At 42.2% G+C, this 272,700-nt stretch overlaps 1 protein-coding gene and 1 pseudogene across 2 annotated transcripts; both read right to left on the bottom strand.

Annotated features, from left to right (window-relative positions):
- Window positions 1–87,156: 87,156 nt before the first annotated feature.
- Window positions 87,157–254,898, bottom strand: LOC126210353 (X-ray repair cross-complementing protein 5). Of its 2 annotated transcripts, XM_049939567.1 has the most exons (15): window positions 254,780–254,898; window positions 229,112–229,228; window positions 227,638–227,858; window positions 207,965–208,087; window positions 197,966–198,074; window positions 173,692–173,835; window positions 166,092–166,275; window positions 156,639–156,778; window positions 156,418–156,555; window positions 150,185–150,324; window positions 145,245–145,511; window positions 130,428–130,618; window positions 114,688–114,894; window positions 102,199–102,335; window positions 87,157–87,342 (listed from the first exon to the last, which is right to left on the bottom strand). In XM_049939567.1, exons 1-15 carry the CDS (start codon window positions 254,798–254,800, stop codon window positions 87,328–87,330), a joined length of 2,154 nt encoding a protein of 717 aa, XP_049795524.1. In that variant the 5' UTR covers window positions 254,801–254,898; the 3' UTR covers window positions 87,157–87,327. The 2 variants fall into 2 exon arrangements, with proteins under 2 accessions (XP_049795524.1, XP_049795525.1); XM_049939568.1 differs by lacking the exon at window positions 145,245–145,511.
- LOC126210942 (5S ribosomal RNA) lies at window positions 243,104–243,220 on the bottom strand (annotated as a pseudogene).
- Window positions 254,899–272,700: the final 17,802 nt, after the last annotated feature.

The raw sequence follows: 272,700 nt of genomic DNA, 5'->3' as shown, positions 1-272,700 counted from the left end.
TTTTTATGTTAACACTTGTTTTAGGTACGCCATCGCAAGAAAGTGCTTGCTTCTGAACTATGGATTTAATGCTGCAAAGAAGTACATGGCTATCTCTACTACGTTTTAGTTACTAGATTTACATTTCAAATTGATAAAACCCACAGTGTGATTTGCAATGTGAGCGTGTATTCCGCATGTCTAAAACACTGGCAATGTCCAGTGTCTTAATTGTTCAAGATTTTAACAAAGAAGTGTACAAATTAAAATTATCTGCTGTTTTGATATTTTCATTGAAAACGCCGTTCGAAATTTGTCTTCAAGCATATGTTTATTTCTATCACAAAAGTTCCGTTAGTCACAAGCTATGATAGAAGAGCCACATCGCGATTACCTCTTGATTTTGAAGCTCAACATCACATTAAGTTTCAAAGGAACTACGAAACCGTCGGAGTAGCACAGAAGATTTCAAAGAGGCGCAAAGATTGGCAACTCGCTTTAAATGCTCAGATATGTAAAATTGTGCACTTCACAAAACGAAAAATCGTAGTATCCTATGACTATAATATTAATGAGTCACTGGGGTGTAAACTAGCTCGCGTCCGTAGTGGAAAACTACACATGCACCCCGGATAACGCTAAATGAGCTAGAACGAATAGGCTGCCAGACCAGATATTGCATTTCCTGGCTACAGACGTGCAGACAAACCAAAATCAAAAAGCTTTAAAAAAATGGACCTTTTCAGGACCAACTGATTAAAAGACTTGGCTCTACAATCCAAGTATTCTATTTAAAAATAGAAGTTATTAGCCGAGCTGAAAGAGGGTACCTGTCTAAACTCCTTGTAGACAATGATACTGACGTAGTTCTAATCCAGGAAACACTTACTCCAGCTATGAAAGAAGAGGTACGATTTTTTTTTTTACTTTATTGTTATTTTAAAACCCGTACAACAGGCAGGCTGGCAGCAGCATTCAACGCTGCTCTTCAGCCATAGAACACACAATGAGAAAAAAAACAGTAGGAATACACGTAAGTTACAGAACGGTGGGCAATAAAACAGTAGACACATAAGGACAAACACGGAGCCGTTCACACTCGACGATAAACCACACGGCAAACTGTTGATACGACGCACAAACATTGAAGATGGCGATGGCACAGGTGAACGATGAAGTGCGAGGGTGAACACCGAACACTAAACACGACGGCACACACGAGACACTGATGGCGATGATCTCCGGCGCGCGAAAGTCCACGTAGCAAGTCCACGTAGCGTGTGCGAGTCCGGGGACCTGCCAAGGAAGGAGGAGGGGGGGGGGGGTGGAAGAGGGGAGAGCAGAGATGCCATGGGCAGAGGAGATAGGAGGAGAGGAGGAAGGGGGAGGGGAAGCCCGGGGGAAGAGGGATGGAGGAAGAGGGATGGGGGGAAAAGGAGAGAGAAGGGAGGGAGTGTGCCTAAAGGAAAGGACACAGGAAATGGGGGGGGGGGAGGATCGAAGTTGATAGGAGGGGTAGATGGAGGGGAGGAGGACATCATCAGGGAGGGGGAGCCGGTGGAAGCCACCTTGGGAGAGTGTAAGGAGGGTGGAGAGATGGAGACCGGGTGGGACGTGGGAATACAGGCGCGGCAGCGGGCGGGGGTGAGAGAGGATGGGTAAGACAAGCGGATGAGGAGGATCGAGTTTGAAGGAGGTGTACAGGATCCATATCCTTTCAAGGAAAAGGAGGAGGTGGGGGAAGGGGATGAGATCATACAGGACCCGCGTGGGGGACGGGAGATGGATGCGATAGGCGAGGCGGAGAGCATGGCGTTCAAGGATTTGGAGGGATTTATAAAAGGTAGGGGGGGGGGGTCGGAGATCCAGGCCGGATGGGCGTAAAGAGGTAGGATCCATGGCTACGATCTTATGGGTGATACATATCACAGTGTGTATGGTGTTGCCACCTATGTAAGGAGCAATATTGAGCATGCTAGCCTCATATTGACAAATACAGAAAATGAGATCCATTAAGTCTATGCAAGTGGAGGAGACCATTATTAATAATATTCACAAGCCACCAAATGTGCCACGAACACTGGATGTTCTGCCAATTACCGCCCACCCATCGATTTATGCTGGAGATTTTAATAGTCACCATAGTCACCGGGACTAAGCACGTGACAATGAATGTGGTGTTGCACTCACCGACTGAACTGAATATGAAAATCGATACGGTACCTGGTTTATGATGCCACGGATTTGGGAACTTTCAGATTGGCCGCTTGAGATTACAACCCGGATCTCTGCTTTGTGTCCTGGGACTGCAGAGGGCACCCAGTGCCTGTTTCCAGAGAGGTCATGCCTAATTTCCCTCACAGTCTGCACAGGCCAGTAATACTCGATATGGGGCTCTCTGTCCCAATAGCGAGACCTGTACCACAGCCCAGATGGAATTTCTGCAGGGCTGATAGGCGGAGTTTTGCTGACCACCTAGATAAATATATGTTTTATTCCACCAGAACCTAAAAACTACCCTCGATTCGTCAGGGCTGTTCTTACTGCTGCTGAGAAGTTTATTCCTCGTGGGTACAGAAAGAAATATATTCCAGGCTGGAATGAGCATTGTAAACAACTTTATGAACAGTATAGCGAAACTGGCGTCAGCGATATTGCAGACGATCTCCTCCAAAGTCTTGATGCTGCTAGAAGAGTACGATGGTGTGAGATGGTAGAAAATGTAAACTTCAGACATTCAAGTAGAAAGGCATGGAGCCTTCTGCATAAGCTCGGCAGACCCTCCAATAAACCCGGGCAGAAACCTGGTATTTCAAGTAATCAAATCGCTAACCATATAGTTGAAACACCTAGATCATCCTGTAACAAAAAAACATACTTCTAAAATAAAACAAGAACTTACCTCTCTAAAAGCTCAGTACCGAAAAGAACCCAATTCCTCTTCACCATTTACACTGGCTGAATTGGGTGAGGCCTTGAAACAAACGAAATATGGTAAAGCACCTGGTCTGGATAATATACACCCCGAATTTTCATAAAAATGGTGAAAAAAATGGCTTATCCGCTTCTTCTCCATCATCCTAGATAGTGGATCGCTGCCCAAAGAGCTAATGAGAACAAAAATAGTGGCAATTTTTAAAACCAGCTAACCACCCTCAAAGCTTCAGTCCAATTTCTCTTTTGAGCTGTACTTATAAACTTTTGGAAAGGCTATAACAGAATTAGCCGCTTCATTCTGGAACATATTCCAGCTGAGCAAGCGGGGTTCAGGCCACAGAGAAGTTGCTGTGACCAGATACTGGCCCTAACAACTTTCATAGAGGCTGATTTCCAAGAAAACGTGAAGATATCTGTCGCGTTCATAGACTTAACTACGGCATATGACACACTCTGGCGAGAAGTGATGGTATACAAATTACTAAAAACAATCGGATGCTGAAAAACTGTAACTCTCATCAACACCATGATAGGCAACAGATATTTCCGTGTCTACTTGGGAGAAGATGTGAGCAAGGAGATGAAATTAAGTAATGGTCTACCACAGGGCTGCGTCTTAGACACCCTACTATTCAGCCTATATATCTCTGATCTCCCCAACACCAGGTCAACAAAATTCTGCTACGCGGATTATAAAACCAAGGATTTAGGACGAGCGGAGACAATTCTTACAGAAGATATAGCTGTAATGAGTGCCTATTTTAGCAAGTGGCGACTTAAATCCAGTACAAGTGAAACTGAAGTAAGTACATTCCATCTTTGTATTAATTCCAGTGCCATTTTGATGATGTCCTTGAACCTATTGCAATACGTCACCTCCTAGTTTTGACAATTTCGCATTCAGTTCTCAGATTTTCACATTTAGTCTTCCTCATTTTTCTTTCAGTTCTTATTTATTAGCCCACCAATCACGGGTTCTTTTTTTCTGTTGGCGGAGGATCGAAGTGCTTCTCAGCCGCTCGGCTTCCATATTCTTCTGCATATTCTACTACTTTCCATTTATAGCTCGCATCATATGAATACCTTTTATTTTTTCCTTTATGAAACTAGCCACTAAGAGAAATATCGAACTGCTACTGAGAACACAAATCACTTTCAATTTAAGTTCACTGCCACCGTAGACTGCAATGATGCATCATGGGCTAGACAGTGTTCTGGGTTTAGGATGGCGAGGCGTGAGGGAAACAGTGTTAAGCTGCGTTTTCCTAGCTGTGGGAATTTTCCACAGCATGCTGCGTAAAACGCGTGCAAGACCCCGCTGTCCACTCGCAAATGCAAACATACGAGACCTTTTCCTTGGGCACGGACAACGCTGTGCCGCAGCGGGCTCCGCTTGCGAGAAACGCTTGCGTGCTTCGGGAGGAGTCTGTCCCGCACGTCGAAGCGATTTATTAGCCCAGAATTGTTCAGGGCGATCCCAGTTGAACAGGCAGGCTTTCGGCCAGGAAGAAGTTGTACTGACCAGGTGTTGTCACTCACTACTTACATTGAGGCGGGATTCCAGAGAAAGTTGAAAACATCAGTCACCTTTATTGACCTCTCAGCAGCTTACGACACAGTGTGGAGAGAAGGCATCATGTACAAAATTCTTCGAGTAATTCCTTGCAAATCTATAGCACGCTTAATAGGCAGCATGCTCAATGGTAGGGTGTTCCAAATAAGTATGGACACTGACTACAGTTCCAGCAAAAACTGAAGAATGGCTTACCACAAGGATCAGTGCTCGCACCACTGCTGTTTAGCCTCTATATTGCAGACCTGCCCGAAACACAATCAAGAAAGTTCGGGTATGCTGACGACTGGGCCCTCGCTACAAGATGTAGTCCAATTGAAGCATCTGAGGATATCCTAACGAAAGACCTGAAGATAATAGGTGAATATTTCCGTAAGTGGACACTTCAACCAAATGCTTCCAAAACAGAGGTTAGTTGCTTCCATCTCAACAACAAACTCGCTGGAAAGGAACTCAACATTCGATTTGAAAACACTGGACAGAACACTATCTTTTAAAGAGCACCTAACAAAGACTGCCGAAAAATTAAAGACAAGAAACAACATTATTCAAAAGCTCTTTGGTACTGACTGGGGAGCAACGGCCTCCACTCTCCACACCTCTGCTTTAGCAATTGTATTCTCGGCTGCCGAATACTGTGCTCCGATTTGGCTAAACAGCCCACATGTAAAAAAGGTGGATGTCCAGTTGCATACACTCTAAGGATGATTTCTGGAGTAATTAAACCCACTCCAACGCAATGGCTCCCAATATTAAGTCACATCCCGCCGCCACACCTGCGACGTACTGACGCCCTTGTACGTGAATACAAAAACATCATGGGAAATCGAAGCCTGTCAATCCACCAAGACATTGAGGCTGCAAACACTAATAGGCTTCGATCTAGGAACCGCCAACAAGAACAGCAAGGAACTGTGCACAAGAAGGTTTCAGTATCACAAGCACATGGTCTGAAAAATGGAACGCATGGCAAAATCATAACATGCCTTGCATCACACAAAAGCCACCTGGTTTTGACCTACCACGCAAAACGTGATCCACTCTAAATAGGATTAGAACTCGTCATGGCAGATGTGCTTACTCCCTGTATAAATGGCGTAAAATATCATCCCCTCAGTGTGACTGCGGAGAAAGTCAGACCATCAGCCACATTGTTGAAGAGTGTTCCAGAAGAGCCTATAATGGGAGCCCCGACGACTTCCTGCTCGCAACTCCAGAGGCGAGAGATTATATTAATAGACTTGATATTTGTTTTTAATCCATAAACTTTGTTATATTAGTAATTTTGGTTTGCAATTATTAACGTTTGTTGTATTAGTGATTTATCTGCTTGTTCTTATGTGTCTGTATTGCCATACGATAAATAAATAACTGGTGGTAGTCGAACTGGGCAGCAGCGAGACGACGGCTGCACTGTTCTGTTTCGCGCGCACAGGCAACAACAGACAATTTTTAACAGAGTTGTAATACGGGGTGTTCAAAAAGTCTCTCCGCAGTGCCGTGTGATTGTTCGCCTGCCTGGGTTACTTCCCTTCAAGTGGACTCTCCCAACATTCACTGTTTCGTTTATCTCAGCCAGCGTCAGTAGTATCGTTGGTGTGTGTCGTTACGTGTTGACGTGAAGGTTTAAGTTTAGTTCCTTTGTTCGTTTGTTTCGTTTTTGTTACTGTTAAAATGCTAACCATTGAAGAACGTGTGTTTTTAGTCGAACAAGTGTTCAAAGCTGGCGGTAAATACGCAGTTTCAGTTCGTCAAACATTTAATTCAGTTTTCCCGGAGACATAACTCCCACATCGCGATACTGTGCGAGATTTGATTAACAAATTTCGAAGTACGGCTTCAGTGACAGATGCACCGAGAAGTGGTCGTCCTAGTGTTTTGTCTGAGAACAAGCTACTCGATATTTCCGATAAAAAGTCCGCGAGTCCGAACAAGTCAGTAAGAAAACTCGCCCAGGAAATCGATGTTAGCGTCGGAACGGCCCACACAGCTGTAAGGAAAAAATTAGAACTTTTCCCATACAAAGTGACAGTCGTGCAAGAACTGAAAAATACTGACCATGGCAAGAGACTGCGTTATTGTCAATGGTTCAAAAATTTCGTTCAACAAAATGGAAGAGATATTCTTAATGAAACGTTTTTCACTGATGAGGCGTGGTCTCATTTATCCGGGTACATGAAATCGCAAAATTCTCGTATGTGGAGTACTGCAAATCCATTATGTTTTCATGAGGAACCACTTCAGTCTGTGAAAATAGGAATTTGGATTGCAATTTCTAGACGTCGGACTGGGGGTCCCATATTTTTCAACGAAACAGTAAACGCACAACGATACTGCAGTGATATTCTGTACCCATTCATAGGAGAACTTGTGTTAAGTGAAATACTGAACGGTTATTTTCAACAAGATGGTGCAACCGCGCATACAGCTCGCGTTTCAATGTCACTGCTTGCTGACGTTTTTGGTGATCGCATAATTTCACATGGACTTTGGCCTCCACGATCGCATGACCTAACATCTCCTGACATTTTCTTCTGGGGTCGCATCGAAAGCAACATCTATAAAAACCGTCTAAATTCATCGATGAATTGAAAATTGCAATATCCACTTTCACTGCTTCTGTTACAAAAATGGTTCAAATGGCTCTGAGCACTATGGAACTTAACATCTATGGTCATCAGTCCCCTAGAACTTAGAACTACTTAAACCTAACTAACCTAAGGACATCACACAACACCCAGTCATCGCGAGGCAGAGAAAATCCCTGACCCCGCCGGGAATTGAACCCGGAAACCCGGGCGTGAGCTTCTGTTACAGAAGAAATGTTACAGATTATGTTTGTAAACATGATTAGACGAATTGAATTGTGTATTCAACAACAGGGGAGACACTTTCAACATTTAAGGTGAAAATTTGTAAGTAAAAATGAATATTCAATAAATTGTATTTCACTGAGTTTCATTTCGTTATGCTCACTGCGGCATACGGCACGCACAGCTAACAATCATACGGCACTGCGGAGAGACTTTTTGAACACCTCGTAGAAACAATCACCAGAAATTTCGGCTGACCGCTTCTTTGCTGCGAGGATGAGCAACTTATCGAACTGGCTTGCGTAAAGCAAATTTTGTGGAATATGGCCGACGCCGAGTGACAAAATCAAATGAAAAAGGACTTAATTTGGGCAGAAATCGGAAGAAAAATGAATAAAACAAGTAATTAGAAATGTCTTTTATTATGTTCAATGTATTTGTACTAATTTTTTAACCAAATTTATGATGAGTTGGTTGTCGTTATTGTGATCAGTACTGTGAACGTCGATTAAAATTCGGTCCATTGAAGGAATCAGTGAATCCGCTTCTCACAGTGAGTCCCTCAGCTTTGGCGTAACCGCCAGTTCCTGCCAAGGGTATCATATTGTCCTTGGGCAGTTCACTAATTTCTGATAGATCTGCGTTATAAGGCTGTTTGTCTTCAATTAACGAAAACAGATAATGAAATTGGTTGGGTATGGATCTGAAAAATTCCTAAAAACTTCTCCGCATCGTCGAGCAAATGTTTTGTACTTAAAATTTTATATGCTCTTTCTTCACGATGAAAGAACATTTGTCGCACTGCTTTGCGCTTCCTGAGTATTCTTTTTAATAACGTATAGGCCTCTTCCTCTTTCCTAATTTCCATGTACTTTCGGAGCGCCAAAATTAACAGTTTTTTAGCTCGAGCACTGCACTGCATGTCTGGCTTTCACTGTCTCCGCTGCTATTGTTGCGCAGGGCTTAGCAGAAAGCTCATCGCGGCGCGCAGGAAATAGCATCGCGCCACTGAACCACACGAAACTGCTCTCGTCTACGAGAAACTGTAGCACCCCCCGACTTCCAGCAAACTGTAAAAATTATTGCAAGCCTTTCCGAAACTTTTTCTCGCTCCCCCCCCCCCCCGCTCTACACACACACACACACACACACACACACACACACACACACAAATCGTAAATGGGAAAAGTGTGTCACTTACTACATTTTGGACGTTGGTGTGCTAAATTTTACGCGTCAGACGTTATATTTTAATTTATTATTTCACTATTATACTGACTCTAGGCAACGACGTTGCCGCAGTGGATACACCGGTTCCCGTGAGATCACCGAAGTTAAGCGCTGTCGGGCGTGGTCGGCACTTGGATGGGTAACCATCCAGCCCGTCATGCGCTGTTGCCATTTTTCGGAGTGCACTCAGCCTCGTGATGCCAATTGAGAAGCTACTCGACCGAATAGTAGCGGCTTCGATCAAGAATACTATCATAACGACCGGGAGAGCGATGTGCTGATCCCACGCCCCTCCTATCCACATCCTCCACTGAGGATGACACGGCGGTCGGATGGTCCCGGCAGGCCACTCGTGGTCTGAAGACGGAGTGCTACTATTACCGACTCTATTGGCCAGAACTTTTGCAGACGATACTGACATATACTACTGAAGGCAACTATAAAGTTATGTTGTTGTATAACAGTTTCGGAGATGTGGCGTTATAAATATCGAGTAGCGCGAAAAATCAACTTTTCTTAAAATCTTAAATATTTATCTATTTCAGTAACACATAATTGTCATTGAGTTTTTTTAAAAAAAGTACCGGGAGGTAGTTCTCGTATGACTCTTATCAGGTGCAGTTGCCAAATTCTAAAAAAGAAAATCATTTTTTAGTTTCCGCGCCTAGGTAAACGTTTCACGCAGCGCCGTGCGACCCGCATCACACAGCGGAGGACGCAAGCGTATTCCGCAGCACGCTGCGACAAATTCCCGCAGCTAGGAAAACGTAGCTTTTAGCAAGAATGTGAATCCTCGCAAATCGTGTTCGTCGCCTCGGTGCATTGCTGCTGCCAATTGAATCCAATGTTGCCAGACAATAACGGTTCCCCGCGGCATCGAATATATGGCCATTTTTAAGACTGGCAGGAATTTTAAATCAAATACTGGACATTTTTATATCATTTTCGAGTAGAAAACGCACCTGAGCTTTGGAGGCAAGTTTTCAAAGAAAAAGTGCGTCTTGTTGTTGTTGTTGTGGTCTTCAGTCCTGAGACTGGCTTGATGCGGCTCTCCATGCCACTCTACCCTGTGCAAGCCTCTTCATCTCCCAGCACCTACTGCAACCTACATCCTTCTGAATCTGCTTAGTGTATTCATCTCTTGGTCTCCTTCTACGATTTTTACCCTCCACGCTGCCCTCCAATGCTAAATTTGTGATCCCTTGAGGCCTCAAAACATGTCCTACCAACCGATCCCTTCTTCTAGTCAAATTGTGCCACAAACTTCTCTTCTCCCCAATCCTAATCAATACCTCCTCATTAGTTACGTGATCTACCCACCTTATCTTCAGCATTCTTCTGTAGCACCACATTTCGAAAGCTTCTATTCTCTTCTTGTCCAAACTATTTATCGTCCATGTTTCACTTCCATACATGGCTACACTCCATACAAATACTTTCAGAAACGACTTCCTGACACTTAAATCTATACTCGATGTTAACAAATTTCTCTTCTTCAGAAACGATTTCCTTGCCATTGCCAGTCTACATTTTATATCCTCTCTACTTCGACCATCATCAGTTATTTTACTCCCTAAATAGCAAAACTCCTTTACTACTTTAAGTGTCTCATTTCCTAATCTAATCCCCTCAGCATCACCCGATTTAATTTGACTACATTCCATTATCCTCGTTTTGCTTTTGTTGATGTTCATCTTATATCCTCCTTTCAAGACACTGTCCATTCCGTTCAACTGCTCTTCCAAGTCCTTTGCTGTCTCTGACAGAATTACAATGTCATCGGCGCACCTCAAAGTTTTTCTTATAGTCCGTAAAATACGGTATTTTTCTTTGGAGGCGTGGGAGGCAGCTGCCCGCATCTGCTCGGTTACTGCGTCACATACACTGATAAGCGAAAACATTATGACCGGGTGCTTAGTTCTGTGCGGCATGGATTCGACAAATACTTCGGATGCTCGCTGACAATGGAAATGTATCAGATATAATGACAACAAATAGACCTGACCTCTTTGAGGATGTCTGTACTGAAGCTGGTATAAGCGACCACGAGGCAGTTGTAACAACAATGTTTACTAAGTGCAAGGCGCAGTTAAAGCAAGCCTTCAGTAAACTAGATAAAGCAGTCATGTCATATCTCAAATAGAATCTCAGAACTCTTATCTCAGGCTAGAAGCGCGTAGGGCAACTGAAGCTCAAGTTTTAAACAGTAGCTGACCATGCACTGCACAGATACCATTCTGTAACTTATGAGAACATTTCTCTTGGAAAAAATTACCGATCTATCTAAAATACTTTAAGATAAATTAAAAACAGTTTTCATCTCAGTAAAGTATGCGTTGAAGTCCATGGAGCCACAGCATCTCCTTCGTTCACCATGTACCGTCCCCAGTAGAAATATTACAAAAACCTTAAAGCGGTATTTGAAAAAAAATTAATATTGGATCCCCTTCCCCTTCCCTCACAATGCGATGAAAGGAAAAACAGTTCATCGCTTTCAGTATTTTCTCTGGTTCAAATGGCTCTGAGCATTATGGGACTTAACATCTGTGGTCATCAGTCCCCTAGAACTTAGAACTGCTTAAATCTAACTAACCTAAGGACACCACACACATCCATGCCCGAGGCAGAATTCGAACCTGCGACCGTAGCGTATTTTCGCTGTCCATGCAGTAAAACTTCAGTAGCAGTCATGGTGTTTTCATTTACGAAGTCTGTTACAAAAATTCCGGAACTTTGTTCATAAAATTTTTCTGAGCTTAACTTTTACTTATTGTGCATGGTATCCTTCGAAATATTCTCCTCCACAATTGGTACACCGCTGCCAACCCAGTTTCCATTTCAGTGCAGTTTGGTACGCCTCACGCTGGCTAGCACAAAGCGCCATATGTGAATTTTCTTTTATCTCATCTATCGCTGCAAATCTTCGGCCTTTCAACAGGGTTTTCAACTTTGGAAATAAAAAGAGGTCTGCAGGAGGATGAGGCAGCACAGTGATTTTTTGTGCAATGGTCACGCACCAACAGGGATGAATGTGCGGGTGTGTTATGATGCAAGGGAAATGAATTGTCTCGCCGCATTTCAGGCCGTTTCCTTCTCACATTTTCTAACAGGCGTCGCAAAACGTCCCGATAGTACCGTCGATTAACAAAAAAAAAAAAAAAAAAAAAATGGTTCAAATGGCTCTGAGCACTATGGGACTCAACAGCTGTGGTCATAAGTCCCCTAGAACTTAGAACTACTTAAACCTAACTAACCTAAGGACATCACACACATCCATGCCCGAGGCAGGATTCGAACCTGCGACCGTAGCAGTCGCGCGGGACCGGACTGCGCGCCTAGAACCGCGAGACCACCGCGGCCGGCCCGTCGATTAACAGTTTGTCCCTGTGGCACGAATTCATTATTAACTAATCCTTCAAAGTCAGCTAAATTTGATTACCCGATAAGTCACACAAATCTGAAGGCTGTAAATTCAACTAAATACTTAGGGATTACAATTACAAATAACCTAAATTGGAACGACCACATAGATAATTGGAACGACCACATAGATAATATTGTGGGTAGAACACTTAAAAGGTGCAACAGGTCTACTAAAGAGACTGCTTACACCACGCTTGTCCGCCCTATTCTGGAGTATTGCTGTGCGGTGTGGGATCCGCATCAGGTGGGACTGACGGATGACATCGAAAAAGTGCAAAGAAGGCAGCTCGTTTCGTATTATCGCGAAATAGGGGAGATAGTGTCACAGACATGATACGTGAATTGGAATGGCAATCATTAAAACACAGGCGTTTTTCGTTGTGACGGGATCTTCTCATGGCCAGCCGGTGTGGCCGTGCGGTTCTAGGCTCTTCAGTCTGGAACCGCGTGACCGCTACGGTCACAGGTTCGAATCCTGCCTCGGGCATGGATGTGTGTGATGTCCTTAGGTTAATTAGGTTTAAGTTGTTTTAAGTTCTAGGGGACTGATGACCACAGATGTTAAGTCCCATAGTGCTCAGAGCCATTTGATCTTCTCATGAAATTTCAATCACCAGTTTTCTCCTCCGATAGCGAAAACATACTGTTGCCACCCACCTACATAGGGAGAAATAATCATCACTATAAAATAAAAGAAATAAGGTCTCGCACAGAAAAATTAAGTGCTCTTTTTTCCAGCGTGCCATTCGAGAAGGTTCATTGAACCCTCTGCCAGGCACTTTATTGTGAATAGCAGAGAAATCACGTAGATGCAGAAAGTCAAAGAAAACTATCAGTGTGGCTTTGATATTTGACCTGACCTGTCAAGCTTTTCTTGATCTTGGAGAACCTTTCCCCACTCATTGTAAAGATTGAACCTTGGACACAACATCGTAACCGTAGACACACGTCTCATCACCAGCTATGATTTTCTTAATGAACATCCCTTTCTCATTTGCGCGATCCAAAAGCTCTTCACAGATTGCGATCCCAAGGTCTTTCTGTTCTCGGCTCTTGAGCCGTGGGACACGATCCATTCCAAGATCCTATGTCAGGATTTATTGACATGATTCAACTGCAATGCTACATTCTTCTGCAGTCTCTCGGGCGGTCAGTCTTCGTTTGACACGCACAATTTCGTTGACGCTTCTGACATGAGCGTCGTTGGTAGATGTGTACATAATTCCGCATAGTCAGCGTGTACACAACTTTCCCACTAGAGCGCGCCCCACTAAGCACAACAGTGCAGCACTCGTCCGTCTCCGCACTACGAGATGGCGCTGTCTTAGAGACGGACCAAATTCTGCTTCCGCCGATCCGCGTATTAATATGTAACGCAGCCAATGACATTGCTGCTAACGTAGAACCTTTTCTCCTCGCGGATCACACTCGCGCAGTGATACCTGAATGCTCGAGATATTATAAAGAGTGTACAGACCTCCGATTATTCTGCATTAGTCTGTCGTCAAGTTTCAGTCTGCGCCTAATAAGATTACCATATTCCTGTACATAGCCATGAAATGAAATGTATAGACACTTTGTCAAGTATCAGAGATATGGAGAATAAGATTAACGTACCAAGACCAAAGGAACTTCAGATTGTCAATTGTAAACAGCATCCAGAATCAAGTTACGTAATATCTATGCCTTTTTATTATTTTAATAAATGTGTGTGAAAATTAATCAAGTTCTGTTTAAAGTTGGTCACCGTCAATCTGCTACTCTAAGCGTGCAAGTGGCATTTCTATCGTCTGACCTAACGGCAGAAGATAAACACGCCACGATAAGACCACGAGACATATTACTGACACTCGCCTTCGTTAGAGCGACAAGTCAAATAATCTGATGGTGTGTGTACCGAAGGTCTTACAGTACACACACCACAGTAGACATTGAAGGGCATCCTGAACGGGCGTCACCCTTATATTTCGTCCGCCTATTTTGAAACCGTGCGAACCATTTGTAACACCGAGTACGGCTTACGTACTCATTACTGTAGGCTTCCTGTATTATTAGGTGTGTCTCTGTAACGCTTAATATCGATGAGTTGCTCCTCTAACTCCGCCATCTCGAAATTCGCGACTTTGTACTCAATAAAATACTCAACAATATCTAACAGAATTCCGGCAGTCACACATTAAATACAGGCGTGTGCAGGGGTGTCAACCGCATTTCGCTCTAACACACCATTGGCCAGAAACTGTGAATGTTCCGGAAGTTTTTGAACAGACTTCGTATTACTGCTTTACTATTGACTATTCGCAACTCATTTTGCAGATTGTATCGACATTTATCACTGTATTACAAAGTCATAGCATTGTAGAACTAAAATAAATTTCGTGTGACTAGGGTCTCCCGTCGGATAGACCGTTCTCTGGGTGCAAGTCTTTCGATTTGACACAACTTCGGCGACTTGCGCCTCGATGGGGATGAAATAACGATGATTAGGACAACACAACACCCAGTCCCTCAGCGGAGAAAATCTCCGACCCAGACGGGAATCGAACCCGGTCCCGTAGTATTGACATTCTGTCGTACTGACCACATTTTTTCTTTTTTGTTTGTTGCATCTGCTCGGGGCGGATGTCGTAAGTTCGTCGTTGATCGATTAACTCAGTGTTTTTTTATTACAGAGGGCAGCTAACCCTCTGACCGAACACGCTGAGCTACCGTGTTGGCTCCACTCAGCTATCGGGGTCGGACATTGTGGAGCTCATAGGTAAAGAGGCATCGCGTTATAAACATTGAGATGCGCGAAATCCTAGCTTTGTTGAAAATGGAGAGCAAATTACTTACTTTATTCTAATCAGGTGTTTCATACTGAGAACACTTAGCGACTTTCTAAACTGACGGGAAAAAATAGCAATACCAAAAACTAATTAATTTAGCGTAATGAAATTTCGGGAATAGATTTGTATAGATAACATACACTACTGGCCACACCACAAAGATGACGTGCTACAGACGCGAAATTTAACCGACAGGAAGAAGATGCTGTGATATGCAAATGATTAGCTTTTCAGAGCATTCACACAAGGTTGGAGCCAGTGGCGACACCTACAACGTGCTGACATGAGGAAAGTTTCCAACCGATTTCTCATACACAAACAGCAGTTGACCGGCGTTGCCTGATGAAACGTTGTTGTGGTGTCTCGTGTAAGGAGGAGAAATGCATACCATCACGTTTCCGAATTAGACAAAGGTCGGATTGTAGCCTATCGCGGTTGCGGTTTATCGTATCGCGACATTGCTGCTCGCGTTGGTCGAGATCCAATGACTGTTAGCAGAATATGGAATCGGTGGGTTCAGCAGGGTTATACGGAGCGTCGTACTGGATCCCATCGGCCTCGTATCACTAGCAGTCGAGATGACAGGCATCTCATCCGCATGGCTGTAACGGATCGTGCAGCCACGTCTCGATCCCTGAGTCAACAGATGGAGACGTTTGCAAGACAACAACCATCTGCACGAACAGTTCGGCGACGTTTGCAGTAGCATGGACTATCAGCTCGGAGACCATGGCTGCGGTTACCCTCGACGCTGCATCACAGATAGGAGCGCCTGCGATGGTGTAGTCAACGACAAACCTGGGTGCACAAACGGCAAAACGTCATTTTCTCGGATGATTCTGTTTACAGCATCATGATGGTTGTATCAGTGTTTGGCGACATCGTGGTAAACGCACATTGGAGGCGTGTATTCGTAATCGCTATACTGGCATATCACGCGGCGTGATGGTATGGGGTGCCATTGGTTACACGTCTCGGCCACCTCTTGTTCGCATTGGCAGTGGACGTTACATTTCAGATGTGTTACGACCCGTGGCTATACTCTTCATTCGATCCCTGCGAAGCCCTACATTTCAGCAGGATGATGCACGACCGCATGTTGCAGGTCCTGTATGGGCCTTTCTGGATACAGAAAATGTTCGACTGCTGCCCTGGCCAGCACATTCTCCAGATCTCTCACCAATTGAAAACGTCTGGTCAATGGTGGTCGAGCAACTGGCTCGTCACAATACGCCAGTCACTACTCTTGATGAACTGTGGTATCGTGTTGAAGCTGCATGGGCAGCTGTACCTGTACACGCCATCCAAGCTCTGTTTGACTCAATGCCTAGGCGTATCAATCCCAAGGACCTCTCATTCCACACCTGCTCACGTTAACCACGGGACCACGGCGCTCCTGAGTTCATATTCTCCTTGATGTTGCCTATCTTCCGCATGGACTAGTCAGTTTGTATATTTTGCTTATTTTTTTCATAGTTCAACACAACTTCTTCCTGTTTTCTCGACTGATCTGTGTTCAGTTTTTCAAGGCCTGTCCACTGTGCCAACTTATAACTAAATCTGAAGGGGGTGCGATGGGGAGATTCCCTTGTAAGCAACGTATCAACAAGCTGATATGCAACGATTAATATTTGTCGTATCCCGACAGTAAATCGCTTCTCGCGTGCTTTAAGCATCAAGACGATTACTATGCCGCTCATATACGTCTTTGATAGTTATTATCAAGCTAATGTCCGTAAATTGCAGTTAATGTTACTGAATCATACACGCGACGATAACACCCGATATCCAGCCGCGTATCTTAAAACTCCACACCGATATTTGAGAATTCGCGCTCGATTTGTTTGTACCAAAGTCGGGTCGTGGTTCCCTAAAATATACGAAGACAGTAACTAGTTCTCGAAAGAACAGTTACTGTTGATGACCGTGCAGCTTTTCCCTGGAATAAATGATGACTGACAACCTCAGCTGCCGACAGGTGTTGTTGTTATACCTGGATCTGGACAGCTGAAAATGTGTGCCGCGACCGGGACTCGAACCCGGGATCTCCTGCTTACATGGCAGACGCTCTATCCATCTCAGCCACCGAGGACACAGATGAATAGCGCGATTGCAGGGACTTATCCCTTGCACGCTTCCCGTGAGACTCACATTCCCAACTGTCCACAATTCTACATATGTATTGTACCTTATAGACATTTGCCCACCCACTCATTACTCGCGCACGCTTTGGCGATTCCCTATATATACGAAGACAGTAACTAGTTCTCGAATGAACAGTTACTGTTGATGACCGTGCAGCTTTTCCCTGGAATAAATGATGACTGACAACCTCAGCTGCCGACAGGTGTTGTTGTTATACCTCGATGTGGACAGCTGAAAATGTGTGCCGCGACCCGGACTCGAACCCGGGATCTCCTGCTTACATGGCAGACACTCTATCCATCTGAGCCACCGAGGACACAGATGAATAGCGCGATTGCAGGGACTTATCCCTTGCACGCTTCCCGTGCGCGAGTAATGAGTGGGTGGGCAAATGTCTGTAAGGTACAATACATATGTAGAATTGTGGACAGTTGGGAATGTGAGTCTCACGGGAAGCGTGCAAGGGATAAGTCCCTGCAATCGCGCTATTCATCTGTGTCCTCGGTGGCTCAGATGTATAGAGCGTCTGCCATGTACGCAGGAGATCCCGGGTTCGAGTCCTGGTCGCGGCACACATTTTCAGCAGTCCACATCGAGGTATAACAACAACACCTGTCGGCAGCTGAGGTTGTCAGTCATCATTTGTTCCCTAAAATAATTTTTAAATCAACTTCGGGCTGTAAATTAACAGTTCTATGCCCATTAATGAGCCGGCCGCGGTGGTCTCGCGGTTCTAGGCGCTCAGTCCGGAACCGCGCGACTGCTACGGTCGCAGGTTCGAATCCTGCCTCGGGCATGGATGTGTGTGATGTCCTTAGGTTAGTTAGGTTTAAGTAGTTCTAAGTTCTAGGGGACTGATGACCACAGATGTTAAGTCCCATAGTGCTCAGAGCCATTTGAACCATTTGAACCCATTCATGAAAGTTGCAGAAGATTCGCACTCGACGACTACTCGATCGCGCACTCGAGCAACACAGAAGTTTATTTTTACAAAGAGAAAACATTTCATGCATAATGCAACAATGTGATTTGCTAGGTCAGGACATATTTTTATCTGTCTCATTAAAACTCATAACCTATTAAATGTGGTACATAATTAAATTCTTTACTTTGCAAATAATCAATAAAATTAAGTAATGAATTACATGTACAAAAAAATCTCAAATTGATATGACGTCATGGGTCCCCCTACACTCACGTGATGCAAAGGAGATCCGACTATATTGTACATACTCATGTAATGCTACACTGTTTTTTATATATGGGAGTTCGATTCGTTAAAGAATCTGGAGTTTACTGGTTGAAACTTAAGGTCCGAGAAGCAACTGCCGAAATTCCTGAGGAAATTTTACTACAATCCGTGCACAATTTATCTATCACAAGAGAGTGCACAACTATTTGTACAAATATGGACCTCACCTGCATCATGTCATGTTCAAGAAATAAATTTACTTTATATATTTTTAAATTGCATGTTTTTAGTATTAAATATCATAAAACCGTATATAAAAATAATTTTCGTTTATAAATCGAATTTAATTTTTTCAATTTCCCATTTTTTCTGAAACACCTTTTGCGTTTAAAATGCAGCTCATGATGTTCAGCAAGACGACGTTTATTAATCATGCTCGATTCCACGACCGTAATGCAATCCAGGAAAGAATAGAGGTCAGCATCGGTCTAACGTCATCTGTCTTTTTTTTACTGCAGATTTAGGTTCCAACTTACAGCGCAGCTATGTAATTATAAAGACTCTACGTAATTTTGACGACACATAGTCCAGTCTATCTTACGCTTGTATAAGCATTAGTCCAAGCATTAGTTGAACTAAGCTTAGACTAATGCTTGTAAATACCTGAGATAAACTGGAATATGTGTCGTTATAATTACGTTGAGTCTACATGATTACTTATAACGCACTGATGATAGCTGCATAGTCAGTTGAAATCTAAATCCGCAATCAAAAAGCCAGATGTCGCTACGGCCGATGCTGACCTTAAGATCCTACTCGAGCTCTCCTTTGTTCTGGAAGTTTAACTAGCTGTTTACGCAGCCACATCGGAATGTGCGGAGAGTTTTATATTCTGGAACAATAGCTACAGCACTCAGCAATACTGTGAAGTGTTGGAGTGCAGAACTAATGAGCTCTACAGTACAGCGTGTTGGAAGCGTGCAGCTCCTCGAAGATCATTACCAGTCATTCCAGAATATATTCTGAGTACAATCGTAATGGGATATCTCGAACAGAGTCACCTCCTCCATCTATCACCTAAAATCCAATCCGACATTTTCTCATCTACATCTACATTTATACTCCGCAAGCCACCCAACGGTGTGTGGCGGAGGGCACTTTACGTGCCACTGTCATTACCTCCCTTTCCTGTTCCAGTCGCGTATGGTTCGCGGGAAGAACGACTGTCTGAAAGCCTCCGTGCGCGCTCGAATCTCTCTAACTTTACATTCGTGATCTCCTCGGGAGGTATAAGTAGAAACGCACCCTCTCGAAACCTGGACAGCAAGCTACACCGCGATGCAGAGCGTTTCTCTTGCAGAGTCTGCCACTTGAGTTTCCTAAACATCTCCGTAACGCTATCACGCTTACCAAATAACCCTGTGACGAAACGCACCGCTCTTCTTTGGATCTTCTCTGTCTCCTCCGTCAACCCGATCTGGTAGGGATCCCACATATGAGCAATACTCAAGTACAGGTCGAACGAGTGTTTTGTAAGCCACCTCCTTTGTTGATGGACAACATATTCTAATGACTCTCCCAATGAATCTCATCCTGGTATCCACCTTACCAACAATTAATTTTATATGATCATTCCACTTCATATCGTTCCGCACGCATACTCCCAGATATTTTACAGAAGTAACTGCTACCAGTGTTTGTTCCGCTATCATATAATCATACAATAAAGGATCCTTCTTTCTATGTATTCGCAATACATTAGATTTCTCACATGACATTCTGAAAGCCATGGATCAAGGCAGTCACGTAGATGCATTACGTTCGATTTTCGGAAAGCATTTGACTCACAAGGGAACCTCCCCATCGAACCCCACTCCGATTTAGTTATAAGTTGGCACAGTGGATAGGCCTTGAAAAACTGAACACAGATCAATCTAGAAAACAGGAAGAAGTTGTGTGGAACTACGAAAAAAATAAGCAAAATACACAAGCTGGGTAGTCCATGCGCAAGATAGGCAACATCAAGGACAGTGTGAGCTCAGGAGCGCCGTGGTCCCTTGGTTAGCCTGAGCAGCTGCGGAACGAGAGGTCCTTGGTCCAAGTCTTCCCTTGAGTGAAAAAAAATTTTATTTTCAAACAATTATTATCTGTCCGTCCGATGTGAGATAACTGCACCGTAGTATGGGGACACTACACCTAAACAAACGTCGAAACACAGGACGTCAGTCGACTACAGCACACGGAAGAGAGAGGAATCGGTTGACCTATGACCTTGCGATCTAATGTTTTCGGTTCCCATTGGAGAGGCACGTCCTTTCGTCTACTAATCGCACGGTTTTGCGGTGCGGTCGCAAAACACAGAAACTAAACTTATTACAGTGAACAGAGACGTCAATGAACGAACGGACAGATCATAACTTCGCGGAAATAAAGAAAATAAACTTTTCACTCGAGGGAAGACTTGAACCAAGGACCTCTCGTTCCGCAGCTGCTCACGCTAACCACGGGACCACGGCGCTCCTGATGTCACACTATCCTTGATGTTGCCTATCTTGCGCATGGACTACTCAGTTTGTATATTTTGCTTATTTTTTTCATAGTTCCACAAAACTTCTTCCTGTTTTCTCGATTGATCTGTGTTCAGTTTTTCAAGACCTATCCACTGTGCCAACTTATGACTAAATCTGAGGGGGGTGCGATGGGGAGGTTCCCTTGTCAGTACCACTCCTGCGGTTATTATCAAAAGTACGATCGTAAGGTGTATCAAGCGAAATTTATGACTGGACTGAGGACCTTTTGGTAGGGAAGACGCAGCAAGTTATCTTGGATGAAGGGTCGTCGACAGATGTAGAATTAACTCCAGATGTGACCCAGGGAAGTGTATTACGACCCTTGATAATCCACATTATATTTTAATGACCCTGCAGATGATATTACTAATAACTTCAGACTTTTCGCAAATGTTTCTGTTATATACACTCCTGGAAATTGAAATAAGAACACCGTGAATTCATTGTCCCAGGAAGGGGAAACTTTATTGACACATTCCTGGGGTCAGATACATCACATGATCACACTGACAGAACCACAGGCACATAGACACAGGCAACAGAGCATGCACAATGTCGGCACTAGTACAGTGTATATCCACGTTTCGCAGCAATGCAGGCTGCTATTCTCCCATGGAGACGATCGTAGAGATGCTGGATGTAGTCCTGTGGAACGGCGTGCCATGCCATTTCCACCTGGCGCCTCAGTTGGACCAGCGTTCGTGCTGGACGTGCAGACCGCGTGAGACGACGCTTCATCCAGTCCCAAACATGCTCAATGGGGGACAGATCCGGAGATCTTGCTGGCCTGGGTAGTTGACTTACACCTTCTAGAGCACGTTGGGTGGCACGGGATACATGCGGACGTGCATTGTCCTGTTGGAACAGCAAGTTCCCTTGCCGGTCTAGGAATGGTAGAACGATGGGTTCGATGACGGTTTGGATGTACCGTGCACTATTCAGTGTCCCCTCGACGATCACCAGTGGTGTACGGCCAGTGTAGGAGATCGCTCCCCACACCATGATGCCGGGTGTTGGCCCTGTGTGCCTCGGTCGTATGCAGTCCTGATTGTGGCGCTCACCTGCACGGCGCCAAACACGCATACGACCATCATTGGCACCAAGGCAGAAGCGACTCTCATCGCTGAAGACGACACGTCTCCATTCGTCCCTCCATTCACGCCTGTCGCGACACCACTGGAGGCGGGCTGCACGATGTTGGGGCGTGAGCGGAAGACGGCCTAACGGTGTGCGGGACCGTAGCCCAGCTTCATGGAGACGGTTGCGAATGGTCCTCGCCGATACCCCAGGAGCAACAGTGTCCCTAATTTGCTGGGAAGTGGCGGTGCGGTCCCCTACGGCACTGCGTAGGATCCTACGGTCTTGGTGTGCATCCGTGCGTCGCTGCGGTCCGGTCCCACGTCGACGGGCACGTGCACCTTCCGCCGACCACTGGCGACAACATCGATGTACTGTGGAGACCTCACGCCCCACGTGTTGAGCAATTCGGCGGTACGTCCACCCGGCCTCCCGCATGCCCACTATACGCCCTCGCTCAAAGTCCGTCAACTGCACATACGGTTCACGTCCACGCTGTCGCGGCATGCTACCAGTGTTAAAGACTGCGATGGAGCTCCGTATGCCACGGCAAACTGGCTGACACTGACGGCGGCGGTGCACAAATGCTGCGCAGCTAGCGCCATTCGACGGCCAACACCGCGGTTCCTGGTGTGTCCGCTGTGCCGTGCGTGTGATTGCTTGTACAGCCCTCTCGCAGTGTCCGGAGCAAGTATGGTGGGTCTGACACACCGGTGTCAATGTGTTCTTTTTTCCATTTCCAGGAGTGTATAATCGAATACTGTCTGAAAATAGCTGCACAAATAATGTTCCTATTCATGGTAAGTTTGCGAAGTAGTGCAAGGACTGGCAAATTACTTTAAATATTAAGAAATGAAAAATGTTGCACTTCATAAAGTGGAAAAACGTAGTGTCCGATGACTACAATATCAATGAGTCGCGGTTAGAATCAGTCAACTCATACAAATATCTAAGTGTAAGACTTTGTAGGGCTATAGAACGAAACGATTACACAGGTGCAGCCATAAGTTAAGTAGGAGTAAACTTCAGTTCATTGGTAGTAAACATGGGAAATGCAGTCCGTCTACAAAGGAGCTTGCTTACAAAATAACGAGACCCCATAGGACATCGTTCTAGTCAATAGTCAAGTTTGTGCGACCCATACCAGAAAGTACCAACAAGAGGTACTGAAAGTGTACAGAGAAAGGCAGCGCAAATGGTGGCAGGTCTTTTCTGCCCCTTGGGAGAACATCACGGGGAGGATGGAAACGCTGAACTGTCAGAAGCTTCAGCGTGGATAGACACAATCTATCCCACGAAAGCCTATTTACAAAGCTTGAAGAACATCTTTAAGTGACGAATCTAGGACTATAGTACAATTCGCTACATAAAGCTCTCGCAGGGACTGCAGTGACAAGTTTAGATCAATTACAGCGCGCACAGAGGTATTTCCGGAATCATTCTCCCCCCGCTCCATATGTGAATAAAACGGGAAAATTTCCTAATAACTGGTACAATGGGACGTACCCTCTGCCATACACTTCACAGTGATTTGCCGAGAACAGATGTAGATATAGATGTGAATGGTCACGGGAGGTCTTTTTTGGTGAGATTTAAGAACAACCTCGTGTTATTTCCCGAAGCTCCCAACTGCATGTTTCTACAATTAAAATAACAGTCCCATGTAGAATTCATTTGTGAATAAGGCGCCTATGTGGAAACCGGCATCTCTGTCATTTTTATGAAGAAACCACTCCACAGTAATCATGGTTTATTTGCACTGACTGACTATCCGGTCGGTTCATGGTAGGACATTTACTATGAATAAAAACGCACGTGACAGTGGTGTAATATTCTAGAATATTACACCAGTGTCGTGTGTCGTTTCATTTATAATGCGTCATTGATTTTTTTCCCACATGAGATGAGGAGGGTACTTCTGGTACCACTATCCCCCCTCCCCCCCCCATCCCATTTCCCTGTTATATTCGCGAATTGTGCATGGGCATGACAAATTATGGGCCTTGCTATGAGATCTAATTTTCATGTACACCATCTGTTCAAAAGTATCCCCACACCCCTATGCAAAACGGAATTGACCGCTATGTCTCGAGAGGCGAACACGCCAGTTTAAAAGGAGACGGGGAGTACTGTATTGCTATTATACACTGAAGCGCCAAAGAAACTGGTATGGGCATGCGTATCCAAATACAGAGATGTATAAACAGGCAAAATACGGTGCTACGATCGGCAACGTCTGTATAATACAACAAGTGTATGGCATAGTTGTTGGATCGGTTACAGCTGCTACAATCGCAGGTTATCAAGATTTAAGTGAGTTTGAACATGGTGTAATAGTCGGCGCACGAGTGACGGGACGCAGCATCTCCGAAGTAGCGATTGAAGTGGGGATTTTCCCATACGACCATTTCACGAGTGTACCGTGAATATCAGGAATCCGGTAAAACTTCAAATCTCGGACATTGCTGCGGCTGGAAAGATATCCTGCAAGAGCGGGACCAACGACGACTGAAGAGAATCGTTCAATGTGACGAAAGTGCAACCCTTCCGCAAATTGCCGCAGATTTCAATGCTGGGCCACCAACAGCGTCAGCGTGCGAACCATTCAACGAAACATCATTGATACAGGATTTCAGAGCCGAAGGCCCACTCCTGTACCCTCGATGATTGCACGACCAAAGCTATACGCCTCGCCTGGGCTCGTCAACAACAACGGTGGATTGTTGATGGCTGGAAACATGTTGCCTGGTCGGACGAGTTTCGTTTCAAATCGCATCGAGACGATGGAGGTGTATGGGTATGGAGACAACCTTATGAATCTAGCGTGTCCGCAAGGGGATGTTCAAACTGGTGGAGGCTCTGTAACGGTGTGGGGGTATGCAGTAGGAGAGATATGGGACCCCTGCTACGTCTAGATACGACTGTGACAGGTGACACGTACGTAAGCATCCTGTCTGATCACCTGCATCCATTCATGCCCATTGTGCATTCCGATAGACGTGAGCCATTCCAGCAGGACAATGCAACACCCCACTCGTCCAGAATTGCTGAAGTGTGGCTCCAGGAACACTCTTCTGAGTTTAAATGCTTCAGCTGGACACCAAACTCCCCAACAAGAACATTATTGAGCATATCTGGGATGCAACTAGCTGTTCAGGAGAGATCTCAACCTCCTCGTCCTCGACTTATGGACAGCCCTGCAGGAAACATGGTGTCAGTTTCCTCCAGCACTACTTCGGACATTAGGCGAGTCCGTGCCACGTCATGTTGGGGCACTTCTGCATGCTCGTGGTGGCCCTACACAATAATAAGCAGATGTACCAGTTTCTTTGGCTCTTCAGTGTAAGTCAGCCGCCTACCCTCAGGATCTAAGTAGCGAGCGGCTGGACGTGTACAGGTATGAAAACAACCCCATGAATCCATGAATCCTGCTTGTCAGCAGGGCAGTGTTCAAGCTGGTGGAGGCTCTGTAATGGTGTGGGGCGTGTGCAGTTGGGGTGATATGGGACCCCTGATACGTCTTGATACGACTCTGACAGGTGACACGTACGTAAGCATCCTGTTTGATCACTTGCACCCATTCGTGTCCATTGTGCATTCCGATGTACTTGGGCAATTCTAGCAGGACAAAGTGACACTCCGCAGTTCCAGAATTGCTGTAGGTTGGCTCTAGGAACGCTCTTCTGGGTTTAAACACTTCCGCTGGCCACCAAACTCCCCAGACATGAACATTATTGAGCACATCTCGGATGCTTTGCAATGAGTTCTTCAGAAGAGATATCCACCCCCTCGTATTCTTACAGCCCTGCAAGATCATGGTGTCAGTTCCCTCCAGCACTACTTCAGACATTAGTCTAGTCCATGCCACGTCGTGCTGCGGCACTTCTGCGTGCTGCCAGGGGCCCTACACGATATTAGACAGGTGTACCAGTTTTTTTGGCTCTTCAGTGTAGAAGCGGTGCAGCAGAATGGTCGATCAGCAGAGCTGTGTGACTTCGAACGTGGATTAGTCTTTGGATGTCACTTGAGTAAGTAATCCATCTGGGACATTTCAGCTCTTCTAAAGCGGCCCAAGTCGGCTCCTGGTGACTTCATGTACTGACGGATAGAGACTGTCGACTATTGTGGAAGGCGGTTGTAAAAAATTCGCATGATATCAGTGGAAGCAATCACTCGTGAGTTCCAATGTACTAGCAGTCCAGCTAACAGAAAGACTGTACCTGGGGATTTCAAAGGAATGGGATGCAGTGGTAGGACAGCTCCTAATAAACCACAGTTTCTGTGGTCAGTGTTAAGTGACGCTTTGGGCTGTGTAAAGAATGACACCACTAAACAGTGCCTGACTGGAAACGAGCGATTTGGAGTGCTGAGTCACGCTGTACCCTGTGGCAATCCGATGGAAGGGTTTGGGTTTGGTTAATATCTAGAGAACGTCACCTGCCATCATGTGTAGTAACAAGAGTGAACTGTGGAGGAGGTGGGGTTACGGTTTGGGGGTGTTTTTGTGGTTCAGGTGTGTTCCCCATATTGCGCTCGAGAAAACGCTAATTGCGGAAGGATATGGACACATTGTACAGTAGAGGTATAATTTGGAGGCGATGATCGTGTGAGCATGACAACACTGTCATAAAACAGCATCAGTAACACTCCTGAAATAGACTGGCCTTCCCCTGAATCCAACAGGAGATCTCTGGAATGATTTACACTCATGCTCATAAGTTAAGGATAATGCTGTTACACGGTGAAACACCGCTCTCGTTGTCGGTTTGCGTGTTTAAATCACCTCGGGGTACGACCATGCGGTGCATTTGACCTGCGGTCGTCGAACGGTGGCGCTGGCAGCAGTCCACATACGCACAGGTGTGTTGGTGCACGTCAGAGTACGGTGCATCGAGTAAGTGTGCAGACACTTGCAGACGTCCTAATGGTGACTGTGTGTTGAAAATGGTTCAAAGAACACATATTGATGATGTTATGAGGGGTAGAATACTAGGGCGACTGGAAGCTGGTCAAACACAGCAGGTCATATAGCATGGGCCCTCTGTGTGCCACAACGTGTGATCTCAAGATTATGACAACGATTCCAGCAGACAGGAAACGTGTCCAGGCGCTACAGTACGGGACGTCCACAGTGTACAACACCACAAGAAGACCGATATCTCACCATCAGTGCCCGCAGATGGCCATGGCGTACTGCAGGTAACCTTGCTCGGGACCTTACCACAGCCACTGGAACAGTTGTCTCCAGACACACAGTCTACAGACGACTGAACAGACGCGGCTTACTTGCCCGAAGACCTGCAAGGTGCATTACACTGACCCCTGGTCACAGAAGAGCCCGTACAGCCTGGTGTCAAGAACGCAGTACATGGTCATTGGAACTGTGGTTCCAGGTTATGTTCACGGACGAGTCCAGGTATAGTCTGAACAGTGATTCTCGCTGGGTTTTCATCTGGCGTGAACCAGGAACCAGATACCAACCCCTTAATGTCCTTGAAAGGGACCTGTATGGAGGTCATGGTTTTATGGTGTGGGGTGGGATTGTGATTGGTGCACGTACACCCCTGCATGTCTTTGACAGAGGAACTGTAACAGGTCAGGTGTATCGGGACGTCATTTTGCACCAGTATGTCCGCCTTTTCAGGGGTGCAGTGGGTCCCACCTTCCTCCTGATGGATGATAACGCACGGCCCCACCGAGCTGCCATCGTGGAGGAGTACCTTGAAACAGAATGGCGAATGGAGTGGCCTGCCTGTTCTCCAGACCTAAACCCCATGCTCTCGGTCGACTTCAGGAGCTCCGACAGGCGTTGGTGCAAGAATGGGAGGCCACACCCCAGCAGCTGCTCGACCACCTGATCCATAGTATGCCAACTAGTTGTGCGGCCTGTGTACGTGAGCATGGTGATCATATCCCATATTGATGTCGGGGTATATGCGCAGGAAACAGTGGCGTTTTGTAGCTCATGTGTTTCGGAACGATTTTCTCAAATTATCACCAATACCGAAACTTCCTGGCAGATTAAAACTGTGTGCCGGACCGAGACTCGAACTCGGGACCTTTGCCTTTCGCGGGCAAGTGCTCTACCAACTGAGCTACCCAAGCACGACTCACGCCCCGTCCTCACAGCTTTACTTCTGCCAGTACCTCGTAAAGTTTGGAAGGCAGGAGACGAGGTACTGGCAGAAGAAAAGCCGGCACGGTAGCTCAGCGTGTTCGGTCAGAGGGTTAGCAGCCCTCTGTAATAAAAAAAACAAAAAAAAACTGAGTTAATCGATCAACAACGAACTTAAACGGATGTCTTACGATGTCCGCCCCGAGCAGATTCAACGAACGTAAAAACGATCAAAATGTGAATTAAAAAAAAAAAAAAAGTTGGTAGAGCACTTGCCCGCGAAAGACAAAGGTCCCGAGTTCGAGTCTCGGTCCGGCACACAGTTTTAATCTGCCAGGAAGTTTCATATCAGCGCACACTCCGCTGTAGAGTGAAAATTTCATTCTGTCACCAATACCGTTTACTGACATATCCGTGTCGTGTGTGTTCCCTATGTGCCTATGCTATTAGCGGCAGTTTTGTGTAGTGCCACGTGGTGTGGCACCACATTCTGCAATTATCCTTAATTTATGAGCATGAGTGTAGTATATCGATTTTGCATCAGACCCCACTATATGACATCACTGCTTTCTCTGTTTCGGCTGTTGACGACGACTGAGCTGTCATTCCTCCGCACACTTTCAGGTAACTCATTGAAAGTGTCCACAGCAGAGTTCAAGGCTAAGGGTGGACACATCCCATATTAATGTCGACTTATAGGTGTCCGGATACTTTCGATCACATAGTGTATGTCAGAGAGAGTAACATGTTGGTTGACCATTACAGGGATACACGTGCCGAGAATCTGAACAGCAATCCTCTCCATGATTCTCAACGCCCCTCTCGCACGAGACATTCCTTAAAGTGCACGCCAGGGCGAATGGGAAATGAAGCTCCACAAAGCAGACGTCGGTAGACTCTACTGCATGTTGAGAGAGCAAGCTTTCACGGCGTGCAGTGCTAAAAGGAAATAGAAGTTCTAGCTTTCTCTGCGGCCGCTGCATTGAATAGTGAAGTAGTGTACAACGTGAGAAGAAGGAAACGACTATTATGTGTGAAAACACAGATGAGGAGACGGGAGGAGAGGCAAGCTTGGCATTTCTTCAAGTGGTTCAAATGGCTCTGAGCACTATGGGACTCAACTGCTGTGGTCATCAGTCCCCTAGAACTGAGAACTACTTAAACCTAACTAACCTAAGGACATCACACACATCCATGCCCGAGGCAGGATTCGAACCTGCGACCGTAGCAGTCGCACGGTTCCGGACTGCGCGCCTAGAACCGCGAGACTACCGCGGCCGGCAGGCATTTCTTCGAAAGTAACTTCGGTTAGAGGACGGATACACGATTTGAGATTGGGAATGAGCGGGGATAATTATTATCGATGCCCTCTAGGTCGTGTGCGGCAGAAATTACGATAGCGGGACAGTGTGATTAGAAAAACAACCAGTTCTTCCGAGAAGTTATCGGCTACTTTAAGGTTCTGGCGAAACGAATCCTGTCAAAAAATTATACCTTTGGTAAGTAAGTACATCACTGACAGTTCAACTTCAAGGTCTGACTGACACTTCTTAAGTAACTACGTCACTGCCAGTTCAACTTCAAGGTCTGAATGACACGTCTTTTTTGGCCAGTAGTTTTTGTTTTCTTTTTAATTTCGTCAACTGTTGACTGCAGCCTACACTCTTTAACGTACAGCATATTTCGTTTAATGTTGTACCATCTATGTTGTTCTGGCGTCAAATAGGCGCGACTTCGGACAATATTGCTCAGTTAAAACATTCACGTGTTCTTTGCACCAAGCTGCCACGTTCCACTCTTGTTTCTGCTGTCAGAGCATTGCGAGAGCTGTGAAATGCAGAGCTTCAGACGACTTCACTGCTTGAAAGCACACCTATGAGTGAACGCTTTGGCTTCTGTCGGTCTCAGGGTTGCTACCTATCATTCTATGAAAAAAGCAAATCAGCCAGAAATGGCTAAATTGTAACTTATTATAACCTATTATAACTTAATCGGGCAGGTAGGTTAGAAAATTTAAAAAGGGAAATGGATAGGTTAAAGTTAGATATAGTGGGAATTAGTGAAGTTCGGTGGCAGGAGGAACAAGACTTTTGGTCAGGTGATTACAGGGTTATAAATACAAAATCAAATAGGGGTAATGCAGGAGTAGGTTTAATAATGAATAAAAAAATAGGAGTGCGGGTTAGCTACTACAAACAGCATAGTGAACGCATTATTGTGGCCAAGATAGACACAAAGCCCATGCCTACTACAGTAGTACAAGTTTACATGACAACTAGCTCTGCAGATGATGAAGAAATTGATGTATGACGAGATAAAAGAAATTATTCAGGTAGTGAAGGGAGGCGAAAATTTAATAGTCATGGGCGACTGGAATTCGTCAGTAGGAAAAGGGAGAGAAGGAAACATAGTAGGTGAATATGGATTGGGGGGAAGAAATGAAAGAGGAAGCCGCCTTGTAGAATTTTGCACAGAGAATAACTTAATCATAGCTAACACTTGGTTCAAGAATCATAAAAGAAGGTTGTATACCTGGAAGAATCCTGGAGATACTAAAAGGTATCAGATAGATTGTATAATGGTAAGACAGAGATTTAGGAACCAGGTTTTAAATTGTAAGACATTTCCAGGGGCAGATGTGGATTCTGACCACAATCTATTGGTTATGACCTGCAGATTGAAACTGAAGAAACTGCAAAAAGGTGGGAATTTAAGGAGATCTGACCTGGATAAACTGAAAGAACGAGAGGTTGTAGAGAGTTTCAGGGAGAGCATAAGGGGACAATTGACAGGAATGGGGGAAAGAAATACAGTAGAAGAAGAATGGGTAGCTCTGAGGGATGAAGTAGTGAAGGCAGCAAAGGATCAAGAAGGTAAAAAGACGAGGGCTAATAGAAATCCTTGGGTAACAGAAGAAATATTGAATTTAATTGATGAAAGGAAAAAATATAAAAATGCAGTAAATGAAGCAGGCAAAAAGGAATACAAACGTCTCAAAAATGAGACCGACAGGAAGTGCAAAATGGCTAAGCAGGGATGGCTAGAGGACAAATGTAAGGATGTAGAGGCTTGTCTCACTAGGGGTAAGATAGATACTGCCTACAGGAAAATTAAAGAGACCTTTGGAGAGAAGAGAACCACTTGTATGAATATCAAGAGCTCAGATGGCAACCCAGTTCTAAGCAAAGAAGGGAAGGCAGAAAGGTGGAAGGAGTATATAGAGGGTTTATACAAGGGCGATGTGCTTGAGGACAATATTATGGAAATGGAAGAGGATGTAGATGAAATGGGAGATAAGATACTGCGTGAAGAGTTTGACAGAGCACTGAAAGACCTGAGTCGAAACAAGGCCCCGGGAGTAGACAACATTACATTAGAACTACTGATGGCCTTGGGAGAGCCAGTCATGACAAAACTCTACCATCTGGTGAGCAAGATGTATGAGACAGGCGAAATACCCACAGACTTCAAGAAGAATATAATAATTCCAATCCCAAAGAAAGCAGGTGTTGACAGATGTGAAAATTACCGAACTATCAGTTTAATAAGTCACAGCTGCAAAATACTAACGCGAATTCTTTACAGACGAATGGAAAAACTGGTAGAAGCGGACCTCGGGGAAGATCAGTTTGGATTCCGTAGAAATGTTGGAACACGTGAGGCAATACTAACCTTACGACTTATCTTAGAAGAAAGATTAAGGAAAGGCAAACCTACGTTTCTAGCATTTGTAGACTTAGAGAAAGCTTTTGACAACGTTAACTGGAATACTCCCTTTCAAATTCTGAAGGTGGCAGGGGTAAAATACAGGGAGCGAAAGACTATTTACAATTTGTACAGAAACCAGATGTCGAGGTTCATGAAAGGGAAGCAGTGGTTGGGAAAGGAGTGAGACAGGGTTGTAGCCTCTCCCCGATGCTATTCAATCTGTATATTGAGCAAGCAGTAAAGGAAACAAAAGAAAAATTCGGAGTAGGTATTAAAATTCATGGAGAAGAAGTAAAAACTTTGAGGTTCGCCGATGACATTGTAATTCTGTCAGAGACAGCAAAGAACTTGGAGGAGCAGTTGCACGGAATGGACAGTGTCTTGAAACGAGGATATAAGATGAGCATCAACAAAACCAAAACGAGGATAATGGAATGTAGTCAAATTAAATCGGGTGATGCTGAGGGGATTAGATTAGGAAATGAGACACTTAAAGTAGTAAAGGAGTTTTGCTATTTAGGGAGTAAAATAACTGATGATGGTCAAAGTAGAGAGGATATAAAATGTAGACTGGCAATGGCAAGGAAATCGTTTCTGAAGAAGAGAAATTTGTTAACATCGAGTATAGATTTAAGTGTCAGGAAGTCGTTTCTGAAAGTATTTGTGTGGAGTGTAGCCATGTATGGAAGTGAAACATGGACAATAAATAGTTTGGACAAGAAGAGAATAGAAGCTTTCGAAATGTGGTGCTACAGAAGAATGCTGAAGATAAGGTGGGTAGATCACGTAACTAATGAGGAGGTATTGAATAGGATTGGGAGAAGAGAAGTTTGTGGCACAACTTGACTAGAAGAAGGGATCGGTTGGTAGGACATGTTTTGAGGCATCAAGGGAACACAAATTTAGCATTGGAGGGCAGCGTGGAGGGTAAAAATCGTAGAGGGAGACCAAGAGATGAATACACTAAGCAGATTCAGAAGGATGTAGGTTGCAGTAGGTACTGGGAGATGAAGAAGCTTGCACGGGATAGAGTAGCATGGAGAGCTGCATCAAACAAGTCTCAGGACTGAAGACCACAACAACAACAACAATGTTTAATACATAAAAAATTAAAATACGAAAAAAGAAAACACTCACCTAGCAAAAATAAATATCATCTGCCCCTCCCTTATTTCCTTGGCACGTGCTTTTATTTAGAAGTACCGTGGCTGCGCTCCTTTGAAAGATATACTTTGGTTTCCTCGAATGCATGTCTCTGTTGTCAAGGTATCATCGTGATTGCGGCAGCCATTCTATCAGACGAACTAAAGCAGAAAATGGTTCAAATGGCTCTGAGCACTATGGGACTCAACTGCTGAGGTCATTAGTCCCCTAGAACTTAGAACTAGTTAAACCTAACTAACCTAAGGACATCACACACATCCATGCCCGAGGCAGGATTCGAACCTGCGACCGTAGCGGTCTCGCGGCTCCAGACTGCAGCGCCAGAACCGCTCGGCCACTTCGGCCGGCACTAAAGCAGAAGCTCTTTATATGTTCAGCTGGTTCATTCATTGCAAATGTGGGAACTATTGCCGTCTTTTCTTTCTTTCAAAGTGACACTCTGCCCACTTCATACTCGTTATTTACACAGTGGTATGTATAAGTAGTACGAATAGTGGTTAACAATCTTTCCCAACGCTAAATAAGTGTGCTGGTTGTGTGAGGTGTGTTCTAATTTGTGCAAAAATTACAAATATTGCTGTATTTTCTTTCTTTGAAAGTGAAACCTGCTAACTACATTCTAGTTTTTTACGTAGTGATGTGTATTACAAAAATTACTTAAGGATAAACTCCCCCCTCCCCCCCTCCCCCCTCCCCCCCCCCCCCACTGCTAAATAAATGTGCTGGTTGTGTGAAGAATGTTCTAATATGCGCGTAAAATTACAATTCACTATCAGGGAAGAAACTTCTTCCTTTCCTCTTGAAAGTAATTGAAACAACCAGAAAAAACCCCAGCAGATATATGCCTGCACCATTATTAGAATATATTTCGTACACATATCTGCATAATTTGAGGACGTTCTTGTTTGGATAATGCCACGCGGTATTAGCCGAGCGCTCTAGCCGCTGCAGTCTTGGACTGTGCGCTGGTCCCGGCGGAGGTTCGAGTCCGCCCTCGGGCATGGGTGCGTGTTTTTGTCCTTAGGATAATTTAGGTCAAGTAGTGTGTAAGCTTGGGGACTGATGACCTTAGCAGTTAAGTCCCTTAAGATTTCACACACATTTGAACATTTTTTCGTTTGAAAAATAAGTCTCCTAAAATAACTAGCTTGTTTGTAACTTTTCTTTTGTAATTTATAGACGGCTGAAAGGGAGACTGTCACCTTTTAATTCCTTTGCGTGTGTCTCATTCTTCTTTATGCTTTGTCTCAAAAATGGTTCAAATGGCTCTAAGCACTATGGGACAACATCTGATGTCATCAGTCCCCTAGACTTAGAACTACTTAAACCTAACTGACCTAAGGACATCACATACATCCCTGCCCGAGGCAGGATTCTAACCTGCGCCCGTAGCAGCAGCGCGGTTCCGGACTGAAGCGCCTAGAACCACTCGTCCAACCTTTTTTCTTTTGTCGATGAATGGTAGTTTGTTTTCACCAGATAATCAACGTGTTTTGAATATTCGCTCCCACTTCCGTATTTCATGCTAAATTTGCAAATAGTTGACAATGACAAGTCACAGAAACTGTCGGAAATGTGAAGACGAATATTAAAATTTGTGCGAGTGGTAGGACCCTAACCAAAAATCTGCTGTCATACCTCTACATATCGTGTAGGTTAATTACCTATTTATCCACAGTGGTGACTACCGTGCAAGTACTTTGTTTTATGTAATATCGTTACTGAAATCTTAAACACTGGTGGCTCGTTATTTGATATTCGGTATCAATAAATCGTACCTTTGGAAACATCCCACAGGCTGTGGCAATATCCTTTCTTCCAGGAGTGCTAGTTCTGCAAGGTTCGCAGGAGAGCTTCTGTGAAGTTTGGAAAGTATGAGATGAGGTACTCGTGGAAGTAAAGCTGTGAGGACGGAGCGTGAGTCGTGCTTGGGTAGCTCAGTTGGTAGAGCACTTGCCGGCAAAAGGCAACGGTCCCGAGTTCGAGTCTCGGCCCGACACACAGTTTTAGTCTGCCAGGAAGTTTCAAATGGTATCTTTTCGAGAGATACTCGGTGTGCTAGTATTCTGGAACAGCATTTATTTACGGGGCAGAAATTATAAGTTCGTTGTAATATAAAACGCACCAGACACGAGCTAGACGAAATCTATCATGGTCTCACGCAGGTGCTTCAGCCAAAGTATATCTTTGAAAAGAGCGCAGCCACAGTTCCTCTCTTGATGTATATACACACATCAAAAAAAAGTTTTGCATCACCTCGGTTCCGAGAGCTCCGGAACCTGTACAAAAAAATTGGAATAGAGATCAACATAAACATCATTTTCGCCCTTTTTATTGCTCATGAACACCACATGTTGTCTTATGTAGGCGTTGCCGACCGCAGCGCCGCATTCTGCCTGTTTACAAATGCCTACTCTGTATTTGAATGCGCATGCCCGTGTCAGTTTCTTTGGCGCTTCAGTGTATTATTCTGCCGTTTATGGACCGAACTAAATTGGTCAAACTATCTAACAACTTGATGGAATCCGCAGCCACGGATTTAAAAAGTTTATTAGTTTTTTTGTTGTCCTGATGGAAAATGTCATCACTGTTGGAGGCGACATCAAGCGTGAAAGAATGAAAGTGGCCAGCAATTATATTCCCGAAGTCCGCCGCTGCAAAATATTAACGCGAATTCTTTACAGACGAATGGAAAAACTAGTAGAAGCCGACCTAGGGGAAGATCAGTTTGGATTCCGCTGAAATATTGGAATACGCGAGGCAATACTAACCCTACGACTTATTTTGGAAGCTAGATTAAGGAAAGGCAAACCTACGTTTCTTGCATTTGTAGACTTAGAGAAAGCTTTTGACAATGTTGACTGGAATACTCTCTTTCAAATTCTGAAGGTGGCAGGGGTAAAATATAGGGAGCGAAAGGCTATTTACAATTTGTACAGAAACCAAATGGCAGTTATAAGAGTTGAGGGGCATGAAAGGGAAGCAGTGGTTGGGAAGGGAGTGAGACAAGGTTGTAGCCTCTCCCCGATGCTATTCAATCTGTATATTGAGCAAGTAGTAAAGGAAACGTAAGTAGTATCATAGGTACCCTGGAATCCTCGATGAATGTTCCACGAACCACAGTACTACTCTCACCGCCCTGCATCCATGGCGTGGTGCACGTTTCGAGTAACGGTTCGTCTGGATTAAAGCGTACATGGACGTGACCGTCGACCTGATGTACCAAGAATCGCTATTCATCCGAACAGCCGACACGTTTACATTGACCCGCGTGCCCAATCTCGATGATCCTGTGTTCACTGTAATCAGAACTGATGATGTTGAGGCGCCACTACGGGAGCACGTAGTGGACGTGCGCTGCAGAAACCCCGTGGAGAACAGCGCTGTATGGTGTGCTCCGCAACGCTTGTGGCTCAGCAAGCGCTGTCGTCAAATCTGTTGCAGATAGCCGCCTATCCCCCCTCACATACAGGGCGAGCCTCCGACCTTCAGTTTCTATGATGAAGCGTGCATGTTACCTACTCGTGATTTCACCGTCGTTCAACCACTTGCCGTAGACTCTTACGACAGTAATACTCGAAAAGCTTCGTTGTTTCCGGGTTTCTCGTTGCCAAGCGCCAGACGATAACAATCTGCCTTCACAAAAGAAGCCGAAGTAAATATTCCAGTATTCGAATCGAGAACAGCTGCCAACATGAGTAACGTAGAAGTAAATATCCTCGGAGTAGTGAAACAACTTGTTGTTGTTGTGGTCTTCAGTCCTGAGACTGGTTTGATGCAGCTCTCCATGCTACTCTATCCTGTACAAGCTGCTTCATCTCCCAGTACCTACTGGAGCCTACATGCTTCTCAACCTGCTTAGTGTATTCATCTCTTGGTCTCCCTCTTGGATTTTTACCCTCCACGCTGCCCTCCAGTACTAAATTTGTGCTCCCTTGATGCCTCAGAACATGTCCTACCAACCGATCCCTTCTTCTAGTCAAGTTGTGCCACAAACTCCTCTTCTCCCCAGTTCTATTCAATACCTCCTCATTAGTTATGTGATCTACCCATCTTATCTTCAGCATTCTTCTGTAGCACCACATTTCGAATGCTCCTATTCTCTTCTTGTCTAAACTATTTGTCCTCCATGTTTCACTTCCATACATGGCTACACTCCATGCAAATACTTTCAGAAACGACTTCCTGACACTTAAATCAATACTCGATGTTAACTAATTTCTCTTCTTCAGAAACGCTTTCCTTGTCATTGCCAGTCTACATTTTATATCCTCTCTACTACGACCATCATCAGTTATTTTGCTCCCCAAATAGCAAAACTCCTTTACTACTTTAAGTGTCTCATTTCCTAATCAAATTCCCGCAGCATCACCCGACTTAATTCGACTACATTCCATTATCCTCGTTTTGCTTTTGTTGATGTTCATCTTATACCCTCCTTTCAAGACACTGTCAATTCCGTTCAACTGCTCTTCCAAGTCCTTTGCTATCTCTGACAGAATTACAATGTCATCGGCGAACTTAAAAGTTTTTATTTCTTCTCCATGGATTTTAATACCTACTCCGAACTTTTATTTCGTTTCCTTTACTACTTGCTCAATATACAGATTGAATAGCATCGGGGAGAGGCTACAACCTTGTCTCACTCCCTTGCCAACCACTGCTTCCCTTTCGTGTCCCTCGACTCTTATAACTGCCATTTGGTTTCTGTACAAATTGTAAATAGCCTTTCGCTCCCTATATTTTACCCCTGCCACCTTTAGAATTTGAAAGAGAGTATTCCAGTCAACATTGTCAAAAGCTTTCTCTAAGTCTACAAATGCTAGAAACATAGGTTTGCCTTTCCTTAATCTAGCTTCTAAGATAAGTCGTAGGGTCAGTATTGCCTCACGTGTTCCAATATTTCAACGGAATCCAAACTGATCTTCCCCTAAGTCGGCTTCTACCAGTTTTTCCATTCGTCTGTAAAGAATTCGCGTTAATATTTTGCAGCCGTGACTTATTAAACTGATAGTTCGGTAATTTTCACATCTGTCAACACCTGCTTTCTTTGGGATTGGAATTATTATATCCTTCTTGAAGTCTGAGGGTATTTCGCCTGTCTCATACATCTTGCTCACCAGATGGTAGAGTTTTGTCTGGACTGGCTCTCCCAAGCGTGTCAGTACTTCTACTGGAGAAACAACTTAAATCACTTAATAAAAGCAAGTCTTCTGGTCCAGACTGTATACCAATTAGGTTCCTTTCGGAGTATGCTGATGCATTATCTCCATACTTAACAATCTTATACAACCGTTCACGAAAGATCCGTGCCCAAAGACTGGAAAGTTGCACAGGTCACACCAATATTCAAGAAAGGTAGTAGGAGTAATCCACTAAACTACAGGCCCATATCGTTAACGTCGATATGCAGCAGGATTTTAGAACATATATTGTGTTCGAACATTATGAATTACCTCGAAGGAAACGGTCTATGGACATACAGTCAACATGGGTTTAGAAAACATAGTTCCGGTGAAACACAACTAGCTCTTTGTTCACATGAGGTGCTGAGTGCTATTGACAAGGGATTTCAGATCGATTCCGTATTTCTGGATTTCCGGAAGGCTTTTGACATTGTACCACCCAAGCGGCTCGTAGTGAAATTGCGTGCTTATGGAATATCGTCTCACTTATGTCAGTGGATTTGTGATTTCCTGTCAGAGAGGTCACAGTTCGTAGTAATTGACGGAAAGTCATCGAGTAAAGCAGAAGAGATTTCTGGTGTTCCCCAAGGTAGTGTTACAGGCCCTTTGCTGTTCCTTATCTATATAAACGATTTGGGAGACAATATGAGCAGCCGTCTTCGGTTGTTTGTAAATGACGCTGTCGTTTATCGACTAAAAAAGTCATCAGAAGATCAAAACAAACTGCAAAGCGATTTAGAAAAATGATCTGAATGGTGCGAAAAGTGGCAGATGACCCTGAATAACGAAGTGTGTGAGGTCATCCACATGAGTACAAAAAGGAATTCGTTAAACTTCAGTTACACGATAAATCAGTCTAATCTAAAAGCCGTAAATTCAACTAATTACCTAGGTATTACAACTACGAACAACTTAAATTGGAAGGAACACATAGAAAATGTTGTGGGGAAGGCTAACCGAAGACTACGTTTTATTGGCAAGACACTTACAAAATGTAACAGATCTACTAAGGAGACTGCCTACACTACGCTTGTCCGTCCTCTTTTAGAATACTGCTGCGCGGTGTGGGATCCTTACCAGATAGGACTGACGGAGTACATCGAAAAAGTTCAAAGAAAGGCAGCACGTTTTGTATTATCGCGAAATATAGGAGAGAGTGTCAGAGAAATGATACAGGATTTAGGCTGGAGATCAATAAAAGGAAGGCGTTTTTCGGTGCGACGGAATCTTCTCAAGAAATTCGAATCACCAACTTTTTCCTCCGAATGCCAAAATGTTTTGTTGACACCGACCTACATAGGGAGGAACGATCACCACGATAAAATAAGAGAAATCAGAGCTCGTACGGAAAGATATAGGTGTTCATTCTTTCTGCGCGCTGTTCGAGATTGGAATAATAGAGAATTGTGAAGGTGGTTCGGTGAACCCTCTGCCAGGCACTTAAATGTGATTTGCAGAGTATCCATGTAGATGTAGATGTCCTTGTCGTAGTCGCTTATGTGAGTGTATTTCCCCACTAGTGGGCCCGTATCGACGCTAGAATGTACCCTCAGTCGTTTCTGCTCTGCTTATGCAGTGTGATTAACGAAGATATGCACATATTTTAACATACTATTCTACAAGTAAAACTAAAGAAAAAAGTACATATAAACATAGGTCCGCAAATGTTTACTTATGGATTTACGGCTAATAAAAGATTTTGCCTGAAATTTAGCAACGTCACTAATATGAAGCCATCGCAAAACAGTACGAGGTTAAGGGAAAGCACGATTTCCATTTATTTTGTTGTTATTGGTCTGGTGAATCTAATAAAACATGTCCCAGACGTATATCTGCAGTAGTTTTCCAGAACATCCAGAGAAGCAAAGATTGTTAGTCAATGAACTGTGAATGAAGCCCAACCAACAGGCATTACATGCATTGATAAAAAATGATAGTGCATTGAGAATGGCTAGTTTCTAGCTGAAATCTAGATCTGCCAATAAAATTTTCAAAAGGACGACTGATAGCTGAAATCTATTATTTACAAGTCAACAACAGTCGCTGCGTGCAACAGCCTCTGAATGGAGGGTAACCTGATTGTTATACAAGTAAATTTGTTTACTTTCCATTAAGAAAGTAGGAACGTTTATGTCATTGTTGGCAACCGTTAGTGAGTTGTTTCAGTCGTTTCCTAAACTTGAAACGAGCTAGTTTTCTGTATTGTTCAGTGAAAGAACACAATAACAACAATGTGTTTAAGTGAAACCACATAGTAACTGTTGTAGTTTGTAGATTATTTATGAAATAAGGATGGTGCAACACGTTTGTGGCGTCCCAGATCGCCCGATTTACCACCAATGAATTTTTGTGTATGGGGATGGTTGAAAGACATGGTTTATAAGGACAAAGTCAATACGCGTGAGGCATTACTTGCTCACATTATGAATACAATAGACGAAATTAAGAACAACCCTGTGAAACTGAAACGAGCAACAAAATCTGTTCATACAAACAGCTAAATGTATTGAAGTGGGTGGAGACATTTTTAAACATTTATTGTGAAATTGTATGTACACTGTACAACTTCCTTAACACTGAGCTTTGTTTTTTCTGGTTTAGTATGAATTCACGTGTGCTATGATATTAATACAAGCAGATTATCTGACACATTCATACAGTTTCAGTTAACGGTATTATATTACCATCATTATTCCAAAAATAAATTCTCTACAAATTCTGCTGAAAACTTTGTGCGATTGTCTGGAATTTAAAAAACAAATTGGGCCAAGTAGTTAATAAATTAAAATTTTTACCGAATTATTTCTTTGCTTCTCTGGATGTTCTGGAAAACTACTGCAGATACACGTCTGGGACATGTTTTATTAGATTCACCAGATCGATAAGAACTAAACAAATGGAAATTGTGCTTTACTTTAACTTTGTACTGTTTTGCGATGGCTTCATATTAGCGAAGTTGCTAAATTTCGGGCAAAACCTTTTATTAGCCGTAACACCGCGACTAAACATTTGTGGACGAATGTTTATATGAACTTTTTTATTTAGTTTTACTTGTGGAACAACATATTAAAATATTTGCGTATCTTCGTTAATCACCCACTGTATACTCGGTCAACTACAACTTCACTTTCCGAGATGGCCGTGTCGAAAAAAAAAAAAAAAAAAAAAAAGAAGTTTAATGGATGTTTCTTTCTTGTTTTGATGCAAAGCAAGAGATTTATATCGTCTCTCTCTCCTCTTTGGTAGTAAAGTACTTTGATTTTAGTGTAACATTGTTTGCAAAAAGGATATTTAATACGCGCATATTCTGCTCAATGATCAACGACATGAGGATGCAGAAGGCAATGGAAACCACTGCATTAAAGACACGTAACGTGTATCCGCAGGACATGTGGCCTGTAATTGAAGAAGTGTCATGATAATTTCTCCATTGGCAAAAGATTCCGGAATAGTCCCCCATTCGGATCTCCGGGAGGGGACTGCCAAGGGGGAGGTTTGCATGAGAAAAAGATTGAATAATCAACGAAAGGAACACGTTCTACGAGTCGGGGCGTGGAATGTCAGAAGCTTGAACGTGGTAGGGAAACTAGAAATTCTGAAAAGGCTCAATCTAGATATAGTAGGGGTCAGTGAAGTGAAGTGGAAGGAAGACAAGGATTTCCGGTCAGATGAGTATCGGGTAGTATCAATAGCAGCAGAAAATGGTATAACAGGTGTAGGATTCGTTATGAATAGGAAGGTAGGGCAGAGGGTATGTTACTGTGAACAGTTCAGTGACCGGGTTGTTCTAATCAGAATCGACTGCAGACCAACACCGACAACGATATTTCAGGTGTACATGCTGACGTCGCAAGCTGAAGATGAACAGATAGAGAGTGTATGAGGATATTGAAAGGGTAATGCGGTATGTAAAGGGGGACGAAAATCTAATAGTCATGGGCGACTGGAATGCAGTTGTAGGGGAAGGAGTAGAAGAAAAGGTTACAGGAGAATATGGGCTTGGGGCAAGGAATGAAAGAGGAGAAAGACTAATTGAGTTCTGTAACAAGTTTCAGCTAGTAATAGCGAATACCCTGTTCAAGAATTACAAGAGGAGGAGGTATACTTGGAAAAGGCCGGGAGATACGGGAAGATTTCAATTAGATTACATCATGGTCAGACAGAGATTCCGAAATCAGATACTGGATTGTAAGGCGTACCCAGGAGCAGATATAGACTCAGATCACAATATAGTAGTGATGAAAAGTAGCCTGAAGTTCAAGACATTAGTCAGGAAGAATCAATACGCAAAGAAGTGGGATACGGAAGTACTAAGGAATGACAAGATACGTTTGAAGTTCTCTAGCGCTATAGATACAGCAATAAGGAATAGCGCAGTAGGCAGTACAGTTGAAGAGGGGTGGACAGCTCTAAAAAGGGCCATTACAGAAGTTGGGAAGGAAAACATAGGTACAAAGAAGGTAGCTGCGAAGAAACCATGGGTAACAGAAGAAATACTTCAGTTGATTGATGAAAGGAGGAAGTACAATGTTCCGGGAAAATCAGGAATACAGAAATACAAGTCGCTGAGGAATTAAATAAATAGGAAGTGCAGGGAAGCTAAGACGAAATGGCTGCAGGAAAAATGTGAAGACATCGAAAAAGATATGATTGTCGGAAGGACAGACTCAGCATACAGGAAAGTCAAAACAACCTTTGGTGACATTAAAAGCAACGGTGGTAACGGGAATTCCACTGTTAAATGCAGAGGAGAGAGCAGATAGGTGAAAAGAATACATTGAAAGCCTCTATGAGGGTGAAGATTTGTCTGATGTGTTAGAAGAAGAAACAGGAGTCGATTTAGAAGAGATAGGGGATCCAGTATTAGAATCGAAATTTAAAAGAGCTTTAGAGGACTTACGGTCAAATAAGGCAGAAGGGATAGATAACATTCCATCAGAATTTCTAAAATCATTGGAGGAAGTGGCAACAAAACGACTATTCACATTGGTGTGTGGAATATATGAGTCTGGCGATATACCATCTGACTTTCGGAAAAGCATCATCCACACAATTCCGAAGACGGCAAGAGCTGACAAGTGCGAGAATTATCGCACAATCAGCTTAACAGCTCATGCATCGAAGCTGCTTACAAGAATAATATACAGAAGAATGGAAAAGAAAATTGAGAATGCGCTAGGTGACGATCAGTTTGGCTTTAGGAAAAGTAAAGGGACAAGAGAGGCAATTCTGACGTTACGGCTAGTAATGGAAGCAAGGCTAAAGAAAAAATCAAGACACTTTCATAGGATTTGTCGACCTGGAAAAAGCGTTAGACAATATAAAATGGTGCAAGCTGTTCGAGATTCTGAAAAAAGTAGGGGTAAGCTGTAGGGAGAGACGGGTCATATACAATATGTACAACAACCAAGAGGGAATAATAAGAGTGGACGATCAAGAACGAAGTGCTCGTATTAAGAAGGGTGTAAGACAAGGCTGTAGCCTTTCGCCCCTACTCTTCAATCTGTGCATCGAGGAAGCGATGATGGAAATAAAAGAAAGGTTCAGGAGTGGAATTAAAATACAAGGTGAAAGGATGTCAATGATACGATTCGCTGATGACATTGCTATCCTGAGTGAAAGTGAAGGAGAATTAAATGATCTGCTGAACGGAATGTACAGTCTAATGAGTACACAGTATGGTTTGAGAGTAAATCAGAGAAAGACGAAGGTAATGAGAAGTAGTAGAAATGAGAACAGCGAGAAACTTAACATCAGGACTGATGGTCACGAAGTCAATGAAGTTAAGGAAATCTGCTACCTAGGCAGTAAAATAACCAATGACGGACAGAGCAAGGAGGACATCAAAAGCAGACTCGCTACGGCAAAAAAGGCATTTCTGGCCAAGAGAAGTCTACTAATATCAAATACCGGTCTTAATTTGAGGAAGAAATTTCTGAGGATGTACGTCTGGAGTACAGCATTGTATGGTAGTGAAACATGGACTGTGGGAAAACCGGAACAGAAGAGAATCGAAGCATTTGAGATGTGGTGCTATAGATGAATGTTGAAAATTAGGTGGACTGATAAGGTAAGGAATGAGGAGGTTCTACGCAGAACCGGAGAGGAAAGGAATATGTGGAAAACACTGATAAGGAGAAGGGACAGGATGATAGGACATCTGCTAAGACATGAGGGAACGACTTCCATGGTACTAGAGGGAGCTGTAGAGGGCAAAAACTGTAGAGGAAGACAGAGATTGGAATACGTCAAGCAAATAATTGAGGACGTAGGTTGCAAGTGCTACTCTGAGATGAAGAGGTTACCACAGGAAAGGAATTCATGGCGGGCCGCATCAAACCAGTCAGTAGACTGATGACCAAAAAAAAATTCTGCTCACTCGTAGCCGCCCGCGGTGGCCGAGCGGGTCTAGGCGCTCCAGTCCGGAACCGCGCGACTGCTACGGTCGCAGGTTCGAATCCTGCCTCGGGCATGGATGTGTGTGATGTCCTTAGGTTTAAGTAGTTCTAAGTTCTAGGGGGACTGATGACCTCAGATGTTAAGTCTCATAGTGCTCAGAGCCATTTGAACAATTTTTTGCTCGCTCGTAAATGCGGCTTAGATAATCAGAGTTAAAATACAGTCAAAAATATTAGTAGAAATGGGTACAGTTTTGCTTGCAGTGGTTTAGTTACCTATCCGAACTCGCGGCTAGCTCAGTGATAATCAGAGGTAGGTGAAACTATTATTGTTACTGCCCGATAAATTAATTGTTACGAAGAGAGAGGCGATGTAATCACCTACTTAGTGTAAGGATTTTTACTCACGATAAATAATTTCATTTATATCACAGTGGCTTCAGTTTGGTTAAGTATTTACTTGACAGAAATAAATGTAATTGTAAACTCAAATATTTCGTGAAGCAAACCTAAGCCTTGTTGCCTACTGCAGTCAAATTTATCTATGCAATTTCGTAAAAATTCTGATGAAATATACTTTGGAAATCTTAATGCTTGAAAATTATTATCAATGATCACAGCATTTCTTACATTAACTTGAAGGTGAAGCCCAGTATTTAATTTTTTTAAATTAAATTCCACGTAATGGCCGCCTGCGCGCCATTACGACGAAAGAAAGCCAGGTGGGCAATCTTCTACAAAACGCACTTTAAATAATTATTTTCACTTAAATATTTCTACAGGGAGGGAGAGGTTTTGAATAAGAAGAGGAGAAATTCACTTTTTAGCATATATTGTAACAGAAAATAAGTACATTTAATAGTGCGTCAGAACAGCTAAGCGATTTAATTCTTCAACGGCAGAGACCAAAGTAGTATTAGATCATTGAACCAAGTCTTTTTAACATTAATAAGATAGGATTTCCTCGATTACAAAGAATGTCTTTACAGTGTATAGTTATTCTTTGATACGAAAATTTTTAATGTAAAAAAAACTTAACGAATTGTTGGTTTTATAATAATCTGTTGTACTAGCTACAGTTTTTATCGACAGAAATGCACTAGTTTTGTACTTTCTTTACACTTCACATTTACTCGTCTGGTATAGGTTTAACTTAACTTTTATACAGCTTTTCAGGGAACGTCAAACATTCGTAAGGATATGCGGAAAAGAAATAACGGACAAACCATAGTTAGAAAAAAAAATTAGTTTCCACATGAGGCAATGACATTTGTTAATTGTGTATCGTGTTTACGTTCCAGGTTATAAACATAGCTCGATGTGACGACCACCCGCATCTACGACAGCCTGGAACCTCAGTACAAACTGCTCTTGAAAGACGTTTACTGGGGCACACTTGTTTGTGGCACCAGAATATGACACGAATATTAATATAAATTAAAATGAAACTAGTATACTACACACATAAAAAAAAGTTTTGCATCACCTCTGTTCCGAGAGTTTCGGAACATGTACAGAAAATTGGAATAGAGATCAATATAAACATCCGCCCTTTTTACTGCTCTAGAGAACCACACATTACATGTTGTACCACCATACAGCGAGACCTTCAGAGGTGGTGGTCCAGATTGCTGTACACACCGGTACCTCTAATATCCAGCATTGATGTATGTCTGTATTCGGCGTGCCATACTATCCACAAGTTCATCGAGGCACTGTTGGTCCAGATTGTAACATTCCTCAACGGCGATTCGGCGTAGATCCCTCAGAGTGGTTGGTGGGTCACGTCGTCCATAATGAGGCCTTTTCAATCTATCCCAGACATGTCCGACAAGATTCATGTCTGGAGAACATGCTAGCGACTCTAGTCGAGCGATTTCGTTATCCTGAAGGAAGTGATTCACAAGATATGCACGATGGGGGCGTAAATTGTCGTCCATGAAGACGAATGCCTCACCAATATGCTGCCGATGTGGTTGCACCATCGGTCGGAGAATGGCATTCACGTATCGTACGGCGCCTTGCATGACCACCAGCGGCGTACGTCGGCCCCACATAATGTCATACCAAAACATTGGGGAACCTCCACCTTGCTGCACTCGCTGGACGTTCAGCCTGACCGGGATGCCTCCAAACCCGTCTCCGACGATTGTCTGGTTGAAGGCATATGCGACACACATCGCCGAAGAGAACATGATGTAAATCCTGAGGGGTCCATTCGGCATGTTGTCGGGCCCATCTGTATCGCGTTGCATGTTGTCGCGGTTGCAAAGATAGACTTCGCCATGGACGTGGGGATTGAAGTTGCGCATCATGCAGCCTATTTCGCACAGTTTGAGTCGTAACACGACGTCCTGTGGCTGCACGAAAAGCATGGTGGCGTTGCTGTTAGGTTTCCTCCGAGCCATAATCCGCAGGTAGCTGTCATCCACTGCAGTAGTAGCTCTTGGGCGGCCTGAGCGAGGCATGTCATCGACAGTTCCTGTCTCTCTGTATCTCCTCCATGTCCGAACAACATAGTTTTGGTTCACTCCGAGACACCTGGACACTTCCCTTGTTGAGAGCCCTTCCTGGCACAAAGTAACAATGCGGAAGCAATCGAACCGCCGTATTTACCGTCTAGGCATGGTTGAACTACAGGCAACACGAGCCGTGTACCTCCTTTCCTGGTGGAATGACTGGAACTGTTCGGCTGTCGGACACCCTCCGTCTAATAGGCGCTGCTCGTCCTTGGTTGTTTACATCTTTGGGCAGGTTTAGTGACATCTCTGAACAGTCAAAGGGACTGTGTCTGTGATACAATATCCACAGTCAACGTCTATCTTCAGGAGTTCTGGAAACTGGGGTGATGCTCAACTTTTTTTGTTGTCTATATAAAGGACGTATGTCTCTGATAGGCTTTATAATGCGGATCGCTGAGTGTGTACGATCGCAGAGCCGAAGGAAGTCCTTCTCGTCTGAGATTGTAATGTTGGGGTAAGAAAGCGCTTGGCGCACAATGATATGTAGCTGTCTGTGAGCGAAAGACGATGGAGTAGGCAGTTTTTGTGGTGTGCTCTGTGAAGCCACCAAGTGTTAGGTTAATGTAGGTATGTAAATATTGTTGAACATTGAAGTATAAGTCTTCATGCAAGCAAGGTAAAGATGTTAAATAATTGCGATTTTTGTTTTGACAGCGTTTTAGTACAAATGAGTTCGGTGATAAATTGTAATTGTTGGGTTACCCCAGAATATACGAAAACTGATTTGATATAAAGGCTAGTTAGATATTTCACTCTTGTAATGTTTCTATGATATGTAAACACAGCTATATGTAATTTGATGATTTGCATTTATGGCCGGCCGCTGTGATCGAGCGGCTTTTGACGCTTCAGTCCGGAACCACGCGACTGCTACGGTCGCAGGTTCGAATCCTGCCTCGGGCATCGATGTGTGTGATGTTCTTAGGTTAGTTAGGTTTAAGTAGTTCTAAGTCTAGGGGACTGATGACCTTAGATGTAAAGTCCCATAGTGCTTGGAGCCATTTGAATTTTTTTTTTTTCTTTCGTTTATGCTGGTTTAGAGAGGTTGGATAATACTTGCTGTATAAATCTGGCTCAATTAGCAAATATGATATATTATTCTAACCAGTGTAACTTCAATTGTAGATGTTTCTGAAAAGACAAACTTGCAATATAATTTTGCTTAAAATACCTCAGTGTTAGTAATTAACCACAATCAGTACCGCCTTCCTGTCCAGGTCATATGTTTTTCAAAGAAGCTGGATTTTTCACAAATGTTTTTATTTATCAGCCAAAAAATTTCGTGTACCTTTGAAAATTATTACGGCCAGAAATGCACACCACTGAACTTGTAGCTAGTATATTTTTATTTTTTTCATGAGAGACCAGAATAATTCGCGTTCCACCGTTGCTGCTATAGAGGTAAGACAATTTAATTTATTTGTTATGTGCACAGGTACCAAAGTTATCAGTTTTGAACAGGGGCAGTGTACTTTACTGTGACTGTACTTCTTTATTGATATTGTGAATTACATTGCCCAAGCTGTTCATATAAAGTTTTTGCTGACAATAAAACAGAGTAAGCACACCACTTTCAGTTACAACACGCTACACGATAATTCGAGTTTAGTATCCATTTCTCAGTACAGACTTTCATTTCAGCGTAATCATAAAGCTTTCATACTAAAAGAGAGCGTTACACTCCACTGCTGCCGGAAACATCTCAGGTTGGACGTTGACTACCTGCCTCGTTACGTTCATCTTCAATCTCTAACGTGTGCTAGTGTCCCGTTGACACACCCTATCCTTCAAGTATCCCCACAGTCAGAAGCTCAAAATGGTTCAAATGGCTCTGAGCACTATGGGACTTAACATCTTAGGTCATCAGTCCCCTAGAACTTAGAACTAGTTAAACCTAACTAACCTAAGGACATCACACACATCCATGCCCGAGGCAGGATTCGAAACTGCGACCGTAGCAGTCGCGCGGTTCCGGACTGCGCGCCTAGAACCGCGAGACCACCGCGGCCGGCCAGTCAGAAGCCACACGGGTTCCAATCAGGTGATCTTGCTGGCCATGCAGCTTCGAAGAATGGGCGAATAATTCGGTTTTCTCTAGATGTCATAGGTATAAACTGAAAGACTTCATGAGGAATGCGTTGGTACTCACAAAGAGCAGCAGCGCTATTGCTGTTGTTTTATAAAGCCCTACTCACCTCGTCCGGACCCATGATGACTGCCTGCAGCTGTAGTGGACACTGATTCTTGTGTTTCAATCCAGGTGCCTAACAACGCAAATCCTGCAGCACACAGTCAGAACATCATACCTATAAAGTTGGGTACCCATACAGTAAATAATTGTCAGTCTACACCGGCTCCAATAACGAAAGTTTAATTATAACCACCCCGTGTAAACTGCCATGGGGTACTCTCATACGAGGGTCGCTCCAAAAGAAATGCACACTATTTTTTTAAATCCATCTTTTATTCTACACGTTTGAAAGTTTTACAGTGTGTAGATACATTCTTTAGGAACAATATTTTCATTTCTCCACATAATTTCCATGCCTTACGCCATCTTGGAACCAGCGCCTGTATACCCGAACGGTAAAATTCTGAACCAACGTGTTGGAGCCACTGTTTGGCAGCGGGCACAAGGGAGTCATCATCTTCAAACCTTGTTCCACGAAGAGAGTCTTTCAGTTTCCCAAAGAGATGATGGTCACATGGATCCAGGTCAGGATTGTAAGGCAGCTGTTTCAGTGTTGTCCATCTGAGTTTTGTGATCGCTTCCATAGTTTTTTGACTGACATGTGGCCGTGCATTGTCGTGCAACAGCAAAACATCCTGCTTTTGCCGATGTGGTCGAACACGACACAGTCGAGCTTGAGGTTTCTTCAGTGTCGTCACATATGCATCAGAATTTATGATGGTTCCACTTGGCATGATGTCCACAAGCAAGAGTCCTTCAGAATCGAAAAACACCGTAGCCATAACTTTTCCAGCAGAAGGTGTGGTTTTGAATTTTTTTTCTTGGGTGAATTTGCATGATGCCATTCCATTGATTACCTCTTCGTCTCTGGTGAAAAATGATGGAGCCATGTTTCATCACCTGTCACAATTCTTCCAAGAAATTCATCTCCACCGTACTGTACCAAAAGTTCGCTGCATATCGTTTTTCTTGTTCCTTTGTGAGCCACTGTCAACATCCTGGGAACCCACCTGGCACAAACCTTTTTTAACGCCAACACTTTCAGTATTCTGCAAACACTTGCTTCCATGCCATGGCACGAGCCATGGCACTTTTTTCCTTTTGCTCTTCAAATCGCTACCCTCACACGCGTTTCGTCCACTATCTATCACCTGATGGACCGTGTTAATGCGTAGTCTTACTCAGACGCACGGATAACATCACAGCCCAGCATCCTGTGATCCACTTACTAGATAACTAACATGTTGACGGAGGTGACAGTAGAACTTTTGGTTTGGTCACCACGTTGGTGCGGGCGTGGAGGGGCCCCATCTCTCTCTTTAAATAGCTCGGCTCCATTTCACCACCGGCAATGGAGGGTGAAGCTTTGACAATGCCAGCCACTCGTGCTGGCGAAACGTCAGTAAAATCATCAGACGAACGTCGGCCGAAGAACCCGAGACAGAAGCAAATAGGCAGTTTGTCAACAACTGGCCACTAAAGCCTTAACAATTTTGTATCACTCAGACACTTAAAATTTTTTACCTCTCCATATTTCGTCCAGTTTTGTGAAGGGGGGCATTTTTGATATTAATCATGATTTCTGTATTTTTAAATTGTATATGCACGCCAGTATGTTTGGTGGTTCCCTTAAACGATTCATTTTACTGAAAAAATCTTTGTCAATAAAGTTGGGAGCCGGCCGCTGTGACCGGGCGGTTCTAGGCGCTTCAATCCGGAACCGCGCTGCTGCTACTGTCGCAGGTTCGAATTCGGCCTCGGGCATGGGTGTGTGTGATGTCCTTAGGTTAGTTAGGTTTAACTAGTTCTAAGTCTAGGGGACTGATGACCTCACATGTTAAATCCCGTAGTGCTTAGAGCCATTTGAACCATATTTTAATAAAGTTGGGTAAGTCAACTATTGTAACGAACCAGTGGGATCTCACTGTGGTAAGCCTACATTTTAACTGGCTTGTTTTCGTCACTTTGTAGTGAATGTTACCTACTGTACTAGTTCTGATACGTTGTCGCCTCGCTGATACGTGGGTACGCTTCCGGTTACATTTGCAGGTGTATTATGACAGCTAAGTAAATTTTTTATAACAAGTATCAGGTGACAAGAAGAAATAATAATAAGTGCATGTTTTTCTTAAATGTCCAGCGATGGGTTTGTGTGTCAAGAAAGAAATTATCTGCTATACCGACTTGAATGTTAGCGATGGATTACGTTGGATTATGATCAATCCTAGAGCTGCCACTAGATGGGGCCGCCGTCGCCACGAAGAGACAAACTTATGTCAGAATAATTTTGTTAAATGGAATATAAACGTTTTTTACTCTGAAATGAGTAGATGGCGAATCACTCTATTGACAGGCCTTAGATTACTGAACTTTATCTTTTTTTTCTGCATTTCAAGGCTTAGGAACTTGGCCTGTTCCGTCTTCACTTTTCAATGCCACCTCATTCTGGCTCTTCTTATGACTCTTCTTCCTCTTGGCTGAGAGAGCGAGGTGGCGCAGGGTGTGAATTTTATGTCTTCTGCGAACAGAAACCAGACTGTCGCCGTGTTTTTTAATTGTCTGTCTATTATTTTACCTGTGTGCTTCATCTGTATTTTATTAGCATCATCATCCCTTTGTTCTATGTTTTAATTTCCACAATTTTTTCGCCATGTTACCATTAAAGTAAAGTAAAGCTGCATGCCCTCGGGAAAGATCAGTATGGATTTCGTAGAAATACTGGAACACGTGAGGCAATACTGACCTTACGACTTATCTTAGAAGAAAGATTAAGGAAAAGCAAACCTACGTTTCTAACATTTGTAGACTTAGAGAAAGCTTTTAACAATGTTGACTGGAATACTCTCTTTCAAATTCTAAAGGTGGCAAGGGTAAAATACAGGGAGCGAAAGGCTATTTACAATTTGTACAGAAACCAGATAGCAGTTATAAGAGTCGAGGGGCATGAAAGGGAAGCAGTGGTAGGGAAGGGAGTAAGACAGGGTTGTAGCCTCTCCCCGATGTTATTCAATCTGTGTATTGAGCAAGCAGTAAAGGAAACAAAAGAAAAATTCGGAGTAGGTATTAAAATCCATGGAGAAGAAATAAAAACTTTGAGGTTCGCCGATGACATTGTAATTCTGTCAGAGACAGCAAAGGACTTGGAAGAGCAGTTGAATGGAATGGACAGTGTCTTGAGAGGTGTATATAAGATGAACATCCACAAAAGCAAAACGAAGATAATGGAATGTAGTAGAATTATGTCGGGTGATGCTGAGGGAGTTAGATTAGGAAATGAGACACTTAAAGTAGTAAAGGAGTTTTGCTATTTGGGGAGCAAAATAACTGATGATGATCGAAGTAGAGAGGATATAAAATGTAGACTGGCAATGGCAAGGAAAGCGTTTCTGAAGAAGAGAAATTTGTTAACATCGAGTATAGATTTAAGTGTCAGGAAGTCTTTTCTGAAAGTATTTGTATGGAGTGTAGCCATGTATGGAAGTGAAACATTGACGATAAATAGTTTGGACAAGAAGAGAATAGAAGCTTTCGAAATGTGGTGCTACAGAAGAATGCTGAAGATTAGATGGGTAGATCACATAACTAATGAGGAGGTATTGAATAGTTTTGGGGAGAAGAGGAGTTTGTGGCACAACTTGACTAGAAGAAGGGATCGGTTGGTAGGACATGTTCTGATGCATCAAGGGATCACCAATTTAGTATTGGAGCGCAGCGTGGCGGGTAAAAATCGTAGAGGGAGGCCAAGAGATGAATACACTAAGCAGATTCAGAAGGATGTAGGTTGCAGTAGGTACTGGGAGATAAAGAAGCTTGCACAGTATAGAGTAGCATGGAGAGCTGCATCAAACCAGTCTCAGAACTGAAGACCACAACAACAACAACAACAACAACAACCATTTAAGTCTCCGATTTTATCGCCTGTTTTTATTATTTATTATCTTCATCTTTTTAAAACAAAGTCTGTAGGCTGAAGAGCGGCATACTAAGCTGCTGCCAGCCCGCTCCCTTCGGGGAGAATCGAAATTCAAAAAAGAAAAAAAAAAAAAAAAAGAGGTGGCGCAGTGGTTAGCACACTGGACTCGCAACTGGAGGACAATGGTTGAAACCCGCGTCCGGCCATCCTGATTTTGGTTTTCTGTGATTTCCCCAAACTCGCTTAAGGTAAAATGGTTCCTTTGAAAGGACACAACCGAGTTCCTTCCCCATCATTTCCTAATCCGATGGGACCGATGTTCTTTCTGTTTGGTCCCCACCCTGAAATCAACCAATCAACCAACCTCTTGGCTGACTCAGCATGGCCAGACGTGGGATTCTCTAGCACACTCATTCTTTGTAGGTGATGTTTCCATAATATATTATTTTGTTTAATCTTATCATTAATATTATAAATATACTTCATTCCTAATATCTTCATTTCTTACACGGTCCTTCCTGGTGACACCTCTCACTTTCCTAAGAAATCTCATTTCTGCTGCTTGTAGTTCGCCTTTATCGCATTTTTATTGGTTCATGACGTACTTCCATTCAGCATTAAAGGTGCAGCCATGATTTTATAAAATTGTTATTATTTTTTCTCTCGTATTTTGCTCTGGAACTGGTCTGCGTTTACTGTTATATTTCGTCTTGAGACTGATGGACATCAATCCTTGTTGAAACGAGGTAATCTGTATTACACATTTGACAAGATTTCATGATTAATTATTTAAAGTACAGACCAATTCATTATTTAGTCTTTCTTGTCTAAGTAAAATAAACAGATTTCAACGATATTTAAATCGTTTGTACTGAAAATAATTCGGCCGTTAGTAATATTTGTTACCTTAGAAGTGATATGAAGTCTTGGGATTACTTGTGCAGCAAAAGCTTCCAGCTTAGTGTGTTATCAGTAAGCACGACCGAAGTGCCAGAGGAGCGTTACGTGCTAGTGAAACAATACATTAAGCGTTCTGATGTCATACTGACTGTTCAAGCGCCAATAGGACTTCAAATGGTTCAAATGGCTCTGAGCACTATGGGACTTAGCTTCTGAGTCCCTAGAAGTTAGAACTACTTAAACCTAACTAACCTAAGGACATCACACACATCCATGTCCGAGGCAAGATTCGAACCTGCGACCGTAGCGGTCGCGCGGTTCCAGACTGTAGCGCCTAGAACGGCTCGGTCACTACGGCCGGCGCCAATAGGACTGACTTGGGACGTGCTGTCAGATCCAGTCACAGATATAGAATTGAGTAAAGATTTTTGCCAATACGTCATTCGGTGGTTCAACTTTGCCAACCAACATTCTAGGGCGTAACAGATCACTTTGACTCAAATCAGTGTGTTATACAATGAAGCGCCAAAGCTACTGGTATAGGCATGCGTATCCAAATACAGAGGTACACTATGTGAACAAAAGTATCCGGACACACCCAAAAACATACTTTTTCATATTAGGAGCATAGTCCTGCCACCTACTGCCAGGTAATTGTGTGTCACTTGTGTCATGCGTCTGTACGCAAGATTTCCACGGTCCTAAACATCCCTACGTCCACTGTTTCCGATGTTATAGTGAAGTGGACACGTGAAGGGGCACGTACAGCACAAAAGCGTGCAGGCCTACCTCGTCTCTTGATTGACAGAAACCGCCGACAGTTGAAGAGCGTCGTAATGTGTAATAGGCAGGCATCCACCCAGACCATCAAGCAGGAATTCTAAATTGTATCGAGATCCACTGCAAGTACTATGACAGTTAGACGGGAGGTGAGAAAACTTGTATTTCATGGTCGAGCGGCTGCTCATAAGCCACACATCACGCCGGTAAATGCGAAACGGTGCCTCGCTCGGTGTAAGGAGCGTAAACATTGGACGATTGAACAGTGGAAAAAAGTTGTGTGGAGTAACGAATCACAGTACACGATGTGGCGATCCGATGGCAGGGTGTGGGTATGGCGAATGCCCAGTGAACGTCATCTGTCAGTGTGTGTAGTGCCAACAGTAAAATTCGGAGGCGGTGGTGTTGTGGTGTGGACGTGTTTTTCATGGAGCGGACTTGCACCCCTTGTTGTTTTGCATGTGACTATCACAGCACAGGCCTATATTGATGGTTTAAGCACCTTCTTGCTTCCCACTGTTAAAGAGCAATTCGGAGATGGCGATTGCATCATTCAGCCCGATCGAGCACCTGTTCATAATGCATGGCCTGTGACGGAGTGGTTACACGACAGTAACATCCCTGTAACGGACTGGCCTGCACAGAGTCCTGACCTGAATCCTATAGAATCCCTTTAGAATGTTTTGAAACGCCGACTTCGTGCGAGGCGTCACCGATTGACATCGATACCTCTCCTCTGTGCAGCACTCCGTGAAGAATGGTCTGCCATTCCCCAAGAAATCTTCCAGCACCTGATTGAACGTATGCCTCCGAGAGTGGAAGCTGTCATCAAGGCTAAGGGTGGGCCAACACCATATTGAATTCCAGCATTACCGATGGATGGCGCCACGAACTTGTAAGTCATTTTCAGCCTGAGTCGGCGAACGAGCGATGGGACATGGTATCTCCGAGGTAGCGATGAAGTGGGGTTTTTCCCGTACGACCATTTCACGAGTGTACCATGAATATCAGGAATACGGTAAAACATCAAATCGCCGACTTCGCTGCGGTCGGAAAAAGATCCTGCAAGAACGAGACCAACGATGACTGAAGAGAATCGTTCAACGTGACACAAGTGCAACGCTTCCGCAAATTACTGCAGATTTCAATGCTGGGCCATCAACAAGTGTCAGCGTATATGGGCTGTAAGGAGCCGAAGGTTCACTCGTGTTCCCTTGATGACTGCACGACACAAAGCTTTACGCCTCGCCTGGGCCTGTCAACGCTGATATTGGACTGTTGACGAACGGAAACATGTTGCCTGATCGGACAAGTCTCGTTTCAGATTGTATTGAGCGGATAGACGTGTACAGGCATGGAAACAACCTCATGAATCCATGGACCCTGCTAGTCAGCAGGGGGCTGTTCAAGCTGGTGGAGGCTCTGTAATGGTGTGGGGCGTGTCCAGTTGGAGTGATATGGGACCCCTGATATATACAGATACGACTGTGACAGTTGACACGTACGTAAGCATTCTAACTGATCACCTGGATCCATTCATGTCTATTGTGCATTCCGACGGACTTGGACAATTCCAGGAGGACAATGTGACATTCCACACGTCCAGAATTGCTGAAGTATGGCTCTTGGAACGCTGTTCTGGATTTAAACACTTCCGCTGGCCACCAAACTCCCCTGACATGAACATTATTGAGCATATCTGGGATGCTTTGCAACGTGCTGTTCAAAAGAGATCTCCACCCCCTCTTACTCTTACGGATGTATGGACAGCCCTGCAGGATTCATGTGTCAATTCCTCCAGCGCTACTTGATTAGTCGTTTCCGTGCCACGTCGTGTTGCGGCACTCAGTGTACCTCCCTCTTTCAATGCGACGCATGTTGTACGCGATCTTTAAGAGGAATTTTTTTTTGACTGTGGTATGCAATTGCTTTCTTTGTACCTGTACCGTGTGTCGGGGTGAATGCAGTGTATCTGCGAAGCAGGGTGGCGATGTCACGCTGCGGCGAGGGATTATTCCTTGTCACTTACGTCCGCCTAGGAGTTACGCTCCGGCCCGTGGAACCTCCAGGAGGTGAGACTTTGCTGTTGACGTCGCTAGGAAGAAAAGCCAGTTGTTGGTTGACAGCCCTGATATACGACACACGTTGTATAAGGCTGATGTTGTGTAACTTGGACTTGTAAGCAACTATAAAAGTACAATGTACTCATTGTAAAGGAAATTGAATCCACGTATTAAGAGGAAGAGTCCGAAATCATTCAGCAATAGCTGGTCTTTAGCATAACTTTTTAGGCTGACACAGGCATCGGTTTGGGGGAAAAGGAGTCTCAAGTCTAGATATCTGGGCCATAGTACTTCTGCAACTGCTTCCAAGTGCAAGAAGGTGAAAGATACAAACAAACAAACCACTACAGACGCGTGAAACGTTACAAATTCGAGGTCACCCACAAATAATGATACTACGAGGGTTGCCCAGTAAATAATGCCCCATATTTTTTTTCTCCGAAATAAAAAATATTAGAAATGTGAAACTTTAGGTGCGAGTTATTTGAAGTTTCCCGCGTGTGTACGCAAAGTTTCAATTTCCTCCGACAGAGAGTGGTGGTGTAGGAATGTTCTAAAATGGCGTCTGCAAGTGACATCCGTCAGAAACAACGTGCAGTGATTGAATTTCTCGTAGCAGAGGAAGAAACCGTGGGCAATATCCATAAACGCTTGTGCAACGTCTACGGAACATCTGCAGTCGATAGGAGTACTGTTGGTCGCTGGGCACAGAGGGTGAAAGCATCAGAGGGCGGTGCTGCGGAGCTCCGAGATTTGCCGCGGTCGGGAAGGCCTCCCACGGCTGTCACGCCTGACATGTTGCAGCGGGCTGATGTTCTCATTCGACGGGATCGACGCATTACGACTCGACAATTGGCACTGGAGTTGTCAGTAAGCAAAGGAAGTGTGGATGTGATTATCAATCAGCTTGGATACTCAAAAGTGTGTGCAAGATGGGTTCCTCGGTGTCTTACTGTCGATCACAAATCCCAAAGAAAAGACATTTCTTTCGATTTGTTGCGACGCTTTCACGTTGACGGGGAGGCCTTTTTGTCACGGATTGTGACAGGTGATGAAACTTGGGTGCATCATTTTGAGCCCGAAACAAAAAGACAATCGATGGAATGGCGTCATGCTTATTCTCCACAGAAGAAAAAATTCAAAACAGGTCCTTCAGCCGGAAAAGTCATGATGACTGTGTTTTGGGATTGCGAGGGCGTAATTCTCATTGATGTGATGCCAAAAGGCAGTACCATTAATTCAGAGGCTTATGTCAAAACATTAGACAAACTTAAGCAGCGCTTCCGGCGCCTTGGGCGTCATGTTAACCCACAGGATGTTTTGATTCAGCATGATAACGCTCGTCCTCACACAAGTTTGAGGACTTGTGACACATCGCGAAACTGGGTTGGATAGTGTTACCCCATCCACCCTACAGCCCCGATTTGGCTCCTTCAGACTTTCACTTGTTTGGGCCAATGAAGAATTTCATTCGTGGAAGACGTTTTGCCGATGACGAAGAAGTGATTCACGAAGTGACAACCTGGCTCCGTAGGCAGAGTAAAGATTTTTACCGGCAGGGAATACACGCTCTTGTGTCTCGCTGGAAAAAGGCCGTCGAACTTGAAGGAGATTATGTGGAAAAATAAAGCAAGTAGACAAAACATCAGTCTTTCACATATGTAAATTTGATTGTTGTGGAATAAATACTTCTGGAGAAAAAAAATATGGGGCATTATTTACTGGGCAACCCTCGTATTTTAAAGCTAGCCTAAAACGGAGGGTTATGTTATTGCAATGTGTTCAGGGAACACTCATTGCACACCGTGGCTCCTCGTTATCATTTATATTCAGGATTAATGAAGCGGTGAGTGCTGGAGGAGTTCCATTAGTTGAGGTACGTTTCTATATGACGGAATCTGATCTTGGCTATAACTCGGACAGTTACTCTATTTTTACCCAGCAGAGCCACCATATATTTGCCAAAAAGGGGTAGTCCATTCATATTTTACATGTGATATATTACAGCATTTTAAAGGCGAGGAGAGGTTGGTAATATTTCTTGAATTATTACTTGATCACAAGGCATTACTAACAAGCAGTGTGCTGTGTGTGGCATCTATAAAAGGGTTAGACACATTGTACCCAAGCAAGGTTTGTTGTCAGAATGAGATTTTCACTCTGCAGCGGAGTGTGCGCTGATATGAAACTTTCTGGCAAATTAAAACTGTGTGCCGGCCCGAGTCTCGAACTCGGGTTCTTTGCCTTTCACGGGTAAGTCCTCTACCATATGAGCTACCCAAGCACGACTCACGAACCGGCCTCACAGCTTTGTTATGCTGATTGACTAACAAGCAAAGCTTACAGGGGGTCTCAAAAGGTATAGTACCACTTTAACGAGCTATGGCATCCAAACTAATTAAGATATTTACATCACGCTTGGCTTATATGACACACTATATCACAAAGTTTTTATGCCATTCGACCAACTTCTGTGCGCCTTTCATACCACGCACAGCATCTAGTCTGTATTCAAGTTCTATACACACTCGGCGCAACAAATCCGCGTAGACTGTGGCAATGGCAGCAATGATTCACTTCTTTAAACAATTGATGAGGCGTTTGATAGACTCCGTCTTTGACATACCTCCGTAGAAAGAAGTCCATCAGCGTATGTCAGGCGACCTAGAAGGCCAGGGAATTGGACCAGACGTGCCAATCCGACGACCTGGAAACACTTGGTCTAGAGCATCTCGCACAGTATGAGCTCAATGTGGCGGCGTGGTATCTTGTTGGAAAGCGACACTGTCTCGGCGGATAGCGAGTTGTGGTAATGTAGATAGCTGCATCATATCAAGGTAATTGTTAGAATTAACTATTTTAAAAACTAAAATGGTTCCACAATGCGATCAATCATCAAACAACACCACACATTCACCATCGGGTTGTCACGCACCTCTTATATCACAGTATACGGATTGGTTGTGCCCCAGATGCGAACATCGCATTTGTTTACCGTACCACACATGTGGAATGCTGCTTCATCGGAAAAGGCTTGGCTCTTTAGGAAGCTTCCATCCTCCTCTAAACGATGAAGAACTTCCACAGCTAAGTGCATACGTTGTGGCTTTTCATCCAGTTTCAATGCGTGCTGTGGTGTCACCGCCAGACACCACACTTGCTAGGTGGTAGCCTTTAAATCGGCCGCGGTCCGTTAGTATACGTCGGACCCGCGTGTCGCCACTATCAGTGATTGCAGACCGAGCGCCGCTACACGGCAGGTCTAGTCTAGAGAGACTCCCTAGCACTCGCCCAGTTGTACGGCCGACTTTGCTAGCGATGGTTCACTGTCTACATACGCTCTCATTTGCAGAGACAACAGTTTAGCATAGCCTTCAGCTACGTCATCTGCTACGACCTAGCAAGGCCCCATATTCAGTTACTATAATTACTTCAAGAATGTATTCTGAACAGATAATATTGTGAATCATGTACCGTCAAGAGCGACGTTCGTCATTAATTGATTAAAGTTAAGTATCAAACTAATTATTTCCGCTTTCGGAATTCTCATTCCTTGTCATGTTCCAGACCTCACATCAGTATGGTTCTTCCCTCTTCACGCCAGCCTGCGTGAGCTAAAACGCGTGCATTTCGGCCTCCACTCGTAACACGGTGTTGGCTCTTCTGCCAACACAAAACGTGCAATAGTTGCAAATGGCACAGACACATCTGTAAACGTTTGAGAAAGGCCCGGTGCCCGACCGCGCTAGGAATTCACAGCTCCTGCGACACGCACGAGTAGACTTCTGCGGTGAATGTTGAAAAGCCAGCCGTAACCGTTCTGTGTCGCCTTCACACGTTCCTGGTCGATCAAAATGGCGCTTCACATCAACGCTCCCAGTCTAAATACAAGTCCTGTACCACTTTTGAATCAACGTATGCAAGGGCCGTTGCTTCCTGTATCATGGATGGAAGTTTCTTTAGACTTGCAAGTCCAATTTGGTCTGAATAAACCACGCCACACGCCGAGCTTTCATTATGCTTCACTTACGACAGCCTAGAACACACACAAACAAAATTGTCTGTCACATAAACCAAACACGTTGTGAATATCTTAATTAGTTAGAGTGCTATAACACATTGCAGGTATAGTATACCTAACGTCTTTACAATCCCTTAAAGTGACACCTAAGCCGACATTGGAACAAAACTGCCAGCTTACATTTCTTTTCCGTTTCTCACGAGTACTGAATGCACACAAAAAAAAAACCATAGTGGGAGGGACCCTGCACATATCAGGCTCATTCCTACCGATTTACCTGTAGGCGCATGATACGAGACGGGATAGAGAATAGTCTGTGACTATTATTTTGCGACAAGCCAGCCATTTTAAACACAGTTTCATTATTGTCATTTTAATGATCGCATGCGTCTACTACGACTTTCAGTCATGTCCACGAGACTGAAACCTCATACCAACTTATGAGAATGTCCGCGATTCGCACGGAAGACATATCTCAACGCGGTCAGCAGTTCCATATACACTACTGGACATTAAAACTGCTACACCAAGAAGAAATGCAGATGACAAACGGGTGTTCATTGTACAAATATATTATACTAGAACTAACATGTGATTACATTTAGACGCAATTTGGGTGCATAGATCCTGAGGAATCAGTACCCAGAATAACCAACTCTGGCCGTAATAACGGCCTTGATACGCCTGGGCATTAGGTCAAACAGAGCTTGGATGGCGTGTACAGGTACAGCTGCCCATGCAGCTTCAACACGATACCACAGTTCATCAAGATTAGTGACTGGCGTATTGTGACGAGGCGATTGCTCGGCCACTATTGACCAGACGTTTTCAATTGGTGAGAGATCTGGAGAATGTGATGGCTAGGGTAGCAGTCGAACATTTTCTGTATCCAGAAAGGCCCGTACAGGACCTAAAACATGCGCTCGTGCATTATCCTGCTGAAATGTAAGGTTTCTCAGGGATCGGATGAAGGGTACAGCCACGGGTCGTAACACATCTGAAATGTAACGTCCACTGTTCAAAGTGCCGCAAAGCGAACAAGAGGTGACCGAGATGTGTAACCAATGGCACCCCATACCATCACGCCGGGTGATACGCCAGTATGGCGATGACGAATACACGCTTCCAATATGCGTTCACCTCGATGTCGCCAAACACGAATGCGACCATCATGATGCTGTAAACAGAACCTGGATTCATCCGAAAAAATGTCGTTTTGCCATTCGTGCACCCATGTTCGTCGTTGAGTACACCATCGCAGGCGCTCCTGTCTGTGATGCAGCGTCAAGGGCAGCCGCAGCCACAGTCTCCGAGCTGATAGTCCATGCTGCTGCAAACGTCGTCGAACTGTTCGTGCAGGGTGGTTGTTGTCTTGCAAACGTCCCCATCTGTTGACTCAGGGATCGAGACGTGGCTACACGATTCGTTACAGCCATGCGGATAAGATGCATGTCATCTCGACTGCTAGTGATACGAAGCCGATGGGATCCAGCACGGCGTTCCGTATTACCCTGCTGAACCCACCGATTCCATATTCTCCTAACAGCCATTGGATCTCGACCAACGCGAGCAGCTATGTCGCGATACGCTAATCAGCAATCGCGATAGGCTACAATCCGGCCGTTATCAAAGTCGGAAACGTGATGGTACGCATTTCTCCTCCTTACACGAGGCATCACAACAACGTTTCACCAGGCAACACCGATCACTGCTGTTTGTGTATGAGAAATCGGTTGCAAACTTTCCTCATGTCAGCACGTTGTAGGTGTCGCCACCGGCGCCAACGTTGTGTGAATGCTCTGAAAAGCTAATCATTTGCATATCACAGCATCTTCTTCCTGTCGGCTAAATTTCGCGTTGTAGCACGTCATTTTCGTGGTGTAGCAATTTTAGTGGCCAGTACTGTATGTTCTACAAGAGGCGATTATTCTCCTCGACAAGTGGCTGAATGAAACTGGTCAGTATTCTCAATGAACCCAGGACAAGGAGGAAGGCAGCAGTGTTGACCGATTGCTGTTTGGACACGGCTGATTGGGGACCTACAAATGATTACTTAACCTGCTTCCGAGATACTGAAGTGGTGTAGAAATTGTCGTTTCATACCCTGAGTCACCTTGATAAGGTGTTACTGAGCGCCCATATAGATTGCATCATAAGCCGCACGTGTCCTACTTACGATGTGACAGTGAACTGAAGCTTATCTTGACATGACGTGTTATATCTCTTCTGATCCCCTCATTGTTTTGACAATGTAGATTGCACTGTCTGCTGCCGGCTCCAACACTGAATTATCCACGGAAGTGCATGATGCAATCCCTCAGCACACGTCTGCCTGCATCGTTGCGAGGATGGATTCTGCCAGTGTGACATCTGCAGGATGTTCCAGAAATGTTGCAGCAAACTTCGAGGGACCGTAGACCGTGTCTTGGAGAACAAATCGATGGTACGAACCCATGTCCGGAATATTGTGGCTTACAATTCGCAATTTTTCACAAACATAACTTTTATTTATGTACGTTTACAAGGCTGATGACTGAACAACAAAAGAAAGGTAACGATAACGATCCCAGTAAAAGTCTCCTAATTGAGGCAAACAAAAGTTCTCTTCTAATTTTCCACAAAGGTTCGTGGTAACATACGCACACACTAGTAAAAGTCCAATTTAGAGACGAAGAGGTAATTTTCAGCAACGAAGTCCCCGAGGTCAGCATCCAGAGTGAACTGAACTTTGGGGCTGGTTCTAGCCCCTAAATAGCTGTCTCCAGCCAGTCAGGTTTTGGCGTAATGATATTTCCTGCAGGCCGTGGCTCGAGCTCCCCCTGCAGGAAGTATCATTGTCTTGTATATACCGGGTGATCAAAAAGTCAGTATAAATTTGAAAACTGAATAAATCACGGAATAATGTAGATAGAGAGGTACAAATTGACACACATGCTTGGAATGACATGGGGTTTTATTAGAACCACAAAAATAGAAAAGTTCAAAAATGTCCGACAGATGGCGCTTCATCTGATCGGAATAACAATAATTAGCATAACAAAGTAAGACAAAGCAAAGATGGTGTTCTTTACAGGAAATGCTCAATATGTCCACCATCATTCCTCAACAATAGCTTTAGTCGAGGAATAATGTTGTGAACAGCACTGTAAAGTATGTCCGGAGTTATGGTGAGGCATTGGCGTCGGGTGTTGTCTTTCAGCATGCCTAGAGATGTCGGTCGATCACGATACACTTGCGGCTTCAGGTAACCCCAAAGCCAATAACCGCAGGGACTGAGGTCTGGGGACCTGGGAGGCCAAGCATGACGAAAAGTGGCGGCTGAGCACACGATCATCACCAAACGACGCTCGCAAGAGATCTTTCACGAGTCTAGCAATATGGGGTGGACCGCCATCCTGCATAAACATCGTACGTTCCAGCAGGTGTTTATCAGCCAGGCTGGGGATGATGCCATTCTGTAACATATCGGCGTACCTCTCACACGTCACGGTAGCAATCACTGACGTTTTGCTGTCTAGCGCCATCTGTCGGGCATTTTGTGAACTTTTTTTTTTTCCCTAGTAAAACCCCATGTCATTCCAAGCATGTACCTCTCTATCTACAATATTCCGTGGTTTATTAAGTTTTCAAATTTATACTGAGTTTTTGATCACCCGGTAAATTGCCGATGTTTACCACGTTGCTTTTGGTATGCCATGGACATAGACAACCCCGTCCTCTGTTCGAAACCGCGCTCGGTACCAGATCTCCCTCGTTCATTATGCGAATGAAATAGGACAGAAAAACGAGGAAAAAAGTTGGGGAGAAGTCAGGCGCAAACCATACGATAATTGCAAAGTGAGGATGTGCAACTATATCGACCATTCTGCCAATAAACAACATGTGAAGTGCAGTTTCTTGTACACTGTCCAGTCACATTAACGTGACCACCGGTCAAAAGCCTGAACCACCAGCTTTTGCAGCGCAGATTGCTGCGAGATGTGCAGAAAGAGAGTCAGGGAGGTTTTGGAAGGTGCCGACAAGGATGTGGAGCCATGCTGAATCCAGTGCTCTGGCCTGCTGCGCCAGGTTTCTCAAAACTGTTCAAATGTGTGTGAAATCTTATGGGACTTAACTGCTAAGGTCATCAGTCCCTAAGATTACACTCTACGTAACCTAAATTATCCTAAGGATGAACACACACACCCATGCCCGAGGTAGGACTCGAACCTCTGCCGGGACCAGCCGCACAGTTCATGACTGCTGCGCGCCTAGACCGCACGGCTAATCCCACGCAGCCAGGTTCTTCGGTTGAGGATTCATGACACTAGCAGCCCGATCGAGGTGGTACCAAATGATTCTCGATTGGGTATAGATTTGAGGGGTTGGGTGGCCAGGGGAGTACTGTACACTCATTCTGGTGGTCTTTGAAGCACGCACGTGCAATGTGAGCTGTAAAACATGTGGCGTTGTCCTGCTGGTAAATGCCAGCTGAGGAAAAGAAAACTACGTGTAGGGTTTGTGGTGTGCGTACAGTAAGAGCTTCGGTACACACACCATCAGATTAATTGACTTGTCGCTCGAAGTACGCGAGTGTCAGCAATATGTCTCGTGGTCTTATCGTGACGTGTTTATCTTCTGCTGTTAGGTCAGACGATAGAAATGCCACTTGCACGCTTAGAGTAGCAGATTGACGGTGATGGTGTGATTAATTTTCACACACATTTATTAAAATAATAAAAATCATAAACCTTACTTAACTTGATTGTGGATGCTATTTACAATTGACAATCTGAAGTTCCTTTGGTCTTGGTACGTTAATCTTATTCTCACATATCTCTGATACTTGACAAAGTGTCTATACATTTTTCTCTATGGCTATGTACAAGCATATGATAATCTTATTAGGCGCAGACTGAAACTCAACCATAGACTGGTAAAGACAAATGCAGACTAATGCAGACAAATGCAGACTGGTGCAGACAAATGCAGACGAATGCAGACTGACTAATCGGAGGTCTGTACACTCATTATAATACCTCGCGCGTTCAGGTATCACTGCGCGAGTGTGATCCGCGAGGAGAAAAGGTTCTACGTTAGCAGCAAACTTATTGGCTGCGTTACATATTAATACGCGGATCGGCGGAAGCAGAATTTGGTCCTTCTCTATGGCAGCGCCATCTCGTAGTGCAGAGACGGACGAGCGCTGCGCCTGCGCTGTTGTGCTTAGCGGCGCGCGCTCTAGTGGGAAAGTTGTGTACGCGCTGACTACGCTGGACTATGTACACAACAGGGTTGTACATGGTCCCCAAGGTTAGATGCATGCTTGTGTAATGGTCTACGGATTGCGTGCAGCCGTACGGTGCTTTAACACGCGCTCGCCAGCCGACCTGTCTGGAATGCTGACAATTTGCTTGGACAGTAGAGGCGCGTCCGCCGCACTGCGACGGAGAGAAGGCGACTGGCCGCCGTCCGCAGCGGGCAGTATTAACTAGCGCGGCCTCGGGCGCAAATATGTCTTTTATTCTTAACCCTAGGACGCCTAAGGGGGGGGGGGGGGGTTCGTTGAACCCACAATTTTTTTATGTCCCCTGCTTTTGCCCAAGTAACTTTCATACTACATATTCCCTTTGAGTTATTGTTTGTTGGCTATTTTATGAAACGTTAGTGTCAATATATTTTATAGAAAATTTCTGCTGTGAAAGAAAAAATAAATAAACTTATTATGGGTCCAACAAACCGCCCCCCCCCCCCCCGTTATGCTTCCATGCTATAGAAAATTTCCCTTAGTACGATTTCGTATATCTCATCTCTACAACAATGCAAGTTAGTTTCTTGTTCGTTGGTATTCTTGATATTCACAACAATCGGTTTACCATCAGAGGAAGTGATTGTTGATGTCAGTCAGCTGTTATTTATCTTGTAAACTTGGAGTTAGTGGCTTTCCCAACACGTAGGCCTCCAGTAACTTTGGTGTCCTACACAGCAAAAACGAAACTAAGTAAAAATTTACTGATATTGTCAACAGTGCACCGAGATAAAGGCACTGTTGGAAGGTGCCGACAAGGATGAGAGAATAATAAAACCGAGATAAATTCATATTATAATTCCACTAAAGGTGGAATTGATACCATTGATCAAAGTGTGCGTATGTACACCTGCAAGAGGGGAACAAAGAGATGGGCTCTATTTGTATTTTACTCTCTCATCGACATTTGTGCTATCAATACAACCACCATATTCATCCAGCAACATCCAAGATGGAATGAAAAGAAACACAACAAACGGAAACTTTATCTTCTGCAAGCTGGGATAGAACTAGTGAAATTGCAGGTAGAAGAAAGAAGTGCCAATGAAAGAGGGTCATCTAACCAATTGTTCAATCGATGGAGATTATTCTACAAAGAAAATCAAAGAAGTGACAACAGAAGCACGTCAGCCCCCTGCAGGGAAAGGTCGGTGCCATATTTGTGTAAGAAAAGCTAAAACAAAGAAGCAAAAGTACAACAATCTAAGTAAACCAAAACAGTATTGTGGACAGTGTCATAAACATGTGTGTAACACACATTCAGAAAAAATTGTAAAGTGCGTCTCTTGCCTTGAAGTTGAGGACTCAGTCTGCTGATAAAGTGGGATTAACTGCATCAGGGCGATTTGTCTGTAGCAGTGATAAAGGCTGCAAATAACCCGTTGCTATCCACCCACAGACAGCTTAAAGTGAAACCTACAAAGTGTGAAGGTCAGTTTCCGGGATGAGGCAACTTCCATAAATCAATTAGAATCGGTGCTGTTTGTGTCGTTTTTTGACAGCTACATAGTTGAAAGATGATCCCAAAAAAATGGTTCAAATGGCTCTGAGCACTATGGGGCTCAACTGCTGTGGTCATCAGTCCCCTAGAACTTAGAACTACTTAAACCTAACCTAAGGACATCACACACACCCATGCCCGAGGCAGGATTCGAACCTGCGACCGTAGCAGTCGCACGGTTCCGGACTGCGCGCCTAGAACCGCGAGACCACCGCGGCCGGCCAAAGATGATCCCCATCTTCTTATCGCAGGAGTTGCGAGGGTTCCACAGGGTAAAATTAGATGACTTCTGGTCCTGCAGAACTCTCGTGCTTCTTATTCTTCAGAACGTAAATATAAACATATGACATATGTCTTCTTCAATGAGAAGTTACAAACTTGAAAGTAATAATCTGATTTATTGATGTATTTAGATTAAGCCCCCCCCCCCCCCCACAATGAACCATGGACCTTGCCGTTGGTGGGGAGGCTTGCGTGCCTCAATAATACAGATAGCCGTACCTTAGGTGCAACCACAACGGAGGGGTATCTGTTGAGAGGCCAGACAAACGTGTCGTTCCTGAAGAGGGGCAGCAACCTTTTCAGTGGTTGCATGGGCAACAGTCTGAATGATTGACTGATCTGGCCTTGAACACTAACCAAAATGGCCTTGCTGTTCTGGTACTGCAAACGGCTGAAAGCAAGGGGAAACTACAGCCGTAATTTTTCCCGAGGGCATGCAGCTTTACTGTATGGTTACATGATGATGGCATCCTCTTGGGTAAAATATTCCGGAGGTTAAATAGTGCCCCATTCGGATCTCCGGGCGGTGAATACTCAAGAGGACATCGTTATCAGGAGAAAGAAAACTGGCGTTCTACGGATCGGAGCGTGGAATGTCAGATCCCTTAATTGGGCAGGTAGGTTAGAAAATTAAAAAGGGGAAATGGATACGTTAAAGTTAGATAAAGTGGGAATTAATGAAGTTCGGTGGCAGGAGGAACAAGACTTTTGGTCAGGTGAATACAGGGTTATAAATACAAAATCAAATAGGGGTAATGCAGGAGTAGGTTTAATAATGAATAAAAAAATAGGAGTGCGGGTTAGCTACTACAAACAGCATAGTGAACGCATTATTGTGGCCAAGATAGACACGAAGCCCACGCCTACTGCAGTAGTACAAGTTCATATGCCAACTAGCTCTGTAGATGATGAAGAAATTGATGAAATGTATGATGAGATAAAAGAAATTATTCAGGTAGTGAAGGGAGACGAAAATTTAATAGTCATGGGTGACTGCAATTCGAGAGTAGGAAAAGGGATAGGAAAAGGTGAATGTGGATTGGGGCTAAGAAATGAAAGAGGAAGCCGCCTGGTAGAATTTTGTACAGAGCATAACTTAATCATAGCTATCACTTCGTTCGAGAATCATGAAAGAAGGTTGTATATGATGTGTCGACAGAAGTGCCGACACAGTGTGGTTTGAGGGGACCGCTATGCACGCTATAAACACACGAAGGATGGCGTGAGGTCTGAAACAGGATACGTAATGATTGCTATAAAGAAAAGTACGTAGCTTCTGGAATACTTAACTTTAATCCATCCTTGTTGTATACATCGTTCTTGATGAGACATGCTTTATACGATAAGTATCAATTGCTATGTAAGGCTAATGGCGCCTTGCTAGGTCGTTGCCATGGACTTAGCTGAAGGCTATTCTAACTATCTGCTCTGCAAAGGAGCGAGGCTTCATCCGTGTAGTCGCTAGCTAAGTCGTCCGTACAACTGGGGCGAGTGCTAGTCAGTCTCTCGAGACCTGCCGTGTGGTGGCGCTCGGTCTGCGATCTCTGACAGTGGCGACACGCGGGTCCGACATGTACTAATGGACCGCGGCCGATTTAAAGTTACCACCTAGCAAGTGTGGTGTCTGGCTGTGACACCACAGTATACATGGAAGAACCCTGGAGATACTAAGAGGTATCAGATAGATTATATAATGGTAAGACAGAGATTTAGGGCCCAGGTTTTAAATTGTGAGACATTTCCAGGTGCAGATGTGAACTCTGACCACAATCTATTGGTTATGAACTGTAGATTAAAACTGAAGAAACTGCAAAAAGGTGGGAATTTAAGGAGATGGGACCTGGATAAACTGAAAGAACCAGAGGTTGTACATTGTTTCGCGGAGACCATAAGGGAACAATTCACAGGAATGGGGGAAAGAAATACAGTAGAAGAAGAATGGGTAGCTCTGAGGGATGAAGTAGTGAAGGCAGCAGACGATCAAGTAGGTAAAACGACGAGGGCTAATAGAAATCCTTGGGTAACAGAAGAAATATTGAATTTAATTGATGAAAGGAGAGAATATAAAAATGTAATACATGATGCAGGCAAAAAGGATTACAAACGTCTCAAAAATGATATCGACAGGAAGTTCAAAATGGCTAAGCAGGGATGGCTAGAGGACAATTGTAAGGATGTAGAGGTTTATCTCACTAGGGGTAAGATAGATACTGCCTACAGGAAAATTAAAGAGGCCTTTGGAGAAAAGAGAACCACTTGTATGAATATCAAGAGCACAGATGGAAACCCAGTTTTAAGCAAAGAAGGGAAAGCAGAAAGGTGGAAAGAGTATATGGAGGGTCTATACAAGGGCGATGTACTTGAGGACAATATTATGGAAATGGAAGAGGATGTAGATGAAGATGAAATGGGAGATATAATACTGCGTGAAGAGTTTGACAGAGCACTGATAGACGTGAGTCGAAACAAGGCCCCCGGAGTAGACAACATTCCATTAGAACTACTGACAGCCTTGGGAGAGCCAGTCCTGACAAAACTCTACCGTCTGGTGAGCAAGGTGTATGAGACAGGCGAAATACCCTCAGACTTCAAGAAGAATATAATAATTCCAATCCCAAAGAAAGCAGGTGTTGACAGACGTGAAAATTACCGAACCATCAGTTTAATAAGTCACAGCTGCAAAATACTAGCGCGAATTCTTTACAGACGAATGGAAGAACTGATAGAAGCCGACCTCGGGGAAGATCAGTTTGGATTCCGTAGAAATGTTGGAACACGTGAGGCAATACTGACCCTACGACTTATCTTAGAAGAAAGATTAAGGAAAGATAAACCTACGTTTCTAGCATTTGTAGACTTAGAGAAAGCTTTTGACAATGTTGACTGGAATACTCTCTTTCAAATTCTGAAGGTGGCAGGGGTAAAATACAGGGAGCGAAAGGCTATTGTAGACTTAGAGAAAGCTTTTGACAATGTTGACTGGAATACTCTCTTTCAAATTCTGAAGGTGGCAGGGGTAAAATACAGGGAGCGAAAGGCTATTTACAATTTGTACAGAAACCAGATGGCAGTTATAAGAGTCGAGGAGTATGAAAGGGAAGCAGTGGTTGGAAAGGGAGTGAGACAGGATTGTAGCCTATCCCCGACGTTATTCAATCTGTATATTGACCAAGCAATAAAGGAAACAAACGAAAAGTTCGGAGTGGGTATTACAATCCAAGGAGAAGAAATAAAAACTTTGAGGTTCGCTGATGACATTGTAATTCTGTCAGAGACAGCAAGGGACTTGGATGAGCAGTTGAAAGGAATGGACAGTGTTTTGAAACAAGAATATAAGATGAACATCAACAAAATCAAAACGAGGATAATGGAATGTAGTCGAATTAAGTCGGGTGATGCTGAGGGAATTAGATTAGGAAATGAGTCACTTAAAGTAGTAAAGGAGTTTTGCTATTTGGGGATCAAAATAACTGATGATGGTCGAAGTAGAGAGGATATAAAATGTAGACTGGCAATGGTAAGGAAAGCGTTTCTGAAGAAGAGAAATTTGTTAACATCGAGTATAGATTTAAATGTCAGGAATTTGTTTCTTAAGTATTTGTATGAAGTGTACCCATGTATGGAAGTGAAACGTGGACGATAAATAGTTTGGACAAGAAGAGAATAGAAGCTTTCGAAATGTGGTGCTACAGAAGAATGCTGAAGATTAGTTGGGAGATCACATAGCTAATGAGGAGGTATTGAATAGAATTGGGTAGAAGAGGAGCTTGTGGCACAACTTGACTAGAAGAAGGGACCGGTTGGTAGGACATGTTCTGAGACATCGAGGGATCACCAGTTTAGTATTGGAGGGTAGCGTGGAGGGTAAAAATCGTAGAGGGAGACCAAGAGATGAATACACTAAGCAGATTCAGAAGGATGTAGGCTGCAGTAGGTACTGGGAGATGAAGAAGCTTGCACAGGATAGAGTAGCATGGAGAGCTGCATCAAACCAGTGTCAGGACTGAAGACCACAACAACAACAACAACAAAATTATATAAAGTAGATCTTTTCCAAGTAAAGGATCACAAACGACGGAATCCCTGTAATATAAGACTAACATTCTTTTTTATTCATAGTTGTTAATGTTTTTGTACGGACGGTTTCCCGTCTTCTTATGCCTTGGAGCAACTTGACGCGTTGAGGTCTCTCTGCTACGCCTGTGCTGACGTCATAGCATCGATCACTGCACCCACAAACCTACGCGCAGGCTAATGAGTAGCCTACCTCAAGGGAAAAAAAATTTATCTAATACATGTTACATAAATAAATAACTGATTCGCAAATCGAACTCTTATTTAGTGTTAACTCATGTCAATTCAAAACAACAGTGGTCCCCTCCCTCCAAACCAACCATCCAACCAATCAATCAACAATATTTTATGTTTGCTCATTCGTAACCGGTACCGAGTACACAGAAGTTTTAAATCGAAAGGATGTTCATGAGGATCTTCCATACTAAAACCTCAAAATTTCTGTGCCATCTCATAATGATACAACAGGAACATACTTGTACACTTTCTTTTGTCATCAAAATTACTGTTGAAGCCAGTGATCATGAGATGCCTTAAAATCTTGTCTTTAAGGGAAGGCAGAAAACTTCAAGATAAATGCTGAACTAAAACAAGACTCCAAACAGCAGCTCTGTGTGTGTGGCCGCTGTTTGGAAAGGTGTTGAGCACCTGTTACGACATTGTGATTTGGCCTTGGCAGTAAATAACATATGGTGCTGCAGCACTGTAGTCGCGAAACAAACTCATGAGCCGATAAGGTTTGAACAGGATGGACAAAAGGCTACAACAGGGACCTAAGCACGCAGTTATGTCGGTTCCAGTACCCAGGTCTTACAAAAATAAACCATCTTCTCGCAGTCCATACAAGCAGGGTTATTCTGATATACGAATTCCAGGGTCCACAGAACTCAATACAAAACAATCCATATCCTCCCACTGCTCTGGCAACATCTTATACTGGTCGAAAAACTACTATTAACAGCCTTTGTGCTTTAATAATGCAGATCTTTCTTTTTCTTAAAAATGAAACAGACATGCTAACGACACAGGCTCTTATCTGTAATGCTATTGAAGACTTCTGCAAATCTGACAATGGCTTTTAAAATACTCCAGTGGAATGCACGGTCAGCAGTCTCGAACAGAGAAAGTCTTCATCGGGAGCTTAGCAGCTTGTATTTGCGAAACTTGGTTCCATCCAACCCAACGAATACAATTCAAAGGATACGCTGTTCTCAGAAACGACAGAGATGATGGGAAAGGAGGAGGAGTAGCCATTTTGATTAGAGAGACGGTTAAGTTTAAAAAATTGGACATCACTATTAGGACAACAGAATGCCAGGTAGTTGCTGATGTAATTTACACTCCTAACGGCGCATTCACCAACGTCATCATTTACAAACCACCTAAGTGTAAAATACAAGAGCTTTCACTGGATCAGATTGTAGCCCAGCTTCAAACGCCATTCTCCTTTGTGCAGACTTCAACGCGCACCAACCACTCACTATGGGGTTGCGGAATAGATGACGAGGGTGGCAGAGAGTTAGTTACACTTTTTGAAAAGTTCAGTTTGATTCTTCTACTGTACTTTACACTTCAGAAGGGGTAGGTTTATTGTAAAATTGATATCACATCAACATTTTTTAACAAAAATACGATTATACGTGGTATCACACACAATTTGAGACTGGACTGAGGATTTCTTGGTGTGGAGGACGAGGGGCGGGGGGTGGGGGGGCGGGGGGGGGGTGCAGCATGTTGTCTCAGATGCAGAGTCGTTGTCAGAAGTAGAGGTAACTCCAAGTATGTCACAGGGAACTGTGTTGGGATCTTCCCTGTTCATTTTGTATATGTATGGGGTGGTAGAAAATATTACTAGTAATCTAAGACATTTTGCTGATGGTGCAGTTATCTATTGAAGTACTATCCGAAAAAAAGTTGCATAAATGTGAAATCAGTTGTTCACAAGACTTCAAACTGGTGCAAAGATTGGTAACTTGTTTCAAACGTTCAGAAATTTAAAACTGCGGACTTCATAAAATTTTTATTTTTTATTTATTTTTTATTTATTTTTTATTTACACGTCAAGTTCCGTAAGACAAAATTGCGGAGCAGATCTCCAAGGTCATGGAACGTGTCAGTACATGAAATTGCAACATAAAAGTAATAACAGATAAAAATAAAATGTTTATGAACCTAAAAAAAGTAAAGCCACAAGTTTAAGTAAATGCAATCAACAATACAACAAGAATCAGCTTAATTTTTCCAGAAACTCCTCGACAGGATAGGAGGAGTGACCCGTGAGGAAACTGTTCAGTTTCAATTTGAAAGTGCGTAGATTACAGCTAAGATTTTTGAAATCTAGTGGTAGCTTATTGAAAATGGATGCAGCAGTATACTGCACACTGTTCTACAGAGGAGTTAAGGAAGTCCGATCCATATGCAGGTTTGATTTCTTCCGAGTATTAACTGAATGAAAGCTGCTTATTCATGGGAATAAGCTAATATTGTTAACGAGAAATGACAGTAAGGAATACATATATTCAGAGGCCAATGTCAAAATACCGAGACTCGTGGACAGGGGTCGACAAGAGGTTTGTGAACTTACACCACTTATTGCCCAAACCACTCGTTTCTGAGCCAAAAATATCCTTTTAGAATGGGAAGAGTTACTCCAAAATATAATACCATACAACGTAAGTGAATGAAAATAAGCAAAGTAAACTAATTTTCACATCAAACGACTACTCACTTCAGATACCGTTCTAATAGTAAAAATGGCAGCATTAAGTCTTTTAACAACATCCTGAATGTCTGTTTTCAACGACAATTTACTATCTGAACACCTAGAAATTTGAACTGTTCAGTTTCACTAAACATATGCCCATCCTGTGAAATTAAAACGCCAGGTTTTGTTGAATTGTGTGTTAGAAACTGTAAAAACAGAGTCTTACTGTGATTTAGTGTTATTTTATTTTCTACAAGCCATGAACTTAAGTCATGAACTGCACTACTTGAAACTGGGCACACACATCCTTTACTACCAAGCCAGTGTCATCAGCAAACAGAAATATTTTAGTGTTACCCTTAATACTAGAGGGCATATCATTTATATAAACAAGGAACAGAGGTGGCCCCAACACTGATCCCTGGGGCACCCCCCACTTGACCGTACCCCACTCAGACTCCACATCACAACCATTCTCAACACTTTGAATAATTAACTTTTGCTGTCTGTTGCTATAGTAAGAGGTGAACCAATTGTGAGTTACTGCCCATATTCCGTAATGGTCCAACTTCAGGAGTAATATTTTGTGATCAACAGAATCAAATGCCTTGGTTAAATCAAAAAATATATGTATCATTCGAAACCTTTTGTTTAGCCCATCCATACCTCACAGAGAAAAGAGAATATAGCATTTTCAGTTGTTAAACAACTTCTAAAGCCGAACTGTACATTTGATAGCAAATTGTGTGACATAAAATGATCAATTATCCTTATGTACATAGCCTTTTCAATAACTTTAGCAAACACTGATGGCATAGAAATAGGTCTAAAATTGTCTACATTACCCATTTCTCCATTTTTATAAAGCGGCTTTACTACTGAGTACTTTAATCGTTCAGGAAACTGACCATTCTTAAAGGAAAAATTACAAACATGGCTAAGTATAGGGCTAACATGTGCAGCACAGTACTTTAATATTTTTCTAGGCACTCCAACATATCCATGAGAATCATTAGTCTTCAGTGATTTAATTATTGACTCAATCTCCTTTTTCTGTGTATCATAGTTGAGTATTTCAGACATCAATCTTGGAAAGGCGTTTGCCAAGAGAATTATAAGATTCCCTGTAGAAACTGAATTTTTATTTAATTCACCAGCAATGCTTAGAAAATGATTGTTAAATACTTTACATATATCTGATTTATCAGGAACAGAAATATTTTTACTACGAACTGACTTTATATCATCAACCTTGTGCTGCTCACTAGACTCTTCCTTCACAACTGACCATATGGTTTTAATTTTATACTGTGAATTATTTGTTCTCTTTGCATACCATATACTCTTTTCCTTCCTAATAACATTTTTAACCACCTTACAGTACTGTTTGTAATGGGTTTCAGTAGCTTGATTGTGACACTTCTAACATTTTGATATAATTCCTGCTTTGTTCTACATGACATCCTTATCCCACTAGTCAGCCACCCAGGCTGCCTTTTACTGCTAGCATCCCACTTAGAATGTTTTACAATAGAACCCCTCTAATCCGACCTTGGATGGTAAGTCACTCCGGTTATCCGACCATGCTTAGACTCGCGAGCCTGTGCCGACTTGTCACTGACTGGACGCCTGTCGGGCCATTGTTGCTGTGTCTATCGCTGTGCATGTTGTTATACTGTATGTTATTGTGCAGTTTAATCCTTTGTTGGGATTAAAAAAACGTCGTTGTTTGCTTTATTCCTGTCCTCTACAGTAGTTATTACTGTAGATTCATTGTGTGTACAGTTGTCTGTTTTTCAACATGTCTGGGTTCAAACGTAAACACGTAACTCTTTCACTAAATGAAAAATCAGCAGTACTACAAAGACTGGACGAAGGAGAATCGCTCCAAAAAATTGCAAAGGAACTGAATCTAGGTGTTACGACAATTAAGGATTGGAGGAAAAATCGGAAAGACGTTGAATCCTATACAGTTACGATTGATGGTGAAAACACTCTGAAAAATCGCAAAACATTAAAAAAGCCTAAACTTGAACTGCTTGATAACACATTGTGGATGTGGTTTTGTCAAGAAAGAAGAAAAGGAACTCCAATATCCGGGCCAATTCTCAAAGAAAAAGCGATAGTTTTGCACAAAAAACTGGAAGCCGAAAGAAAATTTGTTGTCAGTGAAGGCTAGATTGATCGTTGGAAAACTCGTCATGGTGTCAGATTTGTTTCTATTTCCGGTGAAAAACTATCTGCCGATGCTGCAGCTGTTAAGAAGTTTTCTGTTAAGTTTCAAAAAATTGTAGAAGAAAATGAAATGTTACCCTGCCAAGTGTATAACATCGATGAGACAGGGCTGAACTTTAAAATGTTGCCAACAAAAACGCTCGCAGCTTCAAATGAATCCGTGGTAGGAACGAAACTTATAAATGAATAACAGTCATTCCTTGTAGGCACGCAGATGGTACCCACAAGCTCCCCTTATTCGTCACTGGCAAATCTAAGAAGCCAAGGGCATTCAAAAATATAAACTTATCTTCCCTGCCGGTTTATTACCACAATCACAAATCTGATTGGATGGACTGCAACCTTTTTAAATCCTGGTTTTTCGACGAGTTTGTGCCATCTGTCGAAAAAGACGTGAAGCAAAAATATCTGCCTGTTCGTGCTCTACTGCTGTTGGATAACGCACCATCACATCCATCTGAGGAAGATTTGGTGAAAGGGGACAAAAAAGCTCTCTTTCTGCCTCTTTCTAATGTGACCTCACTCGTCCAACCAATGGATCAGGGCGTTATAGAATGGTTAAAAAGGCGATATCGCAGAAAGTATATCAGCTCAATCTTGGAAAAATCTGGAGGAGGTCATAACTTATTTGAGGCAATGAAATCCCTGATCATCAAAGTTGCTATCTACACAATCGCTGCAGCATTGGACGAACTGAAACCCGACACACTGCGGAAATCGTGGCGTAAGCTTTGGCCACAAGTTATGACTGAAAATGAACGTACCGACGATTAGCAAAACAACGACGCACTGGAAATCGTTAAAGATCTACAAACTTTGGAGCCGAACGTCCATGCCAATGAAGCTGAAGAGTGGATCAACGAATGTGACAAAAACTGTGACACTTTTGAAGAGCTCAATGGCGACCAGATTGTTGCCGCTGTTAGCCAGGAACTGTGGATGAGGACTCGGACGGCAAAGACGAACCCCCCACTCGGATTTCACACAACGATGCAAAAAACGCTTTTGACATCGCCCTTCAATACATCGGGCAGAATCCAACTTCAACTCCAATGGACGTTTTATCGATAAAAAAAAATGGAGGGACACTACAGCTAAATCTACAATAACATCTGCTAAACAAAAATGTAGCACTGACTTTTTTTCCAAGTAATTTGTTTTCGTTTTTACTGTAAAAACAATGCATACAGTATAATCATTTCTTAGTTTATACAAACAGTAGTTTATTTCTTTGTAAAAAATTTCTTTTTTATATACCGTGCTATAAACATTTTTTAGTTTACGCTATATATCGTTTATACGTTATTAAGTTCAGTACAGTACTGTAATTTGTTTGTCGTTTTTCCTTTTCAAACCAATATATATTACAGTGTTTGTAGACGTTTTTTAGTTAATATATTGTTTAACACTGTGTAAAAAACATCTTTTGATATTACTGTAGACGTCTTTTAGTTCTTAAATAAATTAATTTTTTGTATTAATGTCTTTTTATATTTTTTGCAATGAATATTACATTTTTCGAATAATTCTACCATTTTTTCGTTCCGACCATGGTCCCGGTCCCGAAGGTGACGGATTAGAGGGGTTCTACTGTAGAATTCATGTGCTATTGCTGAGTGGCAATGCTACCAAAATACATTTGTCATGCGGTGCACAGAAACCCACATTCTCGTGAATTTATCTGTGCCAGACAGGCCAAACAGTTTGACTGTGTTAATAAAACTTAAGAAATTATGCAGCAAACACTCATTGTCTTGTGTTTCAGAGAACTTTATTAAACTCTACCTGTTATCTGTTTCTTACACTTTTGCATCCATTTTACAAAGTTTCACGTTTCTTGTGTCATCCTAACACATTTCAATGTCCGTCACAGTTAGTCAGAGCTTCTTAATCTTCACTAAAATTGCATCTCTAGATCCTAACCTTTATCGAGCTGCTCATCTGCAGCAGTTACACTGAGAGACGATGAATGAGTAGTGACGGTTACATTTGCATAGTGACAATACTTATTAGTCGACGTTGTAGTATGCAAGGTGCTGGCAGTGTGTGCACATTGCATTCCTATTATGCTGTGTTGAACTTCACTTCACTGCCTGAGGATCTGCACGCACCACCAAATGCTGTTCAGCTGAGCACTCCCAAGAGAACCTGGGGGAGGCTGAAGCTACTCTTTACTTTACACTTGCAGCTAGGGATGTGTACGTCTCATGCCACTCAAGCAGTGGCCATGCACGACCTTGCTTCCATCTTAGTTGCTTGTGGTGCACTGTATCATCTATATGCGCATAGGTGCTAACTCAGGGAAGTATATCAGCACAAATATCAACTCCATGTAAGTTTACAGAGACATGTTAAAAAGCACACTATTTGAAAGAAGTAGTAGTTTTGGTAAAGGAAATAAATAACAAAGGAGAAGGCGATCGCCTATGCAGTCCAGGCGACACAGAATTCAGTATTAGCAGTGGTAGTAGCAGTATTCATCCGTAGATCACATTTATAAGGATATTGGTCACGTTTTGGTATTACAATTTAAGAACAACAGAAATGACTTAATTCATATATATAGGTATTTACAAAGTTGTAAGTTTAGTTTCACAAGGATGGAACAGGTAGTCAGACGTGACTTTATAGAAGAAACCATCTCGCCATTTACCTGAAGACATTTAGGAAAGCAAGGATGTCTGGATGAAAATTGAAGCAGCCACCTCCCTGAATACATGGCCATTAGGTTTAGAACACAATTACTTTATTCAGATTATGCCTAGTGTGCAATACTATTTTTTAAAAAAGTTATTTAATAAGGCATAAGCCTATTGCTACACTATTTACTCATTTCTCACTCCCAGCCACTGTACACATTACACACCCATAGTCAGTTCTTCGGGAGCATGCGAGAGATTCATCTCATGACCATAAGATTGCTGTTAACTGCCGTTATCTTGACATCTGAAATTCGAAGAAAGTGGACATTCTTGAACATTTTAAATGTATTCACAATGTTCAGCTAGTGTATCGGGAAGTACAGCTTCAGTCGTCCAGTGACTTCACTTCATAGAGAGAAGAAATTGAAATGGAGGGTAATGTTTCATTCATTAGATTCAGGGGTGCTGCAAATTGTACTAACGTAACAAATCTTTACTGTTACCAGTGACACTGGGCTGGCACATATGCATCAAAATCCACATGAAAACACAGGAAAGCTTGGATCAGAATCAAGGGATTCATGGACAGAATCTTCCTTTCACTGCACAGACCGTGTCATAGAAGTGATTTGGGTGATTCATGTCTCCTGTAGCAGAAGAGAGAAGAAATTGCTAGTAAAATTGTTGCTCACATGCCACTCGATGCTGTGACAATTTCAATAGCTAATGAGCAAGACAGACTCTACCACTTACACAAAAAAAGAAAATAACTTGCAAAACTTTGAATGAAGAGTGAATTAAAATTGTTACATTGCTGAACATCAGTAAGATGGAACAAGTGAAATGAGAATTTCACTTTGCAGAGGAGTGTGCACTGATATGAAACTTCCTGGCAGATTAAAACTGTGTGCTGGACCAAGACTCGAACTCGGGATCTTTGCCTTTTGCGGGCAAGTGCTCTATCATCTGAGCTACCCAAGCACGACTCACGCCCCATCCTCACAGCTTCAATTCTGCCAGTACCTCATCTCCTATCTTCCAAACTTCACAGAAGCTCTTCTGCGAACCTTACAGAACTAGCACTCCTGGAAGAAAGGGTATTGCAGAGACATGGCTTAGCCACAGCCTGGGGGATGTTTCCAGAATGAGAATTTCACTCTGCACCAGTGTGTGCACTGATATGACACCTCCAGACAGATTAAAACTGTGTGCCGGACCGAGACTGAAGGTAGGAGATGTGGTACTGGCAGAATTGAAGCTATGAGAACAGGGTGTGAGTCGTGTGGGTAGCTCTGATGGTAGAGCACTTGCCCGTGAAAGACAAAGGTCCCGAGTTCGAATCTTGGTCCAGCACAGTTTTAATCTGCCAGGAAGTTTCATGGAACAAGTGTTCCTCCATAGGTGAATGAAATGCAAGGAAGTAGGATCTCTTGTATAAGCCACAAGTAGGCTTCCCTATAATTGAAAAAAATAATTTTGTACTAATCATAATATAACGATGCACAGTGTAGCATGCTCCAGAAGTAAGGTGATATCTTTCTGTTATTTCTGCAAGAGCATATCATCATTTGACAAGTTCAGGACAACTCTGGGATCTGCAATCACCTAAAAAAAAAGGCCAGACTGCAGCTAATAGGTCATCTATGTATGCACATAATATTAAATGCTAAAGTATGTCAGGGGAGAGTTGCTCGTCCCCCTCCTGTTACTGCCAGAGCAACTGAAAAGTTATGTCACTGCAGTGTGGCTCCCTGTATGCTCCTACATACGATTTTACAGACTTCGAGGGAGAGACGAAAGAGTTGCATGACAAAAGATGTTCCTCTGCACCCACCCTATTACACCCGACCAGTTTGCGCCTGTGCACTGCAGGCACGGCTCAATGTATGCAATGTCTCTAGCCGTCAGTCTCGATTTAATGTCCCGAGAGCCGAGTCCTGGAAACACACACATCCACATGTCACACACTGTTGCTCACTAATGATGCAGCCTAAAACTTTGCGACACGTATTGTGTGACTCGAGGAAACTTGTCGCCTTCCACTGCCTCGTCGGAACCCCCCTTCCAGTGTGATATCCATCTTTCCTACAAGTAGTTTTATGATTGTTGTACTTTAAATTTCTCCAGAAGCCTACAGTTAGATGTCTTACAGTTGTGTTTTAATGCCAGTAAGTGATTGCTGAGAGTGAACCCAGTGAGCTGCAGGCATGGGCAGCTGCATCTCTCACCTGTCAACAGACATTGTTTCAGTATCAGTTATTAGTGTGAAGAACTGCAGTTGGCAACAGCTACCTTTTGGCAGCACACAGTAGCCCTAGGCATCAGCTGTTCTTGTGACCTGGTAAATTAATTGAAGTCACATGATGGTCATGATAAATAAAACTGCTCACCACTAACAGAAGGAAACGAAATTGCCATTTAGACTGCATTTATGTACATTTATGAGCCAAAACATAATGACCACCTGCTTAATAGCGTGTTGTTCCAATTTTCAAACACAGTATAAGAGAGATCCTGATTGGCATGGATTCTACAAGTCCTTGACAGGATTCTAGAAGTATGTGGCACCAGATTTGTACACACAGGTCAAGCAATTCCTGCAAATTATGGATGGTGGTTTACAGGCACTCAGCTGGTGCCCAATATGTGTTCCAAAGTGTACAGATCAGGCACATTTGCTGGCCAAGACATCAGTGTGAGTTCACTATAATGCCGCTCAAACCACTGCAGCACAATTCTGACCTTGCAACACGGACAGTTATCCCGCTGAAAGATGTCGTTGCCATAGGGGAAGACTTCCACCATGAATAATTGCAGGTGGTCCACAATAATGTTCCCATAGCTCATGGCTATTAGGATACCTTCAATTACAATCACAGATCCAATGAAAGTCCAACTCTATGTATCCCATAGCATAATTCTGCCCTCACCAGCCTGCATCCGTGGTGCGATGCACGTTTCGTGCAGCCATTTGTCTGGATGATGGCGTGTAAGACTCAACTATTGACCTGGTGTAACAATTAATGCGATTAATTCGACAGGCGACACATTTCTATTGAGCCACAATGAAAACCCAGTCGTGCTGTAACCATTGCAGTAATAACGGATGATGTTTGATCAACACAGTAACGTGTACAGATCGTGTGATGTGGAGCTCTGTGTTCGGCAATGACTTTTGAACAGTGTGCTCTGAAAGACTTGTGCTTGCACCAACACTGTACTCTGTCATCTGATCTGCTACATATTGTTGCATATCCTGGTTTACACAGTGTGGGATCCTCCAGCTTCTCATTTTGTGAGACATGGTCGTCTAGTACCATATGGCCTACTTGTTATCTCAACATCCTTCAACCATTTTCCATAGGTGCTCCTGACAGTAGTACGCCAACAGGCGACTGGCTTCACCATTTCAGAGATTCTCATTTCCAGCTGCAACGTCACAACAGTGTGCCCTTATGCTGTTTATGTCAGCGAATTTCAACATCTGTGGCCCATATCTTTGCTATAATAACTGGTTGTTCAGCTCTTTCCTTACAGTGTCAAGTGACCGCAACACCCACCAGGAGGTTTCAATCTTGCAGTGGACAGTGGTCATAACGTTTTGGCTCATCAGTGTATCTGTTTTCATCTAATAAAGATAAAATGTCTTTCTCTTCATTTAAATAAAGAAAATTAGTAACTTGCAAGTCAGTCCGAAAGTTCACAAATCCGAGGGGTGGGTAGCGAGCAAAAGTTCGGAGAATAAAGTAGTAGGAAACCCAACAGTCTGTAGATGACGAGGAATTTTGGAAAATTACGAGATGTGTGTAGCACAGGATACTTTTTATTTTCTCACTACTTTGGAGTGTTTGAACTTTGACTGCTTGTGGAAAACATTCCAACCAGGAAAGGCACCCATTTGCAGATTGACTACATTTGCTGTCGACAGAGATCTGACAAGGGTCAACAATCTACAGCTTAGACAGCCAAAATAAGAGGTGTGGAGTAGAGACAATATTATGAAAAGGATAGATTGCTACTCAGCATATAGTGGATATCTTGAGTCGCAGACACGCACAACAAAGAGATTGCTAAACAAGTAAGCTTTCGGCTACAAGACCTTCTGAATTAGACAACATACATACACACATTCACGCAAATGTAACTCAAATTTACGTGACCACTGTCTCTGGCCTTCGTGTCTTTCTTTGTGTATGTTGTCTAATTCAGAAGGCCTTTTGACTAAAAGTTTACTTGTTTAGTAGCCTTTTTGTTATGCCTGTCTGTGACTCAACATCTCCACTCTATGGTGAGTAGCAATCTATCCATTTCATAATATTGTCATTCCTCCAATACTGTCATTCCTCCATCCTGGATTTTCCAGAGCAAAGCAAGAACTGCCTCAATCACTACAGAAAAATATAACAGAACAACTGACTTCCCAATACAGACTGGAACTGAAAGAAACAGCATTGTCCTCACATTTACCAACACACACACACACACACACACACACACACACACACACAAGCATGCTACTGTGACTGAAATACAGATAATGTTGAATGTGCACATAGATTACATAATGTGTAGATTCTGATGTTGTCAAGGTTGTGAGAGTTTGATGTTAAAATCAATTAAATGACACACATACTTCTCAAATTATTTGTCAAATGCTTTTCCGATGCTGTATTCTCTGAACCGTAATTTCTATAAAAATTTGCTAAACGGATGTACTATTTGGCAAGGCAAACTGGTTACCCGACCTAGTGGGAACTAACTTGCTCACTTGACTAGAACAGTCACATTCCAACTCAAACTGGCTTGCACTTAACCTCACAGTGCAACCACAAAAATTGATCATGAAAAATACCTTTGCAGGAAGTTGCAACAACTTGCTGTTACTGTCACTAATTTTACTTATGATGAGAATGTGATAGGTTTAGTACCGCCAACAGAGGAGCTGTCAGAAAGTAGGAGCACATGTTGACACGCGAAAGTTAAGAAGTCAATGGTGTGAAAATTACAGATGGAGGGACACAATGCCGAGTGATGCAGACTAAACAGAATGCACACAACAAATATTTCATTGATGATACAGGTAAATGTGTTATTAAACAGCAATTTCTTTGATGGTATGAAAAATACAAGGCACTACCATTTTTGCAAAAACATGGCAGATTTGGTTGCAGACTAGACTTCCAGACTAGTACAGAAACTCTGATTTTCATAAGTGCCAGAAAGAAAGAGCCATTGTGCATGGATACTCGCAAAAAGGGTGTACTACATGAGATTTTTTGCAAAGAAGTGAAGTATTATAATTAAAATAGCCAGTGGTTTATTTAGATGAACACTGTGAATAAATGTTACAAAGACACAGTGTGCAAAGAGTACTGTCGCACAACAGTGCCAGGCTATGTTTCGTTGTTGTGAATGCAGAGCTCTGTTTGGTGCTCACTTCTCCTCTTTCACAGTGACAGGAAAGCTTAGGGCTAAAATAATTCAAAATACAGAGACACACAAAAAGATGAAATTTTGGCATTATTTAGGAGCATCAACCTCTTCCTCCTTATTCCACTGACGAATATATATAAGAAAATGGGTCTCTTCCTACTGCCACAATACAGTCTAGACCGAAATCCTACAGAACTTTTAATAAAGTCCTGACATAAAGTTTTTCCAACAATTCAATTCATTATGGCCTCAGTCATTTCCAAATTTTTCATTAAAAATAAGGAAACTATAACTGCAATGATTTGTTGTGTGAATCATTTTAAAATGACCTGTACATCTTCAAAACATAAAAAATAGTACATCTTGGAAACACAAAAAATAAGAGTGTTCTTCAAACAAATATGGCTAATCTACAAATCTGCTACTGAAGTAGACAGACAGAGTCCCATCCAGACAAGAAACATGCAGTACCACACAACTAAAAAATTACATGCTAACTGTTCAATATCTCGCATCTCGAAAATTATAAATGAACTGTTTGATATCTCATGTCTTGACAATCTATACTGAACTACCTGATGAACTCTGTCACATTAACAAAGTACTTTTGTGCCACTATATTTTAAGAAATTGTACAAAAGAGCCATATTTTTTATGGATGTTTAATGTGTTAGCTGCTAAAACTAACATTTTTCTTTTTGTTGCATCTAAATTATAATACAAATACCACCAAATACAGTACACAGCCTTGAAAACTAATTAAACACTGTGACTACTTAGTCCCTTTGCTTGATCACATCACAGCCAATTATCAGCAGCCATGAAAAAAAAGCTATCACAGATTGACAGTTTGGCCCATCTCCGTTTTGTGGTTCATAACACTGTTGGCACTGAGCTTTCCCTGCTGATGTCAGGTAGCATTTCATTTTGGAAGAAGCATAATTTTTTTTTTTTTTTTCACAAACCTGCCTATTTTGTAGTGATTCCAAACTGAAACTGTCAACTGCAGATCAATCGTGAAAACTCATACAGCGCAGAGAATTAGATTTCTTTTGAATATTAGAACTTGATTTAGGCTTAATCAGTATTATTTTAATCATTTCAGGGGTTTATTAAAATATTGGTTTTGGGGACTGATGATGGAAAGCTTTTCCACCCTTGAAGTTTTAAAAGTAAGCAGCCATAAAGTGGATGTGTCTCATGAGTGAGCATTCAGATGTGCAGAACTGTATTTTTGTCTTCAACATAAATTGCCTCTCAAGTCACATGACCTCACCATTCTGCAGATTGCAAATATCATTGCAGCACTAGTACAGATACATTACATACAAAAGAATTACGGATTTTGTGCATGCATTTGACAGCCAACAATTCTGCATTCAATTTCTGAGATGAGCTTCAGAAATAACATTGGAGTGGTTAAGGAATGAGAGGATCAGGGAATTAGTGAAAAAGGAACCATTACAGTATAGCACAGAGAAATTACGGCTCAGATGGAATTGGTATGTTAAGCAAACAGGAGAGAAGAGGATTCCCAGAAAGAAACATGGGATGATGGGAAGGAAAAAAGCCAAGAGACAGATAGCTAAAAGGAGTGAAGGCTGGACCAAGGTGGAGACAGACAGATGACGATCTGGAATGAACTTGGCTTAAAGCATCAAAGAGCACTAGTAACAAGTGTCATAGCTCAGATGTTGCTACTTTTTAGCTATGGGAAAGCAAGGGATAGTCATCATCATTGTTTAGATTTTGAATGGTTTTACACAACTACTCTGGCATTACTTCCAGAATGCCATTATTTCCATTGTTATCTATTTATGTTTCTTTTATCTCTCGTGCTATACAGGGAATCTTGGAATATTTTCCCTTTGCTGTTTGTTAATATGCCATTTGCTGTATTAACTGGTGAAATGTGATCCAGTTATTCTTTGGTTTTCTTAATATTCTTTACGTTTTCAATAGTTTATCTTACCGCACTGTTGTTGTATCTGCTCAGATCCTCTCAAAGACATTCACGAATAGTTCTATTTAATTTAAGATTTATCGTGTTACCATCATTCTTAGCTTGAAATTCTCACCCCCTCTTTAATAGCTGCTTCATTCCATTCGAGATTTTCTTTTCTTTTGCACTATTCATACATGCAACATCTTTCGCTGTTTGCAGAATACCTTGTTAAATAATAATATTAAGACATTATTGAAGTTGAGCTTTCGAGAACACAATCCTTAAATGACAACCAATAAAAAATTGTGAAAGAAAAATAGAAATTAAAAAAAAATATTTAGTTTTATTTGCATAGTTTTACACCTTCAAAATATACAGCTGCATTTGGTGATTAGGAACAACTGGTAACACTGACATAAGAATTATCTTGTTTTCATCACAAAGAAAAAATTCTCTGTCTTTCTTCTTATCTTGGCTATGGTGCTCCAGGCACTCTTCACAATGCCATGAGCTGCAACAAAAAAGGCAGAGATATAGCGTGATTTTATGAAACACATGACATCAATAACACAATGTTGTCAGTGGTATGGCTTTGGTCATTAATGTATGACCAGTGTCAAAATTCAAAAGACTGCCACTCTTGTGGTGGCAGACACAATCTAACTGTGATGCCATTCCCCCCACCCCTCCCTGCTCCTTTTTTGGCTTGCATGAGCACAAATATTTTAAAATCTCATTAATGGGATACTACAAATAACAGCTAAGAGATCATTTCACAGCTGTCCATGCAACAAATCAATAGTTAGACCTAAAAGGTCTGTTGTGTTACTTCTGGAAAGTACTGTGGCATTTCGACATGAGATGTTTAATTTGAATGTATTCAATTTTGATAGTTATTCAAAAATTTTGGAGGCACAAGTTATCTGGTTTTGTAGATAGAGGACCTAATTTTGAAATATGTTCTGTCAATTATTCATCCTTTTATTCTTTGAGTGATAAGCACGCACCACAAAGTGACAAAAATGAAGCATGAAATGTAGTTCCAGCTAGCAACACAACTGGTAAAAAGCTATTTCATTGTAGAAATCTTTTATACTGTGGATATGTATGACAACATTTGTATGACGTAAGAATAATCTTTCAGACCTTTGTTTCTGTGATTTACAGTATATATTACTGGGACACTTGGCATACCAGTTGCCATTTCTTTCCACAATCTACTTGTAGTAACTTTTTCCCAAAACAAAACAAAGACACAGAAAATGATTTTGATATAGTACATAGTTTTCAAACAATAAATAATTTTAAGTATGTGCATGTTAAATGCATCCTCATGTGTGAAGACCACTCAAAGTATTATTTTTCCCTCTGCTAAAAAGGCTCATTGAAACATTCGTTCTGTGATTACTGTAATCCATAATATGATCTCCAAATAACACAAAAATTAGAGTTTGTATTCTTAGCAATTTAATGTAAATTCACAAAGTGTTTTTCACCAGACACTTTGAGAGATGTAAGGCGGTAAGAGACTCAATGAGGTACAAACTTCAAATGTCAAATACATTACAGTCTAGTTTATGAATGAAAATAATCAATGTTTGACAATACATGTTTTGATAGTTACAAAATATACTCTCTAAACCAGTGGCAGGTGGGTCCTTTTCCTGGCAGAAGTTCAAAGGGAAAGGAAGAAGAATAAGGAAAAGGACTAATGAGGTTGAGCAAATGGGAGGGTTATGGAAAGGTTGCCAACAATCTAGGGTCAGGAGAGACTTACTGGACAGGGTGAAAAGGAAAGATATTTCTCATTAGTCTCAACCAGTCCTTGATCAACACGTACTTCACTTCCTGCTCCTATCCAATTCCTTTCCTCCTACCACACCATAATATATCTGATTCCTGATTCTCTGTGCCTCCCACCCTTCTCTCTTGAGCTACATCTTTTCACTGACATCAAGACATAACACACAGGACACGCATCAGAGATGAAAGAGACACGGGACGCAACATGGCAGATCCGTGCAGATGGCTGCAGATGAGTGTCACTGAGCTGTGTGGATCCCATAGTTGCTCCTGTCAGATCCAGCCGCTACCGAAAGCTGCAGACTACAAGCGGTATCACCAATGTCAGTGTGGAACCACTCGATGTTTGTGACTTCAGTATACATTTGTACAACAGTGACCACACAAGGGGAAGCATGATCATTTCAAAGAATGTGATGTGACGAACAATTTGTTACAATGTTTTTAGCTGCACAAAGTAAGTCAGTAGAATTAAGAAAAAGGTAATAGTCATATCTTATGAAAATGACAACTATCTAAGTGCCGGCCGAAGTGGCCGTGCGGTTAAAGGCGCTGCAGTCTGGAACCGCGAGACCGCTACGGTCGCAGGTTCGAATCCTGCCTCGGGCATGGATGTTTGTGATGTCCTTAGGTTAGTTAGGTTTAACTAGTTCTAAGTTCTAGGGGACTAATGACCTCAGCAGTTGAGTCCCATAGTGCTCAGAGCCATTTGAACAACTATCTAAGTGAACGAGCTAAACACAACAGAAGTGTAAATTCAAAGATCTTGTTGACAGGATATGCCCATTTCTGTTTGTTAAGTCACATTCTGCCAGTAAAAGGCAAACTAACTGAAAATCAGTTTAACAAATCAGACAGGACAACTACACACAGTAGCTATGGTGTATATGACAGGAAATCTTCATACTCACTACACACTGTATTTACAATAATGCTTATTTATTGGATTATCTACATAACTAACCAACTAACCTGGTAGATGGATCATGGACCCAGTTACTGCTTGCCTCTTTAATGGCCTCCAGGGCAACAAAATTTTGATTTTCAATATTTCACATAATTATTAAACATATTTAAAAATTTAAAATGCTGTCACAATCCACTCATTAGGAGGTACAGTTCTGACTATATTCATCCAGTTTTTGAGTATGAGAGTGCTTAGTGACTTCTAACAAACTTTAAACATAATTTCAAACCTTTATGAGGCTTTTTCTCACTGACACACATCACGAAATGATGAACAGAAAAAGATTTAGCTTTTACTACATTTTCACTATTCTCACAGTAAAACGTCAACATCAGTCATGACGTTGTAATTTATTACTTCTTTACTACTGACACTATTCACAGGATATTTTGCTGACAGTACCCACAAATTTTATCACTGGAGGACATATAGTTCAGGAGATATGATGCCACAGACGTTTAGATGCTTGAAAAACTAGATTCTGTTTAACATGGTGTGTCAGGCACGGCGTTTCAGTTTATTACTTCTTTAACTCTATTTGCAACACATTTTGCAGACTGTATCTATATATTGGGTGACAGTACTCGTGATACTGAACAAAACACTTCATATGGACGTATGCCCTATTTCGAATGCTTTCCGAGATAGAACACATTTAATATCACTTTTGTATGTTTTTCTTGTATAACTCCAAAACCGCACCCTCCAGCAAAATTGTGTCGCAGTACAAAATTAAACTACATTAAATTTCCTATAAAAAAGGTCCTATTCATTTTTTTTTCTCTAGAACTAACAGTTTGTACAAAGATAGTGTGAGAATGTTGAAAAACTCGCGTGACGCACGTGCTCTGTGTCTTATGTAGCCTTTTTGTAGGCCAATGTGAGGTAGTTTCCCGACTAGATAGACAACAAGTGTCCCGAATCAAACTGCTCGTCTGAACTTGCTCTACACTACTGCGGTACGTTGTAAACAGTGACAATGTTTGATAGTACAGAAAACAAATAACAATGAATATTAAATGTGTTCTATCTCGGAAACCATTTGGAATAGGGCATAAGTCCGCAGGAAGTATTTTAGTCAGCATCACGAGTGCGATCACCCCTCAAAGCATGTTCCTTTCCTCCTGACTCACCATGTATATCTCGGCACATACTTACAAAATTGTATCACTGTATAAAATATAGTTTAGGAGAAGTCTTTAGAAACACTGAGATGCGGGAAAAACTAGCTTTTGCTTAAATGGAGGGCAAATAACCCAGGCCACATTCATCCAGCGTTTCACAATGAGAGCACGGATTTTCTGCTAAAAAAACACTTTTCTCAGATAAAAATACACCTTTTCCCAGATGAAAATACACTATAACCACAGGTGAAAGTTCATTTTATTCATGTTAAGTGACAATATACTTTCCCTCAGAGCTTTAAAACTTATGAATCCTCTGAATGGTAAAAGTTTTATGCACTGGCACAGAACTTCCCAGCACTTTAGACGACCCAGCAAAAAAACAACACATTTTGGAAAGATCTTTGATGTTCGGCAACATATACACCGCATATTTTCGTATTATGAAAGTATAAATCAAATCCCACCAAATACAGCATGGTAGCTCCTGAAGCACTGAAATCGAGATTACATTGCATAAAGCACTTTTGTCAGCCAGCCATAGCTGACGTCACATAATCTCGCCACCCAGTGACAGCAGATATTCACAGCCTAGGACATGTCATGTAGTCACCTAATAGCAACATCACTGTTAAGTAGTGCAAACACAGAAATGGGAAAAGATAATGGTTTCAATTAATAATACATACAGTATAACTACTTATAATACTGGTAACCAAAAATTTTTTGCTGTTTTTTTCTGATGGTGTGTATACATTGGATCTTAAGAGCACAGCTTAAATTACAGCAGCTGAATATTTTGGACAAGCACGATTATAAATTACACTGCTGTGCATCGAACATTTCGTGGGCTACCTGGCTGAAGACATGTTCCATCGAGCACTTCTACTTTTCCGCAGAAAAGCCAGTTATGTATGAAGTTGCTCAAGAGCTCACCTCCCACTTTTTTTTTTTTTGAGGATAATTATACTTTTTGCCTTCATTACTGCATAATTCATAATCTATGAAAGAACTAAAATAAATATGAAAAACGATCTGTGATTTAAGAAATTCATCACACGCTCTCACACTGAACATAATTCACCTTGTGTAAAAGAAAATTTACTTCGAAAGTAATGCTTTTCATGCCACTATCGACAATATTTTCACACAAGCTGTTATAAATGTAAATAGTTGTCACATCACACTCATCGAAAGTAGTTTGTAGTTATGAAGAATTGCAGAGACTTCATCCTAAAGCCTTTGACACATTTTGCTGTCTTCAGATGCTTGTGTTTGCATTGTGTTTTGTTGTTGTAAATGACACATTTTCTATGCAACACAAGTTTTATTGTGGTGTTATTCACTCATTTATGCTTTTTTGCTGCAGTATTATTCTGCAGTAGCAGGCTAAAGTAAAATTCTTTGTTAGAATATCAGTTCTAAAACAATGAAATATTCCCAGAATTTTTAAAAATTCCCCGATTTTTCCCAGATGAAAAACATTCCCGTATTTTTTCTGTCACTACAGGTAGTGTCACTACAGGTAGGCCCTTCCTTTTTAACCTTCTCTGTCCTATTCCTTTTTCCTCCCCAAGGAAATAACTTTTATTTTCAAAAGCTATATGTTGTTGTTGTTGTGGTCTTCAGTCCTGAGACTGGTTTGATGCAGCTCTCCATGCTACTCTATCCTGTGCAAGCTTCTTCATCTCCCAGTACCTACTGCAACCTACATCCTTCTGAATCTGCTTAGTGTATTCATCTCTTGGTCTCCCTCTACGATTTTTACCCTCCACGCTGCCCTCCAATGCTAAACTTGTGATCCCTTGATGCCTCAAACATGTCCTACCAACCGATCCCTTCTTCTAGTCAAGTTCTGCCACAAACTTCTCTTCTCCCCAATCCTATTCAATACCTCCTCATTAGTTACGTGATCTACCCACCTTATCTTCAGCATTCTTCTGTAGCACCACATTTCGAAAGCTTCTATTCTCTTCTTGTCCAAACTAGTTATCGTCCATGTTTCACTTCCATACATGGCTACACTCCATACAAATACTTTCAGAAACGACTTCCTGACACTTAAATCTATACTCGACGTTAACAAATTTCTCTTCTTCAGAAACGATTTCCTTGCCATTGCCAGTCTACATTTTATATCCTCCCTACTTCGACCATCATCAGTTATTTTACTCCCTAAATAGCAAAACTCCTTTACTACTTTAAGTGTCTCATTTCCTAATGTAATTCCCTCAGCATCACCTGATTTAATTTGACTACATTCCATTATCCTCGTTTTGCTTTTGTTGATGTTCATCTTATATCCTCCTTTCAAGACACTGTCCATTCCGTTCAACTGCTCTTCCAAGTCCTTTGCTGTCTCTGACAGAATTACAATGTCATCGGCGAACCTCAAAGTTTTTACTTCTTCTCCATGAATTTTATTACCTACTCCGAATTTTTCTTTTGTTTCCTTTACTGCTTGCTCAATATACAGATTGAATAACATTGGGGAGAGGCTACAACCCTGTCTCACTCCTTTCCCAACCACTGCTTCCCTTTCATGCCCCTCGACTCTTATAACTGCCACCTGGTTTCTGTACAAATTGTAAATAGCCTTTCGCTCCCTGTATTTTACCCCTGCCACCTTCAGAATTTGAAAGAGAGTATTCCAGTTAACATTGTCAAAAGCTTTCTCTAAGTCTACAAATGCTAGAAACGTAGGTTTGCCTTTTCTTAATCTTTCTTCTAAGATAAGTCGTAAGGTTAGTATTGCCTCACGTGTTCCAACATTTCTACGGAATCCAAATTGATCTTCCCCGAGGTCCGCTTCTACCAGTTTTTCCATTCGTCTGTAAAGAATTCGCGTTAGTATTTTGCTGCCATGACTAATTAAACTGATAGTTCGGTAATTTTCACACCTGTCAACACCCGCTATCTTTGGGATTGGAATTATAGTCTGAGGGTGTTTCGCCTGTCTCATACATCTTGCTCACCAGATGGTAGAGTTTTGTCATGACTGGCTCTCCAAAGGCCATCAGTAGTTCTAATGGAATGTTGTCTACTCCCGGGGCCTTGTTTCGACTCAGGTCTTTCAGTGCTCTGTCAAACTCTTCACGCAGTATCTTAACTCCCATTTCGTCTTCATCTACATCCTCTTTCATTTCCATAATATTGTCCTCATGTACATCGCCCTTGTATAAACCCTCTATATACTCCTTCCACCTTTCTGCCTTCCCTTCTTTGCTTAGAACTGGGTTGCCATCTGAGCTCTTGATATTCATACAAGTTGTTCTCTTTTCTCCAAAGGTCTCTTTAATTTTCCTGTAGGCAGTATCTATCTTACCCCTAGTGAGACAAGCCTCTACATCCTTACATTTGTCCTCTAGCCATCCCTGCTTAGCCATTTTGCACTTCCTGTCGATTTCATTTTTGAAACGTTTGTATTCCTTTTTGCCTGCTTCATTTACTGCATTTTTATATTTTCTCCTTTCATCAATTAAATTCAATATTTCTTCTGTTACCCAAGGATTTCTATTAGCCCTCGTCTTTTTACCCACTTGATTGTCTGCTGCTTTCACCACTTCATCCCTCAGAGCTACCCATTCTTCTTCTACTGAATTTCTTTCCCCCAGTCCTGTCAATTGTTCCCTTATGCTCTCCCTGAAACTCTCTAAAACCTCTTGTTCTTTCAGTTTATCCAGGCCCCATCTCCTTAAATTCCCACCTTTTTGCAGTTTCTTCAGTTTCAATCTGCAGTTCATAACCAAGAGATTGTGGTCAGAATCCATATCTGCCCCTGGAAATGTCTTACAATTTAAAACCTGGTTCCTAAATCTCTGTCTTACCATTATATAATCTATCTGGTACCTTTTAGTATCTCCAGGATTCTTCCAGGTATACAACCTTCTTTTATGATTCTTGAACCAAGTGTTAACTATGATTAAGTCATGCTCTGTGCAAAATTCTACAAGGCGGCTTCCTCTTTCATTTCTTCCCCCCAATCCATATTCACCTACTATGTTTCCTTCTCTCCCTTTTCCTACCGACGAATTCCAGTCACCCATGACTATTAAATTTTCGCCTCCCTTCACTACCTGAATAATTTCTTTTATCTCGTCATACATTTCATCTATTTCTTCATCATCTGCAGAGCTAGTTGGCATATAAACTTGTACTACTGTAGTAGGCATGGGCTTTGTGTCTATCTTGGCCACAATAATGCATTCACTATGCTGTTTGTAGTAGCTAACCCGCACTCCTATTTTTTTATTCATTATTAAACCTACTCCTGCATTACCCCTATTTGATTTTGTATTTATAACCCTGTATTCACCTGACCAAAAGTCTTGTTCCTCCTGCCACCGAACTTCACTAATTCCCACTATATCTAACTTTAACGTATCCATTTCCCTTTTTAAATTTTCTAATCTACCTGCCCGATTAAGGGATCTGACATTCCACGCTCCGATCCGTAGAACGCCAGTTTTCTTTCTCCTGATAACGACGTCCTCTTGAGTAGTCCCCGCCCGGAGATCCGAATGGGGGACTATTTTACCTCCGGAATATTTTACCCAAGAGGACACCATCATCATTTAATCATACAGTAAAGCTGCATGTCCTCGGGAAAAATTACGGCTGTAGTTTCCCCTTGCTTTCAGCCGTTCGCAGTACCAGTACAGCAAGGCCGTTTTGGTTAATGTTACAAGGCCAGATCAGTCAATCATCCAGACTGTTGCCCCTGCAACTACTGAAAAGGCTGCTGCCCCTCTTCAGGAACCAGATGTTTGTCTGGCCTCTCAACAGATACCCCTCCGTTGTGGTTGCACCTACGGTACGGCCATCTGTATCGCTGAGGCACGCAAGCCTCCCCACCAACGGCAAGGTCCATGGTGCCATTCTTACACTTATTTTGCACCAGCTTTTTTCCCCGTGGCTTTGCCTGTTTATGCGTATCTCACATATACTGCACATAGATGTACACGATTCTAAACCATTTTACACCATACGACAACAGATAGAGCACTTTTATGTAAAAAATGAGTTACATATACTCCAAATTTGTTGGAGACATCTCCGAACGTCCCTGAGTTATGTTTTTATGTCAACCATTTTCATCCCTACCATCACATGTAGGGGTGCTATGTGAGTCACAATAATTGTTGTCCCCCCCCCCCCCCCCCCTCCCAAGCATCAAGGGATACGTATGCCAAGTTTGGTTGAAACTGCTTTGGGCATTACAGAGGTGGGCTGATGTGTCACTGTCTTTGCCACCCCTGCTCCCCCAGAGGTGAAACATCATCAGGACGGTCGCCAACATGCCACTATGAATGCAATACCAATATTGGTCATTACCTAATACTTTTACGTCGAATGGGTTCTCATACTCACACCCACCCATAGGGGTGGTGGTTACAGGTATATTATCCAAACAGCATTTTTTATACAAATAATGAGTCACGTATATGCAAGAGTTGGTGAAACTGCTTCAGACATTCCTGAGTTATGCTTTTATCTTGCCCCCCCCCCCCCCCAACCAACAACCCTTAAGACAATAGGTGGTTCCTTCTTACACAGTGCTTGTTTCCAGATAGCAAATTATATGTCTACCAAGTTTGGTTAAAAATAAGCTAGTGGTTTAGGAAGATATGTGGGCCATCATAAATGCATACACACATTTTTGTAATATATACAGATGTATGTACCCCAGCAGAACTAAGCACTGGCCAGCACAGTTTATAAATTAAATTTTTATTTGTTAAAAATGAAGTATTTATAAGCTACTCATACTGTTTAACTCACAGCTTGCTGCAGATCGATTCCACACTGTAATGTGGCACAGGTGTCAACAAGCCCTTTCAAGCAGCGCAGGCAATACCACAGTCACATAATTTGCTTGCACACTGTGTGCACCAACTAATTTTGTATATCTGTGTGCTTCCCATCGTTTGAATTTCAATTTTATGTCTAAATCACATTTATGTAATTCTCAGTCACCTATGCATCATTATGTAAATTAGTATTATAAAATATTCATGCTATTGGTGACATCTATAATTCTAAAAGTAGATTTTAACATCTTTCTATTCCAAAATTGATGTATACAGCTGAACACAATTTACATAGATATCAAAAATATGTTAGCAGCCAACTCCCTTTTGGAGTCTGGAAGTAGGTTAAGTATTAATTAAAAACACTGCTATGGAGTAAGTCAGTTTAATTTTTTGCAGAACTTTTAATACATTCCCTAATATTATTACTACAAAACATACTTCACAATTCACTGAAATTTAGGCCATATGTAGATTTTGAATATCTTTAAAATTGAACTGTAGCTTTATCAAAATTACATTTTCAACTATGCAAAGCTATTTAACCAATTATTGTCACTTCCTTGAAGTGATGTGGTGTGCCATGTGCTCTCAGTTTTAATTGAGTTTTTGCTACATGCAGCCTGTAATTACTGATGTAAAGTCCCTTTTGGTTAATATAGGAAAAGTATAACAGAAAACTGTGTTGTCTACATTATTTCAAAAGCCAGAGGGCTACATACTTCCGATAAGCGGAAGAGAACTACAGGCAATGTAAAACACTTCTACTTTAGTGTACCCAATTTTACACCTACTGACAAAAGACAAACACGAATCTATATTGCAGGACAGTTTAGAATGTGACAGATTAGCAATCATATGTATGTTACACTGGATAGCCCAGATGTGTTTTTTAAGCAGTTTTACACATTTGTTTAGGTAAATGCTGGGTTGGTCCCAAATTTACAAACCAGAAAATACAATAAACAAAGAGTTAAAATACGATAAAGACACATGACAAACCTGACTTCCCTCCCTTAACGTTCCCATAAACAAGTAAACTTGTTTGTCAAATTCACCCTTCTCTAGCTGTGGATTTGTCAAACAAGCCTGTATATTTACAAAGAAAGGTTGTTAGTTTAACCTCACTCTGCAGCAGATGCTTTTCATGGCATGAGTATTTTGCCAGTAATGAGAATGGCCACAAATGCAGACAAACCATTTCTGGTATTGACTTTAGCATTGTGTTTACAAAAGAAAAAGAAGAAGAAGAAGAAGAAGAAGAAGAAGAAGAAAATAAGACACTGGTTCAGTGAATGGCTTAAAATGAGAGAGAGATTTACTTATGAAGTTCTGCTAAAGGAAATATCACTCTCAGAACCCAATGGCTGCATCAACTTTCTTTGAATGGACACTGAAAAGTTTTATTTAGTCGTATGCTGATTTGAGTATGATTTGATATTATTTTGGTATTAATAATTTTTCTTTTAGTTTGATTTGTTCAGGGTTTAGATTTGTTCTTATGAATGCTGCTAACTTTTTATATTAGCAGTTAAATTCTATTAACATTTTGAACATTTATATAGTTTTAATAAAATATAACATTTTCACTAATTTGTTAAAGTCTTGAAGAAGAGCAAACTCGCTTATCAAATTCACTGTTTTCTAGCCACAAATCTGCCAAACAAGCCTGTACATGTACCAAAAAGGTTTGCCAACTTAACATCACTTATGAAGCTGACACTTTTTGTGTACGCTGCATTTTGACACTAGTGCGTATTGCTACAAATGCAGGTATAGCATTTCTAACATTGACCCTGGCACTGACCTGAAAAAAGAAGAAGAAGAAGAAGAAGAAGAAGAAGAAGAAGAAAACAAAATACTGGTCAAGGAAATGGTTTAAGATGCAAGGAAATGGTTTAAGATGAGAGAAATATACATATGAAAACCTGTTAAAGAAAATGTTACTCTCAGAACTTTATGATTATATCAATTTTCTGAAACTTTTAATAACATTTTTAGAGTTACTTTGCCCTCACACTGAGAAAGAAGACACTAGTATGTGAAAATTTATTCTCTTCTACTTGCCCCTCTAGTGTCAGTTCTTTAAAATACTACAGCATGACTGTCCGTGGAAGAACCGGAGGACCTTTTTTTTTTTTTTAATTTCATTGTACTCCCGCTTCTATTTTATGTATAGAATATTGAGTTTCTTCTCAATCAATTCCTGCGTAATACAGTGTAATAAAAAAAGAAAAAAAGAAAAAAAAAGTACACCCTTTTAGATATTTGCTATTCACTCAAGATTTATTGTTCTAACAGTGCATATGGAGTACATGAAATGATTACATTTACAGATCAATAGCACAAGAGGTTCCGAGGTACCAGGTACCGACCCATGATGAAACAGCAACACTAGTACACGTGTAGCCTCCATGGGTGGCAATGTCGGCACTGACTCTGGCATCCAGTCGATCGTACAGACTGTGAACACTGTCCTGGGATTCTACATCTACATCTACATCCATACTCCGCAAGCCACCTGACGGTGTGTGTTGGAGGGTACCTTGAGTACCTCTATCGGTTCTCCCTTCTATTCCAGTCTCGTATTGTTCGTGGAAAGGATTGTCGGTATGCCTCTGTGTGGGCTCCAATCTCTCTGATTTTATCCTCACGGTCTCTTCGCGAGATATACGTAGGAGGGAGCAATATACTGCTCGACTCCTCGGTGAAGGTATGTTCTCGAAACTTCAACAAAAGCCCGTACCGAGTACTGAGTGTCTCTCCTGCAGAGTCTTCCACCGGAGTTTATCTATCATCTCCGTAATGCTTTCGCGATTACTAAATGATCCTGTAATGAAGCACGCTGCTCTCCGTTGGATCTTCTGTATCTCTTGTATCAACCCTATCTGGTACGGATCCCACACTGGTGAGCAGTATTCAAGCAGTGGGCGAACAAGCATACTGTAACCTACTTCCATTGTTTTCGGATTGCATTTCCTTCGGATTCTTCCAATGAATCTCAGTCTGGCATCTGTTTTACCGACGATCAACTTTATATGATAATTCCATTTTAAATCACTCCTAATGCGTACACCCAGATAATTTATGGAATTAACTGCTTCTAGTTGCTGACCTGCTATATTGTAGCTAAATGATAAGGGATTCATTACGCCATCCCTGCTCGACCTTTCCATGTAGATCTATAAGAGTTGTTGACTGACGTGCCGCACAAGTCACTTCTCATTCCATCGTATCCCACACGTGCTTGACTGGAGACAAGTTGTGCTGGCCAGGGTAGTTGCTGCACATCTTGCAGAGCACACTGAGTTTCACAGGCGGTGTATGGGCAAGCATTACTCTCTTGGAATAACGCATCAATTTCCTATAGCAAGAATGGCAAAACAACGAGTCTAGCAACATTCTGCACGTACCGAGCACTAGTTAGCATGCCCTTCAGCATCACCAACGGTGAACAAGAGTTGTAGCTTATCACAACCCAGACCATAAGCCCTGGCGTGGTGCAGTGTGTCACGGATGACTGCAATATATGAGACAGGGTTTACATCGTATGTGTAAACAACTGTCACTTCAGTGCATGCTGAATCTACTTTCATCATTGAAGACCACAGTGCACCATTCCATCTTCCAAGTGATTCTTTGACGACACCATTCAAGCCGTACACACTGATGCTGTGGCACGAGTGGAAGATGAGTTAGGGGTGTGCGTGCCTGCAGTCCCACTGCCCATAACTGGTTCATAACAGTTCAAGTTGACACGTCTGGGTTCAAAAGCCCTCTTATCTGTTACTGTGGCAGCTGTACGGTCTGCTACTGCCGTTCTTACAATACGACAATCGTGGCGGGCATTTGTGCTGTGTGGACTTCCACAACCTCGTCTACAGATATGAGAATGTTCACGTGACCACTGCTACCGACATAGTTTCACAGCTGACAAAGCACATCCTACTTGTGTGGCAATCCTCCAAAAGGGCCATCCCGCCACTAAATAGGGCACAATTTGACCCCTTTCAAACTTGCTCAGGTGGTTGTAAAAAGCACGAGTGCATCGCCGTGGCACGGTTGTCTTCTTGTTTCACACATTTCCACCACACTGAGCCTTCTGGCTGTGAGCATTCGCTATTACAGGGTAGGCACAGATGCCATTCTGGTAGCTATTCCTTTAAGCTGCCTGTTGGTGGATGACAATGAAACCATTATCAGTACATTTACTATCTCTCAGGTTGCATATGCCATCATCAGATCAAAATCAATACTTTCTTTCCAGGTGTATTAATTTTTTTTTTCCAGCAAGAAAGATACAACATTGCAACCATTTTGGTAATTTCCAGTGCTATTTTGTTTTTATCCTTGATCCTAGTTTCCATAGTTGTGGAAACTAACAATACGTTGTGGTAAATTGTAATAAAACTATTTTTCCCTTCAGATGTGCACTGAAATATCAACACACACAACATCCATCATCTTGTCAAATTTTCCATCAATCAATCAAACAATTGTTATGTTTGATAAACATGTGAAGCAGTACTTTACACAGACAAATATTTGGCAGACATACTAAAATTTGACAAACTGATTATGTATGTGAGGCCTTTGGTTAAATGATGACAGCATTCCTGGCAACTTTCAAAAATAAAATATTGGGAGATTCAGTTCCAAGAATTGGGAGGTACAAATGACCAAAAGGTGCAGCTCATTTTCAGAATAATCTCCAGAAAACTGATGTGAGTCTTACCAAACGCTACCTTGACCAGCAACTTTGCCTTATCTCTCCCTGACTGAGAACACTTTGAGCATTACGGATAGGGTCCTTCAACCAGCTCGGGATTTTGATGATCTAACGAGTCAGTCGGACAGAATTTGGTACGATATCAGTCAGAAGGACATCTAAGAATTCTATCAAATAATGTCATGCTGAATAACTGCTCATTGTTGACATGGTAACTTTGTGACACTCTTTCTCTTGAATAAATCATCCAATTTTTCTGAAACTGTAATAATTTGTTTTGTCTGTACATGTACATCACATCTACTGATTTCCATCCCATTTGAATAAATCCTCCATGGTGTGTCATTTGTTTGTGTCTTGGAGTGTATCGATAAATCAGTGTTCAAGGGAGGAGGATTAGGATTTAATCTGTTCGTATTTGTCACACATTTTGTGAGCTCAGTAACTCTGACTATTAAGCCTAGGACAGTAAGTGCTTACACAAATTTATACATTGTCTAAACTGGTTTTGACATTTCACTTTTTTTATTAACAGCCCAATTAAATTACATTAAGTTAACAAATTAAACAAACAGCTAACTACACTACATAAATAAAAATGACACTATAATCTATGGTGTTTAGTTAAAAGTTTTTTAATTTGTTAATGTTATGCTGACAAGATGTCATTGTACACTGTTTCTAGTTCTATAGGGCTACTGATAATGTCTGAAAAGTTGAAACAGTACAGCCAATAAACAAAACTGTATGAGTTCTGTCTGACCTACACTTAATAGTCAAATTAGCCCTGCTCCACTTCATTCATTCGAAGCAGTTTTGTGGAGGTCCACTGATGCAGAACTACATGAATATTATGCAAACATAAACACTGCTGTAGGCTCTGCATGAACCAGTAACAACGTTTTGAAAATTCTATAGTACAGGTAGTACTTACTAAATCATCTTCATCTTCAAAGCAATCATCTTCACTCTTTATGGACTCTCTAACATCTGCACTGAAAAAGTCATTCGCTTCTTTTTCACTCACAGAACTTCTCACGGACTCGGAGGATGATATGAGACCAAGTTTTGCTGTGGAAAACATTAAGTCTGTAGTTACTGGGAACACTGCTGCATCTCAACATAAATTTAATTTAATTATATAACATGGAAAATTCAGTTCAGAGAATTACCAAATTCATAGAGCCACAGAAACTTTACCTCTTGGAGGTACAATTGCCTGAACTGCAGGCAGGAATGGATAAAAATAGATCACAGTACTTCTAGCTTCCGGAACTGTAGGTTCAGGGTCAGGAAGAGGAATTGCTTGAAAACTGGGAGGGGGGTGGGGGCTGCAGGGTGATATGCCCCTCATAAAAACCAGGCTTAGAGGGACCATCTTGCATGAGGAGGAGTAGAGGAAAAGATGAAGAAACTGATCACACATGTGGGTGTTCCACTCTATGGCACTGGTACAATAGGTAGCTACATTTGAAGACAGATGTTGTCGCTGACACAAGTCAGTGTTACTTATGAGTGCTGCCATCTGTCAGTCGACATTAAAACAAAACTGACATCAACAGACAGATTACTATGGACATGGCAGACACTTCAGTATATTCTGCTGAGGAGTTATCACTGATGACTGGCGTACTTCGTGCTCATAGAATTTGATGATAAATGCCTGCACATCAGTTTCCTAAAGGACTTTGACACACCTGTCAAAAAGGATCAGAAAATTTTGACTTTGAAGATTGCAGAGTACTGTTAAGTCTCACTGCATAAAAAATTTCAGATCTTTTACCAACACTGTCTGTATGACGAAGCGTTGTATTTTCTAATCGTGAAGCCTGGTCTGATTTGATCTTGCTAGTGGCAACACTTTTTCTTTGCTTTTATTTGACTTCAATATTTATTATCAAATTGGCATGTTGATCAACGAATATTGAATCACAAGAAATATATTTGGAATTTCAAATACTATTATACTTCAGGTGCACAATTTATTAGTGACATGTGAAAATTTTTGCTGGACTGGTTCTCAAACCCAGATTTCCTGGTTTACGCAAGCAGTCGCCTTAACCACTTCGGCCATCCAAGCGTGCCTCCCAGACTTGCTCAAACCTCTATATGTCACCGTTTGTCTGCATCCCACATTTGCACAGTTGCAGTGATTCCTTCAGAGGTAGAGATTTATTCATTATTGTCGCAGTCTATCTAGGCATGCAAAACTATTTTGCAGTGTCTGTGTTTTACGTGTACTACGCAATGTTCTTCAGACATGCATGCATATCTGAAGGAACAGACACTGCTACAAATCTACAGCTGTATGAAGGAGAAGAAATGTATTTGCAATTGCATAGTACAGTATGTCTTAAAACACAGGCGATGTAAGTAAATGTTGAATCATTTTTCTGGAGGATATGATAGACCAACAATGTTTCTGCTTCTTTGTTTTCATCTGTAGTTTCCTTTGGCCCACACTGATTTCATTATTTGAGAATGTTGTTCCTGTTCCAGTGTCTACTTTCTTCCAGTTCAGTAGTTTCATTGTGATGGGCGATGGTGAGAAAATAAGACAGTAATTTCTAAGTGTCTGTCAATACAGTGCTGTAGAGACATAAGAATAAAATACGTATGCTGTGTCAGTATGTGGTTATATAATGAAAGTGTTTGTATTATTTTGCTGTATGATGAATCTGAGAGCATGAATTATATTTTTAATTATATTTAAAAGATGCCTCGATTCATTGCATTCGTAAAGCAGTAGAGTTTTTACGAGTTCCTCTTGCTCACCTAGTATTGGAAGTGAGACTGCTCCGAGACCAAAAACAGATACCAACCGTTTCTCCCTTCCATTTCAATGCATTACAGTGTCTACAGTTTTCCACCCAAACCCTTAAAATGACTAATTTATGATTAACATAATCAACTAATAGATCATAATCAAATGCAGCCTCACTAAAAGCCTCCCCCCCCCCCCCATGTTCCACATGTACAGGTATGTCTCTCTGCTTGCTGTACAATCTTTAAAATGATGCCCTCATCATGAGTTTTCAAGCACCCCGGAAGCTGTAAGAGATGGGTGACACTCAGCTTCCAAAATGCAGTGCACTTGTGACTGTCCTTCTGCCTCCGTAACTCTTAAGGCTGCCTGACATTCTGCATCCAAGTTCCAGCAGATCTGAGACTGCTCTAAGGTTTGTTGGATTTGAGTAACTTTTGCAACTCAAACCCTCATAGAACTATGCATTAAATCAGACTTCATTTATGAGGCTATCGTAACAGTTCAAAACATGGTTCTCAGGCATACTGTCTTGTTTTATCGTTGAATCTACACAAAAACTCTACAGCCATGCCAAGTGGTGTAACAACTCAATACCATAAACCACGTTCTTAATAACATCGTATTTGCACTGTCACAGAATAATGTATAAAATATAAGCACTAAGAGTCATCGACCACTGCGCCAGTGTTGTCTGCATCCTACTCGCATATGAGGCATTGAGAGCACAAGCGGACTAACCCACACTTTTTGTAGATTTGAGGTACTGACATGATGTGATAACAGTATACGATTATTATGCAGTGCCTTTTGATCTGTTCATTTATCTGAAGGTTTGTCTCAGTCAGCAATGTACACATTGCTGCTGCACTCAACTGCCGATAGATACCACTGAGAGCAGGAGTGGACTTGCGTCATAGTCCTTTTTTGCTCTGTGCTGTCCGTCCACCGTCACTGCATGTGACGCCGGCGAAGTGCCAGGAGAAACGAGAGCGAGCATGGCTGCAGCAACAACTTTTCCAGAGGATGTGCCAGAGACAAACGACGATGCCATGATACAGAGCCGAGGAAAGAAGCACCTTAGAAACGAAGATAAATTGTTTCGTAATGTGAGGAAGGAACGGAGAACTTTAGGTCAAGAGTATGCCAACCATAAGGGTAACCTTGTACCTCGAAAGGAATTGCGGACAATCAGCGCATGTTCGTGCCAGTACGAGTGCCACAAAAACATCAACAAAGAACGGCAGGAACAAGTGGTCAATGAATTTTATAATTTAGGCAGCCATGATCTGCTGTCAGCTTTCCTGTTTACCGTGATTAAAGTTGTTGATAAAGTACGGTCTTAAGTAAGTCAGCAACATTCATGCAGGGAGAAGACAAAATTGTATTACTTGCTCAATTCAAATGGGTCTAAAACTAGGGCGTGCAAAAGATTCTTTCAGAGTACTTTAGCTGTATCTGCTGGAAGAATCGATAGGGTACTCTAGAGTAAAGGGGGGAAAGCAACCCCTCTGCGTGATGGTAGAGGTAAAGGTGAACCCGGTAATAAAACATCTCCCCACAAAGTTGACGTAGTAAAATGTTTCATAGGAAAATTTCCGACTTATGAAAGTCATTATATGTACCATAACAATAACACTAGAAAGTATTTGGGACCAGATTTAAATTTAACAATCATGTGTTCACTGTACTGTGCAGAGGAGCAAATACCCGTTTCTCATTTTATTTTTTGCAAAATTTTTTACGAAAACTGAAATTTGTCATTTCATCCACCAGTGTCAGACTCTTGTCAAACATGCAATGTTTTGCAGGTAAAAATGACAGCTGCCAATAATGATAAGGAGAGAACGGAGTTAATTGCAGAACGTGAATTCCATCTGCAAAAAGAAGAGTATGCACGGGGAGGTTTACAGAGAGATACTCTGCTTCGCAGATAAGATAGTAACGTTACAGTGATAACATTCGATTTGATGAAAACTTTGCCTACACCGGTCATCTCAACTGGAGCTGCTATTACAAATGTCAGTTGTGAACATATTGCTTTGGCATCCACAATATGCACAGTGATGATGCATACATGTTTCTGTTGAATGAATTCATTGCATCAAGAGGACCACATGAAATTGGTTTTTGTTTGCTGTATTTCATACGCAATTTTGTCAGGACTGAAAAACTAAATGTTGTATCTGTAATTGGAGAAGCAACAAATAACGATTGGCGTGAGTTCCAAATTCTGTTTATTGCCAAAAGTTCCACAATACTAACACAACTTGGTGCTTGATCAAGAGCAGCAACTGGGCTGCAGAGTCCAAGTCCGGTATGGTAAACAGTCGTAGCACAGTGTAGCGTCGTTTCTGGGTGAGACGTCAATGTAGCAAGTAGGTAGCCCAACACGAGACTGCCAGGCGTGGCGGCGTATGCGGCTATATAGGGCGAGTGGCGGAGGAATATGCCCGCCGTAACCGAGTCTGCTTGTCGTGTCCTGTTACGATTGGCGGCGCGGCCTCATGTAACTATGTCTTAGGAGGATGCTGGTCGAGGTTGCCATGACAGTGCGGAGGCACAAGGTGTGTGAGGCCCGCGCCTACGCTGTACAGCTGTGCAGAGCTGCACATAAGCAGGGCGTGCCGGCCGTTGGCTGTATGACGTAAAGACCGCGGCCACGCAGCTGCAGGCGCCACGGTGTGGGCATTGACTGTACCACACTAAATATGTACTCTGTTCAGTGTGGAGGCCAGAATAGAAACATAAAAGTTGTTGTACTGTGCCAATACATTTTAAGCAGCTCAGAGTTTTCTGTGAAGGAAATAGACCATAAATTTTTAGTTAGCGGACAATCATACCTGCCCTGTGAACGAGATTTTGGCTTGGTTCAGAAATGAAAAATGTATTTTCCTAATATTTACCTTCCTGAACACTGGGATGATGTGGTAGTGAGAGCCAAAAAAAGAAATTTGTTCAAGGAAATCAATATGAATGTGGAATGTTTCTTTTCAACAAAACAACCCGAAAGAAATATCAAGAATCGAAAAATGTCTTCTGGCGATAGTAAAGTACAATAGTTGAACATACAGTGGCTGCAGCAACCAACAGATTCAAAATATGGTATAGATACTCGAACCAAAGCCAAGAGCCATTTCAGGAAATTGATGTTGCCAAACGAACATCCACATGCATCAGCAATCTTGAACTGCTTTATTCTAATGGACACACAATTACAGAGGCAAAAAAGAAGGATCTGTTCAGTTTGCTTCTGTATGTACTCCCTCTTCATCATGATTTCTACAAAAATTTAAAAGTGTCTTCAATTGCTGTAAAAACATTCCCTGTGGATGATTTTGAAATGCAACAAGGTGCTTAAAATTATAGAAACCAATGTAAAATATTACATGTAATCCATACAGTGTATAATAATAATGTATACTATTGTCACATGCACTCTATGATGGACTTTGTGCAATGAACAGCATGAATAATCAGCATACTAACGGACCTGTCATTGAGAATGTTCAACTAGTCAGAGCAAAAGTGGACTAAGCCACAACAAAACTGCTAATATTCTACTATATAATTAACATGTGTAATGTATCTATGTCAGAATATTGTTCAATAAAACCCCAGTTACATCATATGTATGTTAAAAGGCTGCAATGCATCACAGAAAAACATTCTTTGTGAGCCATTATTATTAGGCCTGTTTCCTCCATACTGACTTCCCCGGGGTTAGTCTACTTGTGCTCTCAGTACCTCATATACCACATTGAAAAATGCTAATAGTACTCAAAAAGATACAACTTTCTACAGTAGCCTATGGTCTTCTTAGCATTCAAGTTCCTCCTATAAACAAACAAATAAAAAGTTGAAGATTAACACACCCCACCGACCTCAAATTCTGGACACAACAAAAAATCTACAACCCTAACTCGGCAGTTTAACAGATAGTTAACTCCAAGAATATACCAGAAAACTGTACAAACTTTCCCAACTACTAAATAATACCCTCGAGGAATTTTATAGTTTTGAAACCACATTTTCAATTCAAAAATACCCAAGTGTTAACAGCCCTCATCACAGATATAAAAATCTCGAGAGAAGCTAGATTTGCCTTCTTCGACACTGTTAACCTACTCACAAAAGTACCTACGAAACAGACAACTGAAATTATTAGAATAAAACCTTATCAAACACAAAAAAACTAAACATACTGGGATTTCAGAGTTGGTCAATCTATCTGAACTTGTACCATCCCACAAATACTTCTCATTTAATGATAAAATCTACCAACATAAAGAAGGCTTAGTTAAGGGTAACAAAATGTCAAACTCCCTTGTTGACATATTCAACAACCACTTAGAAAATAATTTTTTTTTGAGGGGAAAAATAAACTTGCTGAAAAAATTGTTTATTACAGGAGATATGTGGATGACACTATACTCCTAACTGATGGCACAAAAGATGAACTTCTTGCATTATTCAGTTCACTTCATAATAAAACAAAGTTCACTACAGAACACAAAAGAAACCAATCCATAAACTCCATAGACTTCACAATCATTGACGAATAACAAGAACATAGTTTTTACATTTACAGGAAGCCATCCTATGCTGATATCACAATACATGAATCATCACACCATCCAAACATACACGTCTGCTGCATTTAGATCCATGATGAACAGGGCACACACAATTCTTAAAATCCACATCACTAACACAAAAAATAGATACCATCAACATAACAGCAATAAATAATCAGTATTCAGTAAAATCAGTTAACAAACTTTCCAACAAAATACAGGCCAACATCAGTAATAGAAGCACTACAGGAAAAACAACTGACACAACAGAAATCTTTACAAGCATTCCCTAAATAGGCACAACATCACAAAAAATTGCTAACTTCTAAAGAGACACCAATACAAAAATACCTTTCTCCAGAAACAACAAACTTGGACACCAGCTAAATGACATACTTATCATAAACACTCCTAGAGTTCACGAGCGGCGTGTGGGCGAGCATTATCCTGTCGGAACAACACTGCACCTTCCTGTTGCAAGAATAGCAAAAGAATGGGTCTAACAACTTTCTGCGTGTAACAAGTGCTGGTTAGTGTCCCCTCCAGAAACACCGAAGATGAACGAGAATTGTAGCTTATCGCATCCCCGACCCCGAGACTTGGGCCGGGTACAGTTTGTCACGGACAAATGCACTCCACATGCGAGTCCACATCAGGTCTATGTCATACGCATAAACAACTATCACCTGCATCATCACTGGAGACCACGGCAAGCCGTTCCACCTTCCGAGTGAACCTCAGATAGCACCAATCGAGCTACGGATGTCGACGCTGAGGCACGAGTGGAAGACGGACAAGAGGTGTGTGTGCCCATAGTCCCCCTGCTAGTAACTGGTTTGCAACAGTTCCTGTTGACATGTCTGGGCTCACAAGCCCTCTTATACGTGCTGTGGTAGCTGTTAGATTTGCCACTACTGCCCTTACAATACAATGATCCCGGCAGGTGCTTGCGCTGCACAGACATCCAGAACCTCGTCTGTGTGTGTGAGAATCTTCACATGACCACTGAGACCAGCAACATTGCACAACTGACAGCTCATCGAAATTCTCTGAAAGGACCATCCCACCACTGAGATGGGCACAGTTTGACCTCTTCAAACTCGTTCAATTGGCTGTAGGAAGCACGAGTGCACCTCCGTGGCATTGTTACCTGCTTGCTTCACATGTTTGCACCCAGCTGAGCATTCTGCTATGAGCGTACTCTATTAAAGGGTAGACACAGATAACACTGTGGTAGCAATGTCACTACACCGTCTGTGGGCAGACAATGTTGAAACTGTTATCAGTACATCTACTATACCCCAGGTGGCACATGCCGTAACTGGATTAAAATCAACACCGTCTTTCCAGGTCTACTACTTTTCCTTTCTGGCAGTGTATGCACATAAATATGTCTACTCATACTGTATTTCAAAATTATGTACCCACTACTGAAAACAGAAAGTGATTTGTCAATGTTGTCTTAGTTCTGTATAGCTGGAATTCACAAGAGCCAGTTTGTAATATACCTAAATAATCTTAACAAGATCAGTGTTATAACGTCAAGTTTAACAAATATATTTCAGAACGACACAACACATATAAGTCACAGAGTAAGTTGACGAGCAAGACATGTGTACACGTTAGCATTCGAATGAGCACCGAGTCCCAGTCTAGCGACCGCTGCTCGGCTGGTCGCTTAGGTGGCGCAGCTGCTGCACGGCTGGCAGACAGCGCCGCACGTAGAGGACGCGCGTAATTGCGCGGCGGTGCTTTGAATGATCGGCGAGTCACAACACTTTTCCCCCCTTTGAAATTGTTGCACTGGTCTTGATGGAGGTGTCCTGGAGATGGCTAACGTCCATAGACGTTGTTTCACTCACCGTAAAGTCTCAAGGAGGAGGCTTCCCATATGGACGGAAGTGTCCCCGATGATAACGGGTCGAGATGACAGGAGACGTAGGGGTCGAATCTGCTGGGGCCCCCTGCACCAATCTGCCCGTTACGGCAAGTCCAGTTGATATGACAGGAGACATGGGCGATGTGTCGGCATCCATTGGAGGAGGAGGCGGGTACATTTGCTCTGACAGAGGACGGTCATCCAGTTCCTGCATGGGCACGTCTCCTGGTGGCGTCCGTTCTTGTGCTGACATCGTGATGACGGTGAGAGGGCTGCGTTGTGAGTATTGAGAGATGCCAAGATCCCTCGCGTCAGGAAGGGCCAAAAGTGGTGTAGCGGCATTCGGAACAGGTGTTGCTGGCACACAAGGCCGAAGCTGGTCCGAATGATGCACAGCAACACCCGTGTCCGTCTGGATTTCATACAGGCGTCTGCCACGGTGTCTTAAGATACGGCCCGGGCTCCATTTTGGCCGCCTGCCATATCCCCGTACCCAGACGAGGTCGTCGGCGGTGAACCGGCCACGGGAAGGCACCCGCGGCCGTGAGGTGGGAGGCCGCAGAAGATGAAGTAGCGTGCGGGGCTGTCGGCCATGTAAGAGCTCAGCCGGGCTGTGGTCGCCCATGGGGGTGAAACGGTAAGATGCCAGAAACTGGACAAGCACATCATCAGCAGCAGAAGAAGTCAGAAGTTTCCGCATCTGAGCCTTAAATGTGCGGACCAGTCGTTCAGCCTCACCGTTGGATTGTGGATGGAACGGTGGGGCTGTGACATGCATAACGCCGTGACGAGCACAAAAATCCACAAATTCAGAAGAGGCAAATTGCGGACCATTATCAGTAACAAGAGTAGAGGGGAGGCCTTCCAAAGAAAAAATGAGGGTGAGAGCACTGGTGGTTGCCGCGGTGGTAGGCGACGTGCAACGGACAATGAAGTGGTTTGTGATCCGTAACAAGATGAAATTTTGAGCCATAGAGAAAAACACCAAACTTATGAAGAGCATAAATAATGACCAAAGCTTCTTTTTCAATTTGAGAATACTTTTGTTGGGCATCCGTGAGCGTTTTGGAGGCATAAGCAATGGGTTGTTCCGAACCGTCAGAAAAACGGTGCGCAAGGACTGCACCGACCCCGTACTGAGAGGCGTCTGTGGCAAGAACAACATGTTGGCCAGGTCGATAAGTAGCCAGGCATGGGGCCTGTTTCAGCATAGTCTTCAATTTCTGGAAAGCCGCATCGCATAACGCGGACCAGTGAAAAGGCACGTTTTTATGCAACAGGCGATGCAACGGCTGAGCCACCAAAGCCGCAGACAGTAAAAACTTGTGATAGTATGCTATTTTCCCCAAGAAGGCCTGCAGCTCCTTAACAGATGTAGGGCGAGGAAGGGCATCGATCGCAGTGACAGTTTGCTGAAGCGGACGAATACCATCCCGAGAGAGTTGAAACCCCAAGTACGTGATAGATGCCTGAAAAAATAGTGATTTCTGAAGATTACACTTAAGACCGGCAGTCTGTAAGACATGAAAAAGTGTGCGGAGATTTTGAAGATGTTCTTCAGTGGTGGAGCCAGTGACAACAATGTCGTCCATGTAATTGATACACCCAGGGACAGGGAGCAATAATTGTTCCAAGAATCGCTGAAAGAGAGAAGGGGCGCTAGCAACCCCGAATGGCAAGCATTGGTATTGATAAAGGCCGAAAGGCGTGTTAAGGACCAGAAACTGCCAGGAAGCAGTGTCGAAAGGAAGTTGATGATAAGCTTCTGACAGGTCAATTTTAGAAAAATAATCGCCTCCAGCAAGTTTAGTGAACAGTTCTTCAGGACGGGGCATAGGGTAAGTGTCGATGAGGCATTGAGCATTTACAGTGGCTTTGAAATCGCCACAGAGACGAATATCACCATTTGGCTTAGCAATGACGACGACAGGAGAGGACCACTCACTGGAAGCAAGACCCCTGAAGTAGTGAGACGATCCAACTCCCATTTTACCCGATCACGAAGGGCCACAGGAATGGGCCAAGCCCAAAAAAACTTAGGCCGAGCAGTGAGTTTGAGCGTGATATGAGCTTCAAAGTCGTTTGCACGGCCTAACCCAGGAGAAAAAAGGGACGAAAATGTCGTCGACAAGGAGTCCAGTTGAGCATAAGGAATAGCATCAGAGACAATATTGAAAGAGTCATCTATGGAGAACCCAAAAACGCGAAAGGCATCGAAACCAAAAAGATTTTCTGCATTGCTCTGGTCGACCACAAATATGGGAACAGTGTGAACGACGGATTTGTAAGATACCTCAGCATTAAACTGTCCCAAGAGAGAAATCTTCTGTTTATTGTACGTCCGTAATTGGTGAGTGACAGGTGACAGGAGTGGAGAACCCAACTGAAGATACGCTTGAGAATTAATTATAGTGGCAGCAGAACCGGTATCCACTTGCATGCGAACATCTCGACCAAGGATTTGGACAGTGAGGAATAACTTCCCTGAAAGGGAAGAAGTGCAATTGACAAACAACACAGAATCAGAATCAGCATCATGTTAATGAACATCATGTATGCGGTCGGATTTGCAAACGGAAGACACATGGCCTTTCTTTTTGCAATTGTGACACACAGCCCAACGTTGGGGACAATCCTCGCGTGAATGTTTCGTAAAAAACCGCGGACATGAAGGAAGTTGCTGGGGGTTTTGCTGCAGTTTCTTAGCGGGTTGTTTACGGCTAGGCCAAGGCTGCGCGTGGGACCGCACTGCGGCCATTTTGGCCGGCGTGGACGCGGAGGTTGTATTTCCCCCGACATCACCCCACGCCTCTATTTGCGCCCCAGCGGCGCAGGAAATTTCAAAAGACTGCGCAATGGAGAGAACTTCATCTAGAGTCGGATTCGCCAACTGAAGGGCATGTTTGTTGGGCGCCGACCGGATGATAGCATCCCGTACCATGGAATCGGCATAGGATTCTTTGTGAACATCAGTAACAAATTGACACTTTCGACTGAGGCCGTGAAGTTCAGCAGCCCAAGCGTGATAGGATTGATGTGGCTGTTTTTGACAATGATAAAAGGCAATACGAGAGGCTACCACATGCGTTTGCTTTTGAAAATAGACAGACAGAAGTGAGCACATTTCAGCAAAGGACAAAGATGCAGGATCCTTCAAAGGAGCCAATTGCGACAACAACCGATACATTTGAGGTGAAATACAGGAAGGGAACAGAGACTTGCATGGTTGTTCGTCCGTGACATGAAATGCCAAGAAGTGCTGTCGAAGACGTTTTTCATAATCAGACCAGTCTTCCGCCGTGTCGTCGCAAGGAGGAAAAGGAGGTACAGCCAACGCCGAGAAACGCCCCGCATTTGACGCCGCGATGAAATCGCGAATCGCCACTGTTAGAAGTGTTTGCTGTTCAAGGAGATTTTGCAGTAGTTGCTCGACAGTAGCCATGGAACCCTGTGGGTCAACGGTGAAAAGGAAAAATCCACTACCTCGTCGCCAATTGTTATAACGTCAAATTTAACAAATATATTTCAGAACGACATAACACATATAAGTCACAGAGTAAGTTGACAAGCAAGACATGTGTACACGTTAGCATTCGAATGAGCACTGAGTCCCAGTCTAGCGGCCGCTGCTCGGCTGGCCGCTTAGGTGGCGCAGCTGCTGCATGGCTGGCAGACAGCGCCGCACGTAGAGGACGCGCGTAATTGCGCGGCGGTGCTTTGAATGATTGGCGAGTCACAACAATCAGTATTAACCCAAATTTGAAGAATGGTGTAGAGTGGTCAGGCACATGAAAATGAGCCCTCTGAGCTCGAAATACTATATCACGATCTGTGACTGTAGGCGATTTGTCTGTTATTTTATGAAATTAAGACAGTCACAGAAGCAACACACAGCAATGAGTAAAATGAAACTGAATAAATATGTATGTCAATGGTATAAAACAGGGCACATGTTACTGAAGCTGGAGCTAAGGATGTCTTTCAGCATCTATTTCACATCATATTACGTCCCAATAAACATAGAAATCCTAAATATACGTAATTTACAAATTTTCAATGGAAATTTGTTGCACAGTGTAGTTTGTTTTTGAGGAAAATGGTGTTGCCACTCTTAACATGGCTGCTACTGAACTATCCTTGTATTATTTTACAGTTCCTGCCCTTACAACGATTTGGTTTTAAACATATGGTTATCTGACTTACCTGCAACAATCATGTTCCAGAATTCTTCCTTCATCAACATTTTGAGCATTTTCTTATGCTGAGTGATCCACTCATTATATAAGAGTGGTTCTATGTCCACAGATTTACTCCTGAGAGTTTTGACAGCAGAGAGGGCCTTCTGATACTGCTGGGGCGAGAATGAACGTTCCACAAGCTTCTCTATTGCACTCTTCATACTGTTGAATGCTGAAATTCATATGAAATAAAGCAGTATTAACCATTTCTGTTGCTAACATGGCTAATTTTTAAACTATCGAAAAAATAAAAGATATTGTGTTACAGAATGAAACAAACCTGACATGACTAATAAGAACCTGCTAGTAACAAGATCACAGAAAAATAAGAAAGAGTTTCTCTGAATAGGATGTCGCTACTGTAGTCCCCAGTTAACAATACATGTAGCAAACAGTATTTTTGGGTATGGACCACCACTGTGTCTGGGGTTATTACACTTTGAGAAAATTTTCAATGAAGTTTTACCAAAACCTGTACCAACAGACAATGAAGCCACAGATCATCAGGTTACTGGGAAATGAAGAACTGAAAGCTGAACTAGACAAAGTGGTCCCAACATCCTAAAACTGGGAATCCAGTTTTTGATCTGTGCTGGAGATGACAGTCATGTGTGTGTGAGGTGTGCTTGCTTGTGTGAATGAATGTGCGTGTGTGTTCTCTTTCTTTTTCTGATGAAGTCTGTGGCCGAAAGCTTTGTATAAGTGTGTTAATTGTGACTGACTGCAACTCTGCATGTCATCTGAATGATAAGTAGCAATCTATCTTTTCCTTACATTCTTGATATTCCAAACTGGAGCTTCCATTGTTTGAATATTATGAAAAGAATACACCACTACTCACCATGTAATGGGAATTTTAATTAGGAGACAGGCACAACAAAAATACTGCTAAATGTGAGCTTTTGACCAAAAGGACTTCTTTAAAAGTACATAACACACACCCACACTTTGACTCAAGCACAGCTCATACACACACAACCACTGTCTCTGGCCACCGAAGCCAGACTGCGAGCAATTGCGCACGACGGGAGCAGCAATCTCGGTGGTAGGGTAAGGAGGGTGCTGGGGTGGGGCAAGGACAGAGACAGATAGCAGCGTAGGGGTGGGGGAGGGTAAGATGCTGCTTGCAGGGAAGTGGCGGGGACAGAGTAGGGCAGTGGGTGCAGTTGGGAGGTTAGACAGGTGGAGAGACGGGTTTGGGGTGGTGGGAGTGAAAAGGAGAGAAGTAGCGGTGGGGCAAAAAGACTGGCCACACTGGTGGGATAGGAAGCTGTGTAATGCCACAGTGGGTGCAGGGAAGTGTAGCGGGGCTTTGAATTTTGCCACTCTACACTCGTTCCCTCAGATAAAAAATATCCCGTCGCAGCGGTATGAGCGCTCGACGGCAGAGAAAATACTAAAATGGTAACACTTTTTTTGTTTTCTATCCGTTTTTTTTTTTTTGTCTCTTGTTAGCTGAAGCTTAAGGCAGACGTGATCTGGAAGACGTAAAAACAAAATACTTATTAGCTAGTCTTTATCTGATTTTAATGTGTAGACATATTGTGAAAGTTGTTAAGAAATTCGGAGGATGGAAGTAGCAAAGTAAATTAAATTGCATACAGTATCAAGATTATTTTAATTGGTATAAATTAGAAATTCCTGGACAATGAAACTTATTGCAAGATTTCGGAGCCGACTTTGTCACACAGAAATGAAGGAGATTTTTGAAGACCTGGACGCCGCCCGAAAGAAGACAAGTTAACCTGGTAAAGGATGATTTATCTACACCACTTCCCCATGTCAGTTACATTTTGTTATTCTCTGTTTCTTTTCAGTAAGTTTAGTAGTGGAAATTGGTTTAACTTTTGCTCAAAAACGCCACAAGGACCACCCCAACAATAGCTTTTCCAAATAACGAAGTCCGATAGCTTTTCTGTAATACAAAGTCCGATTTGCTTTTCATTTTTCCCCTTTTTCACGGTCATTAACGATTTTAAAAAACCCATTTTCGCTTACGATTACTTCCCACATTTTCAAACTTTTTCTTTTTTTCTCTATTATTTTTTTTTTTTTATTAACCACTACAACTGGCTCCCGCGATAGGACGCAATTTTCGGATGTGTCGTTTTTGAGCAAATTTGAAACTTTAATTTGTATTTTTTCCCAACAGAGAATAACAAAAAATCCTGAAGTTTAAAGGGTAACAAAAACACCAACTTTATTGTACAAATGATTATACAACACTATTGTAAAGAATTTTTGTAACTAATTCAATCTGTTTTCTTTTCATGGCACATATTGATGCAAAACTGTTATTTTGAGACCTTTTGGTGATTATCCGATGGAGATGTATTAAGAAAACCCATATTTTGACGAATACGATTTACGCAGAAGTGTTTGACCAGCCGCTGCAGGACAGAAAATTTAATGGTGAGTCACACAATTATGTTTCATTCAAACATTCAATAGCCAACTGCAGAATCCATTTTTCCCTTTCCACGCATCCTGTAGTTTTCTTCTAGATTTTTCCAAAATCATCTGTCTCTATTGTAGTTTGTGATAATTACAGTATTGTTGTAGCATGTGAAGATCGTGAATTTGACTGCCAAACAGTCATTTGTTACGAAAAATTTTGTCCGCCCTGCTGCATCTTTCTCAACCATTGTTTGCAATAGAGCAATCATTTACATTGACGAGAAAATATTTTAACCTAAATTTGAGTCAAATCTTTATTAATCACAAAATTGTTGAGGCTTTCGTGGCCACTTGTTGACAAACTGCCTATTGGCTTCTGTCTCGGGTTCTTCGGCCGACGTTCGTCTAATCAGTCTTATATTTTCCCCCTTTTGACTTACGATTATACATCCTATTACAATGGAACGCGGTAAGGTAGAGATAGTTTCGGCAGATGAGTTAAGTGAAGTAGATTCATCGTTCAACCAACAAGAAAGTCCGCGTTTCCTCCATGGACGAGTTCACAGATCAATGCAATGATTTTGCCTCAAACTCGCAACATTTGTGATAATACACAGATGGCGACTTTAAATGACAAAATGTGTAATGGACGCGAGACTAGACCGTCAGCGCCATTGTTAACATCAATGTCAGAACCGAATATGAGACAAATTCAGCAATGTGACACAAATCGGACACAGGAAACTGACAAACTGGACCGACTATTAGAGTTATTTGCAGACATGAAACGAGACGTTAGTCAGAAAATTGACGCAAAACTGGACGCACTTGGTCAGGACTTTAAACAAAGGCTAGATAAAAGCGACGAAAAATTTGACGTATTAAACCGTACTATGACCGAAAATTTTGAACGAACGACAAAACAGATGACAGAATTAAATAACACCACTCAAAAGCTCAGCCAGAGCTTTGAGACTTTGTCCAACCGAGTCACTAAACAGGAAGAAACTTTGGTTACATTCACACATGAAACAAAAAACAATATCACCCGATGTGAGAATCAGTTAACTCAAATAGTTAATGTGCAGCAGGAAGTGAACACTCGTGTGGAAGAGTTAGCTCAGGCCCACACTTCAGCTAGCTCCATCCAAGAAAAGCTGACTGAAGAAGTGGGAAATATTACCCAACAGCTCACAATGGTAGTTCTTGAACAAACCCACCTCAAAGAAAAGATAGAAAAACTAGAAGATCGAGCGGACCTCGCATCACTAAACAACGACACCAACATGGCCGAAAGAATTGTACATGAATGTAAATTGTGTGACGACTATCTGGACAAAAAACTTGAAACAATTACAGAAGACATACTTTCAAAAACAAAGACACATGTTAAAGAAGAGACAAAACACATAGAAGATGAAGTGACAAAATTACGAGACAATGTTGTGCCGTGTTTGGCGATTGGTGCAAATGCATCGTCAGGGAACGACAAAACAGCTAAAACCATGGCTAATGACACAGACAGAACCCATATTGCGGAATCACCTATTACAAGCCAAAATTACAATGTGCCGCTTTCTTTTCCACCAAACGAGCAATATTACGGTACGACACCTAGAGTAGCAAGTGACACAAACTACGTCAATACAGTTACGCCAACCGGCATGGCCGATGATGCGTTTGTGCAGCTAAGTGGGGTGCCGCTATGAAGCAGCGGTGCCTTACGTTTGAACAGTTCGAACAAGCCTTCTTGGACGAATTCTGGTCCGAGAATGAGCAACAGAGTCTAAGGAGAGAAGTGTGCAACCCCGAGACCTATGACCCTAAAAAAGAGACATTAAGACAATACTTTGAGAGGTACCTAGACAAGACACTGTACTGGACCAAACCAGCCGACTTGCCAGCGATAATTGACACTTTAAAGAGCCACTTACCCTTTACATACCGAGACAGATTAATAGGAGTACCGGAGAATGATGTTAAGACTTTCTTAAACTTCTTAGATCAAATGGACGTAGTTTACAGAGGCGATTCACACCATTCAAATTTTACGCATATTAGTAAACAAAATCAGCACCCACCCCAAAGGAACCGTAGTGACGGTGGTTGGTGGAACCATCCGTCTGCGCCGCGACACAATACGATGCCTGCGCGCTAAACATATTCAAATGGAAACGTGTATGACGGTAGGAACAACCGCAAAAATTCGTGGAATAATAATAACAACAATAATTATCGCCCATATCAAAATGGTAACTACAAGCAAAATGAAAATCACAGACAGTACAACAACAACAGCAATAGGAGACGTGAGAATAACCGGTACAACCCGGGCTACTTTGACATGCCATATAACAGTCATAATTACCACCAAAACAATAACAATCCCAAAAATCACCAACCAAATATGTGGAACACACAACATTCACGCTTGACAAATCATAACCCTCCACGGAATCTGCCCCCGTTCCCCAGTACAGTTATGCACTCCCCGCCACGAAGTAGCAATAACAATTGCGGCGCGCCATCAGCTGACGCGTGGGCGCCAACCGGCCGGAATGTAAACATAGTGGAGCTGGTCAATGAACCAGGCCAAACACAGCAGGCGACAGAAAACAGTCGACGACCGAGCTAAGCGCTCGTGCTTCGGTCGTGAGGTGTTGTAAGAGCGCAACGGCTGAGACGGTTTGTTTCCTCAGGTACGATGACAAAATGACAGCGGAAAGGAATTAACAAACCTATCAGGTTGATGACCTTGTTCTTTTGCGTTCACATCCCAAGTCTACAAAATTAAAACAACTGAACAGAAAATGGCAGCTATTATATTCAGGTCCTTTCAGAATAGCAAGCATACCTCACCCAGGTTGTTACTCCCTAGAATACCTGTTATCTCACAAGCCGAGGGGTCTGCATCCCCACAGACATTTGAAACCCTTTGTGCACTAAAACAACATAATATAATGACAACTAATTTGAACATGAGCAAGCTGCTGTGAAAACGAGATCGTAAATATTTGTATTGAATACACGAACATTAAGTTATACAGCCTAAGAACACAAACATTAATTTATGGAAATTATATACTGCAGTTACACTTGTACACATAATTATGAAGAGAATGTAAACCCAGGTGAGTACACTTACTGAATGAGAAAAGATATTCATATAGGAATGAGGTCTACGCAGGTTACATTTGTTGTTAATTGTAAATTATAAGGTGAACCAACAATTAGTTAGTTATTTCAAGGCACTCTAATGACAGGAGATAATAGCTATTGAGATCAGTAATGACAAAAGTATGTAGCAGAATGAATGAGGATGTAAGAATGAATGATCAGTATGAATGAGTTAATATTTAAGTTAATATAAGAAGGTAAGTTACTGTGAAGTAGTTGATGGAGACAAGAGATTATTTGAGGAAAATATTATTGGAGTTTTATGAGAATGGAAGTGCCAAATGGCCCCATGTATGTGATATATTAATGTTTGATGAGGAATATGTTTAATGTATAAGGATATATATATTATGATGAATATGTGAATAAGGAATGAGTGAGAATGTTTTGGTAATATTGTGCTACATAGAGAAGTGAGTAAACAGTCTACATCTTTAAGATTATATAAGAATTTCAATTTGAAAGAAAACATTTGTGATGAGTTAGAACACGTGAGTACAAGGCGTTAAAGGTGAATCTATTTACAGTGCCATTGAAAATGAACGAATGCAAGAAAAGCAGAGTGAACATAATGATGATTACAGCTGTTGAAAGAAGTGTAATAAGAATGTGACTCGTAAACACATAAGCTTTAATTTATTTCAGAAGTGTAACTTAGTAACCTTTCGTTAAGTTTTGTTAAGCCATTGTGCGGAAGAAAACATTTATATTTTGTGTTCAGACATGAGAATGATATTTTAAGGAACTTAAGTTGAAATATAGTTTTTACACAGCCCTCATCTGAATACATTTATATAATTTTTTTTTTTTTTACGAAAGTGAAATTAGTGCCATGTTAGCCTTTATTATACTTATACTTACATATGACAGAAAACCCTGAGGAAGCAAAAGATAGGAGAGTTATTAAGGCTGTTATGCGACTCGTACAACACCTCTACTTAAGCGAACAGATGACAAAATTACATCTATGTTGAAGACAACATTTGACTTTTCAGGCTATGCAAGGTAAGTGCAAAGGGGAAGTGACCACCCGTGCAGCCGACGTCGAGCTGTTCGCTTAAGTAGAGGTGTTGTACGAGTCGCATAACAGCCTTAATAACTCTCCTATCTTTTGCTTCCTCAGGGTTTTCTGTCATATATATATATATATATATATATATATATATATATATATATATATATATATATATATATATATATATATAAAAAAAAAACAGAGATGATGTGACTTACCGAACGAAAGTGCTGGCAGGTCGATAGACACACAAACAAACACAAACACACACACAAAATTCAAGCTTTCGCAACAAACTGTTGCCTCATCAGGAAAGAGGGGAAGGAGAGGGAAAGACGAAAGGATGTAGGTTTTAAGGGAGAGGGTAAGGAGTCATTCCAATCCCGGGAGCGGAAAGACTTACCTTAGGGGGAAAAAAGGGGAGGTATACACTCGCACACACACACATTTCCATCCACACATGTGTGGATGGAAATGTGTGTGTGTGCGAGTGTATACCTCCCCTTTTTTCCCCCTAAGGTAAGTCTTTCCGCTCCCTTACCTTAGCAAGCATGTGTGGATGGAAATGTGTGTGTGTGCGCGAGTGTATACCTCCCCCTTTTTCCCCCTAAGGTAAGTCTTTCCGCTCCCGGGATTGGAATGACTCCTTACCCTCTCCCTTAAAACCCACATCCTTTCTTCTTTCCCTCTCCTTCCCCTCTTTCCTGATGAGGCAACAGTTTGTTGCGAAAGCTTGAATTTTGTGTGTGTGTTTGTGTTTGTTTGTGTGTCTATCGACCTGCCAGCGCTTTCGTTCGGTAAGTCACATCATCTCTGTTTTTAGATATATATTTTTCCCACGTGGAATGTTTCCCTCTATTATATTGATATATACATAATGTTTAACCTTCATTAAAGTAGAAGAAAGTTCATGGTTGAACTCTTGAGAGGAAATTTGATATGTCATTATGTAATACACATTATGAGAGAGACACTCTCTGAGATACATTTTCCATTTGTATAGACGGTATCCAGAAGAAGTGGAGATATTGAGGAAGTACTGAGCAGATATGCGATTCACTCATGCAAGGATTTGTTAAGGTATGATACACTAAGTCATATGAACAATCACCACACAAACAGAGAATCTGTCATGATGTTACACTACACAGACTTGACGTAAGGACACTTACCTTTACCCATGATTTGGTAAATTGTAAGCACCTCCTTTCAAACACCCCTTGAAGGTGATGCAAACGTTATAATGTATTATGTTCTCTTTTTTCATGTAGTAGCTGTAGGATTTGGTAGTTTATAGGTAGTGAATAGTTTCTTCCAGTCTATCTTTCTTTCTTTCTCCATTATCCCACCACCTCCTGCAGCTGGGTATTGTTTGTTTATGGAATGTAAAAATATAATGTGTGACAGTAAACTTTCAGGTATGAATTAAAAGACATGAAGAAAATTGAGTATGGCATTACAAGCCTGGTCAACCACTAGCTAAGATATGGAATCAAAAGAAAGAGATAAATAATAAATGAAGGAAAGCCCGTGCAAGTCTGATATCCCTTGGCACGCCCAACCTGAACAAAAAAAGAAATTAATACCCCAATAAAAGAAAGCCAATGGGACTTAGTATAATTTTTTAGTGTAAATATTTCACATGCATATTCTTGTAAATTTATATGTATTTGTATATGTGTTAAAACTTTACATATTGTCAACATATTTTGAAATGTGACCACGAAATGTAAGCTTTCATAATTAACGATGTAAACATGCTTGGACAAAGTGAACTGTTAAAATGTAAATATTGCAAAAAAGTGTTGCAAACTGTGAACGTTATAAACGACTAATTTTGTGTTGTTTGTGAAACTTATGGTGCATAAACCAAATAACTGTTTGTAAATCGATATAAACTGCAATTTACTCCAACGATAATGAGGATTTTCACACTGCAAATGAACGTTTGTTGGCAAGTGTAAACAACGTGGTGAAACACCTACCTTTGCGAACATCGACACCGTTGTTCCTGGCCGGCCTTCAGATGCTTTAGAAACAATAAACTCAGCACCTGTCATAGGCGATGTGGAGGCTAAAAACTACATCGACCATATATGCCCCGGGAACAATAGTCATGAAAACGCACAAGGACCTGGAGTGTTGTGTCGTAACAGAAGACATGGACGTTGCTTCAGATCACGCACACGCTCAATCTTATGGTGTCACCGGACTTAACACGCCAATTATGCTGGAATAACAAATTGTAATGAACACTATGTGAGAGTGAATAGTGTTCAAGACTGTCATAACGCAGCGATTTTGAAACTGCCGCACGCGAAATTCAGTGATGCTACTGCGCATGCGCAAAGACTACGTGCTGCCAGAGATGCATTGGGAAACCAACGCTGGAAGCGCACAACATTAACTGCGCTGGTGAGCAGCTTGCTCAAACACACACTATGTAAACATATATATGTTAATTGTCTAAAAAGGATCAAAACTGTAACAAGTGTATGTAGTATATAGATTTAGAAACCAAGTGAATCCTCTAAGTATGCATGTGGCGTTTCCTGGGAAAATATGTATAATAGACATTTAGGTATATCTATTCTATTGTTTGCTAGCCTGCCAAGCTAAATGTTTTAGCGTGACAGTCGAGGGGGCGATGTAGCGGGGCTTTGAATTTCGCCGCACTACACTCGTTCCCTCAGATAAAAAATATCCCGTCGCAGCGGTATGAGCGCTCGACGGCAGAGAAAATACTAAAATGGTAACACTTTTTTTGTTTTCTATCCGTTTTTTTTTTTTTTTTTGTCTCTTGTTAGCTGAAGCTTAAGGCAGACGTGATCTGGAAGACGTAAAAACAAAATACTTATTAGCTAGTCTTTATCTGATTTTAATGTGTAGACATATTGTGAAAGTTGTTAAGAAATTCGGAGGATGGAAGTAGCAAAGTAAATTAAATTGCATACAGTATCAAGATTATTTTAATTGGTATAAATTAGAAATTCCTGGACAATGAAACTTATTGCAAGATTTCGGAGCCGACTTTTCACACAGAAATGAAGGAGATTTTTGAAGACCTGGACGCCGCCCGAAAGAAGACAAGTTAACCTGGTAAAGGATGATTTATCTACGCCACTTCCCCATGTCAGTTACATTTTGTTATTCTCTGTTTCTTTTCAGTAAGTTTAGTAGTGGAAATTGGTTTAACTTTTGCTCAAAAACGCCACAAGGACCACCCCAACAATAGCTTTTCCGAATAATGAAGTCCGATAGCTTTTCTGTAATACAAAGTCCGATTTGCTTTTCATTTTTCCCCTTTTTCACGGTCTCTCTTCTCCATTTATTTTTTTATTAACCACTACAGAAGGGGAGAGTTCTCCTCTATTTCTCTAGTTTTCGACCCCTGCCCCTCCACTCGTCTAACCTTCCAACTGCACCCAGCTGCCCTAACCTGTCCTCCCCACCTCATCCCTGTACACTCCCACAAGCAGCACTTTATTCTCTACCACCCTCCCCTGGTATACCTCCTCCTCCCCACCCCAGCCTCCTCATTACTCCCACCACCCAGGCTGCTTCTCCTGTCACGCACAGTTGCTCACAGTCTGGCCTCAGTGGCTGGAGACAGAGGTCGTGTGTGTACGAGTTGTGCTTGAATGAATGAGTTTGTGTATTGTCTACTTCACAAGAAGTCCTTTTGGTCAAAAGCTCACACGTTTAGCATTTTTTTGTTGTTATGCTTCTCTGTGACTCAACATCTACATTGTACGGTGACAAGGAATCTATCATTTTCATAATATTATCAATATACTATATTTTTATCTCTTCTAAGACCATTTCCCTACCTTCTTCCAGATATTCTGATAATCACAGCTTGTAATATAAGCACCAACCAACAGATGTGGATAATTAAATAATACTGGAAGACAGAGAATGCTGAACAGCTTCAATGGGAATGGACACAATAGAATACACCTCAACCAAAAGGCTATTAATTTACAAGTAGTGCGAAAAATTTGATCGAACTTCATATATCTGTAATGCACCACAGAGTGGTCAACCAGCGAGTGTTATCACCTTTGAAAATGAAATGGTTGTTATGTACTAGGGATTTATATGAAGCCCAAAGAAATAAAAAAAGCAGAGCCTGTGTCAAGTTGCACATTTCCTGTAGATCCTTGGGTAACCTAATGCAACATTTACGTATTTATCTACAAATTCCATAGATCCTGTTATGCGTATGACGCTAGGATGTAGAACAACTTGAGTAATATATGTTCACAGACCATGGTATCAATTAGTTTACAAGAGCAGAACTAGACATAAATTACATAAGACTTGCAAAAATAATAATGAACTAAAATAAAGTCGCAGGAATAATACATTATGCAAAGTTTATCACATTGCAAAAGCCTGTTTGTCACAGTAAGTATATGGTTACAAATAGGAACAAAAGGAACATAAACAAACAACAGTAAATATAAATACATACAAAGACTACTTTTCTCTGTTGAAGTATTCATCAAGTGAGTAGAACGTTTTCTCGATTAAATATGTTTTTAGATTGTTTTTGAATGATGCACTGTTACTACGTAGACTTTTTATATAGCTCGGTAATAAGTTAACTATTTTGACACTGGAGTAATGCACTCCTTTCTGTACCCGAGTTAAACTTTTTAGTTCAAAGTGGAGGTCAGCCTTCTTTCTTGTATTGTGATAATGGAAGCTTTCATTGGTTTCATAGTGGGCAGGATTGTCAACCAAGAAACTCATTAGGGAAAAAATTTACTGGCAGGTTGTGGGAAGTATTCCAAGTTTTTTAAAGAGCGTACGGCAGGAGGTTCTCGGGGGTACTCTGTACATTATACGGACTACTTTTTTCTGCATGAGGAAGATTTTTTTAGACGAGGGTGAATTGCCCCAGAAGATGATGCCATAACACATAATGGAGTGGAAGTATGCAAAGTATGTGGACTTCGTGACATTTATGTCTCCAAATTGTGAGATTGTCCTAATGGCAAAAATTGCTGAGGACAGCCTTTTTACAGTCTCGAGGACATGGTGGTCCCAGTTGAGCCTACTGTCTATGTGGAGGCCTAAGAATTTGGTGCAGTGTACCCTTTCTATCTGATTATTGTTATTTAAAACAGTAATCTCCTGGGGGAATTTGTGGTCTAGGCTGAAATGGATATAATTTGTTTTGCTCAGGTTTACTGTGAGCGAGTTCACTTGGAACCAGGTTAATAGTACTGTAAGTAACTTGTTGGCATCAACCTCTATATCAGTGAGCTGTTTGTTACTAATCAAAATACTGGTGTCGTCAGCAAACATGGTGAACTTGCATGTACTGCATGAAAAAGGTAGGGCATTTTCGTATATCAGAAACAGCAACGGAAGGACGGATCCCTGGGGCACTCCATGGAGTACAGTGCTCCAGTCTGACTCTACTACCTCTCCCTCTTTATTGCTCCCATTGAGAATTACCTTCTGCTTCCTGTTTTGGAGGTAGGATTTTAGCCAGCTTCCCAGTGCCCCAGTGATCCCATAGTGGCGTGCTTTGTTGAGGAGTATTTTGTGGTCCACACAGTCGAAGGCTTTGGACAGATCACAAAATATTCCAACTGCCTTCATTTTATTATTTAGGGATTCCAGTATATCATTTGTGAAAGAAAATATGGCCTCAGTTGTGGACATACTTTTCCGGAAACCGAACTGTCTATCACTTACGATGCCAAAGTTTTCTAGGTGCCTTACAATTTTGGAGTGTATTAGTTTCTCAAGGAAAGTGGACAGGAGGGAGATTGGACGATAGTTTGAGACTTGTGTTGTGTCTCCCTTTTTGTGGAGAGGCTTCACTATAGCAATTTTCATGCCCTTTGCAAGTGTCTCAGTCAAGATTACTTCACAAATAACTACGGAATGATACAAATCACCATTTAAAATTAATCACCATTTAAAACTCTGCAAGATTCTTTTGAATGAAGAAATGCAACATGATGGCATTATTCCAAAAATCTGTTTGCCTGATGAAGCAAATCTTAAGCTGTCAGGTGCTGTTAACAGGCATGATTGTATGTACTACACCACAGGAAACTGCTATGCTGTAATTGAAGAAACAATTTAATCAACCTGAGGTTGCAGTAGTTTGGGCACACCTTTCAAGTCAAGGGACCATTGCCCCCCCCCCCCCTCCCTCTCCTTTCACACAACAGTTACCCACAGTGCCTATCTCAACATGATGTTGCATACTGCAATTATACAGTTAAGTCTACAGCAGAGTAATAAAGAGTTCTACTTTCACCAAGCTGGAGCTCCTCCTCATTACACTTAACCCTGCTTGGGTTTCTTGACAAGTTACCTAATAGATGGACAGGCCAACTGAATCACCAGACCTTATCCCAATAAACTTTTTTCTTTTGAGATGTTATCATGGATACAGTCTTTGCAAGAAAACCATGTACTGTTCATGACATGTGTCAATTCATAAGAGAACATGCCAAGACATGTAACACTGTAGACCTCCAGTGCCAAAGTGTGCTTGAGTGTACAACAGGAATGTTTAAACCCTGAACACTGGCAATTTGAGCACATAAGACAATGGGCACTTAACATGTTGAACTTATTGTGACTTCAAATATCTAATTTCTGTAATTTTCTATAATAAATTGTTCATTCTCATTTAATTACCAACCTATTTTCTATACTTAGTAGTAGTAGTAGTAATAGTAGTAGTAGTAGTAGTAGTAGTAATAATAATAATAATAATAATAATATTTACTGTATACCTACTTATGCATCTCCCTGTATTTTAAAACCTAGAAAATATTTACTGAACAAGCAAAGTGGGAGCTCTACAGTTTGAATTACACTCCTACTGATTACACTATCTGGTCAAAAGTATTTGGACATCCCTATGTACGAGGATAATCCCAAAAGTAAGGTCTCCTATATTTTTATAAGTGCATAGACCTGTTTATTTCTACAATGGTTTACATCAGTTTACAGCTTAAACATTTAGCTATTTTTCGACATAATCAACATTTCTGTCGATGCATTTTTGTAGACACTGTGGCAGTTTTTGTATGCTCATGTCATACCAGCTCACCACCATTCTGTTCAGAAAGTTATGAACCTCTTCTTTCAGCTCATTGCTGGAGCTGAATTGCTTTCCGTAAAGGTGTAAAGTGGTTTGCCCAGGTTTCGTCACCCATGACAACTCAGTCCAGAAAGTTGTCCTTTTCGGCTGCAAGGCGGTGAAGAAACGCGTGGGAAGCATCAAGTCGTTGCCGCATGTGGTCCTCAGTCAGCATGCATGACACCCACCTTGCGCACACTTTCCGGTAGTTCAATTTTTCCATTAAAATTCTGTAAGCGGTGCTTCGGGAAACCTCAGGATGCAACGTGCAGAGATCATCCAGGGTGATCCGCCGATCTTCACGCAAGCTTTGCTCAACCTTCAACATTGTCCCCTCAGAAATTGACGGTCTCCCGCTCCTCTGTTTGTCATGAATTTCGGTCCGACCAGCTGCAAACTCTCTACACCACTTACGAACATTTTGGACATCCATCCTCTTCCGTCAATTGGCGATGGATTTCAATTGGCGCAGTGCCCTTTGCGTTCAAAAACTGAACAACTGTGCGCAATTCGCACTTGGCAATAACATCCGACGGGAGCTCCATTCTCAACGGCTGCCGAGCCAAGACTGAGCACCTCAGTGCGGCATTTGCATGACACACAGCACGTGAAGCACTCTTCATACCAATGTGACCAACTGCCACACAAATAGAGTTCTGTACTTATAAAAAAACAGGAGACCTTACTTTTGGGATTACCCTCGTAGTGCAGAATTGACTGCTAGCTGTCAAGAGAGGCAGACTACCAATTAAAATAAGTGAGCTTTAACCTATGTAAAGTCTACAATCCACTTCTTTTGCAAAGCAGTAACACACTAAAGGCTGACAGGAGAGCTCAGTGATTTCGAACGTGGACTGGTCATCATACGTCACTTGAGTAACAAATGCATCAAGGACATTTATGCCCTTCTAATATTGTCAAAGTTGAATGTGAAGTGGAAATGTGAAAGAACAACCCAAGTCCGGGAGACCTCACATACTGATGGATAGACTATTGAGAACTGCAGAGGGTGGCTATAAAAATCATATAAAATCAGAAGGAACCACTCTCGAGTTCTGAAGTGCTACCAGCAGTCCAGTTAATGACTGTGCACAGGGAGTCAAAAAGAATGGGGTAAAATGGTTGAGTAGCTCCTCATAAGCCACACATTTCTGTAGTCACTACTAAGCGATACTTGAGGTGCTGTAAAGAGCGGTGCCACTGGACTGTGGATGACTGGAAATGAGTCATTTGGGGAGATAAATTACTCTGTACCCTTGCTGAATCATGCAGTACCCTCTCACAATCTGATGGGAGACCTCGGGTTGGCAAATTCACGGAGAACATTACGTTCTGTCATGCGTAGTGCCAACAGTGAAGCACGGAGTAGGTGGTGTCACTGTTTGGTGATGTTTTTTATGATTACAGGGTGGGTCCCTTATTACAATTAAGGAAACACTACAATGGAGAAGGATATGAACACATTTTGAAGCATTATACTGCATACAGTAAAGGAATAGTTTGGAGATGGCAACTGTTTGCATATGGATGACAATGCACCCTGTCAGAAAGCAACGTCTCTGAGGCATAGGTTTGTGGTCAACAACATTCCTAAAATGGACTGGCCTGTGAACCCAATGGAAAACTTTTGGGACGAGTTACGTCAGTTTTGCTAGAGACCCCAACATCCAACTTTATGACCCTCTTTAGGTTCGGCCCTCGAGGAAGAATGGATTCCTAGTCCTCCGCAGACATTTGGACACCTCACTGATAGTTCCTGAGCGAGTTCTGGCTGTCGTAAAGGAGAAGGCTGGATACCGTGTTAATGTCCATTAATAGGGGTCCAGATGCTTTTGATCACATAGCGGGTGAATCAGAACAGACTGTGTGAGTGTAAGTTTGTTTACAAAGTACAGATGTACTTGAAATTACAAATCATGTACAGGACATACAGTGAGGAACAATATTTGGGAGACAGCTGTTTAGGAAGGTAGTATAGTATGTAAAACTTTCATACCTTGGGAGAATGGTTCTCCTTGACTTAGTAATTCCTGGAAATCGCTCTCCGGGTTTGTGGTTCCAACCACCTTCACTCTACCGTGAGCTAAAAACCCACTTGGCTTCGCTGCTTGTGAACTGCTCATAGCAGATGTTCCAGGCTGGTCAAAATCCTTTGGTTTCTCAGATTCTGTGCCATTTGTAACTGCTCTGTTGAAACATTTTTTCATGAATTCATAAGTCACTATGAGTTTAAAAAAACATGTAGCATTTAAATTAACGAACAAACAATTTTATTCTTCACATACATTCTTATAACATATGGAAAGGAGAAGAAGGAAGGACACCAATACTGTAGTGACCACCACCTTATCTAGGTGTCATCATTATTCCATAAAGGCTTATACACTGGCCACTGGAAATTGTGGAACTTCAAGCAACTGAGATTTTCAAACCTGGGTGCCTCTTTTTTCAGAGGTACGTTGCAGCGTGGCCCTCTTGTTAAGTCAAACAGTCCAGACACACATTATTTGGGAATAATCTGACAAACAAACCAGGAAAAATGGAAGATGTTTGAGCCTGATCTTCATGAATGATTAATCTAATGTGATGAACCATGATACCAATACAATTCTCTAGCTTTCATGAACACACTTGTACCATCCAGCCATGTGAACACATCTCACTGCACAAAAAATTGTACATAACAATTTTTACATGAAGCACAGAAAATTTTAGACTTTAATTCTATATTTTGCAACAGAATATGTACTTATTATTATTATTATTAACATTATCCATTACACAGGATAATACTTCATGCTTCAGTTAATTAATTACAACATTTATTACAGATACAAAACAGTTATTTTAAATATTGTGTAGTAACCTCTTACATTATTTATTGCCTTAAAATTAGCACAGAGCTTGTTTTGCAAATGGTGACTGAAATTCATGTATGTGAAAATTCTATTGCATCACACAATTTATAGAAGCCTTTCAAAAATGAGTTGTACAAGTTCACTCTTGCCAGTTGGCCAGTTACTGTCTTCATTATTACACTTTTCAGTAGCATGTTTCTCTGCCTATCCAAGCTGCTACAGTCCAGTAACACGTGGTCCACAGTTTTGTTACCCTCAGTGAACCAACACGTGGTGTCATCTGTTATTGTGAATTGACAGTAGTATGCCTTTAGTTAAACTACTTACCCTAGTGTTCAATTTACTAAAATTCTTGCAATCAAATTCACTGGATGTCCCCAGCATTGAACATCGTTTAAAAGACCTTCTATGACTGTTTACAAAGGGTCAACAGACATTCATGGTGTCAGTCGCAATTGCTTTCTCATTATCATGTTGCACAGTCACAGTGCATATGAAATTAGGAGAGACTGGTAATCTGATCACTAGTGTGGCGCACCATTAATATATATTATTTTGCGATGACTCCTTTTGCTGTCTGCTGCCTTTCTTTCATCCATTCTTCCAGAGCTGTTTTTAATTTGTCCCACAACAGTTTTTGGGGGTGTTTGATGTTTCTTGTGATCTGGATGCCCCTTTGCCCAGCTTGTCTTGCCTGTGTAAAGCCTACAATCTACTTCTTTTGCAAAACTCTAGCCTTATTTCTTGTTTCTTCAATTAGATTATTTTAATGGTTTAGATTTCTCAAGATTATTTTTTTCTATCAGTCAGTATTACTGCCATTTCTTTGGGCCATGTAATGTGTTACACTTTTTGAGAGCCTTTAAAACAGGAAAGTGCTCTGCTAAGAACAATGATGAACAGACACTGTACTGAGACAAGCATCAACCATTAAAGTGAAACTGTGATGTGAGCCAGAATGGAAATATGGTACAAAAGTTCATTTGTGTAGTGATTAACATCACAGCTACTGATGCAGAGGCACTATGTTCAATTAGCAGGAACATTTCATAATTTTTCTGTAGTGTGAAGGTCTCAAATGACATCCAGTGAGGCCAAACGAGAAATTTCAATCAGATAAGCAGCAAAACTGCTGCACAACTTGTGGAGGTGGCTTAACAACGTAAAAGCTAGCACTTAACTTGAATCAACGCAACATATCTAGAACAAATCTTCCACTTTACAGCAGAGTGTGCAGTCCTGTGAGACTTCCTGACAGTTTAAGACAGTATGCAAGGCCAGGACTCGAACCTTGTACTCTCGACATGATGTGTGACATGATCCACTGGTCAGCCTGAATATTTTGTATTTATTCCAATTACAGAGCACTATATTTGACATCTAGTTATTAATTTCAGTATACAATGACCATCTCCAGATCTGAGGCCAATTTTTTGATTACATCATGCCAAACAAACTTTCTCATTATTATGTAAAACTATAAATACCAAATAAACTATTCTATATCTAAAAACAAGGATGATGTGACTTACCAAATGAAAGTGCTGGCAGGTCGACAGACACACAAACAAACACAAACATACACACAAAATTCAAGCTTTCGCAACAAACTGTTGCCTCATCAGGAAAGAGGGAAGGAGAGGGAAAGACGAAAGGATGTGGGTTTTAAGGGAGAGGGTAAGGAGTCATAACCTAACCTAACCTAACCTAACCTAACCTAACATGTTTAAATATGTCTGCTTGTGTCTGTATATGTGTGGATGGACATGTGTGTGTGTGTGCGAGTGTATACCCGTCCTTTTTTCCCCCTAAGGTAAGTCTTTCCGCTCCCGGGATTGGAATGACTCCTTACCCTCTCCCTTAAAACCCACATCCTTTCATCTTTCCCTCTTTCCTGATGAGGCAACAGTTTGTTGCGAAAGCTTGAATTTTGTGTGTATGTTTGTGTTTGTTTGCGTGTCTGTCGACCTGCCAGCACTTTCATTTGGTAAGTCACATCATCCTTGTTTTTAGATATATTTTTCCTACGTGGAATGTTTCCCTCTATTATAACCAAATAAACTATTCTAACAGACATGTTGACCCTACAGAGTCATAATGACGAGGCTTGTTTGGTTGCTCATTTTAACTGTATAATATTTACATATGCTGGCTCAATGTGATGGAAAAATTGCTTGTACTTAGGTCAGCAGATGGTCACCATAGACCAAAGTTAATAACCTGATGTAAAATAATGTGATCCTTAACTGGTATAGACACAAACTAATCGTTCCTGGATCAATGTGGATTTTTGCCAATACTCATCTCAGTTTGTAAAAGTTGGCCTGGCTACTTCAGTTGATAAGAGCATTGCCCACCCAGACAAGGGTTCATATTTGAGTCCCAGACTGCCACACGGTTTCACACTTTGAAGTAGTTCTGAATATACAAGGCTACTATAAATGATTCACTCATTTTCAAAGCTGTACAATTTCCATCTACAAATAAGACTGAAGTGTGAACAGAACTCTAACCTCATCAAGATTGCATTTAGCACTACACAAATTTTCCGCAAACGCCCCTCTGGTCACACAATACACATCCAACTGATAGTCAAGTTTGTTCCATACCTTATGTAGCAACAGCCTATCAATGGTCATCAAAGCACCATAGATGCTTTCTCTGAGCTGCTTCAGTGTTCTTGACTCTAGAGGTACATAAACAAGATCCACAGCACAAGGCATTAGGTCACGTGACCTGGCCAATCAAGGGAACAGAACCACATTATCTTCACCTCTGCGCCCAATCTAGCAATGTGGATGTCCATCGTTTAGGTAGCGACAAACATCGATGCTCCAATGAGAAGTGTCCTGTCTTGTTGCAAGGTGAAATTTTTGGAATGAGTAGTCTGTTGTGGAAACAACCAGAACTACAACATATCTAGGTACAAGGTACCTGTCATAGTCTTCTCACAGAAGAAAAATGGACCATATAGCTTCTTTGTCTGTGGCACTGTACACAAAACATTAACCTTTAGTGAATCTCATTCATGTGTCACTGTTTCATAAGGATTTTTCAGTGCCTCATACTCTCACATTTTAACAATTAATCATTCCAGATAAATTGAAAGTTTCTTCGTCGCTGAAAATTAGCTCGGAAGCAAAATGTTTGTCCTCAAGTGCTTTCTGCATTGTGATGCAAAACTGAAGTTACTGGCCATAATCTTCCAGTTTTAATTGTAGCACAACCTGCAGATGTGACGGTGGCTTGCACAGACTGTTGATTTTTTTGGACTGCATACGAAACTTTCCCTCACCTTTTTCACAGTCGCATCTGGCACACTCAGTTGACCAGTACTTTTCTGTTTATGGAGACAACCATTGTGTCTAAACTGTCTATATCAATGCAAAATGCTCTTTTTCACAATTCCTTCTGAATGTGCAGTGCAATGTTGTAATAGGTAAACATCTTGCATATTTCGACACACAAAAACTCTTTTCTCACCATGTCACCATTTTGCCAACGCACCACACTCGTTAATGGTAAGTGTTGGTCAAAATGTAAACTCAGTGAATTTATGGTTCTATTCATGCATCAGTCATATTTGTAAATGCACTACTTTAGAAAATACAGAACTCTGAAAACAAATTAATCCTTTATGGAGCCCTGTACTGTAACTTATAAAAGACTGACCATCATTTAAGAGAGAACCAGTCAGAATTTAAAAAAGGAAAAGGAACCAGGAAAGCAATTATGGCACTGTGAATGATTTTAGAAAGAAGAATTGAGACAAAATAGGATATGTCTGCCACATTCATTCACCTATAGAAGGCATTTAACGAGTGGGTTGGATGACATAACAGAATAGAACTGGAGTAGACTGAAGAGAGAAGATGATTCTCAATCTCTACAAAAATCAGAGTACAGAAATTAAATGGAATGATCGTATGGCATTTATTGGCCGGGATACCCCTTCGGGGTTCGGCCGCCATATTGCAAGTCTTTTTAGTCGACACCACTTCAGCGACTTGCATGTCAATGATGATGAAAATGATGGTGAAGGACACACAACATCCAGTCCCCTGCCAGGAATCGAACCCAGGCCCCTTGCATGGTAGGCAGTAACGATACCCCTGTGCTACGGAGGCAGACAGAAATAGGTATCAATGGGATTAAGAAAGAGGCTAGAATATGAAAATGTGTCTGACATGGCTGTCCTCTGTCTCCATATTTACTTAATTTATGTTAAGAAAGGCCAATACAAACAATGAACAGCAGCAACAAAGGGGGGTTAATACTGATGGTACACAAACACACTGTATTCCATATGCTGATGAAACAGCACTCTTAGCAGATTCTGATAAAGACTAACTATATATTAATATAATAGAGGGAAACATTCCACATGGGAAAAATGTATCTAAAAACAAAGATGATGTAACTTAGCAAACGAAAGCGTTGGTATGTTGATAGAGACACTAACAAACACAAACACACACACAAAATTCAAGCTTTCGCAACCTACGGTTGCTTTATCAGGAAAGAGGGAAGGAGAGGGAAAGACGAAAGGATGTGGGTTTTAAGGGAGATTGTAAGGAGTCATTCCAATCCCGGGAGCGGAAAGACTTACCTTAGGGGGGAAAAGGGACAGGTATACACTCGCGCGCGCACACACACACACACACACACACACACACACACACACACACACATATATCCATCCGCACATATACAGACACAAGCAGACATACGTAAAGGCAAAGAGTTTGGGCAGAGATGTCAGTCGAGGCGGAAGTACAGAGGCAAAGATGTTGTTGAATGACATGTGAGGTAGGGGCGGCGGCAACTTGAAATTAGCGGAGGTTGAGGCCTGGTGGGTAACGGGAAGAGAGGATATATTGAAGGGCAAATTCCTCTCTTCCTGTTACCCACCAGGCCTCAACCTCCGCTAATTTCAAGTTGCCGCCGCCCCTACCTCACCTGTCATTCAACAACATCTTTGCCTCTGTACTTCCGCCTCGACTGACATCTCTGCCCAAACTCTTTGCCTTTACATATGTCAGCTTGTGTCTGTATATGTGCGGATGGATATATGTGTGTGTGTGTGTGTGTGTGTGTGTGTGTGTGTGTGTGTGTGTGCGTGCGCGAGTGTATACCTGTCCCTTTTCCCCCCTAAGGTAAGTCTTTCCACTCCCGGGATTGGAATGACTCCTTACCCTCTCCCTTAAAACCCACATCCTTTCGTCTTTCCCTCTCCTTCCCTCTTTCCTGATGAAGCAACCATGGGTTGCAAAAGCTTGAATTTTGTGTGTGTGTTTGTGTTTGTTAAGTGTCTCTATTAACATAGCAATGCTTTCGTTTGGTAAGTTACATCATCTTTGTTTTTAGATATAACTATATATTAAATATGTTGTCTCAAGCACTGGACAACTACAAACTGAAATTAAACTCAATTAAGACTAAATAATGGTTATAGATAAATCAGATAGACAAGTAAGTGTAAATGTTAAAATAGAAAATGCATTACTAATGCAAGTAGAAAAGTACAAAAACAGATGAGAATAGAAGTATGACGGATATTAAAAGAAGAACTGTCACAGCCAAACACGCTATCATAAGTAATTTGTTAGCAAACAGCAATCTTAATATACGAAAAAGAAAGAAGTTCATCAAGATACTTAGTGGGAACATTTTAAATTATGGTTGCGAGGGTGTACTCTGGGGAAACAAGAAAGGAAAAACAATTTATTCGAGGGAGGTGTAGATATGGAGAAGAGCCACAAAAGTATGCTGAGCTGAAAGAAAATCAAATCAACAAGTACTAAAAGAAAAGGACATTAATCAACATGTTATGGACAAGGAAAAGTAAATTACCTGACCACTTAATTCAACATAAAAGCATAACAGGAACTTCTTACACAGGAAAGTCCTGGGCAAATAAGAAGAGGAAGAAGAAGAAGAAGAAGAAGAATTAAGTTTAATAAAATATCGTACTTCCCCCTTCATTACTGAACTTTATAACCTATGCTGTAGATTCAGTAGACAGATGGATAGAGCATAAAATCATATTTACTGAGCCACTCTACGCAATAAGGGAAGCTTATAGAGTTCAACATTTATTGTTGTTATTTCACTGATGTCATTTTATGTCACCACATCTTCACTGATTTCATGCCCACTACCTAACTTCAGTTAATTTTATGCCAATGAAATTAATTAAAGTGATGAAGTTTCACACAACATGTACTTATTTAGTGGAGTAAAAGTTTTCATTCCGTCCTCTGTGGACAAACTCTTAACCTCCTCGAGCCTATCAGGCAGCATGACCAGCTCTCGACTTTTCTCACTCCATTTCTGTCAGTCTACAGCTAGCCTGCCTCATCTTTTCAATTAGGAAGTGCTCGTTCCAAATGATGGGAATACAAGGTGTCCATAAATTATATTTACAGCTTTAGATTTTAATAACTATTGAAGTGATATAAAAAGGTCCCTAGTTACAGATCTTAACTAAGTCCTTACTTTTCGACTGCTGTCATCTCAATGTTGTTTTTACCTTAATGAAGATTTACGACTGCCTTCTCATGTCTTCTTGATGCAGTGGACCTCTTATGCAGTGACACTAATTGTGTCGTGGGACTTCATTTCTAGCTGCAGATTGTTGAAGGCTGTAAGAGAGCTCACATTTATGCTATCTCACTACAAAATGGCGTATCTGCCTTTTTAGAGAACTCTTCTGTATTTCATTGTTCTCATGCTTAACATTTACAATGCTTGGTGGCAAATCTCTCATTACTCAGAACCACGTATCTGAACTGAATCCCAGGAGACAAAAGTCAGTATGACATTTCTCTTCAGCTTTCTATCAATTGTTTCCAAGTGTTCACATTATCAGCAGAGTACAAATGCCACTTTCAGAACAGGTAGAGACTGCTGACAGCATTCTGTCTTGCCAATGTCCTGTGCTCAGCTCCTCACATTGTTTCTGCACAGACTAAAATCACAGCACACACAGTGCACATTCTCTACTTGCTAACTACCTAAACAATGTTTTTACATGAACATCTTTCATATGATTGTGAGGAAGAGGTGGAAAAACCTGTTAAAACAATGCTGTTCAAGGTGTGATCAAAAAGCAAAAGGAATTTCTTAATTAAAAAAAAAATTAACTTTTTGGTACACATGTTGTCAATGACTGTCTGCATTTTCAGCTGTTTTGAATAGTTTCTTGTTGGCAGTTGAAAAGGTTATACGTGCTTTTGAATGACGTCAGCAAATTTTTACTTTTGAAAAAGATAGATCAAACAATTTGCATTAAATTTTGCTTGAAAACTTGAATAAAATCCAGCTCCGTATTTGAAATGTTGACTGTGGCTTTTGGCAAATCTATTAGGAGTAAGACAAGAGTTTACAAGTGGTATAAACATTTCAAAGAAGGTCGAGAGGTTGGTGATGATGTTGGCATGTTCTTTGGCTCGTGCCAAGAAATCTTTTCCGATGTTTCTGGCACGAAACATTTAACAGCAATGTTTGTTCCGAAACTGTTGAATTTTGACCAAAAATGACATTGCGTGGACATTGCACAGGATTGCTGACTGAAGTCAACAATGATCCAGAACTTCTAAAGAATGTTATAACAGGTGATGAAACATGGGTATATGAGCATGATGTTGAAAGCAAGGCCAAATTGTCCCAATGTAAATTGCCTAAAGGGCAAAGATCGAAAAGAATGACAAGCTTGACCACATCTGAAGGTTCTTCTCACTGTTTTCTTCGATTACAGTGGGACAGTGCATCATGAGTTCCTGCCTTATGATCATATAGTCTATAAGGAATACAAATAGGAAGTTATGTGCCTGTTTGTGTGAAGCAATCTGAAGAAAACTACCAAAATTGTGCCAAAACCAATCGTGAAATTTGCATCACGATAATGCTCCTGCTCAAGTCTCAATGATTGTTCACGATCTTTTGGCAAAAAAATCTGTTTTAATGACTCAGCCACGCATTTGCCGGACATAGCCCCTGCAACTTCTTTCTATTCCTGAGGTTGAAGTGAACCATGAAAGGGCACTGTTTTACCATCACTGATGAAATAAAAACAGGATCACTGAAGAAACTGAACACCATAATGAGAAATGAGTTCCGGAAGTGCTTCCAAGATTGGAGGAAGTGCAGCCACAGTGTATTTTATCAGAGAGAGATTAATTTGAAGGAGAAAAAGTTGATGTTGATGATGAATAAATAAAGATTCATTAAGAAAAACAAAAATTTCCATAATAACAGCTGGTTTTCAACATGTGACAAGACAAATCAAAGCTTTTTTATGTGGATGCCACAGGAGAGAGCTCTGAGTGTCGCCTGGTTTATAAAGATTTTTGTTATATGGCCTCATTGAGAAAATGAGCTCTCGGAATTCCTAAATTTTCTGAATGATACATGTTAATTCCAATATAAAGTCCTCTATGGAAAAAGAGAAAGAACGTAAAATTTTATTTTCATGTAGAATTGCTCAGAAAACCCAACAGAACTTCAGAGCACAAAGTCTGCAGAAGCCCACTCAAACAGACAGAGACTTTCACAAAAATTACAATCCCAATCCCAAGTACAAAAGAGGAGCGATTACAACACTGATGGACTAGGCTAAAATAATCTGTAACCCATAGTACTAGGAGGAGAACTACGTTAAGAAGAAATGGCTATTCTGGCAAAGTGATAATGAGGGCACTGCATCTTGAAATATCTAGAGCGTCTAGTGAAAAAGAACCAACTAAAGGAAAAGTTTTCATCCCATCTGTAACAACAGCTGCAGATCATCTCAGCAATGTATAAACAAGACACAGTATTGACACAATGTTTAAACGAACAAGGAAGGCACTCGAATATTTGAACACTGTAAAGGACCTACGCCCACCGCTTGCCACAGCAGCAATATATAAAATCTCTTGCACATAGGAACTACTAAAAGAAGCATTAACACCTGTCTTACACAACACAAGAGCACCTGTCTTCTGGCGAACATAGATAAACCAGCAATAGCAGATCATGCACTAGGACAAGGGAAACAACAAATTTGTTTCTCCACTCCAATACTATTATTTTACCAAGATCTGATCAAAAGAAGTCAAAAGGACAAAACCAACTTTAATGGAAAAGGAGAAGGATTGAAATTAGACAAGCTGTGGGCTTTATAACTACATAAAGCAAATAGTGCCAACTCTTCCCCAATGTAAGATCCATAGATGTGACACCATGATCTTAAGTAGTGATCTGATGATGTCATACGCCAACAGTTGCGTCGATACACATAAACAGTTCAGCTTGTCAAGCTTGTTTAAGTATGAACCTGGTATGTGAGTCTTTACAATCTCTACGATGTCTCGAGCATTAGGAGGTGAACATTAGGCACAGAAATATTCCACAGACCATGGCTTAATGCCCATAAGCTGTGAAAGCTTGCATTGCTTGATCACAGAGACATTCGAGGAGGAGGAGGAGGAGGAGATTAGTGGTTATCTGAGGTCTCTGGTATCGGGCTGTGTGGAAGTTGAAAGCCCAATGGAGCAAATGGACGTTGATGGACGTTACGTGGACAGTATCCCCGCACCGCTGCACTCGCCTAGTGAGTGCACCACCATCTCACCACATGAATACACTGGCCAATAGTGTCCCTTGTGACTAGCATAAATACTGCCACACCTTGATCACTCAGTCAGCCGTGTACTTCACCTGATAGCATTTCTTACTGTCTGCGCCACACTACTGACTACTCGTCGATGATTTCGCTTTGGTACTGGCTTTCCTCTTTGGTCTCGATTCGGATTGTGGCTTCTATCTGACCTGTTGACAGTGTTGTGTCGAAAGTTCATTGCACTTTGTTGTTGGATACATTGCTATTGACTTGCTATTGCTGTCGGGTCTGCCGTTCGGTCAGGCTTTTGCTCGACTCCGGCATGAGTTTGAGTCCCATCCACAGGCAGTCTTACCACCTTACACTGTCATCATTTCTCTCCTGTTTTTCTCAAGTGCACCAGTATCTGGCTACTCGCAGATATAGCAACGTCGACAATGAGGTCATTAGTGACAGAGCACAAGCCCAGATAGGGAAGGATGGAGAAGGAAATCAGCTGTGCCACTTCACAGGAACCATCCCAGCATTTGTCTTGACAGATTTGGGAAACGACAGAAAACCTAATTCTGGATGACTGCGTTTGACCCGTCACTCTCCCGGATATATGAGGATCATTGTGTCCCCATATTGCACTAGAAATGCAAAGAGACAGTCCTAAATTCAATGTGTGGTGCAGACTTACGTACAGCTGAATCGTTGGTCCATTCTGTTTCAGTCAGCCTACTGTTAACAGTATTTACCTGAACATGTTATGAGACTTTGCTGCATCACAACTGAAACATGTGCAACCTGACATCATATTCCAGTAATATGGGGCACTGGATGTACAAAAATTTCTGGGGGCAAAGTTTCTGGATGGTGAACTAGATGAGACAGTCCGACTCTGTGGCCACCACCATTACCTGATCTCTCACCACTACACTTCCACATATGAGGTTTGTAAAAGCATCATTTGTACTGACATGTTGCCATGGAGGTACTGGAGCAGAGACAGAATACTGACTGGATGTTGTCCGTGCCAATAAAGGTGCACACAGTGGCATGTATGAAGGTAGAAACAAAACTTTACGAGTTAGTCTGTTATGTGTTGAAAACCTGTCATTATTTTATAGCATATTTGTAAGTTATTATAGTCTAAAACTGTAATGATAATTTATGGACACCATGTATGTTTCCAGATGTTTCCACACCAAGTCTGATCTTTTGGTACACAAATGATTTTCTGGGCTTGTTCTCTAATTCCTCACTGTGTGTTTCTTCAGTACTGAAAGGACTCATACTAAAGACATAATTTAATTGCCTAAGGTCTTTACTGGACGTGTGCTGTTCTGAAACAGAAGAAGACTGCTTGATCTAATCTGTGGCTGAAATCTGGCCAGTGAACCTTCCAATAATCCTGTGAGGATCAGTGAGAAACGTGTAAGAGAGATATGAAGTATTTAATCTCAATGTGCTGCTCTACACATACGAAACAGTGAAGTACAGGGCGTTTCAAAAAGCACTTTACAACTTTAAAAATTCATATAAATTTATTGAAAGAAGATACAGTGCTGGGTTTAATGTTATTTTGTAGAGAAACACGTCAAGATTTTTAACTTGAACTAAAGATGTTGTATGTGGCTTCCGTGGGTTATCTTGCACACATCCCATCGGAAATCAATTTTTTCCCAAACTCACCGTAGCATTGCAGGTGTAGCTTGCTCAGTGGGGGCATAAATTCTTGCTCTGAGTGCAGGTCTAGAAAACATCACAGGAGGTACAAACATGATATCCTTGATGAATCCCCATAAAAAAAATAGAATGGTGTCAGGTTTGGGGAATGTGGGGGCCACGCAATTGGCGCATCACTGCCAATCCATGATATCCTTGATGAATCCCCATAAAAAAATAGAATGGTGTCAGGTTTGGGGAATGTGGGGGCCACGCAATTGGTGCATCACTGCCAGTCCATTGACCTGGAAAGCGGTGACTGAGAAAATCCCGGATGTCAGCCAGGTAGTGGGGTGGTGCACCATCTTGCATGAAATAAACATTTTGTTCTTGGTCATCCTCACTGAACTGTAGTATCAAAAATTGTTGTAATATATCCAGGTACTCAATCCCATTGATGATTCTTTCATGGATAGAAAGGGACTGTACACTTTGTTCTTGCTTGATGCACAAAAACATTCAGTTTAGGCTTATCATGAACATGTTGCAATGTTTGATGCAGATTTTCACTGCCCCAAATCCTGCAGTTACGTGTGTTAACCTTGCCACTTAAGTGAAAAGTCGACTCGCTGGAAAAAATAATTTTGTCCAAGAAATGTTCATCCTCATGTAATCGATTTAACATATCAGCACAGAAGTTCTTGCGAGCAATTTTATCAGTGGCTTTTATTGCTTTTACAATCATCAATCTGTACAGTTTCAGATGCAAACGGTTTCTCAACATGCACCAAACAGTCGTATGTGAGATTTCAATTTGTGAGATGCACACTGGGTTGATTTCGAAGGGCTGCTGACAAAACGTTGTTTCACTCGCTCGATGACATTGTCAGATGTGCTTCAACGACCTGATGATTTCCCATGCCTCACCAAGCACCCTGTTTCTACAAAACATTTATGCTACTCACAAATTGTAGGCCTACTAGGAGGATATTTAGTGTACTTGGTACAGAAATTACGCTGAACTGATGTCGCCGACTTCGATTCTTCAAACAAAAATACACAGCTAGCATACTCAGGTCCCATGCAGGCAGCTTCTTTAACACAACTGCTGCTAGTGCTCCCTATAGTATGATTTGGCACTAGCGAACTATGAGAGACAAATTTTGATGTATTTCCCTACAAATTGACACTACAATCACCTCTGTGTGTACTATGAATTAATTTATATGAATTTTCAAAGCTGTAAAGTGCTTTTTGAAACACCCTGAACGCCCTTCAACATTTATATTCCTCAAAAATAATTCAAGGAGCTACACCACAAAGCTTGCAGGAAGTTACATGGCAATAGCAAAGAAATATCATTCCAGAAGAAGATACACATAGAGATGTGGAAAATAATAGTAATGGAACTGTTTAAAGGCATATGCAACTTTAACAATTCTAAAACAGAGTTTCAAATCTCTCTCTCTGGTGGGCGTGCGCGCGCACACACAAAAACACACACACACACACACACACACACACACACACACACACACAGAAGTAATTACTGTTAACAGGATAATCAAATCCTGATAATACATCAGCACCAAGCCATGAAAACATTTTCATAATTCCTTATTCTTTCCAAACTAGTTTTTCCCTTTTATAATATTGCTAAAAATAATACTCTACCAAAAGAACAACACACACATTTCCAGGTATAAGCATTCTGATCCAATTTCTTCAAATAAACAGATGTTCAACTTTGTTTTCACGCTACAAGGGGCTTTTTGTATAAAATGATGATTGTTTTGGTATTTTATGTAAAGGTTTCAATAATTTTTCGATTATGTATATTAAAATTTGATTTTATTAATGTCCACCACATATTGGAAGTAAATGGGGCATAATTTTTATTATTTTGTCTCTCAGAAACTTAAAAATATGGAGAAAATATGACTGGAATTCTGAACTCAGCATCCAAAAACTAGGTAAATCCATCCACTTAAATATGCAGGACAAAAATTCAACAATGAAAGTAATCAATTTTTGACCATATAATGTAATTGGATGAGCCAATGGCTCCTTCTTGCAGCAAAAGGGTTGAAGGGGAAGGAAGAGGGGTGAACGGAAAGGAAATGGAGAGGTTTAGGAAAAGGGGCAGAGTTCAGAAAAGTCACCCACAACCCCGAGCTAGGGGAGACTTTTCTGAACTCTACCCCTTTTTCTAAACCTCTCCATTTCCTTTCCCTTCACTCCTCTTCCTTCCCCTTCAACCCTTCTGCTAGAAGAAGGAGCCACCAGCTCCGAAAGATTGCAAAGCAAAAACTTACTTTTTATATATTTATGTTCTCCTGCCACTGCTTGATGAGTAGATATTTTATCTATCCAATTACATTATATAGAACAAAAATTCAGTTTGTTACCAATGTTACACATTAAGTAAACTAAAATAAAGGTAACTACAGGACATGCAATGCATTCAAAGCTGCATACGCTAATTAACACCAACAAAAGGTACAAAGAAAACAGTGCAAATGATACTAATAGTGCTCAAAGAACGCTGCCTTATTCTATTGAATTAGATATTTTCCATACCAGATAGACATATTACCTGTCATTAATGCAAGTACTTCAAAACAGGTGGCATTTATCAAGCCTAGAGCAAGGACATTTTTATTTACACTTAGTTTCAACAACTGCCTAATATACACTCAACTGTTTCACGTCAGTAGAGTCCTTTTCACGCCGGCGCCGCACTACTTCCTTCAAGTCGAATGTCTTTTTCATTTTCAGGATTATGTCATTGACATGCCCTGAATCGACAAAAGGACTAGTAACAAACTCTCTTATTTCTTCCACCATAGATGGTATTTTTTCTCCTGGGTGTAAGGCACGGTAGGAAATGCAACTGAACAATTTGTGATGAGTTATATTAGTTATCTCATCCGATTTAAATGCCTCAGTTCCATTTGGTAAAGCACCCCTGTGAATGATACAATTATGACATACAATCACAAATGGGAATATATGACAAATAAATACATAAATAAACTGTAGTGATTTTTTTCAAGGAACTATCTAACCACCCTACATTTCTCTAGTGCCAACATCAGTAATCAGAAGAATAAACTGTGATATTTTTGGGGCTGTATGAGATTAATTGATCCTGAATATACAGGGTGAACTATGGAAAATGGACATTTTTAGAACAGCTAATAAAGTGATGTCAGTGGTGGGAGGGAGACGGTATACCTCGTTCACTTCGGGACTGTTCTCCAACTCAACAGTAGTGGAACTGTGGATGAGAGAGTATTGCATGTTCATGTACAATACCTTTGTCCTAAATGCGGAGTCTGTCAATGCAGTATGGCTACATTAACTGCACAGCTCCAAACATCAATTTGACCCTATGACGGGTTACAGCTTCCACAACAGGGGGAAATATTTTTAAGAAGAAGCCACCAGGCCATGATAAAAACACAGGACATCTCAAAACATTGTCACAGTGAGAGATGCAATCTCAGAAGTCCAAGATGATCTGCATGTCTCCATGCACACTGTCTACAAATGAGCAGTGAGTCTGTAGGGCGAAAGTGTTGCATTTGGATTTAAAACAAGATGACTTCTCTGTGTGTCCACATGTGATCTTTGAAGATGACTCAAATACAGTAACATTATTTTATGAACAATGAGTCACATTTTCACTTTAATGGGTCAGTTAACAAACACAGCTATTCTTTTTCATTCCTTGAACAGCCTTTCATAATTCATGAGAGATGTCTTTGCTTCCCTAATGTGACTGTGTGTCATGCATTTGCTGCTGTCATTGTAATCTGACAGAGTAGTAAGTGACAGGGAACTGTTGAATGTTTCATAAACATCACGAATGTGTTCTTTCCGCCAAAATTGTGGAGACAACAGATGAACATGAGGACTACTTATTTTCAACAGGCTGGTACATCATCACACACTGTAAATGCACCTGTGGCAGTGTGAAGAAACACTGTTTATTTTTCGTTTGGATGCTCTGCAGTGGCCACTAAGATCACCAGACTTGTCTGCTTGTGTTTTTTTTTTTCTTTCTATGACAAAAAGTCCCAAAGTTTAACACAGTCATAGGCTGACATTAAAGAAAAGGCAGGTTTAGTTGACCACCATCTGTTGGCCTGAGTTACAAGTAACTTTTTAAAATTATAATCAGGACAATGGCTGTCACCTGAGAGTTAGTTTTTGTGCAAATCAAATACAAGATGTTAATCACCAATTTGAAAACTGTCAGTTTCCGTAGGTCACCCTGTATTATTACATCACCATCTTCATTATTACCCACTTTCCACAAAAAATTTATCCATTGGCTTCACAACATATTTTGCTGCAATTTGCTTTAAACACACAGCTAAAAAATTTATGCTTGCTTTACTGAGCAGGCAGAATTTGCATGGAAATTGTGAATTTTTCAGCTCCCTAGCAATCACACATTAATTATTTCATAGCGTCATTATCCAAAAATTGCAATGGTCACTGAAGTGGTGTGAAATGGGCCATCTACACCTACATCTATACTCCGCAAGCCACGTTTTGGTGCACGGCAGAGGGAATTTAGTATAAACGAGGTGCTATCCAAAATTTTTGGGACTGGTGCTGCCATCTGTCGAAGACCTTACCTTTGTACTAATGGTCACCATCACCCTCGTAGTAGTTCCCATCCACATGTACACATCGGTCCTAGTGCTTCTGCCAATGGCCAAAAGTTTTCTGGAAGCAGAGTGTCGAACCGATGGCCTTTCAGTTTTGGGAATAGCGTGAAGTCACAAGGAGCCAAATCTGGCGAGTACGGTGCGTGGGGTACAACCACCCTGTTGTTTTTTGCCGAAAAGGTTCTGGTGAGCAAGTATGTGTGACAGGGCACATTGTCACGATGCAGCAGCCAGTTCCCTTGACGCCAAGTTCGGGCCGTCATCACCACAAGTTTTCACGGAGGCGTCGCAAAACGTCACAGTGGTACGGGGGATTCGCTGTTTGGTTGGGTGGGACGAATTCTTTGTGCACAATTCCCTTGGTATTAAAGAAAATGGTGATCAGGCTCTTCACTTTGCTCTTCACTTGTCTCATTTTTTTTGGGTCTTGGAGAGCTCGGGCTCTTCCACTGGGACGATTGTTGCTTTGTCTTTGGGTCATAACCGTACAGCCAGCTCTCATCGCTGGTGATAACTCTTGACAAGAAGGTTGGATCGTCAGATGAGGTGTGACGAAGGTCCGTGCACACTTCAACACACTGTGCCTTCTGATTGGCAGTCCAGATCCTTGGCACAAATTTAGCAGCGACACGATGCATGCCCAATTCATCAGTCAACATTTGTTGACATGTTCCGTAGCCAATACCCACTTCATCCGCAAGGTCTCGAATGGTTTGACATCGATCCGCAAGAACCAATTGTTGAAGTTTGGCAACAATGTCTGGTGTTGTCTGGCTAAAGGGCTTTCCAGTGTGAGCACCACGTTCAACGTCTGTACGCCCACCCTGAACCGAGCATGCCACTCAAACACAAGTGTACGGCTCATGCTCTGTCCCCCAAACACTTGCTGAATCACTGTAAGGGTCTCTGTAGCACTTTTCCCGAGATTTGCACAGAATTTGATACACATGCGCTGTTCTGTTCGTGGATCCTTCGTAAAATCGCCACACACCAAACACAGAGTATTACGGAAATCGCTATGGACATGCAACACGTCCTCCCAGGTGAATGCCACACTGCACACTGACTCATCAGATACGCAGCTCTCGCCACCTAGCGGTGCAGAGATCTACCCTACTTTCCAGATGGCAGCACCAGTCCCGAAAATTTTGGATTCCACCTCGCAGCTGTCACTTCCCACTTTTCCTGTTCCAGACACGATTGCTGTTAAGCCTCCATATGAGCTTAAATCTTTAACCTTGCCTTCACTGTCTTCTCACAAAATGTGCAAACGAGGAAGAATATATTCGTTGACCCATCTTGACACATTCACTCTCAGAATTTTAACTGAGATCTGCCTCACAATGCCTGACACTTCTCTTGCAGCACCAGCCATTGGAGTTGAACAAACATCTCCGTGACAATATCACACTTACTACTTGAATGTGTGATCAAATATGCTGCTCTTCTTTAGATCTTCTCTATTTCATCTATAAATCTTTTCTGGTAAGCGACCCAAACTCTTAAGCAATACTCAAGTATACAATGAGTGGAGGTTTTGTAAAATACCTCCACAGAGGGTGGACTACACTCCCTGAGGGTTCTTCCAATGTCTCTCAGTCTGGCATTTGCCTTACCTGTCATTAGCTTTATATCAGCATTCTACTTTAAATTGCTCTGTACACATTCACCAGATATTTAATGGGTGTGACCGCTTCCAGTGACCCTTCAGCAAATGTGTAATCAAACATATTGATGAAAGTATTCACAATGCATTAGAATTGTTTAAAAAATGATAAACATCAAATAAAAAATAAAATAGTTGTTTTGTTTCTAGAAACTGAAAGTATTACTGATATGTATAATTTCTTTATTTAACAATTAGACATTTCAGTTCTCTGCATTAAATTTTAATTTCTTATCATGCAATTTGCAATATAAAGGATAACGATCATTAAAAAAGTTATGATTCAAGGTTATTAATATTTTCATTTCATAATAAAAACAGAGAGGAAATAAAAACTAATAAAGAAACATCGGTACTAGCAACAAATGAACCAGTGACTTTTTCAAATACACGACTTACACGATACGCATCCAGCTCCTGGATCCTCTGTCACATTGCTCAAACTGTTTAATACTTAACAGTACTCAAAAATCTTCAAAGTGTGATTTTTCAAATATTTTTGAGAAATGCATTCCACAGCCTTGGGAAACTAATGTCTGCTTGTGAGATGTCTGCTTGTGTCTGTATATGTGTGGATGGATATGTGTGTGTGTGCGCGAGTGTATACCCGTCCTTTTTTCCCCCTAAGGTAAGTCTTTCCGCTCCCGGGATTGGAATGACTCCTTACCCTCTCCCCTAAAACCCTATCCTTTCGTCTTTCCCTCTCCTTCCCTCTTTCCTGATGAGGCAACAGTTTGTTGCGAAAGCTTGAATTTTGTGTGTGTGTTTGTGTTTGTTTGTGTGTCTATCGACCTGCCAGCGCTTTCGTTCGGTAAGTCACATCATCTTTGTTTTTAGATATATTTTTCCCATGTGGAATGTTTCCCTCTATATATATATATATATATATATATATATATATATATATATATATATATATATATATATATATATATATAGGGAGAGGATGACTCTTTATTCTAACACTACTGGTTGCAAAGGTAAGCTACAAAATAATAACTGCAATGCATTTTCGGAAGTTTCATCATAGTAATAAAAAGGTCATTAAAAATTAGAATGTCACAGTCACACAGTTAAAGTTTAGGAAATGAACACAATGTCAGTTAGCATAAGACTTTCTCTGTCTACAGAAAAGTTGTTGTCATACTACAATTACACCAATTGATGTAGCAACTGAATGGGTGAAAGATCGACTGTATCCATAATGTAAAATTTTTTGCAGAAAAAAAAAAAAACAGGAAAAATACAAAGAGTCTCGTCTCCTTCTGCAACAACTAAAGGGCACACACTCACATTAAGTCCATGGAATCAATCAGTTCGTCTACAACATTTAGTTGCTCAGGTGTCAGTGCATTTATCTCTCGATCCAACGGTTCAAGAATCAAGTCGTCACGAACGTCCTCTGCAAATGGTAGCTCTGTGTATACGAGATACTGTTAAAATTAAGAAGAAAAAAAAATGTTAACAGAAGAAAACAGAAATCTCATGTATCATACAAAATGTCGACATGGCAATTACACCACCACAAATTCATAAACAATATATACTTATGATCTGTATGAAAAGGAAAATTCACCAGAGAAAACTATAAAATTATGGGACAGGTTTTCTGGTAGGTAGCTATAAAATTATGTGACAGAATTGCTGCCCTTTTTTTAACCTGTCCCAAAATCCCCCCCCCCCCCCCCCCTCCCCGCCCCTGAAGAGAAAACCAATAGTTCTGGAGGCTTGGGTAGCTTCTTTCATCTTAATGTACGTCTAGGGGCAGTACGAACTCACTTAAGGTGAACACTTAGTTAACACGAACAAGATTTCACTCCCGGCACTGATGTATCTTATCTTATAGGAAGTTTTATTGATTAACACGAATTCTGACCATCACAAATTGAGCAATATTTTTGCAAAAAATAACATTTTATAGAAGACACATTTATTTAATTAACAAGCAAGTTTAGAGGGAAGGAAATTTTACAACTAACAAAATTTGTACAGTTCTGGAAAAGTTAATGATAGTGTTTGCATATACATAAAATTTTTCACAGTTTATCAACTCCTGGAAGAAGAAAAACAGTTTTCTTTTTCAAAACTTGCTTTACACTCAAACTAGATCAGTGACACCTGAATATTAAAAGCCTGTTTTTTTACATTTAAGTTTTAAAATAATATTTCTTTTTTCTCTTCTACATATTTTCAGGGGACTTCACCCTCATAAATTCTCTGTGAGCTGTCATGGTCTTCATATTTCTCAGCACCTGCAGAGAGTGTGTCATTGTAAAAAGTCACTGCATCCTTAGTATTGGAAACACATTAGTTTCATTGCACCCTTCTTTTCTGCACTCATATTGTTTATCTTGGGTATAACTGCTGCATGTTTCATGCTTTGAATGAATGAATGTCCTTCTAAACATAACATACTTGTGATCTACAGAAATAAGTCGTTTTAGCACCACACACTATCTCATCACTGGTTTGTCTGTAAGTTATTGCTCATGTATCCATCAATTAGAAAGGCAAGGTAGATTCCAATATTTCATTAGAAATCCATCTGAATCTGTAGGAAAACCAGTCTCCTCCCCACACCAGTACTTTTCCAAACTTCGTCAGAATATTCCTGGATTCACGAGGTGATATGATCTCTTCTTTATTCTGATATTCCTTCTCAACTCTATCTAATACATGATCCAGTGGTATGAAACTGTGCCCACAAATAAGAAAACAGTGGGTAAGTTCAGAGAACACTCTTATGCATTTCATAAAATGTGGCAGGACATAGAGCATTATAGAATTCTTGTTCTGGCTGTTGCTCGTTGAGCCTGAAAAAAAGCTCAAGTTTCAGTCCTCTTGTTTTGATTCATGTATCACCACAGTCAGATTACTGAAGCATATCTGTTGTGTGTAAAAATACTTCTCCAGTAGAGAGGTTTGTCAGAGGTTCACTTCGTTGCATTTCATTGCATGTTGAAGACAATTTTTATGGTGTCTTCAGAGTATTTGTTAATTTTACGCATTTCCTGGCACTCTTCATTTTTTGCTATCTCTATTTTTTCTGTTGGAGCTCCTTCCTCGTTGAACAGGTGTCATTGTGAGGGTAGCCAAAGCCAAGATTAAAATTCTTATAAAACACTGTCTTAAATTATGACACACAACAACTTTTATTACCCAGTTGTCTTTGTCTTTGCAAAAATTTTCCCACATTATATTCACATTTAACGTTTGGGCAAATATGACCTACTTATTTTCCCTCAGCTGTAATGAGATGCTCTACAATTACACTTCAAAATGTGCTGTTTCACTTCTTTGATCATAACTACGTCGGCTTAAGTTGCTCTTGAGTCACATCTTTGTTCATGTCGTGCAGCGCTGAGCAATTTGGCCTATGCGATCCCACTATATAAGTGTTATTTTTTGAAATGTAGCAGCACAAATTGGTATTTGGGAGCCATCTCTAAGTTTTATCTTATACCTGACAGACAGCCTGAGTGGAATCTACAACACATCTAGCTGGTGCTCAGATTTCCATGTATGACAGAAGCAATGCATCTTGCTTGCTGTATCTCCTGAAGAATATAGTGTTTTTGAAGGACTATAATACACTATGGGCTATAAGTTGCATCTTAATTTTTAACCAATTTTTTTTAAATAATATTTTTATTATTAGAATGCAAAGCCAGACTAAAAAAAATTCTTAGTTAATAAAACTGAACTGACCTTTAAAATCCATGAAAACTACCATCTGAACTTTCTGCTTCTTCTTCTTCTTCTTCCTCTTCATCGTTGTCCTCTTCATATATAAGACGGTCTTCACTGCCATATTGAGTGTTATTTGTCCACGCTTCTTGAAAGATTTAACAAAGTTGTCCTTTCTCACCCTAGACCACATCTGTTTTATCCACTGACACACTTGTTTGTGGGTTGTTTTAAAGCTCCTTTTGGCATTAATTCATTCATCATTCATTTGTTCCATTCCTCTCTCACATACACTTTAACGGTTTATTTATTGTGACATCAAATGGCTGCAATTGTGAAGTATGATAAGTCCTCCCGGAAATACAGAAAGCTCTACATATCCCTGTCTCAATTTCTCTTTTGCAGAATTTTTTAAATGACTATTAAACTGACCTAGCACAAGAAGAGAACACTTATTCAATAAAGCACCTTTCCTTCTCTACCATACACTACTAACCCACAAATTCATATCACCCTTGTTCATCCAACCCTCGTCATGTATGTGAACAACAACACCCGGCGGTATTACAGAAAGTTTTGGCATTCTTTCTGCCTGAAAGTGATCACTGAATTAAGTTTAGTACCATCAGCGCAACTTGAAAGGACAATAGTGTAGTTATTTTTTTATGTCCACTTGTTCTCACAGTTACAGTTTTAGCACCTTTCATGGCACAGATCTGTTACTCGGTACATCAAATATCAGAGGAGTTTCGTCCATATTTGCTACTTGGCTTAGTTGCATACTGGTTTTCTTTCAATACTGAATAATAAAGCAATCAAAAGATAATATTTTCTCTTCATATTCTTGTGGCATTTTCTGAGATACTTTGGTTTTGGCTCACATGCTTCATAAACCTGTAGCACCTACCAACTCCATCCTATAAGACTGTTAAGTCCCACCGTAGCACTAACATGTATTTGAGTCATTCTTGTATTAATTCTTTGGCAATGTCCATGAATCAATTTCAATACATCACCATCTTGTTTTGGCCATTTTACATTCAGTCCTCTATTTGCACATTTAGTCTTCCTCATTTTTTCAGTTCTTTACTAGCCCGCTAATCGTGAATGGTTTTTTTCTGTGAGTGGCTGGCTGAAATGCTGCCCAGCAGGTATGCTCCCATGTTGTTATGCATATGCTATTACTTTAAATTTATAGCACACACCACATGAATACCTTTTATTTTTTTCCATTATGAAACTAGCTACTAACAAAAATATTGTATTGTTACTGATAACACAAATCACTTTCAATTCAAGTTCACCGACACCGTAGACTGCAATGACGCATCATAGGCTAGACAGTGTTCTGGGTTTGTGATGATGAGGCGGGAGGGAGAAAGTGTTAGCAAGCTTGTGAATCGCTGCAACTCATGTTTGTCACATTAGTGCACTGCTGCTGCCAGTTGAATCCGTTGTTGCCAGACAAAGAAAGGTCTCCTGCAGCATCGAACGTATGGCCATTTTTAAGACTGGCGGAAATTTTAAATCAAACACTGCACATTTTTATATTAATTTCAAATATAAGATGCCCCTGAATTTTGGAGGCAATTTTTGAAGAGAAAAGTATAACTTACAATCTGTAAAATACGGTACCTCTAATGTCTTTGGCAAATCAAGTAGCATCAAGCAAGTTAGCATCAAGCAAGTTTTGAAAAAACTCCTACATACACTTGAGGTGAGATTTGCAGAAACAGACTGTATTCTATGTTCTATAAGTGCAGAATAAAGCCGGCTGCATCGGCTTGGAGAGGAAGATGAACAGTAGGTGTTAAAGAAAAAAAAGCTATTTTATTAAAAACAAAAGAGAATAAAGTGAATTTTGTGAAAACGCTTCTCAATTGTGAACTGTTTTTAGTTCATTACATCGTTAGATCTTTTTCATTTAACTCGAACTTTCAACTCCACCCCACGCTCACTGTTAAGAGCTGCATAAGTAACAATTGCAACTCCGACACCATGAATGAATAAGCTTTGATCTACAAATTCAATTCTATGTTGAAATTGGCTTTTCTTTTTCTTGAGGAGTGAGCAAGTGTGAGTAACGTTAAGTTGCCAGCAGTAAAAGAGGGGTCATGACTGATAGGAAGCAAGCATAGATCTGCAAATAAAACTAAAAATCCTGAAGGTAGCAAACTGATGTGTACCGAAGAAAAGGACAACTGCCAGAAAGTATGAACTTGCCAAATCTGCATTATCCACGATACTTATGGATCGTAAAAAAATTCTTAATTCTGCTGTGTCGGTTTCCAAGTAACAGAGGACTTCACAGTGGTAAGTAGAAGATGTTGAAACTTTACATCTAGCACGGTTCAACCTTATGTGCACTACCAATGTACCTTTAAGTGGACATGTAACTCAGTCAAAGGGAAACAAGATTGCACAAAATTTACACATGGAAGATTTCAGTTTTCAGCTGCTTGGCCACTTCAAAAGAGGGACACCAGAAGAGAGAGTACTGAGCCATACACTGAAAGGGCACCATATGCTGAGGCCTGCCTCCAGTGTGGCACAACATAGGCATACGTAAAATGGACTATGTTACACTTACACCACACGTCACTCAACTAGTCCTATCCATCTTCCATAGTAATGATTACGATGTCACAGGGGGCTTCTGCCTGATGATACAAAAATAGTTCTCAAGTGAACATTCATCTGTCAACAGTGGTTATAAATTGACTAGAGACCAACTCAGGGATTGATACAGCATCTGATCAATACCTGCTGCAGGTCACATTAGGTTTATGAACAGTGTCCCGAAACAACATCAGGACTTACTTACTGCCGTAACCAGCACAGCCCAACTGAACCACCACTACTTAAGTTAGCCATTGTTCACTGAATTCAGAAACAGATCAGTGGTCATGCTTAGAAGTGCGAATGAACTTTTAACAACACTGCCATGCCTCACCTTCATGCTGAAGTTCAACAGTGCAATGTATCATTTAATAAATTATTGTTGAGTGTTATTAATGTGTATCAAAAATTTCTGTCCAAACATAGTTCACCCTGTGATGACTGTTTAGCTGCTGTGCACTAGCAAGTACTTTTGGTGGTGCGAGGTTCTCTTCCTGCCACAATTATGTTGGACGCCAAATGTATTTGCTGTAAAAAAAAGTTTGTTTCCCAAAGACAATGTAGTTGACATTGACTGTAGAAATCATTTACAGGTATTTTCATTATTCCAATTTAGGCACTTCAGCCATTATCAAGTGGTACACTGCAAAGGACTGTGCTTTAGCACATGTCAGACTTCAAAAATGCCGTCATCGTGTCTGAGCCCATTAACAATGTCACCATTTTTAACATAAATCCCAACAAACTATTGTTCTTGTACACTGTTTACATGAGAACAGTAATTTTTTGGGATTTATGTTAGAGACTATAACATTGTTAACAGGAACCGACATGATGATGACGTGTACATGTTAGATGATTTTTAAAATCTGACACTTGCTAAAGCAGTTTTTTGTACTATACCCATTGATAATTACATTAAGGTCTAAATTGCAATAGTAAAAATGTATAATTTCTATAATCAATGGCAACTATGATGTCTTTTAAAGAAGTTTTACGTGACTCCGTGTGTGCGTGTGTGTGTGTGTGTGTGTGTGTGTGTGTGTGTGTGTCTGACTAACAAATCATAAAATTAGTTGTGAAATATATATATAGATAAAATATCAAGAAATGTTAACCAGTACACATGAAAATTATGCAAAGAAGAAAAACAACACTACAAGCCAATGTGGAAAAAATTTAAAAATTAATTTTACAAAATATTTTACCTTTCTGCTTACCTCGAATCCGTCTTCAATCTTTGGGAAGAGTACACCCACATAGGGTTCAGAGTTACTCTGACACACTCTTCGAACAACAGCTACCATATCTAAATTCTGCATGGCTTGGATAACAGCAGAGAATGCAGAGCCAGCCTCCTATGGGGGATACAAAATTGAAAACAAGTTGGAAAAAGATGCTCATATGTGAGGATCTAGTGATAGAGAAGCATTGGACTTACTGTTCTGCCATTTTGGAGAGTGAAGTACAGGACACCATTGCCCATGAACAGGTACTGAGGCACGTTTTTTGCCGCTGTGAAACACAACACAGTCAGTGACTTTGCTGGAGAACTGTATGACATTGCCTGTTCGTCCACCTCTGCAATAAAATGAGTAATGTAACCAAGTGGCAAATACGAGGAGTACAAATAAGTGCCAAGATATGGACACTCAAGAAGTATTGTGTGTAAAAAATTTGCAATAAAATGGTGTGCTATAAGTTGTATATTCTGTTAACTTCGGCAGCAAATATATTTTAAGAAAATCGTTTCCCCCTTATTAGTGTAGGTACTTATACGGTTAGTGCAATAACTCCATTTTTTCCCCACTCAATGGTCTGTTTCTTTGAAGTCAGCGTTTGAAATTTTACTGTAAGATGTAGTCTTATTTCTTGTGGATTCAGTTGCTGTGTTTTAATACTATGTTTTACACATATTGTAACTGTGATATTAAGTTCTCTTTAGTTTCCTGCTTCAACAATAGTAGTATATTCTGTCAACAGTTTTCAACTCTGTTACACTCGCCTGTTAGTGAGCACAACCTTGACAACAGTTTGAAACGAAAAGTTATCATCAAGGAATCTAAATTTTCTATCAAGTTTTTCTTTCACTATCAAATGAAACTAAATTGTTTCACAGATCTTTTCAAGTCCAAGATGCACATATGCAGACTGAAGTGATGAATGAAAATTTGTACTTATCCTGGGATTCAAACCAGGGTCTCAGACTCACTAGCCACATGTGCTAACCACTACAGTGGCTTTGCAGAACTGCACAGACTACCCTAATATTAAACTTTCTGGCAGATTAAAACTGTATGCCCGACCGAGACTCGAACTCGGGACCTTTGCCTTTCGCGGGAAAGTGCTCTACCAACTGAGCTACCAAAGCACGACTCATGCCCGGTCCTCACAGTCTTACTTCTGCCAGTATCTCGTCTCCTACCTTCCAAACTTTACAGAAGCTCTCCTGCAAACCTTGCAGAACTAGCACTCCTGAAAGAAAGGATATTGCGGAGACATGGCTTAGCCACAGCCTGGGGGATATTTCCAGAATGAGATTTTCACTCTGCAGCGGAGTGTGCGCTGATATGAAACTTCCTGGCAAATTAAAACTGTGTGCCTGACCGAGACTCGAACTCGGGACCTTTGCCTTTTGCGGGCAGGTGCTCTACCAATGAGCTACCAAAGCACGACTCACGCCCGGTCCTCACAGCCTTACTTCTGCCAGTATCTCGTCTCCTACCTTCCAAACTTTACAGAAGCTCTCTTGCGAACCTTGCAGAACTAGCACTCCTGAAAGAAAGGATACTGCGGAGACATGGCTTAGCCACAGCCTGGGGGATGTTTCCAGAATGAGATCTCATTCTACCCTAATATTCCTCCCTCATCAATCCCAGTTCCCATTCACGTCTCAGCCTACTTGGTATTCTCCCTAAACTCGAACGGAACTGCAGAGTCTCTCCAACTCTACTGAAATACCACCTCAGTATCGAACGAAATGGGAGGTTCTCTGGAACCATAGTGTGTCATTTGATTAATATACCTATGCTTCGGTTTCATGCAAGGTTACCTGTTTTTTTCAACGCTGCGTTGGAGAGCCTCTGCAATGCTGTTTGAGTTTAGGGTGCTTACCAAGCGGGCTGATGTGCGAATGGGAATATGGATTGAGGAGAGAGGCGTACTAGGATAGTCTGTACAGTTGTGCAAACTCACTGTGTCAGGGTGGCATAGTGGTTAGCGCATCTACTTAGTTATCAGGAGACCGGATCTGAATCCCAGCCACAGTACAAATGTTTTCATCGCTTCAATCTGCATGTACACATCATTTCTCTCATTATTTACACAAATCTATTCTTTATTGGTTGTAGTTTCAGATCTTAAAGGAAACTTGCTGAATTGAAGCATAAAAGGTTAAAACAAACTTCATGAGGCTAATTTAAAGTTTAATGTATAGATGAACGTGGCATCACGAATTATTGATCAACCGCCAGCCCGCAATCAATGCTGTTCTTGCACAGGTGTCGTTTATTTGCTGTTTGTGTCTTGAAATTGCTCTGACTGTAATCAAGTGAGATTGGAAGCTGCTTTCAATTGGTGTACAGGTACTGCTGGAAGAAACTTCAACTGTTGTGTGCCACAGCTACGAAAGGTAGCTCAACTACTATCCTCTCCAATGGATACTGTCTGCTCTGCAGAAAGTGCTGAGTATTCCACCGCTCATTCACTCAACTGTGTGTGGTGTGTTGGTGGCAGGTCTAAGGGCCCTTTACAAGGAAGTAAGGGACCAGAGACAACTCAATGCTGTGTGAAAAAACCTGCATAAATGTCCAGTCAGATCTTGATCAGATTTGTAGCTAGCTAGCCATTTCTTCAAATTGGGGAACAAATAGTAGTCCGAGGGAGCCAAGTCTGGAGAAAAGGGGGGGGGGGGGGGGAATGAGTTGGAATCCTAATTTCCATTAATTTTGCGACCACAACTGCTGAGGTGTTAGCTGGTGCATTGTCATAATGGAAAAGGACTTTTTTCTTGCAGCTCGGTTTTCAAACGTCCAATAACGATGTATAATACACACCTGTAATAGTTTTACCCTTTTCCAGATATTTGATGAGGATTATCCCTTGTGAATCCCAAAAGACAGTCGCCATAACCTTTCCGGCCGAAGGAATGATCTTCACCTTTTTTGGTGCAGATTCTCCCTTGGTAACCCATTGTTTAGATTGTTGTTTGGTCTCAGGAGTATAGTAATGTATCCATGTTTCATCCACAGTGATGAAACAATGCTTAAAGTCCTGCAGATTCTTCCTGAACAGCTGCAAACCATCTTTGCAACACTTCACATGACTGTTTTTGGTCAAGTGTGAGCAATCGCGGAGCGCATCTTGTGGATAGCTTTCTCATGTCCAAATGTTTATGCAAAATATTATGTACCCATTCATTCGAGATGCCCACAGTACTAGCAATCTCATGTACCTTAACTCTTCTGTCATCCATCACCATATCGTGGATTTTATCAATGATTTCTGGAGCCATAACTTCCACAGGGCGTCCAGAATGTTCGACATCACTTGTGCCCATATGGCCACTCGGAAAATTTTGAAACCACTTATAAACTGTTCTAATCGAAGGTGCAGAGTCACCATAATGTTTATCAAGCTTCTCTTTAGTCTCCTGAGGCGTTTTGCGTTTCATAAAGTAATGTTTAATCACCACATGAAATTCTTTTTCATCCATTTTTTGACAATCACTCAACTTCCTTGATTCACATGAATGCCATACACAAAGAAATAGACCAATATGTCTAAAACGTGGTGTGTGTTCTTTCCAAAGATGCTTCTAACTAAACATGACCTCAATACGTGCCAACTCTCGGATTTTGCATGGACTTTTCAAATGCCCCTCGTATCTGTGTTTGTGTTCATTTTGATTTTGACAATTTGGTAGTGATTTTAATTTTTGTATGTCTACTTTAATCATCCAACAATCAATTGTGAAAATTACAGTTCTGTTAGTGATGGGCATGATAAGACATATTGTGAAACATTACTAAATACCTTCTTTAAAAACTACCTAGTTTAGATAGTTCGGAACCCAACTCATGATGCAAATACATTGAATCTAATAGCAAGAAAAAGACCTAACCTCCTGGGGGACATCCACATCAAAACTGGTTATCAGTGTTCATGACATGGTTGTGGTTGGTTGGTTGGTTCGGGGAAGGAGACCAGACAGCGAGGTCATCGGTCTCATCGGATTAGGGAAGGATGGGGAAGGAAGTCGGCCGTGCCCTTTCAAAGGAACCATCCCGGCATTTGCCTGGAGCGATTTAGGGAAATCACGGAAAACCTAAATCAGGATGGCCGGACGCGGGATTGAACCGTCGTCCTCCCGAATGCGAGTCCAGTGTCTAACCGCTGCGCCACCTCGCTCGGTGACATGGTTGTGGTAACAATTATTACCGAAGTACAAAAGGCAACTAAAACAAGCAGGAAGACAGATATGTTCAGAAAACTACATTTAAAAATGCAGTAGTGTCATATCTCAATGAGGAACTTGAAACTTACAGCACAGGGCAGGAACAAGTGGAGGAACTATCACTCAAAATCGAAAGAATAATTGACCATGCGCTAGAAAGATATGTACCCAGTAAAACAGTTCATAATGGGAGGGACTCTCCATGGTAAACAGTCACTGTAAAGACACTTCTAAAGAAACAGAGATTACTGCACAACAGGTGTAAAACAAAGTGTAGGCTATAGATAAATAGACGCCGAATGAAACGTGTTTGGCTGTCAAGAGGGCAGTGCATTAATCCTTCAATGACTGGCATAACAGAGTACTGTCAAATGATCTTTCACAAAACCCAAAAACATTCTGGTTCTATGTAAAGGCTGTTAGTAGCACCAAATTTAGTGTCCAGTCACTAGCGAATAGAACAGCAACTGAAACTGAGGAAACCAAAATAAAAGCTGAAATGATTAACTCTCTTTTCAAATGTTCCTTTACAAAGGAAAACCCAGAACTGCCCCAATTTAATACTCATACTACTGAAAATATGAGTGAAATCATTAGTATTGGCATCAGTGGTGTTGAGAAACAGTTGAAATCGTTAAAATTGAACAATGCTTCTGGACCCAATGGAATCTATATCAGATTCTACATTGAATTTGCAGCTGAGTTAACACCTCTTATAATTGCAATCTATTGTATATACCTCAAACAAAAAACTGTGCACAGTAGTTTAAAGTAAATACAGGAAACACATGTGTGCAGGAAGAGTAGTAAAAGTGATCACAAAACTATCGTCCAATAACTTTGACACTAATTTGTCGCAGAATCTTAGAGCACATTCTGAGGTATCTTGAACAGAATGACCTTCTTCATGTCCACCAGCATGCATTCCTCGACAAAGGTGAAACCCAACACATACTTTTCTCACAGGGCATACTAAAACTTCAGACCAACATTTCCAGGTAGATGCAGTGTTTCTTGATTTCTGAAAAGTATTTGACACAGTACCACACCAACGCTTATTGTCAACAGACTGATCATATGGTGTATCAAGTGACTGGATTGAGGACTTCTTGCAGGGAGGACACAGCATGTTATCTTGGATGGAGAGTCATTGTCAGATGTAGGAGTAACTTCAGGGTGTCCCAGGGAAGTGTGATGGGAGTCTTGCTGTTCATGTTGTATATTAATAACCTTGCAGAAAATATTAACAGTAACCTCAGACTTTTTGCAGATGAGGCATTTATCTGTAGTGAAGTACTGTTTGAAAGAAGCTGCAATCAATATTCAGTCAGATACTGAAAATATTTCAAAGTGGTGCAAAGATTGGCAACTTGCTTTAAATGTTCAGAAATGTAAAATTATGCACTTCACAAAACAGAAAAACATAGTATTCTATGAATATAACATCATCAATGAGTCACAGCTGGAATTGACCAAGTCATACAAATACATTGGTGTAAAACTTTGTGAGGATACGAAATGGAATGATCATACAGGGTGTGGTAGATAAGTAATGAGACTGGCCGCCGCGCGACGCCCCAGTCGCTCGCAGGGCGGTCTCCACCTGTACGTCACGTGGTGGGGGATCTGAGCTAACAATAGAACCGGTTCGCAGTCGCGTCGGAGCTCTGGTGCAGTGAGGGTCGAGCTTCGCGTATTACGTTGTTTGTGTGCCCGTGACACTTGTGAAAACGCTGAAGATGGATCGCTCGATAGAACAGCGGTATGCAATCAAATTTTGCTTTCGCTTGGGCAAAACTGCTTCGGAAACTTTTGCTATGATTACGGAGGCCTACAAAGAGGACTCCCTATCAAGAGCTCAAGTGTTCCGGTGGTTTAATGAATTTAAAAACGGGAGGGAATCCGTTGAACACATGGAACGATCTGGACGCCCTTCAACGAGTCGTGTGGATGAAACGGTGGCCAAAGTGAAAAAACTCCTGGACTCCGACCGTCGTTTAAGTCTCAAAATGATCGCTGATGAGGTCTCCGTAAATAAATTTACGGTTCACCAAATTGTTACGCAAGATTTGATGATGAGGAAAGTTTGCGCAAAATTGGTTCCCCGAGTGCTCACCGCCGGCCGAAGTGGCCGTGCGGTTAAAGGCGCTGCAGTCTGGAACCGCAAGACCGCTACGGTCGCAGGTTTGAATCCTGCCTCGGGCATGGATGTTTGTGATGTCCTTAGGTTAGTTAGGTTTAACTAGTTCTAAGTTCTAGGGGACTAATGACCTCAGCAGTTGAGTCCCATAGTGCTCAGAGCCATTTGAACCATTTTGAGTGCTCACCGCCGAACAAAAGCAACAACGAGTGGACGTTTGCCGTGAGATGTTGAATGATTTGGAAAATAATCCACACTTTTTAGACAACGTAATAACAGGCGACGAATCGTGGACATTCAAGTACGACCCGGAGACGAAAGCCCAGAGCTCGGAGTGGCACACACCGGCATCCCCGCGGCCGAAGAAAGCAAGAATGTCAAAGTCCCGCATCAAGACAATGCTGATTGTGTTTTTCGACAAGCGGGGGTTAATTCACAAAGAGTTTGTCCCTCAGGGGAAGACTGTCAATGCCGAATTCTACAAAGAAGTCCTTCAGCGATTGCACAGAGCCGTCAAACGGAAGCGACAGGACCTTGCTCAACGCTGGCGTCTCCACCACGACAACGCTCCGGCGCACACAGCGCTCCTCGTGACCTCCTACTTGACCCGAATTGGAGTTGAAGTTTTGCCACAGCCACCATACAGCCCTGACTTGAGTCCTCCTGATTTCTTCCTATTTCCGAAGGTCAAAAGATGCCTGAAGGGTCATCGTTTCGACGATATTCCAAACATCCAACGTGCTGTCACGAAGGCACTAACTGGGATAACTCAAACGGACTACAGTGGGGCCTATGAAGCTTGGAAAACGCGCTGGCAACGTTGTGTCGACACCCAAGGCGAGTACTTTGAAGAATATTAACGTTTTGTACAAATTGGATCAATAAATTTGTTTTTCTAGACTGAGTCTCATTACTTATCTACCACACCCTGTATAGGCTCAGTTGCGGGGTAAAGCAGATGGTACTCTTCCGTTTATTAGTAGAATACTCCTCATCATCAGTTATCTGCTATATTAGCAGGTCCTTTGCCTCTCCATTTTCTGCGATCCATTGCTTCCTTCTTAAGGCTGCTGTATGTTGTACTGTCCATCATGTCATCCAGTATCTGGAATCTCTTCCTTCCTCGCTTCCTTCTCCCTTCTACATAACCTTCTAAAACTGTTTTTATGAGTCCGTCATTCTTTCTTAATATATGTCCAATCCAATTTCTTTTTCTTCTCTTTATTACATCTATTAACTGTCTTTTCTCTCCCACTCTTCCCAGTATTTCATTTTTTACTCTGTCCATCAAACTTATTCTTTCCATCCTCCGCCATGTCCAGATCTCAGATTTCTCTGTCTTTCTTCCTCATAGTCCATGTTTCAGTGCCATATAGAAGAACACTCCATACAAGACATTTTATGAGTAGAATACTGGAGAAGTGCAATTAGTCTACAAAAGAGACTGCTTACAGGTACGAATAACTCGCGCTACTCATTCTAGGATATTATTCAAGTAATAGGACAACCAGGGGATAATGAATGTATGCACAGAAGGGCAGCACAAATGATCACAGGTATGTTTGACCTGTGGCAGCGCATCATTGAAATGTTGAAATAACTGATCTGGCAGGCTCTTGAAGGTAGCCATGAAGTGTTCCCAAGAAAGTCTACAAACAAAGTTTCAAGAACAGAGTTTAAATGATGACTCTAGGAATACAACAACACCCTATGTATCACTCACATTGGGAAGATGAGGATAAAATTAGAATAATCATAGCACACACAGAGGCATTCAAACCATTCTTCCCCATGTTCCATACGTGAATGGAAAAGGAAGAAACCCTAATAATTGGTACAATGGGATGTAACCTCTGCCATGCATCTTGCAGTGGTATGCAAAGTATGGATATACGTGTACATTAATCACTTACAACTTGGTAAAACCATCATGATGAAGTACTACGTTGAACTTCTCGACAAACTGAAGCAACAACTGGCCTCCCAATTGTTGATGAAAGCTGATAAAAGGAATCTTGTTTCTGGACGACAATGATCCCCTTCACAGGGTGCCCATCATACAGCAAAAACTGGCAGTTCTGCACTCTGAAAACCACGAAGATCCACCCGATAAACCTGATATGGCCCCCTCAGACTACTGTTTCCACACCTCAAGAAACAGCTGATGGGAAGGTGAACACTGAGGAAGCCAGAAAGGCTGTGGATGTGAGGTTTGCAGCATAAGCAAAAAATTAATTAATTAATTTTAGATAGGCTAAGAAGTTGGGGCAAAGATACCATTAATGTCCAAGTTCAAGGGGGAATATGATTATTAATTATATTAATAAATTATTTCAAACCCATAACATCATTTTTTCTTTATAAAACTAAGGACTTTTCAGCATCCGCTCGTAGTGTGGTGGCTGTGTTCAAGTGGAACAACATGCTTTTGTTGTGCGCAGAATGGATAATACATGAACATTATTGTTTTTTCTTAAACCATGTTCAAATCAGCTCATACATATGAAGCTGTGGCCCCACAAAACTAGACAGAATAAATCAAGGCAAGTAGAAATATCTTGACAGGAGTTGCGGATTCGGAAATCTATTGATGGGGCTTATCTCTTTCATCAAACAAACGAAACATAGATAGATTGCACCACCTTTCTAGCATTATGGCATCTCAGTTTGCATATCACCAATAACACACAGTTTCCCCAATCGCAATGTTAGGGTCCCCCCCCCCCCTACTGTCCCATATTCTCTCCCCTTACAATCCTCTTTCCTCTTTCCTAGTCACTTATCTCCCCTCCCCTGGCCCCCCTCTCCCCACAAGAAGAAAGATCAACTACAATGACCACTCAGAAACAGTTAATGGGTTGCATGAATAAAATGGAGAATATACTTTGTACTAAAAATATCGGAGAGCATTCACAGGTTCGCATGAAACTATATAGTCTGTGCCCGCGAGCTCGGCTCCAGTTCACCACCGGCAATGGAGGGTGAAGCTTTGACAATGCCAGCCACTCGTGCTGGCGAAACGTCAGAAAAATCATTAGATGAACGTCGGCCGAAGAACCCGAGACAGAAGCCAATAGGCAGTTTGTCAACAAGTGGCCACGAAAGCCTTAACAATTTTCTAGTAATTGAAGTAACCACTTTCTCCAAACAAACCAGTTACAAACGACAGAGACAAATATAACGTCAATAATCACGTATTCATCAAAACTGATAAAAATGGCTGCAAAAATGAATGCTCAAAGTGTTTCAATATTCTGGTTACAACTTTAATCAAAAACAAAAATTGTGTGTTACCCTACCACTTGTGGGAACAATGGTTGCTCCAAGAAAGTAGGCAGAACACACATCTTTTTCATCGACTGCTTCTCCTGTAGCCATGTTGTCTTCATCATCGGCATCGGGATTCAAGAAGTAACTCGTTTCTCGCACAATCATCGCACTATTGCTGTCTCTGTCCCAAGTGGGAAACGTGTCCTCAGAAATCTAGTCAAGAGAAATAACAAATGCTAAAAGTAAATGATAACAACATTAATGACTTACGAGTAAGAAAAAATGAGCAAACTAAATGATAACAACATTAATGACTTACGAGTAAGAAAAAATGAGCAAACTCAACCCTGCAAGTTAATGTAGATTTTTAGGAACTCCCAGACCAAATAACTGACAAGTCACATTACAAAAACATTAGCAATCAACAGAGTCAATGTAAATACGAATTCAACAGAGGGCAGCAAAATTTGGTTTGTCATTTAACACTTGTTAAGGACAGAAGCACTTTTTGAGAACAAATACAGTTGGACATTTTCATACTAAATAATTTGTGGACAGTACAATTGAATGCATTGTTCTCTCTCAACGACTACAGAAAAATCACAGTCACTGATCACATATACCAGCACAGATGCAAATTTAACAGTATCCATAACAGCCTTACAACACGTCACATGAAAACTAAAGGGATGAAACTAGATCTGTTGCAAAAAAACTAGTTTTGGATAAAGTAAAATTTTATGTAAACACTAAGTGTTTATTAAATTAGAGAAATGATTTCTATATTAAAAAAAAATTGAACAAACCAAAAGTACGGGAGACCTGGCAGATGTTTTGTGTTAAAGCTACCTCTTAGTGTGTTCAAATGCAATTGACAATTGCACACTTATGGGATTCCTTTAACTTACAAACTTACGATGACAGGGTATATATGGGGATAAGGAAAAATATTCCTGGATTATTCCCAGATTTTTCCTGAATATCCCATTTAAAACATATGCTTTTTCCCCGGGCGAAAATACACTTTTTCCGTGCTAAGTGACAGTAGGTTTTCTGTAGATTTTTCCCTCGGAACTGCAAAACTTATCAATCCCTTAAATGGTTAACATTTTATACACTGGCATAGAACTTCCCGGAAAATTTTTTTTGGAAAGCCCTTTGATGTGCAGCAACATAAACGCTGCATATTTTCGTATTACAAAAGTATAAATTTGAACTGCAACAAACACAGCGCTTTAGTTTCCGGAGCATTGAAATTGAGATTGCGGTGTCCTTTTGTAAACCAGTAGTATCTCATGCCACATGATCTCACCAGCCAATGACAGCAGAGCATAAGACATGTGTTATAGTCAGCCAATAGCAAGATCACACAAAGAGGAAAAGTTAACGCTTTACATTAATATACATGGTATAGTTACAAGAAAAGCTAAGGTTTCACATATAAAATTGGTCTCTAAGATTAAGAAGCTACAAAAAACGCTAAGCTTTCACATGTAATATTGATCTTTTCTTGCGTGTGTTATACTTTAAGATACATCACATCAATGTGCCAGTAAATTTAAAATTATGACATAAATGTCTGGTCTTCTGGGCTCGAAATTCTTTTAAGTAGCTGGTCCTCAAAGTGTTCAGTTTTAAACGCTCTAAATGGCTCTGAGCACTATGAGCCTTAACATCTGAGGTCATCAGTCCCCTAGAACTTAGAACTACTTAAACCTAACTAACCTAAGGACAGCACACACATCCATGTCCAGGGCAGGATTCGAACCTGCGACCGTAGCAGCAGCGTGGTTCCAGACTAAAGCGCCTAGAACCGCTTAACCACAACGGCTGGCAAAAATAAGCAACATATTGCTGCCACTGAGACCATCATGTGCAATCATAACACAGATGGTTTGACAATATCTGAGCTGCAGAGCAAAATTTATTGAGTTAAGAGCACATATACAACTGAATTAAGAAAAATACAGGGAAGTGTAATTCTAGCTGTGGCAATGCGCCCGTCTACAAGACTAAAATCCCATTGTTCGAGTTGGCCAATTCTTTGTTAAGGAATATTGTTGACAGGAGGGAAGGCTATACAAATTCCAGAAGCTGCATTCTTTATTCAATAGTCATCTATTTAAAACATAGCTGCACAGTTCCCCATTCACATATGTTAGAATTTTGAAACATTGCCAGTGTACAAAACTATCTTCAGGAGAGAAGTTTGCACACCATTCTCTTCTTAATGCAGCCGACTTCAAATAATTATTGTTGCTAATGTTAATAGTTATTGGTGTTAATAAAAGAGCATCATCACCAACTAAAACCATACCTTATAGCATGCCAAGTGTTCTCGATTGTAATGCACGCAATATGATATGTAATTTCAGTTCTGGTGACAGTGCTTCATGCATTACAGTACCTTTATTCCTTATCGCATAATTAACTCTATTTAGAAGAAATGGGAACAGTTCTGGTGACATTCTAAGACAATTAAAAGAACTTCTTGGATCTTCTGTTATAAATTATTTCAGCAAGGATGCTGAGCAACCGAGCTGACGTCTTTTTTTTCATCCAGTCACGAATCGAAATACGTTTCTTATTTTTTTCTTATGCAGTGATTCCACGCAACAAGCTTTAATTCCATCACAACTTTCATTTCAGACACGACTCAGCTACCCACAAAGCAACAAAACTGAACTGTATACTGGTGTCGCCATGTCTACAGTCATATGTGAAACCACATGCGTGCAACTCATCCACGCAACGAGTGGTGCAACCCAATGTCGTCGTGTAAACTAGGCTTAAGGCTCCTATAGGAGCTCTACTCATAGCGAGCAGTTTATTTGTGCGAAATATTACATAGTCTTTGCCTTACGGCCTTTGACATATTTCTGCTGTTTGCAGACGCTTGTGCGTGCACGGTGTTTTGTTTTGTAAATGGCGCATTTCCTTTGCCACTGAAGTTTTATTTTTTTTCCTCTCGTTTATATTTTATTGCTGCAGTATCATTCTCCAGTAGCAGGATAGAGTAAAATTCTTTGCTAGAGAATCAATTCTTACCAGTCAAAACTACAAAAATTTAACTGAAAGCTAAAACAATGAAAAATGCCTGGAATTTCAAAAATTTTCCAGGTTTTACCCGGTTTTCTCCCGGATTAAAAAATTCTTGGGTTTTTCTCAGATTTTCTGGTTGTCCTAGGTCGTATACACCATGGATGAAATTTTTTTTAGCAATTTTGAAAGTCACAGAACGCTATTTTTTCTGTCATATTACCAGATACTACTGATGTAATTATAAAGAGTATCTTCTCCACTCCAGCTATCTGTATTATGTAAATATTTATTACTAAAAATATAAGAAATTGCATTTTTATAAGTTTTTACAAATTATTTACTTGAAAACCTCCATCCGAAAACTTTTGAGAATTACACAAAATACTGTTCCATAAAAACACGGGAGAACTGCCGGATATCAGTAACTTCCTGCCACGATATTTCGGCGCAGAGTCTTCTGGCCATCTTCAGGTGAATGCCACTGTAGTAGTACTGGCGAGTACGCGCTGAGCTCCGCTATTTAAAGCCTTCTGAGGTGACATTGCGCATGCGCAACTCAGGGTGCGCGTTGATAACGGCTCCGTGCGCTGCGCCTCGCGCCCTCCAGTGTGAAAGCCTGGCGTATCGGTGTCAGGTCGATTTCCATCTTTATGCAGATAACTACGTCGACTACGAAGTTTCTCTATAACAGGATTCCAAGCAGAGTTCAGCTGATAACCGCTATCTCGATTGATGAGAGTCTCGTTGTCAGACAATCTTATTTCCACAGCTTCATTGATAATCGAGCTCCAAAAGTTTGATGTATGGGCCAAAATTTTTGTGTCGTAATTCATGGAATGGTCTGTGGAAATACAATGTTCGCCCTCCTTCCAAAATTTCATCATTGGTGGGATCCGTTAAAGACGACCTGGGCCTGCGTAAACCAGGTGTTTACAAAATTCCGTGTGAATGCGGCAAATCATATATAGGGCAAACAACACGAACTGTGCAGGAACGCATTGTGGAACACCAACGGCATACTCGCCTTCTCCAACCCACCAAGTCCGCAATCGCCGAACATTGTATTTCCACAGACCATTCCATGAATTACAACGACACAAAAATTTTGGCCCATACATCAAACTTTTGGAGCTCGATTATCAATGAAGCTGTGGAAATAAGATTGTCTGACAACGAGACTCTCATCAATCGAGATAGCGGTTATCAGCTGAACTCTGCTTGGAATCCTGTTATAGAGAAACTTCGTAGTCGACGTAGTTATCTGCATAAAGATGGAAATCGACCTGACACCGATACGCCAGGCTTTCACAGTGGAGGACGCGAGGCGCAGCGCACGGAGCCGTTATGAACGTGCAAGCTGAGCTGCGCATGCGCAATGTCACCTAAGAAGGCTTTAAATAGCGGAGCTCAGCGCGTACTCGCCAGTACTACTACAGTGGCATTCACCTGAAGATGGCCAGAAGACACTGCGCCGAAATATCGTGGCAGGAAGTTACTGATATCCGGCAGTTCTCCCGTGTTTTTATGGAACAATCAGTACGCCGGGAAAGCTTTAAACATCACACACAAAATACTGTTTGGTTAATGTGTTAGTAGACAGTGCTAACACAGTAGGCAATATTTTTCTGTGTAAAGTATTAAAAATTTTTCAACATTCTGCATTTTTCACAACACTGAATTTCTAGTGTAAAATACGCATACTGGCAACACTATTTCCTGTGCTCTTCTGTTTATAACAAACAAGTGAGAACTTGCACATAAACCATTCTGCATTGTGTTTTATGTTTGGTTTGAACTTTTTGTTAGATACAGTGTCAGTGAGGAAATACAGTAGTGAAAGAGAGAGATGTGTGGACTATGAAAAAAACACTTCACAGTTGCTTGAAATCTGTCAGAGGCACTGCAGAAATATCTTGGTCCTCAAATAATGGTATTAGCACCACATCCTTAGTGCAGGATATTTTCAGCAACGGGGCATGGAAAAAGTGCGTGTGATGGGGTAGGCCGTCTCTGTAAACATCTTTCAACAAGATTTAATCTCCAGCACGAAGCTGTTGATGCAAAGAGTGGCCTGCTGTTAAGCCTGTGGTAGGAATTCAATCAAGTCACTACTGGGTTGCATCCCGGAGTGGCACATACATTGCAAGAACGGTTCTCCACAAAATGCAGCCTGTTTCTGTGTGTGAAATGCAGAGACCACAGTATACATTACAAGACTTCATAGCGAGTCACTTCATTTCTTGTGTGTACGACAATCAGTGGTTGGTGGGACACATAATAAGTGTCCTTTAGGACACCTCATGATCCTGCTAATGCTTTCAAATGGTCATCATCAAAAGATCAGTGTGCAGTGTTCCCATTTCCCAAGTACTGCTCTTGTTGGATCATCCTTGTCCATGTGCAAATCTAGCTCGGCTATACACATTCGATGAGAAGCAGATGAGAGAGAGCGGGGGTGGTGGAAGGGGGGGGGGGGGGCACAAACTCTTTTTGACAGTGCAGTGTTGATAGTTACACTGTAGGCAATTTTAATTCATGGAAATTTGGAAATTAATGAAGAAGTAAAATCATGACAGAAGACAATAATGATTTGTAAATAATGTTATAAAAAGAAAAATGGGTGTAAATATTCAATATGACACTTTGGTTATAAAATGCTTATGAACAGAATTATGAATTGCTTTCCCATTCATATATAATGTTCTTTAAACAGCCAAAAGCAGAATGATTTCATTTAATAATGAAGAAGTACTGAATAGAATTGGAGAGACAAGAAATTGGTGGTACAACTTGAATAAAAGAAGGAATTGGTTGATAGGATACATTTTGAGACATCAAGGGATTACCAATCCAGTACTGGAGGGAAGTGGGGAGGGGGGAAGCGTAAAAATCGTACAGGGATACCAAGAGATGAATACAGCAAGCAGATTCTGAAAGATGTAGGTTGAAGTAGTTATTTGGAGATGAAGAGACTTGCACAGGATACAGTAGCTTGGAAAGTTGCACAAAACCAGTCTTTTGGACTGAAGACCTCAACAGCAATATACAAACCACAATCTGTGACGGGAACTGGATGCTTTCCTTTAGATATTTTCTGAATGTGCCTCACTCACAGCTTCAACATGAAATAAAATAGACAATATTAAGTGAATATTGTGAATATGCACTAGTTCTCATATAGAAGTCGCAAAGCAGCTGCAGGTTTTACTGTGTAACAACATTAAATCCATGGTTATTGTCTCCATATAGCCCCCAACAATTTCTCTGTTAATACGAGGGCAAGTCAATTATTATCCGAAATTTAGTTACTTTTTTTGTTTTGGTAGTACTGTCAGTTTAGGTTGATGACACATGCTTTGTTTATTTGTTGTTATATCTTTGCAATTTTCAAGCTGCTAGGTTAGTTTTGTTATCATTACCGCGCTGTTAATCATGGCTGCTCCACTGTCTATTTGCACCAAAGAAGAGCAATGTTCAGGGATCCACTTTTTGTGGTTGGAAGGTGTATCAGGGGCCGAAATTCATCAAAGACGTTCGATGCAGTAGGGGAACAGCGTTTTGCCACAACGAAGTGTCTACGAATGGATTGAAAAATTCCGAAACGGTAGCACAAACCATTAACTATTGACAAAGTGGCACATTGTCTGCAAATTAGTCACGGTTCTGCCTACGAAATTATCCACAACAGACTTGGGTTTCATAAAGTTTCTGCAAGATGGGTCCCAAAACAACTCACACAGTTGCATAAACAAACACGCTTGGACATCTGGAGGAAAAAATAAATAAATAAATAAATAAATAGAAAATAAAAAAATAAAAAAAAAATAATTGGATCACTGTGGTAACGAAGGGGACGACTTCTTAGACAGTATCATTACTGGTGATGAAATATGGATCCATCATTATGAGCCAGAGAGTAAACAGCAGAGTATGGAATGGAAACATCCAAATTCGCCATGCAAGAAAAAGTTCAAGACCCAACCATCCGCAGGAGAACTGATACTTATGGTTTTTTGGGACGCACAATGTCCAGTGCTGGAACATTATAGGGAAAGAGGCACAACAATAAACAGTGTACATTACAGTAAGATGCTTACTGCTAGGCTAAAGCCTGCAATTCAAAGCAAAGGCCGAGGATTGCTGTCAAAAGGTGGTGTGCTGTTGCGCGACAATGCCCATCCACACACTGCTGAAACGCTCCAGAAACTCAAATTTGAAGTACTGGATCATCCTCCATATAGTCCCGATCTTGCCCCTTCTGACTATTACTTGTTTGGTCCATTCAAACAGGCCTTAAGGGGCCGTCAATTTGCCTTGGACGAAGCAGTTGAAAGAAGCGGTGCATTCCTGGCTCGCAGCTCAACCGAGAACCTTCTTTTATGAGGGCATCAGGAAGCTTGTACAATGATGGACCAAGTGCGTTGAGACGCAAGGAGACTATATTAAAAAATGATGTTCTTGTAAGTTTCCTATTTGATTACAATAAAATTTTATAACTATTTTGTGGATAATAATTGACTTACCGTCATAATTGTATTAAGGGAATAAACACACTACGGCAAGGCCGCAGTAATAGGCAGAACTTACTTTGCGGTACCCAGACAATGGTATACGGATGTCTGGCCCTATCTCCAAGATTATATTCCACGGGGTTGGTTTGACACTCTTCTTCTGCAGATGCAACAGATGCTCTATTGCATCATTAAAATTGCACACGATAGAACCATCAACCTAGAAAAAGAATCACAATAAATTAATATTGACAAACACTGTTGCTGACAACTGTCTAATGAGAATTACAGAATTACATGTCACAGTCTTAAAGTGGCCTATACTACAAACAACGATGAACACTGCCCATATCCCATCTCCAGGGTGGCTTCTCAAACTAGAAAAAAAGGATTCCCTGAGAATTCCGCGTATGGGGAGGAAGATGGTGTCATTAAAAGCTCCTCACGCATTGACGGGGAGTGGGGGAAGGGAAGGGGTATACAGCAATAACGGCTTTCCTTTTCTCTCAGTTGACATATATTAGCAATAAGTAGTAGCTTAAGAGCATTTTTTTTAACATCGATAATTTATATTCAATAATATTTTAACACACTTTGAAATATTAAGCATTTTCAAATTTTTGACTTATAATACTCATTAAAATTAAACATTGGAAACTCCAGCTAGGAGATGCTGGAGTCAGTAGTCATGTGTGCATGAGGTGTGCTTGCTTGTGTGTATGAACGGTGTGTGTGTGTGTGTGTGTGTGTGCTTTACTAATGAAGACTGTGGGTGAAAGCTTTATGTAAGTGTCTTTTAATTGTGCCTGTCTGCAACTTAATGTGTCTTCTTTCTGGTAAGTAGCAACCTGTCATTAAATTAAATTTCAATACTAGGTAAAAAATGCAGAATTCCATGAGATTTTATGAAATTCCTGAAATTCCCTGAGACTTCCCCGAATTTGCCAGGTAAAATCTAATTATCTGCAAATTTGAGATTTTCCAGAAGAATCACCAGCCTGACCTCCCTCATACAGAAAATAAGCCCTCTCATTCCCATTTAATAATGCCAGGGTGTATAAATTTTCTTGTCACTCATAGATATTAAACTGTGTATCTTTGGGAACAATTTTAGTGACAGCCTCTTATTCTGCCACAAAAGGACCTGCTGGTTTAACACAGTGGAACCTCGCTTAACAAGCGCTTCCCAGAAAGTGCGATTTGCATAACAAGCAAAACAAACTGTAAAAAATGTACTCGTTTATCAAGCGATGTTTTGCATAACAACTGAGGAGGATTTAGTGTGATGACACCAGCCGTTTGCGTGTGGCAGGGGGAAACATTCAACAATGTGAACACCTTCGATTGTCGGCAGTGGCATATGAACAATGTCTTTAGTACATACTGCAGTCTGGGTACAACACTCTTTCTGTTACTATCTTAGCGCAGCTTGGGATCACGCATTTTTGTGAACTTGTGTTCACAAAGTGCTTTTTTGTGTGCACATTTTAATAATTGTCATAGAAATGTCCCCAAAGGTAAAGCCGCAAGAAGACAACCGTAAGAGAAAGCAAATGACCATAGATTTGAAACATAAAATCATGAAAAAGGTGAAAGTGGTGTGAGCATTGCTGATTTAGCACGCACATAAAATCGGTCTGCATCAACTGTTTGCCCTATCCTCAAGAACGAGGATGAGATTAAGGAAATAGATGCTTCAAAGGGAGTAACAAGAGTATCGAAACAATGGTTTCATATTCTGGATGATGTCAAAAGGTTGCACCTCGTACGGATAAATGAAAAGCAATTGCAAGGCGACAATATTAACGAGACATCATTTGTCAGAAGGTGTGAATGGTTTTTGCTGACTTCATTAAGATGACGCCAGGATTATTACTGGCCGAAGAAGTGTTTAAGGGCGCCCATGGGTAGTTCGAGAATTTTAAGAGAAGAACTGGCATCCACAGCATTGTAAGGAACGGCGAAGCAGCTATCTCTGACTCAAAGACAGCAGAGAACTTCAGCAGCAATTCACGATGCTCGTAGATTCTCAGGGTTATCCGTCACATCAGGTTTTTAATTGTGATGAGATGGGTCTACTCTAGAAAAAGATGCGGAAATGTACCTTTGTAACAGTAAAGGAGAATGCACTGCCCGGTCACAAGCCAATGAAATAGTGTCTCACACTGCTATTCTGTGCCAATGCAAGCAGCGATTTGAAAATCAAACCACTGCTTGTTTACCATTCAGAAACTTCATAGGTCTTCAAGAAGTGTGAAGTTCAGAAGAACAGTTTAAATGTGATGTGGAGGTTCAACAACAAGGCTTGGGTGACACGTGATCTTTTTTGTGATTGGATCAATGAAATGTTTGGTCCTTCAGTGAAAAATATTCACTTGAGATGAATCTGCCACTCCATGTCTTGCTTGTTATGGTTAACTCCTGCCCATTCTCCAGGTCTACAAGACTGCCTTCTTGAAGAATTTCTCTGCATCAAGATCCAATTTCTGCCTTCCAAACACCACTCCGATACACCAGCCTATGGACCAGCAGATTATTGCTAACTTTAAGAAGCTCTGCACTAAACCACTCTTCGACCATTGTTTTGAATTGACTGAAGCTACTGAACTCACTCTCAGAGAGTTTTGGAAATATCGCTTCAACATTGTTGCTTGCATCAAGATGATTGAAAAGGTGTGGGAAGGTGTTACCAAGAGAACTCTCACTTCTGCTTGGAAGAAGCTTTGGCCAGAGTACATTGTCAAATGTTACTCTGAGGCATTTGAATCAGTACCTATACTCCTGAGACCTGATGTCCATTATAATGGACATCGAGTTTCCTGTCCTGCTGTCAAAGATTCTGCATTTTTCGTTGTAATACTTGTGGCACATTTGAATGGACTGTATGCTGCAGCCATCTGGCGGGAGAAACGGTCACTACGATCACTTGGCGCCAAGTAGCAGCTTTGTTTACGACCTGTTACAATGGCAGGTGAGTTCTCCGTTATTATTGTGTATTTTTCGAAACATATTTTATGAAAAAAGGACCTATAGTAGGCAGCATCTATAAGTGGTGCTTATACGACCATTCTGTGCAATAAGGTTTGGTAGTACTGTGTATTTCCATAAATTATCGTTGCAAAACAGTAATGTCCACTGTAGTGGACACTGGGACGTGCAGCCCCATCTCTGAGCACTATTTTGTAGGCAATAGTGGTCATTACCTTTGTTAATTTCCAATACATTTCGTGTTTTGACTGTTGCTCAATGACATTATCTGATCCACTACTATCATTATTTTCTGTAAGGAAAGTAGGCACAATGTTAAAACAATCATTTTCTTAAAGGATACAGATCAAAGCTCAGTTCAGAAGAAATTTTAGAACTTCTTTTGAATGGAGACGTGTCAGATCTTGAGATTAGTGAGGAGGAGGAGGATGGTGATTTTGATCTGGCAGATGATGCTGTGCAACAATCGGATGTTCCTTCCCCAAGTGAACAGAGTAGCAGCTGCACTGATAATTCTGATGATGACGAGAGTTCTTCGCAGAATCGCAGGATGTTTTGGGAGAAATGCAAAAGGTAAGTGTAATACCTTCTTGTAAATAATTTTCTATTATTCCAGATATTTTCGATCTTTCCTTCATGCTTTGTTTCCAAATTTCAGGTTTGAGGGACTCCAGGCTACCTTCTCGCCCACAGGAGTTGCAGAACATAATAATAAGCAGATCATGCACTACTTTCAGCAATACTTTGACTTGGCCTTTTTTAAGGATACGTCTGAACTTACCAATATGAGATATTTACAGCAGACTGGAAGGTCTTTAAAGCTGTCTGCCAAGGAATTGCAGGTATTTATTGGAGCAACAATACTAATGTCTTGTTTGAGATATCCTAGAGTTAGGATGTACTGGGGTAAAACAACAAGAGTTATTAGCATTACTGAAATAATGACTTGAGACCGATACTTCACCTTTAGAAGTAATTTGAAGATGACAGGCGATAATGCTGTAACAGAGGAAACTAGAAGGAAAGATAAATTGTGGAAAATAAGGCCACTTTTAGAACGTGTAAAGAGAGCATGCCTCTGTTTACCTCGAACTCCTGAAGTGGCAGTGGATGAACAAATGATCCCTTTACTGGAGCATGTGCAATAAAACAATTTGTCAGGGGAAAGCCAAATCCTGAAGGGCTTAAAAATTTTGTGTTGGCTGCCCCTTCAGGACTAGTCCTTGACTTTGAGATTTATGGAATTTCAGGGTGTTTCACAGAGGAGGAGGAGGAGGAGGAGGAGGTAACAACAAAGCAGTAATCTTCTGATACAATAAGAGAAATCCTGAAAGCCTGGGAACCGGAAGACTGAAAATTGCCAACCCAATAAAGCAGTCGCTACATGTGTTACGAATTTATTTGGCGACAATGTTGTGTCGTATTTTCACCAAGTGTTGAAGCATTGGCAGAAATAAATGACTATAGACAGCTTCCTGGTAAAAAAGAATTAGTTGTGTATCATGAATAATAAAGTATATAATACGAATATAACAGAGGGAAACATTCCACGTGGAAAAAATATATCTAAAAAGATAGATGATGAGACTTACCAAACAAAAGCGCTGGCAGGTCGATAGACACACAAACAAACACAAACATACACACAAAATTCTAGCTTTCGCAACAAACGGTTGCTTCGTCAGGAAAGAGGGACGGAGAGGGAAAGATGAAAGGAGGTGGGTTTTAAGGGAGAGGGTAAGGAGTCATTCCAATCCCAGGAGCGGAAAGACTTACCTTAGGGGGAAAAAAGGACGGGTATACACTCGCACACACACACATATCCATCCGCATATACACAGACACAAGCAGACATTTGTAAAGGCCTTTACAAATGTCTGCTTGTGTCTGTGTATATGCGGATGGATATGTGTGTGTGTGCGAGTGTATACCCGTCCTTTTTTCCCCCTAAGGTAAGTCTTTCCGCTCCTGGGATTGGAATGACTCCTTACCCTCTCCCTTAAAACCCACCTCCTTTCATCTTTCCCTCTCCTTCCCTCTTTCCTGACGAAGCAACCGTTTGTTGCGAAAGCTAGAATTTTGTGTGTATGTTTGTGTTTGTTTGTGCGTCTATCGACCTGCCAGCGCTTTTGTTTGGTAAGTCTCATCATCTTTCTTTTTAAAGTATATAATACTTTATGTATAATTTTCTTTGAATAAATGGAATGAATAATATAAAACTTTTAGTACTTTTTCTGCATGGAATGCATTATCGTATTTTACATTAATTTATATGGAATAAATTGTTTTACTTGACGAGTGTTTCACTCTACAAGTAAGATTCTGGAACGAATTATGCTCGCCATGCTAGGTTCCACTGTAATTACATATCTGTATAGCTTTGTGTGTGTGTGTGTGTGTGTGTGTGTGTGTGTGTGTGTGTGTACTAAGGTTCAGATTTCCCTTCCCTTCCCTGTCGGCAGTAATTGTTCATGCGCTTGGTTATCTGCTGTCTTGGTTCTTTGGAGAATTTCTTCTCCTTTCCTGTGACTTGAGTGGAACCTCATTCATCCATTTCTTAATATTACTTCTGTATGTAGTCCTCTAGTGTATAATGCCCTGATATTACCAGATTAGGTTAGGTGTCCTCTGACTTTGTCAAGGTATCTGGTATTTGAATGGTGGGGATGGAGACTCTTGTATTACATCAGTATCCCTTTTGCCAATCCAATTGGGTGCAAGTGTTCTACATGGCCACACAAGTTCAGGAGTTGTTTCGTTATGACGTCATTCACAGGTTCACTGAGATGTTACACCTCCACATTGTTCCACATCTTCCACCCGCCATCATGGTTCTTCTAAGTCCTACTACTTTTCTGATGAATCGGCATTCTCTGAACTCCAGTGTGGTAATTATTTATTTGTAATTTCTGCTACCAGACACTTTTAATTTATTTTATGTTTAATCTAACATAATACAACGCATTTTGAACATGTTCTGTTCATCACCATGCATGCATACATACATACACCAAGACAAATGTTACTTAAAAATAAATTGTCTTAAACTAAATTAACCTAGAACTATTTGCCCATTATTCACTACTGTAGTGGCTGGTGTGGCATTTGGAGGGGAGGGGGCCAGTGGATGGCCAGATATCGATGTCAGTTACGTCTTCTGCTGATTTCTCTTGTTGTTGGTTATGTATGAGATCACAGCCTGTACAGGATGCAGACAATTTTGCATCACTTGTGTGTTGCGAAAATCGTGCGAAAGGCTTTTTACGATAGTTGATCACTTACAAATTTATTGCCTTGTAGTACCAATGACCTAAAATAACTGTACTGTGGTGACAGATTTTGACATTTCTGCTAATATTTCTATTATCATACAATTTAGTGATAGGCTGATAGCCCTGTATGCCATTTCCAATTTAACAATGTGAGTCTTACTTTCCTCTTTTTCTCTGATGTCCTCTGCAATGATTTCATTGAGGTGCTTAAGTTTTGGAATCGGGTAATATGGCCAAATTCAGTGCCAAGGACGGTGGCACTCATATCAGTCATAAATCCCGACTTTTCAAGGGAGATCTGCAACTGTCTTTTTCTGTTCATTTCTTCAGAATTTCAATCTGGGTGCACGCTGTATCAGTGTTTGTGGAGAGTACGGCCGAGTCATCAGTAAATGCTAAGCATTCAATCTTAACACGGTCACGTCATGGCTTGCTCTGTATGGCTCTCTGTTACAACTTTCTCTCGAACCTGGTTAAAGAACATAGGTGATAGGCTGTCTCCTAATAGCACACCAGTTTTAATATCAAATAGATCTTAAGTCTCTTCCAGAATTTCTCCTTGGACTGAGTGTCAGTAAGCATCTGTTTGATGGGAACATGTTAAAAATATTTATTAATCAAATGAATCAACAAGGTTTACTGTTACCAGTCACTGTTTATTTATTTCCACAATGCATTTCAAAGGTTTAAACGTGTCGTGGAGATAAATAAACAGGTAATAGTAAACTTGTTTCATTTAATGACAATAATAGTCATGGTAAAGCCTAACCTAAAATGTTTGCATTTAAAATATTTACTAATAATAGAATGCAGCCTTTCATTGCCAGTATTTGCATTTTAGTGATATTTTATGTCCTAAACCAATAAAACAATTATCAATAAGTATTAAATTTCTGTGTTTAAGTAACCATTAGAAATGAGACACACAGATTGGGAAAGAGTAGGGTACGGGTGGGGACGGGTTGGTGGGACTGGCAGCTTTAAACAAGTAATTTTTGGACAATATGGCTTTCTTACATGCCATAATTGCAGACTGGGACTCTACTTTCCTTTTTTTTAATTTCTGTTATCAAAAGTTTTGAAATACCATGCGGTGATTCTAAGTCAAGTGGTCTATGGGTACCAACTCTACCATCTCTGAGTTTGTTCAAGTTTTATGTGTAAGTTTGCTAAACAACCAAAGGAAGCTATAAAACTTTGCAGCTCACAAGTTTTAATACTTTTCTCGCAAACTTGATTCAGTATCTTCTCATTAGATATTTGATGTATCCATCTAATCTTAGACATTCTTCTATAGCACTGTATTTTAAATGCTTCTATTCTTTCCTCCCCTGAACTGTTATTGTCCAAGCATCACTTCTATACATAACTACATTCCAGACAAATACTCTCATAAAAAGTATCTTTCTCAGAAAGGCTTTTCTTGTTACTGCCAGGCCTAATTTTGTATCCACTCTGTTTCAGCTGTTATCAGTTATTTTACTGCCCAAACAAATAAATGGATCAACTACTTTTAATGTTGTATTTCTAAATCTAATTCCCCTCAGCATCACCTGGTTTAATTTGACTACATTCCATTGCCCTCATTTTATTTTTGTCAATATTAATATCATAAGCTCTTTTTGATACACTATCTATTCTGCTAACCAGATATTCCAAGTAATTTGCCATCTTTGTAGAATTACAATGTCATAGCCAAGCCTCCCTGAACTTTAATTCTATTTCCAAACATTTCCTTGGTTTCCAAACTGCTTGCTCAATATACAGATGGAATAACATTGGAGATATGCTCCAATACTATCTCACTTCCTTTCCTCAACTACCACTTCCTTTCCAAGTTCTTTAATTCTTATAACTGCAATCTGGCTTCTGTAGAAGTTGTTTCCCTTGTGTTTCAAAAAGTGCATTCCAGTCACATTGTCAAAATCTTTTTCCTAAACCTATAAATGCTACAACCACAGGTTTCCATTTCTTCAGTCTATCTTCTAAGATGATTTGTAGGGTCAGCATTGCCTCGTGTGTTCCTACATCTCTCGGGAATATATCTTGCAAGTAAATGGAATAGTTTTGTCATAGGAAGCCTCCCAAGGATCTTAATAACTCTGAGGGAATGTGCATTTCTCATGGTACCTTGTTTCGACTTGGGTCTTGCAGTTCTCTTTCAAATTCTGCTTGCAGTAGGCTATCATATCTTCTTTCTATTCTTCATCAACCTCCTCTTCCCATTCCATGATATTGACTTCAGGTTCATTTCCCTTGCATAGCTCTTGTACACATTTTTCAATTTTCTGCTTTCTCTCAGTGCTGACTTCTTGTGACTTGATCTCTTAATATCCATACTGATGATTCACTTTTTTTTAATTTCCCTAAAGCCAGCATCTATTAGGTTGGTGCATAAGTTTGTACCACTTTTCTTTTGCATGTTGATATTCTGGTTGCTATGGGATTATTTCTCAATTGTCATTTTTTATTTGTAGTTCACTGTTGTTTTTTCAGTTTACATACAGTCATTTTGTCATTTGGAGATACTGAGTGGAGATGTGGATGCTAGAAAATGCGAGTGTCAAGTGAAGAAATCAAAACATTTCCGACATATTCTTCTTTTTGAGATCAATACAGGAGTTGACAGTAACGGAAGCAACAAGAAACGTTTGTGATGTGCATGGGAATAATGCCAATGGACAGAGCACGGCAAGAAAATTATTTTCTTGCTTTAAGGAGGATTGTTTTGACATTAGTGACTCTCCAAGCTCAAGAAGACCTTCATTGTTTGATGAAGATTGTTTAAAGATGTTAATCCACAATGATCCATGTCAGTATACCCAAGGACTGGCAAATACGATGAACTGTGATTATAATTCCACCATTCTGCAACACTTGCACGGAATGCGGAAGATTCCAAAATTGGACACATGGGTACTACACGCTCTACGCCAAAATCACAAAAATCAGAGGGTAGCTGTATGTGCATCTCTGTTTGCTTGTCCCCAATTGGCTTGTGACCAACACCAACCATTACTATCCTGTATCATTACTGATGATAACAAATGATGTCTTTATGGTAACATTAGGAAAAGAAAAGAATCGTTGAGCCCAAACAAAGCAACAACTCCCTGAACAAAGACCTGTGTGTATTCACAAAGCATACTGTTATGCATCTGATGGAACAGCGATGGTGTGGTGTACTATGAATTACTTCCCGAGGTGTAAACACCGCTGCTCACATTTATTGTCAACAACTGAAACATTTTGCATAAGCAATCCAAGGACAACGAAGAAAACTGTGTGAAGTGATGTTACTTCATGATAACACTTGCCATCATTCTACTAGACTGACAAAAACACCATACAGGAGTTGGGTCGGGAATTCATTCCGCTCCCACCTTATTGACGTGACCTTGCACCCTCAGATTTTCACGATTTCTGTTCTCTATCAAACAACCTTCAGTGAACTTCCTTTCTCATGAAAATGTGTTCTGAACATGACTTGACGATTTCCTCGCAACAACAACACATAATTTCTACAGTCGTGGAATCGAAAAGTTACTCTATCGTTGGCGGACTATTGTAGATTGTGAAGGAGAATATATTAATGATGATGAAGTTCTCTGTTATGTGTGTCTTTTGTGTTTATTAAACATATGGAAAAATGCTACGAACTTTATCATATTCACATATACCTCTAAAGCTTTGCATTTCTCTCCTCCAGCTATCCCTGTCTTGCAATTCTGTGCCCTCTTCCTGGGAACTGTTACCCTCAAATAAATTAGACAAAACAAAATGTTAGTATGCGTGCTATATGTGTGTGGTTAATTATCCAATTAACTTGCAGTCTTCCAAAGAATAACCACACATATATAGGTCTTGCACCTCATTTCAGCTAACACCACACCGGCTGTTGACCTAATGGCCATAACGTACAAGCCCATGGGGCTACACCTGTGTGAATTTTGTCAGTCAATTTGCACATTACATGTGGCTCATAGTCACGCATCACGTGTCCCCTAAGTCAGTCAGATATCACTCACACTGCCAACTACAGGCGGCTCCCTCTCATCCTGGGGGTCTGCATGACTCGCTCTGTCTTTCTTTTTAACCTTCGCCAACCTACTGCTCTCTCCTCCTAAAGGAAGGAACCAATAATCCTGAAAGCTATGTAGTGTTATCTCTTCTACTTTTATGTGACACGGTTGGAGACCACTGTATGTTAGTGTTGTTTGTTTTTAGTCTTGTTACCAGGCCTGGTGGGTTCTATAAGGCACACGAACAGGTCAGATGTTGACTGACTGTTATGAAGGACGTGGAGATGCCGTATACACGTCTGAGACAGCTCTATCACAACATGACAGTTTGAAACGGGCCTCACTGTGGGTTTCCCTTTGGCCCAGTTATGCAATATCCACACTTGTGAGGCATTTGGATGTGACAGTGGCCCAATGTTGGACTGCAGTGGGAAGATGAGGACAGGCATACTCACAGTTCAGGTTCCAGTAGACCAAACTCCACCACCACAAGGGAGGATCCCAGGGTGTATACACGAATGAGGGGGAAAAAAAAATTCCCAGACTTTTCCCAGATATCCCAGTTAAAAAACATACTTTTTCCAATGCAAAAATACACTTCTTCCATGCTAAGTGACAGTAGGCTTTCCATAGATATTTCCTCAGAACTGTAAAACTCGTCAATCCTTTGAATGGTAAACGTTTTGTATACTGGCGTAGAACTTCCCGGCACGTTAGGAGGGGGGAGGTGGGGACACATGTTATTGTCAGCCAACAGCAAGATCACTGTTAAGTAGTGCAAACACACAAAGAGGAAAAGTTAGTGGTTTACATAAATAAACATAGTGTAGCTACAAGAAAAACTAAGCTTTCACATATAATATTGGTCTTGAAGGTTAATAAGCTACAAGAGAAGCTAAGCTTTCACATGTAATATTGATCATTTTTTGCGTGTTTTATACTTTAAGATATAATCACACAAATGTACAAGTAAATTTAAAATAATGACATGAAAACATGAACGTCTGGTCTTCTAGGTTTGAAATTCTTCCAAGTGTCAAATGCTCTGTTAATTATGAAATTCATCGCACATTTTCACATGTAACACAATTCATCTTGTGTAGAAAGAAATTTTCTTTGAAAGTAACACTTTTCAAACCACCATTCCCAATACTATTCTGAGACTGTTAGACATAGGTTCATTTCGGCAGTAGCCAGAGAGCGCCAGAGAACAGGTATTATTGCGTGTGTGCAGCTGCAGTGATCTAAGAAGCCCGCATGAAGAGATATTACATTATGCCATATATAAAAAAAACAAAACAGGACATCAGCATTGGCATTTCGTAAACCATACTAAAATGCATAATTCGTCTTGAACTGCACATCGGTTTGTCGAGATTCACAATGAAGTAGGTCCCACCTCATATTAAGCTTTTCAGAGTGGTTTCTGGGATGTAAATTTTGTTGGAGTACCAGTACTGTACTATCTCAAGTTTGGTTCTTTATTATGGCATAATGCCATACATGGCAGAAGATGAAAACGTGCGCTTGAAATTCAGCGAACAATTGGAACTAGCCAATACTGTGGAATGAAATGCTTCGTTTCAAATAAATTGATTGCCTCATTGGTAAAGATTAATAAAGCGAAATGTCTTTGGCAAACTGACAAAAATAACTTCATTGTTATGCAAGGCTTAACTCCTAAAAATTTGGAAATAAAATAAAATCAGAAAATTGAAACTAATAATATATTTTTGCCTTCCATAATTATGTGAATGTATTTGACTTCACTCGATAGGTCCTGACCACAGAAATCCGTTTTGTTTTCATTTGATGTGGGAGCTGTAAACGAAGAGGAAACAGAAAAATCACGTAGCATAAACATGGGGCATGTGGAGACAAACCCTCTTCTTACTACAACTTGGACAACTCCTGCGCATGTGCGAATCTGGCAGCTAGGGCGAAAGAGAAAAAAATTTTCTCGTTAGCATCTGGCTGCTTGCTGCTATTGTCGATACAGCTAACAGCCACACTTCAAGTAGCTGGAAGGTACTGCTCACACGCAAGTCAACTGCGCATGCGCATGAGTGCGCTGGCAATTGCTCAAACGAACCTAATGTAAACAGCTGTGATGTCACACTCATAGAAAGCAGTTTATTGTTACAAAGTATTGCATAGTCTTCGCCCTAAGGCCTTTGACATTTTGTTGGTGTAAATGGCACTTTCCTTTGCAACTTAAGTTTTATTTATTTATCTTTTTCTCTTGTTTATGTTTTAATGCTGCAGTATTATTCTCCAGTAGGGGGATACAGTAGGATTCTTTGCTAGAGTATCAGTTCTTACCAGTCAAAATTACAGAAATTTAACTGAAAACTAAAACAATGAAGAATTCCCGGAACTCTGAAAAATTCCCAGATTTTCTCAGTTTTCGCCCTGATGATGAAACTCCTGGGTTTTTCCCGCATTTCCCGGTTGTCCTGGGTCATATACACCCTGAATCCAGATATTGTGCACCAAGCAAATTGTAATCCCTTCACTTCTGCACCTACCATCTGACAAGGAACGCCTTGAGTGTGAGTCACAAATTCAATCTTTAGTAAGGCTCATTTGAAAGTATTGTATTAACAGTTATGACAGGAAAAGTATCAGCTGCTTATGACTCACCACACTTTAGGAGAGCAACAGAAAATGAGTGTCTGGGGTATAGCAATCAACCTTCTATGGGATGCATGTATTATACCCCACAAAATGGTCATCATTGACATTCAAGAAATGTTCAAAACAAACCATTAAATTGCACAATGCCTCGACAACAATGGTGGGCCACACTAATCTCAAACATTCACTCCATCGAGATCGAAGACAAACTCCTTGGGAGTTACATACCATGCAGGACGTTCAGCTAGGTATCCGCTCTTAAGGAATGCATACAGAATCTTATCACTGTAATGGGGTGAAGAGAACTGATGGAATAGGAGGGCATGCAACTAAATGTGAAACAGTCTATCGTGGAGTTTATCAAGAAACAGGCTATCCTTTAAGGCATTGCTGCAGATAGTGCGATAAATAATATGTTTTATAGGCACAGAAAAAACAAACACTGAGAGGTTGAATTTGTCCAATTTTTCCAAATGGTATGAACTGCAACGTCAAAGATTTTATAGGAGGAATAGTTTGCTTGAAAGGAGTATGATTTTTCTATAAACACCAGGAATCTAGCAAAAGCAAGTTATTCTGAGTAGCTATTGGCCAAAAGCAGTGCTCATACCACAGCTGTAGTTCCCTTATGTCCATTTTCCCATTCTTACTTGCTGTGATGTACAAATTCCCTACGCCCTTGTGAGAGCACTCACATCGTAGGAAGTGGAGCACTTCCGACTTCTCGCAGCACAATAAATAACTTTCCAGCCAATTTACCACCTAGATTAACAGTCAGCATAATCGTATATGAATACGTTAAGGCATTGGTGTCAGTTGATCTCAATACAACTCTCTTGGTACCTCTAATTTTCAGGGTTCCTTTCATATGCATTTCCTGTTCAAATCCCAATTGGTCCAAGTTAAAAACAAAGTCCTTTCTCAATGATGAGATAAGTCTGATTATCTCAACTACAATTTTTTGAGCTGATTCCATAGTTTACTCGGCATTGGCAAGTTGACATTTTGTTTGAAATTTTGTTATCTTACGTCTCCCAATTCTGTAGTACTGTTTGAAGTTATGCAATCATCCACTGCTTCCATCAAAATCACTGTAATCTATGTTGCGTACAAATTGATCTGCTAATGTAGCAGATCACTATCACACACATCCTGTAAATTGCATCAGGCATCCTTGAAATGTGCAAACACCAGTTTTTGTAAAAAGTGTGCCACATCGTCCCTTGAATATCCATAGTTTTTCTTATGTACTTCATGGTCATATAGTTTCAGACTTATTATAAATCTGTTAATAGTTATTTTTTTACTATGCTGTAGATGAACTCCCATGTACATAATTATGTTTAGTAACCACTACTTGGACAACAACTGTCCTTTACTAAGCTTCACTAGAGATGGGATTTGTGGCTGCCTGTGCTACAAGGATGACAAACTAAACAGCTCGACACCTGTTTCAATATCACTTTCACTTGTTAAGCACGTATCATCATTATCATATTCCCCATGTACACTGTCTGCACTGTAGAGTGTATATAACACCACACATTCCATTGACTCATTTTGCAGAAACGCTTATATTTCATCTGCCACGTCTTTTACCACTCCTTGGGTTTCTTTCTGATGAAATTTCACCTTCGGCAGCAATTGTAGATATACTGTAATGTTTGCTTTGTTTATTGTTGCCACTGCTCTGTTTTTTATGAACACCACTAGCACTGTAGCACTGTCGCGAGTTACTTCTCGAATAAGCAGTTCACCTATTGTTTTGTTTTGTTTTAGGGTGCAAAAAGAATTAGGGTATACAGGCCTGTGTCAAAACTGTAGAACACTAATACAAAGAGAGGAGTTAAAAATGACTACACATGAATCCCAATCAACTGAGGAGAAGGCAGCTAAGAAGAGGGGCATGGGGAAAGCTCTGTAAAATACGCCATAGAGAAATAGAGGTCCCGAACTAGAAATTAAATGTCCTTTGCCATATTGCTACAACAGAAAAGTAAAATGCAATCGACAGCCTGCGCGTCATTCGCTAAAATGGCCGATAACTCAGACGGCAAACCCAAACGAGCACATAAGTGATTAAAAAAAGGGTATTCCACCAGGAAATGGCGGACCGTCAAAGCTGAGCACAATGTGCACAAAGTGATGGAGGAGCACCACTGAAGAAATGGCGATTGCTAAAAAGACAGTGCCCAATACAAAAGCTAGCTAAAATGATCTCCTCACAGTGAGAGGGCCGAGAGGAGGTTGTCCGAGCCACTGGTAGAGGCTTAATAACCTGGAGGTTGTTCCCACAAAGTGAGGACCAGTGGTGTCGTCAAAGCAACCACCTGCTGACAGACAGCAACACATAGATCATCGGAGGGGATGTAAGAACTACCAGGAGGAGGTACGAGGACTGCAGCCTCGGCAGCAGCCTCGTTTCCTACAGTTCAACTGTGCTCCATCGCCTCATACAGTGCACATCATCGGGTTGACAGAGGAGATAGAGAAGATCCAAAGAAGAGCAGTGTGTTTCAACACAGGGTTATTTGGTAAGCGTGATAGGGCTCCGGAGATGTTTAGCAAACTCAAGTGGCAGACTCTGCAAGAGAGGCACTCTGCATCGCAGTGTAGCTTGCTGTCCGGGTTTCGAGAGGGTGCGTTTCAGGATGAGGTATCGAATATATTGCTTCCCCCTACTTATACCTCCCGAGGAGATCACGAATGTAAATTAGAAAGATTCGAGCGCGCACAGAGGCTTTCCGGCAGTCATTCTACCCGCGAACCATATGCGACTGGAACAGGAAAGGGAGGTAATGACAATGGCACGTAAAGTGCCCTCCGCCACACACCGTCGGGTGGCTTGCGGAGTATAAATGTAGATGTAGATGTACTTCCAGTCCCGCCCAATGTTACCATTAGCAGCCAATATTGTGCTCGCACGGTACAAAACACATAGAGCATCGAATGCCGTAAACACCGTCGGCCTTCTGCGACCCCGCTTTCGACAGGTTCCTTGCAAGAACAAGTAATGGACTCCACGCAACATTCTGTGTCAACCCGCACCATTGGTGGAAGACTGGTAGCAGTCAGACTCGAGACTTACAGCCTAATGCATAGAATGCCACAAATGAACAATTACATCTGGAATGGTGATGTAAGCACGAAGCACGGATTGGTGACGAATGGCATCACACTGTGTTCGGCAACGAATTGTGATTCTGCACTACCTCGGACGATCGTCGCCAGTGAGTACGGCAGTGAGATGGGAAGACGTCCCGTCGTTCCAATATTTTACAGAGGTACAGCAGTGTTTCTTCTGGCACGACTGAAGGAGCTGTGACAGCACAATGGTACATTACAGATGTTCCGGAGTAAAGTCAGGCGCCGGCACGACAGTCGAGAATGTCAGAGCAGAGAGGGTCGTGAGGCGACGTCAGCCAATAGTATGCTGGCTGACCCTTCTCTAGGAAAAAGATGAGACAGCAGCAGCATCTACACGAAGAGGACAATCACCACACTGCCTGGCCACAGCCCGGTCGGAGACTAGTCATTCCACAAGCTCTATAGCCGTGACTTAGGAACTGTATTACAAATTGTGTATAGCGAAGAGACTTCTTACTCGTCTGTAGCCCGTTGCTTGCGACACATCTGTTTTTCTCAAAGTTAAGTATTGTGATCATTTCGTTTTCTAATAAACTTCATTAATACGATTTGCCGGAATTGTTGTCTAGAGATCTGAGAAAGCAGGTTTCCTAGGCATCCCACCCTTGTCACCGATGTTGCGTCCTACCCACACCTCAAATATGGGATGCCTAGGTACCGATTCTTTAATTCTGAGAAACTGTCAGAACAAACTTATCATGAGTGGGTAACAGATTTGCAGGGTATGCCGAGGAAATGCAAATTAAAATGTGCTCGTGGTACTCTATATTCAGACGTTACGACGGACGATGCGATCGTGTACAGTGTTACCGATATCAAAGTTAGAGAACAGAATTGAGTCACGTCCTCGGTCCTATTCGCGGCAAAAATGCCAATACTGTCCGTCCGGACGAGCACAGTGTTACACGCGTGGCGAGAAAGGTCAGCATACCGTCGGCTGACGTCACAGCCCTCTCCGCTCTAATGTTCTCGACCGTCACGCCGGCACGTGACTTTACGTCGGAACATTACCCCCCTCCCCCCCTAGACGGAGTCTTCACCTCCTCTCGTCCTACCGACGGAGGAGGACCCGTTCGCACTGCAGCAGCTGACGACGTCTACATCCGGTTACGGGCCTCAGGAGGTGGACACGTACCCGTCCGGTCATTTTCTACGGGACGTTTCTGCCAGAGCGAAGACCGGACGGTGGGGTACGACCGGAAGCTCGACGTCCCCTGCCGCCACAGCTTCAGGTCCCGCGCAGAATCCACGCTCCCGCCTCCCTGACAGTTGTCGAGCTCCCAATACGACAACGGTGTGTCGCTTCGTTAGAGCAGAGAGGGCAGCCGTAGATCGGCCACTGTAGGAAGGCAGCGAGACAGCAGCGGCATCTACACGGAGAGGACATTAGTGCTGCACCGCCTGGCCTTGGCCCAGTTCAAGACTAGCCGTTCTACGAGCTCTACAACACTCACTTAACAACTCTATTATTTCACTGTATTACGAATTGTATATACTGAAGAGACTTCTTATTTGCCTGTCGCCCATTGCTTGTGACACATCTGTTTTTCCCAAAGTTAACTAATGTAATCATTTCCTTTTGTAATAAACTTCACCGATACGATTTGCTCGAATTGTCGTCTAGCGATCTGAGAAAGGTGGTTTCCTACGCACACCGTATTCGAAGAGTAGGCAGGACACGAGAACAGACATCGTGCGTCCTCGTGTGTTACCACTCGTAACACGCTACCACCGTGCCGTTTATCGACGGGACAGTGCTCGTCCGTGCGTGGCACGCATCTCTGTGAACTGTCTGCACAATGTCGAGATACTCCAGTAGGCGCCCCGGTGGTCCCGGTCGCCTACGGTGGACCGGACGGCCGAGCGGTGACCTCTCCGGTTCTCAGGATGCTAGGAAATGACTGTGGACGCGTCAGAAACGCCAAAGAAACATTATCAGTTCGTAACACCTCTATTCCTGCCGAGTACAGTGCAGCTCGGTGATACCGACGACCTTCCCCGAGTCCTCGCCGACTCGTAGCGGTGACACCGGCTCCGAGCCACACGGTCTCGCTAGCACGGCGCCGCGTGCTGTGACGTAGCGAAGGAATGTCCTTACTTCGTACTTCGGCCGGGCGTGGCCGGTGGCACCCGGCTGGCCGGCCGGTTCGGCTGCGGACGGCGAGCTGCTGCGCGTAGGAGGCTCCGGGTCGGAGTCCCGACACTGTCGACACGAGAGGCGATCTCGTAGTGCGGAGTGTACTCTATCCCGTGCCGTCTTCTCCCCTGTTCCACCCGGTGGCTCGTCCGCGGTGGACGGGCGGAACGGGCTGCAGTCTCCCGGCGTCGTCGGCTCACCCGATTGTGACGGCAGATGCACGGGGCCTAGGCCCCGCACGATCTCGATGACGGCTCACTGACGTGGTCGGCATTGGCGGCAGGCGAGTCTGCCGCGATGTCTGCTAATCCTGGGTCGACGATTGACAGCGGCAGCAGAGAGGACCGGAGCTGGTAATGTCCCCTCTCGTCTGCTGCCGGATGGGCCGCCTTTACTGCAACATCTCCTTAATAAAGATTAACATGTCGATCACCGAGCTGAGCGCTACGCAGCGACCCAGTACACATCTAACTGCAAGTCTAGCTGCGAGTGCCTTGCTGCTATCAAAGCTGGCGTATTTAAAGGAAGCACGAGCGACGTCCTGACGTCGTGCTCGTTTGTAATGACCGCATTCGTTCCACTTATACTGCTGATTCGTGTCGTACTCGCCCTTTAGGTGTTCTTGCGACAGAGTTACGTGTTGTTCTGACAGACTTACGCGAAGTTGTGAAATGCAGTACAGCTGACGCTATACCTCTGTCTTGCACTCTACGAAAGTCTCTGTCTAACATAAAACCGCGTGCTAAGCAATTCTCTCTTGCCTGTTGTGTGTAACCAGGCCATTGGCCCTGCGTGACGACACATTCCATACATGTGCAATCCTCTTGCCTCTTGGCTAACCTACTGCCTCTGGCTCTTGGCATAGGCAACAAAACTTTGACAATAATCCACATTTCCAACTCTTCACTATTCCGCGACACTACACTCCTGTGGCCAGCAATATACTCAGATATGTTATCGACAGCACGTGTGGAACCAACTCGGATGTCAACTTGTCCCATTGTTAGTATCCAGGATATCACGAAGCAGTTTAACAATTGTGGGCCACCTTGCCTAAGGAAAAAATATAACAGCTTTATGAGAACCTTCCCACCTGAATCAGCACATACATTCATACCAGAGGGGCTGCAGTTTCATACTGATAAGTGGGCTCAAGTAACATCACATATCCTCTCAACCCGTGAAGTTTCACTTCATTTCCTTCTTCCCTCCTGGGTAATGCATTTTGTTTGTCAGGCAGTACAGTATAAAAATACACTATGTGATCAATAGTGTCCAGACACCTGGCTGAAAATGACTTACAAGTTCATGGCACCCACCAACAGTTATGCCGGATTTCAATATGGTGTCGGCCCACCCTTAGCCTCGATGACAGCTTCCACTCTCACAGGCATATGTTCAATAAGGTGCTGGAAGATTTCTTGGGAAATGGCAGCCCATTCTTCACCAAGTGCTGCACTGAGGAGAGGTATCAATGTCAGTCAGTGAGGCCTGGCACAAAGTCGGTGTTCTATAGGATTCAGGCCAGGAGTCTGTGCAGGCCAGTCCATTACAGGGTTGTTATTGTCATGTAACCACTCTGCCACAGGCCGTGCATTATGAACAGGTGCTCAATCGTGTTTAAAGATGTGGTCGGCACCCCTGAATTGCTCTTCAACAGTGGGAAACAAGAAGGTGCTTAAACATCAATGTAGGCCTGTGGTGTGACAGGGATGTTTAGGGTGTGGAAATCTTGCGTACAGACATATGATACAAGTGATAACAAATCACCTGACCACAATCGAAGTCTCTGAGTTCTGCAGAGCACCCCCATTGTGCTCTCTCACCACGTCTCATGACTACTGAGGTCGCTGATATGGAGCACATGGCAGTAGGTGGCAGCACAATGCACGTAATAGGAATAACATATGTTTTTTGGGGTGTTCTGGTACTTTTGATCACATAGTGTATGTATCAGAGCAACCAGCAAAACACAAGCTGTGCAGTGTTTGTGTCCTGCTGTTTGCTATACACTGTTAACAGTTACTTTAGGATTGCCAGCTACAAGCTAAGCAGTACTGTCACACTCTCGTGAGAGGAATGCTATGCATCCAGATAATACTACAAGATTTGTGGTTGTCAGACCTTCAGTACAACACTTCCCACTTGTACTATGCTGCTGTGTCAGGCAGCTTGCTGTACTTTGGAAATGTTTGTTGCAAGCTGAGATTCTGTTTTCATTTCTTACAGTTGCGAGGTTAATATTTTAGCTGTTATTATGACCTGCATCGTCTGTTGCGTTGTGCAGTACTGAACAATGGAAATGGAAATGTTGTGGGGCTAAGGCCTCTCGTCGGGTAGACCTTCTGCCTGGCGCAAGACTTTTGAGTTGACGCCACTTTGGTGACTTGCGTGTCAATGGTGATGAGATGATGATGATACGAGACAACACAACACCCAGTCCCTGAGTGGAGAAAATCTGCGACCCAGCCGGGAATCGAACTTGGGCCACCTGGCATGACAGTCTGCCGCACTGACCACTCAGCTATCAGGGCAGATGGTACTGAACAATGTCAGAAGGAAGTGCGTCACATGTTTTTTGGTGGAAAAGCTCGACATAGCTTCCTCGGTCAGACAAAAGTTGAATGACATCAGTCGAGAGAAATAGTTGCGTCTTACGTGCCTACACTGTCTACAACTTTTCTTGATCATGCTCTTAAATTCTGTTGTTGTTGTGGTAAAGCACCTATAGCAACAAAGTGAAATGAGGAAATAATTGGCTTCAGTGTCAAAATGATGAAATAAATTATAAATTTAAAAAGGTCGAGGGTACAGATCTAATGTCTCTCCGTAAGCCACAGTTTCCCACATATGAAATCAACAAGCTGGTGAAAACATATGAACATATGAGTACATAGTCATTGCGCTGTCACCTTGCCTGTGAGATTTTGGTTGAGGCACTCAGAAATGAAGGTGTTAGGAGAGCCATCTCTGAATGTTGGAAGAAAGCTGTCAGTGGTACACAGAGCTTCACAGGAAAATCATGGCAGAATGAAGCTAACTAAAATTCTATGGGAAGTGGCACGCTGATAAATAATGACAGTGATAAAGTCACTTCAAGTATGCCTGAGAGCGACAAGAATAATGTCAGTAAAGTTTTTTGGTTGTCATAAAAAAAAAGAACTACAACTGTGGTGTCACCGCCAGACACCACACTTGCTAGGTGGTAGTCTTTAAATCGGCCGCAGTCCATTAGTATACGTCGGACCCGCGTGTCGCCACTGTCAGTGATTGCAGACCGAGCGCCGCCACATGGCAGGTTTAGAGAGACATCCTAGCACTCGCCCCAGTTGTACAGCCGACTTTGCTAGCGATGGTTCACTGACAATTACGCTCTCATTTGCCGAGACGATAGTTAGCATAGCCTTCAGCTACGTCATTTGCTACGACCTAGCAAGGCACCATTATCATTTGCTATTGATCTTGTAATTCATGTATCATCAAGAGCGATGTTCACCAATTATGGATTAAAGTTAAGTATTCCAGAAGCTCCATACTTTATTTACTAGACTCAACTCCTTTAACTGTTCCAGACCTCACGCCAGCCTGCGTGAGCTTAAATGCGTGCATTTCGGCCTCCTCTAGCAACACGGTGTTGGCTCTTCTGCCAACACAACAACAACCATATTCAGTTGAATGTTCACTGTGTGCAGTTTAAGTGTCAACATAGCAAAATTATATTTTTGTAAGTTTTGACCATTAAGAAAGATGTTATCTGGAACTGGGTCTACATGAAGTTCATCATAGAAACTCAGTGTTTATTGCACAAAACAAATCCATTATTTTTCCTTCTTCCAAACTGGTAAGTTTCCTCGATTAACAGGATTTTTGCTATGTTCAAGTAAGTAGAAAGTTTGCTCACAAAATGTAATAGTAGGTTCATTACAGCCACAGTGCATTGTTTCTTTCAACGAAACCGAACAGGTGGTAGCTGAGGTTTTGACACTGGAGTGCAGCACCATGTGCCGCATTTAACTCAAATTATTTCACATTGGAAATCTCAGGGAGTGTTCTTGTTTGGAACAGATAAAAATATGATATATTCTTAAAATTTAACTGGCACAATGTGTTTACTTAAATCCAATTTAAAAAAAAAAATTAAAAAGAAAATCCCAAATGTCAAAAATTCTGTAACATCATCAGGACCCATTTTTTAAAATTTGCTGTATGTTATCTTAAAATTTCACCACAAATAAAACTGAAATGAAAACATCATGCAGCTCTACCTGAAGGCAGTGATGCCAGTTGCACACTGAATAGTATGCAATGTAAAATTAGACGTGCAGGATGTCGTAACTCAGCTCTGTGCTGCTGTGTTTCCCTGACAAAGTGTCAACCCTGAACTAATCTTGAGCAGACTATAGTATATAGTAGAATGAGATTTTCACTCTGCAGCGGAGTGTGCGCTGATATGAAACTTCCTGGCAGATTAAAACTGTGTGCCCGACCGAGACTCGAACTCGGGACCTTTGCCTTTCGCAGGCAAGTGCTCTACCAACTGAGCTACCGAAGCACGACTCAAGCCCGGTACTCACAGCTTTACTTCTGCCAGTATCTCGTCTCCTACCTTCCAAACTTTACAGAAGCTCTCCTGCGAAACTTGCACTCCTGAAAGAAAGGATATTGCGGAGACATGGCTAAGCCACAGCCTGGGGGAGGTTTCCAGAATGAGATTTTCACTCTGCAGCGGAGTGTGCGCTGATATGAAACTTCCTGGCAGATTAAAACTGTGTGCCCGACTGAGACTCGAACTCGGAACCTTTGCCTTTCGCGGGCAAGTGCTCTACCATCTGAGCTACCGAAGCACGACTCAAGCCCGGTACTCACAGCTTTACTTCTGCCAGTATCTCGTCTCCTACCTTCCAAACTTTACAGAAGCTCTCCTGCGAAACTTGCACTCCTGAAAGAAAGGATATTGCGGAGACATGGCTAAGCCACAGTCTGGGGGAGGTTTCCAGAATGAGATTTTCACTCTGCAGCAGAGTGTGCGCTGATATGAAACTTCCTGGCAGATTAAAACTATGTGCCCGACCGAGACTCGAACTCGGGACCTTTGCCTTTCGCGGGCAAGTGCTCTACCAACTGAGCTACCGAAGCATGACTCACGCCCGGTACTCACAGCTTTGGAAGGTAGGAGACGAGATACTGGCAGAAGTAAAGCTGTGAGTACCGGGCTTGAGTCGTGCTTCGGTAGCTCAGATGGTAGAGCACTTGCCCGCGAAAGGCAAAGGTCCCGAGTTCGAGTCTCGGTCGGGCACACAGTTTTAATCTGCCAGGAAGTTTCATAGTATATAGTGTTGAATGTGATTCAGAACTGCTGGCTTACAAAGGAATATTATTGTAGGTAAAGGATAGATTTCTTTTCAAGTAGCTGCGTGAGCAGGAAGAGAACCTGTCTGTATCTTCACAAGAGACAGATTTCTGGGAAGTTTCAAGGTTTAATTATATTGGATTTATTGAAGGCTACAGATACGGTAGCATTTAAATAAGCACAATGTGAATAAATTCGGAAACTGGTAGAAACTTGCAATCTTAGCAGGCTCATCATATCTGGTGGTGGTAGTAGTTCTCCATACTGGTAACTTCAAATGGCTCTGAGCACTATGGGACTTAACATCCATGGTCATCAGTCCCCTAGAACTTAGAACTACTTAAACCTAACTAACCTAAGGACATCACACACATCCATGCCCGAGGCAGGATTCGAACCTGCGACCGTAGCAGTCGCGCGGCTCCGGACTGAGCGCCTAGAACCGCTAGACCACCGCGGCCGGCACACACTGGTAACTATTGGATATTTTACCAACAGCTGGTGCAATAGTTTATGCCATCAAAAAATTACACACGGTCTTCTCATTTTTTAATAACATTAAGCATTCAGTTAACTTAAGCACTCACCTGCATATGGTTTACGACATATCATAATATAAATGTCACTCTCTTGTGATCAGACAGCCACAGCTCGAAATATCAATTAAGAAAAGAAACAGATATTTTGAGGGGAGGGGCTTTAATTGGTTTAAGTTTGTCCTGCATTATACTTAATTTTTACAGTTGTAGCATTCAACACTGAACATGAGACTAGAAAAAGAAATTGGTCACACTCACCTCATCAATTATTTTGGCCAGAACAGCTCCTGATGTACACTGACCAATTTTCAGATTCTTGCTTTCATCACCATAACTAACTTCATCACTTGGTATCAGATCTGGACCTCTTTATGTGTTAAAGAACAAAAACAAACAGATCATTTTCAGCAGTCACAAGTCAGTCAGTGATTACATCAATGGCGTAGTAATAATGCAGTATTTCTAAGACACATAATCGAAAAGTGAATTTGTTAAACACAATGAGGGCATACTTTTTTAATTGCATCTTACACAGGGAGCATACAACCTATCGGTTGCTGAGTTTGCTCATCTTCTGCACGGCTGCAGTACATACCTAGATATGACAAATACTGCTCTAGTATGATGCACTTCTCAACTGCTTTCGAGAAATTGAGATTCAAAGTTTTACGACACTGTCGAGTATCGTACGAGAGTGTTAGTCGTGGTGATTTGCTAACAAACCTGTTTGTCGATGTAGGACGTAGCCGAGGTAGACTGGAAACACGCAATGCGGGTCACGTTCTTATGTGTCCACTGCGAAAGCGTGCATCTGCCTAACAGATGTTTTTAAAACTGCAGTCACAACAGAAAGTGCATGAAGCACCAGAAATATTAAGAGTTCATCATACCGTACTAAGATCTCATCCAGATGAAACAGATATCCCTACTCTGACCCTCGTAGCAATATTACTTTGGGCGCTACAGAGTCATAAAGATATACATATTATTGAAAATTAAGAAAATTTATAATTTTTGCCATTTGACTTTGAACTGTTTATCAAACTTAAAGTTATGCAAGCTCAGGGGACTTTGATTCTGTGTAAGCATCTCAGTTCATCAAAATACTTTGGATAAAATTCAGATTTTGAATGTTTTATACAAAGTGGGAATACACCAGCTAACGAACATTTGTGCATTGACCATTCAAAGTACATATGACATACATTGTGTTACTGTGCTGAGAAACTAACAAATGCAGTGGATTTGGTTAAATGTTTCATTTAAAAATCCCAGTCACTGTACTGTATTAAGAAACAGGCACTGCTGTTTCCAAACCATATAACTGTCTACAATGGTGAGCATGAAAGTAAGAGCACACACTTCTTCTCTGGCCTCCTAGACATCCATAACTATTACAGCCATATTTTAGTATAGTCCCAGAGAGACATATTGTCCTAAACTGTTGAAAGGCCCACGTTTGGAGAGATGAAAATCTATACGCTCAAGCTGTCTCAGGACACCAATACCATTTTCTGTCAATTTGTTGACTGATATTGTACAATTTCAAATAATAGGACTTTATTTGCTGCCACACCACTCCAGTTGCAAATGTTACATCAGTATTTACAAACGTATTCCACAAGCTTCCATAAAGAGTGCGGTGGAGGCTTCGATGCACTGATGCTAGTCTTCCCTGTCCTGTTTCCCCACAAATGGAACAAGGGAAAAACAATTCTCTATTTCCTTATGTATGAACCCTGATACCTCTAACCTTGACTTCGCAGTCCTTACATAAGGTGTATGTTGATGGCCACAATATTGTTCTGCAGTTCATTCCAAACACCTGTTCTCTAACAGATTTTTTACTAGTGTTTTGCAAATTATTCAGTGGAGGGATTCCTTTCCGAGTTCATGGGACATTTCCATAATACTTGTGTGCAGATCGAACCTCCCGGTAACAAATCTACTGGCACACTTCTGAACTGCTTTGATGTCTCCCTTTAATTCAAGGGTATCAAATCAGTGGAACACAGGCTGGATGCAGCTCAAAGAAAGTATCAATGCGGCCTAAGTAGTGAACATCTATCACATGATCGGTAAAAAAAAAAATTCCATTTATGTAAAGTTATGATAAAGTAAATATTTTCAACTTGAAACTCCCACCACATGATGCTATTCTCCGACTGGTCCATACTTATTTCTTTTTTTTTAAACTGGTAGTTATTGTTAATGTTAAGCATATTACGTGTGACCCAAAACTATTCGTCTTCTTCCAATGTGGTCCAGGAAAGGTAGGTTGGTTTGGGGGAGGGGACCAAACAACGAGGTCATTGATCCCATCAGATTAGGGAAGAATGGGGAATGAATGTGGCTGTGACCTTTCAAAGGAACCATCCCGCCATTTGCCTGAAGCAATTTTGGGAAGTCACGGAAAACTTAAATCAGCACGGCTGGACACGGGTTTAAACTACTGCATCACCTCACTCGGTATGGCGCAGGTAAGCTAAAAGGTTGGACGCCCCTGTTTTAATTCAACCTTGTGGGAATCCCAAACATTCAAATAGTACTCAGGAATGTGTTGCACAAGTATTCTGTAAATGGTCTACAGTTTCCCAAAAGTTGACATCGACCATTCGTCTTCCCTACAACTGACATTAGTCAGTCATTCCAGTTCATGTTGTTTAGGAACATCATGCCTGGGTGTTTAATTGATGTGACTGTGCCAGGTAGTACACCACTAACACTCTATTTGAACATTGAGGTAAACCAGTCATTAATCCCAAGACTGTTTCGAACATATCAGTGCTTTATTAGTCACAGTCGTGTCGGAGATGATGTGCAATGCTCTCCTCCGACCTTCGAGCTAACTTACCCGAGCTAGTCAAACGGAGACCTACAGTTTAAAGTGGATTCCAAACCACAGAGTAACCTGACATTATTCTCATCAACAAATTCCCAGAAGTGAAAGAAGCAATAAGTGACAGATGAAAATCTTATAACTGACTGGTTTAGCAGCTGACAGGATTGCTATTCCTTCTCATATGCATTAGCTTACATTTTTCTGCGTTTAGAGGAATATTTTGTTCACCATACCATGTAGAAATTCTATCTATCAACCTGTATCCTCCTACTGTCGCTCAATGGTGACGGGCACCGATAATGGTGCAGTTGAGTGCCTCACAAAGCAAACATCATCATCATCATCATCAATGGTGACACTTTCCTGTACACCACAGCAACATCAGCAAACAAAGATTGCCTGTCAGATAGTTCTGTATATGCAAAACAAGAATGGTCCTCCCACACTTCCCTAGGGCACTCTTGAAGACATCGTTATCTCTGATAAACAGTCGTTTTCCAGGACAATGTACTGGCTTCTATTACTTACATCTACATCTACATCTACACCTATATGGATACTCTGCAAATCACATTTAAGTGCCTGGCAGAGAACTCGTTGAACAACCTTCACAATTATCTGTTATTCCAGTCTCGTATACTGCGCAGAAAGAACGAACACTTATAACTTTCTGTACGAGCTCTAATTTCCCTTATTTTATCGTGATGATCGTTTGTCCCCACGTAGGTCGGTGTCAACAAAATATTTTTGCACTGGGAGGGGAAAGCTGATGACTGGAATTTTGTGAGATTTCTCTGCAACGAAAAATGCCTTTGCTTTAATTATGTCCATCCCAAATCCTGTATCATTTCAGTGACAGTCTCTCCCCTATTTTGCAATAATACACAACACCCTGCCCTTCTTTGAACTTTTTTGATGTACTCCGTCAATCCTATCTGGTAAGAATCCAACTCTGCGCAGCAGTATTCTAAAAGAGGATGGACGAGTGTAGTGTACGCAGTCTCCTCAGTAGATCTGTTACACTTCCTAAGTGTCCTGCCAATAAAACGCAGTCTTTGGTTAGCCCTCCCCGCAACATTTTCTGTGTGTTACTTCCAATTTAGGTCATTCATAATTCTAATTCCTAGGTATTTAGTTGAATTTATGGCCTTTATATTTGACTGATTTATCATGTAACTGAAGTTTAATGGATTCCTTTTAACACTCTTGTGGATTCCTCACACTTTTCGTTATTTACTGTCAATTGTCAATTTTCACACCATATATGTATCTTTTCTAAATGATTTTGCAATTTGTTTTGATCTTCTGATGACTTTACTAGTCAATAAACGACAGTGTCATCTGCCAACAACCTAAGACAGCTGCTCAGATTGTCTCCCAAATTGTTTAAACAGATGAGAAACAGCAAAGGATCTATAACACTACCTCATATATCACTTCTGTTTTACTCGATGACTTTCGGTCAATTACTACGAACTGTGACCTCTCTGACAGGAAATCACGAATCCAGTCACATAACTGAAATGATATTCCATAGGCATGCAATTTCACTACAAGCCGCTTGTGTGGTCCAGTGTCAAAAGCATTCCAGGAATGCAGAATAAATTTGAAATCCCTTGTCGATAGCACTCAGCACTTCGTGCGAGTAAGGATCTAGTTGTATATCACAAGAAAGATGTTTTCTAAATCCGTGTTGACTGTGTGTCAATAGACTGTTTCCTTTGAGGTAATTCATACTGTTCAAGCACAATACATGTTCCAAAATCCTGCTGCAAATACGTTAACGATATGGGCCTGTAATTTAGTGGATTACTCCTACTACCTTTCTTGAATATTGGTGTGACCTGTGCAACTTTCCAGTCTCTGGAAACGGATCTTTCATCAAGCAAACAGTTGTATATGATTGTTAAGTATGGAGCTATTGCATCACCATACTCTGAAAGGAACCTAACTGGTATACAGTCTGAACTAGAAGACTTGATTTTATTAAGTAATTTAAGTTGCTTCACTACTCTGAGGATATCTACTTCTACGTTACTCGTGTTGGCAGCTGTTCTCGATTCAAATTCTGGAATATTTACTTCATCTTCTTTTGTGAAGGTATTTTGGAAGACTGTGTTTAGTAACTCTGCTTTGGCAGCACTATCTTCAATAGCATCTCCATTGCTATCGTGCAGAGAAGGCACTGATTGTGTCTCACTGCTAGCATACTTCACATACAACCAGAATCTCTTTGGATTTTCTGCCAAGTTTCGAGACAAAGTTTCGTTGTGGAAACTATTACAAGCATCTTGCTTTGAAGTCCATGCCAAGTTTCAAGCTTCTGAAAAAGATCGCCAATCTTGGAGATTTTGCATCTGTTTATATTTGGCATGTTTTTTCATTGTTTCTGCAAGTGTCCTGAACCATTTTGTGTACCAAGGAGGATCAGCTCCGTAGTTTGTTAATTTATTTGGTATAAATCTCTCAATTGCTGCCGATACTATTTCTTTGAATTTGAGCCACATCTAGTCTACACTTTACACTTACATTGCTAATTTGAAAAGAGTGGAGACTGTCTCTCAGGAAGGTGTCAAGTGGATTTTTATTGTTTTGCTTTTCTTTTTTTTTTTAATAGGTATATTTTTCATTTATTTTTGAAGGATTTGGTGGTTACAATATTCCATCTCGCTATGACAACCCTGTGTTCACTAATCCCTGTATCCATTTTGATACTCGTCATTAAATTTAAAAAAGTCTTCAAACCACTCATATGTCTGACACCCTATTCAGCATGCTCTGACTTTTGTTAACAGTCTCCAGTGTGGCACTGCATCAAATGCTTTCTGGGAATCTAGGAATACGGAATAAGTCCATTGCCCTTCATGGGTGGTGCACAGGATATCATGTGAGAAAACGGCAAGCTGAGTTTCACACAAGCAATGATTTCTAAATTGTGTTTATATGTGAGTGTAAGCTTGTCTCTCCAAAGGAAACCTGTGCTGCCACAGTTGTTGGAGACTGTACTATTGTCGCCTGCAAGAGAAAGTGGTGCGGAGCACCAAACTTCTTTGAGGTCAGTGATCAAAAGCAGCTGAATAAGACATACCCTCGTCGTCAGATGGGAAGAGGAGGTCCTATCGTGTGGTAAATATGATTGATAGAATTTTCTGCTATGGATGTTTTTCTGTTAGGATTACATGATGTGATGGTGTGTGAAACGCTGACAGCATGCACTGCAGAGGAGCTCACTAGCAAGGCCCTAGCTGCCATTCTCACTGTAAATAGGTAACAGAGATATTTTAGAGGGCATGTCAAAGTTTTATCTGCTAATATAATGTTTGCAGATAGCAAGGATGAAACACAGGAAGTGAAATGTTATTTACAACTTGTACAGAAACTATACTGCAGTTGTAAGAGTCTAACAAGGAGACGGCACAACTGTGGGGTCGGGGATTTGTCCGAAATTTTGTGTGGTAAAAGAGGACCCCTAACACCTCACGTCGTTAAAATATTAGGACGCACTACCCGGAAAATCCAGAGAAAAATCGATCCAAAGTTTCTTAGGTGCCGTATGAGTATAAAATGTTGGTCCAGTCCCGAGTCGCCGTTTGGCCTACATGGTTAGCACTCGGAACCTTACGCCAGAGGTCTCGGGTTCGATTCCTCCTCCCGCACATTTTTTTCTTCTGTTGCTTGCAAAATTGCAGCACATTGTTACAGGAGAATCATAAAATTAATTCCCGGGAAGATTGTATAAAAATTCATTCTATAATTCACCACCAATTATCGTAACCAATATTCCAAGACATGATTCAATATTCCTGGTTTGCCTCAAAATTATCAGAAACTCAAAATATTTTCGTAAACGTTAATGGGGCATGTTTTTGTACAGATTTATTGCAAACGCCCTGTGATTGTAAAAAATCCGCTTTTATATGTTGCGCAAGATGTCGCAAAAATTATTGATTTGTTTGTTTTTATGATAATTACCACTGCAGTTCTTGTTTATAATTATTATATGTATAAAAATTGAATGTTTCCCAATCGACTTTGTTATTCTGATTAAAAACCCAATGGTTTATCCTCATATACTTTACAATGAAAAATGGAAAACCCATCGCCATGAATTGTGTTGTTGGACATAAATAAAATAATTTTTATTCAATAATGTAACTAATTTGTTAAAGATAATGTAGGTTTGGGAAACTTTCTGAATAATTGGTGGAATAACAAAAGAAAATGAAACAGAAGAAAAAAAAGTGCCAGAGGAGGAATCGAACCCGAGACCTCTGGCATAATAGTCCGAGCCCTAAACATCTAGGACAGACGGTGGCTCGGCAATTCCCAAACATTTTATACTCGTATGGCACCTAAGAAACTTTGGATCGATTTTTCCCGGGATTTTCCGGGTAGTGCATCCTAATATTTTGACGACGTGAGGTGTTAGGGGTCCTCTTTCACCACACAAAATTTCGGACAAATCCCCGACCCCACGGTCGTGCCGTCTCCTTGTAAGAAAAGGAGTAGGGTATTAGCCTCTCCCTCAAGTTATTTGATGCTGTACAATGAACAAGCAGTAAAAGAACCAGAGGGAGAAGAGGATTAAAGTTCAGGGAGAAGGAATAAAAAATTTAAAGTTTTCCGATGACATTGTAATTCTGTCAGAGATGGTTCAGTGCTCAGAATATCAGTTGAATGGAGTGGATTATGACTAGAAAAGAGGTCATAAGATGAATACAAAAATAAAACTATGAAAATTGAATGTAACTGAATTACATCAGGTGATAAGGATAGAATTAGATTAAGAAAATGAGACACTAAAGGCAGTAGAGGAATTTTATCATGTCTGCATCAAAATAACTGACAATGGCTGAAGCATATAAATACATTATTCAACACTCCACCAGTTATATACTGATGAGAAAAAAATTGGAACACCGAGAAGGAATTGTGCAAAATGAACAAAAGTTGGTAGGTGTGTTTCTATATCTGGACGAGGATGTCTGTTCAAGCTATGTGCCAGTTGTGTAAGAGCAGTGCTTTTGCTTTAAATACATGCCGTAACAGTTGTGAGTGTTAGATTGAATGTGATGAGTTGATGTTAATCAAGAATGATTTTAAGGTGGCAAAATTGCCGTCATTAACACCTCACTGAGTTTGAAAGAGGTTGTGTAAAAGGTGACAAGCTGGATGTTTGTTCTGCGATACTGCAGACTTATTTGGCAGGAATGCAGCCACTGTACACGATTGCTGGAAGTGGCTGTCACGAGAATGTACAGTTGCAAGAAGACCGCGATGCAGACGAGCACGTGGCACCACCGAGAGGGACGACCGTCGGGTTCGGCGTATGGCTCTGGCGCATCTGCATCTGCAGCAGAAATCTGAGCAGCAGTTGGCACTACAGTGACACAAGCAATTGTTACAAATTGGTTATTTCAAGGACAGCTCTGAGCCAGACGTCATGTAGCGTGCATTGCACTTATCCTACACCACCACCATTTGTGACTTCTGTGGTGTCAAGAAGAGGGCAGGATGGAGGTCTGTAATGTTTCCTGATGAAACCTGGTTCCACCTCAGTGCCAGTGATAGCCGTGTGTTGGTTAGAAAGAGGACAGTTGAGGGCCTGCAACCAACCTGTCTGCTCAATAGGCGCACTGCACCTACAACTGCAGTTGGGATCTGGGGTGTGATTACATACGACAGCAGGAGCACTCTCGTGGCTATCCCACGCACCCTGACTGTAAAATTGTGCATCAATGTGGTGATTTGACCTACTGTGCTGCCATTCACGAATAACATTCCTGGGGGTGTATTCGAGCAGGATAACACTTGCCCTCATATTGCTGTTTTAACCCGACACGCTCTACAGAGCGTGAACATATTGCCTTGGCCTGCTCAATCGTCAGATCTGTCTCCAATAGAGCACATACGGGACATCCGTCGGATGACGACTCCAGCGTCATCCAAAAAAGCATTAACTGTCCCTGTATTGACCAACCAAGTGCAACAGATGTAGAACTCCATCCCTCAAACTGACACCTACTCCTGCACAACACACCCTTCTTTTGTTCCATCGCAGTTCTCGCAAATATTAGAAGTGCCACTTAGCGGCTGTTGTCTAAGTCCGTGTGTTCTGGCGGGCTCTAGAACACTTTGGGCCGGGATACCAGAGTTTGATATTGAGAGCACTTATCAACTTCCAACAAACTTTAGAAATAATTTCAAACCTTCCTGAAACTATTTCATTAGTTTATGGGTAAATAATCCAAACTAATAAAATCAATATATTAGGATTTTGCCTCTTCAGTCAGAAATGTTTTACATGCTTCACATCTAATATTCACAACATGTCTTTTTTAAAGTAATCGGACATTTGAAGCTATTTCATACACGAGAGTTTGATTTTTTACACAATCAGGGCAGAGTGTGTTACTTGTCAGGACTATTTGGAACGGCAAGTGAAGCATAGCTGTTTGGTAGTTCTACAGGCTCTTCAATGAGTGACTTCAGCTGGTTATGGAATCCATGAAGAAAATTGTGGACTCTCTTTCATGGTGAATTCAGATCATCCTCAATGATAAACTACGTTCACTGAAACAAGAGGCGGCCCATAAACAGATCGAGGCGTGTGACCACAGCACTGCCTTTGAGGAGTGAACAATCTGATTAATTTTATAAATTTTTATAAATTAATTTTAAATATGTTCAGTGTGGATGCAATAGCATGCTAAAAGACAGCAATGATATCATTTTACAGGGGCGGCGTTATCTACAAACTACTGAAATGTTGAGAGATGAAGAAAGGACTATATACTATTTGGATGAGACATGGTTGAGTGCACGACATACCCGAAGTAGTGTTTGGGTAGATAACACTATAAATCCCCAAAATCAGCATCTCTGTCTGGGTTATCTAGCAGAAACAAGGCTCACCCAGGTAAAGGAAAAGACCTGATTGTCATACACATTGGGACCACAGTAGGTTTCATCAAAGGCTGTTTGTGGACTTTTAAATCTAAGAGGAGTACAGATGAGCGTCGATATGTTCAAGAAGTTGTTTCATGTTCTTCCTCAGCTTCAAGAAAATGAATTTTGTATTCTTGTTAATGCATTATACCATCCTTGTAGAAAAGAAAAAGTTCTTAATGCTAATTCTAATAAGCATGATGTCTCAGAAGGGTTAAAATTCAAAAATATCACGTTTCAAGTTGGTATGTTGAAGAAAGTACTGCTAGGTATCTTTTAAAAAACATGAAGTAGTGCACAACAAATACGCAGTAGATGAAATGGCTAGGAACACAGGGAAAACTTTTGAATTCCACTGTAACACTGACACTAAATTAGTCTGATGAATTTTGGGCATGATGAACTTTTTGTCCAATGTGCTTACGTAATACACAATTTTCTAGCAAAAAGTGGTGAAATATACTTACATGGCAACAAACGAAACTTTCATGGAATTCAACTCATTTATTATTCCATCAACATGTTGGTCATCAACATCACCAGCACAGTCGCTAATCAACACCAATGTAGTTGTCGTGAACTGTTTACCCCTGTTGGCAGAAATGTGGTTCATTTGTCAATGAGGATTTTTAATCACACAGTTAAGTAAAGTAACAGCACTGCAGGAGAAAACATCTGCGAAAAATAACCAAATGTAAGATATGATGATTATGGCTGAATTCTAGCAGTCTGTGAATTACTAAACAAAATATATAAATCACTAGACATACAGGGTAAACCCAATCTCCATCCACAAGTTTTTGGAGGTTGTTCAGTGATATTTTCTGAGTAGGCTACAAAGTCATTCTTGCACAGAAGAAAACAGCAACCAGCCACGGTTAACAATGCTTTTTATTGACAGATCTACATCTACATCTACGTGCTTACTCTGCTATTCACAATAAAGGGCCTGGCAGAGGGTTCAATGAACACCTTCAAACTGTCTCTCTACTGTTCCCCTCTTGAACAGTGCACTGGAAAAATGAGCGCTTAAATTTTTCTGTATGCACCCTGATTTCTCTTATTTTATCATGATGATCATTACTCCCTACATAGGTGGGTGTCAACAGAATGTTTTCGCAATTGGAGGAGAAAACTGGTGATTGAAATTTCATGAGAGGATCCCGTTGCAATGAAAAATGCCTTTGTTTTAATGATTGCCACTCCAATTCATGTATCATGTCTGTAGCACTATCTCTCCTATTTTGTGATAGTACAAAACAAGCTGCACTTCTTTGAATACTCCAGAATAGGGTGGACAAGCATGGTGTAAGCAATCTCTTTAGTAGAACTGTTGCACCTTCTAAATGTTCTGCCAATGAGTTGCAGTCTTTGCTCTAACTGTGGTGTCACCGCTAGACACCACACTTACTAGGTGGTAACTTAAATCGGCCGCGGTCCTGTAGTACATGTCGGACCCGCGTGTCGCCACTGTGGGATCGCAAACCTAGCGCCACCACAAGGCAGGTCTCGAGAGACTGAGGAGACCTCGCCCCAGTTGTACGGACAACATAGCTAGCGATTGGACGTGCTAAGCCTTGCTCTCATTTGCCGAGAGATAGACAGTAGAATAGCCCTCTGCTAAGTTAACTGGCGACCACCTAGCAAGGCGCCATTTGTATCAGTGCCTATAGCTTACTAATATTCAAGAGAGATGTATTCCAAGGACTAATTAAAAGTTAAGTAACAAGCATCTACGTACTTTTCTTCTTATTCATTTATAAGTTCTCATGTTCCAGACTTCACGCCCGTCTGCGTTAGCCTTGCGTGCCCTATCGGCTACAGCATTGTGTCTAGGCTGTATGGTCTAGACACAACACTAACCACAACATTATCTATGTGATCGTTCCAATTTAGGTTATTTGTAATTGTAATACCTAAGTATTTAGTTGAATTCACAGCCTTAAGATTTGTGTGACTTATCACGTAATTGAACTTTAGCGGATTTCTTTTAGTACTCGTGTGAATAGCTTCACACTTTTCTTTATTCAGGGTCAATTGCCACTTCTCGCACCATACAGATATCTTATGTAAATCATTTTGCAATTCATTTTGGACATATGACGACTTTACAGGACGGTAAATGACAGTATCATCTGCAAACAATCTAATAGGGCTACTCAGATTGTCTCCTATGTCATTAATATAGATCAGGAACAATAGAGGGCCTGTAACACTTCCTTGGGGAATGCTGGATATTACTTCTGTTTTACTTGATGACTTTCTGTCTATTACTATGAACTGTGACCTTTCTGACAGGAAATCATGAATCCAGTAGCACAACTGAGGCGATATTCCATAGACACACAGTTTGGTTAGAAGACACTTGTGAGGAACAGTGTCGAAAGCTTTCTGGAAATCTAAAACTATGGAATCAATTTGACATCCCCTGTCAATAGCATTCATTACTTCATGAGTATAAAGAGCTAGTTGTGTTTCACAAGACTGATGTTTTCTGAATCCACGCTATGTGCCAATAAATCCCCCCCCCCCCTTCCCCTCCTGAGGTAATTGATAATGTCTGAATACAGTATATGTTCCAAAACCCTACAGCAAATCAACGGAATTACTCCTACTTCCCTTTTCGGGTATTGGTGTGACTTGAGCAATTTTCCAGTCTTTAGGTATGGAACTTTCTATGAACGAACAGTTGTATATAATTGCTAAATATGGAGTTATTGTATGCGCATACTCTGAAAGAAACCTGACTGGTATACAATCTGGACCAGAGGCCTTGCCTTTATTAAGAGATTTATGCTGCTACACCGAGGATATCTACTTCTATGTTTCTCATCTTGGAATTCAGGGATATTTACTTTGTCTTCTTTGGTGAAGGAGTTTTGGAAGACTGTGTTTATCATGCAGTGAAGGTATTGATTGTATCTTGTCTCTGGTGTGCTTTATGTATGACCAGAATCTCTTTGGGTTTTCTGCCAGCTTTCGAGACAGAGTTTCGTTGTGGAAGTTATTAAAAGCATCTCACACTGAAGTATGTGCTATATTTCGAATTTTGCAAAACTTTACCAGTCTGGGGGATTTTGTGTTCTTTTAAATTTGGCATGTTTTTTCATTGCTTCTGCAACAGCGATCCGACCCGTTTTGTGTACCATGGGTGATCAGTACCATAACTTATTAATTTATGTGGTACATATCTCTCAATTGCTGTCAATACTATCTCTTTGAAATTATTCCACATGTTTTCTATATTACATGATCAGATCGGAAGGTGTTAAGAGCATTTTTATTGACTTTTTTTAAATAGATGTACTTTGTGTTTCTTTTTGATGGTTGTGGGTGTTACGGTATTCAGCCTAGCAGCAACTGCCTTGTGGTCACTAATCCCTGTATTCGTCATGATACTCCCTATTACTCCAGGATTATTTGTTGTTAAGAGATCAAGTATGCTTTTGCAACCATTTCCACTTCGAGTGGGCTCATGAACCAATTGTTCACAATAATTTTCTGAGAAAGCATTCAGTACAATTTCGGGTGACGTTTTATGCCTGCTGCCGGCTTTAAACATATAATTTTTCCGCATATCGAGGGTAGATTGAAGTCACCACCGACTATAACTGTATGAGTGGGGTACCTACTTGAAATGAGACTCAAGTATTCTTTGAAATGTTCAGCAACAAAAGTAGTTCTGTACCAGTTTTGGACTGATTGGTCATTCTCAGACTGCTGTTTATATTTAGGTGCATATTTGCTGGTGTTTACATTAGCTTTTTGCTCATTATTCACCTTTGTGGTGAAAATTCCTTTGGATGGTGGAGCCCACAGCAAAAAATTATGTGAAAAATGGCCTGTTTGACTGTAACTGTAGCTAATAACAACTGAACAATTACATTGTGTTCCACAAGTATTAGCAAGAGTTACAATAAAATAGGCCACTTGTGACACCGTTATCTGCTGTAGGGCGCCACCACCCCAAGAAATTCTCACTACAATGAGGAAAAAGAGCCAAAAGCTGATGTAAACATCCACAAATGTGCATCTCAATGTAAACAGCCATCTGAAGATGGACCTCTTGGTTCTAAACCAGTATCAGAGCTATTTGTGTGAATAAATATCATTGTTAACAGTGGTTGGTTGCTGTTTTTGTCTTTGCAAAAATCAACCTGTATTTTGAAAAATAATATTTTCTGGGCATTTCAGTGCAAGGGACCCGTGGTCTCCAGTGGCATGATACAGAGCAACAATGTGATTGCTTTATTCTGTTTGTTACCTCAATCACCCCTATTCCTGTGAAAATAATTTCACAACAATGAAACCACCTGTAATATTCAATCACCAAAATGTGCAACACAAAACGTAAATGTACAGGATGGCTCTAGTATGATGTGGACAGTCTGGCTCAGTGAGTTGTCAGAGTGAAAGAAAGTCATAAAATCCAAGAAAATGTCTGATTATTATTGGAAATATGGGTTACAAACTATCCTTCAGGATGAATGTCCCATGTGCCAGACACATGAGCAACAAGGCAAATGTGTGGAACTTAACAGATGTTAAAAAGAACAGTCACATTTCATGGCGATGGGGAATAATAGAGACTGAAGCAGAGACAGATGGCATACAGCTATCTGCACTATAGGGAATGTAAAACATTAGAGAGCAGGGGCTGATGGCCTAAGCCATCTGCCCTGTAGGAGATCTAGCATGCAGGTGAGCAAGTTTCAGAAGTGCCTCTCTGTAGGTGGACACAGGAGGTAATCAACGGTCTCTCCCATGCTTCCTGATCGGTTATTCAAATTATGCTGGTCTATGCGGTATCTTACTATAGCTCTGTACCGGCCTTCGACTTTGGTGTGTCAATTCAGCATATACAGTGTGTTACAAAAAGGTACGGCCAAACATTCAGGAAACATTCCTCACACGCAACGAAAGAAAATATGTTATGTGGACATGTGTCCGGAAACGCTTACTTTCCATGTTAGAGCTCATTTTATTACTTCTCTTCAAACCACATTAATCATGGAATGGAAACACACAGCAACAGAACGTACCAGCGTGACTTCAAACACTTTGTTACAGGAAATGTTCGAAATGTCCTCCATTAGCGAGGATACATGCATCCACCCTCCGTTGCATGGAATCCCTGATGCGCTGATGCAGCCCTGGAGAATGGCATATTGTATCACAGCCGTCCACAATACGAGTACGAAGAGTCTCTACAATTAGTACCGGGATTGCGTAGACAAGAGCTTTCAAATGCCCCCATAAATGAAAGTCAAGAGGGTTGAGGTCAGGAGAGCGTGGAGGTCATGGAATTGGTCCGCCTCTACCAATCCATCGGTCACGGTTGAGAAGCGTACGAACACTTCGACTGAAATGTGCAGGAGCTCCATCGTGCATGAACCACATGTTGTGTCGTACTTGTAAAGGCACATGTTCTAGCAGCACAGGTAGAGGAGTATCCCGTATGAAATCATAATAACGTGCTCCATTGAGCGTAGGTGGAAGAACATGGGGCCCATGAAACTAGAATGAGCTCTAACATGGAAATTAAGCGTTTCCGGACACATTTCCACATAACATCTTTTCTTTATTTGTGTGCGAGGACTGTTTCCTGAAAGTTTGGCCGTACCTTTTTGTAACATCCTGTATATACTTGGTTTCTCTCCTGAAGGTGCTTCCACACAATGCTTTTTTTATGTTCACCTTTGCGCGTGCACTTACATTTCCAACAGCATAACTACATATGTGCATTTGTGCATGCATAATTTACTCAAAATGGAGGCTGTGCATACAAGTGCATTGCTTGCCGGCTTCAGTGGGAATCTCTTGCACTGTTTAGCAAATGATAGGTAATGGGCTTATGTGTGTTTTGTTGTGTAGTGTGTTGAGGTTTTGCTGTAAAGCAATTTATGTGCAGTAATGTCTGTTAACGCCACAGAAAATACACTGGAATTTATAGTTTATTACACACAAAGATGTCATGGCATTCCACTTCAAAATATTATTTCAATAAAAAATCTGAGAAGTGGTGTCCTGAGCATCAAGTATTAGATAAAATGTCTACAATATAGCGAAGATGCTGAGTTGCAGATAAGCACAACAAAAAGACTGTCACAAATATAGCTTTTGGCCAGTCAAGCCTCCGTCAAAATTAGACGACAAACACACACATACACACACACGCAAACACAACTCACACACAAGACTGCAGTCTCAGGCAACTGAGGCCACACCCACACTGTGAGCAGCAGCACCAGTGCATGATGGGAGTGGCGACTGGTTGAGCGTAAACAGGAGGCTGGGGTGGTGGTGGTGATTGTTGGGATGTTTAAGGGGGACTAAACAGCGATGGTCATCAGTCCCCCATTCCAAAAACAGGCGAGCCGAAAATTTGCGGAGCAGGTAAAAACCAAAGGGGGGAGGAGACTCCCCCCAGGCAATAAAAGAACACAAATGCAGCAACAAACACTACAGACAAGAAGAGTACAGATGAACACCAGACAGAAAGAAGAAAAGAAGATGGCCGGAGACTGGTTGACTGACCACGAGAACAAAAAAAGGGAAAGAGTCAACCATCCGACTACACACCAAAACAGCAACAAATTTTGAGAGACGCGAGGACAAAAGACACAGAAAGGGAAAGGTGCAGGACCTCCCTAAATGGAACCATAAAAAGGACTACCACGGATAAAATTTAAAACGTCATCAGCCATGGAGGCATCGTCGCATAAAACCAAAGGCAAAGTGCCCGGGAGATTAAAAGACTGCCGGAGGGTGCGCAATCGGGGACACTCCAACAGAATGTGGGCGACCGTCAGCCGGGACCCACACCGACACAGGGGGGGATCCTCCTGACGCAAAAGATGGCCGTGCGTCAGGTAGGTATGGCCGATGCGGAGCCGACACAGGATGACAGAGTCCCTGCGAGAAGCCCGCAGGGAGGAGCGCCACACAGCGGTCGTCTCCTTGACAGCCCGCAGTTTATTCGGGGATGTCATGCCACGCCACTCAGCAGTCCACATCCCAAGCACCTTACGGCGCAACACCAGCTGCTGCTCGCGAGCCGTGAGGCCGATCTCCAGAGCTGGGGCGTTGATCGCCCCTTTGGCCAGCCTGTCAACACGTTCGTTCCCCGGGATGCCAACGTGACCTGGCGTCCAAACAAAAACCACCGAACGTCCAGAACGGGTAATGGCGGAAACAGACTCCTGAATAGAGGACACCAGAGGAGAAGAGGTATAGCAGTGGTCGATGGCCCAGAGGCTGCTCAGGGAGTCACTGCAGATGACGATGGATGTACCTGAGCAGAAACGCATATGCTCAAGAGCGCGCAATATGGCCACCAGCTCTGCAGTAAAAATATTGCAGCCAGCCGGCAAGGAGCACTGCTCAATATGGGCAGCATGAGCAAAAGCGTAGGCAGTGCAACCATCAACCAGGGAACCATCAGTGTAGACAGTCTCACAGCCCGAAAATGAGGCGAGGAGCGCAAGAAAACGGCGACGGAAGGCCACAGGCGGAACCGAGTCCTTGGGTCCCTGTGCCAAGTCCAGACGGACGGACGGCCGGGGCAAACACCAGGGAGGCGTAGGTGCACGGACCCGGAAGGGAGGCAGAAGAGGGAATGACCCCAGTTCCGACAGCAGGGACTGGACGCGGACAGCTATGGAAAGCCCAGACCTAGGTCGCTGTTCGGGCAGATGGAGGACCATGGCAGGGAAAAGCAGGCGACGATTGGGATGGCCCGGCGAGCAATGCACGTGGACAGCATAGTCGGTGAGCAGTCGATGGCGGCGAATCCGCAGCGGGGGAACCCCGGCCTCCACCAGTAGACTATCCACGGAGCTCGTACGAAAAGTGCCAGTTGCAAGCCGAACCCCACAGTGGTGTATGGGATCTAACAACTTCAACACTGAGGGTGAGGCAGACCCATAGGCCAGGCTCCCATAATCAAGCCTGGACTGCACAAGGGCTCTGTACAATCGCAACAGCGTGCAGCGATCCGCACCCCAAGACGTGTGGCTGAGGCAGCGGAGGGCGTTGAGGTGCCGCCAGCACTTTTGCTTCAGCTGAGTAATATGAGGAACCCATGTGAGCCGGGCATCAAAGACGAGTCCTAAGAAGCGGCAAGTGTCCACCACTTCAAGCAGGTGGCCGTCGAGGTAAAGTTCAGGATGAGGGTGGACCGTCCGACGCCTGCAGAAGTGCATAACTTGAGTATTGGCTGCAGAGAACTGAAAACCATGAGACAGAGCCCGTGATGCTGCCTTGCGAATGGCTACTTGCAGCCTGCGTTCGGCGACTCCCGTAGTCGTGGAGCTAAAGGAGATGCAGAAGTCGTCAGCATACAAAGAAGGAGACACCGACGACCCCACGGCTGCAGCCAGACCATTAATGGCCACTAGAAATAAGGAGACGCTCAACACCAAGCCCTGTGGGACCCCATTTTCCTGTGTATAAGAGGAACCAGAGGTGGCACCGACTTGCACCCGGAAAGAGCGGTGTAATAAAAAGGTTTGAAGAAAAGCCGGGAGCCAACCACGAAGACCCCACTCATGCAACGTAGCAAGGATGTGATGCCTCCATGTGGTGTCATACGCCTTCCGCAGATCAAAAAAGACAGCAACGAGATGCTGACGTCGGGCAAAGACCGTACGGATAGCAGATTCCAGCCGCACCAAATTGTCCGCTGCAGACCGGCCCCGACGGAAGCCACCCTGGGATGGAGCGAGGAGACCGCGCGACTCGAGGACCCAACACAAACGCCGCCCCACCATACGATCGAGCAATTTGCACAAAACGTTGGTGAGGGTAATGGGACGATAGCTGTCCACCGCCAGTGGGTCCGCACCGGGCTTCAAGATGGGGACAATAACACACTCTCGCCATTGCGACGGGAACACGCCCTCGCTCCAAATGCGGTTAAAGATGGTGAGGATGTGTCTCTGGCAGTCCCGGGAGAGATGCTTCAGCATCTGTGCGTGGATGCAGTCTGGTCCTGGTGCCGTATCAGGGCATTCGGCGAGGGCAGCGAGGAATTCCCTCTCGCTGAAAGGAGCATTGTATTTTTCAGAACGACGTGTGTGGAATGATAACGGTGTCTGCTCGGCTCGCTCCTTTAGAGAGCGAAAGGCGGGGGGATAAGTTGCAGTTGCAGAGCTCTTAGCAAAGTGCGCAGCAAGGCGTTCAGCAATGGCAGCAGCGTCCGTGCAGACAGCGCGTCCAAGGAGATCCCAGGGACACCCATAGGGGTCTGGTATCCATAAATCCGCCGGATCCGGGACCACACGAGCGAGGGGGAGACACTGGAGTCCAAGGATGAGACATACCTCTCCCAGCACTCCTGCTTACGCCGTGCAATAAGACGACGGGCCAAGGCACGGAGCCTCTTAAAAGCGATGAGGGTCTCTAGAGATGGGTGCCGCCTATGATGCTGGAGGGCCCGCCTACGGTCGCGAATAGCCTCAGCAATCTCCGGCGACCAGCAGGGTACAGCCTTCCTCCGAGGGAGTCCAGAAGAGCGGGGGATAGCAGCCTCTGCCGCCGAAATGATTGACGTGGTTAAGACACGGACCACCTCATCAATGTCACCCTGTGGGGGAGACTCGATGGTTGCAGCGGAAGTAAAAGCCGGCCAGTCAGCCCTGTGGAGAGCCCAGCGGGGCAGGCGCCCAGAAGAATGACACTGGGGCAGCGACAAATAGATGGGAAAATGGTCACTACCACACAGGTCAGGATGCACTCTCCAGTGGAGGGATGGGACAAGTCCGGGGCTGCAAAGAGAGAGATCGATGGCCGAGAACGAGCCGTGGGTCACACTGAAATGCGTGGGAGCACCGGTGTTCAAGAGGCTAAGGTCGAGCTGAGACAACAAATGCTCCACGGCACGACCGCGGTCATCGGAGACAGTCCCACCCCATAGAGGGTTGTGGGCATTGAAATCACCCAGTAACAAGAAAGGTGGCGGCAATTGTGCCAGCAGCGCAGCCAGCTCATGCTGCGTGACAGCACCATCCGGTGGAAGGTAAAGACTGCAGACGGTAACAGCCTGTGGCATCCACACCCGAACAGCGACAGCCTCTAAAGCTGTTTGTAGAGGTACAAGCTCGCTGTGAAGAGAGTTAAGGACATATATGCAGACGCCACCAGACACCCTTTCATAAGCTGACCGGTTCTTATAATAACCCCGATAGCCACGGAGGGCGGGGGTTCGCATTGCTGGAAACCAAGTTTCCTGAAGTGCAATGCAGAAGAAAGGGTGAAGGCTGATAAGTTGGCGGAGCTCAGCTAGATGGTGGAAGAAACCACTGCAGTTCCACTGGAGGATGGTATTTTCCATGTCTGTGAAAGGCATGACGAGACGGGGATTGGCAGATTACGCCGCTGGGTCACCTGCTGCCTCCGATTGAGCACCTGTGCTAGTGCTATCCACGGCGTCTGAGGGACCCGCGAGATCGAGGTCCTCAGCGGACGCCAGAATCTCCACCTCGTCCTCAGACGCAGAGCAGGAAGGTTTCGGTGGGGTGACTGCCACCGCGAGTTCCTTGGGCTTAGAGCTCTTCTTCTTGGATTTCTCACGCTGCTCCTTGGGTTAACTGGCTGGGAGGGCTTCACCGATTCAGTCTCCGGGACGGAGGAGGATCGTGAAGCCCTTCGACCAGCTGATTGTGGGCACTTACGCCACTGTCGGTCGTCAGCCTTCCCACTGGCGGAAACCTGGGAAGGGAGGGACCCAAGGGACCCCTTGCGAGCGTGAGAAGCCGAAGAAGTTGGACACTTCTCCGGCTTAGAAGCAGGGACGGACGTCCCTGATGGGGGGGATGGTGTTGCTCCTGAGGTAGGTGGCGCAGGAGCAACCCGGTGGGTAGAGCCCCCCACTGGCAAGGGGGCAGGAGGAGTTGTACCACTCATCGATCCGGCCGGAAGTCGCGAAACTGATGGGGTGAGCACAGGTGTTGTAGCAGCGGCGTAGGAAGATGTCATTCTCACGGGATGTAATAGGTCGTATTTCCTTTTGGTCTCAGTATAAGTCAGTCGGTCCAAGGTCTTATATTCCATGATTTTGCATTCTTTCTGGAAGATTCTGCAGTCTGGCGAGCAAGGTGAATGGTGCTCCCTGCAGTTGACACAGATGGGAGGCGGGGCACATGGAGTATCGGGATGAGATGGGCGTCCGCAATCTCGACATGTGAGGCTGGAAGTGCAGCGGGAAGATATATGGCCGAACTTCCAGCACTTGAAGCACCGCATCGGGGGAGGAATATAGGGCCTGACGTCACACCGGTAGACCATCATCTTGACCTTTTCCGGTAACGTATCACCCTCGAAGGCCAAGATGAAGGCACCGGTAGCTATCTGATTTTCCTTCGGACCCCGATGAACGCGCCGGACGAAATGGACAACTCTGCGCTCTAAGTTGGCGCGCAGCTCGTCATCAGACTGCAAAAGAAGGTCCTTATGGTATATAACTCCCTGGACCATATTTAAACTCTTATGCGGTGTGATCGTAACAGCAACATCCCCCAACTTGTCAAAAGCAAGTAACCGTCGGGACTGGGCAGAGGATGCCATTTGTATCAGGACCGATCCAGAGCGCATTTTGGACAAGCCCTCCACCTCCCCAAACTTGTCCTCTAAATGCTCGACGAAGAACTGAGGCTTTGTGGAGAGAAAAGATTCCCCATCAGCTCTCGTACAAACTAAGAATCGGGGCGAATAACTGCTACTGCCATCCTGAGATTTACGTTCCTCCCACGGTGAGGCCAGGGAGGGGAACATTTTCGGATCGTACTTCTGAGCGTTAAAGTGAGCCCGAGAACGCTTAGAGACTGCTGGCGGCTGGCCACCAGCGAGAGATGATGTACCACACTTCATTGCGGGTCATCCGCCCTGATGCCACCTACTCCGACCAAGGGCCCTCCCCATGGGCGCCACCCAGCCACAGCAAAGGCCACCTGGCAGGATGGCCGTTGCCGGGAGTCCCGATACCCCAGGAGGATAGGCACCTACTCCTTGGCACACGTGGGGAGTTAACGGCACAGGCATCAGTAGAGCGATCCCTGTGTTGTCAGGGGGCTACAACCAACAGGGTACATGGCGGCCCCACCACAACGGACTGGCTACCATGTTGGATCTTAGGTGCAAAACTGTCCAAGGTGGTCGTCGCAGTTAAAAGCAACACTGCAGAGTGCAGCGTGGTAATCGTACCCAGGGACGTATCCTCGCCCAAGAGATGGAAAACAAACGGGACACCATTGCAACGACGAAAAAGCCGGCTAAAGGTCTCAATGCACGTCGGATACAGTGCACCATGTAAGGCGCCCTTCCCCAATTGGCTCGCTCTTCGGAATAATTTAGAAAGATGGAGGTCAAACCCGAGTGGGGACCATCACATAAGGCCGAAACATTTGAGACTCCTTTTAGTCGCCTCTTACGACAGGCAGGAATACCGCGGGCCTATTCTAACCCCCGAACCCGCAGGGGGTGAGGCTGGGGTGGGGAGGGGTAGGGATCGTAGGGTTGGTGTGGTGGACAGTGACGTGCTGTTGGGGAGCACGCAGGGACGAGGTGGAAAGAGGGTAGGGCAGCTATGTGCAGTCGGGAGGTTAGATGGAGCACAGCGAAGAGGTGGGGAGGTGGGGGGGATAGCGGAAAATGAGAGAGGTAAAAAGACTAGGTGTGATGGAGGAATGAGGGCTGTGTAGTGCTGGAATGGGAACGGAGCAGGCGCTGGATGGGCGAGGACAATGACTAACGAAGGTTGAGGTCATGAGGGTTAAGGGAACGTAGGGTATATTGCAGGGAAAATTCGCACTTGCACAATTCAGAAAAGCTGGTGTTGGTGGGAAGGATCAACATGGTACAGGCTGTGAAGCAATCATTGAAATGAAGGATGTCATGTTTGGCAGCATTTTCAGCAAGAGGGTGGTCCACTTGTTTCTTGGCCACAGTTTGTCGGTGGCCATTTATGCGGACAGACAGCTTGTTGGTTGTCATGCCTGCATAGAATGCAGCACAGTGGTTGCAGCTTAGCTTGTAGACCACATGACTGGTTTCACAGGTAGCCCTGCCTTTGATGGGATAGGTGATGTTTGTATATATTGTAGACTGGAATAGGTGGTGGTGGGAGGATGTGTAGGACAGGTCTTGCATTTAGGTCTATTACAGGGGGATGAACAATGAGGTAACCGGAGGGGAGCAGGGGTTGTGTAGGGATGGATGAGTATATTGTGCAGGTATGGTGGACGACGGAATACCACTTTGAGAGGGGCGGAAAGGATAGTGGCCACGACATTTCTCACTCCAGGACACAATGAGAGGTAGTGGAAACCCTGGCAGAGAATGTAATTCAGTTGCTCCAGTCCTGGGTGGTACTGAGTTATGAGGTGAATACTCCTCTGTGGCCAGACGGTGAGACAATGGGAGGTGGTAGGAGACTGGGAATATAAGGCATGGGAGATTTGTTTTTGCACAAGTTTGGGAGGATAATTGGATAATTATGGATTGTGAAGGCTTCAGAGAGGCCTTCAGTATATTTCGAGAGGGACCACTTGGCACTGCAGATGCGACAAGCACGGGCATCTAAGGTGTATGGAAGGGACTTCTTGGCATGGAATGGGTAGCAGCTGTCAAAGTGGAGGTATTGCTGGTGGTTAGTAGGTTTGATATGGATGGAGGTATTGATGTAGCCATCTCTGGGTTGGGTTGAGTAGGACCAGGTGAAGCAAATTGGGGAGAAGTTGTTACGGTTCTGGAGGAATGTGGATAAGGTATCCTCATCCTCAATCCAAATCAAAAAGATGTCATCAAGGGATCTGAACCAGGCGAGGGGTTAGGGTTCTGGGTGTTTGGGAAGGATTCCTCTACTAGGTGGCCCATGAATAAGTTGGCACTGGACGGTGTCATGTGGGTGCCTATAGTCGTACCTCAAATTTGTTTGTAAGTAATACCTTCAAAGGAGAAGTAATTGTGGTTGAGGATATAGTTGGTAATGGTGTTTAGGAAGGAGGTTGCTTTGGAATCTGTGGGGCCTTGGGAAGGTAGTGTTCAATAGTGGTAAGGCCATGGGCATTAGGGATTTTGATGTAAAGGGAGGTGGCATCAACAGTGATAAGCAAGGCACCGTGTGGTAAAGGGTCAGGAACTGTGGAGAGTCGGGGGAGGAAAAGGTTGGTATCTTTTATATAGGAGGGTAGGTTCCGGGTAATAGGTTGAAGGTGTTGTTCCATTCTATCCTAGATTTTCCATTATTTGATAAAAATTCTACAACCATATTGCTGGAAATAATGCACTACCATAAGTCTCAAAGTAGGAAAACAGAGAAGAATAAGACCACAAATTTATGAAAAGTGTATCTGAAAACAGTAGACGAACATTCGTGCTATGGTGACTTAATAGCACAAAACTGAAGATTCTGACATCTGAACAAAAGAAATGATGAAGCATGTGTAGCTCCTCAACAAAGCATTAGAAATTGAAATGTAGGACATCAATGATGAAAAAAAATACAAAATTGGAGAAGACAACCTCTGTTCTAGTGCATTCCAGAGTCTGACATTCCTGAATTTGTCAAATCTGAGTATGGTAATCTATATACTATCTTTCACGATTAAAATTGTGCAAACACCTTTTTTTACAAGATAAAATACAAATGACACGCTGAAAGTTAAATAACTTTACTTATCAATCAAGAAACTCCCCCCTTAACTATTTCTTGTTTAAGGAATAGTAATTGAAACACTTCATTTTGAAATGGGAAATAAATAGTTCAAACTGATATATTTGTTGCCAGTTGCCAGCAAACATAATGTTATTGCTGGCCTCACTGCTGCAGTTTCCCAATCACAAAATCTAAAATCTCAATGTAATCTTCTGAAATTTGCAGCCAAGAAGTTGTCGTCACTTTGTCTTTCTTGTGCCTCTGTTATTTAGATACTTCATTATCCATAGAAGTCTCCACGTTTTCTTTTTCTGTCACCTTTTCATTGCAATAAACGCAGCACAAACTCCCAAGCAAAGAAGAGGATCTACAGTAAACTGCTCATACAACGAGGCAACATGTCAACACAAGACCGCCCGTGCATGCATGCTTGCGTTTCTTTCACAAAATGCATTTTTTTCACCATACATCTGCAACTAAGCATGAAGAAAAAGGCACTGTGTGGAGATACATCAAGAGTCATCAGGCACATTTTCTTTGGTGCTTTGGCAGATAACTGCAATTTTGTTTCATAACTTGAAACTGGAGTTGGCTGATACAATGCTCATAACATCTTTCATGCAACTCCCAGTGTCAATGGAAAGCATCGGTTTGTTTTCCAAAGAACAACCAGCACTAGCAGCAACTCACGTGCTGCCCTGTCCTGCGTTGTCTGCTATTGCCACACAGCAGTGCTACTCGGTCGCTGCTGGAGTACTGGTTACTCTTCATATTTTTCTGTCCACGTTAATACATATCGCTATACTCAATATCGAACTAGACTAACTTCGAGCTGCTCTACCAAATGGTCAGGAAAATTCTGCTTTATGAATCATTTTGTTTGTATTAGGGAAGAAAAACAGATACTTTCGGTTGAAACTGGGTATCACATGAAACATGTGTGAGCAGTATTTCTCTGGGCATCTAAACTTTGCAAAAACAAAATTGCAAATATCTGCTGAAATACTGGAAAAATGCACATGACAACTCTTAGGAGAGACGTCGTGTTGAGGTATGTGTATCTGGCTGGAACAAACGAGTGCTGAATGTACAGTCTCTGCATGACAGAACTGCAATATTAATTATTAAATTCTTGGGGTCCACAGTGTGACTACATACAATTACAGGGCTGTACACAGAGTCATACAACAACAGCAAGATGCAAAAGTACTGTGAGGTGGTTGGTGTTGCAGCAAGATCAGCTATAATAGCACTATGGTGTCGTTCTTCCATTTCATTCAGTAATGCCATACACTGAGTGCATAATGATCAACTATTCACTAGTAAAGCTATCCATATTGTTGTATCACATAACTAATGAGAAGGTACAGAATAGAGCTGGGGAAGAAAGAAATTTTTTGTCAAACAACTTGACCTAAAGAAAGGATTGGTTGACTGGACACATTTTGAGGCATCAATGAATTCAATGTAGTACTGGAGGGAAGTGTGGTGGGTAAAAACTGTAGAAAGAGACCAAGAGATGAATACGGTATGATGCTTTAATAGGATATATGTTGCAGTAGTTAAACAGAGATGAAGAGCCTTACACAAAGTAAAGTAGCATGGGGGTGCCTCAAACCAGACTTTGGACTGAAGATGCAACATTGTTGTGTATCATCTACAACACTACCAGAAAAACAAACCTGAGGCAAAACGAAGTAAGACTCAAAGCTAACTTGAGGATGAAGTGTAAACTGGGGCTATTGTTGTCAACAGCAAGCACCTAGAGTGAATGGAACAGGTTTGTTTCAAAACAAGATACAAAGAGCATACCATCAATGTTTGCACTGTTCTGCAGGTATCTTCAGTGCAACGCAGATATGGAGATATATGGGGGTTACAAATCAAATGCAATGGATATACCCTGTAATAAGCCACTGGAGGCAGTGCGTCCCTCATAGCAAAATACTAAAAAAAAACTTCACGAACAACCTCTAAAATCGGGGTAATTGGGTTCAACTTTTATAATAAATACACACATCAAAAAAGTTTTGCATCACCTTGGTTCCGAGAGTTCCGGAACCTGAGCAGAAAATTGGAATAGGGATCAACATAAACATCATTTCTGCCCTTTCTATTCCTCATGAAAACCACACATTGCACGTTGTACCACCATACAGCAAGACTATCAGAGGTGGTGGTCCACATTGCCATACACACCCTCCAATACCCTGTAGCACGTCCTCTCGCACTGAAGCAGGCCTGTATTTGTCATGGCATACCGTCCACAAGTTCATCAAGGTACTGTCGGTCCAGACTGTCCCACTCCTCAACGGAGATTCGCGTAGATCCCTCAGAATGGTCGGCGGGTCATGTCGTCCGTAAACAGTCCTTTTCAATCTATCCCAGGCAAGTTTGATAGGGTTCATGTCTGGAGAAGAAGTCATTGACAAGATGTGCATGATGGGGGCGTGAAATGCCGTCCATGAAGATGAATGCCTCACCAATATGCTGCCGATATGGTTGCACTATCAGTCAGAGGATGGCATTCGCCTATCGTACAGTCATTACGGCACCTTCCGTGGCCACCAATGGCGTATGTCGGCCCCACATAATGCCACCCCAAAACAGCAGGGAACCTCCACCTTGATGCACTTGCTGGACTGTCCGTCCAAGGTGTTCAGCCTGACGGGGTTACCTCCAAACACACTTCCAACAATTGTATAGTTGAAGGCATATATGACACTCATCTGTGGTGAGCACCGGTCATCCACTGCAATAGCAGCCTTCGGACAGCCTGAGCGAGGCATGTCATCGACAGTTCCTGTCTCTCTGTATCTCCTCCATGTCTGAACAACATCGCTTTGGTTCACTCCGAGGTGCCTGGACACTTCCCTTGTTGAGAGCCCTTCCTGGCACAAGGTAACAATCCGGATGCAATCGAACTGCGGTATTGACCATGTAGGCACGGTTGAACTCCAGACAATCGAGCCGTGTACCACGTTCTTGGTGGAATGGCTGGAACTGATCGGCTGTCGGACCCCCTCTGTCTAATAGGCGCTGTTCATGCATGGTTGTTTGCATCTTTGGATGGGTTTAGTGAAATCTCTGAACAGTCAAAGGTACTGTGTCTGCAATACAATATCCACAGTCAGTCTATCTTCAAGGGTTCTGGGAAGTGGGGTGATGCAAAACTTTTTTTGAAGTGTGCAGTTTCCTTATTGACTTTAGTCACTGATTGGCTCTATAAAACACAGAAACTCAGTTCTCCCTATGGCACTGTGAATAATTTCAATACCAAAAAGTGAGATGAATGTTTAATTTCCACTTTGGCTTTGCATTCAATATCAGTCCCACCTGAGAGTGCAACATTACATCTTTGGTTATTTTAATTATATGTTCATTAGATTGTAGTTATAAGGTATATTTTGGTGCCTAATGTTTCATCTCCAAATGCTGGAAACAATACATGGAGGAAGAGGGGTATTAAGACATTGGTGGACCATGTTGGAAGAATCCGGGAATCAAAGAAAGATGATGAGACTTACCAAACAAAAGCGCTGGCAGGTCGATAGACACACAAACAAACACAAATATACACACAAAATTCAAGCTTTCGCAACAAATTGTTGCCTCATCAGGAAAGAGGGAAGGAGAGGGAAAGACGAAAGGATGTGGGTTTTAAGGGAGAGGGTAAGGAGTCATTCCAATCCCGGGAGCGGAAAGACTTACCTTAGGGGGAAAAAAGGACAGGTATACACTCGCACACACACACATATCCATCCACACATACAGACACAAGCAGACATATATATATATATATATATATATATATATATATATATATATATAACAGAGGGAAACATTCCACGTGGAAAAAATATATCTAAAAAGAAAGATGATGAGACTTACCAAACAAAAGCGCTGGCAGGTCGATAGACACACAAACAAACACAAATATACACACAAAATTCAAGCTTTCGCAACAAACTGTTGCCTCATCAGGAAAGAGGGAAGGAGAGGGAAAGACGAAAGGATGTGGGTTTTAAGGGAGAGGGTAAGGAGTCATTCCAATCCCGGGAGCGGAAAGACTTACCTTAGGGGGAAAAAAGGACAGGTATACACTCGCACACACACACATATCCATCCACACATACAGACACAAGCAGACATATATATATATATATATATATATATATATATATATATATATATATATATATATAACAGAGGGAAACATTCCACGTGGAAAAAATATATCTAAAAAGAAAGATGATGAGACTTACCAAACAAAAGCGCTGGCAGGTCGATAGACACACAAACAAACACAAATATACACACAAAATTCAAGCTTTCGCAACAAACTGTTGCCTCATCAGGAAAGAGGGAAGGAGAGGGAAAGACGAAAGGATGTGGGTTTTAAGGAAGAGGATAAGGAGTCATTCCAATCTCGGGAGCGGAAAGACTTACCTTAGGGGGAAAAAAGGACAGGTATACAATCGCACACACACACATATCCATCCACACATACAGACACAAGCAGACATATTTAAAGACAAAGAGTTTGGGCAGAGACGTCAGTCGAGGTGGAAGAGTAGAGGCAAAGAAGTTGTTGAAAGACAGGTGAGGTATGAGTGGCGGCAACTTGAAATTAGCGGAGATTGAGGCCTGGCGGATAACGAGAAGAGAGGATGGATATGTGTGTGTGTGCGATTGTATACCTGTCCTTTTTTCCCCCTAAGGTAAGTCTTTCCGCTCCCGGGATTGGAATGACTCCTTACCCTCTCCCTTAAAACCCACATCCTTTCGTCTTTCCCTCTCCTTCCCTCTTTCCTGATGAGGCAACAGTTTGTTGCGAAAGCTTGAATTTTGTGTGTATATTTGTGTTTGTTTGTGTGTCTATCGACCTGCCAGCGCTTTTGTTTGGTAAGTCTCATCATCTTTCTTTATATATATATATATATATATATATATATATATATATATATATATATATATATATAGTGAGAGAGAGAGAGAGAGAGAGAGAGAGAGAGAGAAACATTCCACGTGGGAATATGTCTGCTTGTGTCTGTATATGTGTGGATGGATATGTGTGTGTGTGCGAGTGTTTTCTTGCCATTTGTAAAAACAGTCGCAGATCACGACTTCCGAGTGCTATGAAGAGAAGTTGTGGCTGCTTTCATGGTGGCCCAGTCATATTGTGGGGTAGGGAATGCCAGTGACAGGGCTGGAATTGTAGGTGACAGATGAACTTTTGCCAAAGCCTTGTATCAATACCTCCTTAATTATTGAGCTGAACAGAAAACTGTAAAAAACATTCATATAGTAAAATCACACAAAAAATTTTCCTAATTCTGCAGGTATTGTACCTTCTGTTTCTTTTTCATTACAAAAACATATTGATTCAAGTTTATAAAGTCACAACTATGTCACTGTGATTTGTGTAACACACATTCTGTAACATGTTCCAAGAATGTAACGAAACAGACAGCTTTAGATACTTACTCTAGTTCATCTTTCAAGACTTGCATGCCAACAACAACACCATCTATCCAGTCTGTTTTTATTTCACTTTCATGTAAAGATTTCTCCACAAAGGATATCATCTGCCATGTAGGCAGTGCAAGAGGAAATTCCACACTCACATTTGGATAGTCAAGTGGATTCTGTGTCTTGTCAGAACCAAGTACAATCAACCCAATTTCATCTTTTCCACTGGTAAATATCTGGAAACACATTAACTGGTAAAAATATGTTTTGTTTATAACAAAGTGTATACCAATAAAAACATCAAACTCCTCTTTCAGGCTCAAGGGTTGAAGGGGAAGGAAGAAGGGTGAAGGAAAAGGACTGGAGAGGTCTTTTCTTAGACTTTCGGGAAAGTCACCCAGAACTGCGGGTCACGGGAGACTTACTGTACGGTACGAGAGGGAAAGACTGATTGTTGGGGACTGCTTCGGATGAGATTTGAAAACCTGAGAGCTTAAAGGTGGAAGACGGGTAATATGCAAGACAGAGATTACTACTAAAACATTGTGCACAAGTTAATAAGAGTGACAAGCTAAGTGCATTGTTCGTAACAGATGTGGGAGGGGGAGGTGAAAAATAGAAATGGCACGTCATATACCAGCCATTATGTAAACATTGTTCAGCCTTCTACACTGGCATGACTACCACCAAATTATCAGTTAGGATGAATGGGCATAGGCATAGGATATATACTGGCAACTGCAATATCCTGTTGCAGAGCATACTCTACAGCATGACATTCGTGACCTCGGTGCCTGTTTCACCAGACGCACCATCTGGATTCTTCCTCCAGTCACCAGTTTCTCAGAACTCCGCAGTGGGAACTAGCACTACAACATGTAATTGATTCTCGCCACTCACCTCACCTTAATTTACATTAATTTCTTCTGCCTCAGCTTTTCTTCACTGTAATTACTCTTTGCTTCACTCCATTTTAGCTTTCTACATCTTTCATTGTCTTTCCCGTCTATTTTTCACCGTCCCCTCCCACGGCTGTTACGTACAATGCACTTAGCTTCTAACTCTTATTAACTCATGCACGGTTGTAGTAGTAATCTCTGTCTTGCTTATTACCCTGTCTTCCACCTTTAAGCTCTCAGGTTTTCAAATCTTGTCCGATGCAGTCCCCAACAATCAGTCTTTCCTTCTCATCCTGTATGGTAAGTCTCCCCTGACCCGCGGTTCTGGGTGACTTTCGCAAAGTCTACCCCTTTTTCCTAGACCTCCCCAGGCCTTTTCCTTTACTCTTCTTCCTTCCCCTTCAACGCTTCTGCCTGAAGAAGCAGCCACTGGCTCCAAAAGCTTGCAATTACAACAGTCTTTTATGTGTGTGTTCTGCTAAATTGGTGAGTAGATTTTTTTATCTATTCAGTTAAATAATTTTATCAATAATTTATTGTTTTTGTTGTTATAGTTACTCTTTATAACCTACTTAAAATACATCACGTACCCTCCTCTCCACAATTCTTCGAACACATAGTTTTGCCTTTTGTAAAAAATCACTGCGTTTCTGTATAACATTTTTGGAGTCAAAGTGTCCAACATCTATTACAATTATAACTGCATCCTATGAAAAAGAAGAAAGAAAGTCATTGTATTTATTGGCAGTATTACGCAATCAAATATTTTGAAAGAGTTCCAGTGGTATACATTTACAATATCTTACAAATAAATATATACTTTTATTCTTTAAATCAATTCTTAGCAATAACACAACAGTATAAATTGCAGAATCAATATAGCCAATTTTAATGTAATGACTGAAATACAAATACAAAATAACAGCGGTAAGTTATAACAAATGAGAGAGAGAGAGAGAGAGAGAGAGAGAGAGAGAGAGAGAGAGAGAGAGAGATGCATTTAGACAATGTTTCATTACAGTGTGAAACTTATTAGAATTAAAATGAAGCAATAGTGAATTATTACATTCCAAAAATAATAATTATTGTGTTCTTTCACCCCAAAATAATACATTCATTAGGTAATATATACTTTTAATTTCTGAAATTTTTACAACAGCTCTGAACTTCACTGCCTCGATGAATTTATTACACGTGTCAATGAATGAGGGTTGATAAAACTGCTTTAGTCATTCAGTTGTTCATCATGTGACCTTCTCAATGTTCTTATGTAAGGTTCTATCATCAAAAAGGTAATCTACATAAGTTTTAAAAGTCGTGAATCTTCAAACAACAACTTGAAAATGGGTATATCAGTATTTTGTATACATTCTAGCACTGCTAGATTTACTTTTAAATTTTAAAGTATATGAGCAGATTGAGCGACTTTCCATCCAGAAAATTTGCTGTTGGCGAGACCTCACTACAAAGAAAAATGGTCTTTTCCGGAGTCAAATGCTAAAAAATTCATAAATACCAGCAGGTATTAAACAAAGGGCATAAATATCGTTCTGCTCGACGAGAAAAAAAGTAGGTAGATGAAAGAGTAAATTGGGTGCAAGGATTGAACACAAACTCACCCAAATTGCAAAGGTAAAAAAAAAACAAGAGGGTCACTGCTCAAGAATTGAGAACTGCCCCCCCCCCCCCCTTTTTCTTCTACAGGCTTGCTTTCACTTTTAAGATGAGATCATGTCCCCCATATGTGAAGAAAATAGCCAATATGTAAAGAGAATTACAGGTAAAGAGTTTTCTAGAACGAGATTTTCAGTCTGCAGCATAGTGTGCACTGATATGAAACTTCCTGGCAGATTAAAACTGTGTGCCGGACCGAGACTCGAACTTGGTGATCGTAACCCCAGACCTGTGTTGTCGTTATGGGAGGTAGATCTCGTATCTGGAAAGAGGAGATGACAGTTAGGGTACTATGGGCGAGCAGCTGCCATCAATTTTTGGTGGTGCAGAACCCACAATAGTGGAACTTCTGCCTAGTCCAAAGGCACCTGTTACCAGTCTTACCCCACAATAGTGTATCGAATCCATACGTAATGTCGAAGCTGATAAAAAGTCATATGAGAGATTTCTGTAATCTAGGTGGGACTGCACCAATGCTGCATACAGCCATATCAAAGTAGAATGGACCACACCGCGGTCGGTGTCACTGAGGTATAGAAGAGCATTCAGGTGCGACCAACATGTCTGCTTTAGTTGACAAAGATGGGGAAGCCATGTCAACTGGGCATCAAAGACCGGTCCCAAAAAACACAATGACAGAAATGTATAACGTAGGTCATGGCAGCCAAAAAATGGATGCTATGAGTGATGGCCCAGGATTGTGCTTGGTGTATTGCTCCCTGCATTCTGCCTCCAGCAATATCCGCCGCGGACAAACAAAAATAAATGCTAAAACCATAAGCGAGCAAAGATGGGGACACCATACGTCCTGCAGCTGCCGCCAGATCATTGATAGCCACAAAAAGGAGAGTGACACTCAAAACAAAACCTTGTGCAAGCCCCTTCTCCTGCAGGTGGGGATGCTTCGGGAGGCACCAACCTGTACCCAAAAAGTGCGACATGGAAGAAAGTTCTGGATAAAAATCAGGAGCGGGCCATGGAGGCCCCACTGCTTTAAGGTGGCAAGGATGTTATGGCACCACGTGGTATCATAAGATATATATGCAGATCAATGAAAACTGCAAACAAGGAATTGATGCTGAGCAAAAGCTGTTCAGATAGCAGACTTCAGGTGGACTAAATTATCTACAGTAGAGTGGCCTTGGCGAAAAGCACCCTGGATCGAAGCCAAAAGATCCGGGGATTCAAGGACACAATACAACCTTCGACTAACTATATGTTCAAGTAACTTGCAGGGCATTGGGTAATCAATCTGGACAATAGCTGTCCATTCGAAGAGGCAATTTATCTGATTTCAAAATTGTAACAACAACATTTTCTAGCTACTGGGAAGAGAATTCTGCCTCGCACCAGGGATGGTTAAAGAAAGGCCAGGTACACTGACGGAAAAATTTGCAACACCAAAAAATAATTAATGTAGAGTAATGAAATTCCAGGAATATATTTGTTGAGGCAACGTATGTAAAGTGATTAACGTTGCAAGATCACAGATCAATGTGAGTGTGAGATAAGCCACTGCAAATGTAAATGCTGGTACGCTGTTGTACAGGTGTCATGTGTCAGTCCGTGGGATGGAGTTCCATGCCTGTTGCATTTGGTTGGTCAATATAAGGACAGTTAATGATGTTTATGGATGGGTTGAAGCTGTCATCAGATGATGTCCAATATGTGCTCGATTAGAGGTAGAGCTGGTTTTCGAGCAAGCTGAGCCAACATGTCGACACATTATAGCATGTTGGCTTACAACAGCAGTATGTGAGCAAGTGTTATCCTGAAGGAAAACACCTCCTGGAATGCTGTTTGTGAATGGCAGCACAACAGGTCAAATAACCAGAATGACATACAGATTTGCAGTCAGCGTTCGTGGGATTCATACAGACAGTTTTGTCAGTGGAAAAGCGAAATCCATTGTCGATGCTCCAGAAGTAAAGACAATCAAGACATTGCTGAAGATGCCACTCAGTGAGACAGGTCCATAGAGAACTGCAATAGAAGGCAAAATCATCAACAAAAAGGGAGCCAGAGATACCCAGTGGGAGAAAGGCCATTATAGGGTTAATGGCGACAGCAAAGAAGACGACACTCAGGATGGAACCCTGAGACACACCATTTTCCTGGATAAAGGTGTCCGACAAGGCAGACCCTTCATGCACCTCGAAAACTCGGTCTTTTAAAAATGTCTGAAGGAAACAGGGTAGGAATAAGATTAAACTCAAAAAGGGAGAACATTAAATACGGTGTGGCACACTGTTTGCTGCCAAGTCCACAAAAAGTGATTTACTTGGGGCACTGGAGGACTTTGGAAAAACTCTAATGTTTTGCAGTGTCACAAACTTATTGATGCAAGATCTAAACTCATCCATACCACAAACATCCAGGAGAATAACAGAACAGGCTTGTACTGATCCACAGGTACCAGCTTAATGCCTAAAAACTTGTATTGTGCAGTTCTAAAGAAATAAAAGTGACTTACAGATACGAATATCAAAAGTAGGGATAAATGGGCAATTAGGCTCCCGTGTTCTAAGTTCCTGGGTATGCAGATACCACTCACGTGTGAGACCAGCATGTGAGTCAGTTAACCGAGAAGCTCAGTTCCGCCCGTTTTGTGCTTAGAAATCTCTTACTGTATCAAACTGGACAAAGGATTGCTAACACACTTTCACTCAGTTTACTCATATGGCATAATCTTCTGAGGTACTTCAGCTAAGCAGAAAAAAGTATTTATTCTACATCTTGAAAAAGCTTCTTCAGGGACCCATGGATTCTCACACTTACATGCCTATAGAAGTTATATTCCCTAATGGTATTTGTGATTAATAACAAGAGTTAGTTTAAGATGAACTCGGAAATTCAGAACTGCAATACTAGAAGCAAAAATAATTTCCATATATAAAAACCTAAAATCAGGGTTGCCACAAGTTTCTCCAAGTGAAATTCCCTGATATTTCTCTGATTCCACAGACACATTTTAGAATTTTTCCCTGACAAATTTTGAGGTCTCAAGGGGAGGTAAAGACATAAGTTGACAAAAGAATGTAAGGGCTTTGTATTTCTCCCCCATTTTGTTTTAGAGTGCAAAAACAACTAAGGTAATATGTGTCCATGCCAAAACTGTGAAACACAAAGACGAAGAGAGGAGTTAAAAATGATTACATGTCAACGTTTAATGACAGAGAGGACAGCTACAAACAGGGACGGAGAGAAAGGTCTATGAAGTACGCAATAGGGAAATGGAGGCCCAGAACTAAAAATTAAATGGCCTTCATCATATTGCTACGACTGATAAAAAGTAAAACACGGTGGACAGCCCACGCATTGTTCACTAAAACGACCAATAACTCAGATAGCAAACCCAAACGGGAACGTAAACGGTCAAAAAAAAGGGCATCCCCTCAGGAAACAGCAGACAGTTAAAAGTTGGATGCAATGTGCACAAAGTAGTGGGGGAGCACCACTTAACAAATGGCGATGGCTAAAATGGCAGTGCCCAATATGCAACCTAGTTAAAATTACCTCCTCGCCGCAGGAGGACTGAGAGGAGGTTGTCCAAGCCGCTGGGAGAGGCTTAATAACCCAGAGCTTATTCCTATGAATGGAGGACCAGTGGCGATGCCAAAGTGACACCACCTCCTGACAGAAAGCAACAAGAGATCATCAGAGGGAATGCAAGAATTATTGGGCTGAAGTACGAGGAATGCAGCTTTGGCAGCAGCGTCAAGCAACCTCTTGGACCAATATGACCTGGAACCCACATAAACATCACAGTGGCTCCATAAAAAGTGAGCAAGTGGAAGCTTTCCTGGAGCTGGTGAACTAAGGGACGGACAGTGCACAGAGGCTTTGAAGGGCGCCGAGAGAGTCTGAGCAGTGACACAGTCGAAAAGAGTGTGTCGCCAGATGTACTCCATAATCTAATACAGGGTGAAGAGCTCTGCTGTAAATACTGAGCAATGCGCCGGAAGTCGGTGCCAAAAAATGTTGGTTGATGTTGAAGGCACACCCGACACCACGGTCAGTCCAAGAGCCATCAGTGTACATAAAGATACTACTGCGAAATTTCATGCATAGGTCGTGAAACTGAAGGCAATAGAGCGAGCCTGGTGCAGTGTCTTTAGAAAGTGAATGAAGGCCAAGGTGAAGATGGGCTGCCGCACGAAGCCAAGATGGTGAAGGGTTCACACCCGTCGGAAAAGCTGCAGGGAGCACGAAGTGGGAGGACCGAGATAGTTTTGTATAAAGCAGGAGCCTCAGGAATTTTGTGGTTTCAATGAATGGAAGAGCAACAGGCCCAAGATGTAAAAATGGTGGGAGAAACCAGCTGTGCTGCCAGAAATTCATACAAATGTTTTTGTCAGTAGAAAAACGAAAGCCACTGTCGATGCTCCGTGAGTAAAGACGATCGAGACATTGCTGAAGACACCACTCAATGAGACAGGTTCATGAAGAGCAGCAGTAGATGGCAAAATTGTCAACAAAAAGAGAGCCGGAGACAGGCCACTGTAGGGTTAATGGCGACAGCAAAGACGACGACACTCGGGACAGAACCCTGAGGCACACCATTTTCCTGGATAAAGGTGTGCGAGAAGGCAGACCCCATACGTACTTCGAAAACTCGTCTTTTAAAAATTCCTCAAGGAGATGGGGCAGTTGGTCCCACGTGTAGAGAGTACAAACGATACTAGTCCTCCGACAAATGTCGTAGGCTTTCTCCAAATTGAAAAACACGGCCAGTCTGGGATTTCCACAGAAAACCATTCGTGACATGGGTAAACAAAGTGGGTGATAGCCAGAAGGAAGGTGTTTGTCCTTACCGGGCTTAGGTATGGGTATGACAGTGGCTTCACGACAGTGGCTGGAAAACGTGCCCTCTGCCCAGGTCCGGTTGTACGTATTGAGCAAAAAGTGCTTGCCCACAAGAGAAAGGTGCTGCAACATTTGAAAGTTAACAGTGTCTGGTCCGGGACGGAGGATTGAGATGAAGTGAGAGCGTGATCTAGCTTCCTCATAGTAAAGGCAGCACAGTAACACTCACAATTCTGAGAAGAGAAGGGTATTGCCCGAGTCTTCTCTGCTCATTTCCAATAGAGGTAGGCAGGATGATAGTGGGAGGAGCTCAAAATTTCTGCAAAATGGCGACCCAAGGTGTTGGAGATAGCAATAGGGTACACGATGACATTGTCTGCTACTGTCAGGCCGAAAATTGGGGAATGGATCTTGCTCACAGAGAACCGTCGGAGGTTGGTGCACACGATGGAAGAGGGGGGTGAAACTGTTAAAAGAACTAGTAAATGAAGGTCAGCTACCTTTTTGGTTATCCCGAAGAATGCGAACTGCATCGCAGCAGGCTTCAGTCCACCAAAGGACTGGGACACAGCACGGTAAAGAGGAAGTGTGAGGAATGGAATGTTCTGTGACGGTAAGGATAATGTTTGTAAGAAATTCCACCTGGTCATCACAACTGCGGAAATCGTGTTCGTTTAAGGTCGCCAGGGAGGAGTAAAGTCTCCATTCAGCCTTAGTGAGCCGCCATTTCAATATGCACGAAGGTGGGATAGGAGTCAGCAAATGGATAGCACACAGGAAATGGTCGCTCGAGTAGGTGTCAGAAAGAACGGACCGTTCAAGATGATGTGCAGGATTGGCAGTGAAGAAGGAAAGGTCCAAATGGGAATAGGTGTGTGACGAGTCTGAAAGCAACATGGGTGCTTCTGTGTTAAAGAAGAAAAGGTTAAGTTGATTAAGAATGGCAGCGAAGAGGGCACCTCTCGGATAGGTTCTGGAAGAGCCCCAAATGGGATGGTGCGCATTAAAGTCCCCAAGCAGCAGAAATCGGTGAGGAAGCTGTCCAATAAGCTGGAGGAAGTCGAACCTGGTGACACAGCATCACGGAGAGATGTAAATGGTACAAAGGGAAAAGGTCAAGTGAGGAAGGAAAAGGCAAACTGCAACAGCTTGAAGACAGGTAGTCAGGGAGATGGGTTGACTATGAATGTCATCCCATATGAGCAGCATGACTACCCCATGAGATGGAATGCCAACCTCGAGTGGAAGGTCAAAATGGACCAGGAAGAAATGCAAAAGCTCAAATCAGTCGTGAGGATGCGATTTTGTTTCCTGAAACAGAGTACATGTAGAAGCTGTGATTCTAAAAGCAGTCATAAATCCTCTTTGTTGGATCAAAGGCTGCAAAAGTTCCATTGGAGGACAGTCACGATGAGGAAAATATGAAGAGGTGTCACCTCGGCAGCTGCCGAGTGCCAGTCTGCAAAAACTCGCTGCTACAGGGCACAGAGGCAAGAGGATCCTGCTCCATGAGGTCCACAGAAGTGTCGGCTTTCTTCTGCTGTCGACCTGAGGAATCCAGGTCAGAAGAAAGGTTGGTGGTGCACACTGGTGACACGGAGGCCGGCCGGGAGAAGGTATCACGTGGCGACACCGTCAAAGAGGATCTTTGGATCGGCGAAAGAGAAGACCATTTGTCTTTGTTGGACTTCTTCGAGCCTTTCCAGTTGGCAGAGGGAGACTCACGTGTTGATTGGTTGGAGGGATGTAGCAAGTCTTCAAGGGAGTCTTCCTTCTGTCCTTTCCGGCCTGCCGGTTGTGTAGCTGGTGACTTGCACAAATACCCTGAGAAATAACACTAATGAGGATAGTAGCAACTCACGGTAAAGATGATTGATGAGCCACAGCCAGGCACGTAAAAAAGACAATCACATTCTCACAACTAAACTTCCGCCATAGCCTTTGTAAGAAAACGAGAGCACACACATATTCAGACAGTCACTCAGACACAACTAATGTATACGTGATCACCACATCAACAATCTCTGAGAATCAGATTCAAATAATCACTCCTCATGCCTCCCTGCCTCTCGTCAGTAGCTGCTAGGCTAGTGGCAAGACGTGGTGGCAGCAAGTCGAGGGGAGTGGTATAAAGGGCAGAAGCAGTAAGAATAAGGGAGTAGGGAAGTGACGCACGTACTCAGCTGCACCCAGCCAGTGACAACACATGACATCTCAGTAAACAAACGATTTCATCTACAGAGACAAACACGAGATTTTTTCCAGTGCTTTTTTTCAAATTTCCCTGATACATTTGAAATTCCCTGATTTCCAGAACATGTGGCAACCCTGGAAACACACATTATTGATGTTCCATAATAATATTTATTTTATATTAACAAATAATAAAAATGATCTAAGCTGTATTATTACATATTTATTGTGTTATGACCAGATTTGTTCACTGAACATATTCTGGTTGCCTAGATGTGTAAAGTCATGACACAAATGGGCAATTTGAAGATGTTCAATCAGTGAAACCAACTGCAACACGATAAATATGTAATAACACATATTATCATTAACACTGGTATCAGCTGTGGTGCTCAGCATGATCAAAGTTATTTATTTTACAGTTCTTTATGAATCAGATTTTGGCTTTTTAGGACATCCTCAGAAATCGTCTGAGGCTGACACAGAATGCAAAAAGCTGGTTTATAACAGACTATAAAACAAATATTATTGTGGAAAATCAACGATGTGAATTTAAGCATTAAAATATCTATGTTCCCTCAAGTACTGAGGGCATATTTCCATATAGACTGTGCACCTCTCCCTACAGTTCAGATTACAGTTTTATATTCTGCTGCAAAAGTGTAACAGTATGACAAGGGACAGACAAGCAAACAAAAATCCCAAAATCCTTAAAAATGAAGTAAAAAAATACCCCATCAGACAAGGTGTCCATAATTTATAAGAATACCTGGGCTCTGGAAGGTAAATTCTGCATACTAATAGTATTTGTAGTATGTAGATCCTGACTTTACCCAAACATAGAGAGCTGACAGTAGTCTGTGTCACATTACATGAATGTTTTGTTTGGAGTATTATATAAAAATAGCAGCTGAATAGTATAGGACGAGCAGTAGATATTTTCAAAATCGCTGTTTTTCCCCTGACATAACAAATCTACAAGTAATTTCATAATTATCAATTTGAGCAGAGAAGCACTGGCCATAATTTGTTGTTAGCATATTTTACAGACATAGGCAATAGGGGATTACCAAAAGTTCTTGTTCTCTTATTTGCTTTAACCCGTGACACTCCTATTTCAAGCGTTTTCAGTATGGAGACCACGACATCTATCACTACACCCATGAACAAACATAAACAGGCCCTAACAAGTGGAATATTTAACACCAGGAATAAAGTGAAACTAATGGGGGAACTGCTCAAAGTAGGAGTTTTGGGTGGTGTCAATCAACACACACAACAATAAGGATCACGACACCATTCCAAAATAAATATCAACCCAAAAATTATGCACACAAAATCCTCCACAAATCCTCAACAACCATCCCACCCCAAAACTGCGAAAAACAACTATTGGTATTATACATTTTGACTTAACTAAACAGCTCCAATGAAGACGGTGATACTAGAAACACACACACACACACACACACACACACACACACTGAAACTTTCACTTGGTCTATATGGCTCAAACATAGCCAGAGATACCACGAAACCACACACAAATCTAAAACCTGCTGCTGCAAATTTCACTTGACCTATATAGCTCAACCAAGATGCACAATACTACCAACTGCCACAAATCAACAACACCAGACCACACACCATAAAACCCACCGATATAAGCAAATAAATACCCTCAAAAAATAATACCAAATTAATCAAACATAAATTACCTCAATGAACTGCAAACAAATCCACTACACTCATACAAAAAGGAAAAAGGTCTTACCAACCACAGCTTCCCCCCCCCCCCCCCCTCCACTCTCTCTCTCTCTCTCTCTCTCTCTCTCTCTCTCTCTCTCTCTCTCACACACACACACACACACACACACACACACACACACACACACACACACACACACACACACCTAAGCACCACTTACCGAACAATTGATGCCCATCCCATACATACATACACACACCAAAAAAAGTTTTGCATCACCTCGGTTCCGAGAGTTCCGGAACCTGTGCAGAAATTTGCAATAGAGATCAACATCACTTCCGCCCTTTCTATTGATCATGAAAACCACACATTGCATGTTGTACCACCATACTGCGAGACCCTCAGAGGTGTTGGTCCAGACTGCTGTACACACAGGTACCTCTGATACCCAGTAGCATGTCCTCTTGCATTGATGCATGCCTGTGTTCGTCGTGGCATACTATCCACAAGTTCATCAAGGCACTGTCAGTCCAGATTGTCCCACTCCTCAACGGCGTGGATCCCTCAGAGTGGTTGGCAGGTCACATTGTCCATAAACAGCCCTTTTCAATCCATCCCAGGCATGTTCGATAGGGTTCACGTCTGGAGAACATGCTGGCCACTCTAGTCGAGTGATGTCATTATCCTGAAGGAAGTCATTCAGAAGGTGTGCACAATGGGGATGCGAAACGTCATCCATGAAGATGAATGGCTAGCCAATATGTTGGCAATACAATTGCACTATTGGTCGGAAGATGGCATTCACTTATAGCACAGCTGTCACGGTGCCTACCATGACCACCAGCAGTGTGGATCAGCCCCACATAATCCCACCCAAAACAGCAGGGGACCTCCACCTTGCTTCACTCGTTTGAAAGTGTGTCTAAGAGTTCAATGTGACCGGGTTGCCTCCAAACACATCTCTGACAATTGTCAGAAGGCATATGTGACACTCACTGGTGCAGAGAATGTGATGCCAATACTGAGCAGTCCAATTCAGCTTGTTGCTGGGCTCATCTGTACCGTGCTGCACGGTGTTGCAGTTGAAAAGATGGACCTCGCCACGGATGTTGGGAGTGAAACTGCGCATTATGCAGCCTATTGCACACAGTTTGAGTCGTAACATGACGTCCTGTGGCTGCACGAAAAGCATTATTCGACACGGTGGTATTGCTGTTAGGGTTCCTCTGAGCCATAATCCGTAGGTAGCAGTCACCCACTGCAGTAGTAGCCCTCGGGTGGCCCGAGCGAGGCATGTCACCGACAGTTCCTGTCTCTCTGTATCTCCTCAATGTCCGAACAACATTGCCACGGTTCACTCCGAGACGCCTGGACACTTCCCTTGTTGAGAGCTCTCCTTGGCACAAAGTAATAATGCAGATGCAATCGAACTGCAGTATTGATCATCTAGGCATTGTTGAACTACAGACAACATGCGCCATGTACCTCCTTCCTGGTGGAATGACTGGAACTGATCAGCTGTCGGTCCCCCTCCGTCTAATAAGCGCTGCTCGTGCACGGTTGTTTACATCTTTGGGCGAGTTTAGTGACATCTCTGAACAGTCAAAGGGACTGTGTCTGTGATACAATATTCACAGTCAATGTCTATCTTCAAGAGTTCTCGGAACTGGGGTGATGCAAAACTTTATTTGTAGTGTGTACATTAATACTTGTTTCATAGATCATGAATGCGACATTTCCTACTGACATGGAATGTCTCACTTTAATATAAGTTTCTTTACACAAAATAATTAATTTTTTTTTCTTTTCTTTTCACAGTTACTACTTCATGTCTAAAAATTCATCTATTGAGGAGGAGTTGTCATTCAGAAATTCTTTTAATTTGTTTTTAAATGTTGGTTGGCCAACTGTTAGACTTTTAATATTATTTGGCAAATGACCACAGATTTTTGTGGCAGCATAATTCACCCCTTTCTGCGCCAAAGTCAGATTTAACCCTGAATAGCGAATATTGTCCTTTCTCCTAGTGTTGTGGCTATGCACTTCACTGTTATTTTTGAATTGGGATGGATTATTAATAACAAATTTCATAAGTGAATGTATGTATTGTGAAAGTACTGTGGATCTCCGGAGTTCCTTAAACAAATGTCTGCAAGGATATCTTGGGTGGGCTCCAGCTATTTTTCTGATTACACGCTTCTGTGCAATGAATACTTTTTCTCTTAATGATGAATTACCCCAAAATATGATGCCATATGAAAGTAGTGAATGAAAATAGGCATAGTAGCTAATTTACTTACATGTTTATCACCAAAATTTGCAACAATCCTAATAACATAAACAACTGAAGCTAACTGTTTCAGCAGATCATCGATGTGTTTCTCCCAATTCAATTTTTCATCAAACACAATTCAATTTTTCATCAGTGGATACAGCCAGAAATTTTCTATATTTATCAATTGTGTTATGTCATTTACTGTACAGTATTGTATATACTGTGTTTTCTCAAAATTTAGTGAGAGTCCATTTGCAGAGAACCACTTAATTTTCTGAAAGACATTATTTACAGTTTCCTCAGCTGAATCTTGTTTGTTGGGTGTGGTTACTATACTTGTATCATCAGCTAAAAGAACTAGCATTGCATCTGCATGAATACTGAGTGGCAAGTCATTAATATACACTATGTGATCAAAAGTATCCGGTCACCCCCAAAAACATACGTTTTTCATATTAGATACATTGTGCTGCCACCTACTGCCATGTACTCCATATCAGCAACCTCAGTAGTCATAAGACATTGTGAGAGAGCAGAAGGGGGCACTCCACGGAACTCATGGACTTTGAACGTGGTCAGGTGATTGGGTGCCACTTGTGTCATACGTCTGTACGCGAGATTTCCACACTCCTAAACATCCCTAAGTCCACTGCTTCTGACGTGATAGTGACTTGGAAACGTGAAGGGACACGTACAGCATAAAAGCGTACAGGCTGACCTTGTCTGTTGACTGAATGGGACCACCAACAGTTGAAGAGGGTCGTAATGTGTAATAGGCAGGCATCTATTAAGACCATCATACAGGAATTCCAAACTGCATCAAGAATCCACTGCAAGTACTATGACAGTTAGACAGGAGGTGAGAAAACTTGGATGGTCAAGCGGCTGCTTGTAAGTCACATATCACGTCGGTAAATGCCAAATGACGCCTCGCTTGGTGTGAGGAGCATAAACATTGGATGATTGAACAGTGAAAAAACGTGTGGAGTGATGAATTATGATACACAATGTGGCGATTCGATGGCAGGATGTGGGTATGGCAAGTGCCCGGTGAACGTCATCTGCCAGCGTGTGTATTGCCAATATTAAAATTCTGAGGCGGTGGTGCTATGGTGTAGTCGTGTTTTTCATGAAGGGGGCTTGCCCCCCTTGTTGTTTCACATGGCACTATCAGAGCACAGGCCTACATAAGTGTTTTAAGCACCTTCTTGCTTCCTACTGTTGAAAAGGAATTAGGGGATGGCGACTGCATCTTTCAACACAACTGAGCACCTGTTAATAATGCACAGCCTGTGGCAGAGTGGTTACACGACAATAACATCCCTGTTATGGACTGGCCTGCACAGAGTTCTGACCTGAATCCTACAAAACACCTTTGGGATGTTTTGGAACACCGACTTTGTGCCAGGCCTCAATGACCGACATCAATACCTCTCCTCAGGGCAGCAATATGTGAAGAATGGGCCGCCATTCCCCAGGAAATCTTCCAGCACCTGATTGAACATATGCCTGTGAGAGTGGAAGCTGTCATCAAGGCTAAGGGTAGGCCAACACCATATTGAATTCCGGCATTACAGTTGGAGGGCGCCACGAACTTGTAAGTCATTTTCAGGTAGGTGTCCGGATACTGCTGATCACATAGTGTATACTAAGAACAATAAGGGACCCAAGACTGAGCCCTGTGGGACACAATTCTTGATACCTCCCCAGTTAGAGGCAGGCAGGCACTCCGTCTTCAGGCCACAAGTGGCCCATCGGGACCATCCAACCGCCATTTCATCCTCAGTTGAGGATGCGGATAGGAGGGGCGTGTGGTCAGCACACCGCTCTCCCGGTCGTTATGATGGTTTTCTATGACCGGAGCCGCTACTATTTGGTCGAGTAGCTCCTCAATTGGCACCACGAGGCTGAGTGCACCCCGAAAAATGGCAACAGCTCATGGTGGCTGGATGGTCACCCATCCAAGTACTGGACACGCCCGACAGTGCTTAACTTCGGTGATCTCACGGGAACCGGTGTAGCCACTGCGGCAAGGCCGTTGCCCCCCAGTTAGAGGACTCTTCTGATTTTTGCAGACTATAAGTACTGTTAATTTCAACCTTCTGCATTCTTCCAGTTAAGTATGAATTAAACCATTTGTGCAGTGCCCCACTCATACCACAATATTTAAGCTTATCTAGAATAATTTCATGATTCACACAATCAAAAGCCTTCGAGAGATCACAAAATATCTCAATGGGTGATGTCTGATTATTCAATTCATTTAATATTTGATCAGTGAAATCATATATTTGATCAGTGAAATCATACATAGCATTTTCTGTTGAAAACCCTTTCTAAAAACCAAACTGATATTTTATTAGTTCTTCACTTTTACAAATATGTGAGGCTACTCTTGAATACATTAAAGCTGTCAAAAGTGAGATTGGGCAGTAGTTGTTAGCATCAGACCTACCCTCTTTTTATGCAATGGTTTAACAATAGCATGTTTCAGCCTATCTTGAAAAATGCCCTGTTTCCATGAGCTACTACATATGTGGCTCAGAATCCTTCTTATCTGCTGAGAACAAGCTTTTAGTACTCTGTTGGAAATGTCATCAATTCCATGTGAGCTTTTACTTTTGAGTGAATTTATTATTTTCCTAATTTCAGTAGGAGAGATGGTTTGAATGTCAATTTTATCAAATTTGCATAGGTGTTGCCTCTTCCATATACTTCCTGCATTTTACAATGAATAGTTGGATCCTATTTTCTCTACAACACTTAAAAAATGACTATTAAAAATATTTTCTATGCCTGACTTTATATTAATAACTTTTCATTGAGTTTGATAGAAATACAGTCTTCCTGTGTTCTAGGTTGCCCTGTTTCCCTTTTAACAATATTCCAAATTCTTTTAATTTTATTATCAGATGTTCTAATCTCAGACATAATGCATATACTTCTGGACTTCTTAATAGCTTTTCTTAATACAGCGCAGTAGTTTTTACAATGTTTCACTGTTTCTGGATTATTAGAAAGCATAGCTATAAGATACATTTCCTTACAAGATATTTTTATCCCTATAGTAATCCATGGTTTTTAGATGGTTTCTTACAATTATATTCACTGTTTTCTTAGGGAAACTGTTTTGGAATATATCCACACAGGTATCATAAAAATGGTTAAATTTTAAATTAGCATCAGGTTCCATGTACACCTCGTCCCGGTCGAACTGGTACAAGCTTCCCCAAAAATTTTCAATTGTTAAATCATTAAGTGAATGCTCTATTTTGGAGGACTGTATTACTGTGTGGCACTAAGTCATATACTGTATGGAATGAAAACTGAATCTAATCTAGCTGTGCATCATGATCAGACAGACCATTCCTAACAGGAAAAGTTTTTATTTGGTTAAATTTATTTTGGTCTATAAAGACATTATCTGTGTGCTGTTTTCCTGTAACATTCGTGTAGGAAAATCAGTAACTGATGTCAAATCGGTAGAACCAAGTATACTTCAAGGTCAAGCTTTCTATCGGACTCTTCCAGAAAATCTACATTGAAATCCCCACAAACAATAATTTACTTCCCTCTGTCTGACAGACAGCACAACAAAGAATCCACGTTTTTCAAAACTAGCTGAAAATTTCCCAATGTGGACCTATGTTGTTGTTGTTGTTGTTGTGGTCTTCAGTCCTGAGACTGGTTTGATGCAGCTCTCCATGCTACTCTATCCTGTGCAAGCTTCTTCATCTCCCAGTACCTACTGCAACCTACATCCTTCTGAATCTGCTTAGTGTATTCATCTCTTGGTCTCCCTGTACGATTTTTACCCTCCACGCTGTGGACCTATACACGGCTGCAATTATAAAAGTACCATTATTTAGTTTAAGCTCACACATAAATGATTCTATATGTTGCTGTACACAAATCTTTTTAGTTCCCATATTTTTCACACTATGACAGCTTTTTAACACATATGGCAACTCCTCTCTCCATAGTGTCTCTACTTCCATGTGCTGAAAGTTTATATCCCCAACAAAATTCTAACATAAAACAGAAAAAAAACCGCCCATATCTGTATCCACACTCACTCAGAACTTCAGAACAAATAAAAACACACTCAGAACTCCAGAACAAATAAAATCACAGGTAAATGAACCAAATTCCCCCTCCCCCCCCAAAGAAAAACCCTCTTCCTACCACAATAGCACCTCCTCCAAATTCAACCAACCACCTTCAGCTTATACATTTTACCACCTTCAGCCCATACATTTTACCCACAAGTTTCAAAAAACATTGAAATGAACAGTAATATTCCAGCACAACAACAATCGTCAAGATGAGTTTGTACAGTTGATGTGCTGCTCTCCCCCTCCCTCTAACACAGATGACAGGTCCTCAATAACCCTCTACAATACTCGCGCAACATCCCCCCCCCCCCCCCCCCAAATTGAATAATCCTTAAACTCTGTACCATGATTTACAGTGAAATGACAAAAATCCCTTCACCCCAAGAGAAAATCTATAACATGTCAAGTGGACTCCTCTGCAATCTACTCATTTATTAACACAACCACAACCCCTTTAGTACATAAGCCCACCCTCCGAGAAAACACATCACCCCCATAAACAACTGACCCCTGCACTCATGTTCCCACAGGATGGCATCTCTCTCCTTCCCAAACTGAGATTTCTTAATTTCTACAACTATCCCCAGACTCCCCCCCCCCCCCCCAAAAAAAAAAAAACCTCTTACATTTAATAAACTCAGTACCCACCTCATGACAAAACGAATATCAGTGCAACACACATCTATCACTCACACCAGTCTCATACACACAAAACCATATAATATAACAATCATACCAACAGTAGATCAACAACACAATATGTTGGAAGGTCAGCCCAGATTGCTTGAACCACGACCCTCTACTAATTTGTCTCCAAACATTATCCCCATGATGCCTCCCTAGGAATATTAGTTCCTGATAGAGAAAGAGGAACTCCAGTTAACTTTGTGGCGTCGATAGTTCGTATCGACCATGAAACTTAATATCTGTGAACTCTAAGTGCTCTGTCGAGCCTCCACCTTAACTTTACTTTAGTCAGTTCTTTGTTATACTTCACATTCTGTATGGACGCAGTGTCAAGTGTAAAGCTATGAGATATATGGGAATTAAGTTTTCTATATCCAGATTACCGATCCCGTTCCCATAGTGGTTACACCGCAGTTCGTTCAAGTTTCCCGTCTTCCGCGTCAGTTTTTATGCAACAGGTTATATGCACTACACAATGACCACGCCAAACAATTTCTTGTTCGAAGATGTGGAAGCACAACTCCGCTCACCGAGTTTCGTCATTTCTTTGGCAACGGCGTATTCATGATTTTCGATGGTTGACAACTACGCCGTTAGAGCGAACAATGGACTCAGGCTTTGCGTCACCGGATTATGCCCATCCGACAGTGAAATGTGAACTGAACAATATTTCAAATTGTGTCTCTTCTAATCGAGTGTTTCAAGAACAAAGTGATCTCCATTTGAACATGTATTTAGCCACCCACCAGCACGCTACATCAGTTACTGTCGGGCCGTGTGCAACGCCGCCATTACTACAAACCGCGCCGGATCCGTCCCGCACACGTGGCATTCCAGTTGTGTCTAATTTACACGCACAATTGAGTGTTTCGCGTAACATGGACCCCTTACATTTGCCTCAGTGGCCCACCACATGCACCCCAGGCATGTTATGCATCAGATAGTTTCCACGCGGCAGTCATTCTCAACCCCCCCTGCCACCCCTCACTTGCGGGGGTCCCCATTTCCGGTTGCTCAACCGGCTGCCACTCTCACAGCGCCGCCTGTGTCTGCCACGCTGGTCTCTCGCCCTGTTCTGGAAGCGGGTCATCCCATCCACCACTCACCACTCACGGTCCAGTTTCCGGGCTCCCTTCATGTGCCATCCATCCGCCCGTTACCATGGTACCATCCGTGCCTGCCGCGCCGTGTTTTCGTGACACACAGTCAACTATGCCAGCTGCTGCTACTACAGATTCGCTTGCCTGGTTTAAATCTGGGCCTACCACGCTGGCCTCTGACTTAATCTCAGTTCAGTCGCTACCCCCAGGAGACACCGAAGCCACCGTCGTCACCGCCTCCTGGCCGCCGCCCTTATACGAGGACAACCCAACATTGTGGTTCGTGCTCGTCAAGCATCTGCTCGAGTTACATCATGTGTCTGACGACCACTCAAAGTTTCTCTGTCTCATCACACACCTCCACGACTACACTGATTTGATTTGTGACCTGCTCCTTTTGCCGCCGCTTGCACCAAAATACGAGTTTGCAAAGAAGACTATAATGGACTGACTTGCCTGCTCGCCAAAAGAGTTAATAATCAAGATTCTCTATGAGTACCACCTGGGGGAACGCACCCCCTCACAACTCTGGCGCCGCCTTCGATTGCTCGTCAACGAGCATACCATACCTGATGCCACTCTATGGACTGTGTGGTCTGCCAAACTACCTACCGATCTACAGATCCATCTGTTACCACACTCGTTCGAGCCCATTGGCTCCCGCCTACGCATCGCTGACCAGTTGTATTTGCTGCTGAGGTAACATCAGCCAGTTCATTCCACACCGTTCGTCGGCACAGCACTCCAGGATCGCTCACGCACCGGTCTATTTACCAGAACAAATCAATGAGGACAAGCCACCCCTGCCGTCGCAGTCTCCACCTCCTCCTCACCCTTTCTGCTGGTACCACAAAGTGTTTGGCGACGACGCCAAGAAGTGCAGGTTGCCACACCAACACCCAAACGCCAACTGCAGGAACTAAGAGACTCTGGGTCCTGTGTCGAACTTAACAGGCATCCTCTTACATTACACTCCGTTCACTCGAGCACCCAGCCAAGTGGACATCTCTATGTGACTGACATTGCGTCAGGTCTAGCTTTTCTGGCCGACACTGATGCTGACGTTTCGATCATACCTACTTCGACGGCTCCACCCGCTTCTTCACAGACAAAGTCACTTCTATGAGGTGTCAATGCGTCGACGTAACCTACCTCAGGCTCAGTTAAGGTTACAGTGACCCCCATCTCCTTGCCGACATCGATGAACCGATCCTCGGTATGGATTTTTTGTCTCATTACGAACTGTCTCTGAATATCGTACAGGGTTCAGTGCCCCACTATCCTAGGAAAACTCACATACCGTGCACCCGCACCTATGTCCAATGCTCTGTTTCCACTGCAATATACAATATCAAACGCGAGTGCTCTGCCCTTGCGGGGAACATTGTGACCTATGTTACCGACCTATTGTCAGAATATGACTCGGCAACGCTACTCCGCCAGGACAACAAGAAGCTGAAACAACGCATCACATCCACTTACAAAAAAATGGTTCAAATGGCTCTGAGCACTATGGGTCTTAACTTCTGAGGCCATCAGTCCCATAAAACTTAGAACTACTTAAACCTAATTAACCTAAGGACATCACACACATCCATGCCCGAGCAGGATTCGAACCTGCGACCACAGCGGTCATCCACTTACAGCAAGCTCGTCGCGACTCATACCTTGCTTCTGCAACTGCAGTCCATGGCACCGCCACCTAAACCAGATTGCTCGACCAAGCCAAGCCCGAACTCTCACCAGGTTAGTCCACAAACTTTACTTGCGTGTGACGTTCCAACACCCTGTCCCGCTCGCCTCATCCAGTGCCGTGTGTTTAAACAGTGCTGCTAATGACAGTCGTGCACGTGTTGCGACCACGCCCACCTCTTGGACAGCTACCACGTGTGTTGATAAACATTCCCCCTCTCTCACTCACCGGCCTCATGACCCAGCGACCATTGTGGCCCCGCGTGTGATGCCAGCGCTGCTCTCACCCGTGCCGTTTGTCTAGTGAAAAGTTAGCCACGGACAGTCGCCGCCCCTTCCCATTCATTCGGCTCTGCACACGCACCCATCCCTTCCAAACAAGTGCACACCGTGCTCCTGTAAGAGACATGTGACTTTCATGCTACCTTTCCCCCCTTGCGCTAATGGCTATGCCTCGCCACGCACTACATCCAAAGACTTGGCGCCAGTATGTTAACCAATCTCATGTGCAGTTCTCAGTTTCTTCTGTCACTGATGGAATGACACACAAGATAGTAACCACTGCCGGCCCTCCTATTAGCCATAAGGTCCAACACCTCAACCCTATCAAGTTGCAGGTGGCCCGGCAGCAGATTAATGAACTTTTGGCAGCAGGTGTTCTGCAACCTTCAGACAGCAACTGGTCTCCACCAATCCACCTCACCCCCAAACATGATGGATTTTTTTGAATGTGCGGCGATTACAGCCACTTAACGCTCGTACCGTCATGGACAATTACCCAGTGCCGACCATCAATGACTTCACTCATATGTTATCTAGCGCCACAATTTTCAGTGTTATTGACTGTAAACGCACCTACCACCAGATTCCCGTGGCACCAGAAGACATTCCTAAGACGGCTATTATCACACCGCTCGGTGTATTCCAATACCACTTCATGGTGTTCAGCCTAAAGAATGCGGTGCAAACGTGGCAACATTTCCTTGACTCTATCTTGTGACAGTTTGACTTTTGCTTTGCTTATCTGGACGACATTCTCGTTTTCAGCAGCTCAGTGGAGGAACATAAAAATCATCTGTCTACGGTCCTCCAGACCTGGAACTCCAACGGTGTCGAGGTCAACAAAGGCAAGTTTCAGTTGCGCCAGGCGTCAGTCTCCTTCCTACGTTACACTGTCTCCGCTGACGGAATACAGCCTCCGAAATCTCGTGTGCAGGCTTTCACGTCTCTGCTGCCCCCGGCTACTTATAAAGAGCTACGCCGCTTCCTCGGCACCATCAATTACTGTCATCACCATCTGCCTTCCACTGCTGCTGTTCAGGCACCCCTGATGGACGCGCTATCAGGCAAACAAACTTCCGGTATCAAACCCGTCTCTCGGACTGCTCCGATGCTAGAGACCTTCAAGGCTCTGAAGACTTCTTTTGGTCATGCTGTGACACTCGCCCACCCCGACCCCTCAGTCGAGTTATTCGTCACTATGGACGCCAGCGACATTGCGGTGGGGGCAGTGTTGCAACAACGCAAGGACAACATTGTTTCTCCCCTTCATTTCTGCTCCAAGAAACTATCTACGGCTCAGAGAAAATATTCTGCATTCGATAGAGAGCTCCTTGCTGTTGTCCTCACTGATCACAGACCACTGGTAGAAGCATTCTGCAACCCATCTGAGGAACCACCCCCTCGACATTACCGCCACTTTGACCTGGTTTCTCAATTCACAACCGACATCTGTTCCATCAAGGGTGCAGATAACGTCGCTGCAGATTTTTTCTCGTGGATCAGTGCTGTTTCCCGCTTCGGTGATCTTTCCGATCTGGTCTCTGTCCAACATAAGCACGCATTTTCAACAAACGCGTTTGCACCCGCCCATCAGTCACTCACCGCCCGAGACTTATGTTTCCGCCGCACTCTACGACTGCTCCCACATCATGTTGCATGATGATGCAGTTAGGCAGCCTCTTCAACCTCCTTATCTTGGCCCCTACAAGGTCCTGTGGCGGGAAGACATGACTTTTGATATCATGATTAAAGACCGCACACAGACAGTTTCTCTGCATCGCCTGAAACCGGCTTTCGTCGACCCTGATGGTCTCCCACCTCCGCAGTCGAACTCTGCAGACGATCCATCCTTGATCGAGAACAAAGATGTGCTCCCATCAACCTCACCACACACCTCTTCTGCCGCAGACTGTTCGCCACCGTTCTCTAGTTTCCCAACCTCATCCCGTTTCACCCTGCACAGGTTTCGCACCCTCACCTCCAATGTCGGAGACACACACACCTACCATCAGTTTGTCCTGCAGCATGTCGCCACACCGAGTGAACAATGTTTCTATAGTGACATTCGACGACCGAGTGCTCATTTTTTTGACAGATACCAAGGTCCCGCCATTGGACGGTCCCTTACACGTCAACATTGCACACAACCTCACACACCCACACGAGTGTGACTGAGCATTTCTACGCGTTTTCATTTCTACAGACGGCTCGATCCACTTAAGAGCCACACACGCCTTCACCACGTCGTCGACCGTCCCACCCGCTTACTCCGGGCTGGCCGCCGTCTCATCTGGCCACAGTGGCTGACTGACTACGAAGTGGACCTGCCTCTCAGCGCTCTGCCTGCACAACCCACCTCGTTTGAAATGGAAGTACCTGTGGTGTGCCTGCCTATGCGTACGATTTCCACCGATGATGCCCACATGCCATCACCCTCGGACATCTGTAGTACTCCGTACTGTGAACTGTAAGTGCTCTGTCGAGCCTCCATCTTAACTTTACTTTAGTCAGTTCTTTGTTATGCTTCATTCTGTACGGATGCAGTGTCAAGTATATATGAGCTACAACATATATGGGACTTAAGTTTTCTATATCCCGATTACCGATCCCATTCCCATAACTTCATGAACACACCACATTGGTGGTACCTAACATACTTGGCAATCAGCAAAACAGCTGTAAAAACTTTATGACAGCTGCCACTAATGACTGATTATTAAATTTCACAATCAGATCCATACACAGAAATGAACAAGAAACACACAAAATTAAATTATACAAACAAATAAATTTCAAATAGTAAACTAAAAACCTAAAAACAAATTGGTACCCAATATCTACTGAAATTAAAATGACTAACTGCCAAATCAACACAGACCTCCAAAATCATGGTGTGCTACATCGAAAAACTCCAATATGGCACTAATATTACTCACAAACGAATTAGAAAAATGAACTTCCAACACTAGAGCATGGCACAGTTTCCTTCAAAACACCCTCTAGAAACATGATCCACATTAAACACACTGCACCTCAATGATACCACGAAACACAACACAGTTATGCCACGGATCAAAGCTGACTGGTGGAATCGCAGTTATTGGCTGAGATGGCAGCAGTGTTTACTTCTGCCTATTAGTATATAATTTGACTTATTCCACATCCCAAAAGCTCTCCATGACAGTAGTTTTGGAATACAATATGTGCATGAATGAATGAATGTAGTTAAGCCTTAATCTCGGTCTACAATTTTTACCTCAACACACTGCCATTCAGAGTAGGCTGCCCATTTTCTTTTTTTTTGCATGATTCTATTATTTGTGATACAGTCAATTGTCATACTTTTGTGAACAACTCAGAAATATCACCTTATGTTAGCACACAGAGGTCCAGCAGAACAAAAAGCAAGGAATTTTGATCTCGAAGAAGATTCTGTACTTCAGCATGCCTACATTTCCTTTACGACTAACTGAAAACCTAAAAAATCATTTGCAAAATTAGCTAACGAGAACAAGGCATTACTATGGACTGCATAAGTAAAGCGTTTCCACAGCATGTTAGCATTTTTAGTACGGGCTGCTGGGAACAGAGAGGAGTGAACCTCGTTCACTCATATGATGCTGCGGACAGAAGAACTCTGATCTCCCCAATACAGTAGACATAATTAATCTGTGTATTGCACTCTTATGCAAGCAAAAAGTGAAAAAAAACTGAAGTAATAAAAATTTAATTGTTACGCATAAGTGAAACAAATTGAAATATCCTTAGTGAAATGTTCAGTAACGAGACTCACTGCTGAAAATTATGTGCTAGTGAAATGAAACAGACAATTCAATGATGGTTGCCACAAAGCTACAATACACAGTATTGTTTGGCAGATAATATTGGCACAATTCTGAAATACTGACCCAAAGTCATCCAAATTATGCTGATTCCTTCGTCACCCAGCAATTTCCAACGTACATGTCATGCAATAATTTGTATTTTTAGAAACATTTCAATGATACGAATGCTCATTTAAACATGGTAAATACAAGCATCAATTGGTAACTGTAAGATCATTCAGTAAGGTTCTTGAGAAAATAAGACATAACTGTTTTGGAATTTGTAAGATAACCAGGAAGATTTAAAATGGGATAAACACTCAAAAAATATGCACAGAGTAAATTGAATGATGGTACCATTAATTATGTTGACCAAATTCTTTCTTGACACAAATATACACGCAACAGAGTAACATAATACACACAATACATTCATTCTTATGGCACAGAAAACAGCTGGAGTTGAATATGAATCATCTACTCACCACACTACCACGAAGTAAACCACTGCAAACAGGAAACGTGTTCTTTAACCAGTTGCCTCATCACTTCAAGGTGATAAAACATAATTCCTAAATATGTTTACTTGCTGAAGGTCTCAACTATATCATAAATGCATGTCATAAAGAACAGACACCATGTATGTATATAATTAAGGCGAGATGGCCAATAATCTCTTCAGTGCAGATGCACGCCAGGTTCGTACTCTTATGGGAATTGGTGAAATGCTACAGTAATGGGGATAATGGGCAAGGAGCACTACATTGGTCATGTGTGGATAAGTTGAGAACTAGAGTCTAACAAGAGGCATGCTACAGTGGTCTGTGCAATTGCGATGACCACCGTGTCTGGATGGCTTAGTGGTCAGAGCATGTACCTAGTGACCGGGACACCTAGGTTTGAATCCTGGTTTGGCACAAATTTTCAACTTATTCCATTGATTTAAATCGATGCTCACTCGGAAACAATGTCTGTAATTCCTTTATGTCGTAATTCGTAGGCTAATGCCTGCTGAATCAAAATGTTGTCTGTTTTTTTGGACATCATTTGGAAATGTCCAAAAGAACAGACACCACATATATACAATTAAGGAGAGAGCGCCCAATGATCTCTTCCATGTGGATGCAAACCTGGCACGAACTCTTGTGGGAATCAGCAAAATGCCACGAACACTGAGCAAAGGGTACTACATTAGTAGTGTGTGGAGATGCTGAGAAGTTGGGCTTGATGGGAGGCGTGCTAGGGTGCTCTGTGCAATTGCGATGACCACTGTGTTCACATGAATAAGTGGTTAGAGCATCTGTTTAGTAAGCAGGAGATCCAGGTTCGAGTCCCGTTCTGACACAAACTTTCAACCTTCTCCATTAATTTAAATCAATACCTACTCACAGCCAACTCTATTTCTGCTCTGCGTCTGTGTTATAACTGCTGACTTGTGAACAATTAAAGGGAGGCTGCAAATAGTAACATATAAAAAGTTGTGTATCATGTGATTATTACGCGAAAACGTGAGTATACAACTGGTGTAACCTATCACTTTTTCTTTCTTTCCCGGTGCAAGTTGCATTCGTGAATGATGAATGACGAAATTCAGTTTTATTTCTTTCTTGATTTTTATCACTTTCTACATTATCAACGAGGGGAATATAAAACTTGTTAACATACATTGTGAAAGACAAGTCGCTTTCAGTGTGCCACTGATATTCACGTTTATATCAAAGAAATGGAACAATTCCATAATACACTCCATAACTACTTCTGACAGTAATATACACCGAAAAACTTGTCCATCGATCAACGCGAAATCGTCATACTATTTGTACAACACAGTTTATGTACGTTATATGTTTCAAAGAACTGTTATGTTTGAAAAAAAATTATTATTTTATAATTGTTTCATACCACTTTCGCTGCGCGCGGCATAATAACAACACTTCCATACACTACAAAACAAACAATGACGTTTCCCGCCGCCGAACAACAACAAACCAAAGGGCAAAGTAAATAGAATACGCTGCATACCATACATGGATCTTTGTGGATTTTTTTTAATCATAGAAAAAAAGTTGAAAGAATGGTGATTTTTTTTAGGGTTAATGATGCATTAGCAATAATTATTTTACTGCTATTGGAAAATTTGAATTTACACGCCCATTGTTATTATATGACCCGTTCAGCATCTTAATTAATCCTGATTGTTATCTATGTGTATTTGTGGGAAGATGGTTGTAAGACGAAATAGCTTGAAATCAATAAATAACAGCTCCCTAATTTGCCAGGTCTATGGGCACCTGTGGTCGAATTTCTTCATTTTCGATAGCTACCGCTATTGGCTAGATTGTAAACAACAGAACATATAATTGTCAGATGAGTGTGGTGTCTTGGGTTGAAGTTTTGTCTAGAAATTTGTCATCAAGGAGAGATTAAATGTTGAAAGAATGACGTGAATATATCGTTTCAATATTCCCTTTGATGTATATTGTTCATAATTTGGTTATTGAAAGTACAACTACATTAGTAGCAAATATAGTGCGAAACTGGAAAAATATTGTTTTAAAATATGCACGATAGTACGCTCCCCCACATACTGATTGCATTATGACTGTGGATTAAACAGCTGTTTCATAGATGCACAAAATTTGCTGTATGCGGATGCTTTTTAGCAATTTGAAAAGGCGTACAGTTCAGCTTATCTCCATGTTTCGTAGTTTGATGGTCGTTTTCGTACTGTAGCGCAGCACGTATTGTTCTGGTGTCTTTTGATCGCCTATGTGCAGGAATAGGGCAACAAAGTCATTGAAATACCTTGTCTCCAGGAACAAGAAACTAAACTACACCCGAACAGGCCGTGAAGGCCCAACGGTCCTGACCGGGCGCCGTGTCATCCTCAGCCACAGGCGTCAGTGAGTGTGGGTATGGAAGGGCGTATGATCAGCACACCACTCACTCTCCCTGCTGTATGTCAGTTTACGAGACGGGAGCCGCTACGTCTAAATGAAGTAGCATCTCAGTTTGCGTAACAAGGGCTGAGTGCACCCCGCTTCCCAACAGCGCTCGGCAGACCGAATAGTCACCCATCCAAGTGCGAGCCCAAACTGACAGCGCTTAACTTCGGTGATCTTACGGGTACCGGTGTTATCACTGCGGCAAGGCCATTGGCTGTCTGTAGTAATACGGCAAGAAGTTTACAGAAATATTGTTCATAGGTTGTTAAGAGTCAAGAAACAAATAAATTTTGTTACTTGGTGTGACCACACAGTTATTGTAATAGTTTTCAGTGTAGTAACAACAAAGTGACAATTATTTTACTTTCACTTACTCAGGCACTGCTTTCTGTAGTTGGCATTTCACACAGAAAGTGTTGCGCTGTACATATCATCACAGTAAAAGTTTGTTTCAATTATATCTACTGATGTTCAGTATTTGTACAGTTAACAAATACAGTATCTAGACATGCTTTTAGTCTAAAAGGTTTTGATTACATGTCATGGAAATCGCTGTGTTAGCATGGTCAATAAAATATTTACAGCAGGTTTCTTAAATGTACCGTCAGAGTTTGAGTTTGTCTCCCTCAATCATTGTAACATTTTTTCCACTTTGTCACTTAGCTAAGTATATTGTGTAAGCTTTCTGGAAGTATATTTCTGTCAGCATCAGGGACTCTGTAGATACACATTAAAGTAACTTCTAGCCAATCTCATTGGGATCTGTGATGCCAAAACATTTTTCAACACGTTCTCAACTAAGCTCCAGTGTTCTAAAGTCAATTTCATTGGAAGCATCACTAGCATTACAGCACAGATATCTGCAGAGACTGTTTCCATATTTGTAGTCCTTTGATGTATAGTATTCTGTGTGTTTTGGTTTGTGCCAGCATTCTATTAAGCAGATAAAAGAATACTTCAGAGAAGGTAATGTTTCTTTCAAAATTTCAGCTTTACATCCAGGTTCCTGAACTGTTAAAAATACAAAGCTACATGTTTCATTAAAATCATTTTCATTGCTGTCAATCCTTACTTAACCATCATCATCGTCATCTTGCGCAGGTTGCAACCCCTGGCTGGGTCTACTTGGAACTCTGGCCTCTCCGTGGCCCCACCACATTTCTTTCTCCTTTCTGTCCCAGCCTTCCCCTCTCATCTACAGACATGTCTTCACTCCAATGGTCCATCCATCTCTTGGTCGTCCTCTAGATCTCTTGCCTCCTGTTGACATTTCATGAACTGGTCCCAGTATTCTGCCAACTCCCATTCTTTTAACATGTCCATACCACCTTAGTATTATCGTTTCTGTGGTCTTTTTCAATGGCTTCTCTTTTGCCATTTCTCTCACTGTCTCAGTTCTTACTCAGTCCAATATAGTAAGGTCTATTCTGCATCTTTGAGATTTCTTTTTATGTTCCCGTATCCTGCTCACCTGTCTTTTTTGCATTACCCACTTTTATGGTGTATATGTAAGTAGTGGGGCATAATATGCTTGGTGTAATCCTTGCATTTGTTTGGTACATCCTTATTTCACACCGGGCCTCTTACACTCTGTAGCAATGCGTGGACTTGTCTTTTCCTTTCACTAACCTTGTTCTACCTTCTATTATGCTCCTCAGGTACTTAAAACATTGCACTTTCTTTAGTACTTACTTCCTCATCTTCTATACCTCATGCCACCTTCGCTCTACAATTCTTTGCATTAAATTTTAATCCATACTGTCCCACCATTTCCTCGCACACACATTTAGCTTTTATTGTATCTCTTGTTGTTCATTTCCCCACACCATTAAATCTTCTACAAACACTAGTGCTTCCGTATTTTCATCTCCTGCCACTATTGTCATTATCTCAACTGTAATGGCGATGAAAAGCAGGAGCGATAGTGCACTCCCTCTCTTCAGCCCATTTTTCTATTGTAACCAGTCTGTCTTCTCTCCTCCTACTTTTACACAGTCCACATTTCCACAACACACTTCTTTGGTTCTCATTGTCAGCAACCCAGTTCTCCCTTTCCCAAGGTTTAGCAGAACCTGCTTCTTTCCACACCGTCATATGCTTCCTCAGCACCCATGATACCATTGTTAAATCCTAAACATATCTATAGTCTCAAGATTTTAAACATGGCTGCAACAGCAACTGTTGAAATTCTTCACGATAAAGGATGACAGCCAAAACAGTTCCTGGATAAAAAATTTTTATTAAAATTCTTGACCAAGGTTTCGGTACATATAAATATACCTTCATCAGAAGTAAAAAATCCTGAACAGGAAGACACTTTCATTAGAAAAGCCTTAGCATCGGAAGTGAGAAACACAAAAGCTTAAGTAACAGTGAAATTACCAGAGTAATATAGGCACAAAATCTTTTAGTTACTTACTAAAATTACATCATGCAATGGAGATTAATAAATCAATAGTGCCAAAGGCGTCGTCAATAATTAAGACATCTTCTCCATTTGTACAACAAGACTATGGGCACTAGTACTTCGCCTATGAACTATCGAGGCAAGAGTGTGAAAGCACTAGGGCAGATGGTTTCGCCGAGAGAGCGCACTTGTGGTATGTGCCAGACACTCGCGCATATTACAATCCATGAATACCTACATAAGCGCATCAAAAATTATTAAAAGTTGTGTTGATTCAAACTTTCTGTCATAATAAATAAAACATATCAGACCATCAGATGGTCGCAGGTTCGAATCCTGCCTCGGGCATGGATGTGTGTGATGTCCTTAGGTTAGTGAGGTTTAGGTAGTTCTAAGTTCTAGGGGACTGATGACCACAGATGTTAAGTCCCATAGTGCTCAGAACCATTTTTGAAGACCATTTAAAAACATTTATGTAAAATAGAAAATATGGAACCAATTTACCTGTGACCTAGTGTCAAACAGATGAAGCTTGCACTATGGAACACATCTAACGCGAGAGGGCACTAGTGTAATGCGCGAGAATCTCGCGTAACTTAGGTGGTGAAATACAAACTAGCGAAAACAACCAAAATGTTATAATAAACCGAAACCATCTGCCGTTGTGAATAAAAACATGCTAGTCAATTAACCACACATACACATCGAAAATCACAAACAGCAAACATCAAAAATATGTAAAATCCCAACAAGACAGGAAAAGCACATTTCACCGGCATCAACAATCAAGAAAACTAACTTCTAGTGAGCCAGACTATATTACATTAAGGCAAGGAGGGGTTTGAAACTGTCTAAAAAATTTTTGTTTCTAAGTTGCACCTGTTCATTAAGAACAAAACCATCTTTTAGAGACAGATGCTTGAAAATCTCTAATTCTTCGAGAAAGTCCAGTTTGTAACCGTTATTCGCTTCATGAAGCAACTCTACGTCGTCCAGTTCACGTGGCGTATGCTGCAAGAGCCATAGATGTTCGGCAAACGTGGAATTATGTACGTTTTCCCCATTTTTACCTAACATGTGTTCTTTATACCTTACTTTAATGGGTCTACCTGTCTGTCCAATGTAATAGTTTGGGTAGTCGTTACACGTAATTTTGTATACACCGGACTTAGTGCCGAGTTCTTCCCCTGCTCCAATAGTACGAATTACTCTTTGTTTCAGGCTATTATTTACGGAAAAGGCAACTCTGTAACCGTATTGTTTCTGTAAAAGTCTTCTTATCTTATATGAAACGTTCCCCAAAAATGGAATAGAAATAAAGTTATTACCCTCATTCTTTTTCGCCCTGTTATCTCCTAAAGTTGAACATTTTACAGCTGTTTTTTTTTCTTAACAATTTGGTCAATTAATTTAGGGTCGTATCCATTGTTAACAGCCATTGCTTTTAATAGAGATATTTCTTTTTCTAAACAGTTCTGTTCTAAAGGTGTGCTCACAGCACGATGAACTGCAGAATGAAGGAAGGCGATTTTGTGAGTTTGAGGATGACAAGAATCTACTGGAATAATATTATCAGAAAAAGTTTCTTTACGAAAAATGTCGAAGCTAATAGTGTTACCAGATAACTTACGTTTCAAGTCAAGGAAAGGGAGTTCTCTCTCATTGTTGTGTATCTCTTTTGTGAATTTCATTTTCTCGTGAAAACTGTTGAAAACAAGAAACAGTTGTTGTAGATCTTGGTCACTCCCTTGAAATATTATGAGTATATCATCAACATAACGAGCATAGAAAGGAATCATATTACCCAACGCTGGATTGTTTTTGAAGAAATTTTCTTCTAACGTATTCACAAAGATGTCAGCTAAGATACCAGCTAACGGGCAACCCATGGCTAAGCCGAATGGTTGCTACAGTTGTCGGAACTTATGTCACTACTGCAGGTCGTACTAGATTATAATTACTTTCAGTTTAATGGCAAAATGTATGAGCAACCATAGTAAGTAACTAAAAGATTTTGTGCCTGTATTACTCTGGTAATTTCACTGTTACTTCTACATCTACATCTACATCTATACTCCGCGAGCCACCTTACGGTGTGTGGCGGAGGGTACTTATTGTACCACTATCTGATCCCCCCTTCCCTGTTCCATTCACGAATTGTGCGTGGGAAGAACGACTGCTTGTAAGTCTCCGTATTTGCTCTAATTTCTCGGATCTTTTCGTTGTGATCATTACGCGAGATATATGTGGGCGGTAGTAATATGTTGCCCATCTCTTCCCGGAATGTGCTCTCTCGTAATTTCGATAATAAACCTCTCCGTATTGCGTAACGCCTTTCTTGAAGTGTCCGCCACTGGAGCTTGTTCAGAATCTCCGTAACGCTCTCGCGCTGACTAAATGTCCCCATGACGAATCGCGCTGCTTTTCGCTGGATCATGTCTATCTCTTCTATTAATCCAACCTGGTAAGGGTCCCATACTGATGAGCAATACTCAAGAATCGGACGAACAAGCGTTTTGTAAGCTACTTCTTTCGTCGATGAGTCACATTTTCTTAGAATTCTTCCTATGAATCTCAACCTGGCGCCTGCTTTTCCCACTATTTGTTTTATGTGATCATTCCACTTCAGATCGCTCCGGATAGTAACTCCTAAGTATTTTACGGTCGTTACCGCTTCCAATGATTTACCACCTATGGCATAATCGTACTGGAATGGATTTCTGCCCCTATGTATGCGCATTACATTACATTTATCTACGTTTAGGGAAAGCTGCCAGCTGTCGCACCATTCATTAATCCTCTGCAGGTCTTCCTGGAGTACGTACGAGTCTTCTGATGTTGCTACTTTCTTGTAGACAACCGTGTCATCTGCAAATAGCCTCACGGAGCTACCGATGTTGTCAACTAAGTCATTTATGTATATTGTAAACAATAAAGGTCCTATCACGCTTCCTTGCGGTACTCCCGAAATTACCTCTACATCTGCAGATTTTGAACCGTTAAGAATGACATGTTGTGTTCTTTCTTCTAGGAAATCCTGAATCCAATCACAAACCTGGTCCGATATTCCGTAAGCTCGTATTTTTTTCACTAAACGTAAGTGCGGAACCGTATCAAATGCCTTCCTGAAGTCCAGGAATACGGCATCAATCTGCTCGCCAGTGTCTACGGCACTGTGAATTTCTTGGACAAATAGGGCGAGCTGAGTTTCACATGATCTCTGTTTGCGGAATCCATGTTGGTTATGATGAAGGAGATTTGTATTATCTAAGAACGTCATAATACGAGAACATAAAACATGTTCCATTATTCTACAACAGATTGACGTAAGCGAAATAGGCCTATAATTATTCGCATCTGATTTATGCCCCTTCTTGAAAATGGGAACGACCTGCGCTTTCTTCCAGTCGCTAGGTACTTTACGTTCTTCCAGAGATCTACGATAAATTGCTGATAGAAAGGGGGCAAGTTCTTTAGCATAATCACTGTAGAATCTTACGGGTATCTCGTCTGGTCCGGATGCTTTTCCGCTACTAAGTGATAGCAGTTGTTTTTCAATTCCGATATCGTTTATTTCAATATTTTCCATTTTGGCGTCCGTGCGACGGCTGAAGTCAAGGACCGTGTTACGATTTTCCGCAGTGAAACAGTTTCGGAACACTGAATTCAGTATTTCTGCCTTTCTTCGGTCGTCCTCTGTTTCGGTGCCATCGTGGTCAACGAGTGACTGCATAGGGGATTTAGATCCGCTTACCGATTTTACATATGACCAAAACTTTTTAGGGTTCTTGTTTAGATTGTTTGCCAATGTTTTATGTTCGAATTCGTTGAATGCTTCTCTCATTGCTCTCTTTACGCTCTTTTTCGCTTCGTTCAGCTTTTCCTTATCAGCTATGATTCGACTACTCTTAAACCTATGATGAAGCTTTCTTTGTTTCCGTAGTACCTTTCGTACATGATTGTTATACCACGGTGGATCTTTCCCCTCGCTTAGGACCTTAGTCGGTACGAACTTATCTAAGGCGTACTGGACGATGTTTCTGAATTTTTTCCATTTTTGTTCCACATCCTCTTCCTCAGAAATGAACGTTTGATGGTGGTCACTCAGATATTCTGCGATTTGTGCCCTATCACTCTTGTTAAGCAAATATATTTTCCTTCCTTTCTTGGCATTTCTTATTACACTTGTAGTCATTGATGCAACCACTGACTTATGATCACTGATACCCTCTTCTACATTCACGGAGTCGAAAAGTTCCGGTCTATTTGTTGCTATGAGGTCTAAAACGTTAGCTTCACGAGTTGGTTCTCTAACTATCTGCTCGAAGTAATTCTCGGACAAGGCAGTCAGGATAATGTCACAGGAGTCTCTGTCCCTGGCTCCAGTTCTGATTGTGTGACTATCCCATTCTATACCTGGTAGATTGAAGTCTCCCCCTATTACAATAGTATGATCACGAAACTTCTTCACGACGTTCTGCAGGTTCTCTCTGAGGCGCTCAACTACTACGGTTGCTGATGCAGGTGGTCTATAGAAGCATCCGACTATCATATCTGACCCACCTCTGATACTTAACTTAACCCAGATTATTTCACATTCGCATTCGCTAATAACTTCACTGGATATTATTGAATTCTTTACTGCTATAAATACTCCTCCACCATTGGCGTTTATCCTATCCTTGCGGTATATATTCCATTCTGTGTCTAGGATTTCGTTACTGTTCACTTCCGGTTTTAACCAACTTTCCGTTCCTAATACTATATGCGCACTATTTCCTTCAATAAGCGATACTAATTCAGGAACCTTGCCCTGGATACTCCTGCAGTTTACCAATATTACGTTAACTTTTCCTGTTTTTGGTCTCTGAGGACGGACGTTCTTTATCAACGATGCTGATGTTCTCTCTGGTAAGCCGTCAGGTATTTTATCGTTTCGCCCAAGGGGGGGTCCCTCTAACCTAAAAAACCCCCGTGTGCACGCCACACGTACTCTGCTACCCTAGTAGCTGCTTCCGGTGTGTAGTGCACGCCTGACCTGTCTAGGGGGGCCCTACAGTTCTCCACCCAATAACGGAGGTCGATGAATTTGCAACCATTATAGTCGCAGAGTCGTCTGAGCCTCTGGTTTAGACCCTCCACACGGCTCCAAACCAGAGGACCGCGATCGACTCTGGGCACTATGCTGCAGATATTAAGCTCAGCTTGCACTCCGCGTGCGATGCTGGTTGTCTTCACCAAATCGGCCAGCCGCCGGAAGGAACCAAGGATGGCCTCAGAACCCAAGCGGCAGGCGTCATTCGTTCCGACATGTGCTACAATCTGCAGCCGGTCACACCCAGTGCGTTCAATAGCTGCCGGAAGGGCCTCCTCCACATTACGGACGAGACCCCCCGGCAAGCACACCGAGTGCACACTGGCATTCTTCCCCGACCTACCCGCTATTTTCCTGAGGGGCTCCATAACCCGCCTAACGTTGGAGCTCCCTATAACTAATAGGCCCACCCTCTGTGACTGTCGGGACCTTGCCGGAGAATCGGCCACTGGCCCAACAGGCGAGGCATCCTGTGGTGGCTCGGAAACGATGTCATCACCACTAGGAAGCACCCCGTACCTGTTGGAAAGGGGTAAGGCAGCTGCCACGCGGCCAGATCCCACCTTCGCCTTTCGGCCAGGCACGCGCGAGCCCACCACTGTCCGCCATTCACCCTGGAGTGATGGCTGACCGGTAAGATGCTCACTGCCGGAAGACGCAGCGACATCAGGGGTTCCATGTGATTCCAAGGCCACCGAAGTAGGCATAGGTCTCACCACAGTTGCCCCAACGCCACTACGAGCCGACGCCTGCGCCTCGAGCTCGATGAGCCTAACAGACAAAGCCTCCACCTGCCCCCGAAGAGTGGCCAATTCTCCTTGCGTCCGCTCACAACAACCACAGTCCCTACACATGACTATGTTTACCCTACTCTATACGGTGACAAATTCCCAAGATAATCTTCTGATGAGCTACTCTGATAATCAAGAAACACTCACTGAAATACGAGACGCGAAAACTACGCTAGGTTTTCCCAGAAAAACTATTTAAAAGCTAAGCGCAGCAAATAAGTACAAAATAAATTTCTCTCCTAACGATCAAGAACTGTTAGTTTCTATGCAGAGCAGATAAACACAAATAGAATCCCTTCCTTAGTGGAAGGTCGTAAACAAAATGCAAAATAAACGCTTTATACAAACAGTACTCGCTGCTGCTGGTGCTCTCGCTCTGGCTGTCGCAAGACAACTGCTGATTCAAGTGACTAGTGGCTAACGGCCGCGAAACAAACAAAAGACGGTTTTAGGGCGCTTTCTGTTCTAAACGATCAAGAAAACACTAAAAAATCTAACACGAAAACTACGTAAAGTTTTATCAAGAACTGTTAGTTACTATGCAGAGCAGATAAACACTAATAGAATCCCTTCCTTAGTGGAAGGTCGTAAACAAAATGCAAAATAAACGCTTTATACAAACAGTACTCGCTGCTGCTGGTGCTCTCGCTCTGGCTGTCACAAGACAGCTTTTGTGTTTCTCACTTCCGATGCTAAGGCTTTTCTAATGAAAGTGTCTTCCTGTTCAGGATTTTTTACTTCTGATGAAGGTATATTTATATGTACCGAAACCTTGGTCAAGAATTTTAATAAAAATTTTTATCCTGCAACTGTTTTGGCTGTCATTCTTTATCGTGAAGATATCTATAGTCTCTCACTCTGTAGGTGCTCTACACTTAAAATTAGATCCAATGTCCATTTTCCTTTCTCAGTTCTCTTTGAGTCATGTTTTATTCTATTTTCTCCAGGATCTTCTCCAATACCTAGGCACCAGGGCACATGACAGTAACTCCCCTATAATTTTCATAGTTTTCTACAATGCTTGTTACAAATTGGTACTGTGACTCCTTTTCTCCAGTGTTCAGGTGCTCTCCTTTCCTGTCCACGCTGTTCTCGGGACCCAATAGAACCACTGCACTTCAACAATATCAGGCCCTCTCGCCATCTCCACCCTTAGTTCATCCAATACTGGTGCTTTTCCTCCTTCCGTGGTCTTCATTGCTTCCTCTAGTTCTGTCCATGTTTGGTCCATGTTGACATCCTCCACTTCACTACCCAGAATGAATCACAATACTTTGATTCAAGGGATTCTAATTCAGTAGAGATTTTGCGCTAGTCTGCAAGTGTTCAGTTTAATACTGTTATATACCTTTGCAGTGAAAAAAATATTTGTCAAATCAATTCAAGCATTATTGGGCCCTCACTTTTAAGCAGATCTTCACAGAGTAATCGTGTTTTGTTTGCTAACTTAAGCTTCCCCTATTTGTTTAAGTAAAGTTCATACCTGGTATTTCTTCATGATTCAGTTTGCTTATACATAAATGCATATGATTAAATTTTTCATATAGTTTCCATAGCTCAGAATTATAGTGGTCAGTTTCTTTATTAAGTATGCCACTGAGTGGGTCATATCACACTCGTACATTTACAGGGTGACAATTATTGAACTGTTATGAAATAAGATCATCATAACTTCTGAGTGGTTTGTGTTAGAACATTCAAACAGCATGGTTGGCTGTCGCGCATGATGGCAATTAGTAGGGTTTGGTTTAGCGACAAAGTTCACTTTCATTTGTATGGGTTTGGCAATAAGCAAAATTGGTCAATTTTGGGGACTCAGAATCCATATTTCACAATCAAGAAGTCTCTTCACCCTCAATTGGTGATCGTGTGGTTATTTATTTATTTATCGTATGATGATACAGAGCTTGGATCAAATACATAGTTTTAAGAGTATACAGTGCAAGGTATGACGAGCAAAATACATGTACAGAATCAAATGTTCAAAGTATTATGCTAAATTATCTACAGATGACACAAGTTCTTAGATTTCTAAGTCCAGTCTGTTGATCCAGTTGCGCCCTTCAGGTGATGCTTGGTGGATGACATTTATTGATCCCCCGAAGGCTCGTTTCAGGCATTCACCAACAATGTGATTAACTGTTTGCAGGGCAGCTCCACAGTCACAATCTGAGATGTTGCCCAGCCCCATTTGTGCTTTAGATATCCGCAGTTCCATTGTCCTGTTCAGATGCGGTTGATGGTTCTCCACTGGAGTTTGGGGAGTGTGAAACCTGGAACTCGCATGGAAGGCTTTTCAACCAGATGACTTTTGAACACCGACGATTCTTCCCACTGACTTCTCCATACTTCGTTGATGTTAAAGTCGGAGGCTTCAAGATGTCGTGTAGTTTGCCAGGGTGGTTTTCTTGACTTCAGACACTGATGTTCTGCTATTAATATATCACTGTGTACAGGTAGCTGGGGGTTCTTCTGAATGTTTCTCCAGGTCTTCAGGAGAGCATCTGATCTTCATAGAGCTGGAGGTTGGATGTTACTTAAAACTGGTAGCCATGCAGTTTGAGTGCTACGTATGCAGCCTGTGATAAGTCACATTGTCTGGTTGAGTTACGCATCTAGCTTGCTACAGTGAACACTGTTCATACAAGTTGGACAACAGTATTCAGCAACAGAGTATGATAGTACCAAAGCAGTTGATCTTAGGGTTTGAGTGCTGCAACCACAGGAGGTACCAGCAAGCTTCTGAATGATAATATTATGGGTCTTCACTTATTGTGTGGTGTGCAATATCCAGTCTCAGAATAATCGGTGCAATATTCCTTGATGACGTAGTAACTATCAAACGGTACATGAAGGCTTTGGAAGATGATTTCATCCCCAATGTTCAAAGTGATCATGATCTCAACAAGATGTGGTTCACGCAATATGGAGCTTAACCCCCATAGAAGCAGGAAAGTGTTTGATGTTCTGGAGGAACGCTTTGGCGACTGCACTCTGGCTCTGGGTATCCAGAGGCCGTTGGCATGGGCCTCGATTGGCGACTTTATTATCTGGATCTGAACACATGCGACTCCTTTTTGTGGACCTATATTGAAGACAAGGTGTACAGCAATAACACCGAAACAATTTCTGAGCTGAGAACAGCCATTCAAGATGTCATTGACAGTATCAATGTTTTGACACTTTGGCGGGTCGCGCAGAATTTCACTATTTGCCTGCATCACATCATCATCAATGATGGCAGTATACTTAACATGTCATAACCTAAATCTAAATATCTGTAGTGATGTTTACATGTTGATATGACAGGAGACATGGGCGATGTGTCGGCGTCTGTTGGAGGAGGAGGCGAGTAGATTTGCTCTGACTGAGGATGGTCATCTGGTTCCTGCATGGGCACGTATCCTGGTGGCGTCCGTTCTTGTGCTGGCATCGCGATGACAGTGAGAGGGCTGCGTTGTGAGTATTGAGAGATGCCAAGATCCCGAGCGTCAGGTAGAGCCGAAGGTGGTGTAGCGGCATTCGGAACAGGCGTTGCTGGCACACGAGGCCGAAGTTGGTCCAAATGACGCACTGCAACACCTGTGTCCGTCTGGATTTCATACAGGCATCTGCCACGGTGTCATAAGATGCGGCCCGGACTCCATTTTGGCCACCTGCCATATCCCCGTACCCAGACGAGGTCGTCGGCGGTGAACCGGCCAAGTGAATGCCCCCACGGCCGTGAGGTGGAGGGCCGCAGAAGATGAAGCAGTGTGCGGGGCTGTCAGCCATGTAAGAGCTCAGCCGGGCTGTGGTCGCCCATGGGGGTGAAACGGTAAGAAGCCAGAAACTGGACAAGCGCATCATCAGCAGCAGAAGAAGTCAGAAGTTTCCGCATCTGAGCCTTAAACGTGCGGACCAGTCGTTCAGCCTCACCGTTGGATTGTGGATGGAACGGCAGGGCCGTGACATGCATAACGCCGTGACGAGCACAAAAATCCGCAAATTCGGAAGAGGCAAATTGCGGACCATTATCAGTAACAAGAGTAGAGGGGAGGCCTTTCAAAGAAAAAATGCGGACGAGAGCACTGGTGGTTGCCGCGGTGGTAGGCGACGTACAACGGACAATGAAAGGAAAGTTAGAGTAGGCGTCAATTACGAGGACCCAATAAGTACCTAAAAAGGGTGACGCAAAGGCAGCACGAATGCGCTCCCAAGGCTTCTCAGGCGAAGGCCACGGTGACAAAGATGACTTCGGGGCAGCGGCCTGTGACGCTCAAGGGCCGCAGGCAGCGACCATGTGTGCTATTTCAGAGTCGATGCCAGGCCAGTACACATGACGGCGTGCCAGAGATTTTGTGCGAGACACACCCCAGTGCCCTTGGGGAAGAAGGCGCAAGACCGAAGCACGCAAAGACGCAGGTACCACGACACGCGGCGAAGCATTGTCAATGGAGAGGAGGATAACACCATCCCTAGCCGTGAGGCGATAGCGCAAAGCGTAGTAGTTCCGCAACGGTCAGAAGTCTTAGCGGACGGGCGGTTTGGCCAACCCTTCTGAATACAGCGTAAAACCCGGGAGAGGGTAGGGTCAGAACTCGTAGCAGCCGCCAGCCTGTCCCCAGTGATGGGGAACCCGTCCACAACCCGCTGCTCGGCAACATCCAGGTGGAAACACAAAAGTTCATCCCTATCGAATGCCTGATCAGGACCCATGGGAAGGCGAGACAGAGCATCAGCATTTGCATGTTGAGCCGTTGGCCGGAAATGAATCTCATAATTGAAACGAGACAAGTAAAGAGCCCAACGCTGGAGGCAGTGTGCAGCCTTGTCGGGAAGTGATGTTGATGGATGAAACAAGGAAACAAGTGGTTTGTGATCCGTAACAAGATGAAATTTTGAGCCATAGAGAAAAACACCAAACTTATGAAGAGCATAAATAATGGCCAAAGCTTCTTTTTCAATTTGAGAATACTTTTGTTGGGCATCCGTGAGCGTTTTGGAGGCATAAGCAATGGGTTGTTTCGAAACGTCAGAAAAACAGTGGGCAAGGACTGCACCGACCCCGTATTGAGAGGCGTCTGTGGCAAGAACAAGATGTTGGCCAGGTCGATAAGTAGCCAGGCACGGGGCCTGTTTCAGCATAGTCTTCAATTTCTGGAAAGCCGCATCGCATGACGCGGATCAGTGAAAAGGCACGTTTTTATGCAACAGGTGATGCAACGGCTGAGCCACCGAAGCCGCAGACGGTAAAAACTTGTGATAGTATGCTATTTTCCCCAAGAAGGCCTGCAGTTCCTTAACAAATGTAGGGTGAGGAAGGGTATCGATTGCAGCGACAGTTTGCTGAAGCGGACCAATATCCTCCCGAGAGAGTTGAAACCCAAAGTACGTGATGGATGCCTGAAAGAGTTGTGATTTCTGAAGATTACACTTAAGACCGGCAGTCTGTAAGACATGAAAAAGTGAGTGGAGAGTTTGAAGACGTTCTTCAGTGGTGGAGCCAGTAACGACAATGTCGTCCATGTAATTGATACACCCAGGGACAGGGAGCAATAATTGTTCCAAGAAACGCTGAAAGAGAGCAGGAGCGCTAGCAACCCCGAATGGCGTGTTAAGGACCAGAAACTGCCGGGAAGCAGTGTCGAGAGGAAGTTGATGATAAGCTTCTGACAGGTCAATTTTAGAAAAATACTGGCCTCCAGCAAGTTTAGTGAACAGTTCTTCAGGACGGGGCATAGGGTATTGAGCATTTACAGTGGCTTTAAAATCGCCACAGAGACGAATATCACCATTTGGCTTAGCAACGACAACGACAGGAAAGGACCACTCACTTGAAGTGACAGCAAGCAAGACCCCTGAAGTAGTGAGACGACCCAACTTCCATTTTACCCGATCACGAAGGGCCACAGGAATGGGCCGAGACCGAAAAAACTTAAGGCGAGCAGTGGCTTTGAGCGTGATATGAGCTTCAAAGTCGTTGGCACGGCCTAACCCAGGAGAAAAAGGGACGAAAATGTCGTCGACAAGGAATCCAGTTGAGCATAAGGAATAGCATCAGAGACAATATTGACAGAGTCATCTATGGAGAACCCAAAAACGAGAAAGGCATCGAAACCAAAAAGATTTTCTGCGTTGCTCTGGTCGACCACAAATATGGGAACAGTGCGAACGATGGATTTGTAAGATACCTCAGCATTAAACTGTCCGAAGAGAGAAATCTTGTTTATTGTACGTCCGTAATTGCCGAGTGACAGGTGACAGGAGTGGAGAGCCCAACTGAAGATACGTCTGAGAATTAATTATAGTGGCAGCAGAACCGGTATCCACTTGCTTGTGAACATCTCGACCAAGGATTTGGACAGTGAGAAATAACTTCCCTGAAAGGAAAGAAGTGCAATTGACAGACAACACAGAATCAGAATCAGCGTCATGTTCATGAACATTATGTATGCAGTCGGATTTGCAAACGGAAGACACATGACCTTTCTTCTTGCAATTGTGACACACAGCCCAACGTTGGGGACAATCCTCGCGTGAATGTTTCGTAAAACACCGTGGACATGAAGGAAGTTGCCGTGGGTTTTGCTGCAGTTTCTTAGCGGGTTGTCGACGGCTAGGCCGAGGCTGCGCGTGGGAGCGCACTGCGGCCACGTCGGCCGGCGGGGACGCGCCGCCCGCGTCGTCAACAGAGCACAGAGGTTGTATTTCCCTCGACATCACCCCACGCCTCTATTTGCGCCCCAGCGGCGCGAGAAATTTCAAAAGACTGCGCAATGGAGAGAACTTCATCTAGAGTCGGATTCGCCAACTGAAGGGCACGTTGCCGAACTTCCTTGTCGGGCGCCGACTGGATAAAGCATCCCGTACCATGGAATCGGCATAGGTTTTTTTTTGAACGTCAGTAACAAATTGACACATTCGGCTGAGGCCGTGAAGTTCAGCAGCCCAAGCGCGATAGGATTGATGTGGCTGTTTTTGACAACAATAAATGGCAACACGAAAGGCTACCACATGCGTTTGCTTTTGAAAATACACAGACAGAAGTGAGCATATTTCAGCAAAGGACAAAGATGCAGGATCCTTCAAAGGAGCCAATTGCGACGACAACCGATACATTTGAGGTGAAATCCAGGAAAGGAACAGAGACTTCCATGGTTGTTCGTCCGTGACATGAAATGCCAAGAAGTGCTGTCGAAGACGTTTTTCATAATCAGATCAGTCTTCCGCCGTCTCGTCGTAAGGAGGAAAAGGAGGTACAGGTTCAAATGGTTCAAATGGCTCTGAGCACTATGGGACTCAACTGCTGAGGTCATTAGTCCCCTAGAACTTAGAACTAGTTAAACCTAACTAACCTAAGGACATCACACACATCCATGCCCGAGGCAGGATTCGAACCTGCGACCGTAGCGGTCTCGCGGTTCCAGACTGCAGCGCCAGAACCGCGCGGCCACTTCGGGAGGTACAGCCAACGACGAGAAATGCCCCTCATTTGACGCCGCGACGAAATCGCGAATCGCCGCTGTTAGAAGCGTTTGCTGTTCAAGGAGATTTTTGAATAGTTGCTCGACAGTAGCCATGGAACCCTGTGGGTCAACGGTGAAAAGGAAAAATACACTACCTCGTCGCCAATTGTTATAACGTCAAGTTTAACAAATATATTTCAGAACGGCACAACACATGTAAGTCACAGAGTAAGTTGACAAGCAAGACATGTGTACACGTTAGCATTCGAATGAGCACCGAGTCCCAGTCTAGCGGCCGCTGCTGGGCTGGCCGCTTAGGTTGCGTAGCTGCTGCATGGCTGGCAGACAGCGCCGCACGTAGAGGACGCGCGTAATTGCGCGGCGGCGCTTTGAAAGATCGGCGAGTCACAACAGAAATATTGCTGTCCTTGTTGCCACTGAAAATTATGGAATATGCAGAGTAATCTGTGCTTGAAAACACTACAATTATGAACGCTGTCTGCAACAGCGCCCAGTACATTGGTAGTTTTGTCACATATGACACAGTCACATGCACAAAAGAATTTTATTGAAATTGTTTTTTTGTTTGATCCTTATCAGAAGATACATTACATTTTTATTTTTTTCATTAATACATGTACAAATTACTTCGTATAGATGTCATCATTGTACATACATATATGGATTATTTATTGCATAGGTGCCTAAGATAAGAATAATAAAAAGACATTGTTGTTGTTGTGGTCTTCAGTCCTGAGACTGGTTTGATGCAGCTCTCCATGCTACTCTATCCTGTGCAAGTTTCTTCATCTCTCAGTACTTACTGCAACCTACATCCTTCTGAATAAGCTTAGTGTATTCATCTCTTGGTCTCCCTCTTCAATTTTTACCCTCCACGCTGCCCTCCAATGCTAAATTTGTGATCCCTTGATGCCTCAGAACATGTCCTACCAACCGGTCCCTTCTTCTTGTCAAGTTGTGCCACAAACTCCTCATCTCCCCAATTCTATCCAATACCTCCTGCAGTGTTTCCTTTCCTCGGGGTTCTGCCGTGAAAATATAAAATAGAAAATCTGATTGGGTTTTGAATTTTGGTTGTTTCAGTTACGGATAAGGCGGACTTCGTATTATTGATTG

Source organism: Schistocerca nitens, chromosome 10, assembly GCF_023898315.1.
Source record: "Schistocerca nitens isolate TAMUIC-IGC-003100 chromosome 10, iqSchNite1.1, whole genome shotgun sequence".
Lineage (NCBI taxonomy): Eukaryota > Metazoa > Arthropoda > Insecta > Orthoptera > Acrididae > Schistocerca > Schistocerca nitens.
This window is presented reverse-complemented; position numbering and strand designations above follow the sequence as displayed.

Excerpts from the sequence above, each read along its gene's own strand:
- LOC126210353 (XM_049939567.1), bottom strand. The coding sequence starts at position 254,800 with ATGCCGCGCGCAGCGAAAGTG. Across the intron at positions 198,075-207,964 it reads AAAGTTTCGTTTGTTGCCAT|AGGTCCAGATCTGATACCAA; the intron begins GTAAGTATATTT and ends TAACACATAAAG. Across the intron at positions 130,619-145,244 it reads GACTCTACTGACGTGAAACA|AGCAGTTACAAATGGCACAG; the intron begins GTTGAGTGTATA and ends ATGTTTCAACAG.